Source organism: Drosophila yakuba, chromosome X, assembly GCF_016746365.2.
Source record: "Drosophila yakuba strain Tai18E2 chromosome X, Prin_Dyak_Tai18E2_2.1, whole genome shotgun sequence".
NCBI lineage: Eukaryota > Metazoa > Arthropoda > Insecta > Diptera > Drosophilidae > Drosophila > Drosophila yakuba.
This window is the reverse complement of record NC_052526.2, coordinates 5,381,665-5,600,054: the sequence shown is the minus strand read 5'-3', so window position 1 is coordinate 5,600,054 and position 218,390 is coordinate 5,381,665. Positions and strand designations below refer to the sequence as shown.

Sequence of the window (218,390 nt, the reverse complement as noted above, 5' to 3'; positions counted from 1 at the left end):
AATTTGTGGATAAAGCCGGCCGATGTGCCACGGTTTTTGGCCATCTGTCTTTTGGCCTTAATTGCACCCTGATTTGCTGTTAGCAGCGCCACCTTCCGCCAAAAGTGTGGACCACCAACTGTTGCCGGAGAAGATAAAAAAAGAAATCACATAAAGTATAAGCCCTTTAAACGCTGCAGATTAAGATAAAGTAGGAGAATTGGCCGTCAAGAGGTCAATGCTGTCGGGACAGCAGCTGTTCACTATCTCTCCTCCTTCCTCGCACCCACAATTCTTCTCATTTTGGTAGAAATCTGCAGTCTTTCTTCGGATTGTGGACTGCCAGAAGGGCTGTGAAGAGCGACATATGGTCCTCTGCAGGCAATTTGAGTAAAAAGTCTAAATCTTTGGCTTGACAAAACGAAGGAAGTCCCATGGGAACCACACTGAGAAGTGTTTGATATGTTTTTTAAAAAGAGCTTCTTTTATTTCGCTTGGTTTTCTGGGGAATATTTAATTCAGTTTGATTAAGAATATTTAAAATGTCACACTTATAAAAACAAGCTCAGCTGAAAATGTAAACTCTGTGGGAGCCATTTTACTAGGTGCGACTTGTTAATCAATCGACTGCATGATGAGTTGATTTTAACTTTTCCCATAATTGAATCGATACACAAGCTGTGCGTTCCACGAGATGCTGGGATACAAAAGATACAAAGATGCCAGATACCAAATAAAGATGGACTGCTGGATGGGAAGATTTCGGCACTGGAGACATGCAAAGACCAAAATAAACAAGTTTCGGGGAAATTTATGGCACGATTGCTGCGAACGCAATTTAAACTACGCGTGTGAGGGAGGCACCGCCGGAAAATCGGAAAATTCGAGGGAGTGATGAAGTGTCGGCTCTCTTCCAATTTTCCGCTCTCTCTTCGCGCCTCTTTCCTCGCATTTCTTGCATTTTCGAGGGGGGATTTTCCAAGCACCGCTGATTTTCTTCGGTTTCCCAAGTAATTGTCGTGTAATTTATGGCCGCCGTATGGGAATATCAATGCATTGCGCTCTAAATTTACACAAAGACGACAGATAACGTGAACGTTGGATAGTTAGGGCATTTCCTCTACTTGTCGTCTACATGTGCGTAGGCCAAAATTGTTTATAAACACCCCTCAACACCAACTCCAACCATAACAAAAAGCCTTTTGCGATAAGAAAGATCATAGCTAGATCCCATAAATTCCTTCAGCAAGATAGGATTTGTTGGAATTTCTGTTGCAGCATTTTGAAACACTACATTACCAATAAAATTGAAATGCATGCACAAGCTTTGTCCTTAAATATTTCAGATAGCTCCTTATCACTCACATGCAGTCTTTTTAACCCTAAACAAATTTGTTTCAGCTAGTTTGTGGTTTTCATTTGAATATACATATATAAGATAATGGAGTCTCGCATAGATGTATTCTAAGCAACAATAACTAACGTCTTTAAAGTATTTTTTGAATTCAAGACTTATTTCCATAGAATTGTATCAAATCAAAATTGTATACCTTCTGCTCTGTTTATCCCGGTTCTTAGTTGACAGTTTTGGCTGCTCATTAGGGTGGAGAAAGATGGTGGCAGGGGGAAACAACTCTCCATGGCAACTGCAGATGCAGACATTCAGTGCCGTCCCCATTTGGATTTTCCATCATTGTTGCCAGGCAGCTAAATATAAGCACTCAGACGTGTAAGTTAAAAGTCCCCTACCTCCGATCCGAAGTCCACATCCCGTATTGCCGTATTCCTGTTTTCCGTAACCCCACCTCATCCCCATTTCCATATTCCGTACAGCTGTACTTTGGCACGCTTTTCCGCTCCCGCTTCTCCGGGATTCTGGGATTCAAGGGCAGAAAGACACCGCCAATCTCCTGGAGCGTCGTCCTTCCCCCGGGATTTTGCAGACTCCTCGAACTATTTTTGAACGTCCGGCCTTTTCCTCTTTTTGCACTGCGCCGTGTTCCCCTGGAAATTCCCGTGTGTTTGCCTTTTTTCGAAACCGATACCCTGGAAAGCCGGGGAATTATCGGCCAACCTAATAGCTTGGAGTCCTGAACAAGTTTTCCTGATGTTCTCAAATGTGAGATGTAAATGTGAGTGCATTATACTGATTTTAAATCTATTTATTGCAATTTACACCAGGTTTTGGTGCAAATCTAAATTAAAAAAGTTAGTCAGCACCCCTGGGCGACTAAAGTGATTTGATAAATTTCACGAGGACTTCCAGCGATTGAGTTTCTTTGCATATAATCCCCACAAGCCCCTCTCAGTACAGAGGCCAATGCCAGCGTCTCTTTTTATGTGTGTTTACTGTGAAATTTATTTTTAATTTCAACGACGCGACCTGCACCCTCCTCTTCCTAGCTTTATTTTCCCTTTTTTCGCCTGGCTGAAAAAAGATGCCATGGAAAGGGAAAACATTTAAACAGGATGCAGCATTTCCAGGCGTGCGGCAGGGGACACGGGAAAAAAGGGGAAAATGTCCCACCCAAGTCATGCTGAAATTGCTTAAAAATTGCCAGACAGTGCAAATATGTTCCAGCCAAAAAAAAGGGGGGCACTAACGGGGATGCTGACTCAAAGTCCCTCGGCTACCCCGCCCCTGAAGTTGACAGCAGCGGCAGCAACAAATAGTTTAGTTTAGCCCTCAAAAAAAAAAAAAAACAGAAGGAAAACAGCAGGGAGAAATAAAGTGCAATAAAAATATAACAAAATGCAAAGCGAAAGGGATCAAGACCTTCTCCATTGCCCGCCATCCCCCTGGAAACCCCCGCCCATGGCTGTTAGTCTGGGGCGCATTAAAATGCAGAATGAGGAGCATTTCATTTGCCGCCGTCGCCTGGCGAAATTCAAAATCAGCAAATTACGTGCTGGGCAGAATGTAACTAACACTTTGCCAGTCAAACCTCCATGCCCTCCGCCCCCAGCTCAATTTTCCCGACCCACCGACCGGGCCATTTCCCACTTTTCCCATTTCACAACCCCTTCGCGCGCCTAAGACGACATGTAATTATCGTTCAAAGGGATAGTTGCGTTCGCAGGGGGTGACAAAAAAAATAAGTGTCGCCGAATGGGAGCCAAGAGTAAATAAGCCAAAGGTTAAGCAGTCACAGTGACTGGCAGTTGCAGTTTTAAGATTTGAATGCAAAATTATATATTAGTGAATAGCTAAAAGGTGAGAGGGCATGAGCAAACCAACCATCCCGGCTTTGACGGCATTATTTATCACTTCATAACTCTCAGTTATCAAGCTGGCGTAGATATTTTAAATTAATTTATTACAATTCGAAGTCACCGTTTTTCGTTTCAGTTGTGGGCCTGTAACTTAAGTCGTATTTCTTACAAACCAGACGAACTCCCACTCCCACCCTGCGCATCAGTTAATTGGGAAATGGTCCTAATAAGGCCGGGTGTAAAGCGACTTCTTCGATTCCTGGGGGTCATTGGCAACAGCTGTTGTTGGAGTTGGAAATGGTGGACACCAGCTCCATCCCATTTTTCCGACCCACGTTTGCCCCCCTCTCACGACGAAGTCTTAGAGTTTCTTTAGCGAAAATTGTGGGGGAAAAAACCAGCGGTGGGAAATTTCGGTCCCGTACATTGGCCTCACGTACGAGTGGGTTTTTATTTTGCGCAAGTTCATTTAAATTTTCCCCGTCCATCAGTCCGAGCCTCTAAACCAACTCGTTGCCGATTACTTTCGCTGTCTAAATTATTTGTGCAAAAAAGGAGGCGAACGAATACCGAAGACCAAATACCCTAAAGAGACGTTTTCAGCTTCAACAAACAATAAGGAAATACAAAAAATAATGTGACGGACTACATTCTTTTCATATCAAAATATAAACTACAATTCTAGCTTTGTGTTACAAATTTACTGCAACTTCTGTGGAAAGGGTAGCAAAAAAAATTTGTCAGTGGGGGAAAATTCGATTTCGGGTGTTGGGAGCGACAGGCGGCTCAAGGTGAATGGCGCAACGGTAATTAGTTAAAAAGCAACTGCCTGTGAATGCGACTGCGGCTCGATGAGTCGTAAGTGCACGACGAGAAATTCCCATAAGAAACAGTTTCTAGTACTTCAAATATGTGCCTTCAAAACGTTGACTTTTATCTAAACTAATCGAGAATCCTCGCTGCATTAACTTCTTTGAATTTTACATCTAAGATTGCGTACATTTTCTTTCTCAGTGTAGCTGGAAGGCTCGACTGTCTTTGGAGGATTCCGATTGATGGGGGAATGGACAAGGTGGGTGCACCGGTTTATAGCACGTTTGGGATTCAACTCGGGGGGCGGGGCGTGGCACAGGCAGGGGCGTATCCGTGGCGAGAGGGGGGTGCACTTGACCGGCTGCCGTTCGCTTGACAAAAGTGAAATGTAAGTAATTAAAATTGCCAACGTTTTAGCCTCGCTTCATTTGTAACTCGAAACTTGAAATATATTTGCCACCCGTGCACGTCTTCCCGGGATTTACTGTATGTCTACGCCGTCGAAATTTGGATTTCCCATTCGCTTTCGAAATTGAAATTAACAAAAAAACTGATGCACAAAATTGAACATTTCGTAGATATTTAAGTTAAACCATAACTTTTTTCTCAATATAATTGGTTCAACCCCTACGAATTCATACTTTGCTATCCTTCAGGCTTTCTCCCCCCTTTTTTATTATGATTTCATATTGTTGAGCTTGTATTAATATTATTATTATGATATATATATTTTTTTGCTATTTATTTGTTTTGTTTTCTGTTTTTCATTATTATTATTTTCGGCGGCAGAAGAGGCTGCAAAATCGCTGAAAAGGCACGTAGCCCATTGATGAAATGAAAAGCGGGGAATGAAGACGCCTCTGAAGGGCAGGGGGCGCAGAAGGAAGGTAGGTGGGGGAGGGGAGGCGAGGGGTTTGAGACAGGGATGAGCCACTTCACCACGTCGCCGCCTGGCACTTGGCTTTCAGTTCAGAATTATATTTGGACTCCGTTTTCATCTTTTCCACTTCGATTTTCCATTTCTGTATGAAAATTGCTGATAATCAGCGGAGCCCCTTCATTTCCCATCCTCGTTACCCAAAGTGCGAGGCGATCACTCGAAGGGGTCTTCTGATTGTGATAAGCGTCGGAAAAATAAATGAGGAGTGGGATTCCAGAATTGGGAATAGAAAGTGACAATCGGCGCTGGCAAGTGGAAAGATAATGGTGGAATCAAATTCGATGTGGACCAGAATAAAAAACACACCGAATTACCAAATCTTTAAATGCAACTACATTTAATATTAAAACAAGTGAACATTTGTATATTCTAGCCAAGGGTGAAACAAAGCAACTAAAAGCAATTGAATCCTTTGCCGAGTTGTTCATTTTCACAGTGAATTAGTCGCTAAAACAACAAAATTTTGTTTTCGAATGCGACGAAAGATTGATCGAATTAGTAGATAAGTCAATCAGGCATTCATTACATAAATGCGCTAAGCAATTTTCAACATTTCCCCACAGCTTGAGTTTCGAAGATGCATCTGCACCTTATACCCTTTGGCTTCTGCTCTTGGATATTTAAACATATATGCATTTATATACATTCATACATATATGTTGAAGATATATGTGTTCAGCCATTGTGACACTCGCTGCGTAAAAATCATGTTAAATAAATGAAATTGTCATACTCGATGGGTTTGATGGGGCAGCTGAAAGCGAAAAATGAAGACGAAGATGTAGACTCAGACACCCAGATGATGATGATGATGATGACGGGATGGGGACCTGGGATGGGGTCTTGGGATGGGGTCTTGAGATAGGATGGTTTGGGTTGCAGATGGATTCGAGATGGGTTGCCAATGGAGTTGATGCTGCAGGCTGCAAGCTGCAGCCATGACAATGACGTTGACGTTGACGTTGTCGCCCTGATGACATTCAATGAGTTAACTCCAGGCTCTCCACCTCCAGTCCCTAAGATTCCGGGTCCAGGGTCCCCCTTACATTCTGAGAAAAGCCCCCCAAAGTCCCCCATCTTGGTCCCAATCACAAAGTCTTTTTTTGAGCTGTAATTATTACCCGACATTATCAGCATCTTCTCTCTTGCAGACCTATTGATAAAAATAAAGTAATCTTGCGGTCTTCGAAATTGTCAGCAGCTTAAGTAGTTTTTGAAGTTTTTAATACACACCAATCGAGTTCGATTACTGTTTGTTTTCATATTTTCGATTTATTATATTTATGCCACATAAGTAAAAAATATAATTTCAACTTTTTAAGTATGTTTCATATAAATCGAACAAGTCAATTACATTTAATTTTTGATACAAAAAAAATTGTCAGAGCATTGCAAAGTTCGGTCATTAAGCCAGCTGTTTTTTCCTCGTTTTTGCCCCAATCCATTGAATGGGTTTTATGCACGAAATTTATTGTTATTATTAGGAGAGCAATCGCCCCGATTGATAGGGGAATTTTCGGGGGACACTCGCGCTTATTTCCATCAAAAGCATAAGCATATACATTTAAGTTTTTATGGTCCGGGGCTGAGTAAAAATTTATGTGAAAATTCATAATTGGATTATGGCACTCGGAGCTCTTGGTTAGCGGTCGTCGCCTTTGAGGAGGTCCCCATTTCTCTCCCGGCAAGTGACAATGAACTTGAAAATGGAAAATGTGGAAAAGCGCTCGAGGGGCAGCATGACTGTGTCTTGTGGTTTTCGGATTTTCATCGCCTGTTTTCCCCCACTCGCTTTTTTCCAGTGTTCAACTAGGTTTTTCTACGATTAAAAGGGGTTGATTGGCCATGTGACGACTGTATTAAAAAGTCCACACCGTTAGATGACTTTTGTTTGGCTGCTTATCATATATTTTTATAAGTTTTGCTTTGGAATTCTTTCTGCAAGTGGAGCGAAAGAGTTTTCAATAGCTTAAAAAAAATTATTTAATTCAGTTGGACTTTTAGCACAGCGTTGCCAATTTTTCAACCTGTTCGCTGACCTGTCAGAACACGGTTTATAAATCGAAACCCATCATCGATTACACCCCACTCTTCGGGTTTACAAATGAAATATGCATGTATTTAAATGCGTTACAATAAATTTTTGATTTATTTGCGACGCCATTGACTGAATTTTAAATGACAGCGATTTATTTCAGATTTATACATAACAAAAAAAGGCGATGAGAAAAAAATTAAACCATCTGCCTGGAGATTTTTTAGGGGAACGGCTATGCAGGGGTTTTTGTATTTGTAAATTTTTTGGTATAGATGGCAGAGTTTTTATAACACGATATCTCATATATGTATATGGCCCTTATCTTTGTCCATCAGCTTGATGAAAAATCGGTCAACATTATTCACTTGCTTTAAAAAATGTATTTTTGTTAGATTTAATTCGTGACAACTAATATAGTTGGCATATAGTTGTTCTTAGCCATTTTGTGACGACTAATGCCGCTTGAAAAATCCATAAAAAAAAATGTGTTTCGATTAAGTGTTTTTTTGGGTGGTAAAGTTACCTTTGCTACCGACTTAATTAGGCATCGCCAACGAAAAACACCTAAGCGCAGCTTTTACTTTTGGCCTGGGAAACTCCGTGTACTTTGCGCAAGTTTCAATGAAAACAACAAATTAACTGAGACGAAAAGCTGGTGGAGTGGGAGGGGGAGCGGGAGAAGGGGCTTTTCCCCTCGGAAAACACAAATTATCAAAGCAAAAGGCGCTTGAAAAAGACTTGAAGAATAACTGGGGCCTGGTAATTATGCCGTCTTACTTCTGTGGTTTGTTTTTCTCACCTTTTTCGAATTCAATTTAACATAATGAAGTTTAGAGACTGAAACTGGTGGGACCTATAAAGGTAGTTATAGCTAAAAGCTATAAATGATTTTGCTTTTTATTATTATTTTTTTATTTATAACTTAAAATAATTTATATATATTTCTAACATAAATTATTTTCATGTACAAATCAAATTCGAAATGTTTCGAAATTCGAAAAGACAACGACCCCCACAAATGGCCACTCCCCCTCCTTCCGCCCCCACACAAAGAGAAATCCTAAGTGCTTTGTCTAAATATACGATTGCCAGCCGAAGCCGTGCTTGTCTGCTGCATAAATCCCGGAAAATCTCAGACTTTATAGGTTATTTCATTCGTCCGACTCACTCCCTAAACTAAAAATAACTGCAAATTGTGTAGAATTTACGGAGCACGGGAAATGGAAGAAAAAGGGAAACCGAGAGAATTTCCAACTTGCCTGTTGAGTAATTCTACGAAAGATCGTCTCCGTCTGGGAATTGTTTTTCCCTGTTTGAAGAGCCCTAAAGACATCTAATGAGCATCATTAGGTTGTCTGTATCTCTGTATCTTGTATCTCGGGATGTGTGTGTATATCTGTCGAACAGGATTTGTTTATAATGAAGTCGAAGAGACAGAGACATGACTAAAAAGGACGGCTAGAGTGCGCAAAAGAAAGGGCACCAAGGATCACATCTTCAAATCTTGAAGGTAATTTCAGCTTCAGCCTGCTTGAAACCTTGTGATTTTAATGTAAACTTTAAGATATTTGAATAATCAATAATGATCGATGGTTGAGTGATAAAACCTTCGGGTTTTTTGAGTGGGTGTCCGCATTTGCTTGCTCTGCCTCTTTCTTGCTATCTACCTTTCCTGTCTTGTTTTGGTCACCTTTGACCTCTGCCGCCCTGAATTCCTCTTTATATTTTTTGTGCTCTGGGCATCGCATCTTCCGGCCTTGCTTGACATTTTTACGATCGCCCTTTTCTTGTTCTGGAATCTTTATTGTTTCTGGTTCTGTTTTTGGTCTCCCGCTCTCACACAATCCTTGATATTTTCATTAGTAATTAAATAAAATTTACAATAATTTTTGGTGCACCTACCGCCCTTCTTTCCATTCGACTTTTCACTGGAATTTGGCTTTCCTCGCACGCTTAACCCTCGTGTCTCCGGGGGGCTATTAAATGTCATCTTGTTGCCTCTTCCACTGCTCATGGTTGTTACAACACACCAAGCGACAGAGATAGCTAGTGGGCAGCGAGAAAGAGAGCGGACGATAGCATTTGAAATCTCATTTCTCGTTCACCTTCCGCAGCAGTTAAAAATAATGACAATTGAAATCTGGGAACTATCAGAAACCAAAGAGGAAGCCAAGATCTGCTTAGGCATAATTTAGACGAAATATTATTCCAAAATGCATTGAACGACCGGCGAGAAGTTTGAGTTTTGAACTTCAAATGGGGAAATTTCGGTGCATGTGGCATTCACATGACAGAAGTCCTAGGAATCCATTGAAATGAGAATTTGTACAAGGGTGGATTTCATTACATAAATAATAATAATAATAATAATTTTACAAGAGTCAATAGATTTCCCTTATTATGTTGTTTATTACCAAATGCCCTCTATTATAATTTCATTTCGAGCTCATCCATCAAAACCTCTGTGTTTCTGTTTCTGTTGGCCGCATTTTTTTATTCCCGATTTCTCCATTTCTCCGGCTCTGTTCACAGTCAATTGGCAACCTTGTCCCGCTTGGGAATGGGTTCTCGAGTGGATCAGGTTGCGAGTAGTAAAAGTTATAACATTTCTGCATAATTTGTAGGCCAGAGAACTGGGGATTCTGTTGTTCTTCCAACGGCAACCTTGGCCAAGCCGAGCCAAAACCAAGTCAGTGGCGTGTGGGAAAAGTAACTAAAGTATCTGCTTATCTGACGGAATATCTGGCGCTCTGGAATCTGTGGCCTGGCTAATTGCAGTTGCAGATTTTGCCCGTCGCCGGGGTGTCAATTAAATTCACTCGCAGTCCGAAGGTGCAATATCGCAACAGCAGCAGCATTGCAGCAGCAACAGCAGCATCAACAGCAAGACATCTGCAGCACAGCTGCTCCTAAGAGTTCGTCAGAGGTCAGACTGCGAAAAAGATGTTACAAAAACAAAAAGGAAGAAAAATATGAGGGAGCAGTGCGACAAGTGCAACGATGGCATCCCGTCAATGCACTTTATACCATTTAGTTTTCCATTACAACATTTTCCTGGGCTCTCATTTTTGCCAGCATTTTCTGCTCCGCTTTTGCAATGGGAAAAAATGCAGACCAGCGACAATTTGTAATGCGATTAATGCGGCTGATTAAGTTTTGGCTTTCAAAGAATAGTAACAGCTAGCACAGTGGTCCTGGTTAGGCGGAAAAGTACAAAGTACAAATGAACGGGCCGGACCGCCAAGTAAACCTTGAATAATTATTTATTAACATTAAACAAAACCAATATATTCCTCACATTTCTCTAACTGTTTTCAACTGTTTGTTGCTTCATACATACTCAGCAAGAATAATTCCAACGAAATTGTATATAGTGCGACTCCAATTAGAGTAGGCCTGTGTACCCTCTGAGAAGCTCCTGTTTAAAATAGAATTTCCCCCGAGAACGATTCGATGCTGTAGCTGTGGCTGATAAAATCACTCGATTTCTTACGATTCTCCGCAGATATATTCGAAACACTGGAACCCGAGACAGCTGCGGCTCACACAAATCAGGGAATGAAAATAAAAACGAGACCGAGAAACAGAAACAGAGTAAAAAGGAAAAATGCCAGAACAAAAAAGATGTACATGGGGAAGCACAGCCAGGAGAGTTGAAAAAATCGAGTGCAAACGCACGAACTGCATTCGTAGCTGGATTTTCTTGTGGCCCCCGCACCCTAGAAGTTGATATTGCTGCTGGTTAGATGATGTTTCTGGTGTGGTGCAATGTGCTGCATTTCCGGTAGCTGCTCAGGATCGACAGGCCTTCTTCTTCTCTCGGTGCGTGTCTTTTACTGGTGCGTGTGTCTCACTTCTGCCCGAATACCCCGGCTCCCCGGATACCAGGTTCCCCGATACCCCCGATGCCCTGACTCACCGCCGACTCACCGACTCCTCTCCGATTCACAAACCTTCTATCCCATTCAGTGCGGTACAGAGAAGTCGTGCCTGTTGGGCCCTGCAATTGATTTCTTTGAATTTTTTCGCTCGTTTGTTTTGCAGTTGGTCCTTACTTTTCTGGTGATATCTGTTTTCTACACAGCGAGAAAAACTGCATTCAGTTGTCGAACTAGTCAGTGCTTGATATTGGACAGCTATTTGTGATCGCTATTATTTATTCAAATTATATCAAACTAGTTCCTTACTAAAAAATGACTTAATTTAAGCAAAGTACATTAAAATTCGTGCTACACTACTTTTTCTTGTGATGTTTTCCTCGCCGTGTTTGTTGCTGTTCTCTTGGCTAGTATTTTGTGAAGTCATTTTGTACCTGTGCCCAGGTAATGGGCAATGGCACCCCCCTGTGCTGATGGACGGAAAATACTCCTAGCCTTATTTTCTGACCCTGGGACCTTGGCGACACGGCTTCCTGTGAGCCGGAATGCCTCTGTGATGATCCTGTGAAAAGTGCACACACCCAACGGCAATTAACAAACAGAAGTGAGGCTGCCGTTTCGGGATTAGAAAACCAGACGTGTGCAGTCCGGGGATATTTGGGATATTCGGGATCTGAGAGATCTGCGAGTTCTGCGGGTCTTTAGCGTGTCATTGTCAGTTTCCCACACGAATGGACAGGCTTCGGACGTCGGGAATCATAATTTGCCTTAATCTATAATTTGTGAAGGAGACGAAGAGGGCAGGATCTCGATGGGATTGGTTTGCGTGTACGACCTTCTGCCAGCAATTAATGTGTCCACTTCTCGGAGGATTTTTTCCATCTCCGCCAGCCCCTGGTTACCTGTTCATAATTCTCACCTCAACTCTTTGCGCCTCATTATGAAAACAAGTCGGGAAGCCAGGCCACAAATCAAAGAGATCCAGATCCAAGCCGGCCCAGAAAAAACAAGAGCGAAGCCGAGGATCAGAGAAGGGAAACAAGGCACACATATTTACAATAATATAATAACCTTTGATTTTTCCTTAAATTCTGGTCATCCTCATTTGTAGAATTCTCTTCGATAAGGGGAAATAATTATTTCGCCATCAATAATTTTCAATTGAAACTTTTTATATTTCGCCAGTAATTAACCAACCATTTCTGTCCTGCAGTTTTTTTTTGCGGATTATTGTATTTTGGATGGTTAAATATAAATTGCCAGATACAAAACGGTCTGCGAATTCTATAAATTAATTTTGTGTCGAGTTTTTTTGGCTTTGGACTTTCTGCTTCATGAATTTTACTGTTTTATTTAATCAAACACTTCGATAGAATAATAATGCCCCAAAGTGCAATCATTTTGCCAAACATATAATATTCATATACTGCTATTGCAGCTCCTTTTTGGTGCTTAATTCATTTTATTTCTGCTTAATCATTCGAAAACCTGAAAACGAAAACAGATATCAGAACATTTTTATGCAAATGCCCCCTGTAATGTGACAATGAGGTCATCGAATGTGCCACAAAAACATTGCCGTTTTGCGGATGGATTATGATTTACAGGAATGCGTTGCAAATTTTCAGTTTATGGCTACATTTACCGCAAAATTGGCGTTGCAATTGGTCAATAATTTTGCCATTAAAGGGCTTCTAATTTTAAACTTTTTCAGCGCAGGCGGGGGATCACGTTGCAATTGCAGTTTTAGGGCGGACAGAACAATGCTACAATTTTTATTCATATTTTGGAGCTTAGAAAGTTGAATTAAAGTAATTCCAATCATCGATTTTGATCTAGAACTTCTTCTTGTTTTGGTGTGATCTTCACTTCTGCTACACCAGAAGCATTATAATAACTTAATTTCAATATGTCCTGAGTCTTTAAAAATGTAAAAAACATGTTCTCTGCGGCGGATTTGCTCACATTCTGTGTGCAGGCTAATTTCTGCCACGTGCCTGGGCAACTAAGAACTCAGCCCAATAAACGAATGACTAACTGATTGACTGACTGACTGACGTACTGAATTTCCCCGAGGAAAGTGTTTTGTAGTTGCCGGTTGCATAATTTCGTGCCCATCAAACGTTGCCCAAATAGCAAAAAAGGACACTTTTCGGTTGAGTGACTCACGGGGACAAACGGCCTCTGTATATCGAAGGGGGTCGCGTGCCCAGGCGCAGGTGCACTGATTACCGCCTGAGTCACTTACCCTCGAAAGCAGATCCAGATCCCTTCCGAGGCATTTGTCAACGTCACAACTCTGCTCCTTGACTTCGGGGGTGGACTTTCTGTCCTTTGTGTTTGCCTTGCCCTTGTTGCTGTTGCTATTGCTATTGCTATTGCTATTGCTATTGCTGTTGCTTTTGCTTTTGCCTTTTTCTGCATCATTCACTTCCGGTCCGTGGCTGCAACGTGACTTATTTGGTCCGCAGTCGGGGAGGGAAACCCTTTGCGATAGACGTACCCTGTGTCGCCAGAGGTATTATAATTTAATTTTAATTTTCAGGCACCGAAAGTGAACCGGAAGTCGCCAAAAATAGCCATTGAAACTAGAAGAAACCTTGAAAATTATGTAATTTTTTTTCCTGCTCCATTTCGGTGGTTTCTATGTCTAAATAGAATAAATACAATTTGTAAATATTTCTTCGTTTTCAATTTGTTTTTTAATACATGCTTGGAATAGGGCATTTCAAATGTTGTGAATTCTCTCTAATTTTTTTTAGCTTTGCGTCCTGACAAACTGTCAAATGTCCAATTGCTAATTGGCCACGCCTACAACCGCCCACAAGCTTATGGCAACATAACCACCACCAGGAGCACCAGCTCAACCAGCACCACCGTCAGCAGCTTCAGCACCACTGGCAGCACCGCCGGGAAAAGTCTGCAAGTCAGTCAAGGCTCTTGAAAGTTCGAGCTGCATGTCACACGGGTTTGTTGCCCCAATCCGGGCTGCACTGTACTACACGGTAACGTTGAGCAGATCGAGGAAAGAGCCGCCTTTTGTCAGATATACATATAGTATAAATGTATATATCATAAATTTCCCAGCAACACGAATCATAATTATTTTTGCATTTAAATTATTTAAGTACTTGAGCTTAGGGCTCTGAATTATTACGGGCAGGATAATTCCCTTGCGTCACGATCCTGCAGCTTAGTGTCGCAGGATGTGGGATGCCTGCAGGATGCCAGGATGTGGCGGATGGCAAAATGCAAAGTACGCTTGATTTACAGTCATTAAAAGGGGTCTCCTCCGTCATCGCCATCACCATCGCCATCGCCATCGTCATCTTGGCTTCCTTGGCAAATTGCGCTAGACAGGATCGGGTTTTGTGGTAGGCACTCTCACATTTGCCTGGCGGTGGCATTTTAATTGGCAGCCCAGCACGAGAAAAACATGGCCAGGAATTCGCCAAAGACGGAAGCGCATATTCTCCTTCATACCGTTGCATGTCCTCGGGTGCATGTATGTATGTGTGAGTGTGTGAGTTTGTGCTTGCATTTCCACCCACGAATCCATTTTTCTTTTTTTTTTTCGTCCTTTCAGTCGTAGTATTTAGCTGCAGCGCGAATGAATGAAATGCCGAGTTCATTCATAAACTAAATCACAGGCGAGCGCGGCGAGTAAGGCGCGTTCTCTCAATGAAATGGATTAGTCAGCAGGTGGAAAAGCGGGAAAAGTGGGCTGGAAAATGGTTGGGGCTGGTAAGCGGTACGAGGGGAAACACTGCAAGCTGGGAAACAAAAGCCAAGACCAAAGCAGGAAGTCGTAGCCAGAAGGACAATGGGGAGCTCAACCAAGACCAAGACGTGGTCTCATTAGCGATGCCCCAGACTGACTGTTAGCTGAGTGGCGCCCACACCCGATTACAGAATTACGGGTATATATATATATATACATATATACATACATATATTAAGAGTATAAAGCAGGGACCTTTTCTCCTAGATTGCCCAATGTAATATGACGCGAATTCTATTTCATATATAAATGGATACTTAAGCACAAAACAAATTAGAATCATCTAAGCGTTTACAAGTAGTAATATATGTACACATACTTTTAAAATGATACTGCGCATTCCTATAAAACCTATTGAAGAGGGCACTAGAAATACCGATTTTCAGGTTTGCATTTACATTGCGTTTACATTTTGGTAGAGTATATACTCAATCAATTGTTTCACCCATACTTTTTCCGCATTTCACATTTATATAAACTCTTTTTGTTCAGTCTGCTTCATCTGCAACAGGGAAAAAACGAGTTGCTTCTATTTGCCAGAGCGAAATGTTGGTACACTCTATTGACAGTTCACTGCACGACACTTGACTGTTTGAGTTGGCATTCAAAACAACCTACACAGATACGCACGCACACCCACAGGCGCAGAGTGCAAACACAGATACACACCGACACATTGATGCGAACTGAGCCCAACAACTGCAGCAACACTTTTTAAACAAATACAAACAACAACTGACAGCCACCGCACTTTCTTCTTTGTCACAAAAAGTAAAAAATATAAAATAGAAACAGGGGTTAAGGGGGTCCAAAGAGGGCTAGCTAACACGACGCTTTGAACAATGCAAGTTAATTTAAGTGCAATTAAACAGGCAGACCCACCGATGCAGATGCAGCCAACGAGATGAGGTCACGGAAGGAAAAGGGAGAAGTCGTGCAAAATGTTGCGGAAAGTGGAAGCTTGCTAGAAATATAGTTCTTCATTGGGAAATTGGGTTCCAACAACGTTATTGAATATTAACTCCATGCTAAATAATATCTTTATTTATCAATTTGGCAACCAGAAAATCGTGTCTTACCTATTTATGTTTTTATTTTTCGTGGTGAAAAATTGCAAAACCGAATTCCGCATAAACTTGACCGTCTGCGAGCCTCAAACCCGAGTTGGAATATTCTGATTCAGTTGCTGCTACTTGGTTGTAATTATTTATGGCACCTTCAGCAAAACTCTCATCCATTTGTTTGTTAACACTTTCGAAGAAACCCCAGAAAGTTTCAGCAAACCAGCTCAAATGCTTAAGGATGAAAACTGGCAAAATAAGGCGAATTTGGTTGTCTGACAGGTGCATGCGTCATCGCTGTTGTGTGCAAAGGCCAAAGTTGTAAATAATTTCGGGTTTGTCTCGGCTTGGTTCGCCAAAGTTGCCCAAAAACAACCTGAGCCCGAAATATCAAACGGTGGAAAATCGAAAGAAAAAAAAAAACAAACACAAAAAAAAAATAAAATGAAAATGAAAAACTGGGTAATTGGGAGTGGCAACACGCCCCCGTCGGCCAGCTGCCATGGCAATTACACGCCTCTGACAGGAGAGGTGCACACAAATTAGCCAAAAAGCCACCAAGACAGCCAAAACAAAGCCAAAAGCGAGCGAATAAAATACGGGAGAACGCAGAAAATACGATGGCTGAAAGCGTCGAAACCAAAAACCCAAAATAAGACCCGAAAGTCGGCCAAAAAGATCCCCAAATGTGGAAAATTGAGGTTGGGCCTCCTAAGCCGTGGCTTAAATTCTGCGCAAATATATTTGATCAATAATTTTAAAATAGCTGAAGAGAAAAATTTTTAATATAAACTATACAAATTTTGGTTAGTGTTGCCTGCAAACATCATTGAACTATTTTAATAATAGTTAATCAAAAAGTTACATTATTACCAGCAATTTTTAAATTAAAAGTGCGTCCAAGATTGAATATCATATCCATTGTAGCATTCCAAAAGTATTTCATTAAAGTTAGCCACTGTGCATGCTGTTTTAGTTGCAGTTGGTTGCAGTTAGCCGCAGCGGTTGCTGGCTTTTGTTTTTTAGCCAAATAAACCAGTTTCAGCGCCAAACTTTCAATTTCGAAACGCCACCGAAAAAAAGGTTAAATGTGAGCGGGACTTTGGTGGGTTTTTCAGGGGGTTCGGCTTGGGTTTTAGTTTCAGTTTCTGGGTAAAGTCTTCGGCGGGCCTGACATGCCGCTGATAAGAATGGTTTCTGGGTTGGGTTTCTTTTTTTCCGAGCTGTCTTCTGTCTCCCGATAAGATTTGCCTTTTCGGGTTGAGCATAACAAATGATGTTGGAGTGTTTTTTATTTGGTTTTTATCTGCGGATATTTGCACAGAGTTTGAAGGAAGAAAATAAGCCATAAGCCCCCCTGTATCTGCATCACATTATTTTGTCACAATTTTAAAACAACAAATAATAACCGACTCTAAAAATGTACAAATGTGTTCGATTACAATTAGAAATTTCAAAACGTTGATAAATAAAAATTTAACAACTATTTTTAATCACTCTCTGACTAAGTCAAAATTAAGTAGAGATTTTATTGGGCAATACGTTTTAATTGAGGTCATGTTTATGATGTTTTTCGCAATTTGTCAAGTGTGTCACCCGCGGACCTGCCACTATTATTGTCAGCTTAATTCCGGCACTCGCACACATCATAAATTCTCACCGCTGCAGTTATTCAAATCTCGTTTAAGCCGCGGAAAAATTAAAAAACGAAAAAACGAAAAATTGAAAAACTGAAAACTGAAAAACCAAAAATAAATCCCCAAACGACCTTGCGGCCAAGACAATGCAAAATGCAAGAAGCCCCGCTGGTCTATAAAAGTGAACAAATAAACCTAGATTCCCACACAAGTCGCCCTGATACTTTAAATGGTCCCGTAAAATATATCTTAGCGTCATCTTAGCGTGCAAAATGAAATATGTCTTTAATATCTCGGCTTTAAAACGACAACAAAAAAAGAAACGAAAAAAAATAAGAGCGTGAAAAATGTGTCATCACCTCACAAAATCTGATCATTATGATGAAACCGAAACATTTGCATTCTGGATCTGATTCAGCATTCGAGCATTCGTCGAGTGATTTACGATCCATTTGCCAAATTCGAACACTGACTAATTCCAGATGCTCGGGTCTCGTTGGGCTCTTTGATCTTAACTCCAGGGCCCAAGGAAATATAACAAATTGCTTGTGTTGATTAATAAATTGTTTTAACATTTTTTCATTTGCCGAACGGGGTACCCTTCTTATCGCCAGAAATAGAAACCATAAATCTCATCTTTTTTGTCCCATTATTATTTGCATTCAAATTAAAAAATACCTAAGTTATAGGTCATTGATAGGTCATTGGAATTCGGGCGGCATATAATTAAATGAGTTTTTAAGGTGACAAATAGCTTCTTTTTTTTATATCCTTTTACATCTTTTTTACAGCATTGTATCCAAATGTTGCCAACTAACAAATATATTACAATTACAATTAAAGACAACAACTGCAGATATGAACATCTTTACCAACAAAACCTTGTTATGTCCGTTTTTGATTTTTAAGATTTTAGACTGTGTAATAAAACGGGTGAAATAGGAGGAATCAAATAAGTCATTCATCAATAAATTACAAATATTTCTTAGCATTCCTATTAAAATCCAAATACAGGCGGCTAAGAAAAACCATGTTATTTAATCATCGTTACGAATTCCCATTTTTGGACGCCCACAAGTCCCATTCGATAACAATTAGATAATTGATTTTCCTTAACACGTTCGTTGTCCGGCCTCCACAAATTATTTATTACAATTTTCAATTTGCCTTTGACCAAAAACTTAAACTCTTCTAGCCAAAATCAAAAAGAGGCTGCAATAAAACTCGGTTGGTTAGCTGGCAAAGCTAAAGTCCAAATTTAATGCGCAAAAGTATACAAATTCAAGATGAAGTTTGACTTGATTCGAGTTGAAAACAGCGACACAATAAAATGCGTTTATAATTTTAAGATTAGTATTTGGCACTGTCAACAATAAGATGCCGATAAGAAGTGACATTACAGTCAGTTGTAGCATTTAAAATAAATATAAAATTTACGATTTTTTATTACAGCCAAAGCATAGATAGTTGTTAATTGACTGCGAGTCAAGTGGGGACTTGTTATTCCAGTTTTCTTAACATCGCTTATAAAGAATATGCAGTAAAACTCAGTGTGTCTGCAATATAAACTCCTTGAAAGTTCTTGCAAATTAAGTTGATGTCAAAAGTTAAAGCCTCCGACTGTCTGGCCATAAACTTTAAACTTGTTTTCAAAGTAAAACAAACTCAATTGCAATTTCTGGCAGTGTGAGCCAACACGAAAACTTGTTTTGATGTCGCCCGTTTTTGCTGTTATTGTTATTAGCATTTTTCTCTGTCATTTGATGTTTTCTGTGGCCGGAGCCGAAATATAAAACAACACAAATGAAAATAAAAACAAAATGCAAAGTTATGGCCCACAGTTGCGGGGCAGGTTTATATTGTATATCTGTTTTCCTCTTTTGTTTTTGCTTTTTGTCTGAAGACGAAACGCCCACGCGACCAACATTTTTTCGCCCGAACACAAGACTTGCGTTGCGTATACGTCGCGTGGTCTCGCGCTTTTGAAAACCCGTTGCTAGCGAGGTAAATAAATAAAAAAAAAAAATATGTCTGTATCACGGAGGCAGGGAGAAATAAAATCAAAGTGTTACACGACAATCCGTGCAGGTGTCATTGAGACTTGCGAATGATTTGGCGCCAGCCAGTTGATGGCGCCAACATATAGCGAGAGAATCCAAGTCCCCAAGTCGACCATATCTCCGAAATCCAAAGCCAAAAACCAAAACTTCCCAAATACATTTCAATTTGTGCGGCTATTGCGATAAGTCCAAGTTTATCCTGTGGCAAACTGTCGCAAAGTTTCGCACAAATCTTGTGGCATGGCAAACAGTCTAGTGACTTCAGTCTTTGCAGCCAGTTTGTTATATCTGTTTGTCAAAACGAAAATAAAAAGAAGCCTTTTAGGAACTCACTGAAAATATTCTCATTGCCGCAGCTGCAGAACAAATATACACACATTGTAAGTCAACAAAATGTAGCATTTCGGCACGGTAAAATAGCAGCAATACGAGTTGACTTTCTTGTAATCGTAGGGTTTGGAAGTCATGCATACCAAATGTTTCACAACACAGAACGAACATTGGGAACTAGGGAAGCACCTTTGCGTTTCAAATCTGGCATGATGTTTTTGTTTTAAAGCCATTTCGATGGCTTACATTTTGCTTATATTCAGTTTGCTTGATTCCCGGCTTTCTGTCACCTTACGATCTCATTGAAAATATACTTCTAATGGCCCATAAAGTCCACAACAGCTAGAAGCAACCGCAGCAGCTATAATTCTAGACTTCTGGGAAGCATGGGAAGATAACCGCGAATTTAAAAAGCGGCGAGAATGGACCGAATTCATTTAGTTTAGTTTCAAGCAGCAACTTCCGTTTTCAGATTGACTCTGATACCAACAAGACCAAGCTGAGCTTATCATCTTTTACCATAATTATACTACGTCTTTTGCGCCTTTTTTTCGAGAACTTTGGGTGACCAGCGAAAAAGCTAACGGCCATCGCAGAAGCGCAAATTAAAATTTAAATAAATAGCAACCAGCTGGCAAATATAATTCTCTTTGTCCACTTCTTTTCTCTCCTGTTTTGTATTGTGTGTTTTTTATATTATTTATTTATATTTTAGTTGCCGCCAGATGCAGAAGCTACCGAAGAATACCGAGAAATCCATGAAATCCGAGAAATCCAACAGATCTGAGAGCTCTGTCGGTCAGCAAACTTTGGGCTCTGCCTTTTGGCTCTTCTAATTAAGATGAATTAAGCAAAATCATTTCGATTAGAAAAACGGAGGAGCAGCAGCAAAAACAGCGCACAGAGATGGTGAAAACCGAAAGAAACTAACTGTTCTTTGGGGCGTTTGATGATGAGCCGATGGATGACGGCAGCAAAACAAAAAGGGGCAGGGACAACAGCAAAAAAATAAAATAAAACAAAATAAATAACGTTGACAGATGCTGAGAGATGCTAAATGACGATGAGGGGCCGTGTAATTGCTGTTAACTCCGGGCATAATAACTTTATTAGGAAGTTCGTCTTGAAGTTGCAGCAGCCGCCTCAATTGAGGGCAAATTTAAGTGCCCCCCACAAAGAGGAAAACGAAAAGCTAACCCATGGTAACTCGAATTTGATTGAAGATTCCGTTGTGAAATTTGGTGTGAAGACCATTTACGTGGTCTTGTCGAATCGCGGCCTTATGAGAATACTATTACTCAATTTCTTGTATTATTGTTTGAAATATAAAGCATTAGAAACTTATATACTTAAAAAACAATATATGTATGTATGTATGTATATGTTTTGCAATATATGCTAATAGATATTTCTTGTTGCTTTCGGTTTCACCAACTTGGCAGGCTGGCTTTTGGGTCATGTTTAAATGCCCTTTCCGGCTTGTCGAAGCTTATTGTTGTGTTGTGTATTTTTGTGTATTTTAATTAATTAAGATTTATAAGTGTCGGCCGAGCGCAATTCAGCGGAAATTCAAATGCAGAGACCGACTGCTTGTTGTTGGTTGTCTTCGGCCTCTTTGCGCTTTCTTCTTGTGCGAAAAATACCCAGTCCAAGCCCAAGACTCCCCACTTTTCGCCACGACTGGCCATGTATTTAATTTAATTGAATTTGCGCCGCCATCAACGAGACGACGGAACTTAACGAGCGAAACGTGGCTAAAACACTGCCCAACGGACGACCCCGTCTACGGTTACGGAGTTACAGAGTTACGGGGTTACGAGGTTCCGGGGAAAAAGTGGAAACAGTGGTGGGGGGAAAAGTGCGGGGGTAATATGATAAAATGATTACACATCCGACTCGAGTTTGCACCGAGACATTGCTCATACGACACGTTGTTGCCGCCGCGCCCCGAGGGCAGGAAATCGTGTTTAGTCTTGAGCAGCAAGACCCCCCACTTAGCCCCTTTGTCCGACTTTCCCCGGAATACAGTATACTGTACACTGTATATAGAAGCCATTGCGAGATGTTGTGTCCAATGCAATTATGAAAATTTACGAGTTTTTTGTTTCAACAGACAAAGTGCGTTGTTTTCCTCCTCTCACCAGCTTTATTTCGGCGAAAATAATTTACGATCTGCAAAAGTTTTCTCTCGACTTAATACAGAAAAACATCACTGAATTAAGCTGGGAACGAATCGCAAGGCGAGTTTTAGATTCGCATTTCGCAAAGCAAGACACGAAATGGGTGAAAATTTAAGATTTTTCATGGGTACGGAAAGTTGATTTGCATTATTACCAAGTATTTTTCGAATTTATTAAAAGCTATAAGCTATATTTAGTATTATTTTAAGCTTGATTAGGTAAATATACTCTTGAATTTAAATACATTTTCTCGAGCTCTATTTAAGAAAATGGCCAGCAAGCTGCTGAAATAATAAATATAGTCACAGGCACCATCAATTGTCGGGAAACCGAAGATAGCCCCCGATTTGGCCATCGTTCAGGATATTTTCTGGCTTGCATGCCACAGACAATTTTCTCCTTCTTCTTCGCTTTGCAGTTAATAATTAATTATATAATTGCAGGCGGACGAAATGAAAGCGGAAAGGGAGGAAACAAAGACGAGCGCCGAACGTTAAATTCTCACGCTTGTCTTTCACTGGGGTTATTTTGAAATATTTATTATAATTATGGGTCAGGTGGTTGTCTATTCATAGGATCTGCGAAAATAATCGATATGCATGCGTGTGCCCGTCTGTAGTATTATTTTTGTGAATCCCCGTCTGTGGCTGACGAATTGCGTGGGCCCCAAAAGTTGACACTTGGGCAGGTGTAAGGACAAAAAAGCTTAAATAAAGGGCTTTTCATTGACAGAAAATGAGGGTAAAATATACTAAAGATATACGAATCCCGAATACCTTTGAAAATGTGTATATTTTTAAAACACATTGAGCTTAAAGTCGCTTTTTCAGATGTACCATTAAATAAAATACCGAGATTAAATATCTTTCTCTGGACGATTCTGAGTATCATTCGTCACTAAATCCTTCCATCACACATGAAAACAAGTGGGTTGGTATACGAAAAAAATGGGGATGAGCATTTCGATGGGGATTTTGGAGGCATTGACATTAACGAAAATGCTGGGCATCATTTCGACTTCAATTATGCGCAATCATTTTTCAAGTTGGCACGCGACAGAAATTAATAACTGAGCGGTGCAACAGAGACAGACTGCGTGGGCGCGAAAGAGAGGGCACAAGTGCCATTTGCTAAATTGAAAGCAGAAGCTGATGGGGCTTTATAGACGGGGATCGGGATCTCTGGGCGGAATGTATTGGATGCAGATGGGTGATGATGGTGATGATGATGACGATGATGCCCAGTCAGACACAAAGTGGCAAATCAATTTCGTTGCACTTTGATTGTATGCAAATCTTCGCTGGGGGAGTCAGTCGAGTGCGAGTGCAAAAAAGATGGAAAGAGATGCGTTCTGCATGTTGCATGCAAATTAAGTGCAACACTTGTTGCCCCAGCACTCAGCCACCGCTCAGCTTTCAGTGTTTACACGGCGAAAAACAAACTTATGCGGTTCTCATTCAATTTTTTACATAACACATATTCTACACTTCTTTTGCGTTGGCGAATTGTGGGCTTTCAGATTTTTGCTGAGGCAAATCAATACAATGTTTTACATCGAATTCAAACTAGAGCGAATAAAGAATGTGTTTTCTTCTGTTAAATGACGAATGGACAGAAAATTCGGTAATTATTTCCGCAGTGCAGCATCACCATCAGCACTTTCCCATTGTGGGACAGGAAATGCAACCGAAGATTTGGCTGCAGCTCCTGCTTTTTGCTTTCTGTTCTTTGATGGCCCCTCAATTTGAGCAACAGGATGCGGTGCGATTACGAAGCCGAGTAGGTGAAAACATTGAAAAACTGCAAAGTTCGGCCGGAAAATGTCTGATTTTCTGTGAGTTAGCTGCGGCCAGATTTGTAGCCCTATTTAGTGGGGCAATCGGTTGCACTTAAAGTAAGTTCACAAACGACAATATTCAAAAGAGAATACAAATAAAAACTTTTATTTTTTTGCTCAAGCCCGCAAAAAATCGTATCTCAAATATATATATATTCCAATTCCAATTGCCACAAGATGTGTCCCTATTGCTCATCTCAATTTGCAGCCAGCTGAACCCCAAAAGCCAATTACACTTTAGTCATAAATATCGATTGAATGACTGTATGGGTATACCGTAAACTATAGTAAATTATTTATGCCAAAAAACGGGGGGAAAAGAAATGAAAAGAAATTGGAATCAATTAAATCATAATATTTGCAGCGCAATAGCGACATGATCAATGGGTCGAAATCTTGTTGTGTCATTAATTGAGCAGGTGGAAAGGGGCATGGCACAGGGGAGTTCATCCAAACAACGGGAGGCATTTGCAAAAAGCCACATGAAAACCGCATGAAATCACATAAATTAAAATAACTCTATTAACCTGAACAAATTTATTATTTTGACCAACAGCTTTTTCCTTTTTGGGAGGTGGGTGTATATGCAGAGTGGACTCAAGAGGTGTGTGGGTTGGGTTCACTTGTATTCGGATTTGCTGTGACAATGAAACGCGTGACTTGGACAAAGAGAAACCAAAGGGGGCCATAATGGGAAATTTTGGGTGGGGCGATACATGGGGCATCCTGCCCCATTTTCAGTTGCCGCTTTTGTTATAGTTCTCCTCGTTTCATATCCCTGATTTTCGTTTTTTTCTTTGTACATTGCGGAGCAGCAAAATTTATTATCCTTACCGCCTGCTGTGGCACCTACCACCCCAAAATGCACCCGTATAGAGGCAACCTCTGCCCCCTGAACCGTGCTCCACCACTCCCCCTTTAATTGTGCGCCATTTAAGCACCTGCTGTGCAGCCCCTTTTTGGAGGAGCCAGACCCTCCACCCACAGCCACCCAACCGATTTTCCAGCACAGAAAACCTCACATGTCCATACATCATTGGGCCGCAAAATGTTTATGACCCTTATGGCATGGCATGCCATGGTTATAACTCCCTTACGCCCATGTAACCCCCTCGAAAAAGCGCCCCCAACGAGCATTTAATAGTTTTGGCGCGGCATTTTCTCGTAATGCTTTATTTATTTTTAATCATAGAACAAATACGAGTCACCCCTTCGCCCCTTCCCCACCAAAAATATATATGGGTGCATATACAGCTGGCAAAAATATGGCCCATCATTTGTTCAACGATATGTGCAAACAATTGGCGCATTAAAGCCAAAAGCGGAAAATAAATTCCCATTTAATTGAATGGAACAAACAACTGGCAATGGTTAATAAATAGAATAATGACTTGGGGATCTTGAACTATATAAGCTCCCAAAATAAATAAACTTTAATTGAGTTGGGCGAAAAAGACGACTTCAGACTCGCAGTTTCCTAGGGAAAATGGCAAGCAATTGAAATGGAAGAGACTAGGAATCAAGAGTAAAATGTATGCCACTATTTGGATTGGCTTTTTAAGTGGTTTGTTTGTCAATAATAAATTAACTTTATTATTTAGTTGCCTTAAAATAAAATACTTGTACGCATTGAATTGGCATTAAGAAAATAACTCAAGTGAACGGCTTCTATCTCTTAAAGCGAATTTCTCATCCCCTCGCATTCCAAATAATTGTACAACTTCATGAATTAAGCTGCTTTTAAACTTTATTACAATAATTTATTGGCTTGCGTTTGACTCAATTGGGATCAAATTGATGTTCGAGTCTGAACGGATTTCGTAAGGTATTAGGCCAACTTTTTTGGGCCTCCGAGGACTCAGCCGTCACTTCTTGAATCATCGTCGCATTTTTCGATTGAGGAGTCTCGTTTTGCTTTCTACTTTCCGGTTAAAAAAACTCAGTTGTGGCTTAAAGCCGTAGGCGCTTCGTCGATTTGAAGGCCATGTAATAATTATTACTGTTGTCATTCTTGTTCTTTGGTTTGTAGCATTTAAATGGTAATTTGATAGGAGTGACCACTGTATCTTGGGGTTCGGAGTGAAGCCAATTAATCTATCATTTTTAATAATTTCATTTTTTTTCTGAAGAGTAGGAATTTTACTAAGAAAGCCTGTAGCACGAATATGTCATATCTAGACTCTTTAATGGCTGTGTAAATGGAAGTTGGTTAACCGGCAAATCAGCAGGTTTTTTTTTTAATAGATGTTTTTAGTGAAAGATATTCAAAGCCACTGAATGTTCTAAAAATCAATCTTCTACAATTATACCCCTGAGTAACACTGTATATAATGTATAATTGGGTTCGCAGAATGGGCAATAATTTACCCTAATTAAAGATAAGTTCCGATTATTCATCTCACATCTTTGGCGAAATATTCGTTTTATTAAGATCTCGACTGTGAAATCGTTTACGGACTTTGCTAAGGTCAATGCAGCAGCACATGTCGATTTGGCTGATATACTAATGATATAAATCATAGATCCCAATCAATGCGTGATTTGTAATCCGAACGATAAAGGGCTTCCAAAGCAGCTTAAATGGGCAACCTTTCGAGGGTTTTAAAAGCCACAATAGAGGGTTGGCATGGCACCTCGGGCAACTAGCAACAGACAAAAGGCAAAATGCAAAAGGAAAACGAGCCGAAGTGAAACCGAAGCCCATTTTCCGGAAAAGTGGAAAAACACACCATGCCATCCAGCCCATATTCAGCTCCTCTTCCGTCGCCATAGTCACAGGTTAAAGCCGCGAAATGCACAGCTGCCCGGTTTTCTCGCCTATTTTTTATGATTTCCACACTTCCAATTGCCATTTTCATTTTCTGGCTGCTCCGTTTTTGTTTGTATTTTTTTTGTGATTTTTTTTCTGTTGCTTTCTAATTAAGCAATCAGTTTTTTCTGCTGTCGCAATTTCCCGCTTATGTGGAGCATATTAACCCATTATGCCATCAACAGGTGATTTTAAAATAACATAAACCTCTGACAACACGAAAAAAAGTAAATAATGAATGGTCATGTATGTGTAATAAGCCTTGAGAATATACGTTGCTAATCTTCTATTTTTTGTATGTGATTTGGTAATTTTACAGCTGTTACAGTGGGTTAATGAGGCACTTTATCGTTTGAGGCTGCTAAAATTCTGTCGCAAGCATTCCCATTCATGATTTTTGGCATATTTGATCGGCACTTCTTGGCGGACTTAATTTCTGTTCAGCCGCTATGTCGCTGAACTTTGATGGGGGAGCCAAAAGTGGAGGTCTTTCAAACGAAGTCTAACATCCAGCGCACAGTCACACACTCAAGTTTTAATCACAACTTCCTATATGAATTCATATTTTTGTCTCTGGTCCGACGTTGGCTATTATTTTTAGTTTATGTCTTGGCTGGCCGTGTGTTTTTTTTTCCTCTACACTTTTCTGTCTGATTTGCTAGCGTGGGAAAAAGCTATAGGCGTTTTCGACTCATGGGTGGGGCAAAAACATGAGGAGTATTGTTTTTTCTTCTGTTTTTTATTGTCAATTAATGTTTTTATCAATATTTTTGTCAAGTGCATCCGTGAGTATGTTGCCCGTAAGGGGAATTGGGAAATTTTGGGGATTATGTTCGGTTTTGCGATCCGTGAGCTTTGAGCGTGGCGTTCTAAATTTCAGCGGTATTGCCCCCATAAAGGGGCAGCAATTGGCACGCATAATTCATGTAAATCGGGAAATCGCGCTTTGACAATGGCCGGCGGGCCAGCCACGCCCCCTGTGACCGACCACACACTGGCCGGCCCGATTAACCCCCAAACGGGCAGCACCTAATGCGCATAAATTTGAGCATCTTTATGCGCTTGACTGCTGTCCGCTGATTGCTGCCGGCGAACAAAACTAAACACTTTTAAGCCTATAAATTTTGGCATCACAAAAGACCCGAGCAAATCAAAACAGGCGCGAAAGAGAGGCAAGAACTCATTTGAATATTGATATGATTTCGATTTGGTCTCGGGGCCTCTGCATTAATTAAGAGCCCCGAAATTAGCGCTCGTGTTGAGCGCGTGCGCAAAGCAAGTTATCTGCATGTGATATGCATATATACTCGTACACATACTTGTATATATCTGGCCGATCCCATCCGATGTATATGACCCTGTCTGCCGCCTGACAACTCCCCATTAATCCTCCATCGATTTGTGATCTATTTGCATGGAACTTTATCCATCGATGATCACGAAAAAATAAAGCCTTTGGCCGAAATTCACGAATCGAGATTTATGGCTCGATTTGGCAAGATCAGAACGGAGAAAGGTCGGAAAAGTTGGCGAAAGGAATAAGCTTGATTCTTAACAAGTTTAACATCTTTGATCAAACAGAAAATCAACTAGAATAGAATGGATAACCTTTAATTCATCTCGAAATTGGTTTCCAACTTTAAAAAATTAGCATTCGTTTTGAATTTTTTTTTTTTTTGGATTTCGGTAGCAGTCTATATTTATTCCGTTGGCATATTTAGTATAAAATCTTTTCCACATTTAAGTTTTTTATTTACGATTCATGCATTTTCTGGGATATCGAATTTTTTTGGTAGCCAAACGCTTGTGACCTAATCCCAGTTTGAGCCCCAGCTAGCTTTTAAATCGGCTGGAATGGGTTGAGAGTGCGGGTTACAGAGTGCGGTTATGATTTGATCGGATTTTGTTCATGTCGCCTGTCGGCTTTAGACATCAAATGGGTGGTGTGAAAACAGAGATAAAGATATTCGAGTTGTTTGCCAATAAATTCTATTTTCGTTCAGACAGCGCAGTCAAAACATCTATTCGTTTATGTAGATTTTGTTTTGGTTATTTCTATTTGACTTTTTATTGATGGCGGGGCTGGCTAATGTTCATTAAACACTTCCGCCTCCGATGATGTCTGAATAAACTCCCCGAAAAAAAATTCAACAAAAGCTTTGCATGCCAACATCATTTGTTTCCCCAAGAGAAGCATGGAAACAAAGAACACGATGTTCAGGAAATAGTGAAATCTAGTGTAAGAAATAGGAAAATGGAATGCCCTTACCAAAGATGTATAAGGTTTAATAAGGTATATGAATTTATTTAGGTCTTATCTCCTTGGTGTCATAAATATTACATTTTGGTATTTGGTAGTATCTAAAATGTACGAGGAATTATCTTAATAAATATCAACAAAGATATTTCAGATATCATACCAAAACTAATGTCTCTGTTCGGCAGGGTAGTAAATAAAATGAAAGCGCAAATGTGCGAGAAACAAAAGCGTGGAGTTAGAGAAGTCCACTGAAAAAAATAAAAATCGACGATGAGAGGGGCTGGCAATTGGGCATAAATTTCAGGCACAATTACGCCGCAATCAACTTAATTACTTTGAATAATTAAAGACACAGATGATGGAAATTAAAGTCTCGTGCAAGAGAGGCGCCATCCCAAAAAAATACGAATGCGATCCGTTTCTCGATTCCTTTTTTATTATTATGATTTGGAATTGGAAACGGTAGAAATGTAAACAGTTGGGCTGTGGGCGTGGCCAAGGAGCAACTATATAGTCAAACAAAGACGGGGTCTCAAAAAGAGATCAATGAATGGAAGTGAATGAATTAATCAGGGGACGGGGATAAACTCTCAATGGAAGCAGACAAAATAGAAAAACATACCAAATAAAGCAGCAGCAGCAAGAGTTGGGGCAGTGCTCCCTTTTGTAGCCTGCCAATTTGCCTCATTGTAGTTGCTAAATTTAAATGAATATGAATGCAAATGAAAAGCGGCAGCTCGATTTCCATTCAAAGGCCTAAATACAATGGAGAAGAAGCCCATTTAACTAATAATTACCATGTTTTGTTCCATTTTTCTAAATGAGCGGAGCTGGGATCTGCTGCCGTTGGGATAGGGTCGCGAGATTATGTAAGTGGGGTTTTTTTTTTCTCTTTTTCTTTGGCCCCGGCATGAATGACAAAGAAAGAGTCACGGGGTCAACAGCCGCCCAAGAAATCGCTTGAGATTCGAATCCGAAATGTGTGGAAATTTGAAAACAGCTGACAATGAAGTCACAATTACAATTGGCCAACTTGCAATTGGCCAAACTCTCGCTTCACATTGCCTGAATACCAAACTACAGTCAAAAACCTTTTGCCAGCAATATTGATCTTGAAAACTGCGAATATTAATTACATAGAAATACCACAAATTTCAAATCTCGTATGCACATTAGTTTAGTTTATTGGGTGAGTTTGTTTGAGGAGCCACGTAATCACCACTCGGGAATTGATAGCCTAGTTGGCAAAATGTCAGCCTACGAAGATCCCACCAATGGTCGGACAATTTCCAGGAATGATCAATGGCACTTACCATTAGTCCCGGTGATAATCACCTACAATCTCGGCGTAATTTCTATCGGACGCTCTCCGGGGAAATGGAAAATGGAAAAATCCGAGACGACGGCAGCGCAGACAGGGCAAAAAAAAAAAAAAAAAAAAAAAAAGCAGAAACAATCTCGGCAACAACAGTTACTCAACTTGGCTAACTGCCGACTGTCAGTTGGCCAAAAGCACTCGGCCAGTCAGTCAATCAATCAGCGTTCAGCTGATTTTTCTCACAATACTTTGTAGACCGCTAGGCTTTGTCAGAGACACCTGTGCTGTGGCTTTTCCCATTTTCCGCTTTTCCGAGAGAGATCTTTGCAGCGAGGAGTGGTCTCGAACGGTGGCCAAATATGAACACTGCAAACGCGGGCTGGGTTGTTTATAAATCTGTACAGCAACTTTCCAGTTAAGCAGGTACAATTGCAGAAAAAATACACATACCTATTGACAGGATAAATCACGGTATTATATTCATTTCCATTCTATGAAATCTATGTAAATATATAAATTGCATTTTATGTTGATATATTATTATAATAATTTTTTTGTAGCAAAAGGTTTAAGTATATGTAATTTTTGCCAAGTGGGTCACTCTCCTAGTCCAGGTTCGAGCCTGCGACTCAGTAGATGGAGCCACACCTAAGTGAGATCCGAGTTGGGATCTATCTATACTGTACGCCATGGGAACGGCCTGCGCTCCATATATGACCACGTAATAGTTCTATTAGTTGCCTGTTGGCGCGTCTTTGGTTGCAGCTAATCTCCAGCGCTACCAAGTTCGGTAGCTCCATCGCCTGGCCCCCGCCAAAGATCCCCGCCAGTTCCATGAAAACTGGATGGACGAGAACCGGATGGCGCTATAAAAACGGTAATGAAAGGTTGACGTCCATGCAGTTTTGAACTACAAGTTACCCAACTACTTTATTATAATCATTTTGAAAATGTTCGTGTAGCACTTATAACTTATCAATTCAATTCAATATTTCAGCTAGTTGAATTGTAAGAAAAAGTTAATTTGAAAATTTTTGTATTTGGACACTGTTTTTGAAGCCTATATCCCCTGAATTACAGAGTATTATTAAAAGAATTACACCAACAGCAAGTTTATCGTATCATATATTTTTGGCCTGAATAGTTTATTGCTGGCGCCTCGACGACGTTGCCCAATTTGGTTTGGACGAATAACCGGTTGGACTTTGGATTTCTGCGCCGTTTTTGAACTGACTGCGTTTATGGGCCACAAAGGCCGATTTCTAATTAAAAACGGAAATATTTCAAATCATGGCGAGTAGAGTATATTGGATTATTGGTTGACAGGTAGACAAAACACAAAGGCCATAATTTGAGCTGCTTTGACAACCACACTCCAAATTATTGTTAGAATAGCGAAATATATATTTCACAAAACTGCGAGCTTAAATGCGCTGGTGTGCTACTTTCAAATTGTTATGTTTCGTAACATTTATGATAGTATTAAGGGTCTTTTATACAAATGCAGTTTAATAAAAACGAAACATTTAATACATTTGTGTGTAACTACAGTTTAATGTCAAAATGATTGATACACCATTATACTGATTAATGAAGCAATTAAATTCACAAAACCGATCACCAAACAAATGGGTTACCCATAAAACTCATCCTATTGAACCCATCTGGAGTAAATCAACCCCAAAATTCCAGGCCACAACCCATATTGGTTTATCTATTCGCCTTTTGTCCCCATATCCCATATCCAATCATTCATCCATCAGTTTTCATTGCCTCTACGCATTTACGATTTTACAATTTTTCGAACATTTACGAATTTCAAACTTTATGGCACCTGCCTGGAATCGACTCCACCTCGTAACATCTTTTGTTTGGGGGCAAGTCCCTTAACCCATTCCCCCCCTGAAAATGGAGTTGTCGCTGCGTTTTATGGACACTTTATCGCACTTTCCTATAAAACTGTCAAATTTTCTACAAATGAAATGCATTTGACAAACGGTCCGCTCATTGTTTAGGTTGCTTTCAATCCTATCCAGAAAAGCCAGAAAATTGGGGCTGCTATATAATTATGACTTAGCCCACGCATTTTCCAAGTCGACTTGCACTGATCAGCTTGTGAAGTTTTGAGCTTGAAAGCTTGGGAAATAACGGAGTTGGAATTGAAATAAAGTAAAGTTATTGTGAGTTGTTATTATAATAAGCCCATGTTTTAAATGCCCATTCCATTACGACTTTCAATTTGCATAAAAAATATAAAATGAAGCTATATTTAATGGCGGCTAATGGGAATTGGAGTGCAGTCGTGCAATTGATCCATCATTTTTAGAAGATGGCAATTTATGGTCACTATTTATAGCAATGTGGCTATCGATTACGTGCAAGGGCGATGCCAAAGCTTGACAATCCCGGCCCACAGTTCATGTCAGCCATCAACTCGTCACTTCACAGATGTACAGACAGTAGTTTACATGCAAGATGACATTGTTAAGAACAAAACACATTATTATTTGCAAGCGATATTAAAATAGTAGCTCACTCAACTCTCTTTAAATGTATATTTAATAATATATCTTTAAATTAATATATTTTCATAATTAAATTAATGTGTTTGCATGCAATTTCATCAGTACCACATCCACATCCACATCCACATCCACATCCACATCCACATCCACATCCACATCCACATCCACTTCCACTTCCACTTCTACTTTCACCTGACCACCATGACACTCGTTCTCATCTGCACATAGATACTCACACAGACACACACACATAAAGACACACACTGCAATAAATACTATACAATTCTACAAAAGCCTTTGTGCAGTTTTAGGGCTACGCGCCGCAAAAACCGCAAGAAATCAATTCCAAGAAATTGTTTGTCTTCCGCTGCCGCTTCCAGATCATATAGATACAAACTAAGATACAGTATACAGTATACCATCGACAAAAGCTACCTCGCTCAAAAATGGCAAACAAAATAAATTTGTAACACCAAAGGAAGTCAATGCTTACGAATCAAAATTCACTTTAAGTTTCAGCCTTTCGTGTGGTGCTGCTTGAAGTTACTCAAGTACCAGTTTTCACAGTACCAAAAGATATGAATGAAGAGACGGATACAAATGCTCCGTATGCTCCGGGTGATACAGAAAATAAATCGGTTGCATTTAGCACGCTTCATTTGATAGCTTCCAATAGGGTGTCCGTTTGGATACTCTTGAATTTCCGAGACGTCCGAGTGGCTTTATTATTGATGGACGATGCGCACGACATGAGGTGCGGATGGCTCATCTTTTTGCCATTTCTTTTTTCCAACATTTCCCCATTTTCGTCTTTAATTGTTCTCTCTTTTGATAGTTTATCATAACAAAATAGCGGCAAAAGGAAGTGAAAATCGGACATACATCTACACATGTGAGTGTAAAGAAAAGCGAAGCCAAATCAAATGTTTATTGGGTGTGAAAATTGAAGGCGGTGACATTAACCCTATTTCGCCGACACCTCTCAACTTTTCTAATGACAATATTTTTTTTTCGCTTAAAGTTTCGACGAATAAAAAATCAGCTTGTAAAAGGTACATCAAGTGTGGGTCATGTATATTGTTATGAATACTAAATAAATTCGTCACAATATTCAAATAACTTAAATTATGCTCTCAAATGTAGTAGAGTTTGCAGAAATATTCGCCCCTATGACTAGCATTTTTGATTAAAATAGCAGAGCACAAACACACTCCCATACGTCCTTCCCTGCAAAAGGAGGACCTCTCATGGCCTCCTTCCTTCCTGGTCAGCGCAAACTAATTAAAAACAAGCGTTCGCTCCACTTGAGCATCATGTTAAAATACCTGTATACAGGTGAAATGGAAGGGAGACGGAAGATGGCAGTAGCAGATAGCACACACGTAGTATATGGTATGTACTACTATACTACTACTACTACAATATATATACAGGCCACCTTCAGAAAGAGGTGGCCATGGTAGGTAGGTAGGCCACGGAGTCGGGTCGGGTAACAAATGAGTCTGGGGCTCCAGTCAGCTTTTTATAATTACCTCAGACGAAAGACGCTGCAGGGGAAAAATGGCCAAAAGAGGGGCAAAGGGGAGCGGGAAAACATTATAGAAATTGGAAACGAAACCGCATTGCTCATACGTCACATTGACACCATGAAAATTGGTCGGAAAATGATCAAGATGGAACAAAGGAAATAGGGTCTGTTGTCTAATTAATATTGTATATTCAATTTAAACTAAGACGAACCCTACTTTGCATTTAAGCTGATTGGCGCGCTCTTGTGTGAGCTATTATAGAACAGGGCAATTTAAATTAGTTTTCTTATAGTAAAGGCTTGACGCATCCATGGTTTCAAGTAGTTTTCTTCTTTGGTTTTAATACTATATTTATATATAAAATTTTTTATGTAAATGTGATAAATGTTCGCATTTAGGCTATTCGCCTGCAAATATATTCGTTGCCTCATCTGAAGGATGCGGAAGGAAAAGACTAGTGGCTCGGTTCATCTGGTAGTCAAGAGGCCTGTTGTAACCATTACTTCATCTTCTGCTCGGCTGTCCGACTGCGGCTAATTCAGACTGCCGTCACTCACAACAGAAGTCAGTTGGGGTCATTCGTCACCCACTCGACCAGCCAGCGTTCCCTACTATGCGGTGCAATTTTTGTCTGACTCGGCTAAATACTCGTACTTCATTTATTTTATGAATAAAACCGAAACAACGGGGCCAACACGAGTACGCCAAGACAAAAGGGCGGTGATGCAAGAGCCTCGGGGCCTGCCTGCACCACCCACTCACCCACTTGAGGAGGACACACAGTCACCCCAAAATACACCTACCCACCCATACAAGCACTCGACACACAGGCTGAAGTGTTGGGCAGGACGACGACTTCCTGTTTATCTGTCAAGACTGCATCACTGTCTCGGCTCCGGATGGAGTTGCCTGAATCCCGATTCCAGATGCCAGACTATCCAGAGAGAGTATGAGATTCACTGGGAAAAATAAATACTACAAGCTCTGAAGAATGTGCTGCAAAGAAAGTCTCATTGACAGCATCAAAATCTATTTGGGTTTGCAAAACCAAAGCTTAAAGTCAGCATTACTTTCCAGCTATTTGCATCTCATATCCGCTTGCACATTATCGATGCTGAACTGGGTTTTCTGCCGTGTATTCGGATATTTTTGCAAGTGGCGTCCGTGCATGCTGAAGCATCCACTTTGGTGCCATTCACATGGCGAGGCAAAGACGCCCTGAAGGGGTTATCCTCCGACATCGCCTCGCCTGCTGCGGTTAAGCGTTTTATATTCCCTGCCCAGAATCCCCAGGAAGACGAGAACATGGATGGTGGACGTGGATGCGGATGAGGAAGAGTACGAGGATGAGAATGAGAACGAGGCAGGTCCACAACCTGAGCTGCGGCTAGGGCTTCTTGCGGCTTAGAAATTCCTTCGTTTATATATTTTTAATAAATTTTAATACTGAAATTGTAGACGTCAGCCACCCCTTCTACTTCAGCTTTATGGGGTTTCTTTCGCTGGGTTTGCCGCAGAATTATAATTTTTATGCCATACACTTAAAGATAAGATTACAAATAATTCATAATTGGGTTCATGCAAAACAGCACGGCGAGGAAAGGCAACACCATCACCACTAGCATCACCATCACCACCCAGCTAACAACAATGGACTTGGAGCTTGGGCAAAAAAAGGGGGTTGGCTTATTGTTAGTTGGCTCAGCATGGCTGAAAGGCTGTGGAGTCAACTCAATTATTAACCCGAGAAGCGTCTTGCAGGATTTGAAATATGACTGAGGGCTGTCGAGGGTTACGCAATCACGAACAGAAGGCGCAGGGGACCTTCTCCTTCTTTAGACTCATAAAACACTCGATTATAAGTCATGCTTGTTCCGAACTTAGAGTAACAGATTATGGTAGTTATGGTATCGTCATAATTAACCAGAATGGAATTGAGATCGAGCTAAGAATAAATTGTCGAAATAATCTTTTAATCTGTTATTCTATTTAACGATTGATATAGGTGTTACCACGGCTGCATCTCATTCCTGTCAATCTATCCAGCCTTTGCGGCCTTCCTATTTCGAATCAGGGATATTAACACCTTTAATGAGTGCACCTGTGAAAGTATGAACGGAAGTGTGGGTGCAATGAGGCGCTTTAAAGTCAAAATTAATAAGCACACCCATTGCAAAGCGGCAGCTGCGCCAGGAAGTATGCAAGCCAAAGTGCTGAATGCTTTTTGTTGCTGCCGCTGCTGCTGCTGTCGCTGTTCTTTTGCATAAATATGAATAAATTAAAATCAGAATCAACATTTTGATATGCGCATGAAACCCATTTTACCGCCGCCCCTCTGAAAGCTGCCATGAACCCGGAGAACTGGCCATGTCCGGCTTTTGCGGCTCTCCGGACGTACGAGCAAAAAAAAATAAAAAGAAAAAAAAAATTCAAAGGGATGGGGCGATACAGAAATTAAGGCGAAGGTGGGTGTGCGAGTGGGGGCCATTTTGTGGCCAGCAATTAAAAATGGCGCGCTGTTGCACATTTAATTATTGGGAATCGGCTTTCGGGTAATCATTGTTAATGGCAACTACGCTGCATTTAATCTTAACGTTGTTGCTGGTCGCCACTGATGTTATTATTGCTGTTGTTGTTGTTATTGTTTGTGCAGCCAATCGCCTTTAAGTTGAATACATATTTGCACACATATCTGACCGATATATTGGCACGTATGTATGTATGTATGTATACATATGGAATATACACATACATATGTACATATAAAGATTTTTCATAATTTCGTCGTTTCGCTGCCATGTCGCTGCTCAAGCAGAAATTTCCAATTAAATGCAATAGCATTAAATAATATGTGCCATAGCCATAGCCATCCATAGCCTCATCCTCGCCGCACAGGGGCTATTTTATTTTTAATCAATTCGATATTCATACACACACGTCGGGTAAAAATATTTAAATTAAAAAAAATATGAGAACAGAAATAAAGCGGAAAGTAGCGAAAATAAAACAGGGAAAAGTGGAAACAAGTCAATAAAGATGCATAAATAAATATAAAAAGGGCAACACAGTGGAATCTATGTAGGTATGAACATAGGTCGTATAAGACATGTCGACTACCTTTTGTACACCAAATGTAAGCTAATATAATTGGTAATTCATAAATAGAATAAGAGCTATATATACTAATTGTTGTTGAGTAATAAAAATCCATCAAACCTTTGACCACTGTGCTCTCAGGGTAAATGTTATTTATCCAACACTTACACCACTCTCGGTAACTCGTTGCCATCGTAATTGTCAAAAATTTGCAAATTTACTTGTAAAAGCCATTTAAAATATTTATACTTGAAAACGGCATCAAAAACGGAAGAGACTGGAGGGAAAACCGTTTACGCGGTGTATGAGCAATCTGGCAAGATATCGAGTAATATGTGCATACAACTACGAAAGGAGAGCTGTCATGCAATTGATGCAATTTCGGCCTTAACAGAAATAATTATTCATACGCGTATTCAATTGCGTTTGAGTATCATCGGAAATACGGAAACTGACGTGGGAAAATAAATATGAGATGAAAAGCTCCCGGTTACGAACACATCAGTATCATAACTTGATTAAGAAAATTAAAATAAAGCGAAGGAAATTGTTAACCTTTAACTATAAATATATACGGAACTTGAAGTTAAAGGTGAAAGAGACATCTTAACTTTAAGTTCGAATTATTTGTGCACCCTATTTTGCAGTTTTCTTTGAGTAGGGATTAAAGTTTTGGTCTCGTAATTTAAAACCAAATCATAAAGATACGCCAAAAACACAAACCCCAGAAAAGAAAAAATGTTGAAAAACTCAAAACCAAAAGGAGAGCGTAAAATTAAAAAAAAAAACATTACAAAAACAGGGGTCTCAAGGATGACGAGGCTACGAGGATAAAGTTGCAACAGACCAGAATAAGGAGCAAAAAAGAAGACTGATTTCTCCATTGCGGTTAAGCAGGTAAAAACGAAGGGCGAAAAGCAAAAAAGAGGGTAAAAATATACAGGGGCTGCTGTTCAAATATTTTTAATAACAGCAGCCGATCCCAAGCTGCATAAATAACATCGAAATATGAAGCCGCCGAATCCTTCGTCCTTGGCCGGCCTCTTTGGGCCATTAAGGTATTACATTGCTTATTGCAGTTCAGGCCAACTTGAGGCCCTAATAACGCAAAAATTACGGACAAAAATATGTACAGAGGTTTCATAAAATTTAACGAAGTGGAAATACCCTTAGCTAATTAACTAAAAATTCCAAGAAACTATTTTCTTATATGTATTTTATCTTATATTAAATCTACATATCTATATTTATTTATTTATTTATTTTCAGAGCGTACGTTTAAAAGATTTAACTTACCTCGGTTAATAACTCAGTAAATCCTTAGGAAGACACCTGTAATATAAAATAAGTATAGGTTATTAAAATAAAAATAAAAAGAAAGGGAAACGAAATATTAAGGACTGCATTTAAATGAGCATCTACAAAAAAATCAAACTTATAAAACAGTAAAGTGTCAGATTCTTAGACCGGTTTGACTGGGACTCGCAGCTTTCATATTTCTGGCGCATCAGAACTGTCAGGCTCCGAAAGCAACAAACACGTGTCTTTCCGTAAAAAACGGGGACCATATCGTGCTCCCTTTTTTTGCAGATACAGCCCAGTAAAACTGAATTGGCACCGATTTCGAATATACTCGTTGTTTCAATATGTACAGCAAATATGTGAGGAATAATATTAATAAATAATAAATAATAAACATAATACAGCAGTTGCGTTATTAAAACAACAATGCTTGAAAGATATTTTTATTCCGACCCCATTTCCATTTGCCTGCTTTTTGCCTGCGACATCGAACTGACACGCCCCATAGTTTATTGCCGCCCATCTTGTGAGGATTCCTGGTTCGAAGCCCTATTTTTGTGTACTTTTTACTGCTGGCTTATACATATATGTATTTTACAGTTGGCGACCTGCAAAACTGTGCAGCCAATCAATATCTAAAGTTAAGCAGCATTCTGGCTTTGTTTTTCTTTAAATTCCGCAGTTCAGTTTTTGTTTAAATACCATGAAAACTCATCATACCCGCTCTACGTTTAGTTCGTACCACTTCCGGAAAAGTTCTTTAGCATTTTCCGTTTTTCCAGCTTTCCATTTTCCATCCTTTAGTTAATTTACTTCTTCAATTTCTGCATAGGTTTTTTGTATTCGACTGCTTAATTATCATTGTTAGATTTTCCTGCCTAACCCGGAAATTTCGAAAAATATTTGGCTAGCCTTTGGCAAATCAGCTTTTTCGGATGAAAAGGAATCAGTGGAAAATACGAGGGAAAATGTAGCAGTTAACCCTCACAAACACCGTAAAATGCAGACCCCTTGCAGTTACCCCTTGCTCACAGCGATGTTTCCACATCGTCATCTTTCCGACCAAAATGCATTTTGGTAGTGAACTCGAGTGGCGTCCAAAAATGTAGTTAGAGTAATGTTTGTGAGTGTGGGCCATTGTTTACAATGTGGCACAGTTCCAGCTGGTACTTCTCCTGCCACTAGCCCCCTTAACCCCTTTAACCCACTTTGGCCCCCTTAAAACACCCACTCGCACGCACATAAATTGTTGTAGTTGCATCTAAATATAAGTTATGTGTGCAAAGCACACACACAAAGAAGAGTGACGGCTGTGGAGGGTTAAGGGGTCTTGCATATGAACACTGCGCGGCCTGCGGGGGGTTAAACCAACTGTTGCACGTCAGCAGCTGAAGTAACGAACAAGCGAATAAATGCCTCCTATTTGGAATATCCAGATACCCTGCAAAGCCATTTGAGATTGTTTAGATTCTTAATTTAACAACTTTTGAAAAACACAACTTAAAGTCGATCTGTTTAATTATTTTCGATAATATAACTCGAGAAAAACGTATGGAATGAAAAGAGAAATTCGTAGTTAGTATCTATACTTATTTATTGGAAATTAATTATTTTTAATGTCTTGGGCTTCAGCAAGTCGATTCGACATTTGCATGCATTTGCTTGGCATGCTGTACAAAACTTTTTCTAGTGCTCTTCAAGAGCCCAGAGATATCTGTCAGGCTGACAATCTGCGGATTGCTCAGTAAAATCAAACAGCTGGCTGCACAATTTTTTGCCTGATCCTATTTCGTATTTGTAGCTAAGTCCAAACTTTTTTGTCGACACATTTTTTGCAGTCCCAGGCAATTTTAACATCACCATGCTGCGCTTTTCCGGGAGCAAAAGGTAAGAAGAAAAAAAAAAAAAACTATAACATTATAAAAAGAAGCCAGCTGCCTCTTTCTGGCTGATTAGCGGCGCTTGCATAATAATAAAATAGAACCGACCACGCTTTTCAGTGCAAATTATAGGTGGCAAATTGCAGGTGGGGCTCTCTGCTCGAGATGCAAATTGAAATGGTAATTAATTATGGCCATCAGAGGCTACCGTCCTAGACCCCGAAAACGTGGTACAGAAAAATGGAAATTAGTCCAAGATTAACGTCTTGTCGGGCGGTCGGGCAGTCGGGCGTTCTGGGAAATGTTGGCAATTTCGGTTAAACTTGGCCAGCCAGCCAGTCAGTCAGCCAGTCAGTTAGTTAGCCAACAATGTGAAAATTGCGTAAGACCCCCTGGAGAAACGGAGATCACAGAGCCACAGAATCGTCGTAGCAAAACTTTGGCGCAACAACTTGATTTTGGCCAACTGCATTCAGTGCTATTGCTCTCTGTTCTGTGGCCCAAAACAACTTGCCCATTTATCTGATACTGGGCTGGAATTAACTTTGCGGCAGCCATAACTTGTGGATGGCCCAAATAAATAAAATTACCGTCTGCTTTTTGGGTTACAGAATGGAGCCTGCAAAAGTCTGCAAAACAATTAGTAATGGTCGAGAACAAATTAAATGCTAGCTGCATTTGCTTACCAAAATGCTGTTTAAGCGCCATCATACAATTACATTCCGAGTTTCGTTGCGACAAAATGAGTACTATAAAATCAGATCTGTTTGAAATTTTTGCATGTACTCTTATTAGAGCTACGCCCAGTTTAAAAGTAAACACTCTCCCCTACAAAACCCTCTTAACCCCACCGCACCTCCTTCAGCACCGCCTCTGGCTTGCACATATACACACACTGTAATCGCCCCCAAATTGACAACAATAAAAACGAGGAGCAGGGGAAAATCCATGCAGCACCTGCCAGGAAGATGGAAAATGAAGCCCGGCTGACGATGCTCACGCACGCTCCTTCATTTCATTTTTTCCTCTGTGACTTGAATCTCATGCACAGCATCTTATACACATACGCACACTGAGCGAAATCGTGGCGCATTGTGATAGAAAACGATTTTGACAATCGGGTTGTAAAAAAAGAACAAAGGGAATTAATTCATTCTTGCCTAGAAACTCTCAATGAACTATAGCTTCAACCTGCTTGTTTAAATATAATAAACATATATAAATATGGGTAAATTATAGACAATTTTTCAAATAGTAATTAAATGTTTATATTGTTCCCCGTGTAAAAATAGCATTTTTTTTTGCATATGCAGACCAGTTGTTCAGGTTGCCTGGACATGTTAATTTTAAATTGGGTAAGCAAAACCGGAGGACTACAGAACTGCGAAACCGAAGGCGAAATTGAGTTGCCGCACGTCTTCTCCATCACCGTCACTTCTTCATTTCCATCTTCCTCTTGCTCATCTACTGGTGGCAATTACCGACGAGCAAATCTTGGCACACGGTAGCTTAAAAAAGAGCTGAGAAGAGAGACTAGTGGAAAATAAAAAAAAAAAAAAAAACCAGAGACGAATCCAAAGCCAAAGCCAAATCCAAATAACAACAAATTTGCGCAAGTGAAACCCGAGAACTTGTGATGACATCGTGCCGTAAGCTCCTATTCAAAAGTATCGATAACATCAATTGGTAGCAAAATTGTCACACTTCACTAAGCACTTTTTATAATTTATTACCCAGTGGCTCCACAAAATAGAGTAAAGCAATCGACCGTACGTAAAGGTTTAACTACAGCCGTATCTTCTACACTTCTAAGTTCTGCAGATCCAGCAATCTAAAGTCATCAATGCAACATTTGGTCACTTTGCTAACATTTTTAAGTAACCGGACCTATTCTGCATTAATGGGGAAACCATTGCATACATTATCTTTGAAAAGCGTTCTCCTAATTAATGTTTAATCTTTCGAATCCTAAACTTTTTCCCACAGGTTTTTCGTCCTGCATAATTTACATAGGGACGCAGAATGAGAAAAAAAACTTTAACCCCTCCTCACGTGGGCATCGCCAGTCGATTCATTTCGGAATCCGCTGGCAGTTAACTTCTTAGACAATTTTATTATAATGATGATGACGACGCCTTGGCCGACTTTCAAAGTTTGGCTATCAGTCAGTTGGAATAGAGTGAAGGCTTCGCTTCACTTCGCTCAGATGTTTATCCGTTTTTAGAATATCAATTATAAGGCATTTGCTTGTGGGGCACGTCCGCTACAGTTAACCCCACAGTGGCCCCAACAAGCCAGCGGTGTGAAGCTGTTAAAGTGCTTTTTAATTTAAGACCCATTTAATTGTGAGAACTTTATTCTATTTGTTTTGGCTTTGCTTTGGCTGCGGTTTTTCGGTTTCTTTCCCGACAAATCACATAAAACGCTCTGTCTGATTTTGGGCAAAGAGATTTCTCAACTACACAGCCTGTTGTAATTACACTTTATGAGGTCTATTCCCCAAATTAGCCCACTGATTTTCCAGCTCACTCAAATGAAGGCACCACACAAAGTCGGTTAATTGACATGACACTTCCCTAAGTTTGCGACTGTCTTAATATTTAAACCCTACTCACAAAGTTTCTTCTGTATCAACTCTAGATTCTATTTTGCACTAAAGAAATTTCTTTTAATATCTTTTGTAATCATAAAAATACCTTGGTACACAAAATGTCCCCTTTCGATATCGTAAAATATCCATGCTGATTTGACAATTAAATAGGTTTTTCTTTTGATCTCGGATCGGTTTGGATCGTTTTGATCATAAAATAAGAACTTAATGGGTGCAACTACCATCGTGGCGGCAGACCTTTATCGGAAGCTTCTTCGACACCTTATGGCTTTTCGGTGGTCTCCGCCAGCTGTTCGTCTTTCCTTTATGAGCGAACATTAATTGAGTTTTTATCGATTCAAGGATTATGATCAGAGCATTATATGTACACACATATACACCTATATGGACGATCGATTCCTTGGGGAATCGAAAGCGCCGCACCGGAGAAATGGAGCGAATAAATATTTAATTGATGCAGCAGTTAATTAATTGTAACAAGTTATCTTTTTGTTTCTACCTTTTTGCTTAGTATCTCAGTGCAAAAATTGCGGATAGATATGAGGCAAAAATCACTGGGGGAATGCAAGCTAAAAATAAGAATAAAAAAGAAGTCAAATCGATGAGGAGCCCCGATCACGAAGTCGATGTTTGGGGTTGGGTCTGCTTTACACAAAACGGCGTGTTGATGCAAACTGAATGGCCAAGCGCAAGAAAACAACAAGAAAACAGAAATATGTGTGACATGACCGAACTTTGGTTACCCTTCTTTGCTTTGATTTGATTACGAAATTTAATACATACATTTGCAATGCAGTTCGATACTTAATAATTTTGTAAAACAACAAATTTCGCAAACTTTTCTTTAAAAACCATTTCCTAAAAACCGAGACATATTGAATGAAATATTCAAGTTAACCCATTGACGCCTGATCACTCGCAAGGCCATTAAAAAACTGGCCAAGAAGGAGAAGTAACGAAAGACTTAAGGCACAAACTCGACTGCACGTGTGTGATTGTGTGATGTGTTGCTTTGAGCTGGTGTGTCGGTGCATTTGTGGACTGGTGTGTGTTTAGGCCCGGTTTAGAGGAGTGCATTCCGATGCAGCAGGTGTTTAGCATAAGTAATTGATATTCTACACACAACCGGAGAGTCGGAGAGGCAAATTAAACGAAGCAACTGAAAGCTGGGTGAAGTTGGGAGATTGAAGACAGAAAGATGGATAGATGAAAACTCGGGGAACAAATCTTCGTGAGGAGAATCACACACAAAACGATTCACAAGATCTGCGAAAAGGGGTCAATACTCCCCGGGTCGAGACGATCTGCTCGTGGTCTCATTATTTACGATTATTGGTAATGAATTTGCATAAGGCGAGCGCGCTGGAACTTCACACAAATCAGAAGCTTATTGGCCGATGTTAAGCCCCGGCCCATTATTATATTGATTATTATTCAGCCGATTGCTTTGGCGCCTCAAAAATCCACATTCGCCCGACGTCTGGCGTCTTTTGTTGTAATTTATGTAAATTTTTCACTTTAGCTTTACATAAGCTACAGCAGCAACGGCAGACACAATATCGAGAAATATCGTAACGCCCAAACAAATGCCAGTCAGGTCGGTTAGATAGATCGCTTTGGCTCCGTATTTAGTTGATGGATCAGGGACGTGTGCAGAAGGTACAGACGGAGGGGTTCCTCCAGTGAAAATCTAAGCAATAATAAAGTAAAATAAATCATTGTTACTTGACCTTTGTATTTCCTGTGCCAAACATTCAAATTGCAATTATTAAATCACTTGAAACGTAATTGTGAAAGTATGAACTGCTTAAATAAATAAGCTTTAACCTGTTTTTATAATAAATCATGACCCCCTTAGGTTAAAAGTAAGCCCCTTTATATATTTAAAGCCCATTCGTTGGCGTCGACTATTAACATCTCGCTGTTGCGTCAAATGAAAAATTATGTCCAGCCAGCGAGATCATTTAAAAGAAATATCTATATGAAAACAAGACGTAGGAAAAACATACGCCCACACGAAATCGACGCCAATATCGAAATCAAAACGAAAACGAACAAAACGAATCGTTTCGAATGCGAAAATAATGTGTCTTTAAACTGGCGAAGATCTGGCATTGGCCAATGGACATTGGACGCTGGCCGCTGGACAATTAATGCAAAAGGTCACTCGAAAATCCATCTCAAGTTCTGCGGTCTAGTCGAGTACGATCCAATCCAATCCACTTTGTGGCCCCCCATGGCATAAAGAGGTAGAAATGTATATAAAAAAAAATAATATGCATGTGGCACTGTCAGCTTTTTTTTTTGACATGGTCGAGAGTGAGGCAAATTCTTAATTATAACATTGAAAATTGTTTTAATTGCACCAAACCAAACCGAAGAAAATGATATAAGAGACCTTGTCTTGGCAGCTCGGCATTCACGGGACTGGGACTTTCTACGCGAGTTGCATGTACGAGAAATGACTTTACGAAGTGTTTGGCCAACATGGTTTTAAACACAACAATGCTTACTGTATATAATTCCGAATTCCAAAGTTATCTATTCATAATGCTCTTTCAGTAGTCATTTACTAGAAATGGTTGCCATTTTCATACGCCCACTTCGTGCAGATTTTTGTAATGTAGTTTTATTTTTTTTTTAAATTTATTTATTAAGTGAAGAATCCGCACATCATAATATTGTATCTTAACATCACAGGGGAGCAATATCGTTTATTTAGTTTTATTGAAGCGACGAATTCGTACATGCAGTAATAGTACCATAACATTGTCATTAAACATATAAAATTGGTCAGAAAGTTAAAAGAATTACATTTATGTACTCCTAATTACGAATACTAACCAACCAAATCACTTTTTGACCGACTTTGTTAAAATAATTTTTGGCCAAATTTTCGCATTTTTTGTAAGGGGTAACATAATTAAAAAGTGCAAGAAATGTGAAAGTTTTTTTGAAAACACAATTCGATTGGATTAAAATACTGATATTTAAGTCGCAAAAACCAGGAAACTATATTCGGCCAATATTGAAAAATCATCAAAAATTACAAAAAATGTGAAAAAAAATTGAATGTTTTTTTGAAAACACAGTTTGATTGTATATGTTTATATGTATGTATATAGTCGCAGATAGATTAGACGACCCTTTCAGCCAGAATGTGTGACCTTTTGGCCACTCTGATTTTATCGAATCGAATCGGATTAAGAGCCCACTTGCGAGTCTCTTATTTTCCCCAGTAACCAGACAATTTAAAATGATTCGCATTTGTCGTTAAATGGCCGCCCCGCAAAGGCGGAAAAAGGAAACTTAGCCAGCGCAGAAGAAAATTTCCTGCCTGACTTTTCCACCCATTCCACATCCTTTTTTGCCATTTTCGCCCATTGTTGGTCTCGATTCCCCAGGCGTATCCGATGAGTCGGCACAATAATGCACCCGAGCGAGTTTTAGGCATTTTCATTACGAATTCATCTTGGGGCCAAATGAGGACTATCAGTTCTCATTGGACCGGCTGGATAAATAACCCATTCAGAGTGTATCCCATTCAAAAGCCCAAGTCTTATCTGTCTGATGCTCTTTAACTAGTGATAAATGAAGTCAATGCTAGGTACGTGCACTGGAATACATCAGTGACTTAAGACGCTCTTCAATTTAATTGAAAATTACACAGTTAAAATTAATCAATAAAAAATTAAACAATTAACAAATCCAAAACGCTGGGATTACTTATTATTTATCTGCTTTCAACGCTGATTTTCCTTAGTGCTGCTCACTGAACAAAATTGGTTGAACTCTCATAGCAAATAAGTGATATAAATATAGAGTTCCATCAATCAATTCTGGAAATAAACCCTCTTTCTATTTACCTAGTTACCCCTAAAAATGTCCTCCCCCAATTAGGGTTTGTTTGATAGATAACCCGCACCCGCACCCAAAAATCCGGAATCCATATTATCCTATCTTATTTATAGACATTCATGTATGTGCGCGGCATGCGCTCGAAACTGACCTTTGACATGGGGCTTGCCATTGCCACCCCGATAAAAATTCGCCAAACATCCGCACAGATTTAGTCACAGTATCAGGTTTCCCGGTTTCAGTTTCGGTTCGGTATCAGTATTTCATTCATTTTCAGGGTCGTCAATTAGGATATTAGAGCAGAATCTGACCCTTCGAGGCAATTTGTCTGTCGCCTTTATTATCCCTCCACATGCATCCCTTCGTGCCCTCCCTCCATTTTGTGCGGCCATGTGACATATTCGGGTTCCTTCCATAGTTTCTTGTGGTCTAAATTGATATGCTAAGTAGTTTCTATTTTCTACTATCGTTTCCCATTCCCCCATTTCTTGGACATAGATTAGCTACCTGAGTTGCCGTGTCATTGTCATCCATTCCGAATTCTTTTTCGTTGCCCAATTTCCTCGTTTTTCCATTTATCCCCCCGTCCCCTATGATTTCCCTCAATTATCACAGCTTTTTATCAAGCGTCAGGGCGGTCGGCTAATTTACAAATAATGAAACGAGCTCTAGGCCAACCTAAAAAGAGCCGACAGATACTTTGCATTTCCGCTGGAAAATCGGAAAGTCGGAAAATCGGGAAAATCCTTAAGGTTGTGTCTTTGGGAGTGGGTAGAAAAGTGGGTACCCCATCGATAAGAAACCACAACAACAATAACGGCAACGACCAAATAAAACGCGTGGGTAATAAATAAAAATTGTTTTTAAACAACTTAATCGAATTTGTGTTTTGTGATTGACTATCTTTCTTGTCCCCATGGGGAATTGAAAACGGGGTGTTTTTCAGAAGTAGCGCTACACTTTAATTCAAACTTATAAATAAATTAACTGACACATGTCTATATTTCACATGGTCCTGAATTAAAATTAAAATTTGTCAGAAAAAAAATGTTTGTTTTAAATCTTAATTGTAATGTAAACTTTCGAATCCGCCCTCGCTGACACTCGGCATATCGCCATCTCGCTTCGTTTTATGTGCTCGCCCTTTGGCCTTTGACTTGACATAAAAGAGGCGCCGCTGCAGCCTCTAAAACCAAGGGGGCGGGGAGGGTGGCATTTTCTGGAGCGGTAACAAATGCGTTTCTGTTGTTTTGTTACAGCAATTTTTATGGGAAAATGGTCATAAAATTTCCCCTCGGCAACCCGACTCCTTTCATTTTCCGCCTACGCGTCTTCCTTGTGTGATCTATTTTGTGGGCGGATATTTTTCCACTAATGGAGTGTTGCTGTTTTCCGTTTTCGCCCTCGCCACACTTTTCACATTAAACAAAGTACAGAGCCCGTGCCAAATTCTGTGCAAATTCGCTTCGCCTTAAATTTTCGGATTTTCATTCTTGAATGGAAAGAACTATATATAGGGAGTCAGACATTAATACAAATACATAGGTTTAATTCATAACTTCTTGCGATATACAGACTCAAGCCTTTGTAGTTATATTATTAACTTTAAGAGTACTAAAAAAAAAATTGCTCACGCCTCTAGCTATTTTCTGACCTGGCATTTATTTTAAAGTTTTTTTTGGTTAGTAATGCTTGTCTTGTTTCCCATGTTCGGAGCAGTGGAAATTACTTGGGCGCCACAAAAATGCCAAATCAAGTGAAAGTTTTGCCACGGACAAAAACATGACAGCAGCAACAACTACACCGACTACAACAACAGGAACCACCACAAACAATATTAACAAGCAAACAATTTTACACGTGTCAGTTGGTTGTTCATAGTTGTTGTTATTGCCGCTTTATACACCAAATTAGAAATATGCTTATAAACACAAGGAAAAAAATACCAAACACACACATCGAGAAGAAAAACATGAGCACAGAAAAAAAAAAGTCGGGCATACCAAACAAATGTTTTTCTCTTACATCTTTTTTTGTTTTTGTTTTGTTTTTTGTTATTACATCAAGCGAATGAAATATTTTTATGGACTGCGTTTGCTAATTTACTTTCCGGAATGTTTGACGAGGCTATTACGCATCTTCTGGGCTGATTAAAGGGCAGTGTTGAAATGGTTTTGGGAATTATTTGCAGCCAAGGAATGTGTCTTATTCCACATAAAGAAGTAATGATTAATTAATTTCAATTTGACTTGAAGCAGACCAGCTAAACAATTAGGGCGAAAGAAAAACATAACACACATTAAATTTACATACCTTTGAGTTTAGTTTTGACTAGTGATTGTTTCTTTTAAAGTCCACAAGACATAGTGCAATAAAATCCAATCAATTTAAATACAACCCAACTTAAAGTTCACCCAATTCGTTTATGGAATTTAACAAATGCGTTTGCTGATATCTAGAACTAGTCGTAAAAGCCCAGCGAATAAAACAAAAATGAACTCCCAAGTACAACAGGCAAGTGCACTTGAGTGTGTTCATTTTTTATGAATGAACTTCCATCTGAGACTTATTCACAAAAAGTGTAAAGAACTAAACAGATAAAGAAGAGCAAGCAACGACAAAGAAGTGTGGGCAGTTGGCTGCCGTTTTTCGCGCAAGCGAGTATAAAAAAAAAACGAAAAAATCTGGAAAAAAAAAAATCACAGGTAAGAAGCAGAAGGCTGCGCACGCGCACAGCAGGCGAATGTCGTGCGATCACCGAGTCGGAGCGAGAGGTTGCCCCAGCAGCTACTGTCTCACTCCCTCACATTGCACTCTGTAGCGAAAAGTGTAAACTTTGAACTTTAGTGAGCATTATTATGCGAGGCAACTCTTTTCCCACTAACACAGCTTGTAAACGATACAAATCACACCAAGTAATCAGTGATGGCATGTGTGTAGCATTATTGATCGCCCCAAAACTAAACATTTTCTTTACTATGTCTCGCCAGAACCAAAATATATTCTAAGACTAGACTCAAGTACACGATGCAAAGATTGCTGAATCAGGGATTCGAGTTTTAGAAAGCCAAAAACCGTGTTGATAGTTGGATAGTGCCGATTGAAAGCCAGTTATGACGTGATACTAGCTTCTTTGACATTCCTGGCGGCAACCACACGTCTGCAAATTGAAGCACTGCAACAACATCGCTTGGTCCCCCTTGTGTTTTTTGTTCGGTGTTTTGTGCCGTGTATTTGTATGGCTTGCAGCAAATATGCGCCCCTATCGGCCAGTTTGTTGCCGCTTCTCCTTTAAAAAGTTTAGTTATCGCATAAACCAGTTGCCCCCGTCCTCCGTCTCCCTCGCACCCTCACTTATCCTTCCGTTTGGCGGTCCTTGTCTGTCCTTCGTGAACTGGCTTTCATATGCGAACGATTGCAACGTATGAAAAGTGATTTCTTTGCATAAAATGCACTCAGAGAAAATACCGAAATGATTCGTATGCTTGCATCCTGCAGCTCATAAAAAACACATTGTTTACAATTCCCTGTTACACCTCGTTTTGCAAAGTGCATAGAAACGATCCCGATTGTGGGGACCTGAACCCGAACCCGAGTCGCTCGCCTGATGATGATTGGGTATAATGGGTTTTATGGAGCAGCTGCTGCTGCTGCTGCCGCTGCTGTTGCTTCTGATGTTGCGAATGATGCTGAATCGGGCCCCTTGCCGCACACCCCGAAGCCCCTCCTAAATGAGCCGCCTCTGCCCAAGTGGCAAGTCCCCTCCAGAAAACGACTTGTTGGGCTGTTCAAGTCTTGTCGCTCACACCTGTGGCCAAGCGAGCTGGGCTGACATTTTGAAATATTACCATTGATTTTTCGACGTAGAACCCCAAACGAAGTGATACAGATTCTAGGGCCGATTGCCCGATGTGCCCGATATTCCGTACCATTCTTCCCATGGCGAATCCATGTGGCCATCAACTGTTTGCCCACACAATTAGCAAGAACCACAGAAATTACGGAAGACAAAAAGATTTTCCATTTTTTGGGTCAAAAGCAATTGGAATCGCCTCCCATAGATAATTTCCAGCAGTCAAATCACATGCATGCACTGACAGAAAATCTCAAAAATGTATTCGAGTTATTCATTTGTTGGTAACCAAAAACAATTGCTACCTATTTCATGATGCATCAAATTTTGTTTTAGTTTGTGACATTTAAAAAAAAACAATAAATGTTAGTGGAAACAGAATTGTTCGACGTTATTTTTTCAGTGCCTCTTGATTTGAATATATTTTTATACGCGATTTGCGGCAAATCCAATGTAGCATAGCCAAATTCATTAACATTTTCGGCACGCACAAACTGTAAATCTCTTAGCATAGGCATACAAAACTTTGATTTCTTTTGGGATTAAAATGTGATTTGATTCTCCCTCTAGCCTTTATACATCCATCTCGCTCTTTTCATATGATCGCCGATCACAAGGGCAGCGCTTCAGCTCCAACTCCAACTCGAACTCAGGCCAGTTTGCTAGCAACATGTCGGTTCGCTTGTTCGATGGAGCACTATGGATAAGAAGTGTTAATAGATTTTCCTCATTGACTAGCACTTTTACCGTCTTTTCAAAACTCTCGCTTCGTTTAAGCGGAGTGAAATGGACAAAAGGAGGAAGAAGCAAGTAATGGCTAAATGCGTTTCCAGGGGAATTACGGATTCAAAGTTTTGAATTTGTATTATGGCTATGCATATTACTCTGCTCAACCTACTGTTTAAATATTTTGCGAATTAGTCTTCGAAATATTTGATTGAAGTGCTGTCCGAGCACCTAGTCAACTTGAACTTCAATCGTTCTTTACGTCGTTCAATCGTCCCCACTTGATTTAGTACGTTTTTCGTTCGGTTTGCTTCTACCAAATTGCTCCTATATCAATTTTTTGTCCCTGTATTATTTTTGTGTTTTATGTTGATTCGTCTCCTTTCTTCGTCGGCCTCCAGCTGAATTGTCCAAATGTTTAGTTAGCAATTGTTATTGTACACCGGTGTATGTGTGCGAGTGTATCGATGTGTGTGTGTGTTAGCCCCCGGCAGTCTGCAATTCCCTTAAACTTCCCCTTAGACGATGGAATTCTGGACCCCCATAGCCACTGCCATTTTCCCCACGAGAAGAGAAGAGGAGTCTCAAGTGCAAGTGTACTCAAAGTCTACCTGATGTTTACTCTCCCCTACTTTCCCTGCCCCTTTCCCCTTTCCAATCCCTGGAGGCAAAATCACACAAAGCTTACGGTACACTGTCAAAAAAGTAACACATGCAAATTCTATAGAGCATGCCAGAGTGCAAATAAAGACAATAGTACTCTATTAATTGAGCACCACATTCTGTTCAATTCGGTATTAAGTTACATCATTAACCACTACTACTCACTATATTTTTATAACCCCATTTAATTCAATTGAATCTTTTATAAACTTTCATTGCTAAAGAACACAGCAAATAATTCAAACCAGCCCTACTTAGCTCTTTCATCCACTATCAATAATATCTAATATAAAACATTTTTTCCGTGCTTATTTTTAAAGATATAAAGAGTCTATACTAGGTGCTCCATCAATGCTCCTCCTGTCCCCCGCATTTCTCCTTTGCCATCGGTCGTTCTTCCACATTTTTTATCCACTGTGCTGGGTTGCATTTTAAAATTAATATTTGGATTTTAATTAGCAAGAAATTTACTTTGGGCCCTGGTAGTTTTGGGTTCTCGCTTTTGTGTTTACCTTTGCTAGGAGCTCAGCCACGCCCGCCGCACCTCTGCGCCCACCCGGACGAGTGTGTGCGAGTGTGAGTGTGTGCACACTAATTAAATATACACACAGGGGCTCACGTCGATGGGGGAAAAACGGGTGGAAATTGGGTTAACCCAATCATCAAATATGCAACATTTGCTCAGTTCAAAATTTAATTTTCGCTCAACGGCGCCCAAGAAAACTGTATCGAATTTTTTGGATGGAGCCACAACAGAGTCGGGGGGTGTGTAATTACAATTACAATTTTCATTTTCAATTTTCCATTTTCTAACAGCCAACAACAGCCAAACGCGATTATTGTGTGATTGTTTAATGCCCGACATTTGTTGCAAATTAATTGTGCAGTTTTGTGTCGCCAAATTCTGTCCTATTCTGTGGCCCATGTGAAACAATGGGCTTGGACCGACCCCCACTAGCCACCCAAACCACCCAACCCATAGGTCTCATTTGTTTACCATTTCGCTGCTAGCTCGAGGCATCGAACCGCGGCCAACATGTTGCAAGCAACTTAATCTGTCCGGTTAACAGTGGTCTGTTATGGGTTAAAGATTCGCAGAAAGAAGCAATGTTAGGTGAAAAGTGGCTTAGAAGCAGCAGCAATATCAATACAAACATGAAATTCTAGTCGAATAGAAGTTAGTTCCTGAGTTTCTTTAAGCTTTTTCAGTTCGCAAAAAGCTTTTATCACAATCGATATGCAGGCTGCTTATGCTAATTGCTTGGATAATCCCCCCCGGAATCAGAGTCATAGCAACCCCTGGGCCGAAGAACTACCCCTAAACAAGCTAAATCCCATTTGAACTTTTACTGGAGTCGCTTTTCGGCGTTTATTAGATTTCGCGATTCTCTGGTGACTAACAAAGGAATTTTAAATTCCAATAAATCTGCCAGCTTCAATAAGTGTTCATTCTGTGGGGGTTGTGGTGCCCGGGATTTTCTTTTTTGTATTTTTTCTGCTCGAAGGTCCGGCAAGTGAATGAATGGGGCTTAACTGTTGATTTCCAGACGGAGGATGCAAAGTCCCCACTTTGGCGATTGGGTAAATCCATCCATGCAACCATCCATCGTCTGTCCAATTTTTATGGGGCATCAAAAACACCCCGAGAACCCATGGATAAATTTGATTGTCGCCTCGTGGTGGAAATTTGACAACAAAACATTTTCGTAGCCAAATTTATGTTGCTCCCTGCCATACTTTTTCTGTATAATTTTTACTTTTATTGGTTTCGGTTTTATAATATTCGTTTTAGGTACACTCGCTGGATCGATAAGGAAAGGACTAAGCTCGCCAGTTCAACCCTTGGTTTTAGGCGCGTCATATACTAGAGTTTATTATTTGAAGTCGTTGCAATGGCCTACAACCGCCAACGTTTTGGTATTTCGCTTTGACAATATTTTCTCTTCGATAGCCAGCTTGGGTGTCCTTGGGAGTATGAGAGACATGAGAGTATTCAAAATAACTTCTTAATTCTATCTATTGAGTTTTTTATAGTGAAAAGATACCGACCCCTCTTAGTTTAAATTTCCCGACAAGTTAAAAGGACTTTTAGAACCTGTCGAAAAGTGAAAGGAAAACCTTTTTGAAGACAACAGAAGAAAAATGTATTTCAATATAATCACAAGACTCTCGGCCTCATTAGCTTCCTGTTTTAGTGAAAAGTGGGGAAATATACTTTGAAAGCACTCACTTTTCCAGCAATTTGCATGTTTTTTCGCAGGCATTCTGACTCAACCACAGCCAAGAGCCATTATCAATTTCCTCATTTTTTCCGGCACAAGAGCGGGAAGAAGCGAAAAAATATAACGATTTAATTAAAAAGTTACATAAAATATGTTTCTTTACCAAGGAGCAAAATCAAAATTATTTTGGTACAACGAAAATAAAAGAAGTGAAGTAAAGGAAAATACAGGCTTTGCCTAAGGTAGAACGTTATCTGGTCACAGTGAAGCACCTTACTGTCAAACCCATGTGTACCTTGACGTAAAATTACTAATATTTGTTAGCAGAAGATGGTATATTTCCAATTAACTGTGCATTCAATTTTTCATTTACCAAACATAAATTTTTAACAATATTAAAATGCATTATATATAAAAATACATTTAAAATTGTGTGTTTTCGGGTTACTGTAGAGAGCTTTTCCAGCACCGCATCCGAAGCACTCCAGGTGTTTATCCTCGCTCATTAAGTCATCGTTCGAGTCGAGTTATTCAATGGCCAACCTTTTGAGTGCTGAAAGTGGGAGGACAGTTTCGGGCGGCCATGGGTTAAGGGGGCATTTTTATTTTCATAATTTAATGTGCTGTGTGTGCGCGCCTTTTGTTTTTGGCGATGCCCAAAACACTCAACGGGGAAAAATAAACAAAAAAAAGAGGAAACACATCCAACGACAGTGCAATGCGCGGAAAATCTGTGCGAAAAAAAAACAACGACGTGGAAAATGAAAAACAAAAAGCAAAACCAAAACGGCAAGCTCACAATGTATTTTCCGTATTTTGTTTTTTAATTTTTTTTTTTTTGAGTCTGCGAAATCAAAGAATGTGAGTGCCACCCGCGCATTTTTCCCCCAGACCATCACGACTTTCACTTGTGCCTCAAGCAAAGAAAAGAAAGGCGGGGAAATGGGTCGGGGGTGTGGGCAAAAATAAAACAAAAATTAAGCAACGGCTGCGAAATGAACGCCGAAAACCGTTTACCGCGAGTTGTTTACGGGGCTTTCATTTATATTCTTCTTTTTTTTTTGTATGAGAACCCCAAACTCCATCCCCATCCATCCTTTTTTCCAAGAGCCATCTGCTGGGGATTTTTCCGAGGGGTGTGTCAAAGAACTCGACTTCGTCTAACCCAGTTAACCAGGTAAATAACATGCGAGTTCAAAGATTTCCATTAAATTATGTTCCGGGGGTGCCGAAATCGCGAACTCTAGAGGAGTTTCCGGCTTGATGATGCGTGGAAGGCGTCGGAGGTCATGGGAGATTGCCTAAATATATGGAAATTAGATTTGCCCTCAATTAATAAGTCCTTAAGCGCTTCATCCGCAGAAAGGTTTCAGAAAATGGAGATAAAATAATGTGAATTCGTTCATGAAGTAATTTGAAATGTTATAAAACTCTATATTGCGCTTAAACATATATTATACATATAATTTAACTAAATTAGATGAAAACATATTGTCAGTAGGCTAATAGTGCGATTCACATAGTGAGTGTCATCAACTCTGTTTGATCAGCCCTAAATTCGGTAAACAAAAACTCTTGACACCGCCCGCATGCCAGAAATGTATTAATGTATGTTTAAAGTGTCGCATGACACTCACTATGAATGAGAGAAAAAAAGACGTAAATTTGAATGCAGACTGCAATTATAGTATCGAATAAAAATTTTAATGATTTATGTGGCGCGCATTTTAAACGAAATTGAAGCTGGGTCTTGCGCTTATGATATTATAACAGCATGGTTATTGCCTTGTCATTTTTAAAAATATTTGTTCTTAGCATTTCCCCGCTTTTTATGTATTTTTTGTCGTTTTCTATTAGACATTATGACTTTTAAATGAGACGCGTGGCCACAAATAGGAAGAGGACCATCGTTTATTCGGCGAAATTGTTATTATTAATAATAGTAGCATTATGACTAGAAATAATTAAAACCCATCAAACGACCCGCGGATACGGGTGACGGACCGAGGGTCGCCTTTGCGGTTTATTGAAAATGATTGAAAGGCCACCACCAACACAGGCACAAAGGGAAAACACGCACGCACTTTTCAATTAGGCCAATTAATATGCAAAATAATTCAACGTCAAACGGCCAAAAATTATTAAAACACACAAAGCAAAACATATATGGCGGCATAAAAAACAAACACAGCGGATGAAAAAAGTGTATTCAATTCATTTTAAACACACTCATTTTTTATTTATGCATATCATATAAGTGTATACTCTCCCCTTAATTTCGTTTAACTATTGTAAAATAGTGAACATTTGAAATTGATTTGCATAATTTTTGTAAAGGGGATTGCTGCCAAGACTGTTTGTATATCATTACATTGGAATTGATATCTTCGGGTTAAGTATGCTTAACCTGTGCATTTTTCCACTTGGGCTATTTGCTTGACCCATGCACAGTTCTCCGCGCTTGATGATGAATGCGTGGCCCTGGAGAAAAACAGGGAAAAGCGAATGAAACCCACCCACATATCATGGCACTTTCCCGTAAATTTTCTCCTTATTTTTCCCCGCCGCTCTTGCCAATTTTCCTCTATCCTTCGGTGTTGGCCGTAATGACCTGGACAACAATGAAAAGGAGAAGACAGCGACGGGCAGCATGATAATGACGTTGATCAACGCACACACCCAGAGAACGTACGTCCATTTGTCTAGAACTCACCCCCTTCCGCGCCCCCTGGAAAATCAGCCCGCTGCCCGGAAAATGACCCCCTCGCTATGCATTCCAAAAAAAAGGGGGAGTGAAAAGTGTGGCGTAACTTATCGTTCCCGTTTAACTTTGTAAAAAGAGTTTATTGATTATCAATACAAATTATTATTTTATTATCAATTTTATTCTCAAAAGAAAAGTATTGATATCTTAAAATTATAACAGATTCTCAATATTAATAGCAGCTCTAAAATTTTTCAGTGTTTACAATATCCTGCTAAGTTTTCAACGTCTTCAAAATGTTTTTGTGCGTTGTCTGACTGACTGCGTGAGGGAAAACCTTTTTCCACGCACACCTCTCACCATGGGGCGGACACACCCACCGCCCACACACATATCCATACATATAAATATATATATATACACACATATATATATAGATATACACGCCCACATTCAAGTCAGTTGGCTTGGCGCGTCAGCAGCTACAAAATATTTACAATGAAAAATGTCAGCAGGTATTTATTTTTATGGCCCAACATTCGTCAGTCTTATTGTTAGTTGACTCGTAGGATGGTGGGTGGTTCTCCTGCGTGTGATGGGTGGAGGTTTATTTTCGCTCCTGGTGGGTGGTGAGTTGGGCTGGGCCAGGGAATTTCGTGGAAATCTTGCTTACAAAGGCTTAGCCTGTTTTTTATGGGTTATCCATCAGTGGATGGCGCGCTCACACATTTATCGAAATTATATATATTTTTGAAGCTTTACAAAGAGCTTTATTAAAAATGTTAAATATATCTACGAGTTAATTATGGTTGTGCAATTAGAACCAACGCTTAACGGTAAATATACGAAAATAAATTAATTATATTGGTTGGGGAATTTTTATTATATATACCCCCTCAACTATAGAATACAGTTCCTCATAAAGCTTAGAAAACAAACCACTAAAGAATATATATATTGGCCCATACTCTATTCGCCTTGACTTTGCCGCTCCTGTGTTTGCGCTCCGCCTCTATTTTCCGCCCACGGCCACGCCCCTCCCCCGAAACAGCACCCCTTGTGCTTAGCCAGTTTTATGAATATTTATTCTGTCTCGCATATTAAAAATACAAGCCCCAACATACACAAACAGCGGACCAATGACTAATAGTTGTATATTTTATTAATATTTGTCTCCCTGTGCGGAAAATGGTTAGGAAAATGCTCGTAGCAGTAAAAGTGCGGGAGGTGGGGTAGGTGTCCTAGTGGTATTAGAAAAGCAGGACACTCGCAAAAGTCCCGGCAAGGTGAAGGGAAAACTAAACCGGAATAGCGGGCAACACATTTTTGCGTGCGTGGCCAAGAAATGAGACGACTGTAAAGAAGAAAAACCTGCCACATGTTTTTTTATGCCACTTTCGTTTTTTATTTTCTGTTTTTTTATTTATTTTTTATTCTTTCCTACCCGAATTTTTCCGCACACTCCCCATTTGCTCGTTCTCGGCAATTTAACAAAAACTGTCAACGTTGCTGTCGTCTAACTTTGTTTTCTCATTAGACAGTTGCCCTCGTGTTGTTTTTCCACTCGGAGCATTTCATAATTGTCAGCCCTCCCAGAAAAGCCGTCCAATAAAAGTCCAGATCTAGATTCAGATTCGGTTTCCGGATTCACGGGTTCCCGGATCTGGTACCCTCCCAAGCCAAACCGCATTTCCGCAGTTTCTCTTGAAGGCTGCCACGCGTTTTTCCCCGGCGTAAACTTGGGTCCTGCTTGTTATTATGATACTACCCAGACATGTGTGATTTATGTGGATAGTTGTCGAGGGTGCGAAAAGAATGCTGGACTTGGCTACCTTCGCAGGTCACATCAAATAAATAAACTTTGATATTTTGAGGTATCACTTTCGTCCTCAGAAAATATATGCCGTAAAAAAGGACCCCAGTTAAGGGGTGATGCAAGGTTCGACTAAGTCTCGAATCTGTGATTTTCCGCTAAAGAAACAAAAACAGAAATTCTCAATAGTTGACTCAACAACTGGCAAAGGGTTGAAATGGCCCCGAACAAATGGAAAATGGGATGGGTTGGGATCGGTGGGGTCAGGGTCGCTATTGCTTGGGTAAGGATAGTTTTTGTTCTGGGTCTACGTGTTGATTTGCGCCGCCTTCTGTGACTCATATTTTGATTTTATTTATTTATTTTTTTTTTTAAACTCTACGACAAACATGTTTTATGACTCTGCCAAAATGAAAACTGGGGGAAAGTCATGGTGGGGACTTTCCCTCGCCTCGCTTTTCCGGCTGATTTGTTCGGGCTCTAATTTAATGACATTAAGCTGGTTCCGATTTAGTTTCCTTTCGGTTGTGAGCCCCTCTAACGCTGTTCAGTTCGCTTTTCGTTTTCTAGTTTTCGCTCAACTTGTAATTTGGCACAGCTGCAATTTGGCGATGGCCAACATTGAATAAATAGCAATTTCTATGCAATGTTTTTGTGCAATTTAAACTTTATTTTCATTTATGGCTACCACTTCTTCGGCGGCGCTTGTGGAATGCTCGGTTTAAATTTCCCCTTTACAGCGTACCACCAACTTCAACTTTTTTCCGGCCTTCTGCATAAATGTTCAAATATTTCGTCTTTATGTGGCAGTTTTCGGCACCATTAACTATAATAAGGGTAGTCAAGAAATTGGTTAGTACAAAAAAGTGCAATAAATATTTATTTAAGTAAAAATGGAAACGATAATGGGTCGTTTCCATAAAGGGTTCCCATGTGAAAGCGAGCGGTCGAATAAATCGTTAAATAAAGAAGTCGATTTGCATTTAGACAATACCAACTATGTATTAACTATAATCAGGTAGAATAATGCTGTTTTTAAATCAAGTGTTTGCCAAGCGATCAAGACTTTTGAAGCTTACGTTTTGCCTGGACGATTTGCAAGTTTTGATTTAAAAATGTCGGTAATCAAAATAGGAAAAACTTGCTCTTATATTCCATTAACCCTACCCCGATTGCCCGTTAACCCATGGGCTGTCTCAAACTTTCGCCTTACCCATCTTATTAAATGTGACCTAGGACAGGGAAAAGACCGAGATGAAAACTCGTAGAAAAAGGAGGCTTTGGCATAGTTTGGCACGTGGAACGATAAGAAAAGCAGTGAAGGGGAAAACTTAACAAACCCACTACCCCCCCTTTCGTCCCATGTATATGTGAGCTTTTCTCATTTGCTGTTGAATTTTTATTACAAATTTCTTCATGACGATGGCAGACAGGAGTGTGTTTTTCCTCTGCTCTTCTGCAGGGCTGGTGTCAAAAGAGGGCCAAAATAAATAGCCGGCAAAGGAAAGACATGAAAAAAAAAGAGAACAGACGAGGAAAATCATTGCAGTAGGAAATGAAAATGTGGCTGGCGCATTGGAAAATGGGTGGGTGGAAAGGTGGAAAATCAATAGGAAGCTGTGGGAGGATATTTAACCAGGATACTAAATATGAGCAACTGGGATGGCATTTTCCCCCAAATATGATTTTCATCCTGTCCAGCAAGAAAACACACATATTTTCCGGCATTTCATTTTGTCAATTTTTTCTCTCGCTGGCTTTGACCAAGCCACTTAAGCCACTTTCAATTTGATATCAATAATGGCAAAGTGTCTCTGTCCCCTTCTTAATCTATCCATCTCTTTCCCGCACAGCATAGCACCCTCTCTTTCCATTTTTACTTACTGGCGATTTCTGACGTCTGTTGCTGGTTTTCTCGCATTCCTTGGCTCTTTTGGCTTTCCATTTGTGTTGTGTCTTCAAGAACACTTCCACTGGCTTTGTAAATTTTTCCCCTTACTTTCCCCTCTTTCCACCCACTTTCCTCCTGCTTGTCTAACTTTAACTCGAACTATTTATCTTGTTAGCGGAAATCTATTGAAAATTTTGATGTCCTTTCTTGCTACGGTTGGTCTTCCTTTACATACATACATACACTGATAAGTCTGATAACTAACAGTGTGTCTAAAAATATATATACATATAGATATATCCAGACATGTTTTCAATATACTTTGAGTGCGGAAATTTCACTTTTGAAGAGCCTTTCTTGTGGGCGCCGAGACTTGTTCAACTTCAAGTTAGACTGTTGAGTTGTAGAAATACAATCTATAGATATTATAGAAAAATATCCAAAATTAGGAATAAAAATGGCTAAAAGACTAATTATATACATATTTGCTCTCATAAGCGGCTATTTTTTCGTGTTTGCATTCAATAGCAGCGGAATCTACTTCAATTATTTATTCATATTTTCAATCAATCAAGAGCCATATGAAATGTAATTCAAAAACTAATCATTTAAGTCCCGACTGCCGATATTTATCAGCAGTGAATACTTATATTCCCCTTTCTCGACTAAAACCACTATCTCTGTCAAACAAAATCAATAAAATGAGCAGCGCCAAGGGGTTTCCTTGCCTTTTTCTGTCGCCCAGGTGCACGAAGGTGAGGGGATCAGAGTTCAGTGGAGTGCTTTCAATTATTTTGCAATTGCGCTTTTTGCGGCATGCGGTTGTAATGGTGGAGCTCTTTGCCATAACGGTTAACGGTCCTAGAGCCAACCCACATCGAAGTAGGGGCTCCAAACTGCTAACCTAGAAAAAATAATATAGACCCAACCCTAGAAGCAGTGGTAACAACATGTTATTGTCATAATGTATGCTGACTCCCATTCTACCCCACTGTTTAGCACACTCAAAAAAATGGGGTATTGCACAGTTTATACGCTTAAAGTTGTGGAAATTACTTTTTAGTACATATTATTATTTATTTATTATGCGTACGGTTTAGTATACTTTTTACAAGGATGCATTAAAATTAGACTCCTGTTTTTAAAGTGCACTTCGAATTTTCAACCCTTTATTGAGACTCGCTCCCTTTTGTTGACTTTTTAGCGTTTTGTCTTTGCATTCATTTGATGTGGCCTCGCTGGCCCCCTAACTCACTCTCTCTTTCTCGCTCTCTCTCTCTATCCCTTTCTTACTACCCCGCCTTACTTGCTCCGTTTCTCCCGCCCCTTTTTTCGAATTCCCTTCCCAAAAGCTTCAACCATAATGTTGGCAACTTTATTTGCGGTTTTGTGTGACTGTAAATTACACAAACAGACGCGCAAATGAAACATATGTAACAAAATGTCTCCAATGTATATAACTCTCTCAACCTCCCCCTTTCTTCTTCATCTCCGCTACCCTGTGACTTTTGTGACTGCCAAGGCATAATAAATTATTAAGCAAAACTGCGAGAGTGTTCAGTGTTCATGGCAAATGCCAATGCCAAAATGTTTCACACACTCCCCTTTTGACATGGCCCACATGGCGTATGCGTAATTTTGTTTTATTCACCACCCTTTGTCTCTACCGAAATTCGATGTGCTTGCTGTATTATTTATGCATGGGACGCAGGGAAGATTGCAATTGGTTTCTGGCATATATGCCATACAATTTATCTAGCCAGACAATCAAATGCTTAATAAAAATAAACTCCTTCCTCCCTACAAAAATTGAATCGAAATTCGATTTGGCCAAGCGGCGATAACAAATTCACCTAACATTTGTCTTTGACAAAAAGCAATGAGCCATCTGTAAAATAAAATTGTATAACATTTGCAAATCGAATAGACAAACAATATTTGGGAAGTCAGTATCAGCAATTCAATGGAAATGCAACGGGCCTCGGTTTTGGCTACATTTCTTTTGTATTAATTACTTGTACTTTTTAAAATTGTCATTATTTCTTTTCAAATCCCATTCTTATGCCGACGAATGTGCATACATGTGTGCATATAAATTAAGCTATGTATATGTCTATGTCTATGTCTAATTTCCATGTAAGCCCTAGTCGAAAGCCATGTCTGGCACAGATATGTCAGGACAATGGAGGGATCGAGACAACATTTGAGTAACCGGAGCTTCGTGGACAACCCAATCCCTCATAATTTCCACAACATGCTATCATCTTGGGCATAAACCTTGGTGTGCATGTGACATTTTGCCACCCCATAACTTGGAAATCGATGTATCGATTGGCATAATGGTTGTTTGCCATCGCTTTTCTTTGGTAAAGTACCAAAGTACAAAATTACGAAATATAATATATTTTGTTGATATTGATAATGACAGTGATGTTTTTGGTCATTTGCAACCGCCAGCTAATTAGCAGGTCACTTTTCCCCGCATTTTTCCAACACAAACTATTGGCAAAGTTAGTGAAAAATTTCCTAGCAATTTGCATAGTTGATGACTTGTTTCCTCTTTGCCTTTTGCCCCCTGACAACTTGGTGAGTTAGCCAACTCAAGTAGTTACTCAAAGCGGCTCGTTATTTGTTAGCATTTTCGCTTTTTCGTTGTTGACTTCTGGCCAACTTATTATTGGTTTGATTGTCGCAAATTGTCTGGACCTGCGGCGATTTAAAACAGCTGTCATTACCAGTTTCAATTTATCTCGCAGGTTTGTTATTGACAAAAAAAGGCAAATAAGCTTTGCAATTAGGGGGAAAACATATATATATATATAATTATTAGAAAAACCCTTCTTTTTAACGTAGAGTATGAATGACAAATCTTAAATTTTCATAACGAGAGACTTTTGAACATTTTCTTTTACTTTATCTATTGTCAATGCTCAATTGTAGCGTCAAGTGATGCACACAAGGTCGGTCAAACGGCAGTCACTTGAAGAGAAAATCTCGGAAAATTGTGAAAAGCGAAGGGAGTCGCTGGGCGAAACCCAGCAAACAGGCAACATTTCTCGCTTTGAGCGACAGCTCGGCATAATCCGCGTTCGTCATAAAAAGTCTGCCAAAGACAAGTGGAAAAATCCCTTTTGACAACTGCAATCCGGAAAACTTTGACAGCAGCAACATTAACATAAGCAACATCTGTAGCAACAATTGAGTAGCGAATTATTCTTTTAAAGCCTCCATTGCACTACTGAGATCTGCATCTCACAAATGTTGAACGACAGCCATTGTCAGAAAACCATCACTGTAGTTTAGCCACCATTTTGCCACTTCTGCATTGATAAGGTCATACGTTTAGTCAGCGTTTAAAGTTATTACAAAATGAAAAATAAGAAGCAATATAGTTGTTGAACTACCAAATGATATCAAAGTGCCTACAGTAACGTAAAACCACGTGAAACATTTCAAGGAGGTGGAGCAACTGCTACACTGAAACTATCTGCAGCATCACGTAAAATTGCTGCTTGTGTGAATAGCTAAATTTGTAGCAGCAACACCTAGAATCGCTGCAAAAGGCAGCAACTTCGCGGCTGGGGAACATCAGCATCCACCACATCGACGACCAACGGCAGCAAAATACAATGACATTTTAATCGACAACCGCCAGTCACTCCACCAAATCCAGAGTCCCGATCCCGTCCCATAATATGTAATAACGTTCTAGTCACCATCGACAGCAGCGGCTATGAGCAGCCAAGAGCAACAATTTGCTCGCCAGCGCAAACAGCAGCAACATCATCGGCGGCCTCGCCCTCAACAGTTGTCTAAAAGCCGGCTTCAGTTTTTTCAACGTTTCCACAACTCTGTTTTTCCTCCCGTTTTTTTAATTTTTTGTCCGAGGCTCCCCTTTATATTTCGGTTGTTGCAACCTGCAACCTGAACAACCGCCAGGACAACCGCAGCATCAGGGACAGCAGCAACAGCAACAGCATCAGCAGCAACTTCAGCAGCACGGCAGCAACAGCAGCAGCATTCGTGTCGTCATCATCATCATCATCGACTTGTGCAGCATCAGTGCCTCGTCAAAACGTCAATCGGTGTAATCAAGCGTTAAGTGATTCTGCGGAAGCGCAGCGAGGCCTTTACTTCGCCCCACAGACACTGAGAGAAAATTGGGCGCAAAAGCATAACACCTGAGTCTTTTCTTGTTTAATTTATGGCTCTCATCCAAAACAGCAAGGGAGTTTGACGTTAATTATTCAAATACCAAAGGATAATTACTCCTTGAATAAAAAAAAAATGCATTTAAACCTTTTTTCCCAGTGCACGGGCATTCCAGAACTCTATGAGGGGCTACAGAACGTCGGCTGAGTTAGCCCCCGTGAACGGACACAGGGACAGCTGCCAAGAGGGGCTTAAGTCGGCGGGAAGGGAGTTCGCAACTGTCAGTTGGACTCCCTTTCGATATTTACACAAACAGCAGAACAGAAACAGTGAAATCAAATAAAGCATATTTCCGCTTGGGGGGGAATACTTAAATTATTTATAAAACTTGTAATTTAGTTTCAGTGTTTCGTTTGGCAGGTACCCTGATTCAATTTCAGTTACTATGTTAAGTGATTGCAAATCAAGTTCGTTAGCATGAAAATCGTATGAAAACATTTGGGGGCGAGGACTATTTAAAAATATTAAAATCATTTTTAAGTTTTAAAAATAAAAACAGGAAAAACCCTAAACGTGATTTATAATTATGTTTAATAGTTAAAATAATATGCAATACTTAACAAAAGATTAAAGTGCAGTCAAAAAGCGTTAACATTAATTCAAATCAAAGTATTCGCTAGCCATTTTTCAATATTTCGATTAATCACAAAACTCGCTCAATGGGAAAAAATTAAGCAATAAATAGTGCGAGATGAAAATGAAGTAATGAAGGCGGAGGTTAAACGCTTGTTAATTTTCCAATGGCCTCTCTATGACATTTCAATTAAACGGGCATAATGAGGCAGACGCGTCCACGTCCCGGCCAGTATCCCAGCATCCCAGTATACGAGTATCCACATCACCAGCATCCCAACATCCCAACAGCAGCAGCAGCATCAGCATCAGGCGGTCCATGATTAATGGGCCAAATGCGAGATCTTCGCCGGGCTGCGAAAGTGTTGACTGCCGGCCGTTGTCCATCTTCTCCCGGGAGTTCTGGAATCCGGGGTGCCACAGGATTCTGGGGCAACGGGGTAATGGGTACCGGGGAATGGGGACCGGGGATGGGGACTGGAGACTGTGCTTCAATAATTTGCCTATCCAGGGGCAGGGTGCAGCAGAGGGCGGGACACTCGGACTGCCTTCGCTCGCTTATCGCCGCCGCATGATCAGCTTCCTTCGTCGAGTCGGGGAATCATGGTGCCGCACCAGAAAACCGGTTGCACCGTCTTGGGTCACACGCAGAAAAAATTCGGTTAAGATACTTGAGCTAAGACCCGTGGAACATTCCAAATATAAAATATTTTAACCAATAACACAGAATTTGAATCTTACAAACATATAAGTATTGTTATGTGAATCCAACCAATTTTTTTTCGCATTTTCTGTAATGCAACGAAGAAGTAGAATCTTAAATCTTTAATGAAAATAAAATTTTTTATGGATTTAATATAAACCTTTAACTATGTTACCCACTTTTTCGCGCAGTGCCCGCATCGAGGAATTGCTGAGCAATGTTTTCGCGGCTTATTATTGTCCAGTGTAGCCGCAGCCACCTGTGCGCGAAAAAATACGAGCAGAAACACAAAATCAAACCGAAAAGCAAAGCTCGTTATGTTTGGTTCGGTTTGGTTTGCTTCGGTGAGGCAAGGATGAGGATGTAGATGTGGATGTGGTCCCCATTCAGTCATGCATTGAACCAGTTTCCAGATGGATGGATGGATGGCCGGCTGCGATGGGGACAGGCCAAAGCCAAACACCGCCAAAGTGGAGCAGTCAAGCAGGCTTTGAAACGCCGCTAAAGCTGCCCAAGTCGACCAAGTGTACCAGGATGGCCAAGTCGCCGGTCCAGTGCAGCCATAACTTGGCCGAAAAAAGGATAGAATTTAGCCGGAGTTATTCAAGTGATCGAGCAGTTTACAGGAAAAATAAGCCTATTTTTGATTGATACTAACAGATATATTCCCAGATATGAACAATCCAGATCCTATCAACTCAAATTGGGAGTCACAGTTTCCGAATCTCATGAATTATTATCATAGCTAAACCATAAATAAACAAATAAAATAAATAGCTATTTTCCAGCGATCACCACTGACTGCACAGGTCGCAGGATGTTCCTCACGCAGATCGGGGGATTCTGGAGATCCGGTCGGGGGTCTCGATGGATAGGGGCCAACGAAAACTGGATGCATCGTCTGGGGAGCGGAGATTAAGCGGGCCTTTCAGGCGCATTAGACCGGTGGTAAGGTGACCACCTGGCGCTCTCGACCAATCGCAGATGAGCTGGCTAAATTAGTGCGGACCCCTCTCCAAAAGTAGTCGCTGATTTGAAATGCGAACTGCTCGGGTTTATTTTTAATATGCGTAAACTTTTACGATACGAGGGACCGGGTTTTATATGTGGGGTGTCTATGGGCGGCGATTTCCTTCGCATTTAATTTTTTCCCTTTTTTTTGGGCGGTCCTCGGACACTTGTACACTTAAGTGATTTAGTGTAAATGATTGTGGCAAAGCGGCGGACCAGGCTAAAATGTGAAATTTTCAATGTAATTGACAAGACTTCTTCACTTTCGGGCAGGTGGAAGTAGAGTCCCGATACCACACTCGCATTGGTATCCCGAACGGATAAGTGGAGTGGCTAATAGATGCCCGGATAACACGCTCTAGTTACCAGATTGGCTTTGGTTTTAGTGGGTTGAGAAAAGCGCCATAGAAACATAGATTAGCAAGAACAAAATTGGCTAAAGGGGCCTAAAAAAAACTAGTTGCCATATATTTTTTTACGATTATCGTAAAGTACAGATTTCAGAACATTTTTATCACATGTGTATCATAGTAGTGGAAGGCAGAATGAAGATAGTAGTGGTCCTCACTTGTGCAAGTACGCCCACATTAGCCGCGTTTATCAATGTTTCAACACCGAACGCTCGGAAAAACCAGTTGGACATCGGGACTGTCGGTTGTGCAACAAATTGGACGGGGGCAAAAAAAAAATATAAAAACCAGTCGAGTGACAACGTTTTGTCGCCGACGATGCTCTTTATTGTTATTATTTTCGGTTCGGTTTGGTTTCGGTTTTGGAGTCGGGCTTGATGCTCTTGAATTTATGTGCGCGTTCTAATTTTAATTGCCAATTTGTGGGCATAATTTGTCCATAAACCTTAATTAACGACGAAAGCCAACAACCGTCCAGCCGAAAGATGTCCAAATAAAACAAACACCTTAGCCTCGTCAAACGTCTTGGAGGCCTGACCCCGTCTAAATCTAAATATCTAAATGCATATACCTATATATAAAGTATACATATATACATAGAATACATATATATCTGTGACAAGCCGAACCCGTCGCTGCTCTATTTGCATGCAAATTAAACGAAACAACACGCTGGAGCCAGGAAAATGGGAAAACTGGGGGAGAATGCCGTCAATGTAGCCGGTCAACGAAGTGGAAATACTCTTGAGGAAAAGAGTGCTTGAGAAGGGTGTTATTTAACTATTTCTGCATACTTAAAATACAGGTCAGCTGAAATTCCTTACATTTGGCATAAGGTTCTGCAGCATTTGCTTTTTTTTTTGCCCAGATTGAAACGTATTCGAAATAATTTGAAGAGGATAATAATAGGAATATAATATAATGATCGAAGTGATCAATTATAATCATTACTTTTCAGAAACATTAAAAATATATCACTATGTGGGTGAATACTTTGAGTAGCAGACGCAGTCAAAAAATTATCTTCAAAATTCCGGTAGGTGAGCTAAAAATACACAGCAACCAAATTACCATTAAAAAATCAACAAAGAACGAGGAGAACGAGAAGAATGAAAATCAAATAAAAATAATACAAAACAATCGACTGCGACAGTGTTTTGATATTTTGAATTTGATTTGATTTTGTTCATCGTTTGTTTTTGGTCATTTCTATTTAAATTCGGATTGGTTTTATTGCATTTCGATTTACGTTTTACAGCGCAGCAGAGGCATAAAAATTAACGAAATAAAAAACGCCGAGTCGAGTTCTGAATCATTAAAAGTTTACCCGTTTGCCTGGCATAAAATTTACATTCGATCGACGAACTTGGGGCATAGTAAACACCTTATAAGCCTAATGTAATCTCATTTCGGTCCGTTGAAATGTGTCTTTAAATCAATTAGTTATCATAATATATGGCGGACTGCCGTCATCTCAATCGTTAGCCTTTCATATCTCTTAATCGCCTGGCCTTTATAGAGATTCCATCCAAAGATAGCGGAATCTATTCATAACTCCTTGCCAGCATGTGCTTTTGGTAGCTAAATCTGCTATATTTGTTCGCGATTCGCTTAGAAATTGCTTGGAGAAAATCACATTCGCCTCAGTCAACGACCTCTCACGGATATTTAGATCGATTTTTAGATTCTTAACTGTTCTTCTATCGATTGCTTTTATGGTGACCATAACGAAGTGACGGAACAATGATCACTGCTGTCTTTATTGACCTCCAAATTATGTTGCTTAAACCTTTACGATATTTGAGATCAACGTAAGTCGCATCAGGAAAGAATTTGTAATGAGCTTAAAACGGCAAAATTTTTTTCCTACACTGGCATTATGTTAATAGTTGGTTGGACCAATAAAACTTCTGGAAAGTAAACTGAAATTCGAAAATATGAATTTATCTTCATAGTTAAAACACAACTACTTATTACGTTCGAAACGATGATAGATAATTAATACCATCGCGGCTAATAAAAAAGGAAAAACAGAAACGAAAACGTTTCAACAGTTAATTGGAAGCTGGTCTTTGCATATATTCTAATTGCTATTCAATTTCCGAAAGACAATTTTTCAATTGTTTTAATGCCTCCATGATTGATACACCTAATTGCTGGCTAGGTGCGCCCCGAGAAAATTGGAGGGAAACGGCAGGGATCTAGTATATAGAGTACTGGAGAATCAAATTGCAAAACGGCAGCCATCTGGGCAAGCGAAACACGTTTCAAAACCTCGCATTTCGCTTGCGTCATTAAAATGAGCCTGATTTATAGCCCCAGCTCTGTTCCCGGTTCAGTCTAGGCTTACACTGGGAAATAAGTTTAAATGTCCTTTTAGTTATTTAAGACAGTATATTTTTCCTAAATTAGATACGTTCGTTGACGCATTTTGAGCATTAACTACATTTTAGTTAGTTTTCTTCTAATAGAAAAACAATTTCTCTTTTGAATTTTTCCGGCGGTAAAGCTAATTATTAAGTTAAGAAATACTTTAGTGGCAGTGTAGCACCTGAACCGGGTCCTGGAGCAGGTTGGAAGTGCCCGCGTTTCCACACATTGGCCATTGGCTACCACTTGGGCAAAGACCAAAGACCAAAAGACCAGGCCCAAACGCACATTTTCCCATCGGCAGTCGGCAAGTAAACCATAACTATGACCATCGAGGCGGACCCTCCCAACCTGATACAACCTGAGGATGTATATCCCAGAACAACGAGGAGGACAAGGACGAGGATGGGGGACTAGAGACCTGTTGCTAGTTGCTCTCCATGTTGCTAGTTGCCAGTTGATAGTTGCTGGTGTGCTGTTGCTGCTGGCAGCGCAAATCAAAGCGCAATATGTTGACTACATTTGACTTCCCGGTAATTAGACGTGCATGCCAAGGAGGCCAAGACGATGAACTAGATGTGCACAGTACGCAAACGAATGACAAAAATTACTTGAAATGATAGTCTTAATCAATTGGAAGATTTCATACTGCACACAACTTACTGCTTTTATGGATATGCATATGTACGTATATGTATATATCATAAACAAGTGTAAAGCTCCCTTTCTTCTAAGCAAGAAATATACAACAAATTTTCCAAAACATTTTGCTTCTACCGACCGATACGATATATATGAAGGCAATTTACAGAGTTTAGTACTGATTTTAGAATTAACCAATACCCCAAGAATTTTAATCTATTTTCATCACTTTTTAAACGCATTTTAGACCACTGTAGCCATTGGCGTCGGCGTCGGCTGCCATTGATTAAGTGTTTCGAGTGTTTCGGCCGGGGTTCACTTCGCTGGATGCTGCCTGCGTCGCTTTGATGTGAAGTGCACCTGTTTTCTGTTCTCCGTTTCTAAGCCCGGCCAAGATGATGGGTAGATGGCCAACACTCGAGCGCAAGGGGGGAAGCTGGCCAAGTCGAGGCCGGCCAAACAGAGTCATAAAACGCCACGGCGGCCACGCGCACTCCGCAGCTTCCACAGCTTGTTACAACTGGTTGTGATCGGCGTGTGGAGGGGCCTTTCGGTTGGAAGATACACTTGCAAAAATTGTATTTTAAATAAAACACACAAAATGCAATAACGTGTGGTATTTGCAAAGTTTTCCTCCACCCCTCATTATATGCAAATATTGATATTCAAGTTATTTTTAAAGTTTACATAGCGCGTGCGAAATACTTCAAGGATCATTTTAACGATTGAGTGCTTTTGCAGGCTAAAGTAAATGTGACATTTAGTTTTTTATTTTTTTATTTTTTTCAATGTTGTAGAATAGCCGCAGAATGGGCTGCAGATGGGCTGTGTTCATCCAGCGACGCGCCGCGGGCCGAAGATCTGGAAAAAAATAGGAGAGTGTGGGGACATGGGGAAGCCTGAAGAGGTGGAGGAGCAGGTGGAGAAGGTGGAGGAGTGGGGACCACCGAGGAGCGATCGGCGATTTCGATGTCTGCTTGTTATTATTGATGCTGCTGGATCCGACCAAGAAATCAGAGAGAGCTGGGCGCATAAATAACCCGCCTCATAATCAGGCGCTGCCATTAGGTTTGTGTCCCAGCTAGAGGAGAATGGGGAAAAAAGCCGCTGCCTCCAAATATGGAATCATATGGAGCGCCAGTGGTTGCTGCCAGTTGATGTTGCTGGTTGCAAGAGTTGCAATAGTTGCTGGTTAGCTGCAACTGTTGCAGCTGCCTCTTGTAGGAGGCGACAGGTGCAATTATGCGATTTTGGCTCCAGGCGGCGATTTCCGCATACCGCACGCAACATTTGCACATCGCCATCGCATTCGTCATGGGATTCCATTCCTCCAAATAATCGCAAATGGGCAATTTATTCTCAATCCGAATTTTCGGGACTTGTAAAAGTAGTTCGGCATCTAGTTAGATACGTATTAGTATTTCTTAGTTAAGATTAATTCGTTTATAGTCAAATTTAAGGATTAACAAGTAAATCTATGCCATAGTTGGGAAGGTATAAGCAACGGTTTTTGTTTCTTCAGTTAGCAGAGTACGTGTATATAGATTGGTACTACCATCTTATGACGTGGTCTTTCTTTATGGCTTCCCGTGGTTAACCTCAGATATGCCAGTTCTATGGGCCTCTTGGTTTCTCGCCATCTTTTCTAATGTATTCTAATATCCAACCGCAAGGCTTCTGTTTGTCACACCTACTGTCAACCAGCTACTCGTTCCTTGTGTGTGTATGATTTTGCTTGGCAAAAGGATGGACTTCTTGCCACTTTTATCGACTTGTCTCGAGTTACGCTTATCGATGTCTGCCGATCACGCGCTATGTTGCCAGTTTTAATTATGTTGTTGTTGCTGCCGCTACTGCTGATGGGGTTCTGTTGGTGGTGCTGGTGCTGGTACTGGTGCCAGTGGTGGTGCTGGTACATCTCGGCTATATCTTCCCTATATCACCTTCGTATCCCCCGACACACCCTTTACCCTAACCAACTGCGGAATGTTGACGAACTGCTGTCGCAATTAATACGCATTTGCTGTCGTCGTTGTCGCTGCAACTGAGACTGTTTAGCCCTGTCCCCTGTAGCCGCAACATATGCCCTCCTCTACAGAAGTTACACCCTTTAGCCCCCCAGCACACACGACGCCTCTGTCAACAGTATTTGCTATTTATAGACGACTTTGTCCCCACGCTCTGTCCCCACAGAAAACACAGAAAACAGAAAAGCAGCAAACAGTTGCAAACTGGTATGCCCCACGTTGCTGATGTTGCTGCCGTTCTTCGCCCTGCATGCTGCCCCCCGATGTTGCTGTCGTTGCTCAGGTTCTTCATGTTGCTGCTGTGGCTGCTAATATTGCAAGTTGCTGCTGTTGCTGCTTTTGCCGCTGCTACAGTTGATTATGTTGCTGCTGCAATTATTACAGTTGCTGTTGCCACTGTAGCCACTGCACTGAGAAAAATGTGCAAGTGACTTGTATAGTTTTAAAAACTTCAGTATGACTTTTAAAGGCATAAATGCAGCACAGGTATTTGGATGTTTCAACAAACTAATATTCTATGTCAGAAGCGAAGTTGCACTGCATTCTTTACCGTGCAGATGTTGCTGCTGCGGTTTGATTCATAATGTTGCTGCTGTATCCAGGTATTGCAGTTGGCCAGAAGTTGCTGCCTTAACTCTTAATATTGCTGCTAATGTGACTGTTATTTTTTGCCTTGCTGTTGCACCTGGCGAGTAGTAGTTGTTTAGTATATGTTGCTTACGGTGCTCCCGGAATTCGTTCTATTATTTATGTTTCTGATTTAATTTTCTCAGTTTGTAGTATACTCTTATACTTTGCTGCTTTCCAATTCCCAATATCTTTTGATATCCTTCGGATAACGCTGATATTGCAGCATTTTACTCTACGATATGGTATTAAATATTTTTTTATTTATGTTTACACAACAAATCGCTTTCGAAACTAAGCCAAGCTGCCCCTAAAAGATAGGATCAGCAGTGGTATTCCAGTTTGTTGTTCTGACTGCAGATTTTGTGTTCTTGCCGCAGTTAGTATTGCACTTACCTCAGATATTGATATTGCAGTTGCTTGTGTTTCACTGGCAATTATTGCTGCTGGCTCTCGATGTTGCTGCAGTTGCACTTCTGTTGCTGTTGTCTTTCGTCCCACTCTGCTTTTCTTGGCATTTAGCATTCTGCGTTCTGTCGTTATTCCCTTCATTCCAGTGCCTGCTTAACCTGTTGAAGCCCCCTTTAAAAATCCCCTCAAAAGCCCCCTTTATAAGCCACACCCCGGCCCTAAACCACATTTTCCCTGCATTATAATGAAATTATTTGTACTTTTGCTGCATTTGAGCCCATGGCTGCCGTCTGGCAGCAGCTTCTGTGGTTCGGAAAATGGAAAATGCTTTTCCCCGGCCCCAATTGTTCGATGGGTGTGTATATGTTTATATATATATGTATGTATATATGTATGTTGCCCAGCAGCCACCTCCCCCCCTTATTGAATACCCCCTACTCTTCGATTTGTGCAATGTAATTATTTCAAACTGTCTCTGCTTCCGTCGAGTGAATTTCCTCACATTTTTCCCGCTCCGCTCGCTCTCACCTCTTGTCATTTCCTTTTGGCATAAAGTTTTCCTCAGGGGAAAATAGCGCGGTACATTTTCCGAGGGGAGGCACACACATTTGCCAATTGAGCAATGAGGTTGCCAAGAAGACTGGGTCAGAGTGGAAAAAAACATTTAAGTGTGGAAAATAGCTGGGGCATTAGAGATGGTGTTATCGTCATCAGAAATAAATGGTTTAAAATATAGATACTATTCCCTTAGCTGGCAAGATATCTTTTAATGTAAACAAAATTATGCTAATTATTATCATTTTCTATCACTATGAAAATTAAATACCAATCAAATCAAAAACATCATCATCAACGCAAAAGAGTTGGAAAATATTCACGGTGAGAGGAGAAGGAACCCATCGCTTTCGGCTTCGAACCCAATGCAAGTCAATGCAAAATCAATAAGTTCGTCGGTGCAAGAGGGCCAAGTTAATTTTCGTAATTGGCATCTTAACAAGGTTATCTGCATTCGTTGCGATTTGCATTCACCCCCACCTACCGATTTTCCCCGACCTCTTATCAATTATGCAGCTGGCGTGTGGCACGCCCCTGTATGCCCCATGCCTCTGGCATTACCATCTAAATGCAAAGACTCGAAATGAAAAAGAACATTTTGGCTGTGAAAATGCTTTTGGATCAAATAACTAAAATTTCATATTCGAGAGCGTTCGCTTTTTTTATTTCTTTTATTTTTTATTTTTTCGTGCAGCGACTTCTGCATTCAAATGAAGTTGTAAGCCGAAAGCGAACCGAAAACCGAAACGAAATATATAAGTTTAGGTATGATGACTCCAATGCGTGTGGGCTGCGAGTTTTTTTTTGTTTTTTTTTTTGTTCGGGGGGCTTAAGGGTTTCAAATTAGCATATGAACTTTCAACCACACGGCTCACAAAAATGGTAGCTTTAATGCCAGGTATAACTACAAATGTTGTAAAACTGCTTACATCTGACAGCTGGATTGAAATATAAAGGTAGAGGTGTTTAAATTATGACTATATTTGTTTGACGAATAATCTCATTTATAAGAAATGTACTTAACGCCTCAAAACCTCATTTTGATAAAATTGATTATAAAAACGTATTTTTCAGTGCCCTAAAAGTTGTTTGTTTTGGGTAGAAGAAGTTCTTGGCAAACCTCTAAAAAGTGGCACTGCATTAACTATGTCCGCACAATTGAATTAATCGACGTGGCCTATTAGAAAACCAAGGCACGTCGACTTTGTTGTCAATCATAATGACAACTTAACGCACACACTCTCAGCGACGAGTATCTATGTAGCTAGTGGGTCATACATCAAAAACTGGCTGAATGAGAGCCGTAAAGAAGAAAAAAAAAAGGGCAACAGACAAGACCCGAAAGATTATAATATTATGGATATGATAAAGATAATTTATGCTGCAGTAGCTGGTCGAGCATAAATTAAGCAGGTGTATCTTGTATCTATATTTCTTTTAAATGACTGGATACCCCAAGTGGCCCTCAAAGAGCCGATTCAACCGGATTTGACTTTACTTTTACGTGATTTAACAAAGACTGAAATTTAGATTCAAGTAGATTGCTTTATTTACTTTAATTGGTTTGCAAATGAATACTTTTTTAATAGATGTAAATATAAAATATCACCTCGGTTTTCCTAACACTTTTAACTGCAACCAGCATATTGTATCTTCTATACATTTACTCCCTGAATTATTTAGTTATTCAATTATGTCCAGGAAATCGTGTAATCACGGGCATTTTGTGCGGAATAAATATAATATAAATCAGATAATCCCCCAAACCAATCATCTGGCAACTAGATTTCGCTCTCTGAATCAAAACTTTCGTTAGGCTTGCAACAGAAATTGAATTCACCTTCCGATGGGCCATAAATTGCCGACCGGCCCCGCCCGCTTTTCCCCGATTTTCCCACCTTTCCGCCCCCCACCCCGCACCTCTCACGGGCAATACAAACCAAATCAGTGAAACCAAGTTACATTCTGCGATGTGTTCTTGCTGCCTATCGTTGTGTTTTTGTTTTGGCTTTCCTCTCCGCTCGAGGTCCTTGGGCGGCTTCCAAAAGACGCAGGAAAAAAATAAAATAAAACGCCAGGATAATCAATAAATGAAATTCAATTTGCTGCGCCATTTGCGCAGACAGTCAACAACAACGCAGATATCTGAGGAGTGAGCCGATTTCCTTATCTTTTTTTTTGTGGTGCTCGAAGGGGCGCGACAGACCCCAAATTCAAACTGCATTTCATCCAAAAAAATACATAAAGTACAATAAAGTACAATACATAAAATACAATTTTACGGGAAAAAGCTTAGATAAAAAATATATTTACATATGCATAAAAATTAAATAAGAACTACAAATGTGCATATCACATGCAATCGTAATGAATATCAGATAATGACATTGAATGTTTCACATTAAAAGATCGCATTAGTCAATCAATTCCTTGCTGTGTAGCCCAGGATCATCCCCTTCCCCGCAAAGTCCTAGAAGTCTAGGGCTAAACACGAAAGAAGCAGAGCCCATAAAACGAGGACATCTAATGAGTGAATGAGTGGGACGGGGGCTGGTGCAGGGGGTCAGGGGTATGGCTGGAAAAAAGGGGCAGTAAAAGCGGGGGGCGTGAGCCGTGAGCGAAGCGTGACGTTCGTGTATTTTATCGATATTGCAATTTATTGTATTAGCCCGCAAACGACCGAAAGGGGAGGGCAAAAGAAGGAAAAGGAAAAGCAGGGAAAACTGGAGAAAAAACACTCGCCCAACAAAGGGGGAGTGGAAGACCTGAAGCAAATATCACCAATATCCCCCCTTCCAAAGTTCCGATGATATTCGCCGGCTATAAAGTGAAATATGTGTTAATTTTTCCCATAGATAAATGGAAAAGCGGGGAAAAAAAGAAGCAGTCACGCCCATCTCTACATATAGACAGGCACACACATAAATGTATATACAGCATAAATATTTGTTGTAATGATAATATTGACATTGATAAGCGTCCACAAATTTATGCACAATTTGGCTAATTGATTGGGGCGGATCCGTGGCTAGGAAAATCTAATGCAAAATGGCAACATCGCACGCAAAAGGAAAATTGTGAAAATGAGAATATAGATTCAGTGAAAGATATTTAGAAAAATGTATTTAAAATACTCTTGAAATTAATTCAAATGGAGTAAAGTTCAATAGAACAAGCTGAAAACCACAAACATTTAAGCATTAAGACTAAATGAATTAGCTTGTTACTAACATTATAAGGTTGTACCAGTATTTTAAAGAATCTAAATACAATGGTTTAGGTGTACAAAATACTCGCTTCTTTTTGTTGATCTCCATCATTAAGTTGCAAGCGATAAGCTGCCTTTTAGTTATTCAATTAATCCTTGAGTCTCCACTTGCATTTGTAGCTGCCTTACACTCAAAGTTTCGCCAAAGGAGAGGGTTTAGCCACTCTCAGTTCTCTGCCCTCAGTTTTTAGCTCCTTGTCCTCGTCCTAAATTTCCTCCTGAGCAGGAGGATGCTCTGGACATGGCCAGTCGCCTGGTTGTGTTTACCTTTCCGGCTCGTTGGACAGGCAGCGGCCTCAAATGAAGCATGAAGTGTTGGCCCACGAAGACGGAGTCACCGCAGATGCCGGGTTTTGGATGGCTCTTGTAAAGGGGTTTTCGCCTTTAACAGGGCTTCTACTGGCTTTTGGGCCGCTTGAGAGCGGGACGTCAATGTCAAGTGCACAGAGGCGGCGACGACTTCGATTGCCACCGAGAATTAAGACGGACTTGATGGCTAGGCGGAGCAATAAAAGGGGAGCGGATAACTAAAAAATCAGACAGCCGAACGCCCACGCAGAAACACCAAAGTTTAGGGCTACAAAAGTCAACAGGTTATAAGAAATGTTACAAAAATATGCACGTTATTATTATAAAATGTTCGTGTAACAAAGATGTATTAATGCCACATTTGATTTTAGAGAGACAATTTTGAAGAAAGCAAGTTTTTTCACAAATTTCTTTAATGAGCTGGCATCCCTGGTGGTCAGCTCACCTTGCCGCTGGCTTTTGAGCTGGGCGCCATTTTCGACACAAATTGAAAGTGAGCCACAAAAAACCAACGACGCTTAATTCAATAAAAAGACAAACGAAAAAACGACAACAAGCAAACAAACGAACAACTGCAACAATAACAGCCGCATGCGGGGGGAAAAGTTTATAATAACAGCGGACACAAATTAATTTTGCAAGCCGTCGCCGGCGACACAAATTGCCGTGTCATGTCCAGAGTTGAGTTATCTCGTTTTTTAACTTTTGCGAACGCCCTTAAGAAGGTGCAGTAAGATTGTGCGGAAACAATCGGCGCAGTTGGGGTATACGGACTTTCGGGTTCATTTTGCTCGGTACCATACCCATTAAATATAAATAAAGGGGCTGCAATAAAATAATAATTCAGTGTGCTTAAGAATTCCAATTTCTTAACTTTAATGCACTTTTCCGACAACAATGAAGATCTAAGGGTATTCCATCTTCAGGATCAGTTAGATGTCAACCGTTTTTGTTTTTCTCTTCTTTATCTTTCTGCGTTTTTCACCTTTCTGCCGTGGCATCAGAGAAAGGAGGGGTGTGATCAAGGAACGATCTCTTCGCCTGTCCCAGAGCATTGTAATTACAAGCGGCGAATATCCACGCATCATCCCGTCCCTCTCTTACTCTTTTAGCTATCTTTTTCTGCCCGTATTTCCCCAAAGTGTATTTTTTCAGGTAATTTCCACTAATTACGAGGCAATGAGTTGGTAAAAGAGACTACAACTGCGAGTAAAGAGGGGGGGTACTACTGTGTCTCGCCGATCTTTAGGCGCATGATTTGCGTTTTGCGGCCATGTGTTAAAAGCCCAAAGCTCTCAGATCTGGCAATTGTGAATTAAATCTTTTTATATGCGTTTTTTCTGTCTTCCTCTACGCTGATGCTTAACACTCAGCGGACGATCGCAAAAATCGTAAGCACAAATCAAATGAATTTCCATAATTGCACTTGTGTCTTGGCGCTTTCCGTTTGAGTAATAAAAAAAGAAAACTGAAATGAGTAACTGAGAAAATACAAGAACATTAAAGACATTATGTTTGAATGCACCTCACTACGCGCCTTATCCTATATATACTTTCATGGGTTTTGCAGTCTAGACATGCAAAGCTGTCACTCGGCAAATTATAAATTCATTAGGCGGAGGGAATATGACTTCTATATATCCTCGTACATATGTGCCACTTTGAGTTTTAAGAAGCTGGGTTTGGAATAATCAAATATTTGATACACCAATTGAAATTTCTAATTAACCGTACATTCAAAGCAAATATTCATATAAAGGCATAAAATCATACAAATACTAACATGATTAAAACATTTATTCCATTTAATCATTTGTAGATTATGTATTTCTCAGTTTATTTGTTTATTTCGGGGATTTTGTTTGGGAATTTGAAGTTTAATTTACCATCTGCTTCACCATTTATTTGGTGCTTTCAATTGCTGAACAAGGCTTTTGTCACATGTTTCATTCGTAGATACAAATGTATCTTTTGGCATTTCTTCCACAACTTTCTCTCTTCTTTTGGCTTGGTCAAACTATTTTGCATTTGTGGCACTTTTTGTTCAGTTAGTATTGTTTTATTTCTTTTGGTTTTTTGCTTTTCGGATTTGACAGTCTTTTATTTTAGTTCCTTTATGCAGTTTTTGTGCAGCTTTTACAGTTTGTGTGTGCATGTTTTTTTTTCGGTGTTTTGTTTGTCAATTTCACGCTCTATTTGTGAGGTTTGCTATTTGCCTTTGCTTTTTGTTTGATTTGGTTTGCCATTCGCTCCTTCTGTTCTTGATTTTTTTTTCTATTTTTGTTTTGGGTTTTCCCCTGCTGTTGATTTTGTGCCTTTGTTTTGGGTCGAATCTTTGATATTTTTGTACTTTTGACCAATTTGCGGCGCACAATGCAAACAAACATAGCCCAGCACATAGATACAAATGTATCTGCAGCTCGTCGGTAGTATCTTTTTTTTTCATTTTTATTGTCTCTTTTTGCGTTGGGGGTCGAGGTGACAAATGATTGGCAGCTTTTCAATATGGCGCTAATTGAGTTTTTAATTGTTTGACTTTTCACTTGTTGACTTCCTTTTTCCCTGAAATAGCTTTGCATCTGAGAGAATTGCTTAAAACTGGTCAACCGTTTGTGTCATGAGATTTTATAGAACTCTTTACCGTCAGGAGGAAAGTATAAGTCAGTGGAAACTATTGAGCTTTATATGGGCATGCTCTAAAAAATAATCTTTACGCACACCTTGCTTTTGAAACTTTTTAGTAAGCTTTTTAAAGGTTCAGATTCAATTATCGGTGGTCCTAGTGTATATACATATGTACATATATACTGTAGTATAAACACTGCGATCCTTTAAGCCGAAATAGCACGTTTATTTGCATCGGGCTCTCCCCATTTTTTGGAGTCCGTTCAGTGCATCTGCCGTCCGGGGTACATACATACGTATTTATAATTTGATACGACAACAACATCGTCGTCAGGTGGCTGCAAAACAGCAATCAAAATCAGGGATGCTCCTTAGACCTGCACCTGCCAGCCCCCTTTTCCATCGCTTAACCCTCTCCTGCAACTGGTTTTAATGGCTCCGTTATTTGCCGAAGACTCTTTTCGCTCGCTATCCACTCGAGTTGAAATAATTTTAATTTAGTTGCTCTCGGCCGGGGAACTACGAGCGTATACGCGTATAAACAGGCTCCGGCTTCGAATTCGGGTTCGGACTCGGATTCTTCGTCCTGCTTTCGCCTCAATATATTCCCTCCATGTCATCAGCAGTTTCCATTGATAAGCAACACGCACTCTCCCCAATATCCCACTATAGCCCCCGGTGTCCCCGGATCTACCAGATTTCGATGCCGACGTCGATGATGCCACGTCATGTGGTGATTAAGACTGAAATCTGCAGAGGGGAAAGTACACACTGCGGAAAATTGCTTGCCGATGGTAATTTGTTTCATTTCAAAATATCAATAAGCATAAATATTAAGCGAATAACACAAAATACTAGCCAACTTATTTATATCTGGGGTTCACCAATAACATTTCAAATTGAGTTTGCCTATGCAGGAGCATATGATAGCCATATTAAATGTTGGGTTACGAAAATTGTTTTATCCGAACATTTTTGTATACATTTCTCAATGGTGTAAAAGCCATCAGTTGAAGTCAATGGAAGAAAAGTCCTTTTCAATGGGGACATACATATAAAGTGAAAGCTGAAATTCAACGAAACCTATCAGATCTCGAAGCAATGCAATTATTAAAACACAAGAATTCCACAAACAAATGTTAGCCCCAAATATGACGTATAATTGGAGTTCGAAAATTCTAATATGTCAAAATGAATTACTGATAAATGGCTAATAATTTGTAGCAGCTAATGAGTATTGGTTGGCTGAGGTGGTATCCATTTCATTATTGCTGATACCTACGACAAAATAATATTATATGTATATAATAAGTGCATGTTTTAACAATTGATTTTTGTTATTGATGGCTTATTAGCCAAGTTTTTTTTTTTAATCTGAATGCAAAGTAATACATTTCAATTTGTAAAGTTCGCCAGTCGGTGCCAGGTGCATAGGCCCCTTTTTAAACGTAATTCAAGTCCGCCCCTGACTTTTGTGACGACCTGGAATAATTGTGGTGCAAAAGGCCAACAAGAACAACTTAATGGGATAGTCAAAATGGGATGGTTCCTTTCATTTTCACTGGCCACAGCAGCAGGAAATACGCAAACTTTTTGGGGATTTTAATTTTTTGAGAAAATGTACTGTCGCATGTTCTCCACAGCTGACAGACTGGACTGTTGTGTTTTGGGGGAATTAGGGAAGCTTTTTAAGGGGGATTTTTAGGGGGGATGGGTGACCCCCAGTCTGTGCAATAAATTTATTTGCAATAAATTTACGACCTTCTGCAATGCAGGCAATTGCAACAACAGAAGCGAAGAACGAGAACAGAAACCGAATTAGAAACAGCAACAAATGACAATTGAAACATTTTATTCCCATTTGGCATGTACTCCCTGAGATTCAACAACATTTGACCACGGTTTGCTAATGAAGATAAATGCAAAATAGATCGATAGAATATCTCATAATTTTTGTTTTCCTTTTCTATTTTTAAAAGTATATGAAAATCCGTTTTCGTTGTACTTGATTTTTATTTGTTAAATTTATTAAAACCACAATAGATATTCAGATATACATATTATAAAATATTATAGAACACATTTAGAAGAAAATCCCAACTATGGTCTCCAATTTCGTGTTTCCCAATTAAAACCAAAGCCGACTCACAGAAAAGCGATCCTCATCAATGGGCATATTTCAAAATTATCATTTGTCGACTATTTTTCATTCCCTTTTCCTTCTCCTCGCTTTTTTCATGGAATTGGAAACATTTTGGTGCAAGGCAAGTAGGAAAAGAAAAAGAAAAGTCGGAGTGAAGGCAGGAAACTAAACTAACCCACTATGCGAGAGGCCAGTGAATTATTGCAAGTGCTTTGGGTAATATTTTATGGGCCTAGTCTATTGTGACGGTTATTTTCTTCTTTTTGCTCGGTGAGTGTGTCATAATTTACAACTGTTGCTGGCCAAGTTCCGATTAGATTACACTTTCCTTTTCCTGCAAATTGTATCAAAAATGCAGGCCCTAATCTTAACGTTTCGTGCAGGATTTACACAGAAAGCGTAGGGCACTTAAAGTTAACTCGGTAAATTACAGGGCTGAGAATCAAACGAAGGGCAGCCCCAATTAAAAATCCATTCATCTCTTTCGAAACTAAAAATAATAACAAACTCTTTCGATAATCGGACTCCTGAAATTTCTTGATGCACCCAGGCATAAATCTTGATTATCACGAGAACGACAAACGACACTGATACACAAAACACCAAATGAGCCAATCATAAATACAGAGTCGCGGCATTAAGATATAACTATATATTCCGAAATGGAAGACGTATAGAGGCGCCCCAGCTCCCTCTCCAAAATTTTAATGAAACTTAATTAGCCAACCGAGGAACAGTGGGTCGAAAAATGAACGTAGGGGAGTTTTTTAATAGCTTTAAGAACTGCAGTTTGGTAGCTTTTAAAGAAACTTATTATGTACGCATTGCAAACATCAAAGGTAAAAGGTTACTTCGTTCCTATACGCGATTCTACAACCCGTTGTATATTGGAATTTATAATAAATTAAGTTAATTATGACATCCTGCTTCAACATAAAAGTTTTGACACCATCTCCTCAGTTTGTTGCCCACTGTGCCGTTTGCATTATGAGTCCGATTCTGATTGGACCCAGGGCCAGCATTTATGAGTGGCTACCCATTGCTCTGTGGGGAATTGGGGTATTGGAGAACGATGGAACGGTTGAACGTGGGGCTTTTGATTCCGAGTCCGATTCCGATGCGGAACCTAATGAAGTACTCTCGGTTGTTAAGTTGGAAGTTCTCCTCCTGGTGCCTCGATTTCATTAGCATTCGCACTAATTGTCCTCCGGCTGGAACCGTTTTTCTTTCCGCACATTCCCATTCGAGCTCGTATTCCTATTTCAGTTGCCAACTGCTGCTGATTTGATTGAAACCAAAAAACAATCAGAGCTTGCTCCAGCAGCTGCTAATGAAGTCAATCTCATGAATGCACATGCCATGTTCATTTCCGCTTTTGATTTATGCTTCGCAGAAAATCGCCAAAGTGCGACAATGATAATGCGGTAGACTGTGAATAAACTTGATTTCAAAAATATGATGCTTCAACTTAATTTAAGACGGTACCTTTAAACACTCCATCTTAGACATGACGCTGATTGAAAAGGAAACTATTTCGAGAAATATAACATTTAATTTTATGTAAGCACAGCAGGTAACAACAATGCACAATACCAATATCCCGATTTCAAACTAGTAACTAATAATATTTATTTATTCTGAGGATTCTGTCTAAACATTTTCTTTTCGTGTGGGTTTAGTGGGGAACATGGGGAACTGTACCAGGTGCTGATTGTGCTGGGGGTTTCCCTCGGTTCGTTTGATTGATGACGCGCGATTGTGCAAACAATAATTGCGAAATTACAGTTATGATCTCGAAGCGGCAACCCTAAAAGTGTTTCCAAAACGGAAACGAAGTCAAATTAAGATGATTGAGATTGATGGCGATGGCACGATTGAAGGCAAAGAGGACAGTGCGCCTTTATAGTGTGCTTAAGTGCATATGGCATTTTCTTTTGCAACGGCAATCCATTTACATATCCATCCTTTATTGATCAATTATTGTGGGTTTTAAAACATATACAATTTGTATGTACATATTTACATATGAACGAAGATAATCTATCTTGAAAAGAAACTGTCGATTGATGCACTTTTCTTGCCTGTAATAGTTATCCACATAGCTTTCGATTGAACTCTTTATTAACCGCGGGTGCACTCAAATCAACTGATTGATTGATTCACCGCACTCATCAATCATGGGTCTCCGCATCTTGATCAGCTGTCAATCAAATTTAGACAAAAACCAAAGCAATTTCTCAATACATTCTATTTTTTCCCTGCTTATTTTTGCACATAGTTTTTTGTGTTTGTTTTATCAGAGCAGAAAACGCTGAGAAAGCCGGCTGGCGAAGGCAACAATTAAAAGCTGTCGAAAAACAAAAGCATCTGAAATAGTGAACAAAATGCGGGCAGCATCAGCAGCAGCAACAACAACAACAACAACAAGGAAGGAGGATGCCCAAAGATTCGCAACAAAAATCTGCTCAATCACTTTTCACTTAACCCAAACACAAGAACTTCAAGTTGAGCAGGGCAGAAGAGGGTGTTCCGCAGAGGATGTTGGTCGGGTCCGGGGCTGAAAGCACTCTTCTGCGGGCAGAAGAAAGAAAGAGAGAGTGTGAGGGCAAAAGTGATGTGTGGGCTTTTGAACACCAGCAGAAACGAGAAAACAGGCAGATCGATTTCGTACTGCCAAACACGGCACTATCCTGCACTTGATCAATCGGACTGCAGCCTTGTAAATATTTATACATATTTGATTATCATTATTTATGATAGACGCCTGTTACCATGCGACCCATTTATGTTTTTATGCAATTTTAAAAAGCCGGTATACAAATAAGAGATTTAGTACCATATTCGGCGATGTTTGCGTATGGAATATACCCCAGGCCAGCTAATGGGTAGCATAAGGAACACGGGGCGTGCAAACAAACAACAACGGCAAGCAGGCAAAAAGCAAAAGCAAACTTTACGTGTATGATGATATGCAAAAAAGGCCATGCCCTGGGTGCAAGTGAGATGGATATATTGGGGGTGGGGGAGAGGCAGCACACATGTGCCGGCCACTCACTCACACACTCGCACACTTGATATTTAATTCCTACTCCAAAAAGGAGAAGAAGCAGCAGCATAAAAGCGATGGCTACGTCAGCATCAAAAGCAGCACTTGACCCACAAAAGTGCAAAAAAAAAAAAAAAAAAAAAAAAAAAACTAAGAGAGTAGCATAAAGGAAAGCCGAAAATTTGTTCTTGTTGCTTGACCGAAAAATGTTTGCAAGCAAGCAAAAGTCAGGACGGAAAGTGATGGAAGGGTCAGTCGATAACAACGATGACAGCGTGAGAATTCATCGAAATTATCGCGATTGATAAATTACGTTACATCATCTGATTTTATGGGGCTATGTTTATGGGTCTGCAAGATAGACCGAGGAAATGTACCTTAAATGCAGTTTATTTGAATAGTTTCGTTTTTATTTTAATTGATTCCTTTTTTTATAAAGTTTGTATCTTTTGACGCAACGTGGCTATCGGTAATCTTCTTATCTATCGGTTTCCTTAAAGACTCTTCACCGATTGCAAGCTTATGCAAAAAGCTTTGGCCCAGACTTAAATGCTCATTAGAAAGCAGTGTGGGGGAACGGAAATGCTCCCCTTTAAACACCCCGTGCCATCCAAAAATATCTGAATCAGAACCTCCTTCCCCACTCTAAGTCAGCCCCCTTTCCACTCAGTGCAGCTTGTTATTGTTGTTGTTTCGCCATGCATTTCCAGCTTCTTAAGGGGAAGAGTTTCCCAAAAGGGAATGGTTTCAGGGTGGGCGGGGTGGTGTATGTTTGCTATATGGTTCCGACTTATTGGCAGTTCCGAATGTGTCAGCAACAGCAGGTGCCACGCCCCTAAGCCCGCTCCTAATACCCGTTGATGATGAAAGTGCGTCAAATGGTTTTTTGATTTGCTTGTTTGCGTAACTGAGCTACAACTTCCCCTCGGACCTCTCTAATCCCGGGAAAATCTGGCGAAATCTGGGAAAACCTGTCAAAACCCCCCTTTTTTCCTAATTGCGTATGCGTGTGCTGAGGCTTCTAGATCCTTGCGTAAATTTAACAAGTTCGCACTTGAGCCGAAAGCAAAGTGAAGCACAAAAACTACGCCTGCCAGAAGGCTACAAAAAAAAGAGGAAAAGGAAGTGGGCTAACTAGACGAAGAATGGGTCAGCACTACACATAGAGAACCAATTAGTCATTTTTACGAAATACAAATGGTAAATGGTAATGTTAGGAATTAATAAATTATACTAAATACTTAAAACATAACAGGAAATAAACATATTTGATACTCCTTTTCTTGGACAAATATTAATATAAAATATAGAAAACTTTTTGCAGTGCACCTAGCGCATAAGGGAGCAAGTCTTTTCTTGGGATTAATTTGATTTAGATGTTCAAGTGTTTTGCCTCAAGTTTTCTCTGTTTTTCCTTTTTAGTCGACTTTTCACACAGAACTGAAGTTTTTTGACTTCTTAGATACTCTTGGCTAACCTTTTTTTTTGTAAATGTGAAGTAAAGTTAAGTAGAGTCGGTATTATGATATCCAAATTTAGATGAAGCAAAGTTTTTTGTACAGCATATTGTCAAACAGAACAAATAACAATACAACAAATTTCATAAATGGTAAATTCATAAAACCTATTTACCAACTGAATATTATCCACTATTTAGAATATCTTTTCGAGCAAAGAAATATTTTATTTAAAATATGAACTATGGCTTTTCTCAGTTGTAACTGATTTCTCCCCCTTTTTTGGGGGGGCAGCCAAATTTCGGTTGACAGGTCGTACCAAAATCAGCAAAAAAAAAAAAAAAAAAACTTAAAACTCTGATTTACGTCACATGTAAGACAGGCAACAACCAACACCCCCTTCGCCCAGTCCCCTTCGTGAGCCCCATAATTGAAACAGGATGGTATTTTGGGGATTTTTTGGGCAAGGCATTATTAGGACGAAAAATTCCGTCTTTTTCTGTGGGTAGCTGGGAAACTGACTTTCGTACAAAAGTGCAATGAAATAGGGTGTTAAAGGATGACGGGGCTACAAATCGATAAGGTGTAACTTAGACCCCTTTTTCCCCACTGATTTTTCTCATTACTTTTCCCTTGCTTTCTGCTTCTTCGCTTGACAGCTGCAAATTAATTAGATTTAATTATTGGCCCCATTCCGATCACCTTCTTGTTGTCCTTGTATATTGATTAAGCCTAATTAACTGTGCTTGAAGTTTTGTACGCGCACTGCAAAATTTCAATCATCCATCAAAGCCAAATCAGTACTTGAAGGGCGGGGGAAAATGGTTGAGAAAATGAGTGGAAATGGGTGGAAAACTGGGTGGTCTAATCAGTGCATGAGCTAGTCAAAATGGGTGGCAGCTAATTGGTTAGTTTGCAACTGGTTTCTTTTTGCTTGTATCTATTACAATGGATGTAATTATGAAAACACTCGGAATTAATCAATTAATTTTCTTATCAGCACATATGGAATTAAGTTGCGAAACGCGGGAGATGGGCTGCATTTACACAAGTTAGGCGAAAATTCGGCTTTAAATAATCATCAGTTCGTGCAATTTATGGGTCTTAATTGGCAACCGAATTAGGACTGTGATTTCGGAAAATGTAAAACCTTTTGATTCCATTTGAAAGCCACTTAAGATATTTTGCATAATTAAATTACGCTCATGATTATCAAATTTAAACTTATAAATGTGGGCCACTTTAAGCTGCAAGCCGTGAAATGAGTTCTCATGATTTCAACTGCGATTAATCCAAATTCCTCTATGCTATATTTGCTGGACATTTTTTATCTCCACAAAATATTTTGTGGAGCGACATTTATCAAACGCTTGAGAGACTGTGCATGGCTCTTAAAAGTGTGTATTTTTTTTTTGTTTTTGCGCAATTAATTCGCCAAGTCATTTATCAATCAACCAGCGGTAATGTTTCGGGCAAAACCAACGAAAAATAGACTTTACAATACCATACCAAAAAAAAGGCATTGAACAAGCGCACTTGACAAGTGTGCCAAAAAGGCAAAAAAGAGACAAGGTCGTTGTCCACTTGTGAAGGCCTTACCACCCTGCTCAACCGCCCCACTCCCCCCCCCCCCCCTCCCCAAACTCAACCCATCGAAAATTGGCTTACAATTGGTCTTGTAGAGCAACCACAAAAGTACTAAGTAAATCAAACGTCAAGTGGCCAAAGCACCCAAAAACCAAACAGACAAAAAACAATAAGGCCGAAAAAAGTTGGTAAAAAAACCGGTAGAACAAACACGTCACGGCAATTAAAAGCCAACGGAATACAAGAAATTTACAGAACAACAAAAATCGATTTCAAGTGCTGGGGGAGGGGGGCCATTTAAGCCACAATTGTTGTTGATTCCATGTCAATTGACCATTGCTTTGAGGGATAAACAAAAATAACAAAAAAGCCACGAAGAATTCGAGAAATATCGGCAGACAACGGTGAGGAATGGATAAAAAGGAGAGGAGCCGCAGAATTTCATCGGTTTCTACATCTTGCTGCATTGCCACTTGGACAAAAGCTGAAATGTTAAAGCCAAACAGCTACAAGTGATGGCAGCGTGACTCATTATATACAAATACATTATACATGCATACACACGCATATATAGTACTAAATTAGTGAGTGTATAAGGTCTTAAGATGGAACATAAAACCAAAAATAATATATATATGTCAGACATTCCGATGCTATTTACCAGAAATTTGCCACACAAAGTGTCATGATTATCGCAGGCAATCCCGATGCTTCCTGGCACGTGACTCACGCGCCCATTTCTGGACTCCCACATTTCCTGGAGCGCTGGATCCCTGGTTCCTTGGTTTTCTCGACCCGACGGAGGATGCCCCACAATTATGCCCTTTCCTGACCACAGACGTGGACACTCTGCATGCCAAACTTTTCCACTTTGCAACTATTTCAAAAGTGAAGCGAAACTTGTGGCCCACTTAGTCGACCGTCCGTCCATGTCTCTATACACACACGGATATATTTATGTATATATTTTCGGATATCCCTGCCGATGTATCCCGTACCGTGTGTCAACGCCGCAGTTTGGGTCTCCGACGTCGATTTCCAATGTGGTTCGTGTCTTTGCCTACTGCATGATTTATGATTTCTGCCTGGAAAAGTATTTGTGGCATTCCATTTTCCCCCGCATTTGTGGCCCTTTCCTTGAGGTCCCAAATCCGTATCCCGTAAACCATCCCGCATCCCGTCCCGTATCCGTATCCGAGTCCAAATCAGAAGCCAAGTCAGTGGCAGAGTCACTGCCAGAAGCGTTCAAAGTTGTCTACTCAAATCATTTTAATTGAAAATTACACATGAGCGGAGCCGAGGCAAAAGTAAACTTTTAATAACAAGTAGGCGACTTTTGCAATGCCCTCTAACTTCTCCGCTTCTATGGATAAAATCCAGTGTAACCTAAATATTCTGTAATTACTCTTTACTGTAATATGGTATTGTATTCTATAGAATTGTATTCTAGATACAAGTTCTAAATTCATAGCTCAAACTATTCAGTTGCAAAGCTAATTCCTGGCTGAGAAGTTCGTCTTTTTAGGGCAGCGAAATATGTTAGGCCAAAGCGAAACGGCGAGTGCTTCCAAGGGCAGTGGATGGTGATTTGGACTTTTAGCACAGCACATGTCCTTGGGCTGTGAGCCTGTGTCCCAAGCCCCGCTGTAACCGTAAGCCCCACCCCCGGTGTCCCTGGCACTCCGTCCGCTACAGATTTTCCCCCAAAAGGTTTCGCGGACTTGCCCAGGACCTTGGCTCTCGGTTTTTGGCCTGGCACATGGCACGTTTTGTCCGTACCGGAAATGTCCATTCACTTGCATATTAACAAAGTTCCGCACACTCACACACCAGTTGCTATTTGGTCTATGCAAATGCACTGCACGAAAAAGGAAAATTGGGTGGAATGTTTTGGGGGAATGTATATGCATTAATATATATGTATATTTAATTAAACCACCAACACAAATATCTGTTATAGTAATAGTGTTGCATTAGTATTCATACTTTATAAGCAATTTCAATCAATTTCGTTTCAGTGTATTCTTGGCTGTACTTAATAAACTCCCCAGGAAGAGAAGCAAAAGAGAAGGCCAACCAAGTTGGTCGTACATCATAGGGTCCTTCCATATCCTCGCCATGGGGTAGAGGGTATGGGTGAGCAAGGGGCAAGGGGCAAGGGGCGGGGGGTCGGTGGAAGGGAAACAGGAAAGTATTTCGAAGGCACCGGAAACAGGAAGCAAGCAATAATTCAAATGAATTTCAAATCAAATCATTGCAAAACATTTACAAAGTATGTGCGCCAAAGCGGTGCACAAAACCGCACAAGAGCAAAATGCCAGCCAGTAGCCAGTTCAACTTTGACTTTTGCCAGCAGCTGCAGGTGGGCGCCCACGCCTCCATTCGGGGCCCCCCTTTTTCGCCACCAATGCCATTATGGCCTTGCAGTGATTAATTTCTATTATTATGACACTGATTAGGTCCACTTACAGGCTCATTACAGTCATGAGCACATAATACACAGCCAGGACACGTGACGGTGATTTAGGAGTTCGCGAAATGGAACAAGGGCGTCGCTCAAGGGGTCGTCCTGCTGGCCAGGACGAGGGCTCCTTGGCTAAGGCAACTCCCCGGACGCCATCCTGCAGACATTTATCAAGACATTGACCGCCGCATGCAGAGCCGACCGGAGACCGTTTGTCTTGCACTTGACCAGGGGCTCACCAAGGGGGTTCTTCCCGGCACCTCGTTGCCAGCGCACCTCGCAGACACACCGACGGCGGCCCTTTTGAACATGAACACCAGTTGGCCCATAAATTAGTGCAACTACGCCAAACCCACTGGCCTACACAAATTTGAGGCTTTGCAATCGCAGTTTGGTTGATTGGAAAACATACAAGAGGTGAGCAACGATTCCCATGAAATATGTTTATGTATGTTGTTTTAAAGCTAGAATTTAATTATCAATTAATCCGTTACCATAATGACCTCGAATAAAACCACTTTGGTTGCAGAGTGTAATTGCTTTCAATCGGTAAAATAAATAAATAAGGTTGCCTTCACGCATACTAATAGTAATCATTCAAAAAAAAAAAATTCCTTGGCTGGAGAAAAAAAAGTACGTTTTTGCTTAACTAGGAGGTGGATCCTCTTGGATCAATTCTCAACCGCGATTTGGTCGCACCACCATCACATGGGCCTTGTTTTTGCCACGCTTGTTGCCACGCCGGCGACGTCGCTGGTTGTTGTTGATGCTGCCACGCCTCTTGTTGACCCGGCGCCTACGGGCGGGGACACGCCTCCTGTTGCTCTGGCCACCGGGACGCACTCGACTGGACACCGCCTGGCCAACGATCTGGGGCAAGAGTCCGGCAACTGGCGAGGATCCATAGATCACCTGGTTGATCGCCGCATTGGTGGACGACGAGGAGGAGGAAGACGAAGATGATCCTGAGTTGCCCAGATGCACGTAGATAGCGCCTTGGGAAGTTGTGGAGACCAGATCACTTCCGGAACCCGACGTCGTTGTGCCGGTCGCGGTGCCCGTTGTCCCCGTAACACCTCCCGTTGTTGTGGTGTCCGAGGTAGGACGCAGTTGCTCCAGCATATCCTGCTTATTGGTTATGTACTGATTCAGGGCCGAGTTGAGTCCGGAGTTGGAAGAGCTGGAGCTGCTGCTACTGGTCAGTCCCGATGCCAGGAATCTCAGCTGGCCATTTTCGTTGCCATCCTTCACATAGATGCCGGCCAAGCGGGTATTTTGATCCTTGGCCAACGAATCCTTTTCCACCTTCTGGCCTTGTTGGGCCATTGCTGGCCAACAACTGCCCAGCAGACAGAGCACTAGAATTGCGTAGATCATTTCTGGGCGATGGACTATGAAGCTGTGTATGCCATTAAGCAGATTTTTGGCACTTTTATAGCCCACCATGAGTTGACGGAAATCGACTTTCATCGGTCATGGATGCCATGATGCCCGGCATTCTGCGTACCAATATATATGGGTTATGGGTATTTTAGAAAGCCTTTCTTCTTTCGCACCATTTTTGCTGGCCCCGGGGCCAAAATAGTTGGGCTTTTCGAGTGGCAAGAGCGTGTCAAGAAGTGCCCCTACTTGTAGGCCATTGTTTGCTTTGCCGCGGATCGTGAACCTCAAGTGGTCGCAGCCGAAACCGAAAACCAAAACCGAAAACCAAAACCGAAAACCAAAACCAAAACCCAAGGAGCCACACTTTAATTAAAATTTAAAATCAGCAACAGAAACACGTCTGCTTGCAGCTTCAGTTGGGGGATTTTTTCCTTTTCTTTTTTTTGGGCACAGTGGGTGTATTGTAGATAGGAATTTCAATTGCAAATCGTATTTGTTAACATATACCTTTTTAAGGTTCTATTAGCATCGCAATACTGCTGCAACCAAGAAAGCAGTACTCTACACGATACAAAGTTTAACCCATAAACCGCTGCGGCCCTTTTATGCACCCTCTTAACGCTTTTTCTCTCTCTGAAAATTGCATATTTTCATTCATTTTTTGGTTTTTTTTTCGGGATCAACCGCTGTGAGATTGTGCATTCGAAATGGTTTCCATCACTTTGGCGCCAGTGTGCCGCAGATGGCGCCCCCTATTGGGGCACATTTAACCCCCGGAAAACGCTCTCTTTCCCTCCCCCTTCCCCTTCCCCTTCCCCAGGCAGCCTCATTTCATTCTATTGCCGTTGATGCTGCCTTGCTGGTGAACTGGTGATGGTGCCTTGCTTCTCAATTTTTCGCCTAAGTTGGCCAACCGACAGTTTTGGGGCTGAATGCCTGGCGGGGGCTGTTGAAATAAATTTCACTTACGCCAACGCTCACACATACGCACTAAAACTACACTGCCCAAAATCGAAAAGGGTAGAAATATTATGCCACAAAATACTGTTTAAGAGTCCACCAATAGTTTTTGCGAGTGCAGCGCACACATGGAGAGCCACACGAACGGCGAGACACATACGAATGTCGCTCACTGTTCGCGGTTCGTCCTTTACTTGGCAATGCAATTACAGGCGCTAACCGCGCGTGAAAACAGCAACAGCAGCAGCGGCAATAACAACAACGGCTAAGGCAGAAACTATCCACACCGAAGGGAAGCATATGCTCCTAAAATCATCTCTTCCAAACCGGACTGTCCTGAGGAATTATAATGTGTGGGCTAAGCAAGTTTTGATATGCTACAGCTAAAAGTGTTATGCACTCGAATATCCAATCTAATACTAGACAACTGGTATGATATAGAAAATAGATACATCAAAAATCGCATAATTAATAAATTGTTTGTTAATTTAAAGACTGCTGTTTCTTTCTTCTCCGATTTCAAGTGACATTCGGCAAGAGTATGTCCGATAGACTTGGGTGCTCCTTGGCCTCCCTCTTGATTCACTTTATCCAGCTCCACCCTCCCCTGATTTTCTTTCCCGACTCACAAGGTGAGGCTTCCATTTCCCATTTTCCTGCCACTGAGCGGCTTAAAGCGACGCAATGACAATTAACAACAGGCGACAAAACGACAACGAAAGAAGGTGAGGCTAAAAGTGGTGGAGGAGGTTGGGAAAATTCAGAGGTACTATGGGTGGTTGGGGAAAATGCCATATCAATGACAGCACCAGAAGCCCGAGAAGAAAAATAAAGAGACAACTTCACGCCAGGACTCCTCGCAGGAGATTCCACCCATTTGCCGAACCACCAACCACCGTTCACCACACAACATCCGACATCCAACACCCACCTGCCCCACACACTTACGCATATTAACAGGCTTGAATTTTTCAGTTTTTCGCAGACTTTTGCAGCAACACACCACACACCCCCTTCCATTTTCATTTTCACGTGCAATTGAAGTGCAAAATGCGTTTGGCAATAGAATTGCCAGCTAAAGTTTTCCCCAAACCAACTCGCAATCCCGCTTTTACCCCATACTTCTCAACCACAATACAAAACTCAGTTCCGTTCTTTCGTCTACTCAATTTTTATTTTTGCTCCAGTTCGGTTTGGTTTTTGAAGGGAAATTTTTGTAAGTGAAATTTCAATGACATTTTAATGGAAATTGCAAATGAATGAAGAAGTGGGGACGATGGTGTACTTAGTGGCTTGGAAAACTGCACAGTGTGTGGGGGGAGGGGAGGGGGGAAATACAGAGTTGCATAATTGATGCCAAACTTAGGGATATCTTGGCACTTAGCAAGCGTAAAGCAGTGACAACAAAAGGAGGAAATAGCCACAGCAAACACAAATGTATAGCACTGATTTGCTTATATTTCAGACTCCCTATTTCTACACCTTCAAAAAGCGGCTTAAAACTCTAGTTGAATTAGCTTCCCTGACTGAGGCTTATGCATGATATTGTGCAGCACATCAGGCCCAAGTCTTGAATGGAAATTTAAAAAATGCATTCATTCAGAACGCGTTTTAATGAAATTTCTCGGTGACGCCATTCCATTTTCCCCCCTTTCAAACGAAAACTTCACACAAAGGGATAAAATGGAAAGAAGTTCGAGCCAGACATGCGAACAGAGTCCCTTCGATCGGGGAATAAAGATGCACAGATCCCCACATGGCATTACGATATTCGACTTTGCCCTCGCGCCTGGCGTCAGCTGTCTTTGCCTCAGTCTTCAGTCTTTAGCCTTCAGCCTTCAGTCTTCTGCCCCCAGTCTTCAGCCCCCAGTCTGCAGTCTGCAATCCGCTGTCTGCAGATTGCAATGCGCTATCGCTATATGTGCGAGATATAATATGTTGGCTCGTCTGGGAGGCCACCGAAATAGATCGAGTCAAAAGAATTTCCAGCCTATGTCAACGTTGCCCGCGATGGGGAGAGACGTTCTGGCATTCTGTTTACCAAAATAGACCGACAAATGTTCCCCAATCTGAGAACGGGACTTTAAGGCGGTGTGCAGTGAGAAAAAATAGCGACAATTGCGCTCGAATGTAAAATAAATATTGTCTTCAAAACAATCAACAAAAAAAATACAGAATCTCTTATTTTAAGTCAGTTATCAACTATAAATTCTTAGATCGATCGTTGGTAGTTTTCACTATGTGAAAACTTAGTGTATGCAGCTTTCTGCTGCAACTCTAAAATCTATCCAATGTAATTTGGATACACACATTTTCTCGCTGTGCAGTATCCCTGCTCCCCTCGAGATTTTCGCATTAAACATGTCAAACGCTCGTCTCGTCGGCTGCAATTAATAAAGGTGCTACATGGATGCGACTGGGGATGTAAATGGAATGGAATGACTGGATCAGGCGACCGAGTTGTCTGCCCAGAGTCTTTAAATAGAGGCTACGGTAACACATCTACAGATCTATCCCCCGAAGCTCCCATATCCCGGATCTCTCGCATTTTCCGGACTTTCGCCTGGCGTGTTAATTTGTCCCGGCTTTTCCACTATAAGTGGGTAGGAAAACCCCGGATCCGTAATACCCCCGTCCACAAATTACGCCCCCTACACGATACACGGATGGCATTTCTCGTTATTTATTTGCCGCGTCTGTTTGTCATTTTCGGTATTTGGTACTCGGATTTTTAGAGGGTTGCGACCAAACAAAGCGAAATGGGGAAGTTGGACATTTTTTTTTATCGCCCAGCGCGAGGCAACATTTTTCAATGTTTTCTGTGGTGAGAGGAGGGGGGGTGACTTTGGGCTTTACCTTTGCGGAGGGGCGCATTATTGATCTTTAGCCAGAAGTTTGCTGCAGCGTTTGCTTCCGTGACTATTTTGGGGCACCCGGGGAATACACAATTGAAACACTTCCGTTAATGCATTGATATCACGTGCGAGGCCATGTTGACAATCTGATTTCCAGATCCTCCAGTGGGGGAACCGCTATTCGGGGTGGGCCCTGGTGCTTCTTTGAAGATCGGGAAGAGTTAGAGAAAGTTGGGGGGGAGTCCATGGAAGTATTTGGGGAGTGACAGAGGCGTGCAGGTTAGGGGACTTTTAACCACTACTTTTCGGGGAAAAGCGAGAAACTTGGGGAGCAATTTCGTTTTTAAGATATCATAGCATAGAGTAAAATGTTGAATAAAATAACCGTACACTATGAAGCAACATTAGCTCCTCAAAACCCATTAAACATTTTTGTAATTATAATATTAAAATATGGAAAATTTTATGTGGAAAACTTTTAAATACAATCAATATAATCACAATATATTATCACTTACCTCACTCACTTGTTGCAAACTACTTTTAAAGATGTGGGAGGTACGAATATTGACTTTTCACTCACACTTTTTTATGATTACCTAAAACACTTCGACAAACATTTTAAATATTTTAGAATTGATCACAAAAACAAAAAGAAAACAAAATGCGCCATTTCATTTAAAATTGCACGCACTTTTGCACTTGCACTTATGTGCACACATATACACTAACACACATGCGATTGGGTAGCCAAAACGCAATTTGCGCAGCGCCTTTTGCAAAACCGCCGTTTGAATTGTTTTAACGCCATATATCGAGTGGAAATTACTTCAACGGGTCGCGATCACTTGTTACGAATACTACACGCGTTTTTCACAATTTATAAGTCCGATTAACATAATAAATTAGTACAAATTATAATATTGCGCAGTAGAAATAAGCACGGTGCGCGCAAAAAAATAGCGAAAAACCGAAAGAGGAGAGAGAAAAGAGCGATTCTAACGGTAGATGGTGGCCGCTTTCGCATTCCTTCATTTTCCCCTTTGCTTCTTTCTTTGATCTTTTCATTTTTTGAAACACACACTTTAAACACACAAACGCACACTTTATATAATTATAAAATGATCACAACAAAAAAAATAAAATAAAAAATAACACGTTTTCTTTTCAAAATGCAAGCACTTTTATGTTTACGCGCACATAACCTTACATATCTATGTATGCATGTTGGTGTAGCAAAAACGCAATAATTGAAACGCCATTTATACAAACCGCCGTTTGATTTGAATAATTGCCAAATATCGATTGGAAATCATTTCACCAGGCTGCGCGATCGCTTGTTGCAAACATTACGAACGCGTGATACATTTTTAAGCCCGATTAACAATGTAAATTAATAAATTTGCTTCTTTTGCGCAGTAGAAATACACCCGCTCGCTTTGCGTTGCGCGCAAAAAAAAACGGATAACCGAAAGAGGGGGAGCGAGATGAGCGATTCTAACGGTAGGTGGTGACTTTCGCATTCCTTCATTTTCTTCCTTGCACCACTATTTGATCTTTTTATTTCTTAAAAAACTGCGGACACACACTTTTCATTACTTTAAACACTTCAACACACACTTTAAATACATTTGGAAGGAATCACAAGAACAAAAACGCAATTTTTATTCAAATTGCAGGCACACTTACGCACTTACGTATGCATGTACATGTGTGTGGTGAAAACGCAATTTTTAATGCGTCATTTGTAAAAATGAATTTAAACGCCAAATAACGAGGGGAAATTACTTCGCCGGGCTGCGATCACTTGTTGCGAACACTTTAAACGCGTTTACCGCGTTTTTAAGCCCGATTACCTGAGTAAATACATTAAATTTATACTTTTGCGCAGCAGCTATATGCGTTCACCGGCGATGCTCGCGAAAAAAGAAAAGGTACGCCGAAAGAGGGGGCGAAAAAAAGAGCGATTCTAACGGTAGTTGGTATCCCTGCATTTCTTAACTGTGCTCCTCTCTTTGGACTCTCTTTTGAGGTGCGCTCTCTGGCCGCAGAAATGGCTGTTCCTTACAGTTAGTTTGCTTAACCTTAATTTATTATTATAATTAAATACATAAATACTAACGTAGTTATTAATTGTTTTTCTTTCTACTTTTAGTAAGATCCCGGACCACTGACCCCGCACCCCGCTGCACGCACTATGGAGCCCGCGGCGCACACCGCGCACCCCGCACCCACAACCACGTGGTATGTAGATATATGTATGTCTGTATATTATTGTGTAAAATGCAGATGTAAATATGTATGTAGTTTGTCACGTGTTCCTTTAGTTTCTCACATGAATAGACTTAAGATAAGTTGTATTTATTTCACCTACCACCATCCCCTTGGCCACCCATGTTATGAGTGTCTCCCTTGCGATTCCACAAGGTTGTTGGAAACCGAGATAGTTGGATAGTTTCCTCCGGGTTTCTACACATACAATCTTGTCTTTTGCAAATGTGTGATAAGCGCAACCATTTGAGCGCCATGGCGGCGAGATAACTCAAGGATCCTGTTGAAATCGCAGCCATCATCGGCCAGCGGACAACTTTCGTCGCCGGTCATTAGCAACCAATTCAATCCAATCTTAATGGGGTCCTGGTGAATGGTGCCTGGTGCCAGGTCGGAACACTCCAACTAAGTTCGGAATGGCAACTCAACTCGAGAGACCGAAGGGTCCAAACCCACACCCACTTGAGAGGACTTGCTCGAGGATATGGAGATCGGGGCTGACAGCTGCAGGCGGCCCGACTGCAATTAGGAGCGGGCACAAGTGCTTCCAGATGACCTGGACATCGTAAATTATGGAGACGCGGCGCGGGCGTAACCCAAACATCCAAAACATGGAAATCAAATTTCGATGGGCCAGCTCTGTGTGTATGTATGGGGTTGACCACTCGAAAGTATCGAATTACCCGGGGAAGCAGGCGCCTGTGGGCGGGACCTGCAAGGACTTGGGCCTCCAGGGATAAATCAGTCGGGTGACAGCCTGCAGTTGCACTCTAAAAACTCTTTAAAAAAAATATAATTAAAGGCTCTTGGACATTCGAGCCAGGATAATGACAGCCTTTGTAATGCGAGACGTAACTTCTCCTTCTCCCACCGCCATCTCCATCTCCATTGCTATCGCCTCCATCTCGTCTCCTTGGGCATTCTTGTTAGCGTATTTCCTTTGAATTTGCGCCGCAAACTTTTGTTTATTTGTTTTGTCAACATTTCTGGATCTCTATTTTTTAGAAGTCGTCTTGGGTTTCGTAGCAAGTTTCGTATTCGTTTTATTTCGTTTTCGAAAATCAGGAAATGCAACTCAATCAAACGCGGAGCAACCATCCGTCCGTCCGTCCGTCCGTCGACTTGTGTGGCTTTGCTCACACGCATTTTTCACGCTAAGCGATCGGCTCTTTATTGGCCTTAAAAAAAAAACCAAAGTGTGTATATATGCGTATGCCCGCTGAGCCCCCGGAAAAGGGCCCTCAATTTGTCATGCTCGCCGGGTTATTTCATCCTGTTTTCATTTTCATTCCAGTTGCGTAATGAATTTGTTTTAACCGAGAAACTGCCGTGCATTGTCATATACACTTGTGCTTACTTCTATATAAGTTCTATGGAACTGCATTAATATTATATTTTATTTATATATCAGCTCATTGAAAAGGGTTAATTTATCTCAAATTTCTTTAGACACAAATATTTTATATATTGATTTCTTTGTTCCTTTGGCATTATTACACGTGCAGTACTTCTGACAAATGGTGCTATTATGCTGAACACGACTGTGGCTGCCCAAAATGTGTGGAGTGAACTCTCTCTGCATGTGGCGCTTTTCATTGGATTTTCATTAATTTGAGCCGTGTAGTTTTTCCTTCCCGCTGTTTTTTTTTTTGGTATTGATGCTGTTGTTTTAGTTGTTGTAATGGGTGGAACTGTTGTTGTTGCTGTTGCTGCAGTTTTTGTGGTTGTTGTTTTTGAAGAGGGCGCGTAATTGATTTGTGGTTCATGCATCCTAAGCAAACAAATTGGATTTGCAGCGGTTGAGCGGTAAGTTTCGGTGTTTTGGGGGCGGTAAAAATTTGGTAGGCAAATCGGCGAAATTCCCAAAATCGGCTGGTGACCATAGCAAAAATGTATATTTAACTGGTAAAATAAGGGGGAATATATTTAAGAGTAGAAAGCAGAAACAAATAGAATACCACTCGTTGATATATATGTTACCTTTAATTGGAACACAATCAATTTGAAAACAAGACAGTGCCCAAATTGGCAGCTATTAACCTATACCTAGTGATACTTCTTCGAAGCCCATCTAAGCTTTGATTTGGAATCGTATTCGACATAAAAGTGCCCCAACAAATTATAATCCAATTATTGCTCGCTCCAGCCCCCTCGATGGTGAACAATCCATTATAAGGGTCCTTCCGGCGGACCCTCCACTATACTATTGCCCCGCCCCCTTCCCCTTCCCTCGTATGTATAAGCTACGAATCCAAACCGTTTCATCAATCATCCGGCCAATCAAATTCGCCGACTCATTCGAGTGACTTTGGTGTTCCTTTTGACACATTTCTCGAGCGCCAAATCGATCATTATCAGCAAAAATGCAGTCGACGCAAACGCCCCACAAAAGTAAAGTAAAAACAATGTGTGTGCGTCTGTGTCTGTAGCCAACTAAAACGAAAAAGCTTACAATTGCAAAATACCCTTTGATATAAACATCTTTAAAATTAATTGATTTAAAAGTAATAATTACATTTTCCTTTAGTGTAGCTCACAATCTCTAACCTATTTTTGTGAATAACTTTGAAACGTTATATCTCGATTGATATACCCTCTGTTAGGGTATAGGCCACAAAAGTTTATTCAAAAATCACAAAAAGAGAGAACGATCTGTGGAAAGTAGTGGGTAGCTCATTTGGAGCCCTCATTTTGGTCATTTGGTCGATTTGGCGTCCGTTTCGTTCGTCTTGATTCGCCCTGTGTGCAAATTAAGTTTTATTAATTTAATTTTTTAACGAGCGGCGATCCACGCCGCGATTTATGACCCCGAATTATATATTGAGACATATTGCGTACGGTTTTGCGGCTTATTTATTTCTAATTTCGTTCAGAGAAGGCATCGTAATGACCGCTGATGAGGTGTTTATGACCACGGCCAGGTATCTCGGATATTTTGCATTAGTCACGCTCATTGTTTTCAGCCGAAACGGGGGCGTTTCTTGGTGTTCGGTTTTCAGTTTTCAGTTTTCAGTTTTCGGTTATGGCTTATATAGTAGACTTTATAGGCTTTATTGGTCGCGGATCGGCCTTACCTTTTGTCTTTGCCGCCTTCGATCTGGAGAGCAGTCATTAGACACAGGGAAACCGCTCTAAAATCGACCAGCAAGATGAAACTGAAAACGTGAGAAATTGATTTAGATAGTGAGTGAATCGCCGGAAGCCCATCTCTTAGGTGTGGCTTACAATCACATGCAGGTTGCTTGCTTTTTTCGGATATATGTATGAGCTTTTAAGTGATGGCGCGCCGTCATGGAGACCATTAGTGGTAATAACAAAGAAATTACAATATACAAAAAGACTTCTACACAATTGCCAAGGATTTGGAAACTTCATTTTGTCAAGGCACACCATTCGCATCGACAGGCGCAGTTCCATCAGTGAAAGTGCTCCCCGATGAAAGGGCGAGAATTACTCGCACCCATTTGTGCGAATTGGTATAATGGAGCGGCGTGCAGGAATGCTCTAATCGGGCCACTGAATGCGGCCATCTATCTATTTGGCCAGGCCAAATAGCCCCGTCTACACACACTATACACTATACACTATACACTATACACTATACTATATACAACACCCCCGCACTCCATCATCACCCCACTCTACCAACACCACCACACTCCACGAGATACTGGCCACTTAGCGGAACTCGAACTATAGGGCGCCCAAAAGTGCAGTGCGGAAATCAAACAATGCCATTAGGCTAATAATTGCCGCTCGTTATTGTTGTAATTGTCGGGCATGGAGGCTCTCTCTAGCTGCCAGCCAGACTATACGTATTAATTAAGCTATTTATCTAAACTAATGCGAGCATTTAGTGGCCAAGACAAGAAGCAAATTGCACTCATTAGTCCGACAGTCCAGCAGTCCAGTAGTCCGGCACTCCAGTCTTCGATGAGCCGGCCAATCGGTTTTTCTCCCAGAGATAATTGGCCCGGATAAGTAGCAAGTGGCCAATGGCCACTGCCATTGCCATTGCCATCGCCATCGCCATTGCCACGGCCAGGATTGAGGAATGTTTTCGGGCCAATTGGAGATATCGTCACTAGCCGGCGGAGCGATCAGCCTGGGATGCGGCAGCTATATCATCATTAAAGCCGCTCCCTGCTCTTAAAAACGGGACTGGGAACACGCCGCAGTGCACTCAAAAAAATATACTTTAGATACCAGTGCTGACTGCAAACTCTTTAGTAACTTCTTTACTCGCAACTTGTGCGCCTTAAAGTCTAATTTTACTAACAAAACAGTTGAAATTTAAATGGAAATTTAAAGACGTTCACGTTCGAGGTCACCTTTTCTCACAGTGCAGCTTATCGGCTGCCGCGTCATTAGCTTGATTATGATTATCAATGAGCACATCGCCAACGCCGTCGCCCTACCACATTAAATAACACAAGAACTTGTCTTTGTCTTAAAACTGGAACTGGCACTGAAACTAAAACTGGAGCCAGGGCTCTTCCCTGGGCTCTTAACTTGGCTTTGGCTTTGGCTTTTGCTTTGGCTTTGTCTTTGTCTTTGGACTTGGCTTTGGACTTGGAGTTGCTCAACTGACCGCTGAACTTATTCCACAAATTAATCGTTTGCCACGAGAAGGAGTCCAATATAAGCCGCTTGAACTTATAGATATTGAGATACATACATATATACTTTCTTCTTATAGACTTGAAAATAGTAAATCGTCAATTAATTTATTTAAAGGAGTAATAGTTTCATAGACAGCAAAAACACCAATATAATTTCTCGCTTTAAAGTGTGCACTTGAGGTAACTTTAAATTTCAGGGTATTGGAAATTCACTAAAAACCAGCTGTCGACATTGCGTTTTAATTTTCGCCTTAGTTAGGTTTTTGGGGTTTTGTAGCTCGTTCTCCGATGATTTCAAAGATCTGGGATCTCGGGTTCGAGATCTGGTGCGTTTGATAAAAGCGATTGGCTTCGCAGGCGGCGTGACAAATTGCTGGGAGCCAGGTTTCAGATTGGTTTTTTGTGCTACGTTCGGTCGCAGGGTTTCACCAGCTCTAATCATTGTGATTAGCATAATGATGTTGTCGCATACATACATACATACATACATACATACTTGTATATATAGTACATTGATTTTGTCAGCTGTTGCCGGCTTCTGATTTCTTTAATGGAGCCCGGGGACAGAAGGCAGAGTCGCAGGACCCCAACTCCTGCACTTACACGTAATCATAATCGTAATAAAAGGCCACATATGGTTGCCAGGTAGCTGGGGGCACGGCAGCTGGGAGAGGGGGGATAGGTAAAAAGCGGGTCCTGGAGGGGAGCTGGCCACATGTGCCATCTACACACAAGAGCACACACACACCCGCACACACACTCTAAGCGAGTGAAATGTGCTCATATTTTAGCATTCCCAACCCCCAAAAAGCAGCGCAGGAAAAAGTAAAGCGAGCCATCAAAAAGGCAACAACATCATCATAAGCAGCATCCCCAAAACACTCGCAAAAAAAACGCTACACTTTCAACGTACTACGTTTACTATGTTTATGGATGTTGTACTTAAAGTCGTGCTTTCTCTTAGATACTTTCAATGAACTATTTTCATAGTTCTAGAGTGCCATATTAATATTGCCTTTTGAAACATTTAATACATTGTTTCGAGTGCTGGCTGCCCACCTTTATGAAACATCCAGAGCAACAATAAAAAGCCGCAGAAACTGTCACCAGGCACAATGTTTGACAGATGGACTTGCTAGCTGAAGCCGAGCTCATCTAATTTTTGGTATTTGTTCTCGCTGACGGGGGTTCCCCCCACGCCCCCACGCCCCTCCGTCCAGCCCCAAACCCCCCGTGCTACCGCATATTCCATTTCCGAAATCAGATTCGAATGCGCTGCTCGTGGATGGATCCTGCTCATCGCGTGTATCCTGCAAACCGCAATATGAATGAAGTTTTAATAGATGTCTACGGTGACACATTAAAGACCAGCCAAGCAAAAAGTGAGGAGGGGGAGGGGGATTGGCAGGGGGAGAATAGATGACAATAGGAAAGAATAATGAATCGCGAGATGCAAAGATACAAAGATACAGAGATACTCAGATACAGGGACACAGGGATACAGGAAGATATATGCGGTTAAAGCTGGAAATATGAAAGTACACGGAATCACTCATATTTTACGACCCACACACATCTGGCACTTTAATGGGGATTTGGGGATTGGGGGATTGGGGATTGGGGATTGAGGATTGGTTACAGGCTTAAAAGATCATAAACTGCTGTACTCGCGGTACGCAAAGTTCATAGTTCGTGGAATTATGGGGGGCCAGAGATTGAATTTTAATTGGCGCGGCTTAAGAGTAACTGCATTTTTGTAATTGCATTTTCAAGGAAAATGCGCTGCAAATGAGGGGACCAAATGGCTGCGTACAAATTTCAACGCATTTTTATGGCCCAGCCATGGAAAATATGAAATCATCGTTTCACTAGTTAGTAATTCAAACGTAGGAGGGCATTGTGTATAATCCAAATGAACAATGGTTCGCATTTTCCACAGCGTTTTTCCATCGACATTTTTCATGTCCTGTTTTTTATAGATCTGTAATGTTATAACGGGAAGTATTCCATATCGAAAAGGAATTGTTGCAGCGCCTTTTATCGCTGGCAAAGTTTGGAAAGTTAGTCACTTGCCTGCGACTCCCCCTCTCTACTCATTTTGCTTCTGGACCTCGGCAACCTTTCACGTTCTTGGCCGTAAACATAAAAGTTCCCTGCTTCCTTCCGCCAAACAGATGGGTGGCGAAAGGGCGGGAGGGGGTGTTGCCACAAAGCCCTGCATATTGTATTTATATTTTGTGATTTTAATGCGGCATTTTGTGGCTGCGGCTTTTGCTGCAAGTGTGTGTGTTTTACACGTGCACTCAGCGAAAAAGTATTGCTTATCCTTGCTTTTGTATCACTAAAAAAGAAGCTAGAAAGTAGTTTCTTTCACATAATGATACCCATGATTGATTAATAAACTAATTTAATAACATTTTGCTGAGTGTATGTGCTCGACATTAGAAGCAACATTTTTATGACATAATTTTTGTGTTGTTCACCAGCAGAAAACAAACAAAAAAAAACCAGAAAGGGGCATCCAAAAAAGGTGAGCCACCAGACAATCTGCATATGTGGGTAGGAAAAACGGGGGGATTTACGGATACCGGAGTTCCGAGACTCCGCCGTAACTTCGATGACCTGGCAGGAGTCCGCAGGACGGGATTCGGCATAGCGGCGGTTGCCTTGGACTCTCGGTTTTCCCCGACTTTCCCCCATTTCCCGCTGAATTGTAATTACAAGCATGTAACCTAATGACACGCCGCCCACTCGAAACCTCGGCCAGATAGCTATGTAACATATATACGAGTATAGCCCCACCTTTTCACCTTCGAAAGAAGAGAATCTGTTTTTTTGTTGGGTTTTTCTTGTGGCTTAAGTGGAAAATGTTGTACAACAAACATGGAGTTGGGAAAAGCAGGAGGAAGTACGCGGTATGATTTGCTGGATTTTGATGCGCTTTCATGCGAAGGATGCCGCAGGATTTTATTTAAAATTTCACATTACTGCGACTTTCGGAGGCGTGGCCAAAGTATTAAATACTATTTAAGGTGGCACAAGGAGTGCAGGGAATTAAGGGAATTAAAACAGCGCAAAGAGTCACATGATTTAATCACTCCCAGCAGCTTAAAAGCGAGATTTTACTGTAAAAGTGAAATACAAATTAGTAGCCAACGCAGTTTGGCTTAATGAAGACGGCGACTGACATTGGCCAACGCATCGTTACACGCCGTAACCTCTGACCTCAGCCCCGAATTCAAGAACCCAACCCATTTCGTTTGCAGGCAGACACAACCTCATTAACACCCACCCACAGGGAGAGAAGTGGGGAAAACAAAAACGCGTCCCACCATCGCCAATTGCAGGTGTAATATTTCAATGTGCGTGGTGCCTTAACCCCCTAACGCCCCAGCAGCTGGCTAAATTTATACGCCGGCTTGGCTTTATGCTGCAATAAATACACTGCGAGCCGAGCTTTGCTAAGCTTGCTTCAATATTTGCTTAATATTTCGATAGATATTGTGTGTGTGTTTGTGGGACATTGTGCGCTTGTATTTTGCTTATCAATCACAATTGGCATGGAATGGTGTATGCTGAGCTTTTCTCGCAGTGCAGCAATCGCAAGGAGGCGCTGGCGAGTTATGTGCAGCAGAAAACAGGCTGGAAAGAAAACCAAACCAGAATAGAACTCCCCCAAAACCCCAGAACACTAGAACACCAGGCCTTGTGGGTGTATTATCTTTTGAATTTATTACCTACAAATGTTATTTCTAGAACGTTAGACACCGCCGCTCGCTGGAAGCTGAGTTGCAAGTCGAGTTTTATGCGCCCGCCTCATCAGCGCGTTCATTAGGCACCATCCCCACCCCTCTCCCCTCTCCCCTCTCCACCGCCCCGCATGGAAAAGCAAAAACTGAAGCCTGAAAAATACGCACAAACCGAAAAACCGAGCAGCAAAAAAAAAAAAGAAGAAGGAAATTGTGAAGGCAAGAAGGAAAGCCGAGGCAAAAACATCATTAAATTTATGAGAGACTTCGGCCGGGCAAAACACGGAAAACAGCTCGAAACAAAGCCGCTTTTGGGGCTGTGTGTGTGGGTATATTCAAGGGGGTATATACTGTACTGCAGTGTACTGTATATCTGTATATCCCGATATGGGACCTCAACTTTGGCATAATTATCCCAGCTGGTGCTTAGGCCAAAACTAAACATTTTCACTGGTTTCCACGAACTCAGAGCACAGGCGAAAACTTTTGCCACCGACCAAAGAAAAGGCGAATTGATGAAATTAACAAGAAATGTTTTTTGTGTACTGCTGTGATTTTGGCCAACACATTTTTTTAGAGCATGAAATATTTGAGAAAAGGACAATTCAATATATGCAGTTGGTTATTTCTATTTCCACTAGGAAGACGATGGGATTTAAGCAAATAATTTAACAAATAATTAAAAGTAGGTAACAAGAATCTGCTGCTTGTGAGTTGGCTGCGGGCGCTCTTAACCCTTTTCTAGCTTAACCCACAGGCAGCCGGGGGCCAAACTGTTGCATTTTCCCCAGCTTGCCTTTCCGCTCTTTGACATTCACAACAGTTTTTCCTGGCAGGAGGCGGTGGGTGGTGGAAAGGGTGGTGGATGGGGGAGGTCATGACAGTTAGTCATAGCATGTTTACATAGTGGGTTGTGGGTGGTTAACACACACACTAAAACACGCACACACACACGAGCGAAAGGGGTCGAGTCTGTGGGTGGAAAAGCAAGACAGCGACCATAATGGCGTCATAAAGATGATATCATAATTTCCTACTTTGCTTTCCTTTTTCGCCATTATTGTGCGGTCTCCCGCACTACGCTCCTCGCTTTTCCTTCTACCCGCTGCTCCCAGCTTTTCATTCGCTTTTCCCGCTTTTTCCGCTTTTCCTGCTAACTGTTATTTGCTTTTCCCGCATTCACAGTAGGCAATCGTAGTGGTGCAAACTGATCTGAGCAAATCACCAACACACATTTCAAAAATGTTTAGTTTTATTTCGGCATCTTATGACAACTATATTATTTGTAAATATATTAACTGTCTTGTGAAAATCTAGATTTCAAGGGTTATTTTAACTTTTTATTAACCAATTCTTATCTCGGTTTTTGAAACATTCTTAGAACCATTTTTGACACACAAATTGTTTTTTTTTAAATATTTTTACAACTGGGCAAATTGATCGACCTTTCACTGTACCTTTCCAATTTTCAGTTTTATTTTCCCAATTATGTGCGCTGCTTGTTTAGCGTTTCTATTTGAATGGTGGCCAAACAATTCGTCAATATTTGTCAAGCCGTTTGGTCAAGGTGCCAGCTCCGCCTTAACCCCCTAAAGCCCCCAGTGCCGCCGCCACTCTTAATGTGCTTGCAAATCGTTCCAGGAAATTGAGTGAGCTGCACTCCACTCTTCGCAAGGCAAAAAAAAAAACCATGTTGGGTAAGAAAACGCAGGCAAAATAAATTCCCTTCGTTTGGAAAAATTATGAATAAATTTAATTTTATCAAGCGCACACCAAGCTGCTGCGAAAAAAAAAAACCAAGAAAAAGCGGAAATATTTTGTACAACTAAACGGACCATGGCACCCAGTAAAAAAAAACAGGGGGATTCCTCAGTCCGGAAATACATTGAGGTCCTGCGATGGGGCGAAGGCAGAGAAATGTTGTGAAAAAGCGGGGAAAAGGGGTTCGTCATTCACTCCCCAAACTTAGAATCTATTTTTAAAGGAACTGCGAACGTTCGCCTAAAGTGGCGGCTATAAAAAAGAATTGCGGAATCTGGAAATACGCTTCAGATCGCAACGAACGCGGAATTTGCGTTTTTAATGGGCTCTACTGGGAAAGCAAATTTCCAGTTGGTAATAAATAGTTGCGGCTTAAAACACAATCCCCTCATTTCATCATTCATTAGAAAAAAAATGTGCTGAAGCTGGGTAGTTCGCAAAGCGCTTCTAGGAAATAATATTTATTATAAATTTATAATTTTGAAATTTAACAGACATGGCTTAAAATCAATTTAACACAAAAACGCGGCAAAAAATTCACAGCTTTTAATTACCAAATAATGGGTGGGGTGGCCAAAGAACGCGTTTACGACCATCTTTCATTTAGGCCATATTTCGTGTTAACATTTAACGCGCCCTAAAAGCAGCAACCCCCCGCAAACCGCAAAAATGACCCCAACTTTAAGTTAATAAAATTTTATTTGCCTTTCATTTTCATTTACTTGAATTTTATTATTTTATTTTGATCAGCCAACGGCATGGGGGGTTGCGGGGAAGTGGGGGAGGGGTGGGGCAGTAAGCCAAATTGACATGAAATCAAATGGAGAAATTTTTATGAAGCTATTAAAGCGAACAACAGCAGAAACGGAACCGAATAAATAAATAAGAAACTGCAAGGACCTCTAAAGGCAAAGGAAAAGCCGAGAAAAACATATTCGAGCATGGCGAAGGCGATGGAAAAAGCGGGGAAAAGCGCGGAACGGAAATGGGGAATGGGAATCAAATCAAAGTAAAATTAAAAACCCATAAAAAAGCGCGCCTTAAGCCGGAAAAACAACAACCGAAAACCGACGAGTGACAATATTAAATGGCCAAAGACAAAGACGCCAACTGGGAAACTGGATTCAGAATTTGCTGTCTGTGCTTTACAGATTTTCACTTCTCAGCATTCAAGATTTAAATACATATAAATTGTAGAAATGTATTTATGTAAGTAGCATTGTTAAATCATTAAACTTGATCAGCTTCGAATTAATACATATATGTATATATACTTAGCGCTTTCCGATAAAACTGTATATGCATTCGATTAAATAGGGACAAATATTTGACTAACATACTGCGCCACGCCCACATGTATCCAAATCCAGTTGGCAAATCCCTTGAGCCAAAACCCAAAGTTTCCCATGAAATTGCCGCCAAAAATTTACATTAACCCCATGGAGTGTGAACGTAAATATGTGCCAGCACATATCTCTTTCAGAATAATTAAATGCTAAAGTAGTGCCAGACTCCTCGAGGCTCCAACGCTGACGCAGCGTGTTGGGTTTTCCCCAGGAAAAGCGGGGAAAAGTGCGGGAGAAGCAGGAAGAAAACGAGGAAAAGCGGGCAAGAGCGGGAAAGCGGCGAGGAAAAGCGGGAAAAGTGTCAGCCTCGGTGGGGTTAAATGGCAAAGAAACTGAAAAGGCACACACTCAAATGAATTAAAATGCAATTGAAATATGGCAAATGGCATGCATCGCTTGTCGAGAAAACGGCTTGAAACTCTGGTGGTTGGAAAATGTGAGGGAAATGCAACAAGCATTCAGCATGCAACATCCAGCATCCAGCATTCGATTCAAAAATGTCGCAAACATCCCGAGCACACATGCAAACTGAGGCAAATAATCCCGAAATGCTATACTCTAAATGAAATTATGTTATTAAATACTAGTATATATTATGTCTGAAATAATATTTCATGTGTGTTTCCTTTTGAGCGATAACTCGGCTCAGTAAGACACAAATGTGCAAACGTGTTTCATTTTCGCAAAATTGTATTTTTACGCAAAAGGATGAAAACGAGGAAATTGCATGAACAAATCGATTTTCACTTACTTTTTTGTTGATTTTTAGGTTTATAGCTTAAGGTTTGCCACTATTCACATTTCAATCAAATGTGTGCTGTTCCTGTAATAGATTAACAATTATTTTGGCCAAAGTAGTGGCAGTTCTAGAACCAATTTCACTACAGCCATTTAACAACGTACGGCATTTGGATTCTCATTGATTAATTGTTTATAATTTATAAACAGCAAAGGCGCACAGACATTTTGGATCCTAATATTTCCCAGTAGTTTCCCGCACTCAATCTATTATGCTGGGCGAGCTTATTAATATCGCACAAAAGACATCAATCAAATGGACAAATTGAAAATTATTCCACTGGACGGCAAAGTGCAAAATGAAGTATTGAAATATGGCCAAGATCATTTAATTATAAATTGGCGCATAATTAAAGAGCAACAATTGCGAGCACAATGATGTCTCATCGTCACTGAACCTTCTACCTCTCACCTGCCTTCATCACTCTGCTTTTCCTGCCCACTTTTCCCGCCCACTTTTCCTCGGCCCAAGCCGACGTCTTAAGCTTCAAAAACACTCCTTTGTGTCACTCTGGTATTTAACCTGCAGCTTTTGCCGCCAGTGGGTGGCTAATTGGAAATTTAAATGCCGCTCCAGCGCCCACAGATGCTGGCACGCCCATTTGCCGCCCACGTACCGCTGCTGCTGTTGCTGTTGCTGCTGCTGCTGCTGCTGTGGCAACAACGTCTCACGTCTAATTAAACGTGAAAATCCTTGACCTTTGAACCTTTTGTCGGGGTAGCGCGGCTGAGGAAAACCTCCAGCCAGCGACAGAACAGGAAGTGAAATATTTGGCTTGGCATTGCTTTGACATTGTTTGTCTGTTCGCTGTGCACTGAGCGAAAAGGCTGAGGATCCTTAGTCATACATACGTACGTACGTTAAAGGGCACTCTTCTAGTTTTGGCCAGTGTAGTGAACACCCTTCTATGGTTGGCAGCGTTGACAGTGGCTCATCTCACAAACACATGCATGAATGTAGGGGGTAAGGAAAAACATTTGCCATTGTTGTTCCAAGTGGCGTCACTGGTGTTGCAGCAATTGCTGAAAACGCAATTTCGATTCGATGCGCCCTTCTTCTTCTTGTTCTTCTTCTTCTTCGGGGCATCCCCCCTCACCTTTTGTATTTTCATTCTGGTCCCCCCACTCCACCCTCTGCCCCCGAACGAGCCACTCGAATCGCATTTCAGTTGGAGTGTGAATCATTTCCGTTCGAATTTGGTTCATTGCATGATTTTCACATTAAGCAAGCGGGCAAGGGGCAAGGGGCAAGGGGCAGCGGGCAGGGGGGAACAGGGGTTAAGATCTTGGCAGGACCCTCGCTTGATTGTGTTTTCCTTAACTTCTTTTCGAGCGCAATTATTGACGTGTGCCCCCTGGAAAATAAGAAAAAAATGAAACGCCAACAATGACTTACAACAGTCACGGTGCTTATTTTTCATTCCAACTGCATTGATACTTAAGCAGTTCATATACCCTATACTTCTTAAGCACTTGACCATGCCCGGTTTTATGACAAATGTGCTGGGTTATACGAAATGAACGACTGCCCCTAATGCTTCTTAGTGTAAAACTAGAAAAGCTATGGATTTGCAATCTATTGATATCGATACTAAATACTAATGGGTAGCACAACGTCTGCTACCCTCGACTCCTGCCTCGCTTCTTCAGTTGGTATTATTTGCGCTCGAACGGCTTGAGTAGCATTATAATTGCCCTACTAGCGGCGGAAACGGAAGCGCTCATCACGCATCCCCCTTCCACATCGAGCCCTCTCGTTCGCACCCACTTGAGTGCGCGAGCGTTAAAAGAACATTTTTCGGCCTGACTAAATAGAAGTATCAACGCCGAAACTCAATTTCCAAACAACAACAAGCGGTGTGGTGGCTGTACACAAATATATCAAACGCAAATACAATAACATCAGGCATTAGGCGCTAAGCACACACAAAACTTTAATATTTAAAATTTTCTATTGAAATGCCCGAGCAAACAGTCAAATACAAAATACAAAATACGAAAAAAAGGGAGCAGGAGGCAACAAAAAAACAAATCACTAAAATGCACCAAAAATGCATAAACCAACGGAAGTGCCAAGCAATACAGATTTTGTAGGTCGCGATTTGAGGCTCTGATACAGTGGAGTATATAACAAAAAAAAAAAATACAAATTGGCGTTCAAAAAAGAACATTTTAATTTTAGTTAATTTTTGGCAAAAAATCATGATGTTACCCCTTAAAAAAGGGCAAAAAAATGGTTAAAAATATATTTATATAGTAATATTTATATAGCAAAAATGTGATTAGGTTTGTTTAATCGGATCATTAGCTGCTCAAAACGGCAATTTTTACGGCTTTGTGACTCATTTTAGCCAAGTTATGATAAAAAAAATACCCCAAGTAGATATAGAATTTTCGTATAAAGCCGATTGTTTAACAAACTAGTTTTTAATTCATTTGATGTCATAAGAGTAAAATACTTCCACTGGGTTTTCAGCTCGTTTAGCCCACTGTACTTGAGGCGGCGCTTCCTTCCAATTTTCATTTTCATCAGCTGTCATCGGCCACAAAATAACAAAAACAAGAGCGACTCGAACAACTGCAATCATAACAACACTAAAGAGGCAGAACACAAACAAAAGCGGCAACAACGTCGTAAAAGGGCAACCAAAATGAGAAAGAAACTGCCAGAAGAAAGCGACAAAGAATGAAATTGGGGGGCGGAGCACTTTGAGAAGAAAGATAAAAAAAATTCAAAGTCAAAACTGCTTGTATTCTGGATTCGGGATTCCAGACTTTCCGGAGTGCAGCAATTAGATTAAAGCTGCCTCTCCCTCTCCCCTTCATCCACGAAGGCTTTCGTGCCTGGTAGGGATCGCTTAGCGCCGTCTCTTTCGGCCCGTGTATAGCGCTCTCTTTCGGCAGACAGCTTCCGCTGTTCCGCCATCGATTATGCGGAAACAACTCGGAAGGCTCAACTACAGTGCAGATTGCCTGAATGGCATTTATTTGTATGTAGCATCAACTTTATACAAATATAAATATTATACAAATATTTATGCAAATACGAATTGTTCTATAATATTCGATATAGGTTTTGATCATCAAGCAAATGTTTCTATAATATCCAATGTAGGATTTTAGCATTAGGCAAATTTCTTCATAATATTCAATATATGATTTCATATATATTATGATCCATATTTTTGATTCATATTTTTTATGATCCCTCGGCAATGCTACACACTTTTGTATACGTGAGTCTATTACTAGTTCACTGTACCATTCATCTGCGGCTCATTGGCATTTGAAGCGTCTCGTGTTTCCGTTGCCCATCTCTCTCTCCGCATTTAGCCCCCTCTCTTTCTCAGCCCCTGTCTCTGCCTCTTTGTCCGTCTTTGTCCGTCTAAAGTCGTTTGTCGTTTCCACTAAGTAAGTAATCCCGATAAATAAGAGGAAGAGGCGACCGAGCGCCAAACGAGCATCCAAAATCCCAGGAAATATGCACAAAAATGTACATAAATTCGTTTGCAAGGGGAGCAGGGGGAGGGGGGGCAAACTGATCCACATGGACACGTGTGTCCCGCTCGGCATCGCAGCGCCCTGTCCCCGTCCCCGTCCCCGTCCCCGTCCCTCTCTCTGTCCCTGTTCCTGTCCCTTTCGCTCCGCACCTCGGCATACCGCTCAACTACCTCATCTGCCGTTCTTGGCCATTCATTCCCATTCATTCAACGCTTCATTGCTGCGGTAATTGCTTCCAAATGCTTAAACGCTCGCATTGTTGTTGTCCCCCGAGACACTGAGCGAAAATCGTGTGCAGCCCCTGCTGAAATCTCTGCAACTGCAACTGAAATCTTTACATTTCCAAATTTCATTAAAGGAACCAATACGCATATATTTAACATATATAAAACTTAATATGATTTCTTTTTTAAATCTTCGAATGCATTTCTCGCAGTGCACCCTGATTCCTTGGTGTCGTCCCCACTCAGCACTATCTCTTCCGACTTCCAGTTTTCGGTTTCAAGTTGGGATGTCCAACATGTGTCGTCGTCATTGATTTGTTGTTGATGGGCATGCGACGGCTGCTGAGCTGTGCGAGTGCGACGGGGCGATGGGGCGTTGGAGCGGCACATCGCCTGTCTCCCTCTATTGACATTCGTCTGTCACAACCGAGAAATCAAAATCGAACCAAAAAAAAACAACAACAAAAATGAAATGCGAAACGAGATTCCTGGCCCAAAAATTTCCCAAAGACGCCCCCCTTTTTGTTGTTTTTTTTTCGGTTCTGGTGCAGGCATTTTTTCTTAGTGCTTTTTTTTTTGTTTTTTTTGGGAGGCGTTACTCGTAAATTTCTGTATAAAAACATTTCGCATTAACGTAGATAAAAACGCACTGGACACTGCACAAAAATGTGGCTATTCACCAGCATTTTTTAAACATTATTTTTCTTTAGTCCACGTAAAACTTAAACTAAATGTACGCATTTAAACTTATCTTAAATTACTTCATTTTTTAAAATGTTGAGACGAGGAGATAAAAGTAGCGCTGACCCAGAACCGATTTATAAGTAAAGAGATTGTGCGAAGAAGTGGGCGGTAGGTGGGCGGGAGTATGGAAAGTTCTCAGTTGCATTCTGGGCCAGCTTTTAATTATGGGCCTGGCCTTTGTTGTAAACATCTGTTGTGCCTTCTTCACATTGCCGCATTTTCACTCACATGCTTCTTTTTTGCATGCGCATTTTATTTAAATTTTTAACCCCATTCCCAATCGCCGGGGAAAATGAGAGAGCGGCGTGAATTGTCAATAGTTCTTCGAACTGGAAAAACTGGCGAAAGGGGGGAAAAACGCTTTTCAGCTGCTTTGTCACGAGATCACAGTGGAAACGCGGATGCTGCCAGCAGAACTACTACAACTTATGAATATAAATATTTTTATTTTATATATTTATATATTTTTAAAAGAATTTTAATTAATTGTTGACAAAAACTACAAACTGAGTCATGACACACAAAAACAAATGTTTCATACGAAAAGAAATGTATATAAGCTTTTAATTATACATTTAATTTAATTAGTTACATTCTTTAAATATAATTTATATAATTACATAGATATTTATAATTGTATAGTTGCCACTGTGTTGCCCCAGCATTTGGGTGACCCATTCGCCGCCGGTGGAAATGGAAGTGGCAGTGGGACTCTTTATGCCAGTTTGTCTTATCAATGTCAAGAGTTCGCCTTCCCATATAACACTTTTCCCCCGCGGGGGATGTCTCCTCCAATATATTACCCCACCTAGGTACAGTCGCGTTCAAGCTTTTAGCATACATAACACTAAAAGTAGTGTGCAAATAAATGTGTTCCATAGAGGCAAGCTCAAATAATCTATGAAATGTAATAATCTTGCAACTTTGATTTCGTGTGTTACCTGGATACCCAAATTGCATTGAAAATTCGTCACTGGTGGGAGTTATAGGTTTTTACCTTTCTGTAAATTCGTATTTATAGTTTTACACACATTTCGATGTGCGGCATGTTGTTGGCGCTGTCACTTTTGTGTGGCACTTCCGCTTATGTTTTTTTTTCTCTCTCTCTGTTTCGGTTTGGAGCTGCTGCATCTGCCGGCCACCAATCAAGATTTTAATGCGTCGGGCCCGATGGCTAATTTATGCCGGGCTATAATATCACTTAAGCCCCCACCACCCCCCATCCCCCACGTCCGATATCTTCGCATATGGAAGACCCCCGAAAAAGGAAAAAAAAACAAAAAAAAAAAAGGAAAACGGTGAGCTGTTACCGAAAACAGAACTGTTATATCCTTAACATGGCAGCCGACAGCCGACGGCCTGGTTTTTAAGCACGAGGCTGCCTTCGTTTCAGTTCGTTTAAATTTAGTACAACATGCTAGCCGGGCAACAGTGCGAGCGCGAGAGAGAGATAGAGCGAGAGAGAGAGGGAGAGAGGGGGGAGCATGCAGCGGAGCGAAAGAGAGGGAGCAACGCTCGGGTATTTTATTTTTAGCAGTCACACTACGGCACGCGAACTCCACTTTTTGGGAACACTTTTCCCATGCTGTGTGTTCTGCGGCAGGGGGGAGCGGGGAGTGGTGAGGGAGGGGGGTCCCAAACGGGAACAGTTTTTCCCCCTTGGAGCATTTCACATTGTTTTTGCATGCGCGTGTGCCTCTGTTAACGCCGACGTCGACGCCGGCAGAGACGCCAACAGCAGCGACAGCCAAAGAGCGATTTTCCTATAACAAGTTTTTAGTACGTGTTCCGATGTCGAGTAATTCGGTTGCGTGACGCTCGCAGCAACAACAAGCCATCAATACAACAACAACAGCAACAACAGCAGCAGAAGCAGCAGCAAACACAACAAGCTACATTTTAAATAACAAAACAGCCACAAACCAAATACTGCATCCAACACAATACGAAATAAACAACATAACATCTAATGCCAGCAACCAAATTTTTTTGAAAGTGCAATCTGTGTTTGTTCCTAGAATTCATGAAGTCTATAATTTAAGTTCGAAGAAACCATGCCGAAAAATCGCAAAATAAAATCCTTAAAATATCTACGAAAAATCTAAAAAAAAAATAATTAAAAAATCACTAAAAATTGCGCAATAAATCTGAAAGTAACAAAAAAAATTAATTACTTTTTTTTGTTATTGTGTGTGCCTGTGTTGTTAAATGGTGTGCGTGTTGGCCAACTTCCTGTGCAACCGGTCTGCAAAAGAGAAGTATCCAGCCCATTCATTCAGCATCCGACGCAAGTTGCACCTGCAGCAAAAAAAAACAACAACAAAAAATACGCAACACAACTAAAAAAAATAGTAAAGAGGAGCGTTTTCTAGACGTAGAAGTTGGCGACATAAACCCGTTTCTTGAGTGAAGGAAACAGCAGCGCCTCCAAGGCCAAACACAATATCCACTTAAAAAAAAAATAAATAAAAAAAAAAATAAAAAAAAAATACAAAAAACACGTCGCAGGACCGCGAAAAACAAAAAAGGCTGAGAAAAAAACACAGCAGCGAGCAACTTTCCACATTTTTCCTGGGCATTTTCCTTTATGGTAAGTCGTGTTCAAAGCACTTAAGTGATATGCCAAGTCTTTAGCTATTGTTTCATGTTAAGCTACATGCTACATAAGCCAAGTAGAACGCTTTTCTTGAACCTAATATATTATTATATTATTTAAACTTTAATTTTAAAGCCCACACACACGTGGTATGTGTGAAAACCTGTGACTTACTTGAAACATTTTTAGTTTCAACGTATTCTTCAATTCCTTTAAGGAGCTCTCGCACAATGTTTGCTTTCTGTGCAAGAGGGTAAACTTAAAAAAGCCCAGAGGGTCTGGCAAGGGTTAAGAGGTCTGAGCTCGGCTCGAGGACTTTTACTCAAGCTAACCGAAAAATGTTTCTCCTTCATATTTGATGCAGCTAAGTATGCTATGCTTTATTTTCCCCCGCATTTTCCCTGCGAGCTGTTCCTTTTGTTTATCTTGCATTTAAGGGGCGCTGTTGCTTGAGTGCAAGTGAAATCCAAGACCGGCCAATCATCAGTCGATCCATTCATCCAGCCATCCAACCAGCCATCCATCCATCCATCCATCAATCAATCAATCAATCAATGCAAAATGACTGGGAACTTTTGTTTTTTTATGTCATGTGGCCGTGGTACATGGCGAAAATGTTTCAAGTCAATTAGGAAAGGCGCCCGCCCACGTCATAAGTGTGTTAAAAAGAAATGAAAGGTGGGTGGAGGTGAGTGGAGGTGAGTGGAGGTGGGTGGGTTGGTTAGTTGCTCGGACGCTTTTCCCAGGGGGTCAGAGGTCGAATTCCGCTTCCGGACTGCGCTAATGGAATGACCACAACTGCTAGACTTCCACCACTGAGCAAATTCACTTGGGTGCGCTGGCTTACAACGGCTATTCATGTTGATTTAGTATGCATAATTATTTTGTGGCCTTTTTTTGCACTTAACGCTGGCTCTGCACAAACTAATTAAATAGTTTGACATCTCTTAAATAATTTCTCGTGATAATGTATCCGTTAAACTCTATTAATTTTAAAACTCCTTGCAATATTTACGACTATTTACTATTTTCCATAGTTATTTTTAAGAAACTAAAAAAGTTGCCAGCTGAATGATAAAAAAAAGGTAGATACATTTGCGAAGATAAACTCTTTGTGGCTTCAACTCTGACAGATGGCATTTGATTTGGTTTAGATGCTCGTGCAATTTAATTGTAGTTTGCGAGCGATTCGCTTGAAAGTCGGTGGAAAACCCCCCCTTTGAGTTTCCCACTCCATTAACTTTTAGCCAATTGCCAAAAATGACAAAAGACAACAGCAACACAAAAAAAAAACTTGTTTGCCAATCAAATTTTTCAAGTGAAGACCACAACAAAGCAACTGGCGAGGAAGAACGGGTAATAGCGACAACAACAAAAAAAAGGGGGAGGGGGTGGTTGGGAGTATTCGGAAAATTGTGGGTGGAAAACCTCAACAAACCAGACCAAAAATATTTCTCTCTTCTCCTGTCTTTTTTTTGTATTTTTTTTGCTGTTTCACATTTTTTTCTGCGTTCTTTGAGTCATAAAATTTCAGATTTTTTCAAGTCGAAACTTTTCTAATCAAATTAAGAGTAAGGCAAATGTGGGAGGCGGGCGTAGTCGGTGAGGGCGTGGCAGTGTGATGCTGTGAAAGTGAAAATTATCGAAGTCAATTTAAAGTCGAGCGAGATATTTAGTGTACAGTGCAGCTCATCAACTTTGGTCTACTTCAGAAAGCACTTATTTTATAATAAGTTTAAAAGTTATAAGTTAATATACAAAGTATACTAACTGCATATATACGCTTAGATTAGAAAGACTTTGAGAAACGCGCAAAAAAACATACAGTTTAACTTTAATAATCGACAATAAAAGAATATACGAAACTGAAATGTAGAACAATAAATCCAGCGCGATGGCAAATGGAATCCGTAAAAGTGCACACAACTTCACAGACTTCTCAACTCTGATCCCTTGCCAGTGATTTAACGACGTGAAACGCACTGTGCTGCCCCATAAAAATGTTCATCATCATTTGTTGCTTCGCCCAACTGCAAATGGGCAAAAGTTTACACATCTCAATGACCTTGGGTACTGGGTACCACGAAAAGCACCCCAAACAGAACAGAACACCACCCACCCATCGTGAAAAAAAGAAAAAAGAGAAAAAAACATATTTATTTATAAATACGCTGCGAAAAGCGAAGCGGGAAAAAATAGAAAAGTTTGCTGCATAAAACTGAATTACCGGAAATTGGCCAACAAAATAAAAGGGAAATAAACGGCAATGCGAAAAAATGCTGGAAGCCCTCGTTTTTTTTTTTGGCTAAAAGTAGGTGGCCAAAATGGAGAAGGAAACGGAAAAGTTTTTTACCTACTTTGAAAAGCGGCAAGAAGCTTGGCCAACAAAAAAAAAGTGAAAAATACTCACGAGCATCGGTACTTATGTATATAAATACATAATACACATACATAAGCAGCAAACTAGTGCTAAAACTTTGTTCAAAAGCGCGATTGCTCGAAATCACACTTTAAAAATTCAGATCTTAAGTATCGATGGGTATTTATGCAAAAAGCCAAGGCTCTGCCCCTTAAAAAGTACATTTAAGTGGGACAACTAAATAACTAATTAGAAATACAAGTAGAATTAAAGGGTTTTCTTTTTTGTAAAAGTGGTAAAATGCCACAGCCAAGAATGAGCAAACAACTGCTTTAATTTCTGGCTTTGCAGCAGCACAAAAAAGTGCGCCATAATTTCAGCATTTTCTTGAAATTTCATTTAAATTTGCGTGCCTTTTTGTGGCTCCTGAATGCTTTTTGTTGTAATTGCAAGTGCGCCACTTGCTTTTGACACCTGCTTTTCATTGGGTGGCTTTCAAGGGGTGTGGAAATTGCCAGCAGGGGGGAGGTGGAGGTCATTTATTATGGCCAGCTTCTTGGCTTTTCCGAAACCCACTCCACACGCCCATTTCTCCCACTCTCTCTCTCTTTCTCTCGCTTGCTCTCCCTCTTTCTTACACTTTTTTGCTGTTGCTGGCTGTCGCCGTTTGTAATTGACATGAAAATTTAATACCATAATTTTATTTTGCACTTGGCCTACACTCCACGCCCACCAAACACCACCCACCGCCCACCGCCCAGGAACGCCTGGTGTTTGCCTTTGTGCTTTTTTAGATTAGAAAAGTTTGCGTCCTTGTTTGTAATTTTTATTTTCATTTTTATTTTTATTCTATGTATACATTTAGGTTGCTCTTTTCCTTGTTTTTCTACGCCTATGCAGTCCGAGCTGTGAAAAGGGCAAAGTTTTCGGTTAGCTCTCGAGTTTTTAAAGTGGACAAAACTGCAGTATTTCATTTTCTTCGCCTTTTTCCCAGCTTTCGGAATATTTTCCGAGATCGATCGATTGCCATTGAATTAGAATTTAATTCACTTGATTTTTGCCACATTTTAAGTTTGTTCAGTTATACATATGTACCAAAACACTAGAACATATTAAATGCCATTAATAATGTTTTAAAACTGAATGGAAATTTAAAGAATGCCCCATTTTTCTACCACCCACAAAGAATATCCTTATTTAGCCAACATGATTATTATTAAAGCCTGGCAATAAAGGACTCCAATTGTGCTGCGATTGAGTTGAGCTCGTCTCACTTTGGTTATTTGGTTAATTTTCGTTTATTTGCAGGGGCGCATTTTCATTTCACTTTGCCGTTGTGCAAATGTTCCACTGTTTTCTTCTTCTTTTTTCCTCTCCGCCAGGCTTTACTTTCCTGATTTTTGGTATGTTTTTTATGTTCTTATGTTCTTTTCTGCTTCTGTTTTTTGGCCTGAAGTTTGTGCCTCCATTTGAGCAGAAAATCGCGTCGCTTGCTGCCGGCGCTTTCTGCATTTGAATGACCTGGCAGCGAGAGAGCATGCTTAATAATTCAATTCATAGGCCCAGTCACGAAAAGGAGTCACGGCATACAAAACAAGGCGAAAAAGCCAGCATACTTATATACATATATATGTACACATCTCTCGTGCATAAAACAGAAAAAAAAAAGAAGAGGAAACAAAAGTAAAAGGCCGGCCCTGAAAGAAGTTGGCCACTCATCCTTCGTTATCCCTGAAGGGTCCTGGCATCCTTAAACGTAGTGACACCGTCCAGGAAGCCGGGTGTCCTGCCCTTGTCCATTTCAACTCCACATTAGAGGCAAACAAAATGGGAGGGGGGGAAAAAAAAATGATTTCATTTTTATTTTATTTTGCTGCCGCTCGTCGCTGTCTGTTTCTGTTTCTGTTTCTGTTTCTGCTGCTGTTTTCCTTCATTTGCATATACAATTTTTATACAACCTACAAGCGTTTATTTGCCGACATCCCAACATCCCTGTCCATGTTCCTGTCCATCTTACGGCGCAACGCAAGGACACGCCAACCAATACGGCGAAAGAGTGCCCAAAAAGTTGCAAAACATGTGCAGCATTTTCTAAAGCTTTTCTAAAACCAAACTCTTCGATCGTAAGCCTACTGCGGAATATCTAATATCAGCTACTCGCAACTAAACAAAACATCCTGATCGAGAGATGACCAGGCATTTGAAGTAAGTAAAATAACCAACGGCTTTTGAATAAATATGCAACATTGCCTAAATGTGTTAGAAACTCGTTATATATGAATATTTCAACGTGTTCCGAAATGTTTTCTTTTATTTTGCTGGCAAATTCCGCAGAGGGGTCCACTCATATTTTTTAGGCTGACTTATATAGTATGTACATGTTTGTGTGCCAGACAAACTCCCTCCCACTCCCGAAAAATTCTTGCTCATTTGTAGCTGGGAAATTGCTTTGGCTTGCAGGCTGGCCAAAATTTAATTTGCCTAAAATTGTTAAATGAAGCCAAACTTCAGGCGCAGACAGACAGGCCCCCACACACACACATCACCCAGCTCAGTGTGTACTTATGCTTTGTTAATTTAGTTATGCCCAAGTATTAAAAAGAGATTTTTGAGCTCATTGAGCTTCACGCAGAGCCAGCAAACCAGCAAACTTTTCCCCTCTTATTTCGCCTGGCGCTACTTTTGCCATGTTTAGTGGCCAAAGTTTCGTTGATAGTTTGCCGCGAAAATACAGAATTCGTGGCAGGCAACTGGAAAAGTCCGAAAAGGGTTTCTTTGTATTAGGTAAAATACATCATTACATCTTATCTAAAATAAGTGCAGATAGAACACTTCGTAGTTCTGGTCATTCAAAAGCGTCTAGCAAACTGGAGATGCAGTTTCTTAGTGTTGAAAATGGTTGAAAAGCAAACTGCAAACTGTTTACAACACTGCCGCTGAATGAAGTAATTGCAACTAATCAGCAATCAATGATCACCATATCCAGTAAATACACTTGGCGAAAATAAGCGGTGCGAGGAATTCGACGCTTCTTTCGTGCTCATGATTTAAAAGCATGTAAGGTTAAGGGTCGAAAAGGAAAATAGCCTCGAGGTCCAGTAGTCAAAAGCTGGAAAATGGTCGGGAAAATGGAAAATGGTGCTGGCCCAGCACCCGTTGACTATCCAATCACTTACTCCACTCATTCATTCATTCGCTCGTTCATTCATTTCGGACTCGGACTCAAACTCAAACTCGGAGTCTCGGGTCGACTTTGCATTTAAATCAATTTAAGCGTTTTACAGTCAGTTGAACCTTTTGTGCTTCATGTCATGTGCACACCGACACACACACACACACACACACACACACCCGCAAACAGGAAAACCCACAGGCATAGAAACGTAAAAATGAAAAGGGAAATGGGGTTGGGCTTGGGGGAGGTGAAGATGGAAAAGTGAACGGGGTCTACCAAACTGCACAGCAAAGTGGACCGCAAAACTAGAGATGGCTTGAAGAAAAAGAATATCTCTCAACAGAATTTATGTTTTCGAACACTTTCTAGCTAATAATAAAAGCATTTGTACAGTATATATTGGCTAAACAAAATACCCACAGAAGCTGAAGAAGCTGAAACTCCCGATTGAGTGGTATGTTTCTAGATTGCTAATTGTTATGCAACTGGTGGACTAGGATATTCAGTGAAAAAGTCGCTCGATTTCGCATTTCGTAAGCTTATCACGTGCTCATCTCTAGAAAGAGATGGCTGGCCAGCGGAAGAGAGAGATGGGTAGCAAATTATGCAGACACTTAAATATGCCATAAAATTATTCGAATTCTGCATCAATTCTTTGCATTCGTATTCGCATTCGTATACCAACCCCCTTTATTTGTGCCCTTGTTTATAACTCGAATTTTATTTATTTTTGCTCAATTCGCAGAGAAAATATGTAAAAGCTTGTGTCTACACTTTCAGAGTTCCATCTTATTGGCAAGCAAAACTAGAAGTTCAATGGGTCGTTGAATGTGGCTACAGATTCAGAGATTCAATGGTCTAACAACTGGAAAATTATGCAGCTAAAGGCGGGTGTTTTAATCCATTCTTTAATTCCGTTTAACCTTGAAAATAAAGTGGGAAAAAGCTTAGAAACTATCTTGAGGTAGAATGAACCTTGGCAACTTCGCACGGAAAATGGCAACTTAAATTCTGGTGTTTAACAGATTTAAAATGATGATTTTTTCCGCTGTGGCAGCACGGCAGTGATGGTGATGATTATTATTATTTTTCCTGGCACCGCTACTTTTGTTAAACCCAAACAAGCGTGTGAAAATTGCAGCTGTGTTGGGACGCGAAACAGGATGCAGGACACAATGGTGTGTGTGTGTGCGAGTGTGTGCGTTGTCCTGGCAACAACAATTGTCACAATTGTTAAAAATTTATAATGATACTGCGAACTTTTTATGGCCGTCTGGGCACTCGTGTAAAATATTAAGGCAGCGCGCACTAACAAATTTGTGAAAACATTTATTCACTCCGTATTATGTGCAACAAAAACGCGAGCACTATTTTTTTGCGCCAAATTAAATACAAATGCAACTTTTACAGTCGCACTGTGTCAACACACTCGCTATCTTTTTCCTTTAATTCGCTGCGCTGTTTCGTTTTAATGAATTTGTATATTTATATGTTAAACACATTTCACTGCCACAAAATAATGGCAAAAAACAAAAAAAAGAGAACAAAAAATGGTAACAAAAAGACAGCAGACAGAAAAACGGCAAATGATAATGAGTGTGGGCGTGGCAGAGAAACGAGTTAGTTCCACAAACAGGTTGCGTTTTAAGAAAATTACCATTATTTTGCGAAATGATAAAAACGCGCTAAAAACTTTAAGCATTACAAAGGCGCCAAATACATTCGTGCATTCAATGCATTGAAAACAAGTAAAAAGCCAAAATAGTAACATCCCTTTTATTCAGCGAAAATCAATTGATTTGCATGCCGATCGGAATTGACCACAATTGAATCGATTAGCAATCCCTCAACACCTTTTTCCCCCAAATTGCATTCCCTCCAATTTGTTGCGAATGCCGAAACAACAATTAATTAACAAAAACAAAAAAAACTTTCACTTTAATGGGCGTATATTAATTGCAAGCCCGCCATAATGTGCACATCGGCATGCTGATTATATTTGCGCAGCGAAAAATATTCTAACTTGGGTTTATTGCGATTTGGCAATTTGGCGATTTGGCGATTGCGATTTCAATTTCGATCGTTGGACAAACCACCGCCACGCACAATTTGCAATGATTAATGCGAACAATGGGGAAAAGCGGCGAAACTCTGTGCGGAAAGCGGTGGGCATCAAATTGAAAACCCAATAAAACACTCAATTTATTTAAATTGCATACGATTGACAATCCGCACAATTGAGCGCAGATGCACTCGCAGAAAAGTTACCTCAAATGGCATGTTATTTTTTAAATTTTTATGTTAATATTTACTAAGTTAAGAATCCGTACATAAATATATAAATTAATAAACTACCTCCTAAGTGTGGAATAATTATGACATTCCATATTTGGAGCAATATTTCGATTGCTGTGATCAAAATACTGATAACTACTTACGCAAAAAAACAGAAAAACGATTTTCGCCAAAATTTCAATATTTACGATTGATATTTTCGGTAAACCTTGGCTAAAAATGGTCAGAAAGTTAAAAGAATAACATTTTTGTACTCCTAATTACCAATACTAACCAACCAAATCACTTTTTGACCGACTCTGTGACAATAATTTTTGGCCAAATTTTCGCAATTTTCCTAAGGGGTAACATCATCAAAAATTGCAAAAAATGTGAAAAAAATAGAATTTTATTTTGAAAACACAGTTTGATAGGAAATTTAATTACGAATTCAACGAGGTATGACATTCCATATTTGGACCACTATTTCGAATGCTGTAATCAAAATACTGATAATAATATTATTCATTGTTGCACATACAATGTTGCAAATTCAATGTTGCATATTCTATGTTGCAAATTCAATGTTTCATGTTCAATGTTACTTGTCACATATGTATATATATTACTGTTTGATAAATGCTACACACTTCATTCCATTTCACGGGGCTCTTCCTTTTTCGAGCTTCGTGCGTGCAAATTTATATATAAATTTATATATACATACATATAAACAAACACGCATACATATGCACATCTGATTAGTTAAGCAGGACACGTAACGCTTACCACAGCAAAAGTGACAACAACAAGCGGCGTAAAAAAACAGCATTCGAATATGAATGACAAGCGGCATACAAAGTGCGCCAAAAAAAGACAACAGAAAAATGGGCAAATAAAAACGTAAGCAAATCAAAAAATTTTAGGGCTGCAAAAAAGAAAAGGAGCCAAGAAAATTGTGCGACAGGCGAAGTGTTTTCACGAGGCGGAAAACGCTGATTGGACGCATTTCCCTTTTGAAACACAGTAGCATACACAAGGTATTAGCAAATCGTAAAATGAGCAGGTTTCAACTGGCCAGCATAATCCTGCCATTCAACTTTGTATTCCTCACAGAGAGGGAGTTCAATCAATTACCATTGCTTTTCAATTCATTTACTAAGACTTGCCTCGTGTCCAGCCACCTTAGTTAAAGTTAAAGCTACTTCTCCGCCACCATCTTGCTGCTGCCGTCGCAGAGTCGACGAAGCTGCGGCAATTAGTGGGCGTATTGGGTGGTGGACCACGCCCCCGGCAGCCCATTTGTCATAAAACATAACTCAGCAATTGCCCATGCCCCAATGAGCCCACGTACGCCCATCAATTGTCGTTTTTATCAGCGTACCATGTCGCGAAATGTTGATTTTTTTGTACACTACACACAGAGAAAATATGCTTAGATCAGCACAGTTAATAAAACATATTATGTATTAATCACCTGCATGCGAGCTGTGGCTGCAAAGCTTGTTTGCCTTTACTATTAATTTGATTAAACTATTTTACCAAGTTCCCCTTTGCTGGCTCGTATTTCGCGGAGTGCGTTTACTTCTGGCTTTCTTTTTATTTGGCTCGGCCTCCTAAAAGTAGGCAACAAAAAGTGGGTGGCAAAGTGCGTATTTTTGACGCTCGTGCTTGTCTTTTTTGTTGCTTCTATATGCGTTGCTGTTGCCGCTGTAAAAGTTACAGGGTATCACAAAATCCAAATGCATGCGCAGTATTCTTGTGCAAGTTCAAGTTGTTGTGACGCAACAATTGATGAACAAAAAAAAAAAAGAGAAATGATAGCCCAACATAATGGGCCAAGTAGTAATATCGCTTTTATATTTCATTTTGTTAATTAAAGAAATTCGTTACACTTAGAGGAATTGTTGCTTGCTGTTCTTGCTGTCTATCTGTTGTTTCCATCGGTTTTCAATGCGGTGGCCCTCATCTTAACTTGGCTAATCGAAAGATTACTTTGTGTGGGCGTCTTTGTCTGCGGCTGAAGTCACTTAAAAGCTGCCAAGCTGGAAATGTTCAACTTTTGATTTTGACATGCGTGGGATAGCAGGCTATTGTGGCATTTTTCGATTATTCAAATCAAAGCATTATGTAACTGCTAACGAGCATAATACTCATCTTATATTAAACACCTATTTTATAAATTGACAAATATTTTCTTGCATTCAAACGCATTCCTTGATTTTGTTGTATTGCAATTATTACCACTGGGGTGTAAATCTTAGAAAATTGCATTCGACTTGGCTTGTTTTCCAAATTTCTCGTGTAAAACGTAAGAACATTGCAATGCCCCCACGTATCTGAGTGCTCATTAATAATTGCAATTTGGGCCAAAAAGTAGAGCAGAGTGAAGCCATTAGTGCATGCCCGCCTTCTCCCGAAGGACTCATGAAATTCAAAACTATCTCCGTCCGAACTCCTATCCATATTTTCCTCCTTCCCCCCCACCCCTCGATTTTCCCAGCTAGTTTCCCTGCAGCTGCAGCTGATAAGGATGTTTAAAGTCGTGGCTGGGGCGTCGTTAGTTCACCGTACCCCTGCCACCGTTTGTCGCCCAGCCGCATGCTACACACACCACTACCCGTCGTACCCCAGTGCGTATACGCAATATCTCAGTGCTGCCCCCTGCGACGCAATGCAGCAGCGCTGGGCGGGGGTGGTGAGCTGAAATGTTTGCGCTGCTATCTGTTTTAGGCCTGGTTATCATTACCCAACCCCCACCCTCCCCCCGCATTGCCCATATTTTGGCCCACAAGAAAGGCAATGCGTTTTCTGTCTTGTCATATGATTCAATGAATTTTTCACACAGACACACAGCACGACAGGGGTATAGCCAAAAAGGGGGAGATACACTGAAAGATACCATTTGAATTTCTTCGTACTTATATAGATAGATAATAAATCGTAGTTATTTTCAGAGTGAAAATGTAGCATGAAATTCGAAACAAAAATCCATCCATTAACGCAGGAGAAAATGCAAATGAGTTACGGGATCTGCGATATTTGTTCTCAGTGTGACGATGTCCTGGCCAAATAGCATGACAAATGTATGCAACTCGACGGGAGCGAGGCTCCAGAAGGACGAAAAGGGAGATCGCTTGTTACATGCCAAGCCAAAAAACATTGCAACCCAAGAGCAGAGCCGCCACAAAAGGGGGTGCATCCAAAGTGGAGGGGTGTTATGATTGTTTCACGAGCTGACAAATAGAGCAACATGGCTGGTGGAAGGGCAGGGCAGGGGGAGCAGCCACACTTTTAGGAAAATTTATGCCCCTCCCTGGCAATGAGCAATGTGTTTCGGGGGAAAATCGCCATGGAAATGCGGGCCAAGGAGGTGGCAAATCGAGAGACACAATGGGCGATTGGCTGCAGTAGAAATTTGCTGTCCAGAACTCAGAAGTCGTGGCCAAAAATGCTGTGTGTTGAGATGTAGTCAACCTGCGTTAACAGCTGAGGTATAATACTTAACTTTTTGCTTGCTAGCCATCTTAAATCTACAAAAGCCCCATTCCAAACTTTGCAAACTCACTTTAAATTCATTTACCTGACCAACAACGACGAATGCCGTTAAATTCCCATTCAATTTCCTGTTCAATATCCTCTAATCAGCCTGAAAAATGTGCTACAAATTCCGGTTGCTACCTTGCCCCATCAAAATATCGAAGTATATATATATATATCTAACAAAATTAATATTGCACAGCCAAGAAGGAGCAGAAAAAAGAGGGTGATTTGCCTGGCACATTAATATATTTATCAAAATCGCTTCCTTTCGCGCTCTTTCCTTCGCCGAATATTGTTTTTTCCATCGTCCTTTGGAAACGACGTGACATAATTAGCAAGAGAGGGGGGCGTATGCGTGGGGGCGTTGGAGCGTTGGGGCGTGGCCCATGGCATTAGGGCGTAAAAATATTAATTTCCACTTAAATGAAAAATTATGCTCAATTTGAGTGGCGACGCAGCAAATAAATTTGCGCACATAAATTCCCAAGCGCTAATAACAATAACAATAATAATCAGCGACATTACAGAGTATTTTATTTCGGAGTAAGGCGGGTGAGGTAAAGGGGGTTGTGGGCGGTAGCGCAGGGGGGAGTGGCAGCTAATGCCCGGCTATCGTTTGGCGATTAAAATTTTGTTATTAATTAGATGCGCCCGGTGTCGTGTAATAATTCACAGCTCATCCATATGCCTTGCACATGTGTGTGTGTGTGTGTGTGTGTCGGTGAGCTGTTAATGTGTTGGGCATTAGTGAGAGTTAGTGTGTGTGCGTGTGTATCATGTGGCAATTAAAGCACAAAAGCGAAATATCCTTTAACAACACGAGAAGCGAGAAACATCTAAACTGTATCGTATTGCAAACTTGCATATGACTAACATTTACATTTAACAACATTTACAACATCTACATCATTTAATTATCCAAACAAAATTAGTATGTTCAAATTACGTATACGCCACCGTATAACCGTAAAACAATGAAATGAAATTATTTTGCACTTAGAACCAATACGCCTTAAATATGCCTAACGAGATTTTTATGTGAACGATTTGTTGTGGCAAAATGGAAAAAAGGATGTGCTTCCAAAATTGAACAGCTTGCCAGCATTTTGTGGCCTTGCCTACCAACCACCCACCCCCACCCAGCAAAGATATGCAGACCCATCCACCTCCCACACCCCCCTCTAACTACGCCCATGACTCGGGGCCTCTATCAATTTCAATTGCGTTTACTGCCGCTGGCAGTGTAATCAGTTTTTCGCTTATTGCCGCTAACTTCGCCGCACACAACGAGGTCAAATCAGGCACGACACGCCCACTGCCACCCACTGCCCCTCCCGCTTTGCGACGCCCCTGGAAAATCCACTCATAGAGCCACAGAGAGCATTGGAATTGGATAATTGGGCTATGCGAAAAATCAGCCACCAATCCCCTTGCAATACTCTTTTGTCCACTTTATTTACTCTATTTAGCATTCATTCTCATGCCGCATTTTTCAAATATTTCTCCCTTTGTGTTTATTTGTTTTTCTTACATTTTTTTTGAACGTTTTATAGTTTAGTTTAGCCGATAAATGTTCTTTTGTTCGGCTTGTGTGCCTGCAATTTGGCGAGAAATTCAAATTAAATCAATTTTGTTTTTGTAATTGGAGCTTGTCAATTGCTTTGATGTTGTTGTTGTTGTTGCAGTTGTTGTTGCTGCCTCACGATTCGTTATTCTATTTTCCGTCTGTTTTCAGTTAAGCAAATAAAATGTATGCCACACAATGGCAACAGAAATATACAAAAGTTGACATAAACTAAAGAAAAATATTGCTGACAAAATCGTTATGCACATTGATTTTCAACCTGTTTACCTGGTTTTTTATATTAATTTTCATCTTCTCTATTTTCGCTCTTTTCAGGTGAGTTTGGCAAACAGAGATTTCGAGTGCTTTCGATGGGCTGTGTAAAATTGATAAGTGAGTGTACTTTGGTAATTAAGTTATTTTCTTTTACTGGGAAAGTTAAACAACTAAGAACCCAAATCTCATTTATTTAAAAAGAAGTAAATGATGCTTAAATCTAATACGAACCAGAAAATACGTCCATTTTTCGCCAATAAATGTATTCAGTTTTGCCGCAAGTTTCCATCTATTTTCCAATTTCATTTCAACCCCCTCAAATAATTTTTTGCAGTTTGTTACGAAGACAGATGCGGCAAAAGGTGAATTCATTTTTAATTAAAAACAAGCCACGCCCACCGCAAAAAAGTAAAGCACGCAAAAAAATATTGCGAAGCATCACAACTAGGGATAGAATATACACAACTATATAGTTTATACACAAATATATAGTACACACATATATATATAGCGAAAACCACAGGCCCCTTGTTTCATTTTTGTTTTTTGCCATCTTCAGTCAAATTCATTTCATGTAGAAAAATTTTAGTTGTGTGCATTTTTTTTTGCGCCCAGCTTTCTTCTATATTTGTATATACTTTTTCCTGCGACAGCTTTTCATTTGGCCGTGGAAAACCCCTTTCCATTTCCATTTCCACTTCCATTTCCCAGCATCCCAATGAAGCACTTTCTGGCTTAATGCCTTCCTAATTGAAAGTTGCAAAAATTACAGGTGAAAGAGACGGCAAAAAGTTTTTGCCCAGCAAACCGCAAATAATAACAAGAAGGAGTAGGAAAAGCGGCTGCTGCGGACAAAGGCCGCAACGAGAGAAGTGGAAAAATGGGTGGAAAACGGGTGGAAAACGGGTGGAAAAGCGGCGGACTGTCGAGCTATTGACTAAAAAATCCGACAGCAACTAAAGAACGCAGAAAGAAAGGAAAGTCCATCAAAAAAGATAAAACCAAGGGATATTATGAAAAGAAATACAGGAAAAAGTCTAATATATAAATAATACATATGTATATAAGTATGTATGCATATATATACAATTTCAAAAAGTTTAAGTACCTATATATGAATAGTTAGATATTGAAATTGACCTAATGCCTTACAGAAATGCGTGTACTATTTTTTTCCATATTAGGAGTGTGTATATTATTTTCATTACTATTTTTTTGATATTAGAAGTGTGTATATAATTTTCATGCATATTTTTCTCCATAATTAAAAAGAAATCATCTTTTATCACTTTTCTGGGGGCAGCCAAGTGGCATTGATGCACTGACCTTGGCTGTAGGCTAAGCAGCTTACCTGCTGGCAAGTGCATTGCAATCGAGTTCTCAATCAGGCCAGGTTAGCAAGCACCCACTGACACACACACCTTAACCCGCCAGCGGTCCCTTAGGCAGACGCTTAACCCATTCCAATTGCCGAGTGCCTGCGAGGCGTGGGGCCATTTAATTAAGCGGGCGTGGCAATTGATTATAATCGACGGCTACCGAAAGCGAACGACAAACGCAACAAATATCGAAATGGAAATCCAAATCCAAATTGATTGCCAAATTGAGGGCCAAATAACGCAAGCAGATAAATAAATACATACAGGGTGTAGGTCAGAATACGCGTGACCTTGTTGGCCATTTTGCACAGCAGCTTTTCCTCTGGCCATAAATAATTTATTGCAATTTTGCTCTCTCTCTCTCATTAATTTGCTAACAGTCAAATGGCAAATAATCGCAGGCCCCAAGGCTCCAAATAATTCCATTAACTGGCAAATAGAAATCCAAATTACGCAAATAAAACAGAATCTTGTAATTTATTATGTCAATCAGCCGCAGGTAACACTAGTCAAGAATTATAATCAGTTAATCAGTTAATCAGTTAATCCTTTAATCAGTTCAATTTCTTTTTCCGCATTTTACACAGCTCCTTCATGACACAAAAGAAAGTGTTCTCGATGCTCTGATTATTGCGCTGAAACATTAACATTTAACAATTTATTAAATTCATCTAGTTGTTTATCATCGGTTTTTATTGCCACTTCACCCTTGGGCTGAATTAGTTTGCCCAACACTTCTGTTTGCGTTTATTCGATTAATTAACAAATTAATTGCGGGGCAACTTTACTCTAGCCACTAAGTCAACAGAAATCGAAAACTTTTCAAATTGTCATAATTATTCAAAATTGTTTTCTGCCCCATTTGAATACAGTTTTGAATACTTTTTCATTGCTTTTCCGAGCGGCGATTCCAGCAACGTACTTGCCTTTAATCACGCCCCTTGATTAATGGCTCGCAGGCAATTGACAGGAATTTTTTGTTTGTAGTTCGAGGCGAAGAAAGCAGAAAGAAGGAGCCGGGAAAATAGAAAATAGAAATAGGGCCAACAAAAATGTTGCCAAGAATTTTTGTGGCCCAGCCAGAGACAAGCGACAATGAGACAAAATTGTCGCAGATTTTTCTCCTTCTTCTGGATTTTTCCCATTTTCCCTGCCCTTCGGCATTCAAAGATGCAACAGCAAAGCGGCGGAAAATGTGGAAAGTGGGAAAGGTGGGGAGAGGTGGGGAAATGTGGCGAAAACCCGAGGCTGGGCAGATGCCTGGGCATGCCAAAGGTAGCTGCCAATTTATTTTGCATTTTCTCGGGTGATATTGGCCATCGCTTTTCCACCAGCTATTTGAATACCCTTTCTGAAAGTTGGTAGAACATAGAACGTAATATTTTTGCTCATTAACTCTCTGTTTGTTTTTTACTTTAATTAAACAAAACTCAAGCAATGGATTACACATTCAACATAGAGCATTGGTGTTATTTTATTTTCTGTTCGTTGTGTGATTCTTTGCCATTTCTTTTTTCTGGCCCGGTTTCTTTTCGTTTTTATCGCGACATTTTGCTGCTTGTGCGGGTATTTTTTCCAGGGGGGAAAAGTGTTTGGAGGGCTTGGAATTCCTGCATAAATCGCATTGATACGGGTAGAAAAAAGGAAAGCATCTAAAAACGGTGTTTCAGAGGAGTTTCTGCTTTTGTTCGCCGGCAGACTTGGCCACGTTTTATGGCCACGCCCCCTCTTAACCCACGAGAGCACCGCCCTGGTCTGCTTAACCTGCACGTGATGTGAAAGAATCGCTATCCCAGCTGAGCCCAGAACGTGTCCTTTCTCCTAACTCCCAACTGCAACTCCAATTCACATCTCAGCTGGAGTCGACGTCTGCCCAGTGACACTGAGAAAAAAAGAAGACAACAAGCTAATGAATGAAGCTACATGTCACTGGTTCGAGATAATACAAATAATGATGCTAACAAAAGAAGCTCGCTTGCTCAAGCTAAAAATTTGTATTTATAAAAAGAAGTCATTTCATCGAACGCTGGTTTCTTGCAGTGCAGTCCTAATGATAAGTCTGAACTTTGTGGGGGGGAGGGGAGTGAAAGTTGGCCAGGGGTTATGGTTATATCCGGAACTCTGGTTGCATGTGAGTTCATGTGACAAATGAGCCAGCAGCCAGGATTCAAGAGTGCGGAAAGAGAGAAATGTTGTAGATAAAAAGCAGTTTGCAGTGCAGCAGAAGCGTGGGGTGCAGGGGGTGGTAAATGCAATAAAAGCAGTAAAAGAAGTAAAAGTAGTAAAATAAATAAAAGCAGTAGGGATGCCATGGAAATGCATTACAACATTGTGGCATCAATATTTGATCAGAGAGCAAGCAATTCACGTTCGTCCATTCACAATTTAGTTCTTCATATTTTCATATATTCATGTTCCTTTCAACTTAAATATACACAGAATTAAGTTACTGTAATTTATACATCTACTTGCAGCAGTATTTTTAACCAATATAGCCAAAACAAATTCGGTTTAAGCGACTTTAAGGCAAAAAACCCGCTCTACCAATAGGAAAATTTCCCATCACTGATTGACTGCCAAAAGCGAATAATTCAAAGTTCCTGACAAACTTTCCCTTTTGTTCCTGCCATTTCTCTGCTTTTATGCCCTCTTGTTTATTTTCCTCGACTCGCTTTCCTTTTTTTTTTTTTTGCCTTGATTTTTTCGGCTTTTGTGAACTTGGCCGTAGAATTTATTTTTATGACTCACGCACTTTTGCGGCTTCCGCTTAGCTGCTGCTCCATCAAAATGGAGCCATCAACACCTGCTTAGAAGGGAAAACTGAGTGGGAAAACTCAGAGGGAAATTCGGAAACTCTGGGTAGCGAAAGTGAAAGGACCAAAGCGAGAAATATTTATTTCGCTGGCTGAGAAACTTGGCTTTGAGTTATGGCCGGCTGTCTGCGCAACTCAATTTGAATAAATTGTTGAAACAAAACTCAAGCATGTATGCACCGGAAAAAAAAGAACTCCCACACACACACGCGCGCCACAAATGTAAATAAAAAAGCCTACACTCGAACAAAAACTCAAACAGAAGGATACAAATCGAGGGTAAGTTCGGGGGGCGGAAAAATCCTGCGGGGCAGTGGGTTTGCCAAATGGGGGCAGTGATTTTCTTCACCCCGCCTGCGACTTTAAAATCAAGTTTACAGCTTTTCCCTTTTTATACCCGTTACTCGTAGAGTAAAAGGGTATACTAGATTCGTTGAAAAGTATGTAACAGGCAGAAGGAAGCGTTTCCGACCATATAAAGTATATATATTCTTGATCAGGATCAGTAGCCGAGTCGATTTGGCCATGTCCGTCTGTCCGTCCGTCTGTCCGTCTGTCCGTCTGTCCGTATGAACGTCGAGATCTCAGGAACTACAAAAGCTAGAAAGTTGAGATTAAGTATACAGACTCCAGGGACATAGACGCAGCGCAAGTTTGTCGATTCAGGTTGCCACGCCCACTCTAACGCCCACAAACCGCCCAAAGCTGCCACGCCCACACTTTTGAAAAATGTTTCGATATTTTTTCATATTTGTATTAGTCTTGTGAATTTCTATCTATTTGCTAAAAAACTTTTGGCCACGCCCACTCTAACGCCCACAAACCGCCCAAAGCTGCCACGCCCACACTTTTGAAAAATGTTTTGATATTTTTTCATTTTTGTATTAGTCTTGTAAATTTCTATCTATTTGCCAAAAAACTTTTGGCCACGCCCACTCTATCGCCCACAAACCGCCAAAAACGTCCTTCGCACTTACACTAGCTGAGTAACGGGTATCAGATAGTCGGGGAACTCGACTATAGCGTTCTCTCTTGTTTTCGTTTGATTTTCCCCATTTGCGTGGGCACTGAAATTGCCAACAGTTTGAAATGTAAAGTGATGTTTTTGCATGTGTGCGGAATCAAGCGGCCAAACAATAAGTACAGTGTGACTTGCATCTGTTCGACGAGGAAGCGAAAATTCAATGAAAAGGAATTACAATTGCATTGGTTTATATATGGGGGAAATAATATATATTTTGAAGTACGAAATTTTATATATTTCTTAAACTATCAAGCACTCTCGATAGACTGTCGCGTTTTGCTTACAGTGAATCAAATCTGAAAATAAGTTTTGATAATTCACAACTAATGCTGTCGCAAAGGCAGCTATATTTAAAATTGCATTGTGCACGTTTACATTTGAGATCTTTAAACAAAAACAATATCACAATTCTTCCTACCTTGGGTTACTTTGGATTCATCCTCCCACGTTGGAGCATCAGTCAAAGTAGTCGCAGCCAAAAGTTAGGCTACTCTCTCCTTTTGCCCAGCTCCTTTCCTCTCTCCACGTCAGAGATCACAGCTGGTTGTAGCTACTCGAAAATAGCTGGCTCTGGCACTTTCACTTGGTCGATTATTATTAGCACATTATTGATATTTTCAGCTGCCACTAAAATTCACTTCTTACACTTGGTATTTTTAAAAAACACCCTGAAAAAGTAGTTTGGTTAAGTAGAACGTTTGAGAAGCGCAGAGGAGGGCACTTATTATTTGGTATTATTTAGTATTTAGTATCTCTTAGTATTTAGTATTATTTAGTATTTAGTATTATTTAGTATTTACTATTACTTAGGATTTAGTATTTTCTAGTATTATTTAGTATTTACTATTACTTGGGATTTAGTATTTTTTAGTATTTATTATATTATATTATACGTTCCGAGGCGCTGAACAAGTGAAACTTTGCCTTCAGCAGGCGTTCACTGTGGACCCATAAAACAGAAGCTGTAGCCGCCCACGCGGCTTTTAAGCTTATTTACTGCTTATATATTTTAACACTCCCCGTGCCCAAAAAGAGTCCCCTCACAAAAAACTGGCACAGCTTCCCCTGCATATCGCTTCCCTGCCCCTCGGCCCTGCCCCCACACACCCCCTCCCCCTCTTTCCTAACCCCTCTTTCCACCCATCGAAGTCCCACGCCCAATGCGAGAAATGAAACCGAGAATTACAGCAGCAAACGGCGGTATTGGAGCGGTATTCCTCAATATATATTTTATTTTTCGGCAGCACTTCCGTGGCAGTCAGCCAACACCCCCTACCTCCCCCCTCTCGATGGCCCTCAACATGACAAATGGCTGCAAATCGTCTTCCTGTCGCGACCGCCGCGTTGACAGCAAATGGTTTTTCCTTTTTTATTCCGCTTTTTTCAGGGCCTTTTTTCTTTTTTTTTGTGTTGTGTTTGTTGGCATATTTTTTATCGTTATTTTTCATTATTTATTTATTTATTTAGCATTGCTTGTACATTTTCGTTATATTTATGCCTGCACCAAGTTTCATCGCGAAACATTCTTATCTGCAAGTTATCTCCATTTCCACTGGAAAGCTGCCACTAAAGTCGCACTTTAAGCAACAGTTTTGGGCAGTTTACTCCTGATATTTTAGAAGCAACTTTAGTGGCCCCCTTGAATGTGGGAGATGGGGATAAAACTGATTTAAATAAAGCCATTCACCTTGAGAGTAATGGGAAATATTTGGATGCCACCCAAAAAGTACTCGACTTTGATTTAAGCCGCAACGCCCACTGGCAGAGGACGCGATTGAACCCAAAATGAAAGCGGGGCGACCTTTTCCAAATTGGTAAATTTGCGAAATTCAAGCGTTCTGAGGTTTTGCGACCTTTCAACCCCGCAAATAACCCCTTAACCCTTTAAACCCGCCAAAATGTCTGGGCACCGCAGTCTTGTCAACTTATTTAGTGCTCGGCCGCAAGACCCAATCACAAACACACGAACAAGTTGGGGCATATTAGCTACAGCGGTACGAGACATACATGCATACATGTGATATATGTGCGAGCGTGAGATAGAGAGAGAGAGAGAGCGAGAGAGAGGGAGAGATATAGATACATAGGTTATATGGCAGGGGAAAACAATGCACTGGCAACACGCAATCCAAAAAGTGAGCTAAAGTTCAGAGGCGGAAATTTCGCAGCGACCGCAGCGACCAGAAAACAGAACCGAAAACCGAAAACCCAAAAGCAAAACCAACACCAACATCGAGAAGCCGGCGTGGGGTTAACGGCGGCTGTTAGGGGGCGTTAGGGGGTTAAGAGCGGCTGCCAACTAAACATTACGCATACGCCTCGTTGTCTGCGCGCCAACACACACTTGACCCACAGCTGTGGTACGCATAATAGCATTTAAAAAAACTGTGGAAATTCTAGTTTTCATATGCATTTTAATGCATAATAAAAGTAGTGATATAGAAAATATTTAATGGGTCTTTAGGCGCGCAACTGAATAAAAATATACTTCATGAGTACATTTATTACAGCACATGAACAAGTTGTGTGTACACAGGCATATTACGTTTTTTTCGTAGATAGCTAGAATGAGTAGCAATGTCTTGGCCGCGAGTGTTTGGAAGTCTGACCATTCGGCGGACCAGCGGCAGCTGGAAAAGCTCTCACAAAAGAAGCAAACAAAGCGGAAGGAAATAAAGAAAAAAGTGGGCGACGACCTTTTCACGAAAATTCATTGTCAAGCCGTGTGTGCCGAGGAAAATGAGGGAAAATGCGGGGACAAGGCGGGGAAATGCGCGGGTGCGAATGAGAGGCAGAATGAGTGGACCTGCACCTGACACGAAACTGTTGACGAAGTCGGGCCACTTCAAACAGTTTTTGCCCCCACGATTCCCCACGACCCCGCGACCTCCCGAGGCCGTTTATTAAAACTAATTAAAATGTTTAAAACATTTATAGAACAAACGGAATGAAATGGAACGACCAGGGACGCGGGGAGGGAACAATACACCGGCAAGGACATTCAAGGGGAGCGAGTCCTTAATTGCCGCAATTAACGTTTGGCAACAACGCACCACCGCACCACCGAACCACCACACCACCGCCCATTCTGAGTTTTGTTTCATTGCCAGAACCAAACCGGAAATACTTTATGCATTTCGTTTTGTGTTGCCCAAATGCAATATTTAGTGCTTTAAATTGAAGGGAGCCGCAAGAAAGCTGTTCCTTTCGAAGTCCTACACTCTTCTCGAAAGTAGAGATCCTGGGATCCTTTCACTGACCTTTATAACTTTCGTTTGCCCGGATTTGGCAGGCGTATTTCCCGCTGTATTTCCCGCTGGCATCCAGCGAAGGATGTCCAGGAAGGACAAAGATCCTTGTGCGTCCGGCCACTTCATCAATCCCTGCTGCTCGCCATATCCCCGAGCTGAGCTGCTCCCATTTTAGTTGCTGCCAGCCATTCACAAACTGCCAAGGAGCGCGATTTTCCGCCCTTTATTTTACGCCTTTATCCAGCAGATTTTCCGTTAATCTTTTCCCCCTCTTTTTTTTTTTTTGCTCTCTCTCTCTGCTTTGATTTGCATTTCTGCTGGTGACATCGATTTGGCCGCTTTTCAAGTGCACAATTCTCTTTCATTTCTTTTGCCACACACACATATCCCCTCTCTGTTCTCGATTGCTTTTGTTTTCTTCGCGTTTTTTGTTTTTGTTGCTGGATATCGCTGCACGACATTTGCATAAGCCCGCATAGAGCCACGCCCCCCCGCCCCCTGTGTGCACTGTAAAATGAAAAGTCGCTCTTTTGATCGAAAAACACGGTGGAGTTGCGACTTGTAGCAGTGGTGGATTTCATGTTTCAAAAGGAATGGAAGTCTTTTAAGTGATCTGTCTTGTAAATAAAATATGTATATATTTATATATATATATATATGTACATAAACATATATTATGGCCATATTCAATGATTTATAGCTAACTTTTTGCAGCGTGCATGTTGCTTATATGGCTTATATAACACATCCAGCACCCATTGCACTTTATTATTTACTGCATTTCCAATATCGTCGTCGATGCACTTGGACCATCACCCACACCACCCACTGCCACCCATCTCTACCCCCCGCAACTCCCCTGGCCCGCAGCTGGAGGTCCACTCATGCGCAAGGACAAAATGCTTTTCCAAATTGATTGAAGGCGCGCTTCGGCTAGATAACTAATCAATACATTATTGTAATGCTATGCCAAAATTAGGATCCGCCAACAATTTAGCACTATTTTGTTAAATTCCACATGAAATATGCATATAACCATATAAAATGAAGCGAAAACGCCAAAAGATTTACTTAACTATGCGATGTTAGTGCAGAATATGAAATTTCCTGCCACATTTAGCATATTTCACATTGTGTCCATTATTTTTATGTCGCTTTTCGTTTTCGCTGGCAACCGCAGGGCGCAGAAATGCATGCTTCATTTTCTGCACCAAATTATTTCGAAAAATGGCAAGCAGGGCACACAAAAAAAAAAAAACTAGAGAAACCAAATGCATGTCCTAATTGATGACAGGGCAAACATGGGGAAAAGCAAAGAAATGGGCGAAGTAGTGGAGCCAATAACAACAAAGGGGGAGAATGGGCTAAATCGAAACTAAGCAAAACAAAGGCTAAAACCGAAACCGAAAGAGAAAGAAATACAAAAAAAAGCAGAAAATAGAAAACAGAAAACGCAACGAAGTTTTGCACAATTTAGTGCACATTGTTGCCATTTATTGTTGTTATTGCCGCTGTAAAATTGACTTAACTGTACTGCAACAGCAATAATAGCCACCCCCGTCCCCTTAGCCAGCCCTGGCCTACACTGGCACAAAAAAGCAGGCAGCAAATTCAAAGCACCTCTAAAGCCATTAAATGCGTATTACTTGGACATGGTCACACTGCCGGCGTTGACCATCCAGCAAGGTCACACTGCTAACTTGATGATGATCCCGCTGCTGGCATATTTTTAGTCATACAGAGAGGGGAAGGGGGATACATTTTTTTTTTCGTGTGCACGAAGGCATTAGAAAATCGCTCCTCGGTCTAACCCTTTTTTATTTCGTCCTACTGGTTGGGGAACTTTGTGCCCATTATTGATCCAGTGCATGCAGGAGAGACAATTCCTTCCACCTTAACTGAGGGGCGTAACCTCGCTCAACTCTCGACCCCCAGCCCCCTCAGCCCCACCATGGTCTCCCCCTCCACCACCCATGGGAATGCCTAATACGGGTCTTTATTTAATTTAATGCCATTTTGTGCTGCCACCCCGCACAAAAAGGGATGAAGCCGAAGGAGCAAACAACCGCAGGAGCAACAACTTAATATTCATAATAATAATACGAGCAAATAGACTGTGCGAGAGATAGGAAAAAACATCAAATGCCACAAAGGGCGAGCTGGTTGGCCTTTCTCTTTAAAGGCGGCTATGGTGTTGTGTATTAAAAAAATAAAAAATAGCAAGGCAAAAATAATGCATCAAGTTGCTTTGCATATATGTATGTATATTTGGTATGTGTCTAGTGAAAATATAACATTAATTCGGCAATCGTTTTCATTCACTTAAGTTGCAGCGACTTTTTGCTCTTTTTAATGCACAGTGTGCACTCAGCATAAGCTTTGCAATTTCTTTAATATGTTTTTATTTTCCTTGGATCGTGCACCTTTTAGCTGTGCCCCTTCCACACGTTGACACTGTCCAAAAAAATCAAATGCATTGCAACAAATTGAAATTGCAGTGCTACACATTTTCGTACCTTTTGCACATTTATTTGGTTTATTTCTTTATGCTTCATGCTTTATGCTTTGTGCTTCTTTATGCTTCATGCTAAAATTTTTAGATTCATGCGTTAGCCAAATTTGTTGCAGTGTGCTCGTATTCATTACTGCGTGAATGATTCATTCGATAGTCGCTGCAGTTGCAGCTATTCCCATGTAAAACTTGTGTCCGTGTCCGTGTGAGTGTGCGGTGCATCTGTGTGTGTGTGTTTAAAAAAGAGATTGTTTATTATACAGCAGACGGCGGAAGGCAGCGGCGCAGTCGCCTTCTTGCAACAATAACACAAAAACTACAAAAGGAGCGCAGCAACAACGAGAAACACATGTCCGCTTGGGCGCCTTGTCTTAGCACAACCAACCCCATCCCCTCCCCTCCCCTGACCCCCCTTGCCCCTTGGAAGTCCCAGGACAACAGGCGCCTTGTTGCACATGAATAGACACGCACACACGTGCAATTACCACCGCTCCCCTTGCCTTCTCATTCTCATTCTTATTCTTTATTTTTTGCTTATTTTTCAGTACTTTGCTTAAACGCTTTAAATTGTTTTCCATTTTCCGTTTTTCCTTTTTTTTTGGGCGTTGTTGTTTTGGGGCAAAGAAAATTTGTAGCTAAGCGCATTTGGGGAATTTAAACTCATTTTGTGAGCCTTTTCGTAAATCGCCCAGGACCTCTTTCCTCGTCCCTTTTCCCGAATTCCCATTAGGGGAATACACTGAAGGAGCAGCGGCGAAAAGGATATGTTTATGCAGCCTGGTATGTCTTTCAATATATTTTTAAGCAATAAAATGTTTATGCTTAATGAAATTTAACAAATGGCTTGAGCCATATGTCTAATAATTGTAAAAATGGGAACAAACTAACTTGTTGAAAAATGTCGTTATTAATTAGCGCACTTCCCATAAGCATTTAGGCCAACAAGCAGCTGATGGCCAGCAGTGGAATATTTCGCCTGCAGTTAATTACCACAGTTAACGCGTTCATTCGCAATTTCGGAATTTGCTGGATTCCAATTGAATCAATTTGCAATTAGAATTTCACAGTGCTGCTCAATCACTTTGCCAGCACAGCGCCATCTAGTGTAAATATGGCGAAGCACTTGCGCCGCGGGTCAAGAGGGCACACCATTTGAACTTTGCACGGATAAAGGGGCGTAGAAGCCGCCTTTAAAGGGGGGGTGCTTTCAGTTGGTACACTGACAAAAATATTGTAAATATCCCAGTTTAGGCACCCTTCGAAAAGCACCTGTGCACCGCCGCCCCTTCTCAATATCGCATGTGCGCCACTGATCTATGGCATATTAGAGGTGCCAAAGGGGGGGGGAAGAGTGAGAGGGGGTGGTGGGGGCGGTGCGCTTTGCTTTATTGTTATAGCGCAAACAATTTCGTGTCATCCGCAATTAGGCAGGTTTCAGGCTCAGGCTCGCGTAATATCGATTTAATTGCGCCCGCTCGCCGACGCGTCGGACGGTGGAGGGGGGAGGGGTTAAGATGGCTCACCAGGGGTTAAGCATATATGCATGAGGTATCCAAAACAACAACAACAACAACTACCAGGTGGATAATGTGGCCGTGGCGAATGGAAAGGCAAGCGAATGCGACACGCAAAGATTCCAAAGACGCAAATGAATGATTGCGCCAATTTGAAAGCCAGTAATTCAATTAATAAGTGCCGTAAATAAATAAATAATATAATTTAAATAAATATATATAAATTTTGTATACAGCAGCCACTCGAAAATCTTTCTGCAAATCCAGCTGCCCAGGCGCATTAAAGAAGGACTTATTTTTCAGCGGGGGAGCTAATTCGCTCCAGAGATGCTCCCCCCCTTAACACCCCGCCCCTGGCAGTTGCCACACTACATGCATAATTGAATTTAGTGTACCGCTTGGTCTCATTCGCATTGGCATTCACGTTCCCGTTTCCACTTGCCACTGCCGTCGAACTGAATGAGGTTCCAATGTGATTGCATTAACATTTGACATCGTCAGGAGCACAGGACTTTCGGTCACAATGCTGCAGACGTGCCCAACTACAAAGGGGGCCCAACATACGGCGACACTGCGCGAAATGGGTGGCGACTTCTCGTGCTGTCGCCTTGAAGAGTTTTGCAGCCACTCTCGAGAGGCGCGCACATTTGTTTTCAGTGCGCGGCGACACACAGATGTGTGCATACATTACCAAAAGGTCCTTTCGTCCTTTCGGCAACCGCCTGTGTTTCTGTGTTTCTGATGGCAAAGTTGCTTTGTTGCCGTCCTCCGCTTAATATGCAGGATTTTGTTATTAATATTCAATTAAAAGGCTTCAGCTTCACTTTCAGCCGGAGTGCTGGTCTAAAACGGAGCAGTGGGGCAGTGGGCGGGGGCGTTGGATTCCGTGGGCGCGGCCGTTGGCAAGTGCGAAGGCGGCGCGAAAAGTTTTGCTTAGCTCCCCGCTGCTTTTTCCTCCCACGTTTTATTTTTCGTTTGGGGAGCAAAATTTTGCCTCCCAAAAAAAATTGATGAATTTATTGGCCAAGCCACGCCCACGCACCTCCAGCCGCCTCCTCGACGCCCCCGACTAATTTATAGCTGCTACTGATGAGCGGCCAGCAGAAGAAGAAGTAGAAGAAGAAGAGCAAGTGGCACCAGCTGAACAACATAAATTTGATTACGATTTTTCCTTATTTTCTTGTTAGTTTTCTTGTTGCTCTTCTCCTCGCAGTGGGAACAGTCACGTGTCCTTAACTGTTCACAGTTTCAGCAGTGGCGCAAAATTGGGACTAGTTTTAAGCTATAAATAGCTGAGAATATGTTTGAAGTGCATTTTGTTGAAATATTTTTACACTACATCTTTAAGTTAGTCGCTTTGCGAGAAGTAAACTTCCGCCAACTCAAATAAAAAAGGATAATAAACACATGACAATCCAGCAAGAGCGCGTGTGTGTGTGTTAATTTGCTTCAATGTGCTGGTGTGTGTGTGTGTGGCGTAGTTTTCCAAAGAGAAGGAAAAACTTTTGTTTACCCAATGCTAATGCTGGGAATGAAAGATATTTCCAGCGAAAATTCCTTCGTGAGGGATCTAATTAACATAATGTTGGGAACACCACCCCCTCCCCCTCTCCCTCCCATGCTCCTTTTTTTTGTGTCTTTTTTCCAACCGTCTCTATGACACTGCATTCGTGTGGGTGTAGGTGTGCCTGTGTATTTACTTGTGTGTGTCATTAGCGTTTTCGTGGCATGTGTTTTTCCGCTTTTCCTGTCGCCGGTTTAAGTTGCCGTATTACACTAAACAAAAAACTGTGCGCTGAATTGCAAACAATATTAGTTTCAATACACATGTGAGACTAATTTTAAATTAATTCACTTATTTTCTCCGTCAGCTATTGAGTGTTTCATTGTTGGGGAAAACGATTTAATTTTTACTCTGCTAGTTTTTCCTAAACCTGTCCCTTTCTGTCCGCCGTTTAACTGTCTCTGTCGCTTTTCCTTTTCTGCTGGCATTTTCACATTTTCAGCACGTGCGTTCGCGACAATAGCAACAACAAGATTAGTACCTAAACTAAACCAAACTCAAGTAACTACAAAGACAACCAAAGCAACAACAAGAACGCCGACAGTCAGCAATTACAATAAACAAAACAAAACGCAGCGAATTCTGGAAAATGGAGAAAAGCGGAGGGGTGTGCGGGGAGAAGGGAAAATGGTGAGAGGGGGGTGTGAGAAAAAGACACAGAAACGGAAAGGAAAAGAAGTGGGAAACGACAAGGTGGGGCCTCGAAAAATGTACATTGCCCCGATTATGGTTGTTATATTTCGAAAAAGTACAGTCAGCAGGCAATTAACGCGAACTATGCGCATAAAATGCGATTCTCCAACACTGAATTTATTTGTTAGTTTAACGAGTTCGCAACACTGAGCGGCACAACTAAAAAAGGCGAAATTATGCAATGCAAATAAAATGGGCACACATTTTACTCAAACTAAAAACATTTTGATTCCAGCTAGAGGTTAATAAACCTTTATATTTGCTCCGCTCCACATCACATGTAGCTGTGGACAATCGTAGTGATTATAGTGTAATTCATGATCTTGGGTACAATAAAAAGCAAGTGACACTGCGATGGCAGACCGAAAGTAATTTTAATGTCTCGCCTGGAAGTACATAAAAGCCGGAGTCGCCAAGTCGCGGGGCACAGGAAGAAGAAAGTTCCAATACCTTGGGTCCCAAGCACGCAAAAGAAAATGGGAGAAAATGGCGAGGGGTTTGGTGGGGGGTGGGGGTCTTGGGGGCTAGAGACTATCGGGGAAGTGGTTTTTCCTATCCAACGAGAATCTACCGCAACTAAAAACAAAAGTTATGTGTGCACGAAAAATCATGTCCAGTCATTTCCTGTACAACTTTGGCCAAAGGACCCATGGGGTCCTGCCACACAGTGGTGCAGTGTGGAAGGGGATGAGAGTGGGGAATTTTGGGGGGGGGGGGGGGGGGGTGGGGCCTACAAACCCCTCCCCCCGACACCCCGCCACGCCACTCAAGCCAAGCGGCTTTCGTTCGCCGGCCTTTAATGGTCATAAAAATTTTATTATAATTTTTTAATAATTTAGGCAAGCATATTGCTGCCAGCGAAGCGAACCAGTAGCTATCCAAAGTTTTTCCACAGTTTTCCTTTGCCTTTTGTCCAAGCCCTCACCCCCCTTCCCTTTTATCACCTGGCATATACGCACGCCGGCCATTTCCGGCTCTATATATGCCCCAACTCTCTCTCTTCTGGGGAACGGACGAAATACGGACGGACGCGGCTACGGACAGTGGAGCACAGTAGTCGCAGTCAAAGTGCAAATGCCGTAAATCATGGCGCTGGTAAACAAGCAACAGAGGCAGCTGAACACCACACAGAAAACATGACGAAAATGGTCGAGAAGGTGTAATGGCACCTGCGCATACCCTGAAAAACTCTGATTCAGTGCACTAGTACAAGTTTTAGGAACTTTTTGCTAGTTAACCCTTTAATTATATTCAAGAAATGATATATAAATGGTTAATAACTTATATACTACTATAGCCTAAAATGCCCAGCCATTTAGAGGGTAGCAACAGGAAGAAAAAGCGCAGAAAATAGCAAAAGGATAGCCGTATAGCTATAGCCGCAGCTAAAGCGATAGTGATACGGATTGTTCGGATATATGTATATGTATGTGCGGATGTATGCTGTCTTTCGGCGCGTTTCGTTAGCGTTTCAAACGCGTTTTGAGCTTCGTTTTTTCTCTGTTTTTCTCTGTTTTCCGCGCTTTTTCGTTTTCCGTTCCATTGTTTCACTTTTCACGTGCTTGTTTTTTGTTTTTTTGGCCCTGCGAAGGTGGTGCCAATTTGATGAAATCGTTAGCATTACCCACGGTTTTAGATGTCGACAAGGAGAAAATGAGGTGAAAACTGGGCGCTTTTCCACGGCTTCAAGGATAAGGCAAAACCAAATCAAGCTCGCACTCGATAAGGAGTTAAAAATGTTTTGCCAGCGAGAAACGCATTTCGCATATACACAAACCAATTTAACTTATTTATTTCCAACAAGTGAGAAACTTTTCATTCACCTCAACCAAATGAATACTTCTACTTTAAATATTCTGTGGCTAGTACGGATTTTTTTTACCCCACGAAAGGAAAATGAATCGAAGAAAAATACAAAAAGCAAACAAAGACCGCAAATGCCAAGGCCAAACAGCCACTGACAAGGGAATGAAAGGGAAAACTAGGGGGAGGTCCTATCCCATATGTCATACATATGTTTGGCGGCCTCATGTTTGTTTATGGGGGCCGCATTCAGAGTCGAGGAAATGTACACAAACCCAACGGAAAGTACGAAAAAAATCGACGACGAAAATGTGTGAAAAAATGCGTTACAAAATCGCTGGGAAAAAAGCCATAAGGCGAAAATGCGTGCAAAGTTCGCAACGAATTTCGGTTTTCGACTCAAAGAACAGAGGAATCTCCTATAAATTTAAGCAAGAAATGTAGCAAACTTAAAAGTTTTACTTTTGTAGTGCCATATTTGTGTTTTTTTTTTTTTTGGCTGATTTGTTTGTTTCTCTCGGTGCACAAATGCAGTTGCATTTGCAGCTTAGCAGCAGTTGCAGTTGCATTCGCAGTCTGCTGCAGTTGATGGCACAAATCCAGACAACTGACAAGGCCCACAAATATTCCGCAGCGTAATACCAGAGTTCTTTCTTTTTTTTTTTTTGGTTTTTTGTTGCCATCATGCAATGCACACTCTGCCCTTTCATTTGGTTTAAACTTGACCCACAAAACGAATTTTATTGCATTCGTTTGCCATGCGAGAAGTGAAAGGTGCAAAGGCGGCGACGAAAAAGAGGAAGGAAAGGGGATTTTAAACAGTCGCATCTCCTTTGCAAGCTTGGCAGCCTGGCTTGTAATTATTTTTTATGGCATCAGCTTGCAATCCGATTGCATTCAGTGCGAAACTGAACGCTGTAATTCAATTAAGGGGAAAAACCATAAATAGCGACAAAAACTTGATAAGCGCAGGTAGAATTTTTCATAAGTTTAAGTGCTTTTTGCTCATGCCACGTTTATAACTATAACTAACTTTTCATTTGGTTTTTATGCTTCTTGCAGCTGAGTTAACAATTTGGCGCTGAAAATGAAGAGAATGCGCAGCAGTCGCCTTCTGGTGCTGCCACTGATCCTTGTGCTGATCCTGACGCTGCTCCTCCAACCGATTGCCGTCCACGCCAAGTCAAAGAAGAATAAGTCCAGCCAGAGCTCGCACCATGGTGACTCCTCATCCTCCTCCTCATCATCATCCTCATCCTCCTCCTCGTCAAGTGCCTCCGCAGCGGCAGCGGCGGATGAGAGCAAATCGAAGGGCGCAGACAATGGGGGTCAGCACTTTGCCATGGAGCCGCAGGACCAGACGGCCGTCGTCGGCTCCCGTGTGACGTTGCCCTGCCGGGTGATGGAGAAGGTGGGTGCGCTGCAGTGGACGAAGGACGACTTCGGACTGGGCCAGCATCGCAATCTCAGTGGCTTCGAGCGCTACTCCATGGTGGGCAGCGATGAGGAGGGCGACTTCTCACTGGACATCTATCCCCTGATGCTGGACGACGACGCCAAGTACCAGTGCCAAGTGGGTCCCGGTCCGCAGGGCGAGCAGGGCATTCGTTCCCGATTCGCAAAGCTAACGGTGCTCGTGCCGCCGGAGGCACCGAAAATCACCCAAGGCGACTACCTGGTGACCACCGAGGATCGTGAGATCGAACTGGAGTGCGTGTCGCAGGGTGGCAAGCCCGCCGCCGAAATCACCTGGATCGATGGCCTGGGCAATGTGCTCACCAAGGGCATCGAGTATGTCAAGGAACCGCTGGCCGATTCGCGTCGCATCACGGCCAGATCCATACTGAAACTGGCGCCCAAGAAGGAGCATCACAACACAACGTTCACGTGCCAGGCGCAAAACACCGCCGATCGCACTTACAGATCGGCGAAACTGCTGCTCGAGGTGAAGTATGCGCCCAAGGTCAGCGTTTCGGTGGTGGGCGGTGCACTGGCGGGTGGCAAAATTCCCGAGGGCGCCGAGGTGATCCTCAGCTGCCAGGCGGACGCCAATCCGCATGAGCTCAGCTATCGCTGGTTCATCAACGACGAGCTCATGACCGGCGACTTTACCACCAAAATGGTAAGCACACCAAACTCTATGCTCGCCATATGAATGCTCCAAGTAACGTGTTTCCCTTCTTCCCCAGATCATTCACAATGTTTCGCGGCAGTATCACGATGCAAGTGTCAAGTGCGAGGTGGTCAATGCGGTGGGCAAGAGCGAGCAGAGCAAGAAGCTGGACATAAGCTGTAAGTACTTCTCACTTCTCACTTCTCACTTCCCATTTCCCTAACTTCCCATTTTCTAAACAAACGCTTTTTCGCCCGCCCAGTTGGCCCAGTTTTCCGCCAGCGTCCCGTCAGCGTGGAGGCCGATCTGGGCGCCACTGTGAGCATGCGCTGCGATGTGGCCGGCAATCCGGAGCCCGAAATCGAGTGGATCAGCGAGAACTCCGACCAGGTGCGTTACACTCTTGATGAGCTGACTTTGATGTGGTATCTAAGACTATCATCTATTGTAGGTGGTTGGCGTGGCAGCGGAACTGAAGCTGAAGGTGAGCAGCGAGACGGCGGGTCGCTACTTCTGCAAGGCGGTGGTCAATGGGTTTCCGGAAATCGGAGCCGAGGCAACGCTGTACGTGAAGCGAGCACCGATCATCACCTCGCACAAGGTGCAGTTTGGCGGAGTTGGCGGTCGCGTGAAGATCGATTGTCTGGCGTTCAGCATACCGAAGGCGGAACACATACTGTGGTCCTTCGAGGGCAAGATCATCAACATGAGCAGCGCCGATCCGGATATCTACATCTTCGAGGAGCATCATTTGCCGGAGGGCGTGCGTGCCGCGCTGATAATACGCGATAGCAAGGCGACGCACTTTGGCAAGTACAATTGCACGGTGATGAATTCGTATGGCGGTGATTCGCTGGTCATAACACTGCTGCGCGAACCGGGCAACATACCCGTGCTCCTGGTCGTCATGGGCTCCATGTTCTGCGTGGCCATCATCCTGATGATCGTGATGATCATCATTGTGTACCGCAAGCGGCGCAGCCGCAAGAAGCCAATGCCAGCGGACGTGATACCGGAGGCGTCGCGCGGCGGTGATAAACTCAACGAACTGAAGAGCGAGCTGCGTGCGAAGGCCTATGACGTGGAGTATTCGGAGGCGGGCGGCGATGGCCTGGCCATCAATCTCACCCAATCCCCGATGCCCGATGTCCAGATAAAGGGCGCCACACTGGGTGTGCCACTTGCGGGCCCGGTGAAATTCGATGAGCGCTTTGCGGGCGACTTTGGCGGCGATCGCTACAATCGCCAGTGTCACATCAAGAATCTGAAGAACCAGCAGGAGCCAACCGCCTACAAGGGCAGTCCACAGACGCAGGCCAATGGCTATGCCCACTACTTTGAGTACGCCCTGGACTACAGTCCGCCGGGCGAGGGCGCTGGCGTGGTTGTGAGCGGCGGTGGTGGCGGTGGTGGCGGTGGTGGCTGTGGTGGTGGCAAGCTTAAGAACGGTGGCATGAACTCGGCCACGCTGCCGCACTCGGCGGCCACCGTGAATGGGGGCGGTGCTGGCACTGGGGGTGGGGCAAGTCTGCCGCGCAACCAGCGACACGAGATTCAACAATCGCAGCAGACAAACGGATTTCTCGGTGAGTTCTTTTAACCATTTATTGCATTTGCCCTGCAACTAATGTGATATCTCGGCAACTTTTGCAGGACAACCGCTGCTGCAGAACGGCATCGACAGCCGCTTCAGCGCCATCTACGGTAATCCCTACCTAAGGACGAACTCCTCGCTGCTGCCACCGCTGCCGCCGCCGAGCACCGCCAATCCGGCGGCCACACCCGCCCCGCCCCCCTATCATGCCGCCCGCCACGGCCACGCCCACCACGCCAATGGCGGACTCAAGCATTTTGTGGGCGGTGCCGTGATCACCACAAGTCCCGTTGCCAATGTGAACAGCAATAGCGGCGTGGGCGTGGGCGGTAGCTCGACGCCCATCGGCGTTGGGGGCGTGGCAGCGGGAGGTGGCAGCGTCAGCGGCAGCAGTTCGAACTTGACCGCCAGCAGCAACACACTGGCGGCCACGCCCCTCGGCGGCGGCAACGGCGGCCAGTGCGCCCAGAGTCCGTCCGGCCAGTTCATACTGTCCAACAATGGCAAAGGACACACGCAGAAAGGACCTCTGGCCACTCACGTCTAAGCTCGCACAGGGAGAAGGATATATACAGATATATATATAGAGATATATATATGTGGAAGGCACTAGCATAACTCGTAAATGTATTGAAAAGCAGAACTTCTAGTGTGTAAACTTTTTTTTGTCCATCGATATTAGCGTAATTCCGGTTCCGGTTCAAGTGGTGTGGACCACTTTTCGCAAAGGTCTTGTGTGGCATCAACTAACTTCGATATATATAGATATATTAATGTCTTGGCTGAAATGTAACTTCATTCGTTTGTAAATTTTTGTATCGTACAGACCCCAAGATGAAAGAGTTCAATACCCTTGAGTAAAAAACTTAACCATGCAAATATGTGTAAACAAAAAAAAAAGAAAACAGAAAACAAGAAGAAAACAAAAACCGTATTGTGATTTATAGCGTTAATTATTTTATGGCTGAGACTCGATGAGTTTCGGCAAATGGCAAATTATATAAACTAGTGCAAATCTTAAGCTACTTATCGAGTAAAAAAAACGTATATCAATTAAACACGAAACGTATCGAACAGAAATGAAACAAAAAGAAAAACAAAAACAGAAGCATATACATAACATATACATAAACATAAACCAACTACAAAACTTCAAAAGTTCATTTTAAAAAAAGAGCGAGTTGCATACAATTTTAAAGAAAACCGAAAATCAATTCACTTATATAAATTATAAAAAAGAAAAAAGCCTGTAGTTAGTTTGAAGTAAAAAGATGAAAAGCTAACATAAAAATGAGAAATGAGAAGAGTAAATGCAAATGCAGCAAGCAAAAACAATTTTCTAAGCCAAAATTTATCAAATTTTTAGACTTAATTACGTTTACGTATATACAAAACGAAACGAAACAAAATGAATGCAGTGAGAGAAACGTTTAGAGTAAGAGTGCTGCGTTTGACCTGTGACCCGGTCAAGAAGAGCCAAAAGCTAAATATCAAAAAAAATCCGCCATTACTTTGCACCAACACTCACATTGAATCTGAAATTAAATCTATATTTTTAAGGGCATGCTACAGTATTATGACAATTTTAAAAACAAAATCCCAAGCCGCAAATAGCTGAAAAATATGTCCAAATATTGGTGATCGCAGTGAATAGAATAAAACTAGAACCACCAACTCAGTTCCCACTTTTTAACTTGATCGGGTTTTCAGGAACAGGACATCCATGTGAAAACTTGAATATTTTTTTTTGTCTAGCCGTAAGCGAGTAAATGATATTTGAACTTAAATCAATTATGTAAAGAAGCAAATGAATTATTGTATATCGTATATATATAAATATATATAGAGCATAAATGTGTATGTCAACGCTTAAATTAAATGACTAGCTAAGAATTAGAGAGAATGTTTGTAATATTTTTTTTTTGTCTGCCTAGTGTTTTAAGCCTATTTATAGACGTAAAAGCAAAGTACATGTAAACAATTTTAATGGTAAAAAAAAACTTAAAAAGCTTAGAAACAATTTGTAAAACATTTGAGCGATCTACCAAAAAAAAACGAAAAAACACAAGTAGGTGTGAAGCGTAAAATTTTTAACACGAAATGCTGCCTTATGATTCCTCGTTGGGTTCTTAATTCACTAAGCCAGTACTGTAACTATTTAACTCATTGTTTCAATAATTGTTTTTTTGTTTTTTTTGGGAACATTATATACACAAATATACATATTGTATCTAGAGTAATTGAGAAAATGCTTTAAATGTTCTTCGTTTACACTGATTTATTCACTCGAATCTAATTCTATTCTTTCCGTGGGCTAATCGCGCAGAGCTTTTTCACTGGGATAACGTACCGAAAATCGGAGTTAAAATGGTGTTGCATTTTTTGGATAATTGTCAAACGATTCAATTAAGAGTTCAATTATATAGACGTTACACGAAACGAATGTAATTTCAAATGAAATCCTATTAAGCCAAGTAAAAGTATGATAAATGCAGGCAGCGAGTTTGCGAATGCAGTGAATGCAGCGAAAATGAGCAATGGTTCGCAAAATGAAAACTAAGAACGTGTTGCGTGGAAAAGGGAAAAGTACGAAAACCTAACTTAAGTCGAGAACAACTCAAATTAGTTGAAATAAAGATACGAGAAAAAGAGAAAAATAAAAATACTTCAAAATGCTACAAGCACGTCTTTCAATTGGTATTCATTTTTTTTTGCAGTGCCTACCAATCTTACATTGTCGAATTACATGCATTTTACATGTAGTTATGTCTACATCTTGATATGACTGCATCAAAGCGCCATTCGGGCAAAGAGGGCAACTGCGCTTAACAGTGGTTCGGAACTCGGCTAGGTTTATTTGTTCATCCACCGATCTCGATCTTGTTCACCCACCGATTCTCGAAACGCAAGATGGCTGCTCGCAAACGGTATGTTTCTCTCGCAGCGAGGCGGTCACACTGCCGCCTTGGAAACAGATCGCTTTTTTGCAGTGGACGAAACGGTTGTGAAAGCGGACGAGCGTAAGGCAGACGAATCTGGAAAGCGCAGAGCACAGTTCTCAGCTTGAATATTTTTTTTTGGAAGTGAAACCCGCGTAGCATACAGGATATACAAACAAATCGCATCGAATTCAATTGCATTGAATTGAATCAACTCGAATATAAAATGAAATGAAAAGGATGGCCAGAGCGAGAAAGCCGTTCAGCAAGGAGTGCATGTCGAAGGGATAGGAAAGAGAGAGCGAGAGAGAAACAAGGATTTTCGACAAAGTGTATCTACCTCGAGTCGCGTGTGCGTGAGTGAGACGGAAGCCGAGGGCGAAAAGAGGAAGAGCCAGCGCAAGAGAGCAATACGCAAGCGTGCGGCGTCGGTTTGAATTTGAATTTGTGCTCGATCCTCGCGGAAAAAAGCAAAAAAGCAAGAAAAGCAAAAAAGCCTTCTTTTTTTTGCCATTTTTTTTTATGTTTGCAAACGGAAAATGTCGCCGTCGTCGGGAGAGTGCCTCCTCTTAGTTTATCAAATAAAGCTTTAAAGTCTGCAGTTTTAACAAAACTATACAACACAAAACAAAAGCAACGAAATAAAAACGCGCTAAAACAAAACAAATTGCTTAAATAAAGACTTAACCATACAAAATAGGCACAGTAAGAAATATCCTCAAAGAGAGAGACCACAGAGGAGCGCTAAAGAAACCGAAGAAGCGAGTAGAGAAGAGGAGAAGAGGTGAAAAACTGGAAAAGTGGTTAACTGGAAAACTGGATTACAATGCAATCGCAGCGCAGCCGACGTCGCAGTCGCGCACCAAACACTTGGATTTGTTTTTGGATTAACAAAATGCACGCCGTTGCGTCGCTGCCGGCGTCGCTGCCTCTGCTGCTGCTGACGCTGGCGTTTGCGAATTTGCCAAACACCGTACGCGGAACTGGTGAGTAAAGCGGAGACGCCGATCAGAACGAGGGTACAAAATATAGGGTGGGTGCAGAGAAACAGGAATTCCAGGGCTCAAAAAACGATCCATGGTCTCGCTTAAAAACGGTTTTATAGAACCCAAACTAAACTATGAAATTATATGTTTTAGGGCTTTTATAAAACCCAAACTAAACTGTAAAATTAGATGGTCTTGTAGCGCTGGAAGCTGTGGATCCTAACTAATCTTACTAACTGTATACTTGGATGTAATTTTCTTATTCAGAGCATACTGGTATTTTATTTTACGTTGGCTTCTGGTGTTCCTTTTTCAAAAGTTCGAATCAAGCTAGATTCCTCTTACAAAATATACTTGTGAACTGGTGTTCTGGTGTTCCTTTTTCAAAAGTTCGAATCAAGCTAGATTGCACTTACAAAATATACTTGTGAACTGGACTAGTTCCGCTTAAACCAGTTGGATATATCCAACTATGTATATTGCACACCTAGGAAATGTTGGTCCATTAAATCGGATGCATTTGCAACGGATAAGTGACTAAGCAGCCCATTCAGCTTTTATACAAAAAGAAAAGGTACAAATAGTGCGCTACTGTATAATAGCTGTTTTTAGATTTTTGGATAGGTAAAACCATAGATAGTAAAAAGTCCTAGCTTAAAGAATCGTCGCAATCCCAATGAAAACAGCTTCTCTGTGTGTGTTTCGTCCACTCCCTTTTTGACCCTCTTCCGTCCGTCTCCCTTTTGAGCAGCTCCTACTTCTTCGCCTTGCTTTGCGTGGCTTGTGTTCACTGCGCTTCCTTTGCGCCGTCTTCCTTCGCTTCGCTTTGTTGTCGCTTTTCGGACAGGTGGTCGTTTCTCTCTGTCTCTCTCTCTACGTCTATCTTTCTCTCCTTGATTTCTCGCTCCACTGTCGCTTCTCAATCGCTCGCTGCCTGTCTCACTCTCCGCGGACTGCGCATACTCTCTCAGATTTGAAAACTCACCTTTTCGAAACAAGAAAGACCGTTTTTACCGTCGGCAAAAGGCGACTCTTTCCTTTGTGTTTTTACTTTACTTTTTTTTTTTATTTTTTTACTGCGCTATTTGCTCTGGAGTGGCCAACTTCCTTCCAACTTTCCAGCTTTGGAAGCGAACTCCTCCACACGATGTGTGCCGCATGCGCATGCACATGGGGTTTTACTGGGTATCGGGTACTGTGTACTGGGTATTTGCGTATTTGCATATGGAGCGGCCGTTGTCTAATCACTAAGTAAATACCGAATCGTATCGGATCGCTTTGGATCGGTTGTAGGTGTACTTAGGGTACTTGGAGTCGATTGCCTCAGTAAAAATGTCAGCTTTCCACGGAACTCAAAATCTCCTGGGCGAAATTCTTGAGAAAGTATGTGAAAGTGCAGCTCGAAGAAGATATATCACAGTTTTTTCCAACATATTTCATAATGTCTGAGAATGTTTAAATGTTTCTTTCTTTTTATTGAAAATGTCAGATGTTTTATGTTTCATTGCTCCAAAGTATTGAAATCCATCAATCATGTTAAATGATCATTACCAGAACTTTGATCCCCCAGCATCGAGCAATTTCATTATAACACACTCTATATGAACTCTACGATTTTTTAACAGCTGCAAGCGAAGATCGTTGAACTATTATTTTTATAACTTTTACCTGGGCATTTCCTGAGCTCGGGTTTCCGCCTCCTAAACTTTTTTTTCTCTGGGTTTATTAGCCATGGGCGAACGTGTGATCTTTGCGAGCGACACAACATTTGCATTTTTCAGCTGCAAGAAATTAGCCAGAGGAAGATGGTAGTAAAAGGTAAATAAACGGGATATATCAAAGAGACATCAAATAATTGTTCACATAGCAAACTGTGTACCGGGGAGAAGAAATGCCTAAAGTAGTAATATTAAATGTGTAAATTAAAGCCAGAAATTTTCCTAAAAATCCTCCTTTTACATTCGATTTAATTTCACTTCTAGTTCCCTATGAAAAAAGTGTTTGCAGATTCAAAAGGCCAAAAACAAAAAAAAGACAAAAAACGCTTAGAGCTTCATCATATACCCTTTTTTTTGTAGCGATTAAGTTCTCACAAATTTACGCCCCATTAGCTCCAATCCAAGTTTGTTCAACTTTGTGCGATCGAACGCCTGCATTTAGCCACCAATTTGGGGTATTATTTTTTTGCAGGTTTAATGTGGCACGTAACGGTTTCAAGAACCAACCACCGCATTCGATTTCATCATACAAAAACAACCAGGCATATATACCTATACCATATACCGCATCGCACCGCATATAGAATGTATAGTGTAGTATAAGGAATAAACGACAGCTGGGCTCCTGGAGCCAAAAGTGAAGCAGCAGGAGAAGCAGGAGCAACCCCTGTGTCCTGGCATATTGCACATGCGCGTCCTTTTTGCTGTTTGCTCAAAGATCAAATTACGATATGGTATGGCATTGCATGGCAGTGTTGTGCGTGAGCGAGAGAGAGAAACGGGCATATAGTAGAATATCGCTTCAGATACTTTTGTATCTCCACGCTCCGCTCCCGGCTGTTTCCTGTATATCCTGTGTGCACCCCAAAAACTAAAGAAGGAAAAACCCAAAACACATTTCTTGACTTTCGTAAGTCACGCACACGGCGGTTCCCTAATTAGCCCTCGCCTAGACTTCAGTCAATATACAACATACCTACCATATACCATATACTACTACTATATGAAGTACTATATTTGTATGTGTACCCTGTACGCCTGGCGCATGAGGTCGGCATGTATGGCGATGCATAACCAACATGCCCATGGTTATGGGTCGTAAAGTGTGCACTTTATGGTCGGAATGGATCATCCACATAAAGTTGCAACCAAATTTAATGGAAGTCAAATTATCAGGGGCAGAAGGGCACTTAAATTGAAGGATCTCAAAGATGAGGGTAGTACCACCTAGATTTATAGCTGCTATACGAACACAAAGACTATCTTGCTAAAAATGTGGAGTAGATGAAATTGTATAACTAGCCATCATTAGTAAATACCATTAACTACATTTGAATAAATAATACATTAACCGATCATTACAAAATCTAAGAAGCTATGAGTAGGTATGTCAATGCATCAGTATGTGAGTAAAATGCAGTCAATCAAATCAGCTCAAAAAATACTTGAATGCAAGGTTTCAATGCCTCAATTTTATCAATATAAATAAATTTAAAACATGTCTGAGATGCATTTATAACACCTGAGGTAAAAACCAGGTCAATTCCCACGAAAGCAAACCCTTTTGCAAGGACGCGGCACTAAAAATCGCAGATTACTGTGAAAGTCTCTCTTATTTTGGGCGTCTCAATTAATTTGAGACAACCACTTATCGACCATTTACTGTCGCATTTATTAATTAATCGACGCCGCCGACGTTGGCCAAAAAAAACAAACAAAAAAAACAGGAGTATCACTTGAAAATATAACTTTCCCATCAGTAACTTAAGAAGACTTAATTAAAAAACGGTATATGAAATCGGCTAATTTCTCAAGTGTTAACTCTGCTGTTACTCCTTGCCTTTCGCCAGACCTGACCAAAATCAAAAAACCTGTAAGTGATAAAGTAAACTTCGGCAAAAAAAAAACAAAAAAGGAAAACAAAATAAAGCAGAGGAGTTGAGGAATCTTGTTGCCTGGTCACTTGATATGGATATACGGCAAAGCAGTTCCGTTCCAGACGATCCCGATGCTCAGATGCTCCAATGCTCGATGCTCGATCTCGATCTCGATCCTGTTTTTCGGGACACACCACACCTTTGAAACCAGAATTGGCAAGGCTCTTCAGGTAGAATTTCGCTTGCCAATGTGCAGTCATCTCATCTTCTCAGTATCTCAACGGCTCAACGGAAATCCACAATGTTTTTGCGCACTGTGCTGTCTTTGTCGATATTTGTTATTTGTTCCCATAGAGTCATTGCATAAACATGAAAATCATTTTCCCAGCCCATCTCTCTCTGCAGTGTATATGTTGACAACTACTTTCCAAGTTTTGTCTTGGGAAAATGCCTCAAATGGCCAACGAATGAATTGAGGTTTTCTTCTCTCTACATACATATATACAGATATGTACTTCTTTGCTGGCCAAACTAATTATGAAAACAGTCCTCACATGTGTCGGCTGCAATTAAATCCGCTTAGAAAAATCCATGGATTGTATGGATTCTAAATCTCAGCTCGACTTGACTTGACTTCACTATACTGGACTTGGCTCTCAAGTCTATACTCCACTCTACGCTTCTCTTCTCGGCTTTTATTGACTTTTAATGATGGCCAGGCGAATTAGTGCGCCCTGACTTACTCTTTCTGCCATGGCCAGTTTAATGAGTTTTCTTTATGGCCAACACATGTACATTTCGAGTCGGTAGATACAGGTACAGGTACTCACACACACACACAGATACTATTCGAGCCAAGATACAAGATACACACACAAACAGAGACAACGAACGCACTGACCGAACAAGTTTTTAGTTTTGTTTTCTGTTGTTTCTTTCTGTTTTCTTGGGTTTTCTTGGCTGGCCTCTTTGGTCTTCTCTCCTTTGTGTGGCTTGTTCTTGAAGTATCTGCGAGGTACAACAAAACAAAAAAAAGGCTGACAACCTCAGAAGAACCCCTCCTTTCAACCCAGCCCCGCCCCTCGCCTCCCCCTCTCTAGGAAACACACACCAACAGAAATTTTTATAGATATTACCCAAAGTGTCTTGTTTGGTTTGGTTTGGTTTTGGTACGGTTCTGTTTTCTTTCCTTCGCTTTTGGCCCGGTCTCTTCTTGTCGTCTTGTCTTCCAGGCTTTTGGGCTTTTAGGCTGCGCCCCTGCCACGCCCCCTAGAAATCCCCCTATGTTGCCATGCGATTTACTCCGATACTCTTATACAGACAGATCTCTCATTTGTGGTCTTCGAAAAGTGGAAAAGTGGTAGGAAAATCTCGATCGATTACTACCGTTAAGGTAGTAACTTATAGTTTCTACAACGCAGCTATAAAAAAAAATATTCTAAGGAAATAACTTACTGATGTTTACGACGATCATTATTCCATTTTTCTTTGAATATAAAACACGAAAATACGTCATTATGTCAGTGTATGAATGTTATAAGAAATCCAAAAATAATTAGAAAATTGTTGTTGTATGGTCGAAAGTCGAAAGAAATTTCTTTACGATGCTCGGGTCTTGTCATTAAGGAAATTTACGATTTCCTTGGCAAACGCAACGCAATCAGTTGGCATAGAAACTTCTTGTTCTTGGCCGGGCCGAGATTCTGGCCTCTCCCTTTCTCGCTCTTTGGCTCGTTGTATAGACGTCTCTTTCCCGTCTTCTATCCTTTTTTGGAGGAGGCAATGAAAAATGACAATCATCATTATATACACTTGAGCGGTTCGACGACAGTCGCCGATCGTGTGCTCGTCGTCTTCTCAAGTTGAAACTGAAATTGCTCCGACTTTGTCTTCTCTTCCTTCTTCTCCTCTGCCTCCTTCTTCTCCTTGTCTTCATCCGTCTCCATCTCCATCTCTCTCTCTTCGCATGCGTGTTTGAGAATCATCCGCAGAGGGAGAATAGAGATCGGTCCAAGCTCAAGTGAGTGGTTGACTTCAAGAGATGAATAGATACTTTGGCTTGCATAATAATACTCATGATAATAATAATAATGATCGGTGGTCGAAGGAAGAAGCCATGCCGAACGATACGGGATGATATACCGAATGATACTTTTCATGGTGGTCTAGGGTGCCACAGAACCATCGCAGTTACCCTCACATAAAACAGCAAGGAGTTGTGTATCGTTCAATTTACCAAAAGATGCAAGAAACTTGGATACTATATGGTTATGAAAAACTGAAATCGAGAAAGCTATTGCTCACTTACATCTAGAAGTGGATACATTTTAAAGTAACTAGAAACCGTGATAGATCCTTAAAAGAAATAAAAGACACCTTTGAAACGGCAGGATACAAAAACACTGAGATAAACACATGCTTCAAGATGCCACTTGAAAATGTATCTCAAATTTCAAGCGTCTGACACTCGCTGGCTCTAAAGTACTTCAGTTGAGAATCTGCAGGAACTCTGCTTTGGCTTGGCGTTCCCAAACAAACGAGTAGATGCTTTATCAAACAACATTATTTTAGTATGCATATTTGGAATTTAGTCATTTTTTAGGGCTGCACCTTTTGCGCAAAGATGCAAAGATCATTAGCAACCGGGTTCCACTTCATCTGAACGCTCACTTAGCATTGATTAGGAGCCATATCTTGCAGTTGCATCTTCTGAATCTGCAGACTCTTTCTCTTTGAGTTTTCCCTTTAATGCTGGCAACCTGCGCGACATTTGCATAAGGCTCATTTTGTAGGGCGCCAGAAGAACTGGCGTTTCTTCGGTGACAAATTAGCAGAGCTGCAAAGTAAATATGAATTGAAGACTCTGCCTTTTTTTTTTTTCTTTCATCCATTTCATTTTTGTCGTTTTCCGAACTTTAACTAAACATTCACACGCTGGTTTGTTGTCTGCCGGAAGTGTTAAATGCTTCAGTTTATTTAAAGTACATACACACAAAGAGGAGTAAGAGAGATAGAGTGAGGGAGAGACGGGGAGACGAGTCGAGACTCCATACAATATCACTCATATGCCATTATTTTTATGGATTTCCGAGCAACAACCCTTTTTGTTTGTGCGCCTGCGCGGCCTTTTTTCAGTTTGGCGCGCATTTCCTTCAGCCTCGACCTCTTGAACCCCAGCTCTTGCTCTCTCGCTCTTGCCCTCTCACTCTCTCCCTCTCTGCATGCATTTTATATGCTTTTCCCCGGCGAGGGCGGATTTTGTCAAAGTGTCGCATATGTTTTCAAGTGCACTTCAATTACCAAAAAAAAAAAACCTTCATATATATATGTAGTTATGTACATGCATATAGATTACTTACAACTGCAGCTGTGTGTCCTTTCCGGAGGGCTGTTTATCACTCATCCTCCCGCCCAAAAATACAAAAAACAAAAAAAAACGTTTTCCACCCCCTCTTATCGTGCACTCAATTACATCGTCGGGTAGGTCAATTATTCCCATAATATTATCTTTCATTTGGCTAAGCATTATGCTAATCATCCGAGCTTCTCGCTGTGGGAAAATAAAGTGCGAGTGGAAAAAGTGGCGTGGAAAACGGGGGGGAAAAACGAGCGATGATCATCAAGTGGAATGAACAGCGCTCAACTGTGAAAAGTTTTGCGTCTTGCAAGTGGGTTGCTTATTTACTTACCATATACTTAGTTTCATTATCAAAGACAATTTCCCTATTAGCTATGAAGCTCATAGTACTTGCACTTTAAAACGCAACGTTCTACTCGCAATGCCGCAAGCAAAATTCAATTAAAATGCAACATCTACTGCAGTAATAAGTTTCCTGTTTCTTTTGATTCACATATAATATTATATATTACATACAAGTCTGGCTCAACCCACTCTCATGAAGACATCAATCAGGGTACCCATAAACCACATTCACAGGCACTTCCCCTTTTCAAAAGATCGTCTAATCCGAAATCTATTTCAACATATGTGGCAATAACAATATCGTAGACCGCAAAAACCACAAACTTCCTCCCCCATGTTGCTCCAAAATTATACGTATGAATGGGTTAAACACTTGCGGGGTAGAGGAAGGGAGGACCAGGGGAGTTGTATTTTCTATATTTTGTCCGATTTTTCCTAGTTTTTTTCCATTTTTTTTTCTTTTTTATTTTGCTATCGCCGACGACAGTGGCCTATTAATCTATCAGAAGCTTCAGACGCTTCGGACCAAACAAAAGGGGTTAGCAGAGATAGAGATAGAGGGCCGAAAGAGATGGTAGCAAATGGAGCGACGGAGACGGGTTAGAGTGGGTTAGAAAGAGAGAGGTGGAGCGAGTGAGCCAAGGCAAAATTCCATGCCACATAACCCAAAAAGACGAAAAGAAAGAAAGAGCGAGACGTTGTGTTTGGTTGACGTCGCGGTTCCCACACTCGTTTATTCGTTTTACGACTTGCCCCTCTCCCGCTCCACGCCCCACTGCCACTCCCCCTTTTCCCCCTTTTTGCCACTTCGATTCTCCACCGATCGCGGCTACTTTTTCATTAACACTACAATCTTTCCGCATTTTGTTGCCTGCTGCTGTTGTTACAACGCCTCTGCAGACCTCTCATTTTCCGATCTCTCTACGCTTACAGCCAAGTCCAAAATAATATATGTGCTTTTCTATTAACAAATATTGTGGATTATGGGTCAATGAACTCGATAGTTTATACTTCACTTAAAACTTGCAACTAAAGAGCAGTTGCTTACATTTTTCAATTATTTCGATCGAACTATTTTAAGTTACTATATACCTACCAGTAGTGCGTACTTTTCCCGCCACTGTAGCATAGTTTTTTGTGACCAATTTTCTAATCGCCATTACACATTTGGGTAGGCAAAGTATTTATTTATTGCTGGGCCCCCGCAGCAATTTGTGATCATTCGCGCGCCGGACAGTTCCCATAAAAATAATGATCGCTCGATGATCGCTTCGTTTTCTTTGGCAAGCTTATCAGAGTTGCAGTTTTTGCGACGCAAATTGTGTATGAAAATTTCTTTTATCATCTCGCCATACACACTTCAAATATAATAAATGTGCATAAATGGCCAGCGTAAGCTTGGCGATCAATGGCAAATGGAAATACTTGAGCATGCCAAATTGGAAGCCAAATATAAGTTGTGGGGGTTAAACGATCAATAAGCAATTAAAGTACATTTATTTTCGGCAGATAACAAAAGATGCCTTTCAAGAAACGGTAAGAACAGTATCTTGCGTTCCGCAGAATGTAATTATGTATTTCTAACGAAGTTCAAGTTATTTCTATTGTTTGTACAAAATACCACTTACTTATATTGGTTTGACAAATGAAATTTCTATTTTAGCTAGGTTCAATGCACAACTATTTTTTTGAATAACCTACACATAAATCTATGCGACTGATGACTTGTTGCACATCCGGACTTTTTCATATCCCATATCCAATTACAAATCGTGGCGAAATTGTCGCCGAATAAAAATCATGAATAAACATGAAGCCTGAGAACAAACTGAATTTAGATAAGGAAGTGGGCCCAGCGGCATGGCATAGTGTATTATGGGGGCGATAAGGCCGAAAAAGCTTTTGGTCTTATAGTTTCCGACTTCATTTGCAAATGCACAGATACATTGCTAATCCTTCTTGCTACATGTGGCATGGTCAAGCGGCATGGTTAGCTTTTCATTCCGAAATGTAGGAAAATCTAGGATTCATTTTAAACTTAATTCAATTTTCGTTGGTTTTCCGTTTTATTATATATCTCAACTTGCTGACATTCTTGTTGATATGTTTTTGTTTTTTATTATTTTTTTTTTTGTTTTTTTTTTGCGCTTAGAGAAAAGCGTGAGAAATTTTTGGCCGTGGTTTGGCTTTTTTGTGTTTGTTGGTGTTTTTCTTGTTTTTTTTTTAGTTTGGTGTGGTTGCTTTTTGTTTTAGTTGTCGCAGCTGTTGTTGCTTATTATGCTGATAGCGTTTGCTACTTTTTCATTGTTGTTTTTTCTATTCGTATGTGTGGTAATGCGAAAAATTTAAATTCGATAAGCACCATTTTGTAAAGAAAAAACCAGCGGAGATATTTCATTATTGTCTTGGCTTCCTTTTTGCTCGTTTATATTTGTTTGATGTATGTAAATGGTTTCTTTTATTTTTTGGGCTAATTACAAGTGGTTCATTGATCGCTTCATGGCGCCGATAGTTGGTTTATTCCTTTTTTTCATGTGGTAGGGACACTTTTTTGCTTTTTATGTATGAATGTTGTGCGAGAGCCAAATCCACAACATGATTAATTATTAAAAAAAAATGATATATCTCGCTCTTGTAACGTGCAACATTTTCTGTCGTCTCCGTGTCATTTTCATCGATCAATATCACAGATATTTGCAAGTCACTGTCACGCCTGCTTTCATCGGTGATTGTGAAATGTCGTGACTTTGAGAGATCCCCCCTGGCTTTAGCTTGCTTTAACTTTCCGCCAAACCTAAGCAAACTAAACGCCGACAATCTCTATTACACATATCGTTGAGCAAGTTTAATTAGGTCTTAAACGCGGTTTGAGAGCCAACTCAAGCAATTAACAGCTCATTTGTCGGCGGTGGAAAAACGAAAAAGCGGAAAAGCATCTGCCTAAACAGCGCATAAATGCCGGACAAAAGCGATTCCACGTTGATTTTACATGTGCGGTAAATCACACGCAATAAAAACGCTCCGATACTCGTAGTGTATACCAAAAAAGCTAGCTGAAAAATTAAAAAAAAAACTGAATCTTTTCACGCTCTGTCAATGAAGCGTTGAGTGCCCATATGTGGTTTCTCTGTCCCCCTGTCTTTCTCGCCTTCCCTGCCGGCAAATTAATTAAACAGAGCTATAAGCCCAAGCCACACCTCACGAAAAATACAAAAAAATAAACATTTAAGCTCGGTGCCCATCGAGTGATCTTCACCTGGAATGTGTATAATTCAATTTCGGACCCATTTGCCCATTCCACTTGGGCACTTTTGTCGCACATTTGTCGCTCATCAGTTAGTTAGTTAGTAAGCGCTAATATATTTCAATTTTAATAAGATTGCCAACCTATCAAAAGTTGCCTGACAACTGACAAATCAATGGGATCACATCAAATGTTTCAGCTTTGGAAAATCTGATGAGATATGCATGCTGCACCCACAACACACTGACTCTGCACTATTTTAATATCTTTTTCGCTGCTGGGTTTGTGGCATTTGTCTGTTTTTTTGCATCTGTTTTGTTGTTGTTGTTTTTTTTTTACACTAATTGAGGTCAATTAGTTTACAAACAAACGCGGCCAACGAAGACAATCAAATGCAGAGCAATATCTGAGTATCTGAGCTACTGAGCATGCTGCAATATTTTTCCTTTTGCATAAATTTCTGCAACATAGTGCACACACACACTGCTTGTGACTCAATTTGAAGTTATCTCTTTCTTTTTTTGCTTCCTCGCCGCTTTATTTATGCATTGTCATTAGCCAGTTAATCAGACATATTGTATATATATGTATATGTATATCTTTGGGATTTATGCCACGTCTTGTCCACAAGCCATCGATCATCAGTGTTTAAAGGAGACACAGGCAGTGAGCCAAAATGTGTGTATGAAATGCTACAAAATCATATTTTTTTGGTCGTGCCGATCAACAAATATTTGGCCACTTTACAAAACTGTCCATATAAGTTCGATTAATTCTTGGAAATGCTCAATTTGTGCACTCAATTGGGGCTTTAGCTTTCGCTTTGGCTTAAGCCTTTTTGCATTCGATTTGATTTGCTGCTCGTGTATGCAAGACGGTACAGTGGCCACTCATTGTGTGTGTTTTGGCACACATCTACCATCGCCCCACTGTCAGCTCGTGCCACGCCCCGCCGCCCACAGCCCCTTTGGGCAGACAAAGCGATTTATTTATCTCCCTCCGCCTGTCGGGGGCAATCAAAACTTATTGTCGTCGCCGCGATTCGAACCGAAATAAACCAAACCGCATGTCAGAACGCTGTGTTCTGCTGAGTTAGGAAACCCCCCTTCCCCCCTTCCCGATTTTATAATTTTTTATTTTTTTTGAGCTTTTTCCAGCGCAGGAAATCGCCACACGCCCAATTAGCAAACACATATATATAGCACAGTTGGGCGCAAGAGAATAGCAGCGAAGGTGTGAAAAGCGTTATAAGTGCCGCTAAAAACCATTAAAAATGCCAAAAATCTCGCAAACAATTTCATTTATACAAGCTATGGTAAATTGCGCAGAAGAAATGCAAATAATATTATTTCAGTATTATGTACAATTTGAAATTGCCTACTATTCTGAGCCAATCTGTTCACATTTGATATACACTCGTACTTTTTTGTACGACTGAACCTGAGGAGGTGAAGTGAAGTTGGGGGGTTTGCTGCTTGTTTGCGGCTTCGTTTGTTTAATTTTGTGTGCCACATATTTTTTTCAATGGAATAAGCATAATTTTTGTGTGCTCCTTTGCTTTTTTCTTCTGTGTGTGTGTGTGTGTGTGTGTATGCATAATAATAATTTGATTTGATTGCAAACGTTTCAGTTTTCTTATCCAACTCTGCAACTTTCTGCAGCGCTGGCCAGTTCAAGTGCAGTGAACTTTTTGTCTGTGATTGGCCACAATGATGATAATAATGATGAAGAGACGGTGACTTTGACATGCCGCCCGTTTGCCCTTAAAAGGCAGATACTACACATACAATACATATACGATCTCTCGATCTTCTGCAAACAGAACAAGAATGTTTCTTCTTTCGTTCTTCGTTGTTCGATCTTCTTGGCTTCTTTTGCAACGATGTGGAATGTTAAGTAGACACAAATGGGCGACAAGTTAGCATGATCTTACAGATATGGCGGTTAGCTTTTGGGGGCGGTGCGGGTCAGTTGGGACAATGTCTACGTTAATTTATAGAATATTAACTAAGAACTCAAAAATAAGCCCAATTGGGAATGTTAGTAACTGCAACACGCAGTGTAACTTAAATCAACTAGAATTGGCAATAAACTTTTACCTTTTATTCTTGCAGATATCGCGGCTTCCTGCACAACTGTTGGTTGCCAGAATGGCGGCAACTGCGTCACACAACTTAATGGCAAAACCTACTGCGCGTAAGTAAAGTTACATTTTATTAGGATAATCTGTTTATGAACAAGCACTTTAAATATAGTGATGATAAGGATCACAACGATCTATGTGGCAAAACCAGACGAGTGAAGTATGATCGTTGCTCAATTCTAAGTGGCATTTGCATATGTCAATCAAGAGATCAAGAGATTTTCAAGGACAAGGGATTTTGCTGTTGCGTACTCCTTTTAATTTAACTCGAAATTCGTCTAGACAAAAGGTGGGAAGTTGTTGTTCGGCCAGACAAAAGCGCCCGCACAATCTTCTGTCTTTCAGCCTGCGAAGTCTGCGGTCTCCAGTCTGCAGTCTTCGGTCTGCAGTCTTTTCAGCTGCGAATCAAATCAAATCGGGCTCGTTGTCGAGCGACATTCCTGGCAAATCGGTTTGAACCTAAACGAGAGTCTGGGAGTCTCTGGTTCGTGCCTTTAGCCCGGTTCGCATGATTTTCACTCGCCTCGTAATTCGTATTTCGATTTTCGTATTTTGTTTCCTCCGTGTGTTGTCTGTTATTTATTTCAGCATTTTGTCTTTTTTTATTATTATTTTTTCTCTTTCTGTTTTTTTTTGTTGTCTATTTCTCTCTGTTGTCTCTGCAATAAATCAAATGCGGCCAAAACAAACGGCACGTACGCAACGCATAACTCCGTTTGAGTTATTATAAATAGAGAGTTTGAGTCCGTTCGGCGGAGAGTTGAGTCGAGCCGTTGAAACGATCGCAATATCCATATATTTTGACAGACTGTCGTCAACGATTTTTACGAGTCTGTGAAGCGGGCCGAAACCTACATGGCATAATTAAAAAAACCCATTGCAAGAACACACAAAAAAGGCTTAGATCGAATTGCATTCCAGCCAGTTCGTGGCGAAGACTCATGCCTCGACTATTTTCATTTTAATTTAAGCCTTATTTCTTTTTATACCACATCTGTTAAGTCAGCAAAAGGGATAAAACGGAAGCTATGGCAATGATAATATCCGAAAGTTGGCTTTTGCCGTTTTAAAATACATTTTTTGTACAGCTTTTTTGTTGGGATCGATGAATTTCTAAACTGGCTCTCGTGTTTCGCGCGTACACTCATTTTTATTTGCCAATATTTTTTTGTCTTTTATTTAATGTTCGGCTCAACTGACTCATCAAAAAAGGTACAAAAATAAAAAAAACATGAAAAAACAGTTTCATACATCAAAAGATTTCCGCCGTAAAGGGGGGCGCTGAGGGGGCGTGGCTCGGCCAAAAGAGATGCTGCTCATTAACATGTCATAAACCGCAAGCGAGAAAACGATTTTTTCTTCGCTTTTGTGGCTCTTTAGCCATATAAATCAAACTCATTGTTCTGAGATGGCAGAGACAAAATTGAGACCCCCGACTGCATGACATTTGACATGAGCAAAAGGCAAAAATAGTTGTGTCGTGGTCGGTCGGTCGGGTCGGTCCACTCAAAACGAAAACCAAACTGTGTTGGCAATCAAGTCAATTAAACAAACAAGCTGGCAGGCGGAAAAGCGATCGCAAGAGCCGCATAAAAGCTAAGGTTTTGTGGACACAGACTTTTGCGCTCTGCCAACCAGAGCAATTCCAAATCAAGAAAATGTGGTAAATGGATCAGCAACGGATCAGTCGTAAACGATCCGAGGATCAGTTGTTGTGGCCACAAGACCGAAAAAATCAGCTCTAATAGCTCAAGCTCAAGACAAAAGTTCAAAGCGATCTTATCGCCAAATCAAAAAACAAACCAAAAAATGGCTTCAAGAAAGAGAGGCCAGCACATACACATACACATGGCCATTGGCTTGATCGTGCCTTTGATGATCATCGCAAAACCAAAACCAAAACCAAGGCAAGGCAACTAAAAGAAAGAGCTAAGCAAAGTAAAATAACCCACGAATCCCGCGAGATTCAAGAGTCTGCTGCACAACAATATATATATATATAAACGAAACAAGGAAAGAAAAAAACTGAACTGGCATCTCGCAGTTTTAGGCTAAGAGCCAAGCGCTTTTATGTAATTGCCCAAAGATAGTTAAAGAAAGAAAGAGCAAGCCAGGATCGGTTGACATGTGTAGTCTCTGTGGGCAGGAAGAGAGCTGGCCGTCGTCGGGGAAAAGCTAGAAAAACTCTGTTTACAATGAACGCCAAGATCTTGCCGATCAAAAAAGGCAAACTGATCGGCCATTGAAACCGCTGCTGTGTTGTTTTAGAACTCAAACAAGATCAGCTTCAATCGATTGTGGAAGTAAATTTAATGAGAAAGTCAAGAGCGCCTAAATTAACACTCAAAATGTGAACATTTCGCAGAAATGGAAAACCAAACCGTCCCATTTAAAAAGGGTATCTAATCAGATTACTTAGCAATTTCTGGCAACTTGAATTGAATCGCAATGAAACATTCATGCCCAGACGTATTTAATCTTCAGAAAGTGAATTAACCGTCGAGTGAGAAAAGTTCGTTGCCTAAGTCTTTTGTTTTCCAGACGTGGCATGTGTGTGTGTGTGCGTGTTTCTAAATGCCCACACACACACGAACGTTCGCCGCAGGGGAATAATTTACGTTTTTATTTGAACTCTTGGCTCACACGCTTTGCACTTGAAAATGTTCTTTGCTTTCTACCTTTTGCTCTTCCTCGTTCTGGTTCTTGTTCTCTTTCTTTGCTTTTTGATGTCTTGTCTTTTCATTTCTTTTCTTCTCGAAAAGTGAAAAAAGGGGAAAAGCATTTCCAGGCTGCAATTACTTTAATTAACTGATCATTAAGCACATTGGCCATGGGGCTCGATGCTCTATGCGCTGGAAATGTGTGCTGGAAATGACAATGGAAAAGCCAACATTTCATCTGCGCTGGGATGACACATTTAACTTGCGGCAGCAGGGCAGCCATTTTTATTATATATCTCTTTGTATATATATAAATATATATATATATATGTATGTATATGTGTACATCCTTCGGATGTTCGGCTAAAAACTTGTTTGCAACCTGCTCTGATTGCTTTTCTGTGTTACACAAGCTCGAAAGAAACAAGGGTCCCGAGATGCGGAGGCCGAGGAGCTTCTGGGCCCATCCCATGAGATCTTGACTGCCCGAAAAGCGTAGCGAATATTTATTGTGCATTTCGCTTGCATTTTACATTCTTCACGAGGAGACCCTTTTTGCTCCCTTTTCTTTTTGTATATGTGCACATATCTATATGTAGATGTATATGTGCTCTGTTTTTCTCGTATTTTTTTTTTATTTAATTTTTGTTTTTTTGCAGCCAAGGCGTTGGCGTACAAAATTCCTTTAGCCAGGTCTCGTTGCCTCTCTCTTTGGTCAAATTAAAACGTTTTATTGAAACTCAATTAAGTTGCGCATTCTCACGAAACGCTGAAGATGGTAGACCAAGTTGATGGTGATGGTTGGATGGATGGATGGATTGTTGGGTTGGCTGGTTGGTTGGTTGCTTGCTTGATGGTGAAGAGAAGAAGCGTAGAAGACGGCAAATTGTTAATTATTCGAATGTGGAATGATGCATTACATAAATCTGAGCTTTGTCTTCTCATAACTCAAATGAAAGATTTTCCCAGGCTTGCATCTTTTAATTATGCACATATGGAAAAATACCTTTGGCTTTTCTTCCACTGCCAGCGACAAATCGTTTCAACACACCTCGTCTGCAAGTCGACCATTCACATATCAAATTTTGGTTTTAGGTAACTTTTCTACAGCACATCGCATGTTGATTTCTATACTTTTATATCAACTTTTGATTCAGAGAAGTCACATCACAAATATGTATAACATGGCTCTATCAGTTATATGATGGTTATTGATGGGAAAAGGATTGGTTTTCTGTCGGGAACTCTTTCTAAGAAACAACGTTTATTTATATATTCTAAAAGACAAAACGCGAGCTTCAGTGAGTCTAGATAGACTTTTTGGGGTAATGCTTTATAGTGTTTTTATGCTACCATCAAATAGTTAAATTCAAAAATACTAAATTGAATGCATGAAAATCGTTTTTATTGTCAATAGTTTAGATAGACCTCTATTTGCATAAATAAAACAAGCTGACAAAGCGAGACAAGCCATCATAAAACCGTTTTTATGCTTCATATCGATAAAATGTTCTCCGCTTTATTAAACCAATAAAAGCTTAATAAAATCACCGTTCTGTATAGGAGATTTTCGAATTTCCGAAAAGAGATATCCCCACGTTGTGCAATGGAATTTGGTCAGGTATATTGTTATATTTCGTTACCTGGAAACTGGAACCTGTGTGGAAAGCGTTTGACGGACTAGTGTCAGAAAATACATTTTTTACCTGGCTTACTGGCGGACAATGGGAAATCAAACAAAACCCGATCCGAAGCCTACCTCGAATCATCTCTCCACAAAACCAAACAACAGCTGGAAATGGATGGATGGTTATGTAGTTAGATGTATGGAATGGTATCGGATCGTACATGGATGGAAACAGAAAAACAGAACGGAAAGGAAATTTGTTTGGGTGTAAAATTCGTTGGTTAGGCCGCCGGGGTCACGCATTTCATTTCATTTCACTTCAGTTTAGTTCGTTTTCCACTCTGTCCTCCCTTTTCCCTTTTCCCATTGTTCTCGAACAGCTAAGCAAATACCACCACAAATGGCTGGGTGAAAGGAGCGATAGATAAAGATGCCGGGATAGGGAGAATCGGGAATCGAGAATTGAGGAGGAATACATGGACGTGTTGCACCTGCGCATGGAAAAGCGAACTCAGTTTCACGTGAAAACCACGGCTCAGCAAAAGCCGAAAAAACAAAAACCCGAGTCCGAGTCCATGTAATGTGAGAAGTGTGCTGCTTTAATATAATATGTTCCCCTGTTCTCGTTACTGATCCTCCTTATGGTTTCATACACATCATACTTTTCGCCGAGTTTTCGTTTGAAGGTGCAGTAAACAAAAGCTACCATGAAATTGAAATCAGATTTGAAAGCACAAGTTGCCTTTTAAAGACTCTAGGAACGAATATTGTAGAGTTGGGAATCGATTTAAATCGATGGAAATCGATTTAATGAGATCAAAGCTAAGTAGGGAAAAGCCAAGTTTTCTGATAAGAACATTTACAAAGTAATCCTTTCATGTAATTGGTATCAATAGCAAAAAACAAAATCCCATTCGGAAAAATTGATCAAGTTGAACTAATTGGTGTAGTCTTATCAGCTAATTAAACAAATGGGATCGCACAGCTAACGACTTTGGAATCTTTGTAGAGTGTGTCTCGGTAGTGTTTGTGCGGTGATAAGCAGTTTTTTTGTTGTCAGGCAATCCCCGCACTCCACTCACTCCACCGCCGATCCTGTGATAATGTGCTAAGATCAGCAGAAAGCTGCATGTGCATGTATGAATACATTATTATTCGTGAATGTGGCTTTGTTTGCGCCTGCACTGTACACACAAACAAAATTTGAAATCGATGAATCAAGTTTGAAAACTACCATTTATTTACCGACCTAGATATAAACTTTAGTTTGCATTAATTGTGTAAGGCTTGTGAATATTCGAATCAATTTTTTAGATAATATTTAGAGTGCTGAAAGGGTTTTTATAGCAGTGCACAAGGCGTGTGAATTGCAATAGGGAAATTAAACACTCGAGAGATAAACGCAGAGTCGAGAGGAGTTGTCTTTCGATCTCTTTGGAAGCCATATATAGCCATAGAGTGGTCGAAAACCGATGAATGATCATCGGGCGATGACATTAAATCATTTGCCTACAAGCCATGAGTCTATGGCCAATACCGCCGCCCCTCATCTAGCCCAGAAATCCATAATCCATTCGATACGAGCTGCTGTGGTTACCCATTCATTCGAGCGATCGTGAGAAGCGAATATAAATATCTATGTATATAGATACAGTATACAGATGCATATCTATGCATATTTTATATTCACTTCATGCAGTAGTTATGATTATGAACAATTTCTGTCCCGATCGCCGACCGCAAATTGAGTTGGAAGCGGAGATACGGATGCAGAGATGCAAAGATGCAGATACAATGATCTGATCCAATCGCAGATAGTAGATTTATACTGCTAATGCTCTCTTCTCACCAGCAATTGTTTGCTCATAAAATAGAATACTTTTAGAATCAAATAAAGCATTTTCGCCATCCATTTCTTGCCCATTTAAAATTCGATTTGATTCCAGTTCGCTTCCTTCACGTGACAGTGGGTGACTCATTCCCTTTTTGGCCAAATGCATAAAGGAGGTTTAAAACAGATCAAGGGGGGGCATAGAGGGGGGGTTGGACTGGGGAACAGGAGATAAAGCCAGCAACACAATACACACACCACAACACACACACACAACACACACACACAACACACCCAGTGGCTGCCTTGGTTTATTTGCCAATGCGAGTCACGTTTTCTGCCAGCCTTCTCTTGCTGCCTCTCAAAACAAGTTAGCAAGCGAGCACTTGGAACTCGAACTGAAAACTCGGCTTGGCCTGTGTATAATTTATATTACATTAATTTTTCCATCCAACATTTTTCCCTCTCCTTGGGCAGCAGCAGCCGCAACAGCAGCAAAAAAGGCTGACACCTCATTTGAATGGGCCTTCCCCTTCACCCTCCCCGGCCACTTCTTCGACTTCTCCTAACCATCGTCGCTGTTGCTTCTCATTTTTGGCCTGGTCTTTTATCAGTGGGCCAATATCGACTAAATACCTATGCGACCACTTTGCGATGGCGAAAAAGTCACTGCAAAATACTAAGTTCATCCTCAATGCATTCGATTAATAGTTGTATAGGGATTGTATAATAACGAAAATAAGTTAGTTTTAAAGCTCTTTTAAGTAATTTCTTCCAGTGTGCCAATGCTTTTCACCGCTTTTCGTTGGCCACTCTCTAAATTCTCGCTTAAAAATTTGCAAGCTGTCCTCTTCGATTGCGATCGACAGACTTTGAGGTTGGGCAGGGCCTGCAAAATGGATCGCTACAAATTAATGCTAAATCTAAAGCATTTTCACACACTTGTAACGGGAAGTAGCAGTAGCAGCAGCAGCAGCAGCAGCAGCAGCATCGGTAGCAAAAAAAAAATAAGTAATTCGACAAAGAAAAGCGGTTTTTCCTCGCCTGCCGGCTGGACCATCGGCAGCATCATCTCCATCGCCTTTCAGCTTGGTCAGCAGCCGCCTTAATGATTATTCATTGCTTGTTGCTGGTTGTTCGGTATGTTGCTGCCGTGCTGCCTGCCTCATTTTGCTGTTGCCACTGCAACTGCAGCAGCAGCAGCAGCAGCAATGCGTGTAATTTTCTCATTGCAGCCGATGAAGAAGCAGCAGCAGCAGCAGCGGCGGCAAAAAATTTAATATGCAATCAAGATCGCGCACAAATTACCGTACATAAAAATTGTTTTCTCAAGGGAAAAGTAACAACAAGCAGGCATAATGTTGTCGTCGAGCAGCAGCAACAACAACCACGTCGTTGCAGGGAGTGGAGAATCGGCGAAAAGAGAGTTAGTTTCCAATGGCAAGAGCAGATATTGTACCATCATTGTCATTACTCAACCAATTTGTAGTATTTTTTTTTTGTTCGCTGTTTACACCAGAAAATATTGCTTATGGGAAAATCATTGGAGTGATTTGTCTATGACCGCGTTGCCATCAATGTTTTCTTCAGTCAGTTTGAAGAACTATGTACATATGAGGAACAAGGATTACAAATGGGTTAAGTTCGATAAGTTTAAGAGAACACCTTCGTTGCGATGGCCCATCTGTCGCTCCAACTTGTCCACGTAAAGCCATGTGAAAGTGGTCCAAAGGAGCTGCGCGAGCTCGGGCGGAAATGAGGCTACTTTGTCAGCTTTAACACTTTGGAGTCCGTCGTTTGGGAGTCATACTGTGGGATTTATCAGGCGGCGCAGATCTGGCTCCTGACTTTGGTCAACTAAGCCGACAAGTCGATAAACTGGCAACTGGCGAACGATATGTGGTGAAATCACTGCGGGAAAAATCATAAACCAGTGGGAATGTTGCTGATGCACTGTGCACTTCCTGCACGGCCGCCACTCTGCGTTTTTTCGTTAAGTGCAAATAATATGTGTCGGCTGCCGTCACATTGCTCCCATTCAAATCGCCACCTGCAACCCATTTGAATGGCAAACCCGCTAATCCGCATCCATCTGTATCTATCTGTATCTATTCCAGATGCGATTCACACTATGTCGGCGACTACTGTGAACACCGCAATCCGTGCAACTCGATGCGTTGCCAGAATGGCGGCACCTGTCAGGTGACCTTTCGCAACGGCCGCCCGGGCATCTCCTGCAAGTGTCCTTTGGGCTTCGACGAGTCCCTCTGCGAGATTGCGGTGCCGAACGCCTGCGACCATGTGACCTGCCTCAACGGCGGCACCTGTCAGCTGAAGACCCTGGAGGACTACACGTGTGCGTGCGCCAATGGCTACACAGGTGAGTTGTCAACCGGGAAAATGTTCCCTCTTCAAAATGAAGTCGTTCCATTCACCACTCTCTATTTAACAGGCGAACGTTGCGAGACGAAGAATCTGTGCGCCAGTTCTCCCTGCCGGAATGGAGCCACCTGCACCGCCTTGGCCGGAAGCAGCAGCTTCACCTGCTCCTGTCCGCCGGGCTTCACGGGCGACACCTGTTCCTACGACATCGAGGAATGCCAGTCGAATCCCTGCAAGTACGGCGGCACATGCGTCAACACCCACGGATCTTACCAGTGAGTACAGCAAAAGCCCTCTACATCCACTTACCATTGAACAGCTTTGAAATATTTATGGAAATACACAATATCTAGATATTGCTGTTTAACCCATCGATTACACATTGAAAACATCGTTTTTTTCAAACGAAACAAATCGGTGGACATCGAAATGTCGCCTTGTGTTGTTGTGTACGGTTTATCAAATCGAATCGCCGATTGTCAATAAATCGAATTGTCAGCGGATGTGATAACTCAACTTGCCGCTGACAAGTGCAAATTGTTTTCTCTGTTCGACAAAAGATCGAACACGTCTGATTCTTTGTGCCCCCGCCAAAAAAAACCACAAATCCCCGAAAATCGATAACAAATCATCGTTTGCGAAATGATTAGCATATTTATCTAAAGCTTGGCCGCTTTGGCTGACTTCCTTTAATTAATGGCAATTTAAGAGTAATAATTTAGAAAAATCTCATTTTATTTCGATTTTGTGGCGATTTGCATAGCTTATTGATTTTCGTTTGGGCCAACAACAAATTGCCCAATTGGCCCCAACAACATTTCCACTCTAATTAAAACACACAAAACGCGATCGCGACCTATAGAAAATGAGTCGTCGAACAAAAGATCTCAAATTTCCGGCGATCTTTTGTCTAGAGACGAAACACACAGCGTTTTACCCTTTTTTTTTTGGGAACTGGTTCAGGCACGTAAATTAAATTACTTCGTTTACGTTTCATTTTTGGCTTTTTATTTTGGGTTTTGTGTCAGCTTGAAATCATTTGCATTCTTAATTTGAAACACACAAATTATCCAAAAGGGTGCGCGGAAGGGGGGAGGCATTTAAATATATCTTTACTAAAAACCATTTGGGCTGAAAAGTGCGATGTGAACATGTGTTTGCTGTTTGTTTTAGTTTAGTTTGACTGCGGATGTTTTCAAAGCCATTAGCATACACTTGAAATAATTTGCTCCAAACGCAATTTTGAAACATTGACTGATGTTGGGATTGGGATTAGGATTACATTGAGATACGCCTCATTTTGGTCCTTTTGTGTGTGTGGCTTTAAAATAAAAAATCCAAGATAAATCGTTGCGATTGGCAAGTGAATGGGGGGCCTAAATGATCTTCTGCCACTGTTGAATGGCTGGCAGGGTAATTTGCATAAATTTCATATTCGATTTGGGGACTTTATGATGTTTCTATGCTAAAAGCGGCGGCCAAAGCTTAGTCATGCTTTAGTTTATGAGGTTTTAGGTTTTGTGTTTCGTTTTATTTTGGCAAAGACAGCGATTTTATTTGTCAACTGTCAGTTGGTGGGAATTTATTAATGGAAACAAACTGTCGAACACAAGCGAATAATTAAGTGAATAGGTATTCGTGATTCGTTATTCATGGCAATTGGAATGGACCCATTTCCAATGAATATTGAGCGGTTTAATGCATGAATAATTTTCACCACGAGAGTTGGTCAAAGGTTAACTGCACTTTTTTCGAGTGCACTGAATGCTAATCATTTCTTTGCTTCTTAAATATCTCCAACTCAAGTTGCCTTTTAGTTAATAGAAAAAAAGGAATCGTGATTCATACCGTGTAACATAAATAATTGAAATCTGCGCAGATTTCACTGGCTCATTAAGAGCCCCACACCCAACAACAAAAACAACAACGAAACAAAAAAGATCCCAAAATCCGAACTTTATTTAAAAGATACAAAAAATAAAGAGTGGCCCTTGGGCTATTGGCCTGCTGAATTTCACATGTCAATCAAAAATCAATTTTTTTTCGGAATGTGTTTCTGTTTTGTCTTCTTTGTTTAGGCACCGGCAATTTTCAATCCAATGTAATTTACTCGAAAACCTCTTTGGGGAGATGGGAAACAAAGCAAGAGAATGGGTGGAAATCGCGCGCGGTTTCTTCGAAGAATTGAGATCCCCAAAGAGTTCTGTTTTGGCCATGCTGCTGGCTATTTCAAGGGGTGCTCGTTGGTGCCTTTTAATTGTTTAATTTAATTAAATGCTTTTTAATGGTCTTTATTAGCGCTGGGAGGGGCGTGGTCTTGTCCATTGGCCTTTTAAGGTGCTCCCATAGGCGGCCAAAGCACAAAACACAAAACCAAACCAAACCCGTTTTAATGGCTGAAAAACATCATTTCTCAAGAATCCCAGTGCAGTTGGAGTTTCGGTACGGCTTACAAGGCTCACAAGCAAATTAAGTTTAAATCACATTAAAAAAAAACAAAAAAATGTACGAACAGCATAAGAATGAAAGAAGAAGCGGCAGTACGAAATCAAAGTGAACAAAAACCCGGCCATAAAAGAGAGTCTCAGTGAGAGAGGGCGAGATACTCCACTGAAGTTTTTTATAATATATCATTGTTTTTTTTTTTATGGTTTTGTGGTAACCGAAAAACCGGTCGAAACTCCTCTAAGCAATACAAGCACACACACACAAACACTCCCGCTCGAATTAAGCCCCCTCTCAGATTGAGATACAAATCCAGATCCCGAATCTGAATTCGAACTGCAAAACGGAAGTTGAGGCCAGGGACAGATTTTATGGTTTCCCTGGCCTGGCAGTAGCCTGGCAACCTGGCAATCTGGTAGCCAGTTAGCCTGGCCGAGTTTAATTGGTGTTAACCCGCGTTTAATTGCTCTTTTCGCTTCTGTTCTTTTCTAGGTGCATGTGTCCCACGGGCTACACGGGCAAGGATTGCGACACGAAGTACAAGCCCTGCTCGCCATCGCCGTGCCAGAATGGCGGAGTATGCCGATCGAACGGTCTGTCCTACGAATGCAAGTGCCCCAAAGGTGAGTGCTAGTTATTAAGCCAGGTTATTGAGAATGCGTAAAATATATTCGTCTACAACGTTACCAAAAGCAATGCACGAACCATCCATACAATCCAAGTTACAATAGTTTCCTTCCCCTCAATCCACTTTAAATCAAAATTATTGGACACCAAATTGTATTATAGTATAACTTCGATTTGCTGACTACCCAGATACCAGATTTCATATTTCTAGTCCGACTCACAGCAAAGTTACGATGGGTATTCCACCCGAGGCTTTGAGTTCTCAGCAATCAGGAGAACGTTCTCAGCGCCTATCGATAACCAGTTATCGATGATGGTGAGTCATGACTCATGACTGGCCACGAGCCAAGTGGGGAGGGGACGGCGGTAAAGAAATAGTCGCCCACGCCGAAATATCTGAAGTAGCTGCCACAAGGGGCAAACTCGTTTGTCAGCTGAAAACCCCTTTGCCTACTCCTGTTATTTTTTTTTTTTTTTTTTTTTTGCTTTTTTTTGTTTTTTGACCGGCCCAGCATCATTCATCAGTCTTCTTTTTTTTTTGACTGCAACTTTTACATTGCAGCCCATTCCCAGTGCATTTCATTCCATTCCACCGTTCCGGGCGCATTACAAATTTAAAGATCGTGGCCCCATCACACCGCGTCTTTCTTCTGTTTCTTCTGCAGCTTCCTCTCTTCTGGCGGTTTGGGTTTCTTCGGCTTTTTCAGCTTCCTTGGCTTGGTCGCTAGTGTTGCATGACCTCCTTAGGGCGTAACTGTGCTTAAGCATCCAATCCGCCCCGCAGATCATTGGGTAAAAGTATTGGTCGGTGATGCGAGTGGATGGATGGCCCAAGCAGACGGGGAAATGATAGCCTCTGGAATTGGCGCAATTTTCGCCGAGATTTGCTCACTTGAATGGCTTTTCAGATGTTTAACCGCCTGGACATGAATATCTGGACTATTCACAAATGAATGGACGAAGCATGCTGCTTACCAAAAATAGCAGCGGAACCTTCTGTACAATCCAAGTTACGATAGGTTACCCACGGAATGGGATCGTATTGAGACGGCTCATTTGGTTCTGTTTGGTCACACGTTTTCTTTAAGTTACACTAATTGTTTATATTCATATTCTGATTTATTTTTTGCCTTTAAGCGCCGCCTCAATAGTTTTTCTCTTGTTTGTGCTCGATTATATTTAAGGTTTTCCTTGTTACTTTTTTGTTTGCCCTCAACTTGTTTTCCCAGCCAGCAATTTTTAGTGAGTTGCCGCCCGCTGCTGTGCTTTGAATTTTTCTTTATTTTGCATAATGAGTGCAACTCCGACCTGCCCCTCCCCCTCCCATTAGGTTTTTTGCACTCTTATTGCAACGTGATGTCCACAGGGCGATTCGTGTCGTGTCGGTTTCGTTGTTCGCTGGCTGTTGTAATTCGGTTGGAATTGCCCAACATTAGCCAACAACCCAAGTTTAAAAAACAAAAAAGCAGAATGCGAAAAAGGCGTTATAACATTTCCCAGAGCAATAAATATTGCAAATTCCAACTTTGGTCACACTTTCACACGATCGTTACAAGCTTGCCTCAAATGAAAAGCATGCTTCTTTGCAGTTACTATATGTATTTTACATATAGTACATTACATATATGTAATTTTTTAGAGTTTCAAAGGGATAAACCTATACCAATTTGTGTAGCCTTCTCTGGGACGATTGTGTGTTTTTTTGTTGTGCAAAACATTCCCACAGAAACCGAAATGAATACGATTGCATTTTCCGCTATAAATATTGCCAATTCCTGTTTAGATTCCTATTTTTCACACGATCCCCGGCTGATCCGAACTATTTTGCACTTTTCATTTGCGCGCTTTCTGGCTCATTAGAATTTTTGATTGGACGCAATTAAAAGGCCAGACGAAGATACAGAGCGAAGCTTATCAAATTGTTTTAGCTCCCCTCGCTGCAGTTTGTGCAGCTTGTAAATTGTCGTGTGCAATTCGCATCAATTGAAATGAATTAATTGAAAATTGCACAAAAAACACACTGGCACACACACTGTGACATACACATACACATACACAAGCACACACTCACACATGCATATGTGTGCTTAAATGCAATGCGAGCAATTTACATGATGAATACGAAATTATAATAAGAAAAACAGTGAATGGGACAATTGGCGACAGAAGGTTAAAGAGCTGAGCTGATGTAGAAAAAGTAGCGATACCACATGGACATGGGGCCCTCGAGGATCTAAGATATAAATTAAAAAAGGTCAAGGCTTTTATGTTTAAAATCCAAGATTATAAAAGTCAAAGTCGGGGTGAAAATCGAAACCTTCAAGGGATGCTTATACCTTCCCAAGATATTTAAGTAATGGAACATTTTTCGAAAGCGGAAGTAAGGTTAATTCGTTTGGGATACAGTTTTTTCAAAGGATTAGAGTTCAAAGTGCGGTCATTAAGTGACTGGGTGACTTGGAAAAAATCGCAGCGAATATGAAACAGATGTTGTTGTTATGGTGTCATGTTGTGCTCCATTCCTCTCTGCTGAGTATACATATTTTTAAATGTAGGAAAAAATGGTTAATGGGGTACACTTAAAATGTCACTTTCGTCACTAGTTTTTTTTTTGTTTTTGTTTTTTCCTGTTTTCCTTTCCCCCTAAGCTCCAGGAACAAGTTGCAATTGCAAATAATAAAAATAATAATAATAAATGCCGCACACGCATGCATATACCTGTGAGTGTGTGTATGTGTGTGTGCTCATGTATTTGAGGCCCTTCTTTTGTGGCATGGACACAAAAAAAACCGACCAAGCAAGAAAATCCATTAAAAGAAACAAATCTCGTGGGCGAGAGCGAGAGAGCGATCTTTCTAAAAAATACGACAACAACAACAACAAAACAAATACCATTGCAGGCACAAAATGCGATTTAATTCCTCCAACACACAGATACACCAAGAAAAATAAAGCGCAATGAACGAAGTCCAAAAACTCGATCGAGAGAGCGAGAAGAGAGCGAAGGAAAACTGAAGCATAAACGGCATTTTTCCATTGTTGTGCGAGCGAGAGGGCAGATGGCTTGGCGCGCATTCGAGATAGTTTGACCGCGACAGCGACGCAAGCGTCGACTGCGGCAGAGGCTTGGGGCAAGATATGAGACCGTGGGAAAGAACAACGAAAGACATGACGTTCCTGTGTATTTGTGAGTGGCCGCATATATGCTGGCACAGCAGCGGGAACAAAAGTAGTGCACTCACAAGCAAATCTCTGCAATACATACAATAAAAATTTATTATTATACATATGTCCCTTATGTTCTTTAAACATCATTTTCATTTCTGAAACTAATATAACTGCAAACTTTCTATTGCGCTGCCCTCAGGTGTGCGTGTGTGTTTGTTTGCTCGAATGCTGATGACTGTGTATGTGTGTGTGTGCGTCTGCGCGCTTTTTGCCTTGCCTTGTCTGTTTTCACGTTACACTTTGTTTGCCCATTCGCTCCGCATGCGCAGCAGTGCTGCCGGCAAAAGATTCGAAAAGTAGCCAATGCAAGGCAAAGAAAAATATAGCTAACTTTAGGGCTCAACATTGTGGCTAGCGTTGGCGGGAAAAAAACCAAAGGGGCAACGCTGGTGCGCAGCCGCTTAAATGCGAAGCGCAGGCGCAACGGAAAAGAGAGAGAGAGAGAGAGCGCTCTGAGAAACCAACATGTGCAGCACAGCTGCAGAGCAACTACAGCTTTAAGCGGCCCGTTCCTTTTGTTCGATTCCTTCGCTTGCCCGCTCTTCCCCTTGTTTGTATTGTTGTTATTGTTGCTGGTCTCTCAACCACTTTTTGTTGCTTTAAACGTTTATTATTGAAGTATTTTTATGATGTTGCCATAAATCTGTTTATGCACTTCATTGCACCGCGCGGGTGCGAGCGCGATGGGTCTAGTCGGCGAGGGGGACGGGGGGTGGAAATAGAACAGATGCACTTCAGTGTGACCGTTCTGATTCTTAATTTGATATCCAAAACTATTTATTTTATTGAATAAATGAAAATATTGATCACAAATCGCATGCTGTTTGAGATCATTTAACAAATAAAATGGAAACTTGTATATGGATTTTCTTGAATGTTCGGCTGCTCGTTAAAAATTTGGTAGTTCTAAACTACTGAAAGTGGATAGTATTAGTATTAAAACGAAAGATCTTCCGTACTAATGGTGACATTGTGATTTGTACCCAAGGTTTCGAGGGCAAGAACTGCGAACAGAACTACGACGACTGCCTGGGACATCTGTGCCAGAACGGAGGCACCTGCATCGACGGCATCTCGGACTACACCTGCCGCTGTCCGCCAAATTTCACGGGCAAGTTTTGCCAGGACGACGTGGACGAGTGCGCCCAGCGGGATCATCCGGTGTGCCAGAACGGTGCCACCTGCACCAACACCCACGGCTCGTACAGCTGCATCTGTGTGAATGGCTGGGCGGGATTGGATTGCAGCAACAACACGGACGACTGCAAGCAGGCGGCCTGTTTCTATGGCGCCACGTGTATCGATGGCGTTGGCAGCTTCTACTGCCAGTGCACCAAGGGTAAGACGGGTCTGCTCTGCCACCTGGACGACGCCTGCACCTCGAATCCCTGCCACGCGGACGCCATTTGCGACACAAGCCCCATTAACGGCTCCTACGCCTGCTCCTGTGCCACCGGCTACAAGGGCGTCGATTGCTCGGAGGACATTGACGAATGCGACCAGGGATCACCGTGCGAACACAACGGTATTTGCGTTAACACACCGGGCAGCTACAGATGCAATTGCTCGCAGGGATTCACCGGTCCGCGCTGCGAGACTAACATCAATGAGTGCGAATCGCATCCGTGCCAGAACGAGGGCTCGTGCCTGGATGATCCGGGCACCTTCCGCTGCGTCTGCATGCCAGGATTCACTGGCACCCAGTGCGAGATCGACATCGACGAATGCCAATCGAATCCCTGCCTGAACGACGGCACCTGCCACGACAAGATCAATGGATTTAAGTGCAGCTGTGCGCTGGGCTTCATGGGCGCACGATGTCAGATCAACATAGACGACTGTCAATCGCAGCCATGCCGGAATCGTGGCATCTGCCACGACTCGATAGCGGGCTACAGCTGCGAGTGTCCGCCGGGCTACACGGGCACCAGTTGCGAGATCAACATTAACGATTGCGACTCGAATCCCTGCCATCGGGGCAAGTGCATCGACGACGTGAACAGCTTCAAGTGCCTCTGCGATCCCGGCTACACGGGCTACATCTGCCAGAAGCAGATCAACGAGTGCGAATCGAATCCCTGCCAGTTCGATGGCCATTGCCAGGATCGTGTGGGCAGCTACTACTGCCAGTGCCAGGCTGGCACCAGTGGCAAGAACTGCGAGGTCAACGTGAATGAGTGCCACAGCAATCCGTGCAACAATGGTGCCACCTGCATCGATGGCATCAACTCCTACAAGTGCCAGTGTGTGCCCGGTTTCACCGGTCAGCACTGCGAGAAGAATGTGGACGAGTGCATCAGCAGTCCGTGTGCCAACAATGGCGTCTGCATTGACCAGGTGAATGGCTACAAGTGCGAGTGTCCCCGAGGATTCTACGACGCCCACTGCCTCAGCGATGTGGACGAGTGCGCCTCGAATCCCTGCGTAAACGAGGGTCGCTGCGAGGACGGGATCAACGAGTTCATCTGCCACTGCCCGCCGGGATACACGGGCAAGCGGTGTGAGCTGGACATCGACGAGTGCAGCAGCAATCCCTGCCAGCATGGCGGCACCTGCTACGACAAGCTCAACGCCTTTAGCTGCCAGTGCATGCCGGGCTATACGGGCCAGAAGTGCGAAACGAATATCGACGATTGTGTGACGAATCCCTGCGGCAATGGTGGCACCTGCATCGACAAGGTCAACGGATACAAGTGCGTCTGCAAGGTGCCATTCACCGGCAGGGACTGCGAGAGCAAAATGGATCCCTGCGCCAGCAATCGCTGCAAGAACGAGGCCAAGTGCACGCCCAGCTCAAACTTCCTGGACTTCTCCTGCACCTGCAAACTGGGCTATACGGGTCGCTACTGTGATGAGGACATTGACGAGTGCTCGCTGAGCTCACCCTGCCGGAATGGTGCTAGCTGCGTGAATGTGCCCGGCTCGTTCAGGTGCCTGTGCACCAAGGGCTATGAGGGCAGAGAATGCGCCATCAATACGGACGATTGCGCCTCGTTTCCGTGCCAGAACGGTGGCACGTGTCTGGACGGGATCGGTGACTACAGCTGCTTGTGCGTGGATGGCTTCGATGGCAAGCACTGCGAGACGGACATCAACGAGTGCCTGAGTCAGCCGTGCCAGAATGGAGCCACCTGTAGCCAGTACGTGAACAGCTACACCTGCACCTGTCCACTTGGCTTCTCCGGCATCAATTGCCAGACGAATGACGAGGACTGCACGGAGAGCTCGTGCTTGAACGGTGGCAGCTGCATCGACGGCATCAATGGCTACAACTGCAGCTGTCTGGCCGGATTCTCCGGTGCCAATTGCCAGTACAAGCTGAACAAGTGCGATTCGAATCCCTGCCTCAATGGAGCCACCTGTCATGAGCAAAACAACGAGTACACATGCCATTGTCCCAGCGGCTTTACGGGCAAACAGTGCTCCGAGTATGTGGACTGGTGTGGTCAGTCGCCGTGCGAGAATGGGGCGACCTGTAGCCAGATGAAGCATCAGTTTAGCTGCAAGTGCTCGGCGGGTTGGACCGGTAAGCTGTGCGATGTCCAGACCATATCCTGCCAGGATGCGGCGGACCGGAAGGGACTGAGCCTGCGCCAGTTGTGCAACAATGGCACGTGCAAGGATTACGGAAATAGTCATGTCTGCTACTGCTCCCAGGGATACGCGGGTAGCTATTGCCAAAAGGAGATCGACGAGTGTCAGTCGCAACCGTGCCAGAATGGTGGCACCTGCCGTGATCTCATTGGCGCCTACGAGTGCCAGTGTCGCCAGGGTTTCCAGGGCCAGAACTGCGAACTGAACATCGATGACTGTGCGCCGAATCCCTGCCAGAATGGCGGCACCTGCCACGACCGCGTGATGAACTTTAGCTGCAGCTGTCCGCCAGGAACGATGGGCATCATTTGCGAGATCAACAAGGATGACTGCAAACCGGGTGCGTGCCACAACAATGGCAGCTGCATCGATCGCGTCGGCGGCTTCGAGTGCGTCTGTCAGCCTGGTTTCGTTGGTGCCCGCTGCGAGGGCGACATCAACGAGTGCCTGAGCAATCCCTGCTCTAATGCCGGCACCCTGGACTGCGTGCAGCTGGTAAATAACTACCACTGCAACTGCCGACCCGGACACATGGGTCGACATTGCGAGCACAAGGTAGACTTTTGTGCGCAGAGCCCGTGCCTGAATGGCGGCAACTGCAACATCCGACAGAGTGGCCACCACTGCATCTGCAATAATGGCTACTACGGCAAGAACTGTGAGCAGAGTGGCCAGGACTGTGATTCGAATCCCTGCCGGGTGGGCAACTGTGTGGTCGCCGACGAGGGATTCGGCTATCGCTGCGAGTGTCCGAGGGGCACACTGGGTGAGCACTGCGAGATCGATACGCTTGACGATTGCTCGCCAAATCCCTGCGACCAGGGCGCCGCCTGCGAGGATCTTCTGGGCGACTACGAGTGCCTTTGCCCAAGCAAATGGAAGGGCAAACGCTGCGACATCTATGATGCCAACTACCCGGGCTGGAATGGTGGCTCCGGATCGGGAAGTGTCCGCTATGCAGCGGATCTGGAGCAACAGCGGGCCATGTGCGACAAGGCGGGCTGCACCGAGAAGCAGGGCGACGGCATCTGCGATAAGAATTGCAACACATACGCCTGCAACTTTGATGGCAACGATTGCTCGCTGGGCATCAATCCATGGGCCAATTGCACGGCCAACGAGTGCTGGAACAAGTTCAAGAATGGCAAATGCAACGAGGAGTGCAACAATGCCGCCTGCCACTACGATGGTCACGACTGCGAGCAGAAGCTAAAGAGCTGCGACAGCCTCTTCGATGCCTACTGCCAGAAGCACTACGGCGATGGCTTCTGCGACTACGGATGCAACAATGCGGAGTGCAGCTGGGACGGTCTCGACTGCGAGAACAAGACACAGTCACCGGTTCTCGCCGAGGGTGCCATGTCCGTGGTGATGCTGATGAATGTGGAGGCATTCCGTCAGATACAGGCGCAGTTCCTCAGGAATATGAGCCACATGCTGCGGACAACGGTGCGGCTGAAGAAGGACGCCCTCGGCCACGACATCATCATAAACTGGAAGGACAATGTGCGCGTCCCGGAGATCGAGGACACCGAATTTGCGAGGAAAAACAAGATACTCTTCACGCAACAGGTCCACCAGACGGGCATACAAATCTATCTGGAGATTGACAATCGCAAGTGCACCGAATGCTTCACCCACGCAGTGGAGGCGGCCGAATTCCTGGCTGCCACGGCAGCCAAACATCAGCTGCGGAATGACTTCCAGATACACAGCGTTCGTGGTATTAAGAATCCCGGCGACGAGGACAATGGTGAGCCGCCGGCGAACGTAAAGTACGTGATAACCGGCATCATACTGGTCATCCTGGCACTGGCCTTCTTTGGCATGGTCCTGAGCACGCAACGCAAGCGGGCGCATGGCGTCACCTGGTTCCCGGAGGGATTCCGGGCACCGGCAGCGGTTATGTCGCGGCGTCGCCGTGATCCCCACGGCCAGGAGATGCGCAACCTCAACAAACAGGTGGCCCTGCAGTCGCAGGGAGTCGGCCAGCCGGGCGCCCATTGGTCCGACGATGAATCGGATATGCCGCTGCCCAAAAGGCAGCGCAGTGATCCCGTTTCCGGCGTGGGTCTGGGCAACAATGGTGGCTATGCCAGTGATCACACAATGGTCAGCGAGTACGAGGAGGCGGACCAGAGGGTCTGGTCGCAGGCCCACCTGGATGTGGTCGATGTGCGTGCCATAATGACACCACCGACGCACCAGGATGGCGGCAAGCATGATGTGGATGCACGTGGCCCTTGCGGACTGACTCCCCTGATGATTGCAGCCGTGCGCGGTGGCGGTCTGGACACCGGCGAGGACATCGAGAACAACGAGGACAGTACCGCCCAGGTGATATCCGATCTACTGGCCCAGGGAGCCGAACTGAATGCCACCATGGACAAAACCGGCGAGACATCACTGCATTTGGCGGCTCGCTTTGCGCGTGCCGATGCCGCCAAGAGATTACTGGACGCCGGTGCGGATGCCAATTGCCAGGATAACACCGGCAGGACACCACTGCACGCTGCTGTCGCCGCCGATGCCATGGGTGTATTCCAGATACTGCTGAGGAACAGGGCCACCAATCTAAACGCCCGGATGCACGATGGCACAACGCCACTGATACTGGCCGCTCGCCTGGCCATCGAGGGCATGGTGGAGGATCTGATCACCGCCGATGCGGACATCAATGCGGCGGATAACTCCGGCAAGACCGCTCTCCACTGGGCGGCGGCGGTGAACAATACCGAAGCGGTGAACATTCTGCTGATGCATCACGCTAATCGGGATGCCCAGGATGATAAGGATGAGACACCGCTGTTCCTGGCCGCACGAGAGGGCAGCTATGAGGCGTGCAAGGCGCTGCTGGATAACTTTGCCAATCGCGAGATTACCGATCACATGGACCGACTGCCACGGGACGTGGCCAGCGAGCGACTGCATCACGATATCGTCCGGCTGCTGGACGAGCATGTGCCGCGATCTCCGCAAATGCTGAGCATGACACCGCAGGCGATGATCGGTTCACCGCCGCCTGGCCAGCAGCAGCCGCAGCTGATCACCCAGCCGACGGTCATATCCGCCGGCAATGGCGGCAATAATGGCAACGGCAACGCCAGCGGCAAGCAAAGCAGCCAGACAGCCAAACAGAAGGCGGCCAAGAAGGCCAAGCTGATCGAGGGCAGTCCCGACAATGGACTCGATGCCACGGGCAGTTTGCGACGCAAGGCCAGTTCAAAAAAGACAAGTGCGGCCTCAAAAAAGGCCGCCAACTTGAATGGCCTGAATCCGGGCCAGCTGACGGGGGGAGGAGTGTCGGGTGCGCCGGGTGTACCGCCCTCGAATTCGGCGGCACAAGCAGCTGCAGCAGCAGCGGCAGCCGTGGCGGCCATGTCACACGAACTGGAGGGATCGCCGGTGGGCGTGGGCATGGGCGGGAATCTGCCCAGTCCGTACGACACCAGTTCCATGTACTCGAACGCGATGGCCGCACCGCTGGCGAACGGCAATCTGAACACGGGCGCCAAACAGCCACCGAGCTATGAGGATTGCATCAAGGTAAGTGGTGGAGTTGTGCTGAAGGATCACCGGATCAGCGGATCAGTGGTAGAAGCGGTTTACTAACGCACTCAATTACAATTGCAGAATGCGCAGTCGATGCAGTCGCTGCAGGGCAACGGGCTGGACATGATCAAGCTGGACAACTACGGCTACTCGTTGGGCTCGCCATTTCAGCAGGAGCTGCTCAACGGCCAAGGACTCGGCATGAATGGGAATGGCCAGCGGAACGGTGTCGGCGCCGGCATCCTGCCCGGCGGCCTCTGCGGCATGGGCGGTCTGACTGGTGCCGGAAACGGCAATAGCCACGAGCAGGGACTCAGTCCGCCGTACTCGAACCAGTCGCCACCGCATTCGGTGCAGAGCAGCCTGGCGCTATCGCCCCACGCCTACCTGGGTGAGTTTCAAGTTGCAAGTTAGCTATCAGCTATCATCTGTTAGTTGGTGCATGTGTGTATACTAATCATTTCAATTTACACGCTATAGGTTCACCATCGCCGGCCAAGTCGCGACCCAGTCTGCCCACCTCGCCCACCCACATCCAGGCGATGCGGCATGCCACACAGCAGAAGCAGTTCGGTGGCAGCAATCTGAACAGCCTGCTGGGCGGCGCCAATGGCGGTGGCGTGGTCGGCGGCGGAGGTGGTGGCGCTGGTGGCCAGGGCCCACAGAATTCGCCCGTGAGCTTGGGTATCATCTCGCCGACGGGCAGCGATATGGGCATTATGCTTGCCCCGCCGCAATCCTCCAAGAGCAGTGCAATAATGCAAACGATATCCCCCCAGCAACAGCAGCAGCAACAGCAGCAACATCAGCAGCAACAGCAGCAGCAGCAGCAGCAGCAACAGCAGCAGCAACTCGGAGGCCTGGAGTTCGGTTCAGCGGGCTTGGACCTGAATGGATTTTGTGGATCTCCGGGTAGGTCACCAATTACTTTAGATGCATTGGTCTTGCTACGTATTTCCATGCAAGCTGACTAATAACTTTACCATCTCCACTTGCAGACTCATTTCACTCGGGTCAAATGAATCCGCCCTCGATACAAAGTTCGATGTCCGGCTCGTCGCCGTCGACCAACATGCTGTCGCCGTCGTCGCAGCACAACCAGCAGGCCTTCTACCAGTACCTAACGCCACCGAGCCAGCATTCCGGCGGCCATACGCCGCAGCATTTGGTCCAAACGCTGGACAGCTACCCAACGCCCTCGCCGGAGTCACCTGGCCACTGGTCCTCCTCGTCGCCGCGATCGAATTCCGATTGGAGCGAGGGCGTCCAGTCGCCGGCGGCCAATAATCTCTACATTTCCGGTGGCCATCAGGCCAACAAGGGTTCCGAGGCCATCTACATTTGACCATAAGTCGGTGTTCCACATGATCTGGATGATCTGGGTGATCTGATTGAGATCGGATGAGGATGGTTTGCCAAGGATAACAGCAGAGGGACTCTTAAAGAGTCCGCGGCTACGTTCTATCTAAAAATGCTATATATTGTAATTCTCTAATCTCTAACGATTATGTATTTTTTCACGCGACTATTTTTTTTTTGTGTGTCCATAAGTTTTAGATGTTAGTTGAAAATACGCGATTCTAGCGGAAGAAGCGTCATAAATTGTAGTAACTTAAATTATTTTTATGATTGTTGTACAGTGCGCGCCGATCGCATATATATATATATATATATATATATATATATATATAGATATAGATATATTTATCTACTCATAGATATTCCAGTTAAGAGCTCGTATTGTGGCGCTTTTTATCTTATTGTCGTAACGTCATCGTAGCTTCCAGTAAAAAGAAAAACCAACAAACAAAAAAGCAACATAAGCAGACAGAGAAAGAGGAGAAACTACACTTAGCGCAAATTCTGATTGATCGATTAAACGTTTGTGGGGCATTTGTAGTTGTAAGTGACCATTATATCACTAGGCCATAAGACTACGCTAAGTTTTTATCGAATTCTACATTTAATTATGGCCCACAGGCTATATAAATATATACATATATATATAGATATATATATATATATAAATAAATTTCATAGTTCTGTAGGTTTTGAAACTGAAGTGCTTATATAAACAAAATTGTTAGACGTACACCGCATCAAACCTTTTTTTTTACACCAAGTTTTTTTTTATTATTATTATTATGACTATTATGTATTATTACATATTGACTAAGCTAAACTGTAAAAAGATTCTCATAACTGTTTGATTTAAGTTGACACATACAAATACAAATACAAAAGAATTTGCAAAAATTACACAAAATCACAAATCACCAACGGAAACGTATAAGTTTAATTAAAACAAAACAAAAAACGAAACGAAAAAAAAATGATAAAAACAGTAACCAGCCAAGTTTACTATATATATAAGACGCCTCTATGATCTAAGTTGATGAATAGATATTTTCAAAAAATATGCAACAGAAAAGCACACACTTAAAAAAACGCAGACACGATTTTCTCGTTCGATTTGCTCGAATTTCTTTCGTCTATAATTTGTGTAAGTTTTTAATGTGTAAATTGTAAAATTACTTGTTTTCCTAACTTAAACAGCCAGACAGCAAAACGAAACTGCAACCTTTTTGACATAAATAATAAATATTAAATAATTATTTTAAAAGCCGTGTGTTTATTTCATTTCATTTTATTTATTTCATTCATTGACGAACTGTTAAAAACGCGAATTATTTAGCAGTTTTCAACAGTATGCACCTGGAATAATGTGTAACATTTACATAAACATATATTGTGGCTAATGGCTAATGTGTGAAGTTAACCTTTTACCGCAGAGGAACCCGCAGGAAAAGAGCAACTGTTTCGCGTGGTCAAGGTGTACATTTAATTAAAGTTCGAGTAATTCGATGGGCATTCTTGGTGCGCCCCAGCGGCCACGCCCCCCAACCGACCGCCGCCCACCACACATCGCACGTTGGATTGGTGTTGTTTTTCTTTGTGTGTAGTGTGCGTCATTTTTCTAGGCTTATGAACAAGGTCAAAAAAAAAGTTTTAGTTTTGGTATTTGGAACATTTCGACTAGATATCCTTCTTGGCTTCCGCCGCCGCCTCCGTCACGTAAGGATTTTCGGATACGGAGGACTCTTTGCATTCCTTGGCATCCGTGGCATCCGCATCACTGGCGCTTGTCGGGGTTTTCTTGGCCCCCGGCACGAAGGGGCAAACGCCGCCCTTGCACTCGAAGGGGAAGTCGGGCGCCTTGTTGATCACATTGCCCTCGGCGTCCTTCTTCGCCCAGGGATTCCAGTAGCGCAGCAGGATCGGCTGGACGAACTTGTGCCAAATGTACAGCAGCAGTGGAATGATGAAACAGGGCACGCACACCATTGTTCTGGTTAATAAAAACGGGTGCAAAACTGTTGAGTTATTGGTGTTTCAGTGATTGAACTGAATTGTGGAACACTTACCTAGTTGGAAGCTAACTTACTGGCTTGGGGGAAGTTATTGCCTGAGGGCGCTTTGTTTTCCTTAACTTACAATTTATTGCCAAAAATTTCAGTGTAACCAGTTCTTTTGTTTTTGCTTTAAGGCCTGAATACACCACGAATATACTGTTATCTTGAAAAAATACGCACTCGCTAGCAGAAACCGCAACCGCTGGAACTAATTCAGCACGAACTCGAACCACTGTTAGCTGGTTTCCAATATTAACCCATTAAATACACAGTCTCTGTTTAAACCCCATAACACCGTTTGTAATACAGTTGAACATTGTTTCATATCAGGCATTTATTTCATTTGCTGCGTGTTAACCCATCAATGGGCAGCGGTATGGAAGGCCAGAGCGACAACAGTACTCCCTGCCCGCCTGCAGATTCGTATTAACCCATTGGTTGTGGCAGTTCTTGATGAACAAATACGCCCGTTCCTTGTGGCAATCGTGACCCAGCGCCGAGCACACTATATTTGCGGAATTCGGCAAGTGCTGTACGATCTACAAACAAAGACAGCGTTGAGTTAATTGAGCGCTCCTCCCAGTGTCCCCTGTACAGTACTCACCGTCTCCAGGCATTTGGTTTGACACTGCTTGCGACCGATGGCATTGCAGGGGAACATGTGATCTAATTCCTGGTGTATTAGTGGTTTCGTGGGCAAGCCATTGGGTATTTGCGAGGAGAGGAAGACGCCGCAGGTGCAGGGAACTGGCTGATTATCCTGGACAAGCACTCCAGGTATCGGTGGCGAGGGAATGCTGCTCGCCAGACTGCTGCTCGCTGGGGTTGTGCTCAGCGGTGAGCTGGTGGATGGTTCCACCTGGATGGATCTGGTAGATCCCTCCGACGATCCGATGTGGGGCACCTCACCAACGGGCGATTCTGTGGTGCCATTGATGGCACCAACGGATTCCGAGCTGGCTTCCAGCTCGCTGGCGGGCGTTGTCATGATCACAAACTCAACGGCCGTTGGCCAATCCTCTGCGGCGGTGGTGCTTCTCGTGGTGGTGCTGCTGCTGGAGCTGGTTTCCAGCTTGACAGGCTTCGTCTTCACACGCTTGTCCTTAATGAGATTGCCCATCCCGTAGAGCGGCTTCTTGTAGACGATCCTGGAGGCCTCCAGGTGGATGGCCAGCAGAAGCGTCAGCAGCAGCAGGGAACTCTTGTACGCAGCTAAAATGTGAGTTGATGAATTGTTGATGAGTATGATCTTTGGTACAATACGCCTTTTGAACGCTTACCCATCGTGGTAACTGTGAAACACTGAATACTTCTGCCGGTGCGCCAACCATTTTATAAGCCATTTCTTACTGGGCTTGCAGTTTTTTTTTGAGAGATTTTCAGTCTTCCATTTAAGTGACCCCCAACGAAGTTCAAGTTGTGAGAACCGACAAATTGTGTCAGGGTTATGCCTGATTAAGCAGAATTTATGAACTTCATTCACTTGGAGGAAAGTGAACAGAAAATATAATATAAGAATATAACTTCCGAAATGTATGCGGCATATTCATATTTTTTGCAGATGGTTACCTGAAAGTTGTGTTTTAGCTGCATAAATATTTCCAATTCCTTTTCTTATCAAATTTAAAACTATCCAGGATTTAATGTGTTGAAACTGCTTGCAGATTTGTAAACTACTTTCCAATATCGTTTTTAAAATCCCGCCAAATTACAGAAGAATTTCTTAACACTAGTTAAGAATTGGGTAATATAAATACGACCAAGCAAATAGTAATAATTACTATACTGCATATACAAGTAACTACAACATTAGTAATGTTTTAAAATCAACAATGCAATATTCTTTATTTTTACCTCAATTTTTATTTTAAATATTTTTCTTATTTGATTTGTTTTCTGTTAGTTGGTATTTTGTGCCGTTTGCGCAACTTAACAGAAATACCAACAGAACAGAAAACATCGAGCGCCCTGCATTTGAAAATATTCACAGCTCAGCGATATGTAACATGACCAAAGTTGTAAAGTTTAGGTTATTTGTGTGGAACAAACGCAACAATCCAATAGATTTATGCCATAAAAATGTCAAAATTTTCATTGTGCCAAATGTTTTAAGAAAAGCTCTCGAGTCGAGTTTCGATAAACGGTTAACAGTTCCGTACTCACCACGGGGCGCCTAACAGCACGCACCGCCGGGTGTGGTGCGTTCGCTGGAGCGGCAGTGTGGTGGATATCCCAGTTGTTGGAGCTTGCCGCAAAATAGAAAACAAAACAGATTGAAAAACACTGCAAACTACGAAATTAAACGCCATTAATTTACCCGATAAACCTTACCGATGGCCGATAAGCAGCGGCTAAGTGACCCGTAATACCCAGCGATAAGATCCAGATAAGATTGGAATTGAATTTGGGCTGTTCGGTATCCGCATCGAAATCGCCGCAAACGGAATTCACTTGTACTCCAGCCGCAACGCCGTTCAAGACGCCAAGTTTGAGCCAGAAATCAAGAAATTCACACACACACCACACCACCGACGCACACACACCTCTACAACGGCAACATGCCCGACTACGTACCGGCACGGGGCTTCAAGGAGATGGAGAATCTGATCAAGCTGTACGAGAACCAGCGCAGCCCTATCTACATCTACTTCTATGGCGAGAAGGACAAGGCCGGACGCAGCTGGTGTCCGGACTGCGTGGCGGGTAGGTGACGAATTCCCCATCGCCGACCGTGGCACGCGACCGCACTTCGTTACTAGTCCACCAGTTGGGGACGGTTCTTTCTTGCTTATCACGCTTCTCATGCATTCATTTGTGATTTTAGGTTAGTTTCTATTTAGGCATAAAGCTATTAGGTAGCTCTTTAATTTTAGTTGCTTTTGCTTTGAGTTTTAGGTTCATCTATATAATTTCCATGCATTTCATCGCATAGTTGTGGCGTTCGTTAATTGTAGCACCCCCGTTAAGTAAACCCAATTATCGCTGATATTTTGCAGCCGAAGACACTATCATGAGTGCCTTTCGCACCCACGCGCCGGCGGAGTGCATGATCCTGGTGGTGGACGTGGGCAACCGAGAGTTCTGGATGGGCAAGGACAACGTGTTCCGAAAGCCGCCCTACTCGGTGGAGGGCATACCGACACTCATACGCTGGAAGGGCGTGGAGCGCCTGGATGGGGATCAGCTGCTCAAGATGAGTCTGCTGGAGCTCTTTTTTGAGGAGACCGATCCGAAGAAGTCTGCTTTTGTCGCTCAATAAAATGCGAATTGGCTTAAACTCGCTCTCACTTTCACTCTCTCTCTCGCGCGCTCTATCTCGCGCGCGCTCTCACGCCGTGAGCTCTCCGGCTCTCTTTGCTGTGCGCTCCACTCGTAGGAAAGAACGAGTGGAATTGTCGTAGGAGGGCGGTGGCGAGGGTGAGAAAATGGGGGGAATGGAGAAACGGGGAGAACCGAATGAGTCGAGCACTTCTGGCGGCTGGCAGCGCTTTGCTCGGGACTTGCTCGTTTATTTGCACGCATGTCGTCGACCAGGACGAATCGTTTGGCAGAACGCGGCTGAAAAAAGGATTCGGAAACGGGGCTGTAACGGTAATAGCGGCATACGCGTCCAACTGTAAACACGCGTGCAAACGCGCCATCTCGCTCGCACGCGCTAATGCCGCGATTTAAGTTTTGAAGTTTTGTTTTATTTTTTGCAAGTGTTCCAACAACAAATAACCAATAAAAAGCCTAACAAAACACAAACCCGAAACAGTTCTCAATAAATAGGTAAACTCAAAGAAAGAGAAAGAAACAGATTACACAAATTAACATCGAATTTGAAGCACACGACCACACAGTTTTGCAAAGGTGAATAACTGTAAACTTACTAAGCATAAGCACATAAGCAATGAAAGAAGACATGATAGATCCTGCCTTAATGTGGATGTCAGAATGGACTTGTAACGGTATATCCTGTTGCGTTTTCCCCTAACTGTTCGTAGCGAAAATAGATATGAAATATAATGAAATATAAAAAGTGCAGAAAATGCTACCCAAAAGAAGCAACTTATTCGGTCATAGATTTAAAACGAAACTAAAAATAAAGTGAATAAATCTTTGATAAGTATGCAACAAAGTCAGGTAAACCATTAAGTGGAATATGTAGCAAATGTAAAACCAGGGAACCCCAATTATCATAACTTCTTAGGCAAAAACCCTGTTGCTTCGGCCAAAGCAGCGTTGCATATTAATTGTGTGGCAAGACTGTTGCTTCTTGGGCGCTTTGTTAGCTAACTTTTACGTTAAATCATTGACAAATCAATGAATAAATAAATCAGAAGCCAGAGGCAGCCAGTGACAGCAACATGCACCGTGATCCACTTGGCGGCATGGTGCTAAATTATTAAAAACGCGAAGATGACAACAAAATTGTTCAAACTAGTCGCGGCGAATGGGTAAATGAGAAAGTAAAAAACAAATAAATTAAATTAAATTGGCAGCGATCGAACAGGGAGGCAGCGAGGAAAATGCTGAAGGTTGCAAATATATTATTTTATCGTTTCTCAGGCGCTACAAATTTGCTTTGCCACACACCATTCGTTCTATACTATTTATTGGTACTACAAAAAAATATCACATATTATATGTAAATGTGTTCTCTTATTAATGCACATGGATATTGTGTTTTTTATTAGTTCAGCCCAAAAATATGCGGTTATTTTTTTCCGTTTACATAATGCGAGTTACTAGTTTAGTTGGTTTAGATATTGTAGTAAATGAAAATTATATTTTCCGATCTTCCCAAATTCCCAATTCCCAAAGTCTTGGCCGAAATTTCCTCCATAGAAACATTGAGAAAAATACATTTCGCCATGACTTGACCTTGGCATATTTATTGTGGCGAAAAATTAAATTTAATGAGCAGGCAGAAAACATTGGAAAATTATAATAAACGAAATCAAATTCTGATTTCTATGTCTTATTTCTGTGCGGACTTTGTTGTTCTGTCAATTAAAGCCAGAAAAATTCTTAATGAGGCACGTAATAAGCTAGACAGCTGATTGTTCGCACCCCCTCTATAAAGATCGTACCCCTGACGATCCAAATTCAGCGAAATGTCATTAAAGAAGCTCGTAAAAATCCGAAATCCAAATTGCAAATAAATTAAGCATACGCAGAATGCGAAACCTAATGGTATATATCGGGATTATATAGTACATAACGTCTATGCGGATTGGAAATCTACATATTCTTTTCTGGGCATTGAGTTTTCCTTGGGCTCTAAATCTTTTAACGCAACGGATACTTGTATTTATTTTGCTTTTGCCGTCCGTATGCACCTGCAGGTGTTTCGATTTATAGTGTCATTGAAAATCATATTTTATTTATAATCTTTATATACGAGACGAGAATCTTAGGATCTGCATCGCTCACGCCGCTTTGTATACTTCATTTATTATTGCTCTTTATATTTAATTGACGCATTTAGTCCATAGGAACAGCAAAAACAAACGTGTAGTGCATATAGGAACGATATGTGAAAATTATATCTATAATGATGATATAGCTGATACATGTGGCAGTGTGCACATATTTTAGATTTGTTGCGCAGAGCTCTGCATATACATACATATTTATACAATATATATATGCATATATTTATCTGCCTATATGTATATATATTGAATTTTTATAGGCGAATCGAAATCAAAAATAACAGGAAAAAAATGATATAAATACGCAAAAATCCAATCAAATGTCACACTCGGTTGGATCTGAAGAGGATAGAGTGTTTTTTTTTTGAAAGGCGAGCGAAAAGGGTGAAACGATTGCGAAACAAAAAATATATCTATTATATATATCGAACAAATAGAGGTAGGAACAAGTAATCCGAAAAGTGGATAATTCAGTTCAATAGTATGAACAACTTTAAAGAAAGATATTCCATTTATATTAATATATATAATTAATATATATAATTAATATATTAATATATATAATTAATATATAGAATTTTCGACTGACCCTTCTAAGTTTCTAAATTCCGATCGTGTGACCTAGAAAAAAGAAAACCCTATCCCACCGCATTTAACCCTATAGTGCCCCCGCTGCCTTGGCATTTCGGCAGCACTTGCCCCAATTTGGTAATGAGCCATGTGGTGGTCAGCCCCCAGGCATTTACTGACCGATTTCCCCAAATGATTGCGATAAATTAACGTGTACCACCTGAGCGGAGGGACTGTGTAGCGGGGGGAGGTGGGCGGTCTGGTATTCTTATCAGAATGTTCAGAAGTTCCAACTGATAGAGCGTTCGGGCAAACAAAACCTAAAACGAGACCGAACGAAGCGAAAGTCAAACAAACAACAGAAATAACAATTTTTTGCCGGCAACGTTGCTAATGACGACACTGAAAAAAAGGGCGTTCGAGAAGGGGGAGGGGCCAATGGGGCAAGGGGTGTCAACTGCCGCGCGCTATTTGAAAATCGTTAACAACGTCAATGGCAACAAAAGTGCAGCACATTTTCTCAATCTGCACTTGGCAAAAAATAAGACTGCAGTCTTAAGGTTTTCTATGCATTAATTTAGTGCATTTTATTTAAAACTTATTTCTATTGCTCCCATATTAAACGTTTTTTCCAAAGTTATGTAGAAACTAAACAAACAAGTGCGAAAATAATTACTTTAATTTATTTGCTCATCACTTTATAGCATTTCGGTTAATTCCACCTAATAGCAGTCTGATAGCAGGTACTCAGAATGATATGTTTAGAAATATGATAAGATATAAAGAATAATTTATTTATTTCATTTTAATAAAGAGGGCACTCGTTAATTCAGATTACAAACATATATTTTTAATGAATTTTTAGAACAATTAATGAATTTCTTTGTTTATGATTAGTTTTTCTTACCACTTCCAATATTTTGCCATTTTTAATGTTTTTTTTTTTTTGCATTTTCCGTATATGTGCACAAGGGATATCGAATATCTTTTATTAATAATTCTAAGTTATTTCGGGTATTATTTGTTTTGGGGAGCTTCCGTTTTCCGGTCTTCATTTCAATTTCTTTTGGCTTTCGTCGCCGTCCCCCGCTTAACCCTACAGCGCCCCCTCGTTTTTTGTTGACGTTGGCTTAACACTTTCCGACTTTTTTTTCGATGCGGTTCGATGGCAACGGCGGTCGAAACTCAGAATCAGTCGGGCTGCGTTGTCAGAGCGGTTCTGTTCTGCTCGGAACTCGGAAGTGGGTACTCGGATCTGTGAATTGGAACTTGGTTTCCGATTCTATTCCAATTGGACTCTCGCTGGCAGCGCACATACAGTTCTATTTGGTGTTTGTTTAATTGCAATTATATTACGTAGTGCCAAAGCAGCAATGGCCATAGCCATAATAATAATAATAAAAATAACAATAACGACGGCACAACAGCAGCGCCAGCAGCAATAAACAAATTGATTTGTCATAACGAAGATCGGCAGTCGAGTAATAAAATCAAATAAGAAAGAAGCTCGTGATCGTGATTGTGATTGTGATTGTGATCATTACTGAACATCTACACATGCACATCCACAACGACAGACAACAATCAAGATTGAGCGCCGTCGTGCAATTTTTGCCCTGTTTCAGCAATTTCAGATTTAAGTGCAGCATGTGACTATTTTCCAACGAATTGACCATCGCAATTGAAATCGGAACAAGCAATTTGAAATGTGGCTGATTTTGCGTATTGAAATATTTTCGAATCTGTATAGATTCACAAAAACAACTCTGGAGATCGTTCGCGATCTGGGAGATATCTTATCTTTCGGGCAGCTGTAATAAACGTATCTAAACAAGTTTTATAATGTTCCATAATGATCATTAGATGGGTACTAACCTCTCTGTATCTTCTGGCACTGATAAGAATTGAAAGTGTTGCTCCCAGAGATCATTAATGATATAGCCTATTGCAAGATTACTATCTATGAGTATCGCTTGAATCATTCACACTTTTCATTCTCAAATGGTTGCTAACCCACTTAGTTTCCCTCCTTAGTAAATCAATCAGTTATGAAGTGTGTTTGCTTGAGTGGTTAGAGCATACTTGATTGATCGGTGATCAGAGCACTCGGATCGCATCAATATTTAAGTTTCACTTGTTGACTTTTCGAATTGATTGGGAAATTTGTTCAGAGATTTCGAGCAACCCTTTGATGATGATGTTTTCGCATCGTGATCTTTTGCTTCCTGTGATGTGAATGGCCTAAGATGAAATCGCTCTAATGGCAAAGTTTATTTTTCGAATTCATCCATATATGATGTTTAGTTTTGCTCTATTTCAATTGGTCCTCTACTTTTCTTGAACATATTTTTTTCGGTTGATTATAATCTGCAGCTGGCTTATAATGTGCTGTGATATCTTTAAGCAATAATAAATGAAAGCTAGAAAATATATATTAAACAAATCACGTAGGTTTAAAGGGTTAAACTACTATTTGTTTTCGTGATCTTTTTGATTTGCTTTAGTTTTAGTCATAATTAAGATTTGTCCGCTCCGTGATTTCCCATTTCCTCTGCTCAGTCTTCTCTCACGTTTCATGATGTTTTCGCTTTCCATTTTCATTTCCATTTCCAATTTTATTATGACTTTTTTGCGTGTGTGATTAAAACTGCCCGTCTCTCTCTGCCGTTCAGCATGCCGTTCTATTTTCATTTTTTTTATTTCGAATTCAGAGGCTGTTCGCTTTATTCAATTTCAGTTGGATTTCAGTTGATTTTGGCGCGTTGTGCTCGAGCGATCATCTCGGTGCGAAACGCGAAATGCGATCCCCGATTTGGGTGTGGAAAAATAAAAAGCAATCAAAGCAATACGAAACTGATTACAATAAATAAATAGTAGTTAAATAGGAGCACAGAAAGTAATACTAGTAAACTGGGTTCCCAGCAACCGATAAGCCCACTTACATATCTGTGCGGTCGTGTGTTTGTTTGTTTTTGCATATAATATACACCATATACATACATACTATACTATATACTACATACATAATACGTAATCATTAAAATAGTTTACAGTCTGCGGTTGATAAAGACTTTGATTGAAAGTTAAAGCGTGCGCTAAATAATAACGTCTTCGACTTCACTGAATGGGAAATCCGATGTTTTGTTAATTTTTTTTTTCGGTTACTGTGCTAGTCATCATAAGTCAGAAATTTGAAATTCGAATATAAAAATATTTGCGGCGATAGGCCAGCGGAAGCGGATAAACAACAGAGAAGCGGCGGCATCTGGAAAATAATAAAACTCAAAGGTTTGAGGTGAGTTCAGTTCCCTTTTTGAGTGTTCAAATCGAGTGAAAGAGCGGCGGCTGCGCACTTTTTATCGCGGGCTTTTCGCACAAGGGGGGTTTTTCCCGTCGACAAAAAACTGTCAAAAGAGCAAAAAGGCGGAAAAGAGACGAAACAACAACAAATGCAGCGGAACAGGGAAAAATGAAAAGGAAAATAGAAAACGACAACAAAAAGGCAGCCCAAACAACAACAAATGTAACGCGGAAAAGGCAGTTTTCTTTGGCCGCAGCAGCAGCAGCAGCATGCGGAAAAATCATCCGCAAGCGCCGCAAAACAAATATGATTTAATAAACAACTAAACGCCGATAGCAATAACCATGAGCAATATTACTATTAAATCTATTTAAATAAACCGTTATATTTTTGTTAAAACTACTTTTTTTTCGAGTGCTCAAAAGTGTGTGTGTGCATAAATAATTTAAGGAAAGCCACAAGCTGTGAAGCAAAAATGAAGACATTAGGTGCCAACAAATTAAATGAAAAACCAAACAAGCTCGGCAAGCAAATGAATAAAGTGTCTGAAAACAAAATATAAAACGCTTCGGGCAACTAAATAAATAAAGTGTCGTTGTAAATACATATGTTAATGTATATATATATATAAATCAAGCAAAAATCGGAATTTTCCTGCCCAAATGAATTGGCAAAACAACATAAACAACAAAATACCATAGGCGGCATTCTGCAGAGAGCAAGAAGCAGAGCAGAATCCGAGGAGACAAAAGGTAAGTGACCTTCTCCTGCACCACCCACAGCACCCACATTCGCCCACTCTTACCCCCCTTCACCCACTGCCACCCACTGCCCTGGCAAAAAAGAACAGAAGAAAAAAAACAACAAACTCCCGAATTCGAAGCAATTAAAAATTCTCAGCTCGTTGCCGTTTGGAGAGTGAGTTTGAAACAGGAAATGTTGCACGCATTTTCATTGCCTTCGCCGAGGAGTAGAATGAGTGAGGGGTACACTTTTTTGGGGGGCGGGGGACATTGAATTTTTCTGGGCAAAATAAAGGCCAGAGGCTGGCCGCTGTCGGCAAACATTTTCCTGCCTTAGGTTTATTGAATTTTATTGTTCTGTCGGTGGAGAAAAGCGCCTGCGTTGGGAAAACTGCGAGAGCAACGCGAAACCGAGTGGACCTGGCACTTTGAGAGTTTTCACGGGGAGGATGTTCTCAGCAGAGAATTAAAAGAGAGATATCTGAATGAATGAGCTGCATTCTCTTAGGGATTTTACGCTGAAGAAACGGAGGAACTTAACTCATTTATAATAATAAATAATAATAATAATTGTAATTGCAAACTCTCCATTATTTTTACAATTTTATTAGTGTTCTAGATTCGGAGAGCTTGATTTCTTAATTCTACTTATAGGAGATCAACTGTTTTTGCTGAAGTCACAGTTTACAGTTTACAGTTCCTGAGTCAGCGCCATTGAGTTGAGTTACTTGCATTTCCATCTGAGTTTTCATCCGTCTTGAGTGGCTGAACAAAGTGATACTGGGAGACGATGCTCCGAGTGGATTTTCGGGACTTGAGTCGCTTTTGTGCAGACTTTTGGTTCGTGGCCTACCACACAAACACACGAAAGGGCCGTGGAAAGCGCCGCTTTTCGGCCGTTTTTAGCCGCATTCCTGGCGTATCACGTTTGTGTGTTCTATCTGCCGGATTGGCAAGAATAAGGGCGGAAAGGGGGGTGCTGAGTTTCCCACCCACATTTTGACTCTGCTGGTTACTTAACCAACGGCTCTGGCATCATTTCGCTTTCAGTTTTCCCTTTTTTCCGCTCGCATTTTCCACCCACATTTTCTCGGTAATTTTTTTGGGACCTGGCGTCTTCGGTTTTTGCCACTTTATGGGCCCTGTCTTCCTCTTTTTACGACAACGTTGTCTTCTCCGTGGCGTTCAAGGCGTTCATGGCGTTACTTCCTTTCACTTCCTCCTTCGTCCTTTTGTGCTCCTTTCTCTTTTTGTCCGTTCCTTGGCGCTACTTCCGATCCTTCGGCGGCAACAACAAATTGGCGCCATTAGTAAAATTGTAATCAAGGCATTAGCATATATATTTTTTCTGGATAACCGAACATATAGTGGCAATGTCGTCCCTTACAAGATGCCACCAGAAATAATAATCAGGTATGCATCCCTGTGGGCTTCATTCGTGTAGTTGGCAAGGTCGTTCACTTAATGGTGGGACATTTGTTGGGTACCTTTTCACCTTTAAGGGTAAAATAAATACCAATAACTAACCGGATTAATAAATTTCTATCCTCTAGAATCTTTAATTCAATTATGGCCAAGTTTTTGACAGCTCTTGATGTTCTGAAAGCACAAAGCGAACCCTTCGTTTTTTCCAAGTGGCAAGACGTTCTCTTTCTTTTTCCTACATCATCGCTCGTTTATTCTAAAGTAATCCCATAATTACACTCATTATAGGACCTACTCTTTAAAGTGGAATCGACAGTCATTTGGACAACGCTGATTTCTTTTATTTATCTATTTATTTTCCCATACTCATACAAGTTTCCTTTTTTGGCTTGTTCAACCAACACAAATCGGTGGAAAACAAGACCAAATAAAAGGAGGAAAAAGATTTTCAAACAGCCCAAACCTTGTCAAATAGTATAGAGCAAATGTTTTTATATTAGGTGGCCAGAGCGAAAAATAAAGGGAAAAGAGAAAAAATGGAAGAGGTGGAAACCACCGACAGGGGGCGCCACTAATGAGGCCCTTGGGGAACATATTAAACTTCTGGCAACAAAACAAAAATATCCAAACACACATGAGAATACGCTAGAAACACTACAAAAAAATATCCAAAGCTGTCCGTAGTTATCTTTTAAAAGCATACATGGGAACTCATGGTAAATATTGTGTAGTGCTAATAATGCATTACCTGTAAACGTATAGGATGCTTGGTGTTAATTTGTTAAAAACTGAAGATTTAAAGCAGAGAACTTTTCTCTCTGTAATGTTGCTAAAAGTGAAATGGATTTTGTGCCAAAACCGATCGCATTTTCTTTGGAACTCGGGTAACTTAATTTAGAAAATAAACAAAAATGGAAACAGGATGGCTGAGATTGTAGAGCGGTAAAGAGGGAGAATTTTTCGGGGTATTTCGCTCCTTACTTTGGGCAAAGACAAATCACAAAGAGTTCTCCACCCAAGAAAAACCTTAAAAAAAAGCAATAAAAATAAAAGCCCAGAAAACCGACAAGTTACACGCTCAACGCAACTGACTTACAAAATTAAAGTAATAATAACTTTGTTCCACCATCGCCCCTGTCCAAAAAAAATGGTTTTTCCTTCAATAAGTTGAATTTTTCCTCCTTTTCATTTGTCCCTTGACTTACGCACAGTCGCAAATGACTTTTCGGCTATGGAATTCCATTTGACACAATTATGCGTTTCCCATATTAAGCTGAAAAATTCGAATAATTGCAGAGTTTCAACTATTTTTCGTTTAATAACATGCTGTGTAAACAAAGTGGCATGTTATGTTGAGTAACAATCATTTTATAATTAATAAAATATTAAGGAATTATTTTATCTAAAATATCATTCAATGTCACGCTTAAATTTCTAGTATCAAGATATTTTTTTGTTGTTGAGATTTTTTTTCCGTTTAGTAATTCTATATTTTAAGAAGCTGTATATCCAACATATATTCGTATTTGCCTATGCCAGCAAAACTTTTGACTTGTGAACTTTTCCGCGAAAACATAAGACCATAAAATAACACAGAAACCGCTGCTGCTTCAGTTGGTTTGTTGTTTTCTTGGTTTGTTGGCTCTGCGACAACACAAACAAGCAAAAAGGCAATACCAGCGGCCAAGTCAAAGTTGCGAGTGGCCTAAAGTAATATTAATGGGAATGGCAGTTCATTGTTTAAATTTCCGCCCCCAAACCCCAAAATTCTCCCAACCCCCCTTCTGTCGGGACATTTGCCCCCGATTTGCTAGTGAAGGAAAGTGCTGAACCCCCCAAAAAAAACCTACACAAATAACCGCACTGAAAAAAAACTAGTTAGAAACATCAGCTACCTCATGTAAATTCGAAATAATTGCTTTTCTGAAGTGTTCAAGGGAAAATCAAATATAATGAAGCGGTTGAAATGATTATCACATGTATTTTTAATAAATCCCAAGTTTCTAGCAGTGTACACATTTCAGAGGCTTAGGGCGCGGTCAAAGAACACTCAGCAATTATTTGCATACAACACTCATCGCGACTGTGTGTACGTGTGTGTGTGAAAAGCGCGTGAAAATGTTGGGAAAAATAATAAATGAATTAGCAAACATTTGAACCGAACATTTGCATTCCCTAAAGTGTCAAAAAAGAAACTAAAGAAAATTTAAATCTTGCAGATTTATTTGGGTATTTAATTAGTACTGACCACCAAGGAATTAAGTAAAATAACAATAGTTTAGATATTACGAAATAATACATTTTGTATTAAATGAAATAAAGTTAGTGTTAGTAGCATTTTAAAATGTGCTTTAGTCCCACAAATGTTTCCTAACATTGAAATTCAAGCAGAAAACATATTTTCTAACAAAAAAACCACAAAAGGAGAGAACCGCTTATTATGATGAAAATGCCATAGTCGAATGCCAAAATGCCAGGACAAACACTTATTTGTATATACAAAAATAGTACAAAAGAGCGAGAGGGTGCTATACCCCACTTGTGGGGGTGAGAGAGAGGGCGATAGTGGCTGGAAAAACGAAGAAAAGCCCTCGGGGATGGGTGCGAAAAATTCCTGAAGTTCTTAGCGCTAAGGAAACCACAAGCCCTCTGGCGGCTCTTTTCCCCCTTATCTTCCCTTTCCCGCTTGCCCAGTGTTTTCTCCCTACTTTTTCTACACCCCTCCCCTTCTACCTCTCTTTTCTCTCGGTGTATGTTTGTCCAGGGCTTTGACTGGTATTTTAAGTGATTTAATGTTTGGCTTTTGCTGGAACAGATGAAGTTGAGGTAATATGGAGGGCAACTTTACGCCACACCCTCCAAAAAGAAAGTGGGTGAAAACGGAGAGAAATTATAGTGCACGGCGAAAGAAATTTGGGGAGGAGTAGGTGGTGGTAGGTGGTAAAAAATGCTGTTGCTGCCAAAATATTTCCGAGCAAATGTTACGCATACTCAGCATAAATCTGTCCATACACAAACATTATTTTTGGCAAATCCCAACATTCGGAGAAAATCAGTGGGGGAATTATGGGCAACAATTTGGGCCACAGGTGCTGAATCTCTGAACCCGAGTTGCCATTTTACCCACAATTAAACGCATTCTCTACGCACCCCAATTACATTTCAGAAATAGACTCTCCATTTTCCTGGAAAGAGCAGATGCCGTTTAGCTGCAGGAAAGATAAAGTAAGAGCAAGATTAGATAAGTAGACACGTGGGTTGAGAATAACAGTTCGTTCAAGTCTATTGAGGAAGTCCTAAGGAATTGCAGTAAATCAAAAAGTATGAAAGTAGTTGAAAGCACACTGTTGCAGCTCTTCATACACTAATTTGTAAACTTATTAAAATGGCAGCATTTACCGAAGTGGTGATCTATCTTCAGTTATCTTCAAAATGCAGCAACGCTTTATTAGCATTAATATAGTTGACCCGAAAACTTTTAGTTTCACGGACGAAAAATTTCACACAAAGCATAGTGGAACACCATGACTGGAGGGGCTCCCTTACATATCCTAATAGGATTCATATCCAGAAGCTTGGTGAGATTGTGTGGGTGTTTTTACGGACACCCAGTCGATGTTGTGAGTGCCCCTGGACGTCCTTGAATTGTATCAGTAACCCCAGGATTTTGCCGCCTGGATCTTTGCCTCGAATTTGGGGCAGAGATTTTCCTCACCACATTTTCCCATCCTGAATTGTCCTCCCTCTTTTTGTGCTGACATCGTCTAATTTCAATTTATTTAGCCTACCAATGACAAAGCAGAAAATGCACTCGAGTCCTTTGGCACCGAGCCTTAAAGTGGCTGGCTAATTTCGATGTCCTCTGGCTTCCATTTTCCATTTTCCACCCTCAAGTCAGCACTTTTCCGCTCGGCACTCAGAGATTTTCCGTTTCGGCAGCTTGGCAACCGAAAATCAACAAGTGAAAATGCAAATGTGATTATTTATTAAGCGCTTTAAACATTTTTTTTCTCGTGCTTTATTTGAGGGCGTTCTCCATCAACAGGTAAACAATTTGCTTTGACTTTGTTTGGGCCGTGTCGCATTGAAATGGAAATTCATGGGAAACTTAAATGCGAGAAATGTACAAGCGATTGCCTTGTCTTTGTTTTTCCCAGCTATTTTAATATTCTTGTATATTTTCTTTGGGGTAATTGCACATAAGACTGCCTTCTTGATTAAACGTCAATGGGATTAAAGTATTCGTTACGGTTTCCCCTTCCAATTTCCTATTCCTTGCTTTCCACAGCTTTTCCGCTGCTGTTGTTGTGCATAATTTTGGCTTCACAAGGTGAACAAAGATAGGAAAAATTGATAGCGGGAAAAATTTGGCCAATTTAGGGATGGTTTTTACACTTTTAAATTTTATGAAATTTTTGAAAGACTTTTGCTTATACATATTTATATTGTAAGCATGCCTCTTTTGGTGAGCTTAATCTTATTAAACTTTTTAATTTCAATTTAAACTCTCCATATTTATTTATAACACATCTAGGTCATTTCTTGATTTCCAACATGAATGGTTTGTTAGTGACAGAATCGCTAATTAAATTAAAATTGTTTCAGGCATGGTGGGGATTACCCCCAAAAATGTAGAGTGCGTAAAATGGTGGCGGGAAAACTTGCTTTTCCCAGGGGTGAAATCCTTAATGAGCCTTTGCCTTTTTCATTTTGTCCTGTGTCCCTCAACAGTTGCTCGGCTTCCGTTCCTTCGGCATGCAAATTAATTTAAAACAATTTCTTTTCTGGTTTCTGGTCCCCTGGCAAACTAATAAGGTATACAAAATATTCAACACCTCCCGTACATTCCGCGATTTTAAACAGCGCTGGCTGAGACACTAGCAAGCTTATGAATTGTACATATTGTTAAATATTAATATATTTATTTATCTGATGATAAGTAAGCTTGTGAAATTACTAGCAAACAGGAGGTGTTTAAGAGAGGATGTTCGGATGATGAGAGTTTTTTAAGTATAAATTGAAATTTGGACAAACATGCAAACTGTACTCCTACTTTGAGCACAGCTGTGGGTGTGTGTGTATGCTACACACGAAATAAGCATCATTAAGCGCTTGGCAGGCGTGCCTTAAAACGGGGAGTGGTCGTGGGCGGAGTTTTGGCCAGGTTGAAGATGATTTTCCGAAAAATATATATGTACATACATATATAATGTTTGCCACTGCATTTGGTAAAAATGGGCGACAGCTGGAAGATGCCTTGAGGGCATTTTCATTTTACACACAGGCCGGGCTCAAGTTACCAAAGTGCGAAGGAAAACCTGGTAAACGGGAAAGCTGGTCCTTTCACAAGAGCAAAAGCATGTCGAGCCCAAAAAAAAAACCAAGAAAAAAAAATTCGTCAAGGTGTTCCAGCCAAGCATTAGAAAGATGGACAAAGACGCAAAGGAAAAATGATGCACAGGAGCCTTTTTGCGTGTAAAAAAGAACCTTTGTGGGTCTTTTTTTTTGGGGTCCTTTTGCCTCTCAATATTGCGTATTGGCAGCTTCTTTAGCTTAAATAATATGAAACGCAAAAATGAAGATGGATCGCATAACAGTCACAACAACAACGCTAAATGGCAGTGTAAAGTGTTGCTAATGGAGTGGGAAAAATGGAAAATGAAGAGGACAGGGTATTCTTGACGAAAAGCCGCACCAACTAAGTGAAACTTGTGGCGTATATCCATTTAATTTACCTTTCATATAATACATATGACGTGATTGAATTCCAAATAGATCTGCTACAGATTTGTGGAATTAATTTAGCCAGTTTTAGCTGTGTATAATTAAAAGCAGCAATACATACTATACATATGTAATATGTCATTCTAATATGCGTTTTTCTCTGTTTCATTGCAGGTACGTTTATACTTACGCTCGAACATCGAATTAGGTGTGACTAAACGTATGTAACTAGGTGTACGCATTTATATACATATATCATGGTTATATACACTCAAAACCCGATCCAAACCCCCCAACGTCTCGTGTTTAACAAATTGGCATTAGTTTAATTGGCAGTGAGCGGGTAACTACTTCGGTGGCTGTGTGGGTTGATCCAGGGTGAATCGAACGGTGGCAAATTATGGCTTATAAAGTTCCAAATGAAATTATAGCCATTGAATTAACTAATTGCATTTCCCGTGGTCCCCGAAAGGGGTTACCGCATACACATTCCGGACATACAAGACAAACAGGACAAATAGGACATGCTGGACATGCTGTACTCCCCAAATTTCCCCCTTTCCGTTGGTTAATCAAGTATAATCAATGGCTGTGTCCCCTTCTTAGGGATGATTACATTCCGTGGACTGCGGTCAAGAAATTTGAGCACATTTCTGCGTGCATTACTTAACATTTTGATTAATTAGCTGTAGTTCACTGTACGCAAATTTGAAACAAATCTCTAGATTCTTTCAGAGGAATAAATATTTTAGAAATAAACATCTTAGAAAGTGTAGCACAATCAAATTTCGAGTAAAGAATACATTTTTTTTCAGCTACTTATGACGTTTAATATCTCCCTTCCTGCACTCCATTTCGAGCCCCTTTATCCTAAGTCCTTCGCATTAGCCTTGTGGTAGTCCCTTTAATGCGCTTAACATCTCCTGAGCATCCTAAGCTGCTGTTCTTTGAGCACACGATTGTGGTCGGGATCTGGGAGAGTTCAGTGTCCTTAAAGGCACTGTGGGGAAATTGTCGGTATACTCTCAGATTGTTGTGTATAAACGAAACATTTTAACACTGCTAAATACATAATTGTGGTGGAAAAAATTGATAATTTATATTCCTTTCCAGCCCAAGAGAATCAAATAATTGATTTTTGTGTTAAGCCACCAACAATAACATGGGGGCAGTACTTTTCCTACTACAAAGCATGTTTTCATAATACTCTATGATTTCAATACTTTACAAAGCAGCTATTAATGCAAACTCATTGATTTATTTTCTGCGTGTATTCTTACGTATGCATGGAGGGCGTTGTAAATGATGGGCAGTTCGCACTCCAATCTTGAGTTTGGGATTGAACACAGACCTGGAATAAAAAAGTGGCTAGGAAAGCGGAGGAATAATAGCTTAGCTCGGTACCGGATGTGTGTTAAAACCCCCGTGAAAACCGGCGAAAATTGAGCTCCCTTAAGCCTTTGCCATGGCAATTTGTTTCGCAACAGTTGAACAAATTTAATGCAATAAGCCAGCACGGCGCTGAAAATTAAAATCCTTTTATGTTTAATATTAAACAAAATATTAAATATTTTTCACTGAAGCTCACTAATAATTGTGCCAATTAAGTTTTAAAAACATGTTGTGATGGAATTCAGTATAAACTGAATTCCATACTTTTATCTTAAACTCAAGAACGTGCAATTTTGCCAAGTGTTATCATAGCGCTGCCCCCATAGCAACGCATCAAATCTGTGTCTATATTTTGTGGCCCGAGGATATTTCGTTTAACTTTTTCTGAATGAAATATTCCATTTTATGAACGAGATGTGTGTGTTGCGTTTGCCGTGGCCAAACTTACACAGCCGCTCGTTTCTAATGGTAAGCTGCAATTTATAACAATTTAATTGACACATAACTCAGCACTAAGCTTCAACTAAGCCACAAAATGTGCATCTTCATCCAGCCAAGTGTCAACAAGAAGCCACATAGGGGTTAAGGAGGCAACGGGCCTTCAACGGGTTAAGGGAACGGCTTAATAGAAGGGCTAGAAATATTTTCCTATTGCAATTTAAAGTGTTTATCTTGTGGCAGAGCGGGGAGGAAGTAATAAATTGTATTTGCAATTTCGCAATAAAATGAAAATTCGTAGAAAAATGGAAATTCATAGAGAAAAGAGATAAATGGATGACAACGAGGGCTGGTTGTTGTTCAAGTGTCTCGTCCAAGTATATACACATATATACATCTGTTAGTACACGTACCATTTAAGTGGGAACATTCACAAATGGAAACTGCCCAGAAATATGAACAGAAATCTACAAAATACTGAAATAATCAAATGGCTTTCACCTTTTTTCCTATATTTCAATCATATTTAAGAGGAGCACAGTTTCTGTTTTAATACTTTTCTTCCGTTTATTTCGATAATGCGTCTAAACTCATGATTCCTCTATCATCAAAGTCCTAATTCGTCAATCAGCGAACTTCTTAATTCAACTAAAACAGCTTTCAAACGAATAAAGTAAAATGATGTGCGAAGTAAATTTCCATTAGACGGCGGAAATTCGCATATAATTCAGCATAATTTACAACTGTTTTTGGAAAACTCTTAAGTATTTATGGAAGTGGGTGGTTTTAGTATTATAAATATACACACATACAAATTGATCGTAAATCTTGGCCATTTCCCCGATTCTGTTATGTTTTTTGCCTGCCCTTGTCCGATTTGCATTTCCCTTGGGCATAAATTTCGATTTTCCATTTCTTCTTCTTTGATCATTCCATTTCAACACGAATTAGCATTTGGCAACTTTATTAAAACGATTTTTTCAGGTTTTCTTTTTTTTTTTTCATAATTTCTTAGACACTTGTGCAACAAGTTGACGGCTGCCGGTGACGCACAACAGAAATTTATGATTACCACAAAAACCGAAATCCGAATTTCAGAACTTATGAATTTTATTTATGCTCTTTATTTTCCCAAAGTTTGCTGGTCGGCGGAATTTATTGGAAAAATGTAAATGAAACATAAATATATGGCGGTTGACATGTGTGTCCTGGTCTTCAGTTTTTCTCTTGGCATCTCTGATTATTTTTCTTTGCCCGATTTTCTTGAGGGTTTTTCACTCTTAAACCATTTTCAATTGCATCGTTAAGAGCTTTGAGGTCATGTGCTGCTTAGCCTTTCGCTATATGGATGAGATGCCATATGTATTTATATACATATATGTTAAAGACTTGGAGATGACAGCCAGTGATGAGATCAATGTATGTAATGTAAAAATGATAAGATGAAATAGAAAACAAGAGAGAACGCTATAGTCGAGTTCCCCGACTATCTGATACCCGTTACTCAGCTAGTGGAAGGGAGAAGGAGAGTCTTAAACACAGTTTTTGGCGGTTTGTAGGCGTTATAGTGGGCGTGGCAGAAAGTTTTTTGGCAAATCGATAGAAATTTACAAGACCAATACAAAAATGAAAAAATATCAAAACATTTTTCAAAAGTGTAGGCGTGGCAGTTTTGGGCGGTTTGTGGGCGTTAGAGTGGGCGTGGCGACATGAATCGACAAACTTGCGCTGCGTCTATGTCCCTGGAGTCTGTATACTCAGTCTCAACTTTCTAGCCTTTGTACTTCCTGAGATCTCGACGTTCATACGGACAGACGGACAGACAGACGGACAGACGGACAGACAGACGGACAGACAGACGGACAGACAGACGGACAGACAGACGGACAGACAGACGGACAGACAGACAGACGGACGGACAGACGGACATGGCCAGATCGACTCGGCTACTGATCCTGATCAAGAATATATATACTTTATATGGTCGGAAACGCTTCCTTCTGCCTGTTACATACTTTTCAACGAATTAAGTATACCCCTTTAATTCTACGAGTAACGGGTATAAAAAACATCAATTTGTCCTGTTTATAGTTACAATAGAAATTAGTTTTTACACCTCGATGTATTTAAAAGTTATAACCGCAAATAATGGGTGACTAATTTTATATTTGCCACCGAAATGACATCTCTAATGCCAATATGCACCCGCAAGATAGTTTTCGCATACATTTTTTTTCTGCGGAAGGCTGACAGAGTGGAAGCCAAGTTAAAATGCAATTGAAAAGCCATTTAAGAAACTCACTGAAAGGGAAAAAGAGTGCCTTTAGGGAAGTTTAAGGGCAGATATCCAAATGCTTTTCTTGGCCATATGCAGAGGAGCATAAAATCCAGATAAAAAGAGGCTATTAGGCTTAGGCCAAGAAAATGGCAGACTGGCATGACTGGAGGGTGTAAAATTCGATTTAGGGGTTTTATAGCAGACCGGCAACTGTTTTACTAGCACTTTATCGCTAGATCTACTACATCTACTACAACCATTGCCATTACCAATTACCACCGAGTTTACTGCATAGTCAAGCTGATTAATCAACCTAAAGCTCTCACTGCTAATTGATTCGGTGCCCGTATGATTCATCATCGGTTAATTGACGGAGATACCTGCACAACCTCAAACGTCGAATTTCTGGGCATTGCACTTACTTTGAAGTTCATGGATATTTGCTCTGGAAATGCATTACATAATAATGCGTTAATAACATTATATAGTTCGTAAGAGTAATTTTGTATTAGATTACATTATTCACGAGCTTCTTGTTTCCTTAAGATTATATTTTATATTCGGTGTGGCATAGAATAGATACTTTGATTTGAGTAATTTTTGCAGTCAAGGGCTTTGTAAATGTGTCCCGGCATTGTGCCATCTCCGATTCCCAACTGGGAACTCTCCGACTTTGCAACTGCCAATCTAGATTATCGTTTCAGCTGTTTAATTCAGCAATTGCAACTGGATAATGACATATCCTGCCCATATGCTGAGTATATCCACTCCATCATCGTGTCTCCCTGTCTGCGTCCCTGTTGTTTGTGGAACTGCGGAATTCCACTGGGAGTCGGCTTTAATGCATTTAAGTATCATGCAATGGGGGCCCCAATGCAATTAGACAAAAGCCAGATACAACCGCAGCAGCAACAACTTGATTAGACACTGCAACTGTTGCATAACAATTACATGGCACTCATGCCATTCGATAACTAGCTCTTGAAGTGCTTTTCATAATGCGATATCATAAGTACTGCATAAGTTGCTTTACTTTCCGCAAAATGCCAACAGCTGTGCCCAAATGTACATTCCTCATCTGCACTAAAATCCATTATTTTCAAAAAATATGAGCTGAATTGAATTGAAATGGTATAATGGGATTTCCATATATTTACCAGATTAATGCCGTTCATTTGCTTTATTCATTCATGTTGCCCTTTTATTTGCACTAAATAGCGACGAGTGGTTTAAACAGCTTTTGAACCCAAAACCTTTTTTCACGTGTTCATAATTTCGGAGAATACGAATAAATGGATTAACAAACTAAAACGAAAGGCGATCAATTGGAGTTTGCATTATACTTTCCATAGCTTTGATTTCTAAAGTGGGCAAATGTTTGCCGAACGCTTGGAAATGCCGGATGGTTTTTCCCCAACCACTGGGTGCACTCTAGACAATAATCACTGTAAATGCTATTTACTCAAGTGCTCGATTTGTGTTCGGGCTTTAAGTGCGTTTGTTTGTCTTTCATCGTCAGAATTTTAACGCTGTAACCACAAAAACGAATCTCAGCCACACATGTGGTCCCAAAATACCCGTGCCGTGCCCTTTATCCTTTATTTCTGTTCTTAGCTGAGCAAATATTTGGCCCAAATGCAAACAAAGTTCGAGCAACAGCAGCTGGCAAGTAAATTATTGTCATCTGCATGTGCAATTGGGCCAGCTTTTGTGGCTGATAGTGAAATTGCTATCTCAGTTTTATACGACTACGAAATTCAGTTTTTGCCAGAGCTTTGGGTTAAAAATTCCCACTGACCTATACTAAATCAAACAAATACTTAAATATTTGCGGCCATTTTATGGAAGCTGCACTTGTAGTCACTTTATCACCCTATACACTATAATTTGTATGTAACCAATGGTGGTTTTAATTCAAAAATGGCGTAGAATGAATATTAATTGTCTTCTTCTCTAACAAGTTCCAGTTTGTACTATAACGAAACCCCTTCAACAGTGCTTGGAAATACGCTTGAAAAACTGGGAAAACTGGGAAGACTGGGAAATGGGGGAAAGCGCGTTGCGCGACACGCATAAATTGCCAAGAGCATGTTGATGGCGGTGGCGGTAGCGAAACACAATTTTCCTATTACTGAAAAGGATTTTGTTGCAATTAGAAAATGCACTCTGAAAGGGTGGGTGCACCAGCATGATTGCATAGCATTGTTAAGCGCACAAAAAAAAACACGTTGAAAATACATTGTTGCATTTTTCATACTATATATCACGTTATTAGTTTATGTTGCCAACTTCGCCCTAATGAAGCGTATTAGAGAACAAATGAAGCAATAAAATATTTATGATGGACGAGCTATGCATAATTCAGCCAATGCAAATACACAACTGCAATTTGGAAACGCAACGAAACTTTCCAATTGTTTTGTTTGCCTGTTTTTGTTTACGCGAAAACTGTCAAAAGCACAGCGGCACTTAAATAAATTGTATATATTTATGATTTAAAATGCAGAGTCTGTCAGCTTTAGTCAGCGCAGAAATTCTACAGTAGGTGTACATTTAACAATACTACTAAGCTATGTTCGTTGTTTTTATAGCCGATCTAAAACTCGCAGACGCCCCATTAAATTTTGCTGGCCAATACCAGGAAAAACACTTTTCCTTCGTCACCTGCCAGAGCATAAAAGTCAAAGAAAACATAAATCAAAAGCGCTGACCGCGCAAGAAAAAGACATAAGCGAAAATTACAGCGACCGAGCGAATAGTTCAAATCGGAAAACATTAATTAAGCAACACAATAAAAGCACAAAGGCATCAACGAGATTAATATGCGTAATTTGCCAAACTGAAAATGGCGCAAAGATACAAAAATAAACATTTGGAAATAATTCGCACAATTTTTTCATCATTCATTTCTTTGCGGGCTTTCCTTGACTCTTGTTAACCAAACCAATTTTGTTTACGAAAATATTTATTAGTCATTTCAACGGTCTGTTAATTAAATGTTCAGCAAAAAATATTACTTTCGGTGCCAGGGACAAAAATAAACATTAAAAGGAGCACCACCAGCTCTATAATTGTCGGCAATTTGTGCCAGAATAAAAACGAATAGAGAAATCATTGGGAATTATTGCTCTATTAATATTTTGACGGACGCAAATTGTCTGCTTTTTCGATGTGTGCTCTTGAAAATTCATCAAGATTTTTTATTTTTAAGCCAGCAAAACTTAATTGAAATATTTGCTTTGACTTTGTCAGGCTGAAAAATACGCGTTAAAGAATGTTTATGACAGTCACAGTGTACACATAATATTGTTGTCACTGGTGATTCTGCATTCCAAGATTATGTAGCTAATTTGAGGAATAATATATTAATACAAGCCATTCTTAAACGAATGCTATTTCTGTTTCGAAACGTAGAATCTAAAAGATTTGTGGATATCCCAGCATAAACCACAACAGACCAAACTTCTGAGTTGACGAGAAGTCGGCGCGTGGGAGACCACAAATGCTTCAAAGCTAGATTTTTGGAAAACAAGTTTGCGATAAATTTGAGCAGATTACAGTGGTCGGCGGATCAGAGGGCAAAGGATAGGATATTTACCCGGGCACCCAACGACCATCTGGC

The 218,390-nt window shown here is 41.4% G+C and overlaps 6 protein-coding genes, 3 long non-coding RNA genes and 1 pseudogene across 10 annotated transcripts; 7 read left to right on the top strand and 3 right to left on the bottom strand.

Annotated features, from left to right (window-relative positions):
* The first annotated feature begins 19,395 nt into the window (after positions 1-19,395).
* On the top strand, positions 19,396-20,390 carry LOC120322387. Its single transcript, XR_005562188.2, has 2 exons — positions 19,396-19,780; positions 19,854-20,390. It is a non-coding gene; the product is annotated as an uncharacterized LOC120322387 (long non-coding RNA).
* A 70,728-nt stretch (positions 20,391-91,118) lies between these two features.
* Positions 91,119-91,583, top strand: LOC26536322 (annotated as a pseudogene).
* A 197-nt stretch (positions 91,584-91,780) lies between these two features.
* On the bottom strand, positions 91,781-92,717 carry LOC6524338. Its single transcript, XM_002100160.3, has one exon. It carries the CDS (start codon positions 92,715-92,717, stop codon positions 91,926-91,928), a length of 792 nt encoding a protein of 263 aa, XP_002100196.1. The 3' UTR covers positions 91,781-91,925.
* Positions 92,718-117,234: 24,517 nt separating this feature from the next.
* LOC6524336 (irregular chiasm C-roughest protein) lies at positions 117,235-153,401 on the top strand. Its single transcript, XM_039377846.2, has 6 exons — positions 117,235-118,051; positions 148,864-149,923; positions 149,991-150,093; positions 150,177-150,304; positions 150,366-151,500; positions 151,568-153,401. Exons 2-6 carry the CDS (start codon positions 148,889-148,891, stop codon positions 152,053-152,055), a joined length of 2,889 nt encoding a protein of 962 aa, XP_039233780.1. The 5' UTR covers positions 117,235-118,051; positions 148,864-148,888; the 3' UTR covers positions 152,056-153,401.
* Positions 153,402-154,481: 1,080 nt separating this feature from the next.
* LOC6524335 (neurogenic locus Notch protein) lies at positions 154,482-192,307 on the top strand. The gene is made up of 9 exons (XM_002100157.4): positions 154,482-155,433; positions 168,090-168,171; positions 176,354-176,616; positions 176,689-176,893; positions 179,556-179,686; positions 183,907-190,058; positions 190,146-190,455; positions 190,545-190,976; positions 191,063-192,307. The coding sequence occupies exons 1-9, from the start codon at positions 155,274-155,276 to the stop codon at positions 191,407-191,409; spliced, it is 8,082 nt and encodes a 2,693-aa protein (XP_002100193.2). The 5' UTR covers positions 154,482-155,273; the 3' UTR covers positions 191,410-192,307.
* A 388-nt stretch (positions 192,308-192,695) lies between these two features.
* On the bottom strand, positions 192,696-193,646 carry LOC6524334 (UPF0729 protein GD16342). 2 transcript variants are annotated; one of them, XM_015190138.3, is made up of 2 exons: positions 193,490-193,646; positions 192,696-193,413 (listed from the first exon to the last, which is right to left on the bottom strand). In XM_015190138.3, the coding sequence occupies exon 2, from the start codon at positions 193,407-193,409 to the stop codon at positions 193,101-193,103; it is 309 nt and encodes a 102-aa protein (XP_015045624.1). In that variant the 5' UTR covers positions 193,410-193,413; positions 193,490-193,646; the 3' UTR covers positions 192,696-193,100. The 2 variants fall into 2 exon arrangements, with proteins under 2 accessions (XP_015045624.1, XP_002100192.1); XM_002100156.3 differs by having other exon boundaries at positions 193,510-193,606.
* A 135-nt stretch (positions 193,647-193,781) lies between these two features.
* Positions 193,782-194,910, bottom strand: LOC6524333 (follicle cell protein 3C-1). The gene is made up of 3 exons (XM_002100155.3): positions 194,758-194,910; positions 194,082-194,689; positions 193,782-194,016 (listed from the first exon to the last, which is right to left on the bottom strand). The coding sequence occupies exons 1-3, from the start codon at positions 194,759-194,761 to the stop codon at positions 193,831-193,833; spliced, it is 798 nt and encodes a 265-aa protein (XP_002100191.1). The 5' UTR covers positions 194,762-194,910; the 3' UTR covers positions 193,782-193,830.
* A 621-nt stretch (positions 194,911-195,531) lies between these two features.
* On the top strand, positions 195,532-196,754 carry LOC6524332 (thioredoxin domain-containing protein 17). Its single transcript, XM_002100154.3, has 2 exons — positions 195,532-196,180; positions 196,474-196,754. Exons 1-2 carry the CDS (start codon positions 196,036-196,038, stop codon positions 196,734-196,736), a joined length of 408 nt encoding a protein of 135 aa, XP_002100190.1. The 5' UTR covers positions 195,532-196,035; the 3' UTR covers positions 196,737-196,754.
* On the top strand, positions 196,187-196,408 carry LOC122319585. The gene is made up of 2 exons (XR_006245187.1): positions 196,187-196,301; positions 196,373-196,408. It is a non-coding gene; the product is annotated as an uncharacterized LOC122319585 (long non-coding RNA).
* Positions 196,755-196,929: 175 nt separating the features above from the next.
* Positions 196,930-211,419, top strand: LOC122319584. Its single transcript, XR_006245184.1, has 3 exons — positions 196,930-197,248; positions 202,514-203,520; positions 210,835-211,419. It is a non-coding gene; the product is annotated as an uncharacterized LOC122319584 (long non-coding RNA).
* Positions 211,420-218,390: the final 6,971 nt, after the last annotated feature.

Excerpts from the sequence above, each read along its gene's own strand:
- LOC6524334 (XM_015190138.3), bottom strand. The coding sequence starts at position 193,409 with ATGGTGTGCGTGCCCTGTTTCATCATTCCACTGCTGCTGTACATTTGG.
- LOC6524335 (XM_002100157.4), top strand. The coding sequence starts at position 155,274 with ATGCAATCGCAGCGCAGCCGACGTCGCAGTCGCGCACCAAACACTTGG. Across the intron at positions 176,894-179,555 it reads AACACCCACGGATCTTACCA|GTGCATGTGTCCCACGGGCT; the intron begins GTGAGTACAGCA and ends GTTCTTTTCTAG. Across the intron at positions 190,456-190,544 it reads ATCGCCCCACGCCTACCTGG|GTTCACCATCGCCGGCCAAG; the intron begins GTGAGTTTCAAG and ends TACACGCTATAG.
- LOC6524332 (XM_002100154.3), top strand. The coding sequence starts at position 196,036 with ATGCCCGACTACGTACCGGCACGGGGCTTCAAGGAGATGGAGAATCTG. Across the intron at positions 196,181-196,473 it reads GTGTCCGGACTGCGTGGCGG|CCGAAGACACTATCATGAGT; the intron begins GTAGGTGACGAA and ends GATATTTTGCAG.
- LOC6524336 (XM_039377846.2), top strand. The coding sequence starts at position 148,889 with ATGAAGAGAATGCGCAGCAGTCGCCTTCTGGTGCTGCCACTGATCCTT. Across the intron at positions 149,924-149,990 it reads GCGACTTTACCACCAAAATG|ATCATTCACAATGTTTCGCG; the intron begins GTAAGCACACCA and ends CTTCTTCCCCAG. Across the intron at positions 150,305-150,365 it reads TCAGCGAGAACTCCGACCAG|GTGGTTGGCGTGGCAGCGGA; the intron begins GTGCGTTACACT and ends CATCTATTGTAG.
- LOC6524338 (XM_002100160.3), bottom strand. The coding sequence starts at position 92,717 with ATGAAAGTCGATTTCCGTCAACTCATGGTGGGCTATAAAAGTGCCAAA.
- LOC6524333 (XM_002100155.3), bottom strand. Across the intron at positions 194,017-194,081 it reads AAACCAAATGCCTGGAGACG|ATCGTACAGCACTTGCCGAA; the intron begins GTGAGTACTGTA and ends CTTTGTTTGTAG.